At 34.5% G+C, this 288,358-nt stretch overlaps 11 protein-coding genes across 15 annotated transcripts in view; 6 read left to right on the top strand and 5 right to left on the bottom strand.

Annotated features, from left to right (window-relative positions):
* LOC124356049 (SUMO-activating enzyme subunit 2) overlaps window positions 1-24,539 on the top strand; it is a 68,835-nt gene extending 44,296 nt beyond the window's left edge. The window contains exons 10-14 of the mRNA XM_046807207.1: window positions 7,202-7,375; window positions 7,932-8,014; window positions 14,996-15,078; window positions 21,641-21,842; window positions 24,003-24,539. Of these exons, the coding sequence (XP_046663163.1) occupies window positions 7,202-7,375; window positions 7,932-8,014; window positions 14,996-15,078; window positions 21,641-21,840 (540 nt within the window). The 3' untranslated portion in view covers window positions 21,841-21,842; window positions 24,003-24,539. The remainder of the gene's footprint in view (window positions 1-7,201; window positions 7,376-7,931; window positions 8,015-14,995; window positions 15,079-21,640; window positions 21,843-24,002) is intronic.
* A 3,660-nt stretch (window positions 24,540-28,199) lies between these two features.
* LOC124353419 lies at window positions 28,200-34,360 on the bottom strand. The gene is made up of 3 exons (XM_046803258.1): window positions 34,343-34,360; window positions 30,647-30,846; window positions 28,200-28,432 (listed from the first exon to the last, which is right to left on the bottom strand). Exons 1-3 carry the CDS (start codon window positions 34,358-34,360, stop codon window positions 28,243-28,245), a joined length of 408 nt encoding a protein of 135 aa, XP_046659214.1. The 3' UTR covers window positions 28,200-28,242.
* Window positions 34,361-34,387: 27 nt separating this feature from the next.
* LOC124356048 lies at window positions 34,388-41,394 on the bottom strand. The gene is made up of 5 exons (XM_046807206.1): window positions 41,215-41,394; window positions 38,607-38,683; window positions 37,472-37,595; window positions 34,612-34,813; window positions 34,388-34,415 (listed from the first exon to the last, which is right to left on the bottom strand). Exons 1-5 carry the CDS (start codon window positions 41,318-41,320, stop codon window positions 34,403-34,405), a joined length of 522 nt encoding a protein of 173 aa, XP_046663162.1. The 5' UTR covers window positions 41,321-41,394; the 3' UTR covers window positions 34,388-34,402.
* A 22,656-nt stretch (window positions 41,395-64,050) lies between these two features.
* Window positions 64,051-81,787, top strand: LOC124356047 (U6 snRNA phosphodiesterase). 2 transcript variants are annotated; one of them, XR_006921779.1, is made up of 6 exons: window positions 64,051-64,459; window positions 75,281-75,429; window positions 76,928-77,111; window positions 77,698-77,857; window positions 80,734-80,994; window positions 81,259-81,787. XR_006921779.1 is itself a non-coding variant. In XM_046807204.1 (5 exons), the coding sequence occupies exons 1-5, from the start codon at window positions 64,290-64,292 to the stop codon at window positions 80,926-80,928; spliced, it is 858 nt and encodes a 285-aa protein (XP_046663160.1). In that variant the 5' UTR covers window positions 64,051-64,289; the 3' UTR covers window positions 80,929-81,118. The 2 variants fall into 2 exon arrangements, 1 of the variants encoding a protein (XP_046663160.1); XM_046807204.1 differs by lacking the exon at window positions 81,259-81,787 and having other exon boundaries at window positions 80,734-81,118.
* Window positions 81,788-108,539: 26,752 nt separating this feature from the next.
* On the top strand, window positions 108,540-142,206 carry LOC124356046 (heterochromatin protein 1-like). 3 transcript variants are annotated; one of them, XM_046807202.1, is made up of 5 exons: window positions 108,540-108,946; window positions 116,805-117,305; window positions 118,032-118,187; window positions 126,494-126,603; window positions 141,943-142,206. In XM_046807202.1, exons 1-5 carry the CDS (start codon window positions 108,779-108,781, stop codon window positions 141,968-141,970), a joined length of 963 nt encoding a protein of 320 aa, XP_046663158.1. In that variant the 5' UTR covers window positions 108,540-108,778; the 3' UTR covers window positions 141,971-142,206. The 3 variants fall into 3 exon arrangements, 2 of the variants coding, with proteins under 2 accessions (XP_046663158.1, XP_046663159.1); XM_046807203.1 differs by lacking the exon at window positions 141,943-142,206 and adding an exon at window positions 133,129-134,864 and having other exon boundaries at window positions 108,541-108,946; XR_006921778.1 differs by lacking the exons at window positions 108,540-108,946; window positions 116,805-117,305; window positions 118,032-118,187; window positions 126,494-126,603 and adding an exon at window positions 137,507-141,717.
* A 30,274-nt stretch (window positions 142,207-172,480) lies between these two features.
* On the bottom strand, window positions 172,481-204,158 carry LOC124353417 (neurogenic locus notch homolog protein 3-like). The gene is made up of 7 exons (XM_046803257.1): window positions 204,095-204,158; window positions 202,934-203,120; window positions 201,743-201,945; window positions 179,572-179,757; window positions 176,641-176,708; window positions 175,074-175,173; window positions 172,481-172,728 (listed from the first exon to the last, which is right to left on the bottom strand). The coding sequence occupies exons 1-7, from the start codon at window positions 204,156-204,158 to the stop codon at window positions 172,493-172,495; spliced, it is 1,044 nt and encodes a 347-aa protein (XP_046659213.1). The 3' UTR covers window positions 172,481-172,492.
* Window positions 204,159-206,016: 1,858 nt separating this feature from the next.
* LOC124356044 (C-type lectin 37Db-like) lies at window positions 206,017-213,571 on the top strand. Of its 2 annotated transcripts, none has more exons than XM_046807200.1 (5): window positions 206,017-206,161; window positions 210,558-210,740; window positions 211,704-211,765; window positions 212,449-212,557; window positions 213,314-213,571. In XM_046807200.1, the coding sequence occupies exons 1-5, from the start codon at window positions 206,062-206,064 to the stop codon at window positions 213,544-213,546; spliced, it is 687 nt and encodes a 228-aa protein (XP_046663156.1). In that variant the 5' UTR covers window positions 206,017-206,061; the 3' UTR covers window positions 213,547-213,571. The 2 variants fall into 2 exon arrangements, with proteins under 2 accessions (XP_046663156.1, XP_046663157.1); XM_046807201.1 differs by lacking the exon at window positions 206,017-206,161 and adding an exon at window positions 206,196-206,407.
* A 7,447-nt stretch (window positions 213,572-221,018) lies between these two features.
* Window positions 221,019-227,596, bottom strand: LOC124356043 (C-type lectin 37Db-like). Its single transcript, XM_046807199.1, has 5 exons — window positions 227,449-227,596; window positions 223,753-223,935; window positions 223,064-223,125; window positions 222,288-222,396; window positions 221,019-221,308 (listed from the first exon to the last, which is right to left on the bottom strand). Exons 1-5 carry the CDS (start codon window positions 227,546-227,548, stop codon window positions 221,076-221,078), a joined length of 687 nt encoding a protein of 228 aa, XP_046663155.1. The 5' UTR covers window positions 227,549-227,596; the 3' UTR covers window positions 221,019-221,075.
* Window positions 227,597-228,081: 485 nt separating this feature from the next.
* Window positions 228,082-239,971, top strand: LOC124356042 (neurogenic locus notch homolog protein 4-like). Its single transcript, XM_046807198.1, has 8 exons — window positions 228,082-228,257; window positions 229,482-229,667; window positions 232,365-232,550; window positions 235,247-235,432; window positions 236,115-236,300; window positions 238,128-238,189; window positions 238,698-238,806; window positions 239,672-239,971. The coding sequence occupies exons 1-8, from the start codon at window positions 228,194-228,196 to the stop codon at window positions 239,905-239,907; spliced, it is 1,215 nt and encodes a 404-aa protein (XP_046663154.1). The 5' UTR covers window positions 228,082-228,193; the 3' UTR covers window positions 239,908-239,971.
* Window positions 239,972-250,891: 10,920 nt separating this feature from the next.
* On the bottom strand, window positions 250,892-258,818 carry LOC124353416 (perlucin-like protein). The gene is made up of 4 exons (XM_046803256.1): window positions 258,725-258,818; window positions 254,533-254,615; window positions 254,130-254,238; window positions 250,892-251,177 (listed from the first exon to the last, which is right to left on the bottom strand). The coding sequence occupies exons 1-4, from the start codon at window positions 258,816-258,818 to the stop codon at window positions 250,942-250,944; spliced, it is 522 nt and encodes a 173-aa protein (XP_046659212.1). The 3' UTR covers window positions 250,892-250,941.
* Window positions 258,819-263,074: 4,256 nt separating this feature from the next.
* Window positions 263,075-284,731, top strand: LOC124356041 (SUMO-activating enzyme subunit 2-like). The gene is made up of 6 exons (XM_046807197.1): window positions 263,075-263,306; window positions 266,621-266,794; window positions 267,341-267,423; window positions 274,207-274,289; window positions 283,038-283,239; window positions 284,172-284,731. The coding sequence occupies exons 1-5, from the start codon at window positions 263,091-263,093 to the stop codon at window positions 283,235-283,237; spliced, it is 756 nt and encodes a 251-aa protein (XP_046663153.1). The 5' UTR covers window positions 263,075-263,090; the 3' UTR covers window positions 283,238-283,239; window positions 284,172-284,731.
* The last annotated feature ends 3,627 nt before the right edge of the window (window positions 284,732-288,358 follow it).

Raw genomic sequence — 288,358 nt, 5'->3', positions numbered from 1 at the left:
CCTACCTTGTAATTCTGTTTTGTACGTGGATGATACTACTCTTTTAAACTGTAATAAAGACTCACAAATCTTAAAATCTGATCAAGAACGTTCATTTAAATTAGCTCTAGAATGGTTTAAAGCAAATGGGTTGGCAGTGAATCATAATAAAACTGAATATTTAACATTATCTCTACACAATAATACTAAATACAGTAATGATTCTGTTAAGTTATTGGGTGTTATCCTAGATAGTAAATTAAGCTGGCAACATCATGTTAATTATTTATGTACTAAACTATCTAGAGTTATATACCTATTATGTAAACTAAGGAATACTGTTACTCAAGAGATGTTGATAACTGCTTATTATGCATTTTTCCACTCACACTTGAGGTATGGTGTGACTCTTTGGGGAAACAGTTCCAGTGCCAAAAAAATATTTTTATGGCAAAAAAAAGCTATAAGGATTTTAAAAAATGTTTCTAAACAAGAATCTTGTTCACCTTTTTTCAAAGAACTTCAAATTATGACCTTGCCAAGTTTATACATCTACTGCTCATTACTTGATGTAAAAGAAAATTTGAATAATTTCATAAATAGACAAGATGTTCATACACACTGCACAAGGAAAAGGTATTTACTCGATCTACCCCCAGTCAGACTCGAAAAGACCAAAAACAGCCAGATATTTTTCAGTATAAAATTATTTAATAAATTACCAGAGAAAGCATGGAATGTTACACTTAATAATTTTAAAGTTACCATTGCAAAGTGGCTGAAAAATAAAGCTTTTTACACTGTTGAAGATTACCTAGCCTGTGATATTAGCTCATTAAGTTTTTAATCCATTGTTAATTTAAGATTAGGATTGTTAGCACATATTGTATAGATTTTAAAATTATTTAATTGTAATTTAATTGTTTTTATTCACATTTATATTATTGTTATTTAGTTCTAGCCGGCAATACTGTATTTTGTCCTATAACTGTGCCTAGATTAAAGTAGGCTATATAATATGTTGACTTTGTCTATTGCATAATATGTATTGTGCTTAATGACAATAAAATATCTTGAATCTTGAATAACTAACCCATTCCCCACTCAAATTTTATGACAATAACTAACCCGTTCCCCACTCAAATTTTATGACAATAACTAAACAATAGACAGTTTCTTTATTCATGTACATAGAGTTACAGAATTGGCGTCAAGTAGGTAAAGGTATTAGTTTAGAATATTAGTCAGCAATGTAGAAAACAGTGGATAAACCATTTTAAGCACTATGATTAATGGTTCCTCCAGTTTATAAATTCTTCAAGGGAGTAAAATGTCCTCTGTAGAAACCATTCTTGGAGTTTCTTTTTGAAGCATTTCTGTCCACTGTTTATTTTCAGATGGTCTGGAAGAATATTGAAGAGTTTAGATCCTGCATAGCTTGTCATTGGCAGCAGAGCAGAGGCTGGAAATGCTCTTTTTAATGGAAAATCAAGATTTAAAACAACAAATAATGGAGCTAAATATACAAAACTCTGAACTATTATTTAGAACTTTGTGAATTAAAAAACATCAAAAGTAGCCATTTAAACTATCAGCTTCAAGTAGAAGAACTAGAAAACCAAAAGGATATCATGCTAGATAAACACAACACACTGATGGACAAATTTTGTCAAATTGAAAATCAACTGTTAAAAGAAAAACAAATGAGATATGACTTAGAAAAAATGTTCATTGAACAAGACAGAGACAGAGAAGAAATCATCTCTGAAGACAAAATTAAGATTAAAAACCTTCAAAACAGTATTGAACTTCTCAAAAAAGACAATGATAAGCTAAAACAAGGACAAGTTCCTAAGTCACTAAAAACTACTGAAAACACAAAAAACTAATGATGAAAAAATTAAGCTTAGATGGGCATTACCCTCTGTAATCCTATTTTGACTGAGTTGACTAAAATAAGGATAGGAGAAGACAGGAGCACATGGATGACTCTTTGAAATGCCTACATGAACAATTCGTAATTATATCAAACTCTGCATACAAGGACAAGCCGACAAAAGATTGTCAGTATATTCACCAGGACACCTCAGAGACAATCCAAGAAGAATTCCCAGGAGTCAGTCAAACCTGGAGCCAAAAACAGAAAAAAACACAATGCAGACAACTCTAAGGACATCAAGCGCGAAGAAACTGTGCGGGAGGATCTCGACATTGTTGTGTTCGGGACCAAGCAAAACAACCTTACAGCTCCCCATAAACTCTCCAAAGCAAAAAACAAAATTTTAAAGTCCATAGTAAAAATTCCCCCCCCGCAGCACCGACGGCAACAAGATAAGAAATTTGTTTAGCGTCTCCCTTCAGATTGCCAAAAGCAAATCAAGCTCAATTACCCATGTCTCATCCACCCAGCGAATTGCCAGAGCAGAACAAGACGCAACTAAAAAATACACAAGAAATTGACCGGGAACAGTTTTCCTGCAGGAAATGCCTTCAAGGTGCACAAAGGACCACCTTGCACTGCAAAATCCTTCTGCCCGGTGGTGAAAACTTTGAAGACTTTTTCAATAATAAGAAATATTAATACCATTTCTTTTTTAGAGCTGGCACATCGAAAAGAAAAAAAAAACACCATACCCAACCCCAAATAAGCAATACAATATCCATCCTTCACCAGAACACAGATAGGGTCTCCAATAAAATAGACTGTCTTAACACCCTTCTGGACAGTTTACAACCAGACCTAGTTATTCTAACAGAACATGGACAAAGAAAGGAGACAATAAAAAATACAAGGCTAATTGGATATGAGTTAACAGCTGAATACTGTAGGAAAACGTCATCTTAAGGGAGGAGTTGCAATCTTGCAAAAGATAATTTAAAAACACAACGTTGACATGGTCGATATGTATAGTCTGTGCGAAGAACTAGTCTGTGAGATTGCAGTAATTAAAGTAAAAACTTGGTAAGTCATGTATGTACCTTGTTGGAGTTTTACAGAAATCAAGGAAACACTGAAATAAGCCTAGAGATACTCTCACAGGTGTTAGAAAGTATTCCTACAGACAAAATTGTAATGATAATGGGGGATATTAATATTGACAGCTTAGTAAAGAAGAATGACTACACCCTAATGAAAGATATATTTAAGTGGACATAATATATACAGAGACTAGACCTCCCACCAACACGAATAACATCAACCTCTGCGACCTCAATAGACTGTGTTTGCACTAAACATCCAGCCCAAAGACGTTAACGTAGAGGTAATAAACACAGGAATATCTGATCATACTGGGCAGGTCTGTACTATAAATTGTGAGAGTAAAAGAACCCCCTTACCTATTAGTGAGCGAAGAAAACATGAGTAATAATAATCTCCTTGAATTAAAGCGGTTCCTTGGCCAGCAAGATTGGGCGATAATCTATAACACAAATGATGTAGAGGAATCCTACAACAACCTAAATGGACTATGTCACACGCAATAAATATCACTTGTCCGCTAATTCGACAAAGAAACAAAAAGCCCAAGCACATTCTAACAGACCAGACCGCAATGCAAATAAAGAGAGAATTCCTTAAAGCTCAAGAGTTATATAATACTACGGGAAGTGAAAACTATAAAAGAATTGCAGCACAGCTCAAAAAAGAGTATGATCTGAGGCTGAAACAACTAAGGCGGCAAGATCAAATAGATGCAATATCAAAAGCTGATAACAAATCAAAAGCACTATGGGGCAGATTATAAATTCTGAAAGAAATTCAAAAGAAGAAAAAAAACCCTACCCTCTTCTCTAGACATTAATGGACAAGAAATCAAAAACCCAAGACTGATTGCAGACCACCTTAACACCTTCTTTACAAATGTTGCCAATGAACGCTTCAATTGAGTGGACAACTTGACGAACTCGAAAGATATTGCCAGCTGAAAACCTGAACATTCCAACCCTAATACTACATCCCACCCAATAGACAGGAACTAGCAAAACTCATCCAATCTCTAAAGCCAAAAAGCTCCGCTGGCTACGACAATATCTCCACAAAACTTTTGAAAACATGTAAAGAAGAACTGATTGATCCCCTAATGGATATTATCAACAAATCATTCAATTCAGGAATTTTCCCATCTGCACTAAAAATAGCCAAAGTTTATCCAAAATACAAGCAGGGACCCACTACTCAAACAGCCAACTACCGCCCGATATCATTGATACCCACCTTCTCAAAATTAATTGAAAAACTTGTGCTGTCCAGACTCATACACCACCTATCAATTAAACCAGCTACTGACACCTGAACAACATGGTTTCCTGCCAGGCAAATCAACAATAACAGCACTGATAGGTCTAGTGGAGTTTTTGGCTGACCAATTGGAAGACGGAAACACATCCACTGCCATCTTGCTTGACTATAGTAAAGCTTTCGACTGCCTTAGCCATGACCATCTCCTATCAAAAATTGACTACTCTTGGGATACAAGGACAAGCTCTTAACTGGTTCAGAAGTTATCTCACCGGACGAAGACAGATGACTGAGGTGAAGTACACAACCAGGGGTTTTAACACGCCAAAACAACATCAGGGCTGCAAACCGTCAACCCGAGGAGTGCCCCAGGGATCTGTGCTCGGGCCCAGTCCTTTTCATTCTGTACACCAATGACTTTCCCCCGATACATGGAAAACTACAGCAGCACAGTAATGTATGCTGATGACACTGTGTGCTCCTACTGAGTAAAAAAACAACCAAAGAAGACCTTGAAATAGCTGCTTATACTGCCGTCAACATGGCAGTACAATACTGTCATGGTAATGACCTTGTCGTGAATGAGAAAAAGACGAAGCAGCTAGTTCTAGGAAGGCATAAAGACACAACTGGAAGACTGCCTGAAGTGGAGGAGAGCAGTACTTCAAAATATCTCGGGGTGGTAATTGATGACACACTGCATGGACCCAACACATAGACTTTCTTTGCAAAAAGCTCAGTGCGGGACTATATGTTAATACGCAGGATGAAACACATCAGTGGACACCGTAAACAGCTAAAAACTGCCTACTATGCTCTCTATGAGACTCATCTCCGATATGGAATAGTAGTCTGGGAGGCACCACAAGGGGCAATATGCTGCGGGGGTACTTGTCCATCAAAAAAAGAGTCATCCGCATCCTTGCAAATTTACAAGCAAGAGAATCCTGCAGGCAGGCTTTCCAGGACTCTTGAAGATTCTCACCATAGTTAATCTCTATATCCTGGAGACTGTCACGCAAAATACACCTCAAATTCCCTGAGTCTATTGCAACTGGAGCAGACTATCACAACTACAACACCCGCCACGCCTTGAATTATTGCCTCCCTGTACATCATCTCACATCCACAGAGAAGAAGCCGACATATGCAGGAGCAAAGCTCTGGAATTGCCCTCCCAGAAGAACTGAAGAAGACAGAACGACAGCAGTTTGGACGGCAACTGAAAGCACTGGCTCCGAGAACACCCTTACTACACCCTCAAGGAATACTTTGAAAGAAACTGACGACTAACAGATTGCTTTTCTGTCTTGTTTTCTTATTTATGTATTGACGCAATGTACTATTCTCTAAGATTATGTAACAATAAAGAACAATTTAAAAAAAAAAAAAAAAAAACTTCCTCTTGTACAAAGCAAGGCGATGAATTGGCAGAGCATAGTTCATGGCGTTCCGAGTGTTGTAATGGTGCATTTCTCCCAGCCTTGTAATGTTCTGTGAGACAGCATAGCAGATCACTTCTGTCACAAACAGAGATATCACAGTCCAAATTTTAAGATTTTGAAAAGCTTGCCGGCAAGTAGCCTTTGGGTCTAATCCTGCCAATCTTCTCACAACTTTTTTTTGAAGTATTAGTACCCGTTGGAGATTCCCGATGGAAGAGTTTCCCCATACCACTAATCCATATCTTAGATGTGCTTCAAAGAGTGAGAAATAAGCAGTTTTTGCTGTGTCCAGATTGCTCATTTTTGTTATTCTTTTTAATACACATAGGCAACTGCTGAGCTTTCTGCAGAGTTGGTCTACATGTGGAGTCCAGGTTAGATTGTTGTCAATGATGATTCCTAGGTAGTTAGCTTCATTTAACTAACCCGTTTCCCACACTAATTTGATGACAATAACTAACCCGTTCCCCACTCTAATTTGATGACAATAACTAACCCGTTCCCCACTCTAATTTGATGACAACAACTAACCCGTTCCGCACTCTAGTTTGATGACAAATACTTACCTGTTCCCCACTTAAATTTCCAACTCATCTTGGCTGAGCTTAGTTGGAGAATAATTGCAAGTACAAAAGTTGATCCCACTATTACATACCTGATTTACTTTAAGGTGTTTGAAACCAACCTCACTTAAACATACATCTTTTTCAATATAGATTCTGCCAAGTCTGTCGCACTTGTTCTATTCACATTTCACTTTTTTATGTTATGCTGTTTGATAATTTTGTCAAATACCTTCTTCCCCCAAATTACTAATTTTAAAATGACTTATTTTTTAATTCGTTTTTGAAACATTTCTTTTCATAAAGACGTTTTTTTTTCCAGTTTCTTCAAGGGAAAAAGAATTGAAAGGATAAGAGGATTTTTGACATTTGTCTTCGTTATGTAATACAAAAAAGTATAACACTTCATTTCGTGGATTGAAACCTAGCTCGAGGATTTCATCTTCAAAAAGTAGTGTTGTACTTTTTTGTAACTTATAACAATGGCAAATGTCCGAAATCCTGTTATCCTTTTAAACCTTCTATCGTCAGTAACAAAGTTTAAACAAAGAAAAAGACATTGATTGAAAGGATAAGAGGATTTTTGACATTTGTCTTCGTTATGTAATACAAAAAAGTATAACACTTCATTTCGTGGATTGAAACCTAGCTCGAGGATTTCATCTTCAAAAAGTAGTGTTGTACTTTTTTGTAACTTATAACGATGGCAAATGTCCGAAATCCTGTTATCCTTTTAAACCTTCTATCGTCAGTAACAAAGTTTAAACAAAGAAAAAGACATTGATACTGAGGGTAGGTTTAGACAGTAAAATGGTTTCAACAATTTGAAGATATGTGAGTAAAACCTATTGCTAAAAATTAACATGAAGCACACATATAGCGTTACAATAATTGTACTGATGACATTCCTTGAACCTGCGAGATGGAAAAGAACACTTCTGCTTCCATTCTATAATCTGGGTTTTGTGATACAGGTGGCGCTGGCAGTGGACACGCAGAAGATGACAGTGAAGGAACTAGAGGAGGCTGTGCTCAAGAAGGCACTGAACATGGTTGCCCCAGATGTCAGATTAGATGATGGGACGGGATCTATCATCATTTCCAGTGAGGAAGGGGAGACTGATCATAATAACAACAAAACACTGGCGGTGAGAAAAATGTCTAGTATGTTTCTTTTAATTGAATTTTTGCACAGTTAAAAAATTGTAAAATTACATCTATTAATTTTGTAACAATAACATTACTTAACTTCAGTCATTAAAGGTATTTAACATTTATTGGTGATTAGGTGTAAAGTGAAACTTGTACGTTTATAATAGACCTCAAAATTATTCATAGCCCAGACATTAGACTTGTAAAGAGAAATAATGAATGGGCTTAACAGAAATGTTGAATTATTTTCCTGTAATAATAAAAATCAATTGTAACTTATTTAAAAAGAAAATACGAAAGTTTATGTTTGTCACAATTATATTAAAAGTTAAATGTAGTATTTTTAACAAGTCTAAAGTTTAGTTTGAGTCTTTGGCTCATTTTATTTTTCTGGTTACTTCTATTAAACGTGTAGTACATTTTTAACAGCAGAATCTTTTAGAGTATTTTATTTTTATGAACATAATTTATCCTTGTGTCCATCAAACCCCCAACCCCAAGCGACCCCTTGTGTTCCTTCCAACTCGTATAACCATAGTTTCACTGCTGCAGGAAGTTGGAGTGTCAGACCAAACTGTGATGATGGTTGATGATTTCCTGCAGAACTATGAACTGGTTGTTGTCGTCTCGCACAAGTAAGTTACAGATTATTGTCACACACGATGGCACCATTTCATGCTTTTAGTTAATAAAACTTTAATATCCCTCCTAAATTGGAATTTTCCATGTAATGGCTGTGTGTTGTTAAATTTTGTTCTTAATCCTAGTAATATTAATTACAAGAATTAAATGATATTAAAAGACTAATGGGTTGGAATTTGTTGTGAATAAAGTTCTTGAAACATAATTAATTTAGAACACTAGTTCACAGTTTGTTAATGTATTTTTAAGTAGTGATCTACAACAGACTTTATTATTAGTTAAAATTCATGCATTACTTCAAGTGTTTACAACTGTACCTGTATCTAATCTGATCTTAGATGTACTGCGGCTCTGTACTGAGCGTACTTGAGTACCGTGTGTACTTGGCATCTCTCAGTCAGTGTGTTAAACTACAGGGGTTCGTACAGTTTCAAAGAAATAGCTATATTTTAAGAATTGAGCCATTTTTCTTACCTGTTGCTTTGATTTTATGGATATAATATAGGCTTCCAGAATATACACTTTTAGTCTAGAAAAATATGTACATATATTTTATCACTTGTATAAAGTATTTTAAACTTGAAATGTTAGAACAAATTTAAACGTAATAAAGTTTAAGGAGGAAATAGTTACACAACTACAAAAATTGTAAAGTAAACAAAATTAGCTGTCGTCTGCTTACTTCCCTTCGGGTAATAGACATCCACGCAACAGATCCTTGGCATTATACAAAGGTAAACATAAAACAAATCAGTAAGTGAAATATAATTTATAGAATAATAATAATTTGTTATTTAGGTTACCTCTATTCAGGTTATCATGTAGAAAGTCACTGCGTAATGTTGATTCGCTGTGGTGATATAGGAATACATATAAAAATACTAGATTCAAGCACAATACTATTTACAAAGGTACACTAATGTGTCAATTATGTGATCTATTCATGATTTTTAAAACACAAAGTACAGCAAAAACATTTTAAGCGATTAGTAATTTGTCTACTGGCAATCAGCCCAAAGTAAATCAGATCTCCGCAGATTCGAAAGTTGAATCGTGGTGATCGATTCTCAAATCTGAATCTTTTGTTGAAGATTCAGTGGATTTAAGATTCATGGTTCGATTTCGAATCGCTACTATTAACCTGTTGAGTCCCGAGTTATGGCAGCACAGGGGGCATCTGCTGGCCCGGGTTTTTTCTGGCACTTGGTTACTACTTTGCATTATAGTTATTTTTTTGCATCTGCATAATCATATACTCATAAGTTTTATTTTTATGTTTATTTATTTCATATTAATTGATATTTCTAAATTCAAATATACATATTTAAATTTATATATATATATATAATATATATATATATATATTTATATATATATATATATCTATTTTGATTCCAAGTGTAAGTTTATTTTTTATAAATCAATAAGACTAGGATAAACAAACTAGGAAAAAATCTAGGTTTGTAGATTCCTTACTTATTCCAGAATCAGCATTTATTCCAGATTTTGAGCTGTCAAATGGAAATATGTGCGGAATAAAGTTGGTATCATTCACCCAGGGATAGGTAATTGGAGGTAGCTTTCTACGTTTGGGGTTAGGCCTACATTCAGTTCCTTCATTACCAGTAAAGTTATTTCTGGGATTATAATTTTGAACTACCTCGTTTATTACCAAGTCAAACCCTATCCAAAGTAGGCTTATTTGGACGATTATTAGAATAAACAGTATCACCTGATGGTCCTGGTACTGGTTCATCGAGATAACCTAAATCGTGGTTGAAGTCTGCATCACGAACTAGTTCACTAAAAATAAAATCACCACTTCTTACACGACTGAAAATATCCACATCACTTTCGTCGTCACTATCAGATAGTTCACTAAACTCACTGCCCAATAATTCATTAATATCTTGATCAAACAACTCATGCTTACGCGAAGCCATAATTATTGTGTACAAACAACAGCAACCGGCTGAAACGCCTCGACGTTTAGAGTAAGAACAGGCTGCCAAGTATCGTAGCGCGAAACAAAATATACCTCACGAGAAAGCCAGTGTGTCTCCCGAGTAACCCGGTATATTGAACGTCATTTAATTTAGCGAATTGAGTTGAAGAAAACGCAAAAAATTAAAACGCTCTGCGCGCGGCTCCGGCCGCAAACAGTACGGCAACGGGCCACGACTGCACACTTGCCTCAGTCGCAAACTGTGCGGCTACGGGATCCAACAGGTTAATAACCAGCTTGTATGCAACGTCTGTCACAGTCAATGTGTTAAGCTATACTATAACTATCGAGCTATATTAACCCTTTAAGTGCCAACGGCCCGAGTAATCCTCCGTCCGCAATTTGATTTTTGTTTGTTTTAAAATTATATTTACCCACTATTGATACTTATATCGTAATATTCTGTATTTCATTGTCTTCAATTTAAAAAATGTTATAGCGTATACATGTACGCATAGTGCCGACAGATTAATGTTTTCAAGGAAAAGATCCTCTTATATCTGCTGAAAGTGTAAAAGGGCAGTACACACATTGGTACTTTGGGATTATACCGACCACACCCAGACATTGAATCTTTATTTGACATTTTTGCTTCTACTGATTACTAGGATTAGCTTAGAACAATATTTCGTCAATATAAAACAAGAATTTGTCTTATCGCAAACCTCCCCATCCTCCAGACAGAGGTCAAAGTCGAGCGGTCTAGTAGATAACGTGATTGTAGTCTCGCCGCCCATTCAGCTGGTGCGTCGCTTTGTTGTACTTCCGTCTTTTACCCCTACATTCTCCAAAACACAAAAATTCAACAAAAACAAACATTACCAAACAAAAACTAATCTCTTCATTGAAAAAAACACACAAAACTTGTTTTTATTCTTGATCACACTCCGCCACCCAAAATGCGAGTGCCTCGGCCGAAGGTGCTGCCAAAGCCCGCGCTGTTGTCAACGAAAGAAAAACATCCCTCGAGATAGTACCTATCAGTAAAATATCAAATTTTAGAGGGGCTGATCAGAAATATAAATTGAATTGTAATGGAAAGGCAATTATGTACCGTGCATGAAACTTGAATAATCATGTGATGCCGTGCGGCCTGCCGTAATCGGGATTCTCAAGAAAGATAAGATAACAGCGACAACAATACGATCACATTACCTGGAAATGCTTCTTGATTGATGGAATGTTAGTTCTGTTACTCAACTACATCGTTTTATAACGTTCTAAGTTCATTGAAAAAAGATTAAGCGTTGGGGCATATAACGGAATCTGACCCCATTAACAATTGATAATTGTTGTAAGTTTGTAATTTTGTAATTAAAGAGTTGTTTTTTCGTTCTATCATGTTTGTTTCTATAAATTTATATTTTTGTGTTCTTCATACTGGTGTGGTTCGGTATAATCCCAAAGTACCCACACATCCTGCTTCCCGAAACATACTTGTTAGGTACATGCCCAAACGGACATTTTTGTATATATGTAATTATTTTATTCTGTAAAAAGTGAATTGCTTCTTTTTTGTTTGATAAAAAACATATTATTTAAGTTGTTATGCAACTGGAAGCTTGAATTTAATTGTTACGTCATAGAAACAAAAGCTTTTGAAAAAGTACTGTATCATATTTTTTTTTTTAAAGTGATGTAAATATGTTATTTGTGGATCAAATGTAATAAAACTTGGACAGTGTGTGCACAACCATAGGAGAGAATCACTAAAAACAAATGAAAAAATTAGCCTACAGATATTTTTGTAATTGATATCTACCTTAAACTTAGAAAAAAAGAAAAAAATCATGTAAGTATATTTTACATATACTAAAAAAAAATACATATTTTGTAATGCATGACTTATATTTTGTGTTTGAATGTTCAAATATAGTGTTTTATGAACTGTTTAAAAAAAGTTTCACAAAGATCTGTTCATAAATAAGAGAGCTGTAAATGTTTTTCCTAAACTTCTACATTTTTGACAAATATGCCCTGGCATTTCTTGCATAACCAATAGTATAGAGGCCTGGCACTTTTCGTATGCAACATCAAAATAAGCCCGGCACTCATAGGGTTAAGTGAGGTTAACACTCACTACTTCTCTGTACTGAGTGATCAATCAATCAATTCTTTATTCACATTTTCTTAAAGAAAAGTAATAGAGTCATATTATTGCAACATGATTAAACACAGTACAAATTTAATATAAACTAGATTTAATTTTCTGATAAAACAAGACAGGCAAGAGGAGAATAATGGTGATGCATTTATTACAGTACAGCGAATCCTTCAGGGAGTAGAGTGAGTGTTGCAGGAGTCCTCAGGTTGTGGTGTTGTAGTGATGGTCTCAAGGATATAAGAGTAGAGCACCACAACTGTCAAGGTCAGGCAGTTCAGCCCTGTGAATGTGCTCTGGGCTGAGTAGAGTGAGTGTTGCAGGAGTCCTCAGGTTGTGGTGTTGTAGTGATGGTCTCAAGGATATAAGAGTAGAGCACCACAACTGTCAAGGTCAGGCAGTTCAGCCCCGTGAGTGTGCTCTGGGCTGAGTAGAGTGAGTGTTGCAGGAGTCCTCAGGTTGTGGTGTTGTAGTGATGGTCTCAAGGATATAAGAGCAGAGCACCACAACTGTCAAGGTCAGGCAGTTCAGCCCCCGTGAGTGTGCTCTGGGCTGAGTAGAGTGAGTGTTGCAGGAGTCCTCAGGTTGTGGTGTTGTAGTGATGGTCTCAAGGATATAAGAGCAGAGCACCACAACTGTCAAGGTCAGGCAGTTCAGCCCCGTGAGTGTGCTCTGGGCTGAGTAGAGTGAGTGTTGCAGGAGTCCTCAGGTCGTGGTGTTGTAGTGATGGTCTCAAGGGATATAAGAGCAGAGCACCACAACTGTCAAGGTCAGGCAGTTCAGCCCCGTGATTGTGCTCTGGGCTGAGTAGAGTGAGTGTTGCAGGAGTCCTCAGGTCGTGGTGTTGTAGTGATGGTCTCAAGGATATAAGAGTAGAGCACCACAACTGTCAAGGTCAGGCAGTTCAGCCCTGTGAGTGTGCTCTGGGCTGAGTAGAGTGAGTGTTGCAGGAGTCCTCAGGTTGTGGTGTTGTAGTGATGGTCTCAAGGATATAAGAGCAAAGCACCACAACTGTCAAGGTCAGGCAGTTCAGCCCTGTGATTGTGCTCTGGGCTGAGTAGAGTGAGTGTTGCAGGAGTCCTCAGGTCGTGGTGTTGTAGTGATGGTCTCAAGGATATAAGAGCAGAGCACCACAACTGTCAAGGTCAGGCAGTTCAGCCCCGTGGATTGTGCTCTGGGCTGAGTAGAGTGAGTGTTGCAGGAGTCCTCAGGTTGTGGTGTTGTAATGATGGTCTCAAGGATATAAGAGCAGAGCACCACAACTGTCAAGGTCAGGCAGTTCAGCCCTGTGATTGTGCTCTGGGCTGAGTAGAGTGAGTGTTGCAGGAGTCCTCAGGTTGTGGTGTTGTAATGATGGTCTCAAGGATATAAGAGCAGAGCACCACAACTGTCAAGGTCAGGCAGTTCAGCCCTGTGAGTGTGCTCTGGGCTGAGTAGAGTGAGTGTTGCAGGAGTCCTCAGGTTGTGGTGTTGTAGTGATGGTCTCAAGGATATAAGAGCAGAGCACCACAACTGTCAAGGTCAGGCAGTTCAGCCAGTGAGTGTGCTCTGGGCTGAGTAGAGTGAGTGTTGCAGGAGTCCTCAGGTCGTGGTGTTGTAGTGATGGTCTCAAGGATATAAGAGCAGAGCACACCACAACTGTCAAGGTCAGGCAGTTCAGCCCCGTGAGTGTGCTCTGGGCTGAGTAGAGTGAGTGTTGCAGGAGTCCTCAGGTTGTGGTGTTGTAGTGATGGTCTCAAGGATATAAGAGAGCAGAGCACCACAACTGTCAAGGTCAGGCAGTTCAGCCCCGTGAGTGTGCTCTGGGCTGAGTAGAGTGAGTGTTGCAGGAGTCCTCAGGTTGTGGTGTTGTAGTGATGGTCTCAAGGATATAAGAGTAGAGCACCACAACTGTCAAGGTCAGGCAGTTCAGCCCGTGAGTGTGCTCTGGGCTGAGTAGAGTGAGTGTTGCAGGAGTCCTCAGGTCGTGGTGTTGTAGTGATGGTCTCAAGGATATAAGAGCAGAGCACCACAAACTGTCAAGGTCAGGCAGTTCAGCCCCGTGAGTGTGCTCTGGGCTGAGTAGAGTGAGTGTTGCAGGAGTCCTCAGGTTGTGGTGTTGTAATGATGGTCTCAAGGATATAAGAGCAGAGCACCACAACTGTCAAGGTCAGGCAGTTCAGGCCCCGTGAGTGTGCTCTGGGCTGAGTAGAGTGAGTGTTGCAGGAGTCCTCAGGTTGTGGTGTTGTAGTGATGGTCTCAAGGATATAAGAGCAGAGCACCACAACTGTCAAGGTCAGGCAGTTCAGCCCCGTGATTGTGCTCTGGGCTGAGTAGAGTGAGTGTTGCAGGAGTCCTCAGGTTGTGGTGTTGTAGTGATGGTCTCAAGGATATAAGAGCAGAGCACCACAACTGTCAAGGGTCAGGCAGTTCAGCCTGTGATTGTGCTCTGGGCTGTTGTCACAGCTGAGGCTCTGGGCGATTCAAACAAGGTAAAGTACTCCAACGTTACAAAGGCATTTGCTGCACTTAACACATAATAATGTAGCATATAGTTTTTTAAAATTGAAACTCATTACCTGAAATTTTATTTTTATTTGAAGTACAAAAATGTAACATGGAAATCGTCATATACTAATTCTGACCAAGCATTCAATTTCTAGCCCCTGCATTACAATATTCAATATTGTTAAAAGCTAAATAATAGATCTGCAGTCAGCATAAAAAGAGCTACACGATGCTTTCATTAAACAAACACACACACGTCATTAAATTTGATAATCTGTTTTGCTTGCCAATTTCAGGTATCAGGATTTAGTAAGGAGGTTTATTAAATCTAAGAAAGTGATTGCTTCCATCAGTGATTATTGTTTTGTGTTTGTTGTGCAGAGAGGAGTTCCCGGAAGGTCTAACATTCGAGGTGGTGGCTGGCGATGACGCTAAACCCAAAGAGGAGGAAGTGACCAAGAATGGTATTGGCAATCTTAAATGTTCTACGTATGGCTCAACTGCACAGCTTATTATTGTTTGTCCAGTTAATGTTTATAACGAGACAATTGGATATTACATAGCGGTTAAACCCTGGAACTGACTGTCAATTTGCCCAAAATTTGCAGCACTTGTCCGTGATTCTGTAGGGGGACTTTTACTGCTCATCTATTTCAACATATATAAAAATATCAGTGTCTTTATAAATAAATATAGTTAACAAAAAAAGGAAACATTGAATAATTTTTTTCTATGTACTGCGCCCTCTCATAGGCAATGTGAAATTTACTTGATTAAATATAAAATGTACAAAAGTTTTGTAGTATATCTAACTCACAAATTAAAAAAAAAATTGAATGAAAAGAAATATGGTGCAGCTTTTGAAACTGTCATAATTATATACAATGTAATGCAGCACCATATTTATATTAATATTTGGAATGAAAGAAATATGGTGCTGCATTAAATTGTATATAATTATGACAGTTTCAAAAGCTGCACCATATTTCTTTCATTCAATTTTTTATAATTTGTGAGTTAGATTATACTATATATATATTATATATATAAACTACATCAGCAAAAATCTTGTATTGCACTACTTTGTATATAATTATGATAGTTTGGATTCTATGGATGAATTTTTTTATTTTTCTAATAGGTAAATATGTATAGAAGAAAAATTATATTAATACAAGTTGTTATATAGGATTTTTTCTATAGCAACATTAAAAATAAATTTTACTAAAGTTTTGTAGATAACAGTTTTGTTTGTTTTCATCCTAATTATTTATATTAAGTACATAGAAATAAAAGTTTACAAAAAATGTACAACAATATATTTTCATATCTACTTTTTTCCATCATTAGGATCAGGCACAACTATTACCTTAGGCAATGGTTCCATACGAGTTAGATAAGACTTCATCCATATCTACCAAAACTAACATTGTCTTCTGATTCAATATCACAAACATACTTACTACTACTATTCAAATTAACACTTATTTTGGAATGTACAGTCAATTATTAATCCAACAATAAAAATATTTAATCTATATGACCATGGGCCAAGCTACAGTTTCTCAAAAATCCTATTATTTCAGTAAACCCTTCTACATGTTTTTACTTCTCTAATTTATAAAAACACTACACAAATGTTTATTTATACACTCTAAACAATAGAAAGTCTAAAAGATACAGATAAATAACTCGTATTGACAATGGTGTTTAAAACAACTGAGAAATCATCATGGCAACCAGAAGACACAATTCTTATCTACTGGCTGAGTCAGTGATTGTGTGTGCAACAGAACAAAAATAAAATACTAGTTCATTGTCTTCAATGATGATACTGTTGCTTAGAGCAATTCTTCTTTGTTTTGATATGATTTTCACTACTTCCAGATAACGATAAAGTAAAAAGATATAATAAAATGTAATTAAGCTATTTTTGATGCATTAGGCATTTTGGGATTTTACAAAACAAGTTTTTCAAACAATCATTGTATGAATATTTATTAGCTTACAAACTGTTGAAACGGTGTTTCTGAAAGCTAAAAATACATTCTTTTTTTTAAAGACAATCAGGATTGTGTAGAACTTAAACTCTTGACAGGGAATTTTGACAAACTTGCAGTAATTTAGCGTGTCCAGAAATTACTAGAATAAATTGCAATCAGAAATGTGAATATCCAATTTTAAAATGTTCTAATGAAAAATTCGTAACTATACAATGTTTTGTGGTATAATATGAAACCTTAGATCAATATCTTTAAATTTATGTAGTATGTTTTAGTTAAAATAAAAAAAATAGACTTGCTGTGAGAGATCATATTGCAACATAGTTAATGCATTGAAAATAACATTGCCATTTGAAAATTTAGTTAATGCATTGATAATCGCTTAACGCCAGTTACAGGGTTAAGGGGTTTAAACTTTAATATATTTGTGTATTATTCTGTTTTACATAGCCCTTGTTTTGTTACAATATAACTACTACCTATTAAAGTATTGTTTTTTTCCATACAGAATAAAATAAAATTTGAAAGTTAAAAGTTGAACAATAAAAACTATTAGAATCACCCAATCGCAACTTCTGAATGTATAATATAAGAATGTCTAGTCCAAAATTTTATAAAAGATCAAAACAATATAGGTTGTATTACTACAGTAGAATAATTGCTGCATAGGGTGGCCACCGGACTAGGAAACCGGGAATAAGCCGGGAATCTTCCTGAGAACCGGGAAAAATTTCAAAAACGGGTTTTTGGACTCCAAGAACTTATAAAACCAAGACATAATTTGACAGCTCCTTGAATCAAGAACTGACTAATCTCGAAACATGGTTTGTGAAATTGTGAATGAAGTTATAATTAGTAGTTATAGTCCCAAAGTATACAACAGTGATGCTCCAGAGTTTATTACACAATAGTGTGTTCAAAAAGTATTGCGAATTTTGTGTATTTTCAAAAATTATTTATTTATTTGTGAATATCTATTTTGTCCCCTTCAAAGTAATCCCCCTGGGATATTATACACTTGTGCCAACATTGTTTCCAATCTTCGAAGCACTTCAAAAAATGAATTTTTTTTGTATCTTGTTCAGCTCCTCCTTCGATGCCGTCTCTATCTTATCGTGGTTGCAAAAGCCAATTTTTGTTTTTCCACAAATTCGGACGTTTCTGGCGGATTGCTTCGCGCAAATTGCGCATAACTTGCAGGTCATATTCCTTATTCACCGTTCTACCTTGTGGCACGAACTCATGATGCACCACGCCCCTGCAATCGAAGAAAACTGTAAGCAAAACTTTCACATTCGACTGAACTTGGCGTGCTTTTTTCGGTCTTGGTTCGTGCTGCAGCTTCCATTGAGATGATTGAGCTTTGGTTTCCATGTCATAACCATAAACCCACGATTCGTCACCAGTTATGACCCTCTGGAGCAAATTCGGGTCGTTGCGGACAGATTCCAACATCTCATTAGCAATGTTCATGCGATGCTGTGTTTGATCGAAATTGAGCAATTTTGGTACGAATTTTGTGGCAACCCGTCTCATGCCCAAATTATCGATTAAAAATCGAATGGCACGAGCCAATCGATATGCCTAGGTCCTCGGCAATTTCTGTAACGGTGATTCGACGATTGGCCAATACCAATTTCTTCGCTTCATCAATTTTTTCGTCTGTGTTGTTGAAGTGCTCGGGCGTCTGGCACGCTCTTCGTCGTTCTCATCTTCTCGGCCTTCTGAAAACATTTTGTACCAGCGATAAACGTTGCTTTTGTCCAAAATTAGCTTCTCCGTATGCCACAGTCAACATTCGGAATGCATCCGCGCACTTAATTTTGTTTTTCACACAAAATTTGATACAGGTTCTTTGTTCCATTTTTTTGAATAGGTAAAAGTCGAAGACGAACCAAAACATGTGCAAGCAAAGCAGCTGTCAACAATTAACTGAACATTCAAAATGGCCGAAATTTTTAAACATAAGTGAGAGACATATGTACTAACATAACACCACTAAAAAATCGAAATTCGAATATACGTAACCCGCGAAAAAATCAAAATTCACGATACTTTTTGAACACACCTCGTATATAGCCCTGGAATTAAAATTATACAATACAACAAAATAGGAGTATTAATTCCCCACAACAGGCTTTGCCAAAGTCATTGCAAATTATGTTTTCCCAATAATATAATTACTGAATATATATGTTCGTGAGCTTCTTCTGAGGGTTGCCTCCACAGTGTAGTTGAGTGAGTATATTTTGGTTAGTTCTACTCCTGTGGCTTGGCGAGCCATCCTCCTCCCCTAAAGAAACATGTAACAATGCACTGGACAATTTAAAATCGGCTGACCAATTGTTCCGAACTTCAGCACTAAACGAGTGGTACGCATTAAGCAATAAACCGGTAGTGACCGCGATACAAACAGGATTTTTGTATTGTATTATTTAGTCGTCGAAGTGGGGTTTCCGGGCAATGTTGTCCCAACTCTTATTCTTGAGTGAAAATAGTATTTTGACAAGACTTATATAGCACAGGCTTCAAATGTACAGTATTCACTCGATAAATAGGGTTTTTGAATACACTAGAATACAGTTGGAATTTTACCAAGTCTGATAAGACACCTTTTGGAGAAGAAATTAGTGGGTAAGCTACAACTAACGAGAAAAATGGGATTACGTAGAAAAATAAAAGGTAGAACTGGAGATCAGTGTTACCTATTAAAATTTCAATTATAAACATTGCTGAAACATCACAGCTGTGTATAAACAGACTTTGTATTGACTCGCGAACTAACCGCACTTCGGTAACTTCTGTAGCAGATAATCTTCTGATGATGGAGATCAGTGTTACCTATTAAAATTTCAATTATAAACATTGCTGAAACATCACAGCTGTGTATAAACAGACTTTGTATTGACTCGCGAACTAACCGCACTTCGGTAACTTCTGTAGCAGATAATCTTCTGATGATGGAGATCAGTGTTACCTATTAAAATTTCAATTATAAACATTGCTGAAACATCACAGCTGTGTGTAAACAGACTTTGTATTGACTCGCGAACTAACCGCACTTCAGTAACTTCTGTAGCAGATAATCTTCTGATGATGGAGATCAGTGTTACCTATTAAAATTTCAATTATAAACATTGCTGAAACATCACAGCTGTGTGTAAACAGACTTTGTATTGACTCGCGAACTAACCGCACTTCGGTAACTTCTGTAGCAGATAATCTTCTGATGATGGAGATCAGTGTTACCTATTAAAATTTTCAATTATAAACATTGCTGAAACATCACAGCTGTGTGTAAACAGACTTTGTATTGACTCACGAACTAACCGCACTTCGGTAACTTCTGTAGCAGATAATCTTCTGATGATGGAGATCAGTGTTACCTATTAAAATTTCAATTATAAACATTGCTGAAACATCACAGCTGTGTGTAAACAGACTTTGTATTGACTCGCGAACTAACCGCACTTCGGTAACTTCTGTAGCAGATAATCTTCTGATGATGGAGATCAGTGTTACCTATTAAAATTTCAATTATAAACATTGCTGAAACATCACAGCTGTGTATAAACAGACTTTGTATTGACTCGCGAACTAACCGCACTTCGGTAACTTCTGTAGCAGATAATCTTCTGATGATGGAGATCAGTGTTACCTATTAAAATTTCAATTATAAACATTGCTGAAACATCACAGCTGTGTGTAAACAGACTTTGTATTGACTCGCGAACTAACCGCACTTCAGTAACTTCTGTAGCAGATAATCTTCTGATGATGGAGATCAGTGTTACCTATTAAAATTTCAATTATAAACATTGCTGAAACATCACAGCTGTGTGTAAACAGACTTTGTATTGACTCGCGAACTAACCGCACTTCGGTAACTTCTGTAGCAGATAATCTTCTGATGATGGAGATCAGTGTTACCTATTAAAATTTCAATTATAAAACATTGCTGAAACATCACAGCTGTGTGTAAACAGACTTTGTATTGACTCGCGAACTAACCGCACTTCGGTAACTTCTGTAGCAGATAATCTTCTGATGATGGAGATCAGTGTTACCTATTAAAATTTCAATTATAAACATTGCTGAAACATCACAGCTGTGTGTAAGCAGACTTTGTATTGACTCGCGAACTAACCGCACTTCGGTAACTTCTGTAGCAGATAATCTTCTGATGAATTCTTCATGTATTGACCGTCAGTAGGATGTATTGAGAGTGACGATACATTCGCGGGACTCTAACCAGGGCTACCATCAATGATGAGAATCTGGAAATGCGTTCATTATGCATGAATTTCGGAAACTCCGGAAAACATGCGTGGATATGCTGTTCAGAGGAAAGTATTTGATGAAATACCAGATGGACTGACCGTTTGTACCGGTGAAATCATTGTTTCATACCAAAAGTTCGTCCACCGCAAATCTCTAACCCGCAATGCTGCACTACAGTCTGTCTCATGTAGTGTTGTATGTACTTATTTGTCATCTTTGTTTCTTCTGTATTGCATACATGTATTTTCCAAACATTACAAAAAGGAAAGTTAGTAGGTAAACACAATGTTATGTTGACACATCGGAAGACACACAGATAAAAACTAAGATTCTTAAAATATGTGATAGTGATAAATCGTCACCGAGTTCCTTGCATTGCGCTAGCCACGAAAAATTTGGTAGAGCACCATATTTCTTGCAAATACTGGTTACTATTAACCATCACCGTTGCACTTGGCGAAGGTGTTAAATACAGTTTTACAGTTGTTTATGTGGATTGAATAAAGAGTAGAGAATCGGAAATTTTTGACTAAGGAAAACCGGAAATTTGAAAAGAGGATTTGAGTGGCCACCTAGTTGCAATAAATGCTTGTATTCTTAGTGTAGTTTTATGTTGATTTCTATGCTCAAAGTTAATGGTCAGATTTATTGATTTAATAGAATTCAACCATTCATGAATTACATTTTATAGTGGAAGAGAAAGCTCTAGTACTGCTACTAATGTAATCTTGCTTGTGAACAGGAGAGGCCAAGGAGGAGAGCGATGATGATATGTGTATCCTGACGGAGCCTGTGGAGGCGGAGGCGGAGGAGATGGAAGTGGTAGAAGAGCGAGAGGCCCCATCGTCCGCTAAGCGGAAGTTGAAGGAGATCGCAGTCCCCGCCAAGAAAAGGAGACGTAACAGTGACGACGTCACATGCCTAGATGTAGATGACGTGTGAATGTGAGTAGTACGTCACAACCACACAGTAGTTATATCCCAAAGTTAACTCTTTGTAATGTATGAAGATTACATACAGAGCCAGTCAAACTTTTACAATTACTGTACAATATTTTATATCTATAGTATAGTATGTAATGTAATGGTTAGTTTATCGTTCGACCTCATTCCTTCCACCTGGAAGAATAATGTAGTATAATCATATTTCTTAGGAAAGGTAGGTCAACGGTGGATGCTATTTTTGTGATGAGACAAGTGTTAGAAAAGAGGTGGGAATACGGAAAAGATACAATGGTAGCGTTTATAGACCTACAGAAGGCATATGATAAGGTAACTGAGAGAAAGGATATGGGAGAGTATGAGAAAGAGAGGATTGCGTGAGGGAATAGTAGAAAGAATAAAGAACCTGTACGGCATATGTAAAAAACATGGTAAGAATTGAAGAAAAATATACAGATACTTTTAAAAACAGAGAGAGGAGTAAGGCAGGGAAGCATATTGTCACCTTTCCTTTTCAATATTATAATGGATGAAATTATTCTAGAAGTACAAGGAAACAGAGGAGCAGAAGAACTTAAGACCAATAGCATATGCGGATGACATAATGATATGGGAAAATAGGGAAGAAGAGTTAGAACGAGAGTTAAACAAATGGGCAAAAGTGGCGAAGAAATATGGTTTAGAGATGAACATACAAAAATGTAAAGTAATGAAAGTAGAGAGAAGGGATGGAAATAACAAAGACGTGTTAGTTGAAGGAAAAAGACTTGAAAAGGTGAAGGAATTCTGTTATTTAGGAAGTATCATAACAGATAGGGGCACAATAAGAGAAGAGATAGGAAACAGAATATGGAAGAGTGGAAAGTTTTTCAATATGGGTAAAGAAGATTGTGTGGAGTTGGAACATTGGGAAAGAATCAAAAGTATTGATGTATAAATCTTATTTCCAACCAATTTTATTATATGGAGCAGAGACGTGGACGTGGACTAAAAAATGATTTAAGCAGATTGCAAGCTGCAGAAATGAGATTTTTAAGAGGGATAGAGAAGACTACAAGAAGAGATAGAATAAGGAACGAAAATAACTAGAGAAAGATTGAAGGTAGTTTCACTGCAAGAGACAATGGAAGGAAGAAGAATACAGTGGATGGGGCATGTGAAGAGGATGGGAGATAATAGAATGCCTAGAAATAGCACTGGAGAAGGAGGAAGGAGGAAGAAGACCAAGAGGAAGACCGAGAGGAAGATGGGAGGACCAAGTGTGGAAAGACATAGAGAGAAGGGGACTACAGAAAATACAGGTGGATGAAGAGGAGACCTGGAACGATAGACTAAAGTGGAGGAGGCTGTGTACGACGACCCGTGAGAACGGAAACGTCTGACGATGATGATGATGATGATGATGACGATGATGATGATGAATCATATTTCTTCATTGCTACAGAAATATCCTAATGTGTTGTATGTTTTATTTCATATTGCTTGAGCTGTTGAATCTTTGTCATTGTATTATCCTCACATTTTGAGGGGAGAAACCCACTTCATTAACTGTCTTATCAGCTACAGACACATCTTTCTTAATATGCTACATTGCCTCTTCAGTCTTCTAGCACCATTTTGTGCCAGTTTGTTTTCGAAGACTAGAATCATTCTTAAAAGCAAGAAATGTATTCTGTGCATTGGTTCTGTTTATATATTATATTTTTATGATTTGGACTAAAGTAAAAAAAGTCATCATAATATAGAATTTCTAGAAGAGTTCAACGTTGCAATTCACTCACCCATGCACCTCACGAGATCATGTGTTTTACGTTAAAATTGGAAATAAAGTGATAGAAACTTGTTGGTGGAAATCAAGGCCACCAATAACCTCCAACACCTCCACTTGACAGATTCCATCTATTCAACACCACAATATAGTCAGAATATCTAGATCTACCAATTTATTAGACTAAACTGTAGTAGTAAAACTTTCTGCATTTTAAAGTTTTTAAAAAACAAAGTGCATTTTTTCTTTACTCTCTGTTAATGGTTATCCATACCTGGATAAAACTATTGTCTACTCTTTTATTGTCTTCCTATTCCTACACAGACCTGTTCGACTGTTTCTTGTGCTAACCTGTTTTCCTCTTGCTAGCTACTATCTGTTGCTTTTTGTTCCAGGTTCAGTGTTCCTTGTGTTCCATTGCAGTCTGCAATAATACTTTCACCAGCCATTCTAATAATTTGGTGATGTATTTTTCTATAAAATTGTCCATTGTAAAGCAGTTTCATAATTCTTAAACACTAATAAAATATTTGATTTTGCTGTATAATTTCAAAATATAAATTAATTTTAATTACACAGTACGTTTTGTAATGAGTGTAAAATAAGAGGTTCTATGTTGTAGTTTAGGTTGTATTAATTTAATGAGTTATGATTATTCAATGTGAAAATGGGGATTGAATAGAGGCAACCTTGTTAAGAAGTGAGTACTCACTGGGTTGGGATTGGACATAAATGAAAAAATACAATCTCTGTACATGGCACTGAGTGTTATTTGAATAGTTCAATTATATATTATAAAAAAGTGTCATTTGAATAGTTCAATTAAATATTATAAAAATTATCTCATAATTTGGGCCACTGTACGAGGTTAATAATTGCAGAAGTGGTTCATTTATTGGAAGGTACCTAAGTGTTGTGTTCTTATTTTATATAATAAAATATTATAAATTCTTAAATGTGTTTTATTTATTTGTTTCAATCCTTCTTCCGAATGATACAAGATCCTTGTAAAAATTTGTTATATTTGAAATAAAATGTTTTTTGGCTGTTGATGTCATTGGGTTTTTGTTATTGTACACTGGTGAGATAATGATTTTGCTGAATTACTAAGCCTGGGCTCTATCTAGGTAGGCGATCTATGTTACTATCTAGGAATAAACCAGTAATAATTACAGAACATGGCCATCTTCTCTGATGTACACAGTGGGGTTTCTTGTACAGCATACACTGGACACTGGAAGTGCATTTATAAAATTCCTTTTTCTATGCATGCAAAAGCTCACATTTCTGTGCTGACATTATCGGCATGTGTCGGCCATCTGTAGTGAGTTACCGGTAGGCTTAGTACTGATCTGAATTGTCCATTTAGTCTTGTGGTCGCAGGTTAGCCCGGTCTAACACCAGCCACTCTACAGTTTGCTCTGTAAATATTTGTCCAAAGATCATAAACAAATGTAATATGTGTTGCACATTTTACAAAAAGTTTAATTACAATGTTTTTTGGTCATTATTTTTTTAAGCTACTATGTTTTAACGTCTTTATCATACTGCCAGTTATCACCCTATCTTAATATTTGTGAAACCGCGGTAAATATATATTTTTACTGAACAGATCCAGAGCAAACAGAGAAATGTTTATCCCAGTTTTCAGTTTCAAAGATGGACCAACTTTAACACATTGGAGTCTGGCTCGCTATTTGCTGTTTTAATAGCCTGGTCTGCACAAATTATTGGGTTTTCAGATTTTTTCTTTAGGAAAAACTGTTAAAATATTATGTATATGATATTATATTTTCTTGAAAGTTCTATCTTTCCTCTTTAAATTGATATGTAAAACTTTATTCCTATAAAATGTAATAAATTTTAAAAAAAAATTTCAAAACTTACATTTTTTGAAGAAAAATAAAAAACTCCCGCATGTCTTGTATTACTTGAAAATTAACTTTTGAATAAATAATATAAGTAATTTCAATTTTTTTAAAGGCATTTACTATATACATATTTACAAATAATTATTTTATTTGCCAAAAAAATTCCAAATGCTAAAAAAATTATTGTTGTCGTAGACAGACTGACGACGCGCTAGGCCACGTCAGTCGATAAACACAAAAGCCTCAAGCGGGTATGACGTAGTAGCGCCTAGCGGAATTTTTCTGAACTAACCAACAAAGCTGGCTTTTTAATGCAGCAGACGGCACTCGAATATCACTCGGGCAACTCCGTATATCAATCGGCAAAGCTGTGCTCGAGTCATGCTCGAGCGCCGGCCGGGTGATTAAACAACGGCGCTCGAGTCTGGCTCGAGCGTAGACTCGATTGTGTTAACCCTTTTAGGACCAGACCAAAATTTGACATGTGCAAAGAAAATTTTTGCGTTTTTCTGGCCATGCTCCAAGAACTGTGCACATTAAAAATGTGCGATTTTTCAAATGTTTGAGAGAAAAATCATATCTTCAGAACTAATTACTGTACAGATTTGTTTTTAGGCTTAAAATGTTTATAATTAAATTGTTCATCGTGAAAAAATAAATTTAAGTCATTATATAGCAAAAAACAATTTGATTTATCTGTTTATCAAATAAAAAAAAGAAAAAAATTAAAACAATTGAGTTTGATCTTCAATAACTACCAAAAATAAGAATAAACTATCCGTGGGAAATGGTATTTATTAGTTCTACATATAATTCTCTATATCTGTACAAAATTTGAAAGCCCTAGAATAAAAAATAAAAAGTTTGTAAATGAATTAAATTTTTCTGTAACACTGGTTTAAAACACACTTTTCAGCATTAGCCTAACATACAAAACCTTATAGGCTACTAAGGATATTATTCGGTACTTTGGGATGATACCGAACACATCAGTATGAAGAACACAAAAATATACATTTATAGAAACAAAAATGATAGAACGAAAAAACAACTCTTTAATTACAAAATTACAAACTTACAACGATTATCAATAATTGTTAATGGGGTCAGATTCCGTTATATGCCCCCAACGCTTAAAATTTTTTCAATGAACTTAGAACGTTATAAAACGATGTAGTTGAGTAACAGAACTAACATTCCATTAATCAACAAGCGTTTCCAGGTATTGTGATCAGTATTGTTGTCGCTGTTATCTTATCTTCCTCGGGAATCCCGTTTACGGCAAGCCGCGCGGCATCACATGATTATTTAAGTTTTTTGCACGGTACATAAAAACAAGTTGTGTGTGTTTTTTTCAATAAAGTTTAGTTTTTGTGTTTGTAGAAATGTAGGGGTAAAAACACGGAAGTACAACAAACAAAGCGACGTACCAGCTGAACGGGCGGCGAGACTCTGCAATCATGTTATCTACTAGACCGTTCGACTTTGACCTCTGTCCGAGGATGGGGAGGGGTTTAAGATAAGACAATTCCTGTTTTATATTGACGAAATTTGTTCTACGCTAATCTAGTAATCAGTAGAAGCAAAATGTCAAATAACGATTCATGTCTGGGTGTGGTCGGTATAATCCCAAAGTACCCTGACAACATTACGATGCAACATGGCCGTAAAATACAACAAAGCTGATGATTCCAAAGACGTTTAAAATTTTATATCATAGTAAGAAACATACAGGGAATAGAAAAATAGTATATTTATTCCATATAGAAGATTAAAATATCTCTTAAAAAATATGAAAAGTCCGCCGGCGATAAATCAGACGGCTGGTCCTTTTCGCATAGTACGCCGCCGGCGATAAATCAGACGGTTGGTCGTTTTCGCATAGTATGCCGCCGGCGATAAATCAGTCGGTTGGTCCTTAAAGGGTTAAGGTGTTACTGTACAAAAATACCTTTAGTGAAATGGGAGAGGAAAGAAATGATGAGGACTGGCACTCTGTGAGCCCTTTTAATTAACATTAGCCCTTTTTATGTAAAAGGTAGAGAAGTTGTTTCTTCATCTTTTCTCTGTTCGTTCCTCATATGATACGATATATCACCAGTAAAGAAGAAGAGTGTTGAGGTCTGACCAAATATGTTGTTGGCACGCAAGTTTTGTGTAATATATAATTGAAATTGAATAGTAATCATATTCAGTTTTTAACAAATACAGTTTTGTCTTTTTTCATTGAATATATTCATAAACAGACGTAAAACAATGATAGTAATTATGCTGGCACTGCACAGATTACATACGAGGTATGACTTTATGTACATAGTGAGGATTAGAGTCTGTACAAGATAGATATCACTGATAAGAAGTTCTCCAACACTACGAGAGCCATTGACAGTGTTAGCAACTCCACAATGTGAGATCGTTAAAAACATTATACTGAGTACCCCAATATAAAGTATGGAATCTTGGAAACTGTTGTAATCTTATTTAAACTCAGGTAGTTAAGAATAAGATCTGGATAGAAGAGGACTAATAAGTTGTCCTCACTTAGCGGTAAACTGCAAACTGCATTACTGTCCAGAAATGTCATGGCCTGAAAGTGTTTCGGTGAAGATAAACCTTTTTCTCCCATCCTGTGTTTCCTTAATCTTTCTGTCATTCATGTTTTCAGACCTGTACTCTTCTATGGAACCTGTTAAAAGTGGTAAAGAGACAAGGACAAACATGTATAGAGATTTTTGTTTTTTTACTTATAAAAAGGACACGAGTTCTATGTTTGTTCATCAGCGTTGTTGCCCTGACCGATGATATCCTTGTAGAAGACCTGTTGGAAATTGAGCCTGCCAGGGAGGTAACTGTCGAGATGTCCTTGCATTCTCAGCAGGATGTCGTCGTAGAGGAACGTGTCATTGAGCTCCAGTACTGGCATGCCGTACATTCGCCTCATCACTTCCACCAACCTTACAGAATCAATGTTGAGGTGAAGTTAGTTTTTGATGACATTCAAGTACTGATAACAGTTATAAGTAAATACAATATGTACTCAGCAGGATGTCGTCGTACAGGAACGTGTCATTGAGCTCCAGTACTGGCATGCCGTACATTCGCCTCATCACTTCCACCAACCTTACAGAATCAATGTTGAGGTGAAGTTAGTTTTTGATGACATTCAAGTACTGATAACAGTTATAAGTAAATACAATATGTACTCAGCAGGTGTCGTCGTACAGGAACGTATCATTGAGCTCCAGTACTGGCATGCCGTACATTCGCCTCATCACTTCCACCAACCTTACAGAATCAATGTTGAGGTGAAGTTAGTTTTTGATGACATTCAAGTACTGATAACAGTTATAAGTAAATACAATATGTACTCAGCAGGATGTCGTCGTAGAGGAACGTGTCATTGAGCTCCAGTACTGGCATGCCGTACATTCGCCTCATCACTTCCACCAACCTTACAGAATCAATGTTGAGGTGAAGTTAGTTTTTGATGACATTCAAGTACTGATAACAGTTATAAGTAAATACAATATGTACTCAGCAGGATGTCGTCGTAGAGGAACGTGTCATTGAGCTCCAGTACTGGCATGCCGTACATTCGCCTCATCACTTCCACCAACCTTACAGAATCAATGTTGAGGTGAAGTTAGTTTTTGATGACATTCAAGTACTGATAACAGTTATAAGTAAATACAATATGTACTCAGCAGGATGTCGTCGTACAGGAACGTGTCATTGAGCTCCAGTACTGGCATGCCGTACATTCGCCTCATCACTTCCACCAACCTTACAGAATCAATGTTGAGGTGAAGTTAGTTTTTGATGACATTCAAGTACTGATAACAGTTATAAATAAATACAATATGTACTCAGCAGGTGTCGTCGTACAGGAACGTGTCATTGAGCTGCAGTACTGGCATGCCGTACATTCGCCTCATCACTTCCACCAACCTTACAGAATCAATGTTGAGGTGAAGTTAGTTTTTGATGACATTCAAGTACTGATAACAGTTATAAATAAATACAATATGTACTCAGCAGGATGTCGTCGTACAGGAACGTGTCATTGAGCTCCAGTACTGGCATGCCGTACATTCGCCTCATCACTTCCACCAACCTTACAGAATCAATGTTGAGGTGAAGTTAGTTTTTGATGACATTCAAGTACTGATAACAGTTATAAGCAAATACAATATGTATTACTTTGTTCGTGTGTTTTATGTTAATTGACTGAGAAATAAGGCCAGAAACTGAGCATCTGGTGAAGAAGAAAAAGAAATATGTCTTGTAAATGACTGTAATATTCTGTGTTGGTCGATCTTTTATATAAAAAGATCCACACATCCTTGGCATTATTTACAGAAAATAGAAAACCCATGCATATTAAACAACAGGAAGAATAGAATTATCTTTAGATTTATTCGTTTGATAAATTTGTGTAAACTATTATTATTATGTCAATCATAAATATTCCAAAAATTTTCTTTTTTATATATATTGAAGAATTAATTTGCAGATGAAGTTAATGCAATTAACATTCACATAATGTTCAGTGTTGATGAACATAATTTTATTATAATGAGTCTTGTTAATTTCTAACATCCTTGTCACAGCCTATGGTCTAAGTACAGCTTTAATGTAAAGTAATGAGAATGGCTACTACTTAGATAGGGCATGATTGCTGTTCCTAACCAATGGCTGGTTCTGGATTAAAACAAATTTTTTTTAAAGGAGAGGGTTAATTCCTTTTTGAGCGTTATTCTGCCCATCCTCATGGACCAATGAACTGTGTGTGAGGATACAGAATAAGGAGAGTCGGCACAATTCAAGGTCGTACAATAGTACTAATACTGAGTCCATCTCTAACTCGGTTCCAAAGTCTGTCACCTTGGAATTGAGACTGTTTTCCTGTTCACACTGCATCAAATTATTGCTAACACAACTATACTCTTGAGCTATTAGGCCGTTTGGTTAACAGATGATGTTAAACCAAAAGAGCTACTGTACATCAACGAAAAACTGAATGATGAAGGAATTTGGAATCATGTTTTTTATGACCCATAAATCAATAAAAATAACATGATTATTTTGGGTTTGAATAGTTACATTTTATCATCTTTCTTTGAAGAGCAATTAATTAACACGAACTTCATCCCGATCTTAAAACTTACTTGGGTTTGAAGACATTAGGTCTGGGAGTGACTCTCCAATGTCCACTCTCTCTGTCCGGTGAGTTGATGAAGAAGACAAGATCGGGCTTCAAGAGATCTGCTGGCCAACGGTAGACGGGGTCTCCAGGAGGAGGAAGATCCTTGATGTCCTGAAATTCCTTAGCGATAGCAAATGCTGCTTGGTCATGGCCAGTCAGTATCTGTACAAACAGATGATGTCTTTAAATTGTTTGCCACTGTTACTAGTTCACATTGCACATGTAAGCAACCATTCCTCTTTTAATAATAATACACCATTTTTAAGATAAAAAATGTCTATAATGCATAATAGTTTTTTCTGCAATAAATTGTTAGTTTTTTTTTTTTTAATTTAATAAATAAAATAATTATAGATTTTGTATGTTTTTGGTTTCTGGACACCATTTCCTTTTTTATTCCATGTCTCAGGTCATAGTAAAAGCATATGCATTATTTAGGGTAAACAATGTTTTTTTATAGTGAACATGAAACAAAAGACGTATCTGAAACACAACAAGAGATACATGTTAAATATTTATGAATCCATTCAGTAAGATATATCATACAGCAATATGTTAGGGAAGCAATTAAAAATAGCTTATGTATTTTTAGTTACTGCTTGCTTACATATTGAAACAATAAAATAGGTTATCTGCTTGTGGATACTGACCTAACTTTGCTATTTATGAGATAACCTCCCAGTCACAGTCATGATTATAAAACCTCAAGAGTCTTAAAGTTTTAAAAGTGAAACGATCATCTGTTAAAGTGTTAAAGAATTTTATTAAAGTGTATTTAAGTCAATATCAGTGAGAATAAAATAGTGATTGGTATTCTGGTTATGTCGTAATTTAAATGTGCAGAACCTGCTATGTACAGCAAACAGAAAATATATATGGGAGGAACTTCCTAGCAAACTCACTAACAAATCGTGAAATGAATACCATTTGGGGGCTTTGGAAGATTAACTCAATTTCTACTAAATAAACAACATATTAAAAAGATTTTTTCTTGAATTTATTTCATTTTTAACTATCTTTCTACTTAATATCCATTTTTTTAACATTGTACGAGCTTTTGTTTGCAAAAAGCCATATGTCAGCCACGTGTGGATCTTGAATATGCTCAACTGTTCCTTTCACTTTTTTTTGCTATGGTGAAGCGCATGCATCCAAGAATCTCCTTTAGCAGAATAAATGGAAATCTCTCTGCAGAGTCTGGATGGTAGATGTTCTGTTTCCATCCAGAAAATTTTTCAGATTTTGGTTTTGAAAGGTGTACAGCATTGTTATAGAGCAACACAATTCCAGAAAGACATAGAAAAAAGGCCATCATACCTTCTTGTTCTATATTGTATGTTTGAAGTTTAGTCAGTGTCGTGCATCTGATATTGTGAGCTCGGTTGTGACAAACACTAACTCTGGGATCTTGTGTTGAACCCACTTTTCATACCCGGTGACAGTTGAATGATCTGTACAAGTTGACCTCGTTCCTTTTATTTCAGTTCAGAAACTCAAAACCACAAATCATTCTCCCCCAATTGATGTTCCTTAGTGAACTGAGGGGAGCATAATTTGTGAGATTGCTAGTTTTCAGAGACAATTTTAATCCAAGTTGCTATACTCAAATACAGAAATTGTAAGTGAAGAATTGCCGGTATTCACCAATATTTTCATTTACGGCATTGACCAAATCTTGAGACAGGCTGTCTAATTAGAGTTTATAAGGGTAATTTTTTCCATTCATCCTTGAAAGTTTTCACCAACCTCAGTAACTGCTTTAGAGATGTACAGGTCACACTATCTGTTGATGAATGGCTGTAGCTGGTACTTTTCTTGATGTCAAAAACATTGACTGATAATGTTTTACAGTCAGTAGACTGATCAATGTTTGTAAATATTTAGAACTGACACTGTAAACAGCACTGTACAACAATATGAAGCAACCTATGTAATTATCAGTTACTGCTTTAGAGATGTACAGGTCACACTACCTGTTGATGAATGGCTGCAGCTGGTACTTTTCTTGATGTCAAACACATTGGCTGATGTTTTACAGTCAGTAGACTGATCAATGTTTGTAAATATTTAGAACTGACACTGTAAACAGCACTGTACAACAATATGAAGCAACCTATGTAGTTTATCAGTTACTGCTTTAGAGACGTACAGGTCACACTACCTGTTGATGAATGGCTGTAGCTGGTACTTTTCTTGATGTCAAAAAACATTGACTGATAATGTTTTACAGTCAGTAGACTGATCAATGTTTGTAAATATTTAGAACTGACACTGTAAACAGCACTGTACAACAATATGAAGCAACCTATGTAATTATCAGTTACTGCTTTAGAGATGTTACAGGTCACACTACCTGTTGATGAATGGCTGCAGCTGGTACTTTTCTTGATGTCAAACACATTGGCTGATGTTTTACAGTCAGTAGACTGATCAATGTTTGTAAATATTTAGAACTGACACTGTAAACAGCACTGTACAACAATATGAAGCAACCTATGTAGTTATCAGTTACTGCTTTAGAGACGTACAGGTCACACTACCTGTTGATGAATGGCTGCAGCTGGTACTTTTTCTTGATGTCAAACACATTGGCTGATGTTTTATAGTCAGTAGACTGATCAATGTTTGTAAATATTTAGAACTGACACTGTAAACAGCACTGTACAACAATATGAAGCAACCTATTTAGTTATCAGTTACTGCTTTAGAGACGTACAGGTCACACTACCTGTTGATGAATGGCTGCAGCTGGTACTTTTCTTGATGTCAAACACATTGGTTGATGTTTTACAGTCAGTAGACTGATCAATGTTTTTAAATATTTAGAACTGACACTGTAAACAGCACTGTACAACAATATGAAGCAACCTATTTAGTTATCAGTTACTGCTTTAGAGACGTACAGGTCACACTACCTGTTGATGAATGGCTGCAGCTGGTACTTTTCTTGATGTCAAAAACATTGGTTGATGTTTTACAGTCAGTAGACTGATCAATGTTTGTAAATATTTAGAAACTGACACTGTAAACAGCACTGTACAACAACAATATGAAGCAACCTATGTAGTTATCAGTTACTGCCTTAGAGACGTACAGGTCACACTACCTGTTGAACACACAGTCTTCGTTTTATCTACAAGTCCTGGGAGAGGTGGTGCAAGAAAAGTTTTATAAGAAAAGTATATAAGAAAGTTTTAATCATTACTAATAGTCTTCTTCATAATTTTGAAAGTAAAAACGATTAATTTGAAATTTAAGTTCATTATGGGTCAAAGAAAAGCAGGCATAATAGCCATGACAAAAATTGAGAAGACAGTAGTTCTTTGAATTGTATTGCTTAATGGAATTTTTTGTTTACAGTTTCCAATCATGGACTGTAGACCCGAGTGAAGGACTAGTAAATAATTCCAAATGGCAGTGCTGGCCATTGTTAGTTAGGGTTATGTTTAGTTCATTACAGGAAAGGTCTTTATCCAGTTTATAACTGGCAAATTTATTCTAGAATTTAAATTGTGTGTATGATTTTGTACATGTTAAAGTGGAATAAAAATAACTAAAAATGTTTTAACTTCAACTGCCAGTCAGAGCAGTGGCTGTGCCTACATGGTTGTAATTACCATTTTGGGTTTGACAATGGACATTGAACCGAGTGTCTCACTGGATATGCTCGTAACATTTTGACTTTGTAGAATTCTTGTCTCGTCTACGTAGTAGTGTCTCATGGTCTTGGCCTGTACTCAGTATGTCAATATAGGCAAATTGTATAGTATGTTACATTTGATTATATCATTTACACAATTGTGTTACTATTAACAAACAATATATATATTACCAAACATCTATGCTATGATGGAATTAGAATAAAATTACAATTACTTAAACTATAAAATTGAAGATCTATAACATGGTTCTATTTGCAATACTAACCCAGCCATTACGACAGGGTATCGGTACATAACTTCCAGGACATCATGGGCTGCAGCGTACATCCCAATGCTGAAGTATGCGCGGCGTAACAGGCCCCCACGGTTGTCGAACAGGTCCCTCAGAGGCACCAGACTGCGCGGTGGATTGCTCATGTAACGAGATCCTGTACTTCGTGCCAACATCCATCCTACAGACCTCCTGCCTGTAACACAATGGTTATTATTCTCACCGATATCTTACAGTTTAAAATAGACAAAATGTTCATCAAACATCACATTCCAATACATCTTCCACATACGTCTTGTCACATTCTCACTGATATCTTACAGTTTAAAATAGACAAAATGTTCATCAAACATCACATTCCCATACATCTTCCACATACGTCTTGTCAAATTCTCACCGATATCTTACAGTTTAAAATAGACAAAATGTTCATCAAACATCACATTCCAATACATCTTCCACATACGTCTTGTCACATTCTCACTGATATCTTACAGTTTTAAAATAGACAAAATGTTCATCAAACATCACATTCCAATACATCTTCCACATACGTCTTGTCACATTCTCACCGATATCTTACAGTTTAAAATAGACAAAATGTTCATCAAACATCACATTCCCATACATCTTCCACATACGTCTTGTCACATTCTCACCGATATCTTACAGTTTAAAATAGACAAAATGTTCATCAAACATCACATTCCCATACATCTTCCACATACGTCTTGTCACATTCTCACCGATATCTTACAGTTTAAAATAGACAAAATGTTCATCAAACATCACATTCCAATACATCTTCCACATACGTCTTGTCACATTCTCACTGATATCTTACAGTTTAAAATAGACAAAATGTTCATCAAACATCACATTCCCATACATCTTCCACATAGGTCTTGTCAAATTCTCACCGATATCTTACAGTTTAAAATGGACAAAATGTTCATCAAACATCACATTCCCATACATCTTCCACATACGTCTTGTCACATTCCCACCGGCATCTTACAATTTAAATCTAGACAAAATGTTCACCAAACATCACATTTACGTCTTGTCACATTCGCACCGGTATCTTACAGTTTAAATCTAGACAAAATTTTCACCAAACATCACATTTACGTCTTGTCATATTCCCACCGGTATCTTGCAGTTTAAATCTAAACAAAATGTTCTCCAAACATCACATTTACGTCTTGTCACATACCCACCGGTATCTTACAGTTTAAATCTAAACAAAAATGTTCACCAAACATCACATTTACGTCTTGTCACATACCCACCGGTATCTTACAGTTTAAATCTAGACAAAATTTTCACCAAACATCACATTTACGTCTTGTCACATTCCCACCGGTATCTTAAATTTGAAATCTAAACAAAATGTTCACCAAACACCACATTTACGTCTTGTCACATTCGCACTGGTATCTTAAATTTTAAATCTAAACAAAATGTTCACCAAATACCACATTCACGTCTTGTCACATACCCACCGGTATCTTACAGTTTAAATCTAAACAAAATGTTCACCAAACATCACATTTTCGTCTTGTCACATACCCACCGGTATCTTGCAGTTTAAATCTAAACAAAATGTTCTCCAAACATCACATTTACGTCTTGTCACATACCCACCGGTATCTTACAGTTTAAATCTAAACAAAATGTTCACCAAACACCACATTTTACGTCTTGTCACATTCGCACCGGTATCTTAAATTTTAAATCTAAACAAAATGTTCACCAAATACCACATTTACGTCTTGTCACATACCCACCGGTATCTTACAGTTTAAATCTAAACAAAATGTTCACCAAACATCACATTTCCGTCTTGTAACATAATAATGGCAAATCTCCTAAATCCTGGGGAAATCATCCGTTGCCACAATAATCATTTTTTTGTTTTGCTCTTCTTAATGTTAGTTTCAAGAAGATTAAAATACTAAGAGCTTCAAATAAATAAAATTATTTGTTATATTTCATTCAATCGGTTATATTTATAACATTAACAAAGACAATCATTTTATGAGATTAAATATTTGTGTTGGTTTCCTTATAGATATAAATTGAAGATTTCTTACCCCAAATAGAATTATTTAAAATTTATGAGGACTTTGATAAAGACTGCTTTGTATTTATACGATCCTATAGTATACCCATCATGTAAAATGTAATTTAAAATACTGTTATAAGAGTTTATCAGTAATTATTACTATTATTATCTACATTCTCCTCTCAATATCCTTATTACTCCAGTACTGGTTCTAATAGTGGGACCAATTGTGTTTCAGTTGGTTCATGGTTTTTTTCCAACAACAAACTTATCACAAGTGGCGGGATTTTCAATTGCAGCACACATTTTAATTGATGACAGTGAGAAAAGTAAAAGAGATACAGACAGCGGGTGACTACATACTGAACGCCAGTGTTTAGCACCAAGATGGCGGCTGTAGCCTCGCCCACTGCCCCACCATTCAAAAACATCTGTTACTTTTTGGATAGCCCGTGTATGTAGTACCTTTAAGAAAAATCATGAATTAGGTGTCTTATATCGTTTTGAATGCCTCTGCAAAACCATAAAAAATCGGTTATTTTATTTTTTTATGTACTTAAAGATAATTGACTTTCCAGTAGTGATATGAAAAGTATTAATTTTCAGCGTGATGTTATAAAAAGTTATAAAAAATGGCCCTTTGACATTGCTGCAGTCCCTTTCAATATCACTATCACTATCACACTTTTTATGCTCATTTTCAGTTTATCTACTCAACTCAAGACCTATGATTACTACTCTATGTTTGTCTATATTCATTGCACAAGATGGATCTATGAAACTCACTGTCTCTTCTCGTACTCTCTACGACGATGAATGGTTTTCTTTTTCCATACCGTCGCCTCGGATCGTACGGATAAGTCTCCTGGTAAGTTCTCATTAGTTGTCTCACTTCTGTCGTGTTGTAGTACTGAAACACACACCAGTACCGGTAACGATTTATAGCTCATGCTCGTGTATTGATCTCAATGAATATTAGTGTTCTCACAAGAAACTAACCTTCTATGCTCATGCGTAGTTTTAAAAATGACTCCAGTGAAAAGTAACAGAAAGTCTGTGTCCTGCATTCCTACATTGATCCTCTAGTCCACCGATAACTTCCAATCAAGATCGCAACCGGATGTTCCTAATGTAATGATGTCTTACTTTACAGCTTGTATTAAATGAAAGATGGTGAGAAGAGAACAGTCACAGAACATAAACTGAAAAGATAGCAGTGGAATCTGTGTCCTGCATTTTTACATTGGTACTATAGTCACAGATAACTTCCAATCAAGATCGCAACTGGATGTCTGATGTTCCTACTACAATGATGTCTTACTGTATATGATGTGTTTACGCCAATGGCGCTGTGTAGCAGGTACAACGGTTTATCGCAAGATAACCGGATTCTAGCAACGTCTAGCGTGGCTGCTGCTTGGATGGGTGACCGCTGAGCGATCCTGTCCTTGCAAGCAGCCCGCCTGTCCGACCATTGGTGTGGTGGTTCGGAAGTCACCTTTTAAGCCGTTGGTCCCCAGGTTAAGTGTTAGAGAGGGCTTCTTAGCCCTAATTTCGCCTGTCCTGGTAAATATAAGACATCTTTACTTTAATATTAGTTTTTTACTTTACAGCTTGTATTAAATGAAAGGTGGTGAGAAGGGAACAGTCACAGAACATAAATTGAAATGATAGCAGTGACGTCTCAAATGATATCCAGAATTTCGATCCTTTTGTATTCACCCACTTCAGCACTTCTACAAATCAAATGATGCTGTCTAGATCTACAAGAGTCAATAGTTGTCATGTTTCAAGGCTACTATTGATATGCTGGACCACATGTGTTGTGAAGCTGAGGTTTATAGGGATCTATATAGTAATGGTATAAAGTTTAGATTTAGATTGTGTCATCAAGTAAACATTGGTTATGAAGATCACTTACTTTCGCATCATTGAAGACCTGCATGACTGCATCAAATGAATAGAACACCCCATAATCTTGGCAGGCTTCTATGGAATCTGGAACATTTATCACTTGTCAGTCCTATTGATCTAATGTAAATATAAAAATATGCTAAAATCTTTCTCAATATATTTCCTATATGAGCACTCCCAGTACTGCCAGTACTGTACTTTATTATTAATTGTAATAACACTATATCTGTATCTAGTTTCTCTTCTCATAACTCAGAAAATAGTTAATCTACGAGTAAATTAAAAAATTATGGAAAATGAGAACTTTACAGTTATCTTTGAATTAAAAAATTATACTCAGGTTGTGGCACAGTATAGTATAATCACAAGTGTTTTTCTTTCTTTGTTTTGTGAAATTGTGGAAAAGTCACCCAATGACTTCTTGACCACAGACATATGAAAAGTGATCTTGTGATGTTAAAAAAATTTACTTTTGTTTTTGATATAATTTTATATGAAGTATTATTTGTAGAATTGTTGAATTAACCGTGGCATAATATCTGCAGAACCTAAGCTCTGGATTAAAAAGAAAAAATACAATCAATGCTAATTATACAGGCAACTACAAAATTGTAGGTGAGGGGACTATCTGAGGAATATGGTACTGTAGTGTACATCTCAAAACAAATTGACAGATCACTTTTTTAATAGTTTGTACTTCTTTTTTAACTTTGACACAAAAAATATAAGTAAAATAGTTAATTAGTTAGTTTAATTAAATTTAAATTGTAACAAACCATAATCTGTTGTTTGAAACTCCACATTCAATATCTCGTGTTACCTCCTATGGCCACCGCACGCATTCTTCTCGTACTGCTATTTCCAGCTTATCCAAGGTCCTGGGTTGGTTTGGCCGGCCTCAGATGTTTCTCCCTAGTTCGTCCCAGACATGTTCAATTAGATTTTAAGTCTGGACTGCAAGTGAGCCGCTCCAATACTGGTATGTTATGTATGTCCAAGTACTCTCGCTTCATACACTGAGGCTCAAACACGTCATCCATGTAACGTTGGGCTGTCCAACTACCGTATCGGATCACTAAAAGGTGTGTTTTGATCACAAAACTGTTATTCGCCCCACACTAATATTGAGCTGCTCCAATACTGGTATGTTATGTATGTCCAAGTACTCTCGCTTCATACACTGAGGCTCAACACGTCATCCATGTAACATTGGGCTGCTCAACTACCGTATCGGATCACTAAAAGGTCTGTATGATCACCAACTGTTATTCCGCCCCACACTAATATTAAGCCGCTCCAATACTGGTATGTTATGTATGTCCAAGTACTGCCCAAGTACTATCGCTGAATGTACTGGGACGTCCAACACGTCAACCCACGTAACGTTGGGCTGTCCAACTACCGTATCGGATCACTAAAAGGTCTGTATGATCACCAACTGTTATTCCGCCTCACACCAATATTGAGCCGTTCTAATACTGGTATGTTATGTATGTCCAAGTACTCTCGCTGCATGTAGTGGGACGTCCAACACGTCACCCACGTAACGTTGGGCTGTCCAACTACCGTATCGGATCACTAAAAGGTCTGTATGATCACCAACTGTTATTCCGCCTCACACCAATATTGAGCCGCCATCAATCAGAACGCTAGGAGTTGGGCGACAATTAACCAACCCGCTCATTTCTTCTTCTCCATACTCTGACATGGCCGTCAAGTACCAAAAATTGTAAACGTCGACTCGTATTGTATATTACCTTACGTTATGCCAACGCCTGTGGTCTCTTGTGAACTGCGATCTTGCTTTTCTTTTAAGTGTGGTCCAATCAAGACACTTGGAAAGGTCTCCTAGACCTCATTCCAGCTTCCAGGAGTTGATTTCTCACTGTTTGGTCTGATATACAAGTTTTCAGTTGCTTGACTAAAGTCATTTTGAAATTCTCTAGCAGTTGAAACCCGATTACAAAGTGCGTTAACTCGTAAAGATCTGTTTTCTATGTGCGTGGTGGACCTCTAGCGACCTTGTCCTAGTCTTCTGTGAAGAGTGCCTTGCTCCTGGTACCGGTTCCACAATCTTGTAACCACTGACTGACTCACACCTAAGTGGACTACCTACATCCCGTGGGGAAAACACCTCTTCTGTCAAAGTGACTGCTCTAGTGACTTCTGTATCGGAAAAAACCTGTCTTAAAACCCGCCATTACAATGAAAACCGAACATAGCAACCATAAAACATCAATTGATCAACATCTAAACTGGCACAAGTTTAGCTAGCTACAGAACTATACCTGGTATTTTTCTTATCTCATTCTTGCTTGGACCTGATAAGCAAAACAGCAGTATTTAACAGTACTATTCGGAAATAATAAAATAATCTTTATCAAGATGCTGCCTTTATCTGCGGGTAAAGTACAACTCTCTTATGCCATTTATGCACCTAGCGTAGAAGTGATCCCTTAATTTGTTTGAGGTGTGTATTTAGGAAGGAAATAGTGAGTTTCAAGTGCTTTTGGTTAATTTTAAACATATATGCTTAAAACATATTATAAATTATTTGTTTTATATAATTTTATCAAAAACAATAATAACGAAAATTATATTAAAGTTTTACTTACTTGCAATGACTGTTGATCTAACGTGGTGTGAGCAGTAGATAATGTTAAACAGTGCAATAGATTCAAACTTTAAAATGAATATACTCATTAAAGTGTACCCTGACATTGTATTTTACTTTGATAAAAATGTGTTAATTCAAATGTTGACTGTTCATGTTACAATACAGAAAGAAGGCTATTTTTGGCAGTGGACATTAGTGGTGACATTTTCATTGATAAGAAACAACAGTTAGTAATCTAAACGATATAGCATGTCTGTTAAATGATTGTTAACTCTTTTTACATAACATAAAAATTAGTTTTACTAAGTAATTTAACACACTTGTATTCATTATTCATTAAATTACATAATTAACTAGCAATAAGAGCGTGGGTATAAAGGTCTGAGATATATTCTATCTATTAGTATAATAAAACTTATATACCCCATAACATTGCTTTTTGAAGTTTGTTCGCAGCCATAATTAAACAACTACAAACGGATTCATAGAAATTTCATAGTATAAGTGTACTTTATAACAATTGGTTTACTACCTAGGCCTTGAATGTTTAATAAAATATACTACAGAAAATTAACATTCACATAGCGTTTTTAATAATTAAATGTAAGAGGCATTTTTGTGACGGATCAACACATCCTGTATTTGTATATAAAATGTTCAATTTTTAAGTTATAATAGGTTAAATATTATTTTTCAGGTAAAATAGCTCTAAACTCACATTACAGAAAGGAGAAACTCGCTGTTAAAGATTAATTTAGGAATATCTCCCAAAATATGTGTAGTTTTTCAGACTTTTAAAACATGTAAATGATAGCCTACGTTTACCTGAAAAGTTAAGTTTCTAACATAACACATCACTGTTACACGAAAAATTACCACCTTTAGTACAAGCCGGAGTAGTAGCAATTATTAACCAGCATAGCACGCGTATTATATAGTTATAAATATGCTATTATAGTTGTATGTTATTCTGCATAATCAAAGAATTCAATTCCAAAGTTTTGGAACATATAGTTAGATAGCTGACTGGCAATCCCTCGTGTACGTGTCAATCCTGACCATGTGATATGATTAACCAGCATAGCAACCGTATTATATAGTTTTAATACATTTATATGCTATTATAGTTATATGTTGTTCTGTATAATCAAAGAATTCAATTCCAAAGTTTTGGAACATATAGTTAGATAGCTGACTTGCAATCCCTCGTGTACGTGTCAATGCAGACCACGTGATATGATTAACCAGCATAGCAACCGTATTATATAGTTTTAATATACATTTATATGCTATTATAGTTATATGATTTTATTCTGTATAATCAAAGAATTCAATTCCAAAGTTTTGGAACATATAGTTAGATAGCTGACTTGCAATCCCTCGTGTACGTGTCAATCCAGACCACGTGATATGATTAACCAGCATAGCAAGCGTATTATATAGTTTTAATATGCTATTATAGTTGTATGTTATTCTGCATAATCAAAGAATTCAATTCCAAAGTTTTGGAACATATAGTTAGATAGCTGACTGGCAATCCCTCGTGTACGTGTCAATCCAGACCACGTGATATGATTAACCAGCATAGCAAGTGTATTATATAGTTTTAATACATTTATATGCTATTATAGTTTGTTATATGTATTTCTGTATAATCAAAGAATTTCAATTCCAAAGTTTTTGAACATATAGTTAGAATAGCTGACTTGGCAATCCCTCGTGTACGTGTCAATAAAGACCACGTGATATGATTAACCAGCATAGAGAGCATATTATATAAGTTTTAATACATTTATATACTATTATATAGTTATATGTTTGTTCTGTATAATCAAAGAATTCAATTCCAAAGTTTTGGAACATAATAGTTTAGATAGGCTGACTGGCAATCCCCTCGTGTACGTGTCAATCCAGACCACGTGATATGATTAACCAGCATAGCAAGCGTATTATATAGTTTTAATACATTTTATGTATATGCTATTATAGTTATATGTTGTTCTGTATAATCAAAGAATTCAATTCCCAAAGTTTTGGAACATATAGTTAAATAGCTGACTGGCAATCCCTCTCGTGTACGTGTCAAATCCAGACCCACGTGATATGATTAAACCAGCATAGCAAGCGTATTATATAGTTTTAATACATTTTAATATGCTATTATAGTTATTATATGTTGTTCTGTATAATCAAAGAATTCAATTCCAAAGTTTTGGAACATATAGTTAACAATTAGCTGACTGGCCAATCCCATTGTGTACGTGTCAATCCAGACCACGTGATATGATTAACCAGCATAGCAAGCTGTATTATATAGTTTTAATACATTTAAATGCTAATATTTTTTTTTTTTTAGGTTTTTAAATTTTTAATGTTGTTTCTGTATATATCAAAGAAATTCAATTCCAAAGTTTTGGTACATATAGTTAAGATAGCTGACTGGCAATCCCCTCGGTGTACATGACAAATTCAGACCACGGTGATATGATTAACCAGCATTAGCAAGCGGTATTATCTAGTTTTAATACATTTATATAACTATTATATTTTTAGTATGATAGTTCTGTATAATCAAAGAATTCAATTCCTAAAGTTTTGGGAAACTATATAGTTAGATTGCTGACCTTGCAATCCCTCGTGAACGTGGTCAATCCAGACCACTTGATAAGATTAACCAGGCATAGCAAGTCGATATTTTATATAGTTTTAAATAGCATTTTATATGCTGAATTCCTAGTTATATGGTTGTTCTGTATAAATCAAAGAATGTCAACTTCCAACCAAAAGTTTTGGAACATATAGTTAGATAACTGACCTGGCAATCCCTCGTGTAACGGGTCAATCCAGACCATGTGATATGATTAACCAGCATACAGCAAGCGGTATTGTATAGTTTAATACATTTATATATGGCTGATTATTGTTATATGTTGTTCTGTATAATCAATAGAATTCAATATTTCCAAAGTTTTTGGAACATAAAGTTAGATAGCTGACTAGGCATTCGCCTTGTCATATGGTGTGTCAATCCAGACCCCGTGATTATGATTAACTCAGCATAGCAAGCAAAATTATAATTTAAAATAAAGTTATGATGCTATTATAATTGTATGTTATTCTAATAAATCCAAAGAATTCAATTCCAAAGTTTTTTTGGAACATATAGTTAGAAAGCGTGACTGGCAATCCCTTGTGTGCACTGTCAATCCAGACCAAGGTGATATGGATTAACCAGCATAGCAAGCATATTAAATAGTTTAAATAGACATTTAAATACTATTATAGTTATAAGTTGTATCTGTAATAAAATCAAAGACTTCAATTCCAAATTTTGGAAACATATACGAGTAGTTAGATAGCTCACTGGCTATCCCCTCGTGAACGATGTCCAATCCCGCAGACCACGTGATGTGATTAACCAGCATAGTCAAAGCGTATTATATTTTAAATATATTTATATGCTATTATAGTTGTATATTATTGCATGTATAATAACAAAGAAGTTCAATTTCAAAAAAGTTTTGAAAACAACATAGTTAGATATTAGATAGCTGGACTGGCACTCCCTTCTCGTGTACGTTGACAATCCAGAGCCACGATGATATGCATTAACAAACCAGCATAGCAACGTATTATATAGTATTTATATACATTTAGTATACTATTGTAGTTTAATGTTGTTCCATGTATAATCAAAGAATTTCAATTCCAATAGTTTTGGGAACATATAGTTAGATAGCTCACTACTAACTGGCAAATCCCCCCCTCGAGTACGTGTCAATCCTGACCACGTGATATTAATAACTCACATAGCAAAGCGTATTATATATTTTAAAATACATTTATAAATACTATTGTATGTTATATGTTATGTATCTGTAATAATCGATAAGAATTCAATTCCAAAGTTTTGGAAACATATACAGTAGTTTAGATAGCTCACTGGCTAATTCCCTCGTGTACGTGTCAATCCAAGACCACGTGATGTGGATTAACCAGATAGCAAAGCGTAATTTTATATTTTGAATATAATTTATATGCTATTTAGTTATTGTTGTTCTGTAAAAAATAAAAAAATTAAAATTTCCCAAAATTTTGGACATATAGTTAGATAAATGGAATCCCCCGTGTAGTTTCAAAGACCCCGTGTATGATAAACCCGCATGGAGGAAATTTTATAGTTTTTTTAAACATTTATATATAAATTTAGTTATATGTGTTTGTATAAAACAAAGAATTAATTCCCCCGTTTTGGAACATATAGTTAGATACTGCTGGCAACCCCCGTTAAAGTGTCAATCCAAAACTGATTTTGATTAACCACTGCAAGAATTATAATTTAAAATTTTTTTATATGTTTATAGTTTTATGTTTCTAATAATCAAAGGGAAACAATTCCAAAGTTTTGGGAACATAAGTTAGATTTGTGATTGCTCCCTCTGTTTGTGCAATCCCAACCCCGTGATATGATAAAAAGATGCAAGGTATTATATAGGGTTTAAAAACATTTATATACTTTTTGGATTTTGTTCTTTTAAAAAGAATTAAGTTCCCCAAAGTTTTTTAACATATTAGATACTCCCCTGGCAAACCCTGTGAAAGTGTCATTTAAGACCAGATGTGATTAACCATCATAGCAAGGTATTATATAGTTTTAAAAATTTATATGTATTATGTTATAAAGTTTTCTGTATAATTCAAAGAATTCAATTCCAAGGTTTGGAAAATTTTAGGTAATAGCTACTGGCAATCCTCGTGTACGTGAAACAAACCACGTGATATGATTAACCGCATTTGCAAGCGTATTTATTGTTTTTAATACTTTATATAAATTTAGTTTTATGTTGTCTGTATAAACAAAGAATTCAATTCCAAAGTTTTGGGAAAATATATTTTGATAGCTGATGGGCAAATTCCCCTTTTGTGCAGTCAACCAGACCACGTGATATGATTAACCCCAAAAGCAAGCGTATTATAATGTTTTAATACATTTATATACTATTAAATTTTTTGTTTGTATAAACAAAGAATTTTAATTCCAAAGTTGGAACATAAGTTAGATAGCTGACTTGCAAACCCCGTGAACATGTCAATTTCCCGAACGTGAATGATAACCAGATAGATGTATTATATAGTTTTAATACAATTATATGCTATAAAAGTTTTTAAAGTTGTTCTGTATAATCAAAGAATTCATTCCCAAGTTTGGAACATTATAGTTAAAAAAATGACCCGGCAATCCCCCGTTTACGTGTCAATCCGACCCGGATATTATTTAACCCGCATAGCAAGCGTTTAATAGTTTTAAAACATTTTTTTATACTATTAATTTATGTTGTTTTTTATAATCAAAGAATTCAAATTTCCCAAAATTTTAAACAAATAGTTAGATAACTGATGCCAACCCCGGTACGTTTCAAACCAGAACCCCGGATATATTTAACCAGCTAGAACATATTTATTTTTAATATATTTATATCTGGGTTTAGTTCTATTTATTCTTTTTTTAAACAAAAAATTCAATTCCAAAGTTTGGAACATATAGTTAGATAGCTGACTGCAATCCCCCGTTACGTGTCAATCCAACACGTGATATGATAAAACCCGATAGCAAGCGTATTATTAGTTTTAATACATTTATATCTATTTATAGTTATTGTTGGGTTTTGTATAATCAAAGAATCAATTCCAAAGTTTTGAACATATGTTAATAGCTCATGGCAAAAAACCCCCGGTACCGGGGTCAATCCAGACCCCTTGATGTTATTAACCCGCTAGCAAGCTATTATATGTTTTAATACATTTATATTTCTATTAAAAGTTATATGTTGTTTTTGTATAATCAAAAAATTTTAATTCCAAGCTTTGGAACTATAGTTAATAGTGATGAAACCCTCGTGTAAAGTGAAAATCCAACCAGTGATATGATTAACCCGCATAGCCCAAGGGGTTTAAAATAGTTTTTACATTTATATATAAATTTTAGTTATTTGTTGTTTGTATAATCAAAAAATTCAATTCCCAAAATTTTTGGGAAAATATAGTTAGATAGTGACTTGCAATCCCCCTGAGTGTCAAAAAAGACCACGTGTTGATTAACCAGCATAGCAAGTGTATTATATAGTTTTTTAATTAAAATTTATATGTATAAAGTTATATGTTGTTCTGTAAATCAAAAAATTTTAATTCCCAAATTTTGGGAACATATAGTTAGATACGATGGGCAAACCCTGTGTTTCGTGTCAATCCCGACCAGGATTGAAAAAAAAAAGCAAAGCAAGGTATTATAAAGTTTTTAATACATTTAAAATGCTATTATAGTATATGTTGTTCTGTAAATAAAGAATTCAATTTCCCCCCCAAATTTTGTAACATATTTGTTTTGATAGCTGACTGCAACCTGTGTCGTGTCAAACCCGACCCACGTGATACGATTAACTAGCATAGCCGCGTAAATTTCAGTTTTTTTTACTTTATATACTATTAAAAGTTTAGTTATTCTGTATAATCAAACAGACATCTCCCCCTTTTTGCACGGTCACATTATTACAGTTTCATACCATTTTTAAAAAATTCGGGTTACACAGCATTGTTTTTTTTTATGCCCCTGCTAGTTAGATTCGAATTTTAGAGCTCACCCCGTAATGTTGGGTCACATTTAAAACAGTTTCAATACCATTTAAAATATTTTGGGTTACACATGCATTGCTTAGTTTTTTTCCAGTGTAAAATTAGATTGAATATGTAGCAGTCCACCCGTATTGTTGCAAAGTTCCCCATTTATTTTCAGTTTCAAAAACCCTTTAAAAATTTTGGGTACACACGCATTGTTTCCCTTTAAGCCAGTGCTAGTTAGATTTGGGAAAATGTACAGCTACCCGTAATGTTGAAGATCACTTTATTTGTTTCAATACACTTAAAAAATTTGGTTACACACGCATTGCTTAGTTTGCCGTGCCCGTGATTTTAATATGTAGCAGCTCCCAGTATTGTTTTCAAGGTCACATTTAATAAGAATTTCAATAACCTTTAAAATTCGGTTACACACGCATTGCTTACGGGTTTTGCGTGCTGTTAGATTCAATAATAGCAGTACCCGTAATGTTTTCAAAGGGCCCCTTATTATAGTTTCAATACCACTTAAAATATTCCCCCTTTTCACACGCATTGCTTACGTTTTGCCAGTGTAGTAGATTCGAAAATGTAGAGCTCCCAGTATTGTTGCAAGGTCACATTAAAAACAGTTTCAAAAACAAATTAAATTATTCGGTTACAAGCATTGCTTAAGTTTTTTGGCCCGTGTAGTTAGATTCGAAAAATGTAGCAGCCCCAGTAATTGTTTGCGGCACTTTATTTACAGTTGCAAAAAACCCCTTTTAAAATATTTGGTTCACACGCATTGTTACGTGTATGCCCGTTGAGTTAGATTCGAATATGTTTGTAGTCCCAGTAATGTTGCAAGGTCCATTTTACAGTTTAATCCACTTAAATTAAATTTGGGTTACCCACGCAATGCTTAGTTATGCCATTTCCAAGGGTTTGATCGAAAATGTAGCAGTCACCAGTAATGTGCAAGTATATTTATTACAGGTTTTTTAGTCCACTTAAAATTTTGTTACACAGATTGCTACGTTTTGCCAGTGCTAGTTTTTAAATTTGAATATGTAAAAGTACCCGTAATGTTGCAAGGTACATATTACAGTTTTTTTAATACTACTTAAAATATGGTTCACCACCATGCTTTTGTTATGCATGTAGTTAGATTCAATATGTGCACTCACCAAATTGTTGCAAGGTCATATTATTACAGTTTCAATACCACTTAAAATATCGGGTTACAACGCCCTTGCTTCGTTATGCCAGTTAGTTTTAGATTTCGAATATGTACAGCTCACCAGTTTAAAGTTGCAAGGGGACATTTTACATTTCAAAACACTAAAATTTTTCGGGTTAACAGCTTTTCTTACGTTTTCCGGAAGAGTGCCCAGTTAGAAATTTGAATATTAAACCCGCTCACCCGTAAAGTTTTATTTCCCCTTAAATATTGGGTTAAACGCATTGCTTACGTTTTGTGCCAGTGCTGTTGATTCTATGTAGCAGCTCACCCGAAATGTTTCAAATACCCAATAAAAAAATTTGGGTTACACACGATTGCTTTTCGTTTTTGCCAGTGCTAGTTAGATTCGAATATGTTAAAGACTAAAGTATTTTTTGCAAGGTCCCCAATATTAGTTCAATACCACTTAAAAATATTCGTTTCAACGCATTGCTTTTCGTTTTTGCCAGTGCAAATTAGAATCGAATATGTAGCAGCTCACCCCGAATGTTTCAAGATAAATTTATAAATTTTCCCAAAACCACCCTTTAAAAAAAAAGGGGTTTCACACCCCTTGCTTACGTTATTTCCAGTGAAATAGATTCGAAAATGTTTGAGCTACCGTATTGTTTTCAAAAGGGCACATTTATTACAGATGGGAATACCACTTTAAAAAATTGGGGTTAAAAAACACGCATTGCTTACGTTATGCCGTGTGGGTTAGATTCGAAAATTTTAGCGCTCACCAGTAATGTTGAAAAGGGCAATTTATTATAGTTTCAATACCACTTAAAAAATTGGTTAACAAATTGCTTTCGTTATGCAGTGCTAGTTTTGATTTTTAATATGTAGAGTCACCCTTTGTTGCAAGGTCACTTTATTAAGTTTTCAATACCCCTTAAAATATTCGGGTTACACACGCATTTCTTTTCGTTAGCCAGTGGTAGTTAGATTGAATATGTAGCACTCACCAGTATTTTTTGCAAAGGGCAATTTATTACAGTTTCAATACCCCCTTAAAATAATTTTGGGGGTTAAAAAACACGCATTGTTACGTTATGCCATGCTAGTTAGATTCGAATATGTAGCAGCTCACCGTTTTGTTTCCCCCCCATTTATTTCGTTTCAATACCCCTTAAAATATTGGGGGGACACACGCCTTTTTACTTTTTGCCCGTGCATTAGAAAATTTGAATATGTGCAGCCACCGGGGAAAAAATTTTTTGTTTCAATACCCCTTAAAAATTCCGGGGGTTTCCCCCCCATTTCTTGGTTTTTCCATCTAGTTTGATTCGAAAAGTAAGCCCCGTTCAAGGGAATTTTTTCAATTAAAACCAAATTTTAAAAAAATTTTGGGGTTCACACGCATTTTCTTTCGTTACCAGTTTCCCAGTTAGATTCGAATTGTAGCAAGCTCCCCCGTAAAGTTTAATTTTTTCATTTTTAAAAATTAAAAAAAATTTTTGGGTTTCACACGCATTGCTTTCTTATTTCCCTGAGTTTTTGATTCGGGAAAAAAAAAAAAGTAAACATCACCATATTTTTTAAGGCACATTTTTTACAGTTTTTTAAAAACCCCTTAAAAAATTTTTTTACAACCCCTTGCTTACGTTATGCCCCTGCAATTTTGATTAAAATGTAGCAGCTCACCATAATTTTGGGTTTTTTTTTCAATAAAACCCCTTAAAATATTCGGGGTTTTTCCCCGATTGCTTTTCGTTATGCCCCCCCGGGTTTGATTCCCCCTATGAGGGAGCTCCCAGAATGTTGCAAGGGACATTTTTTAAGTTTCAATACCCCTTTAAAAAATTTGGGGTTTCACACCCTTGCTTTCGATTTCCATGTAGTTTAAAATTTGAATATGTACAGTCACCAGTTTTGTTTTCAAGGGGGGCATTTTTTACAGTTTCAAACCACTTTTAAAAAATTCGGGTTACACACCCCCTTTTCTTTTGGGCCCGTTTGTTTGATTCGGGAAATTGGGAGGCTCACCGTTTGTTGCAAGGGACATTTTTTTCAGTTTTTTAATACCACTTAAAAAAAATTTGGGGGTTTCAAGCATTTCTTACGTTATCCCTGCATTAGTTCGTTTTTTGCACCCCCCCTAATTTTTTCAAGGCCCCCTTTTTTAAGTTTCAATACCCCTTTTAAAAAATTCGGGGTTTCACACCAAATTTCTTACGTTTTGCCGTGCTTTAGATTTGAAAATGTAGCGCCCCCCAGTAAATTTTGCAAGGGCAAATTTTTTACCCGTTCCCAAAAAATTTTTAAAAAAAGGGGGTTTTTCCCCGCATTGCTTTCGTTTGCCCGTGCTAGGTTTTAATTTTTTTAAAAGTAGCAGCTCCCCCAGAAAGTTTTCAAGGGCACATTTTTTTACAGTTTCAAAACCCCTTTAAAAAATTCGGGGTTTTCCACGCTTGCTTTTTATGCCCGTCTAGTTAAAATTCGAATATGTAAACCCCCTTTTTAAGGTTAATTTTTTTTAATACCATTAAAATATTCGGGGTTTCACACCCTTGCTTTTTCGTTATGCCCGTGCAGTTAGAATTTGAATATGTACAGCTCCCAATTTTTAAAGGGAATTTTTTTTCAAAACCCTTAAAAAAATTGGGGTTTAAAAACGCATTGTTACGTTATGCCCGTGCTAGTTTGGTTCGAATATGTGCAGCTCACCCGATTTTTGCAAAAAGGGGGCCCTTTATTACAGTTTCCCAAAACCCCCTTAAAAAATTGGGTTACACACGCATTTTTTAAAGTTAAGCCAGGCTAGTTAGATTGAAATTTTGGTGTTTTGGGTTTAAGGGGGAAATTTTTTTTTTCGTTTTAATCCCCTTTAAAAAATTTGGGTTCAAAAACCCTTGCTTGTTTTTCCAGTCTGTTTGATTTGAATAAATTTGCAGTCACCAGTAAAGTTGCAAAAGGGAAATTATTCAGTTTCAATACCACTTTTAAAAAAATTTGGGGTTTCACACCCTTGCTTACGTTTTTTCCTTTTGTTAATTCGAATATTAGCAGTCACCAGTAAATTTTTCAAGGGACATTTTTTACAGTTTCAATACCCCCTTAAAATTTTTGGGTTACACACGCATTGCTTTTCGTTTTTGCCAGTGCTAGTTTTGATTCGAATATGTAGCAGCTCACCAGTAATGTTCATCAATACCATCCCCTTAAAATATTCGGGTTACACACGCATTGCTTACGTTATGCCAGTGCTAGTTAGATTCGAATATGTAGCAGCTCACCAGTAATGTTGCAAGACATTTATTACAGTTTCAATTTCCAAATTAAAATATTCGGGTTACACACGCATTGCTTACGTTATGCCAGTGTAGTTAGATTCGAATATGTAGCAGGTCCCATTTGCAAGGTAATTTTCACATACCACTTAAAATTTTTCGGGTTACACACGCATTGCTTACGTTATGCCCGTGCTAGTTAGATTCGAATAATGTTTGCACTCACCGTAATGTTGCAAGGTCACATTTATTACAGTTTCAATACTACTTTTAAAATATTCGGGTTACACACGCATTGCTTACGTTATGCCCGTGCTAGTTAGATTCGAATATGTAGCAGCTCACCAGTAATGTTTCCCAAATTTCCAAAAATAAAATATTCGGGTTACACACGCATTGCTTACGTTATGCCAGTGCTAGTTAGATTCGAATATGTAGCAGCTCACCAGTAAAGTTGAAGTCACATTTATTACAGTTTCAATACCACTTAAAATATTCGGGGTTTACACAAAGCATTGCTTACGTTATGCCAGGTATTAGATTCGAAAATGTAGCAGCTACCAGTATTTTGGGAAGGTCACTTTATTACAGTTCAATACCACTTTTAAAAATTCGGGTTACCCATTGCTTACGTTATGCCGTGCTTAAATTGATTCGAATATGTAGCAGTCACCGTATTTTTGCAAGGTTGTGGGGGGGGGGGGGGGTGGGGGGGGGGGGGCCCCCCCCCCCCCCCCGGGGGGGGGGGGGTGTGTGGGGGGGGGGGGGTGGGGGGGGGGGGGGGAGGGGGGGGGGGGGGGTGACTGATTGTACTGTAGGAATGTTACTGAAATGCTGCATTTGGATTGTAGCATCCCTAAGCCTGAATTGGCCCCTGCTGATAATAATTTATTGCCAAATAATCATTCAGATTTGCATTCTGTTATATACTTCTGTTATATACTCTGTTAAAAACTGTATGCGCTGCCACCCGAGTGCCTACCGCCGTATACAACACCCTGGCCGCTGGGTGTCATGCACTAAGTTTTTCGTCACCCCACAATCAGTTAATGCCAATAACAATTTTAATTGGAATTTATAGTCTAACAAAAATTGTCATAATATAAGCTATTAGTATTTTATACTACATGTTAAAAAAAAAATCAAAACAATATTCTTTGTTTGTGTAAACTTTATTTTTAAATGTAGAATGAGCCTCAGGGGATGGGCATCAGATGTAGAATCAATACTTACTTACACAAAACTTATTTACATAATGAATGATTTTTATTTTAGGAATTTGTGCAGACCTGTTTCCAAGAATATAATTTTTCCTTTGGTCAGATTTCCATTATTTGAACAGTTAAAATACAAGGATTAGGGATATTTCAGATTTAGGCCCCGTCCTAGGTGGGCAGCAAGAGCGATGTGACTGACAAGGGCAACAGACACTGCTGTCGGCGGCAAATTGTGTGTCCACACTGGGCGGCACTCGGTAATTGTGAGTAAAAAGAAAATCTGTCCTGTTGTTGCTGGACAGCTCTACTTTAAGATATGCATATCTTAAAAGAAGATGTAATGTTGATACTAGAGAACCAATAAATGAAATATTTAAAGAACCAATTTTAGTTGATGAGCGACTGATTTTCACGTTGATGTAAGCTGAATGTAACAATGAGGTTACAATTATTGATTATAATAAATCTGACAAATGTTTGAAACCAGAGATAAAAAAGGTGACACTTAATGAGTTAACATTTTTGTGTTCACAAATTGTTTATTGCATTGTATTTTATGGTCAGTGGTTATATAACGTTCTTGAACAGCACAATATACTGACTAGAAAACAAAATAAATGAGTTTTAAAAATACTCATAGGAATTTCTGACACACAGAAAAAATGCGCAATATTTATCTGAACTTGACCATGGTAGTTTTCATAAAAGTCACATGCATGAGCATTTCCAGACGTCAATGGTGCATGAGTTTGAGATCTGATAGGAGTCCCGGACTGATAGCAGGCCAAGCACTCAGCTCGTCCACCACAAGTTGCTGTATTTGTGACCTTACTTTAAGTTTCTGCAAAGGGGCCATCTGTTCAAAATACGGCATCCATCATTGACAAAAAAAATACATAGGTATTGTCGTCATTATTGTCAGGTCCCTTAAAATGTTCGAGCTTTTCTTTTTCATTTTTTTAATAATTCTTTTCCAAACTCTCGACTTTCTCTGACCTTGGGTTTTTCTTTAGCAGTCCTTACCGTTTCAGGTGTAACGCATTCAGACAGATGACAATGCCTCTCTGTTGTGTCACCAGTGTAGTGCTACCAAATACGAAACTGATTGTATCGCTCTTGACTTTCTCTGACCTTGGGTTTTTCTTTAGCAGTCCTTACCATTTCAGGTGTAACGCATTCAGACAGATGACGATGCCTCTCTGTTGTGTCACCAGTGTAGTGCTACCAAATACGAAACTGATTGTATCGCTCTTGACTTTCTCTGACCTTGGGTTTTTCTTTAGCAGTCCTTACCATTTCAGGTGTAACGCATTCAGACAGATGACGATGCCTCTCCGTTGTGTCACCAGTGTAGTGCTACCAAATACGAAACTGATTGTATCGCTCTTGACTTTCTCTGACCTTGGGTTTTTCTTTAGCAGTCCTTACCGTTTCAGGTGTAATGCATTCAGACAGATGACGATGCCTCTCCGTTGTGTCACCGGTGTAGTGCTACCAAATACGAAATTGATTGTATCACACTTGACTTTCTCTGACCTTGGGTTTTTCTTTAGCAGTCCTTACCGTTTCAGGTGTAACGCATTCAGACAGCTGACGATGCCTCTCTGTTGTGTCACCAGTGTAGTGCTACCAAATACGAAACTGATTGTATCGCTCTTGACTTTCTCTGACCTTGGGTTTTTCTTTAGCAGTCCTTACCATTTCAGGTGTAACGCATTCAGACAGATGACGATGCCTCTCTGTTGTGTCACCAGTGTAGTGCTACCAAATACGAAACTGATTGTATCGCTCTTGACTTTCTCTGACCTTGGGTTTTTCTTTAGCAGTCCTTACCATTTCAGGTGTAACGCATTCAGACAGATGACGATGCCTCTCCGTTGTGTCACCAGTGTAGTGCTACCAAATACGAAACTGATTGTATCGCTCTTGACTTTCTCTGACCTTGGGTTTTTCTTTAGCAGTCCTTACCGTTTCAGGTGTAATGCATTCAGACAGATGACGATGCCTCTCCGTTGTGTCACCGGTGTAGTGCTACCAAATACGAAATTGATTGTATCACACTTGACTTTCTCTGACCTTGGGTTTTTCTTTAGCAGTCCTTACCGTTTCAGGTGTAACGCATTCAGACAGATGACGATGCCTCTCCGTTGTGTCACCGGTGTAGTGCTACCAAATACGAAACTGATTGTATCGCTCTTGACTTTCTCTGACCTTGGGTTTTTCTTTAGCAGTCCTTACCGTTTCAGGTGTAACGCATTCAGACAGATGACGATGCCTCTCCGTTGTGTCACCGGTGTAGTGCTACCAAATACGAAATTGATTGTATCGCTCTTGCTGCTCAGCTAGGATGGGGCCTTACTTTACAGTACTTTTGAAGAAGTCCTCAACATATAGATTTGTAATCATGCATATTTCAAGATTATTTCAGAACAATGCTCATTACACTAGTTGGAAACAAAACTGAAATAAATTTTAATAGTATAAAAGTCTACAAATGCGTATTTTTTTAATCTCGTAGTTTAGTTGGTCATTGAAGCATTGCACTTACTCAATGAAGTAAGTTTAGAATTTTAATTGCATAATTGCACATTGTAAATACTGACATCTTCTTACGTTATGGAGAAATCTTGCAATGAAAAAACAAGTAGATGACTGTAGATACATTAATTATGTCATCCACAATTAGGCAATTTTCTATATGTACTGAGAAATTTCTATGATTTTATATGGCTACCATACATAAAAATTTTTTCATATTCCAACATTTTATTACTGGAGTAGTATTTTTTTAATTCTGAAACACTGAAGGCATATAAAAAAAATGGGATCCTGATTATTTTTTCTCATCTTTTGCAATTTTGCATAAAGCCTTCATGAAGACTCCTCTCCCAACCAATTGATATGTTCTGTCACACTGCATCTCCAAACTATCTTTACAAACAGTATAAAATATATCAAAACAAAACACAATAATGCTTATGAATGGCAGACAAACATTATACATTGACAGAATTTTTTAAATGGCCATTGTTATTAAGAAAACATTTTGTTGTTGGTAATAATTTCTGCAAACAAAGTGTACAGTTGATGTACTTGCAAAAATATGAACTCTTGACATTTTTGAAAATCAGTAAACAAAATTTTTAAATTACTATGTAATTTAAAGCTTCTTCGACAAAGTTGTATACCCAGCCAAGAATGTGATACTTTAATTTAAATTGTTTCAATGGTTAACAGTTCACTAAAAGCCAGTCCTATAGTAATAGTGCATAAATAGATCATTCATTACCAAAACCAAGTGGAAGGTAAATGTCTGCATAGTTACTGGTTCAGTTAATAATTGTTAAGTGTAAACTGTAGCATTTTCTTGATAGGTCTATTCCGAGATCGGATTGCAATTTATTTTTAATTGCATTGTTAATGGGACCTTTCTAAACAATTTCTAAGATTCATTTAGGTGCTACCATACAGGTATACACTCAGGAACCATTAAGCTAGTCTACAATTTGATTAAAAACTTACCACAAAGAGCTGATCAGAACGGACAATTGCTGTGGCTTGGAAACCTCTGGAATTTTTTACCTGGTAAAATAAAGGAAAACATAATATATGAACAAATACTATTTAAAAATAGAATCATATCTTAACACACTAACTGCAAAATGTTTCACCTACAGGGGTTACACGTTATTGTGATAAAATTCAGCTTGTATGTGATATACTTGATATATTTTCACAAAATTGTGACACAGGTTGAGGACCACCGGCGGGTCACCTGTGTGGTACAACGAGCCATTGTCCCAGCACGCCTACTTGCAGGTGTCCCACCTCCTGTTATTATAGTAGAACAGTGTTTACCCTTTCAAATTATATGAGTCTTATTCCTGCAGTGTAAATAAAGTAAATGTAAGATTTTGACTGCCCACATCAAGGTCACCTTCACTTCTGTACTACCAGGATCATCTGTAAAAACACTTAAGAAGTATCGTGGAATGTCCACACCTCCCCGTGGGAACGATGAAACAATTTATATGTGAAATAGCTACAGATCCAGAACAACATGCGACAAAACCTCAAACGTATAAGAACCATGATTGATTGAGGTCCACCAAGGAGTGTTGTATTGCTGGGCAATGGGACACGCTGACGGTCTATGTGTATTGCTAGGCAATGGGACACGCTGACGGTCTATGTGTATTGCTAGGCAATGGGACACGCTGACGGTCTATGTGTATTGCTAGGCAATGGGACACGCTGACGGTCTATGTGTATTGCTAGGCAATGGGACACGCTGACGGTCTATGTGTATTGCTAGGCAATGGGACACGCTGACGGTCTATGTGTATTGCTAGGCAATGGGACACGCTGACGGTCTATGTGTATTGCTAGGCAATGGGACACGCTGACGGTCTATGTGTATTGCTAGGCAATGGGACACGCTGACGGTCTATGTGTATTGCTAGGCAATGGGACACGCTGACGGTCTATGTGTATTGCTAGGCAATGGGACACGCTGACGGTCTATGTGTATTGCTAGGCAATGGGACACGCTGACGGTCTATGTGTATTGCTAGGCAATGGGACACGCTGACGGTCTATGTGTATTGCTAGGCAATGGGACACGCTGACGGTCTATGTGTATTGCTAGGCAATGGGACACGCTGACGGTCTATGTGTATTGCTAGGCAATGGGACACGCTGACGGTCTATGTGTATTGTGTATGCAGGTCTGTGTTGCCTATTTATGGCCGGCAGTTCCTCTAAATTGAATGTCTTACAAAAGTTTAAAATTTCATTAGTTGTGAATATTTATAACAGAGCTATTCTAAATCCATTTTTATAGAGGATAGAGAAATATTTTATATCAGTTAGTACAACAAACAAAGAATGCATACTCAGTCTAACAATACATATAGCCATACAATCCTGAAGGATGGAATGATCTAACCAAATGCTTAATGTTTGAGACGGAAAGATTTGGGCCATGTACAAAACTAAACACTGACAGACCATTCTGAGTAACCAAACAAATTCATAGGAATGACTTGTTTTATTGGCAATAATTCATGACACGCCATCTAGTGGATGGACAGGTTGGAAACTGCAGTAAAATAAAAATTAAAGATACAAAACTCTACACCAACAGCAGAAAAAAGTAATGAGTGATGCATATTTTGTTAAACTTTGAAGCAACAGGAAGTCCCGAGGCAACTCGAAATTTTAATAACTTACAGTAAAACATAAAAAACTATTAGTTTTAGTTTCTAAATAGATGCTTATAGAACTACAGTATAATAAGTGGCCACCCTGACAAACAAACCATCGGTATACACGAGTATGGAATCTTTAATATTCATGATTATCTAGAACTATTGAAACCAAAATGTCAAACCAAATAACGTTATAGATATTTCTAATTAAGTTATAGTAAAGTTCACCTGTTTTTATATCTTAAAAAAATAATAATTTTATGATAAATAAAAAACTATCTTGGCTATGTATATTTGTAAAATGAGACAAACAATACATTGTAACATTTAGTTACTTTTTACTACTGTATTTTGAAAGATAAATATGTCCCAAACCTTATGACACAATTAACTCGTGTACATCACCATTGTACTTGCAGCCATTACTCAAATACCATACACATTATTTTACTCTGCTTGAATTAGTTTGGAACAATTATGTCAAACTGAATTACGTTTTAGGATTTTAAGTTTGTATGATAGTGAAACTATATTTTTATATTTACAAGAAATATAGGTATTCAATATTATAGAAAATAATAATACCTTAGTTATATTTTTATAACCATACAAAAAAACCTCTCTTCTTTAACTGATACCTAATCTGCAATGGTATTTCTGTATGTACTGATGACATCAAAACCACATTCATTGGGTAGGGTACGATAAACGGACCCCGTTTTTTATATCGAAGAATGTAGTCATTGATACCTAATATTCGCATCTCAAATCCTAGACTATAAATCGATATAAAAGTATCTATAGTTCTCAATAACAGTCATATGTTTTAAATTAAATATAAATTTAATATTTACAGTGGTCAAACAAATTATTATAACCAAAATTAGGAAAACTGAAGACAACCATATTTGCTCCTCTCACAGTTACAGTTGTTTCTTTCGCACAAATTTCACATAATGGGTTTTTCAGTACGAGTCCAACATGTTGAAGCCACGAAAAACATGTCTTATCTTTCAAAGCAATGTCGTGTAGTTTTCTAAAATTGATTGCCATTTTTAATAATCTGAATTACTTATATAAAACTGAAATATTACCCTACTTGTATTATTTGAAAGTGTTTACAGCTGTTGATATAGATTATTTAAGTTAATAGTTCAAAATAATTAATCAGTATCGATTGGTTATATCAATGGTTATGATTAAGTAATATTGTTTGCCAATTTCGATATAAAAACCGGGTCCGCATATCGTACCCTACCCCATTCATTTATTAGAAAGTCATAGTTTGGTTGTAACTAAAATAGTACATGATTGTTAATATATTTATTAAATTTAAAGTGCTAAAAAAGTCATCTCAAGTGCGGTTTGTCATGTTTGTTTTGACTCTTCTTGCAAACAAAACACTAGGCCTATTTGATTTCCACCTTTAATTCTAGTTTTCATCTCCTCACTACAAAATACTTTGGATTTAAAGGAGCAAGATCATTATCTTGTAGCCATTTGAAACATTGTTCAATGTTTAAAAATACATTTTTACACATAAAGCGCATGTTCATTGCTATTGTTTCTGCCGATGTAATTACTCAACTACGCAAATTATTTTACTTTCCTTGAATTAACTTAATTATAAACACTATTGTCATTCTGTAAAACGAAAACAGCTGGCAATGATTATTAAACTGCAACTCTTTTTGCCCTACTTGAGAGACAGATGCTGAGAGTTTACTACCTTATCCCAGTGCTACATGCCTTACATAAGAGTTAATAACTCTATCTGAGGGTTACCCACCCAAACAGGGATTATCTCCCTTTAGGAAGTCTTTCTTCATTTTTACTTAAATAATATTAATATTTTAGTTATTTATTGAGCAATCTCGATTCAAAAAATGGGAAGTAGATCTTGTCAAACTAGTACTAAAAGGTATAAAACACAGTGGAAGGGCAGGGTACGATAAGCGGACCCGGTTTTTTTATATCGAAGAATGTGATCATCGATACCTAATATTCGCATCTCAAATCCTAGACTATCAATCGATATAAAGTATCTATAGTAGCTCTCAATAACAATCATATGTTTTAAATTAAAATATGAATATAATACTCGTATTTACAGTGATCAAACAAATTATTATAACCAAAATTGGGAAAACTGAAGACGACCATATTTGCTCCTCTCACAGTTACAGTTGTTTCTTTCCCAGAAATTTCACTTAATGGGTTTTTCCGCACGAGTATTTCCAGTCCAACATAGTGAAGTCATGAATAACATGTCTTATCATCTTTCAAAGCAATGTCGTGTAGTTTTCTAAAATTGACTGTCATTTTTAATAATCAAATGTTACTTTTATAACATTGAAATATCACATTAAGAGTATTATTTGAAAGTGTTTACAGCTATTGATATAGATTATTTAATTAATCGTTAAAAATAATTAATCAGTATCAATTGATTATATCGATGGTTATGATTAAGTAATATCGTTTGCCAATTTCGATAAAAAAACCGGGTCCGCTTATCGTACCCTACCCTTAATTTACCAGGTAGGGTACGATAAGCAAACTCGGTTTTTTTATATAGAAGAATGTAATCATCGATACCTAATATTCGCATCTCAAATCCTAGACTATCAATCGATATAAAAGTATCTATAGTCCTCAATAACAAATTATTATAACCAAAATTAGAAAAACTGAAGACGACCATATTTGCTCCTCTGACAGATACATTTGTTTCTTTCCCACAAGTTTCACATAATGGGTCTTTCGGTACGAGTCCTACATGTTGAAACCACGAAAAACTTGTCTTGTAATCTATTAAAGCAATGTCGTGTAGTTTCCTAATATTGACTGTCATTTTAATAATCAAAATGTTACTTATGTAAAATTGAAATATTACCTTACATGTACTATTTGAAAGTGTTTCCAGCTGTTGATATAGATTATTATTATAATTTACGTTAATTGTTCAAAATACAATTAATTAGTATCTATTGATTATATCAATGGTTATGATTAAGGGTATCAATTTACAATAACGTGACCATGGAAAGGTATGTTAATTTTTTTTCCTGAAAACTACAACTTTCCTGAAAACAATAGTGAAGAAAAAATTCGTCGGCAATGAAAATCAAAGGAGTTATTATTTTTTGAAATCCTCTGAAAACTCTGTTTTTGACAGTACCTCTGGCAATACTATCCATATTTGACAGTTTGGTATTACTCCGCGGCTCTCTCAAATAAAGAAGGGACGCCATTTTGAACTATTTTGTTCCTCTGTGTCTATTCTTAACCTCCTAGTTCAGTAGTGGTAATGGCACACCTTTGTGTTGGATGTTCATTAAGGTAAGTGATAAGTTACTGAAATGATGCTGACTAGTACGTTAATCCTGTCAACGATGCCTGCCCGCTACGCACTGCTTGCTCTTTTAGAAAAAAATTAACTCGAGCTTGCAAAAGTCGAATCCCAGATCACGTGATGCCCCTGCTCCTTAACGCAATAATGCCCGAAAGGCATCAATATAATACAATAACTTACTTCCCCCCAGTTTATATGCACCTGTGATAATAATACTTGGCTATAAATGCCCAACCCATGAAAAAAAGTCCATTTTCCATGGTCACGCTATTGTAAATAAATACCTGATTAAGTAATATCGTTTGCCAGTTTCGATATAAAAAACCAGGTCCGCTTATCGTACCCTACGCATTTACCCTATAGCAACTACAGCTGTATTTGGAGGGACTACATGTAATATCACCAATCTACAAGAGGAAATGTAGTCATTATAGACGCTATGGCATAGTCTAAAGAGAGACACAAATTCAAAAATCTATTCTTTATCTGTTAAATAGGCCTGTATTATTATCAGTATTAGGGTAGGATAGGTTAACTGGACATGACCATTAAATATAATAAATGTATTTTAAGTCATGCATCTATTATTTTGCACTACTTACGAAAAAAAATTATTAGAAAAACAATCATTAAAAACGTTTTAACAAAACTCAAGAACTTTTTAGGTTGAAGTTAAGTTTTAAAGGTCACAGCTACAATATTTACTTCAATTTAATTTATAATTACTTAACTATTTACAAGCTAGCATTGTTTAAAAGTCTTACAGGTTTTAATGCAAGTCTTCTCAAACACGACAGCATTTTAAATAAAGTTCACCAAATAAAAGTGTTTAAATTTTAATATTGCAAATAGCCCCAACAGACGACAAGCACTTCATAGAGTAAAGTTTGCTACAGCTCCATCAATATTAGATTTCAGGGGCTTACCTTTTTTTATCAACAGCTGTTTAATTTCTTAAATTCAGCTGAATCGGTTTTATCATTTACCAGGCTACTGTTGATGCTCTATGCCAATTTCTTATTACAATTTTTAAATATAATATCAGAGGTAATAAATGGAATTGATTTTGTATTTGTAATTTATTATCAAAGAGCGGAAAGTATGTTCCGATGCAGACCGACATTTCATTACTATACAAGTATGGTAATCTAAGTACATCCATACAAATGAAAATAATTACTAACAGTACAGATAGTAATTTTACTATATAAAACATACGCACTACAAATATAGATATTTTCTTTAAAAGAAATGAACGCAGATCGTTTTAAAAATAACTCCAAAAATTCATTTTATATTAGTTGAAAATTGCTAACTCCCTTTAATAATGACATTATTTTCATTAGCATTGCTTCCACCAGCAAAGGTCTGAGTTTCTGTAGATTTGATCTCTCCAATCATGAAATTAAACGATCACAATATGTGTTGTAACTACACAGGGAAATAATAAGTTCAAATCATAAAGCTGTAATATTCTTACTTTATCATGGATACAATTTCACAAATAAAAGGAAATAGATACATTAAAGAACAGTGTAATTTAAAACTAAAAGATTTTTTAGAAACTAAGATTTGTATGTGGAAGCTCTCCTTAAATTGATAAAATTGACAAATAAAAAAGATATAGAGTTCCTAACAAAGCCTCAACCAACATATTGCAACTGATAAATAAAACACAAATTTCTGAAGACGGATTAACGGATACTTAGCTAAAAATTGAGCCTGCTTTCACGCGACAGTATGCTGTCGTATCCATGTCGTTGTCATTGGTTTAGTATACTTAATTCAAACTCACTGTATATTTAAATGTATTTAATCCCATTAATATAATCACTGTTTGACAGGTAACAACAAGGACCGAGTAATGTTTGTTTATAACTAAGACCTGGAAATTTAAATTAACAAAAAAAAACGGTGTATATCGAGGCCTTGTGGAACTTTCTCAAAGCCGGCTTTTAGACAAAAAAGAGAAAAAATAGTTTAGTTTTGAAGTTTTGATCTTTCTAAACAAGATGTAAACAAACAATCTAGTTCTGGTTAAGTATTATTAAAAATAACATTGCAAAAATTAAAGTGATGGTTTTGTTTCAGTGCTGAATTATCAAAGTAATTTTAACACAATTTTTTTTTTTATTTAGCACAAATCTAACATTTTATCAGTACTTGTACTTGATAATGGGTTTTTGCTAAGGCATATAAATATTATATAGGTATTTTCTCTAACCTCAAAATCAGTAATATGGACTATACTAAAGGGACTTCTGGTTTAGCATTAATAAGTTCCTATAGTGATGACGACAGTGATACTGAAGATGACAGCAAAATTGATTATTCCACCATACTTCAAACCAAATCTGTTGAGCACTACAATAATATCAACAGTTCAAAACCTAATAGCTCAACCAATAGGTAGGCTAAACAATTTCAACAGTACAGGTAAAGTGGTATTGCTTTTTAAGTTTAAAAAAAAATTACAGATAAATTTAACTGTAATTCACTGAATGACGACCTCAGACGAACATGACTTTGGATTCCAGGAGTCCGAGACAGTGTTAGATACCAGATGCTTTAATAAAAGGATGCTACATTACAATATAAATATTACTGTATAACAACTGTTAATAATATGATCTATAATAATGATAAATTTAGTGAAATATTAATTAAACCCATTAATATTCTATTTTTTACGAAATTAATTTGTTAATAGTTTATAAAATATCTTAAAACAATGTGTAATATCATGTATTGTGAATCTATTAATTGTATGGCACATGCAATATGGATAAAGGTATTTTGACTTTGATTTTGATCTAAGAATTTAATGAGTACAAAAACAGGAAATTATAAGATTAAAGGTCGAGGTGGCAAATCACAAATTTGATGTTATCAACGTATTCTGCTCATACTCCTGAACAAAAAATATATATGGTTTTAGGGGGATGCAAATGACAAATAACATGATTTTAGAGGGTATATACATAAATAGTTAAGTTCTTAATGTTTTAATATTATCTGCGGCTGGGACTGATAGCGTATCTGTTATCTGAACGCTCCGGGGCAGAAGTCAGTGCTTCACTAGATAATCGTAGTGATTTGGTGTGTCGGAGTGTTTTGTCGGGCATGTTAAGAGGTTACGTTTCGACCGAAACGAAATTATTTAGTTCCTGTACATTCTGTAGAACACACTAATGGTAAGTGTTGTCTATTAATGTCCATTTATATACATATTCATATTAGGGGTATTCATGATTTATTAAGTTTTTTACACGGTACATAATTGCCTTTCCATTACAATTCAATTTATATTTCTGATCAGCCCCTCTAGAATTTGATATTTTACTGATAGGTACTATCTCAGTAGTATTTGAGGTTAAGTGGTAGAGAGGACTTTATAGTCCTAACTTCGCCTTTAATAAAGTCATTTCATTTCATCTCGAGGGATGTTTTTCTTTCGTTGACATCAGCGCAGGGCAGCACCTTCTAATTAATTTATAGCTCGAAATTTAAGAAAAACATTGTTCATTTGGATCAAAATTCTGCTCATTTTAGTATTATTTTTCATTTACGTTTTCAAAGATGGTGCCGCATCCGATGACGTCATCATAAGGTTGAATCATGGTCACAGAAGGTCACGTGATGCCCGATGTGGATGTAGAACATGGAAATATTGCTCCACGCTTGAACAGTTGTTCCATTCTTTATGTTCTAGAACTTCATTATTTCTCATTTCCACCCCGTCAAACCTTACATTGTTTTGTTCTGTAGGACGATTCCAATAAGTTAATAACGCGAAACTCGTATTTTGCCGCTCCGGCCGTTAATGTAACAATTACCCAAAAACAGATTGATCGTAAACAGATTACAATAAATAGTGTTTACAAGAACTAAGTTAGATTGAAATGACAAGAAGTAGTTGATAAAGTCCTTTCTGAAGGTAGCTAACCACTCTCGGTGTAAAAATCAAAGTCTGTAGAATTATATTGTTCAAACAAAAAAGGCAAGGCAAGGAGCCATAAAATTGATAATTGGTAGAGTTCTACCGATTTCCAAAAAGATGATGCTTATGCCTTTACCTTTGGTATTGTCCTAGAGGACCTACCGCCTACGCGAATTACTGTTGAAACGGCCAAATCTATTGACTGGATCTGTACAAATATCAATGACCATCTCATCCAAACAGCTGTAATAACATCAGGCCTCTCAGACCACACAGCGTGAAAGGGAGAAGAAAAGGATATTCAACAAAAAATCTACAGATCGTTTCAAAACAAGTCTTCAGTGCCAAAACTGGGACTCTGTACTCTTAACAAATGACGCCAATTCAGCCTATAGTAACTTCCACGAAATCCTGCAGCAAACACTAAACAGAACATGAGCAAATTGCACCAGCAGCAAATTTTGAATTCCAATTTCAACCTGTGACGCGTTCTGATATAAAAAAAGCCATAAACTCACTCAAACCAAAGACTTCTTCAGGCATTGACGAGATATCAGCAAAACTAACCAAGATCTGCAAAGAAGAGATAACAATCCCCCTGACAGATATCACAAATAAATCACTCCAACAAGGAATTTTCCCTGATCTACTGAAAACTGCAAAAGTGTATCCAAAATACAAAAACGGTGAAAACACCAGCACAGGTAGTTATAGGCCAATCTCTCTGATCTCAACTTTCTCAAAAATAATAGAAAAAGTAGTTCTGGAAATACTTCTCCTTCACCTACAGCAAAACAAACTGCTCACAAGCCAACAGCATGGATTCCTAAAAGGAAGGTCAACTGCTACTGCCCTTATACAATTCACAGAACATATAATTGACGAACTAGAAGAGGGAAACAAAGTAACAAGCCTATTCCTAGACTTTAGCAAGGCCTTTGACTGTCTCAATCATAACAGACTACTTTCCAAATTAAGAGCTCTAGGTGTGACAGGGACAACGGAAAAATGGTTTCACAGCTACTTACATGACAGGAGGCAGCTTGTCGAGATACAGTACACAAATAACAACATCAAACAGAAGATGAAATCAGAACTCATCACTGTACATAGAGGAGTTCCGCAAGGCTCTGTCCTGGGCCCCATACTGTACCTTCTATTGACAAATGACCTCCCAAGCTGGCTACAAGACTCCTGCCATACAGTAATGTACGCCGACGATACAGCCATCACACTGGCACATAGATCACTTGAAACACTCACCAGAAACACTAACACCACCCTCAACATTACCAAACAGTACTGCACAACAAACGAACTGGTTCTTAATGAAAAGAAAACAGTCCAGCTAACCTTTACTACCAGAAACAAAAACAACACTAACATAACACTACCAGATATAGAGTCAAAAAACAGCACATAGTACCTTGGAATAACAATAGATTCTTCCCTGTCCAGGACAGCGCACATAGACGGCCTCTGCAAAAAGCTCTCATCATGCACTTATGTCATTAGGAGACTAAAACAAATAAGTGGCTTGGAAGCAGCGAAAACAGCATAATTTGCCTTATTTGAATCACATATGAGGTATGGTATTGCAACCTGGGGAGGCACAAGTAATACCAATCTAGAGAGGATTCTGGTACAACAAAAAAGAGCAATCAGATGCCTTGCAAATATCGCCCCACGAGAAAGCTGTCGAGACGCTTTTAAAGAGCTAAAGATCTTCACAGTAGTATCATTTCACATTCAAGAAGTGATTCTACATGCTGTTAATACAGCACAGCTTAGGCATAGAGACATGCACCAGCACAATACTCGTCATGCTGCAGACTTTACACTACCAACTCACCATTTCAGCCTGTTTGGAAGGAAACCCTCATACAAGGGAGCAGCATATTTCAACCGCCTACCAGACCATCTCAAACAAGAACCAGTCAAGACACTCAAGAGAAAGCTAAATCTATGGCTACAAGATAACCCTTACTATACAGAAAAGGAATTTTGTGACAATTAAACATGTTTATTTTTATGAATCTAATGACTACTGACTCGATGTACTGTTCTCAAAGAATATGTCATTAAAGTATATTGTCTATTGTCTATTAAAATCCACTTTTGATAGTAGATTAATGAAGCCACCAACTTTTGAAAAGCCGCTGATGTCTCGTCATACCAGATGAGGCATTAACTGTAAATCCTGTAACATCTTCAGGGAGAACTGCAAGATAATTAAACACAATAATATGTTGTTGGGACTTATAAGAAGTCCGAACAGTGAAAGAAAATTTTAGAACTGATCTGACAATCTGAATATAAAGGACTCTAAAGCGTTGAAAAGGAAAAATTGTCATGGCTGCAAAATTTAATGAGACTTGGTTTTATTAGAGGTAAAGTTAGGACTGCAAAGTTCCCTCTGTCACTTAACCAAGTGACCAATCATTTCAGTACTTTTATCCTATTTATTTATTTCAACGGTACAACACCAATTTTACAAATATTACAAGTAGATCAGAATGAAACGAACAATAGATAATAAGTATACAATCAAGCAAAACAAAAAACAAACAAAACAATATCAAGGTATTTTAACAGATAGGAATTAATTGTAAAACAGAGACTACGTAGCTCATGCACCGTGCATCACTTCCAGTCTCTCAGGAAACCAGTAACATTCGTCCTGAAAGAAGAATTCCCGAAGAAATTGATGGAGGAAGAAGCCGCTTCGCCAGTCCTCAGGAGTCTGGATATGCCGTGGTTTTGAGTATAATTATTTGGCTAGAAACGCCTACTGAAAACTGACTTCGAGCGAGTCCCTCTCGGCACAGTGAAAGTCACAGCTCCCAGCAGGTCAGGTCTGTATTGCCGTTGACCAGCCCTCACAGAAAGTTGAGGTCTTGATAAGCCCGCCGCAAAAAGAGTGTTTGGATGTCGAACAGTTCCTCCATGGTGTGGATTGGGGTCTCCATGTACTGATAACCAAGCCTTGATCCCAGAGCTCTGATGAAGCGGACTTGCACTCTGTTGAGCATTTCAATGTGAAAGGCTTGATGAGGTGACCAAACAAGACAGCAGTACTCCAGCAAAGGACGAACTATGGTTTTATAAAGAATAACAAGGGTATAGGGAGATCTGAGTTCTTTAGTAGAGCGGAGAACAAAACCAAGAAGGGAAGAAGCTTTTGAGGAAATGTATTGGAGATCAGAATCATTTATTGTTTTTAAACACACAATGTGCGATTAACAAAGTCAAGCCTTATAATAATAATATTAACAAATCCGACTTACATGAGTAATGCTCTAAAAAGAAAATTTAACAACAGTAGAGCTAAATGGTAACAATATAATCAACAAATTATTCAACAACAGTTATTTACTAACAACGAGGACTCAATAAATAAATAAATAAACAACAAGATTCAGACACCTTTCGTATTCTCTAAAAACTACTCTAGACACTAATGTCAATATCATAGGCCAAATATTCGTCGATTGAATAAAAAACAATTTCCTTTAGAAACTTTTTTAGTTTTATTTCAAACTGCTTCAAGGGCCAACACCATAATTCTTTTGGCAATTTATTAAATAATTTTATTTTCATACACACATGACTACATTTAGTCTTTTCCAACCTTACTGGTATTGTTTCGAGAAGGTAGTTTTGCCTAGTAGGATAATTATGTGTTTCTCGTCTTGTAGGAAGATTATTCAAAGATTGCTTGATATCCATCACACAACAGTAAATATAAAGATTAGGGAGAGTCATTATTTGATACTCTTTAAACAATGGCACACAGGATTCCCTAGCAGATACATTTTTAATTACCCTCAGAGCCTTTTTCTGCCATTTAAAAACAGTTTGTGCCCCACAAGAGTTGCCCCATAGAGTTATCCCATACCTCATATGGGAATGGAAAAAAGCATAATATGCAGTTATCAGCATATTAAGAGTGACACAGGTTCTTAGTTTTCGAAGAAGAAAGATAACTCTAGATAGTTTTTTACATAACTGTTCCATATGACAGTCCCAGCTTAACCTACTATCTATATGGATACCTAACAGCTTAACAGGCTTGTATTCTTTATAAATAGAATGGTCCAGTGAAAATACAATAGTTTCAGTTTTTTGGTCATTTACAATCAGAGTTAGAGTGGAACCATTCTATTGCTATATCTAAGGCATGTTTTTCTTGAATAATAAGCTTATCTAAATCTTTATTACAATTAACAAGCGTTGTATCATCCGCTTATAGAATTGAAGGGCAAGGAACATTGAAAGGAAAATCATTTACAGAGATAATAAAAAGTAGAGGCCCAAGGGCTGATCCCTGTGGAACTCCCATCTCTACTTTTCTAAAAACAGATTTATCCTCTCCCTGGACAACCATTTGTTTCCTGTCACTTAAGTATGATATCAATAGACTGAGCTCCTTGTCCCTTATACCATAGCAAAAAAGCTTTTGTTTTAGAATCTCAGGATTAATGCAGTCAAAAGCTTTTGACAGATCAATCAGTAACGCAGATGACAACAGTTTATTTTCAAAATTTGCCAGAACTTTTCTGACCACCTTTTCTACTGCATTGATTGTATTTTTACCTGACATAAAACCAAACTGTTCCTCACAGAACAAGTTATTGCTAATAAAAAAAGAATTAATCTGACCCTTTATGCATGATTCAAAAATTTTACTAATAATTGGGACAAGAGAAATGGTCGATAACTTGACGGGCTCAATCTTTCACCTTTTTTGTAAACTGGTGTCACCTTGGTTACCTTGAGTGCCCTCGGGTATATACCTTGTTCCAACATTTTATTGAACAGGAAAGATAATGGGTTAACTATTACCTCAATAATATACTTTAAAACCTTGTTAGACAGCCCATAATAATCTTCACTGCATGAGGTACTTAACTTAGTTACACAATTTATTATGTCAGTAGTACTGATTTTTTCCCAAGTTAACATTTTACCCTCCGAGTTTTTATGTAGTACAAAATCCTTGACTAATTCTATAGCCTGGTTATTAGACACATTGTTGTCCCCAGATATATTTAGGTTATTAACCACATTAACATATTAAGTATTAAAAGTATCGGAGTCTATAAAAACCTCTTGACTAGGTGTTTTTAAGTTTGACTCAGCTTTGATCAAATTCCAAGCCGCCTTACATTGATTAGAAGAATTCATTATATGTTGTTCATTTGCCACTTTTTTACAATAGCTAATTTTATTTTTGTACCTTCTTTCCACTTCTCTATAATCTTGCTTAAACACTAGTTCATTTGGCGTGCCCTTGCTATTCTTATATTGATCATAAAAAGTTGTGACATATTCTTTAAATTTTTTTAACTCTGGAGTATACCATTTTATATATGGGCCATTCCTTATTTTTACTTCCTTAATACTACAGCATTCATTAAATGAATTTGTCAGTAATAAATAAAAAATATCAAAAGCTTGATCAACATTACAATAATTCTCTAACTGCATCCAATCAATCTCAGACAATTTTTTTCTAAAACAAGACAGTGAAGCAGGATTTAAATTTCTTTTAATTTTAACAGACACATTTTTATCAACTCTGTTTTCAATAACTATTTCTTTAAATTGAGCGTACACCCCAGCATGATCAGATAAGAGGGGTTCTATTACAGAACAATTCACTTTCTTTCTATCAAAATTTGTAACAATATTTTCTAAACATTTATCACCCCTAGTTGGCTCTTCATTTAACCAGTACATATCAAACGAGCGAAGTAAATTTAAAAAATATTCTCTCTCAAGTGATCTGGACAGTATATTTATGTTAAAATCAGTAGCAACCACATACATTAGTCCTATATACTTCTTACTCAAACACAATACAAAAGATTCAAGTACATTTAAAAACTGGTTGACATTCGAATCTAGAGTTCTGTAAAGAGTGGATATAATTAAATTAGTATTTGGCAGTAAAATGGCGGTTACTTCAAAGATCCTGTCCTTATAAAATTGTTTTACATCTAAAGTTTGGGCCTCAATATTTTGTTTAACATATATAGCACTGCCTCCACCACGTTCAAATGAATTATCCCTACCACAGATACTACCTAATTTAAATCCTGAGGGGATGTAGAGAGAGTATTCTCCCTCAGATAACCAGTGCTCATTTAATGTTAAAATGTCACAATCGGTGCTTGTCAAAAAAATATCTATCTCATGTAATTTATTTCTTATAGACTGAACATTACAATGATAAATGTTAAGATTTGTTGACACATGTTCTATGGGTGGTTGTTCTGTATGAAAGGCGAGGCGTTTCCCAACAGTGACTCAGTTCCCGGTGGGGGAGGTTGTTCATCACTTTCACGGCAGGGATGTCCTCGCTGCTGCCTCGCTGCTACAGCTTCCATTATCATTTCTGATAACCTCTTCTTTCCCCTGTGGTTGAGATGGAGACCTTGGCGAGTATGCCAATGTCTTTCAGCTTTGCTCGCCTCCACCAAAATTACATTTTCATATTTTCTACTGAGCTCTTGGAGTCGTTGATTGGTTTCCCTCACTGCCTTGTTCACACATGACCAGTCCGCTAAATCATACCTATTTGGCAGATTCTCAATAACAACCTTAGTCTCCTTAGCTGAGTCTCAGATATTCGTAACACCTTCAATTACTTCATCGGCTTCGTTTCTAGCCACATCATTTGCCCCACAGCATATAACTAAAACATCATCCTTGGTAAGTTTAGCTTCTTCGATATTTCTTCTTTCTAACACTTGTTTGGTTCGACCACCTGGCCGCACATACCCTACCGCTTTAAATGCTTTTTGGGATTTATTTATATGCCATGCTAAATCCCTGCCATGACTGTCAGCACAGATTAGTATTTTATTCACCTTCTGCCCAGTTTTCATTGAATCATGTACACTATTTACAGTGACAGGACCCTCAGAGTTTTCTTCTTCTTCTTCACTACTCAGGGCTTCAAAACGGTTGGATAAAACAGTGGGCTCTATATTACTAGGTCTATTTATTTTTGCAGGACTACAAGTTTTCTTTCCCTTAACAACCATAGCAAAGGAAGAAATATTCTTTTTCTCAGAGTTTCTTGTTGCAGAGCCTTCTGGGGTAGAGTGTATTATTGGTAGGCTATATTCTCCCATGTGAGATCTTAAACCACCAATCCTATTAGCACCCTCAGCCTTACTATTTAACGAATTATGTCTTCTTTCTAGCATTATTATTGCTTCTTCTTTTTTTAAGACCATAGTTTCAAGCTGAATTGTATGGCTCTTAAGATGTTTAATAACTTCATTTGCCTCATTCAAGTCCTCTGTTAGTGTTTTAATAATCTCATTTTGTGTCTGAAACTCCTGTGTTGCCTCATTACTTATTTCTATTGCTTCCCTATCATTTCTTAAAGTCAACAGACAGACATTGATTGCAAATCCATTTTTTAGAGGATGTTTTCATGCTGTTAAATTCTTCTAGGGAAAGAGAAGAACATTTTACATGATACCACTGTGTGCACATTCCCTTACATAGAGCAGAGGGACTTGTTTTGGTATTTTTTATACATTGTCCACAGGGATATTTCTGAGTTTTGTGTTTCATTTTATATGTACAGTATATTTACACCTCAGTCAACTTTATAAGTTATGCAGTATCTCAGGAAAACCAGTAGTCGAAACAGCAGTTACTTATAACATTAGCAAAATAATATCATTAATATTATTATTATTAATATTATTTATTTCACAACATCAGCAGTTGTGATCGAAAGTCAGCAAATGCAAACAACAACAACAACAGCTGGCCACTGGCCCTTATCAGCTGAGATAAGCACTAGCAATAGACAAGAAACACCAGAGCAGGTGGGCAGGGGGGAGGACAGTGTCCAATTGTCAACTGTTGACTGTTGATATTGGGTAGAGTGTTATCAAGTCCAAGGGTCAGTTGTCTCTGATAAGAAGGTAAACTTTCTTATCTATAAAGTTGCAAAACACAGGAAATTATCACAATTGTTTTTTAAGTTCTTTGAGATTTTACAATTATAAAAGAGTCAAACATAAAAAATACCACCTTCCAATTGTAGCACCTTAAAAACTACACAACTTTACCTGAAATTTTCACACAAAAACACTGCAAAATCATAAGTTTTGTGGAGCCAAATTAACACACAACCTGTCTCATACTCTCAGTACCCAGGCTTGCCTCCCAGATGAGGAAAAGGAGATAAGGAAGGAGCAGTGATGACACTCAGATCCCTCACCTCATCAGCCAGCTTTAACTTGTTCCCATTGATTGCATAGCCATAAGAGAAAACCACTGCAGCTGAAGTGCATCACAATGCATTTTTTTGGATTCAGCTCTATTGCATTCACCTCACACCACTTGCTGCATATACTATCAATGGAACACGGGACTATTAAAGACATAATATAAATTAATTGAAAGGAACATAATAACTGATCAAAATAACATAAATATAAATAGCTCATTGACAATATTACTTAAAATATCAATATAAAACAAAAGATCAGAGTTTATTATAATGGAAAACAAAAATTTATCATAAATTAAAGTAATCTTACAACATATTGATTTTAAAATTATTAAGGTACTTATCCTTTCAAGTGATTCACACATTTAAACACAACCCATGCAAGATTTCTGTGACCCCTGTCCTGAATTGATAATGCCTGCCAAGACTTGGATATACTTAATTTGATTGCAAAACAAAATTCTTTTGCAGTTTTACCTTATGTCATCAAGAACTGCATAGGGTGGCTGCATCTGATAACAAAGTGCTGAGTGCTTGTTTTAGGTACTTTGTATATTTTTTATGTGCTCAGTCAAAAAGTGAAGTGAAGAATATATCATTATTGGAGTCGAAGGACAGTTTTACTGTAAATTAAATGTGTGTACTAACATCCACCTGATAAAAAAAATACCCATTTCAATTGTAGCAAAACTTTGTATTAACCATATAGTATTTAAAATTTAATTTAATAAGATCTGTCAGTTTAATAAAACCATTATCAACATATTTGACAATGGATTTGTACATAAATCATCCTGAAAGAGGGTTTGCCAATACAATAAATGAATAGCAATAAAATAGTAGTAAAAAAAAACCATAATACCATAACAGTATGGTAAAGTTAGTTCAAATTAGTGGCAAATTTACATAAAATTTGTTAAGTAACTTTAAATTACTAATAGAATTACAAGCAGTTGAAGTCTTATTGATTTTTAGGATACTTAGTTGAGAATATGAGCACTAAAAATATATTTTGGTTACCTCTTAGATTGCCCCTCCCATCATCGATTATCCAGTTATACAAGAATGTGTCAGACACCAACAGAGTGCCTGAAGACAATCCTGGACAACACGACGGGAGGATACGCTCCTTTCCTCACCTGAGGGGGAACTGGTCTACCTATGTTTATATACCTTGTGAGTTGCTCATTTTACATTTACTTTATTTGTTTATTATTTAACAAATATAATAGATACTTGTTGTTTTCAGTATGCTTATTTACCTAGTGCCTTTGTTTTAAAAAGGCTATTCTACATTAAAAGTAAAGAAAAACTATTAAAATAGTTTCTATATATAAATACATCAATCAAATTATTAGTAACTTAATAATATTGCTAAATATACTCTTAAATTAAAGGATTGTTATATTCCAAAGTTTTGTAGTTAAGTTTAAAATGTTTTGTTTTACAGTGTAAATAATCACATAAAATATAATTTTGAAAAAGTCCATTATCATCTAGCAGTCCAGTAATTGCCTATCTAGTTAATTATGAGTAATTATCATATTTTTAATCATTTCTGTCAGCACAGAACACAGAACTATTACTCTAAATTACTAAAACAAAACAAAAATTTAAATATGTTACTGTAAAAGACATCAACATGAAATAACAGTCAGCGGCAGGTATCATTTTAATGGTTTATAGTGTCCTGGAAAGAATGTTCAGTAATTAATAGACTGAAATTGGACTCAGACAAGAGCACTATGCCATGCGATCTAGTGGCAAGACCGCAGGCACTCTTGCTGTTGTCCCCCAGGACTCACCTTCAGGGACAAGTCAGAAATACCTCCCATCATGGTGTGGGGAGATTGAGTGGTCTGTATCTCACTTAAGCCCACAAAAACATCTAAGAATATCATCATAGTTTATGTAATGAATTGTTTCTAACGTCATGCTCTTTCTTAGAGTAGAGGAACGCAGATCACATTGCTGGACTCAATCCAAGTCAATAAAGGTTTGGATATCCTCAAAGCTCATATTCACACACTTATTGTGAAAATGTTTTAGTGCAATAAATCCTACTTAATTTGTATTTGTAATTCATTTCAGGCATTTACCGCACTAATGTAATTGTTCCTGCAAAGTAAATATACAAAGTGAAGCAAGGTTGAGGTTAGGTTTCTATGAATATGGAAATAATGGACATATCTTTGTTACTACCCAGTACGAATGTGTTCACTGTAGTTAGATATATAATCTGATATATATATATATATATAAATAAGACTTTTTGTACCTTTTTGAAAATGACATAAAAGTCGAAATATTAAAGGATTTATATGAAGTCTTTTTCTTCTATTGTTTAAAGAAGCCCCTGAGCATTTATTTTCTGCATACAGTATATATATATTTAAATATATATATATATATATATATATATATATATATATATATATATAATTATTAACAACTCACAACCCATTACATAAATAGTCAATACAAACTGTATCAATTAAGTATTGTAACACTAGACTTCCCTGAGAGACTGTGCTGCTGGAACATTCACTCTGTAACACTATATATCTGACTTTTGCTCTGTTCTCAAAGAATTTGAGCAATAAATAAATATTATATTCTATCATATAGTTAAGAGCTGTGTTTGATAATTGTCTCTGTCTGACTGTTGCCTCAGACTCGGAGGAGGAAGGGTTCTCTACCTTGTTGTGCCGGCTGAAGGAGTGTGCTGCACACGTGGGAGTGGCCTTCAAGGTAATCCCAGAGCCACATGTCTCTCTGACACGGACTGTAGTTCTGCTTCATCACTGGATCGAGAACTTCATTACTTCTGTGCGGTCCAGCCTCGGTCATCTACCCAAGTAAGAGAGAAATACGTACAAAGTATACATACATAAACGTATTTACAGATGAACATTATCAAAAACCCAATTATTTCCATTTATGTAATCTAGAGCCATGTATGTCAATCTGAAGAGATAAAAATATTGGTGACGAAGAAACTCAAATCAAACTTTTTGCACAGTTTTGACATCAGAGACACATACATCAAGTGCAATGTACGTGAAGAGGTTCTTATTGTCTCATCAGGTACACAATAGAGTGCACTACGATGTTTTAGACACGATCCCAAAGCATGTTGGAGCAACCGAGTTTACTACACATAACGTAGCTATGGTGAGAAGGGTCGATTCAATGTGAATGTTGTTCAGGTCCAGTTCACATTCTGCTCAGTGAAATCCACAACATAAATTGTTAATGTGGTTCAGTATTCAGGACTTAAAATGTGTTTGTTTGTCTGTTAGGTTGACTGTCCAGTTGGGAGCACCAGCAGTGTACTGTAATGTTGTTCAGGTCCAGTTCACATTCTGCTCAGTGAAATCCACAACATAAATTGTTGATGTGGTTCAGTATTCAGGACTTCAAATGTGTTTGTTTGTCTGCTAGGTTCACTGTCCAGTTGGGAGCACCAGCAGTGTACTGTAACGAGGAAAGGACACGTACGTTCCTGGGCTTGCGTGCAGTCACAGGTGTTACTGAACTCTGTGCGACCACTCATGCGTTAGACGAGTGTCTGGCAGAGTTCCGTCTACCACCCTTCTATTTGGTAAGTCATTCAGGCAAAGAGAGCTGTAGATTGTTAGGTGCAATCACTTTGTAGTATGCACATGGTTATCATAAAAGATGGTGCGGTTTCAGTAATTCGTAGGAAGATACAGTTAGAGGAATTTAGCTGTGCTCATAGGGCCCAGATACTACCCTCTCAACAAACAAACGCTATCTGTGTGGCGGGTTGCGTTTACGTGCTAGCCGCTGAGATGAAGGCGCAACAATCTCTTTGACGACTTTAAACTCACGATTTTGATTTACAGATGAAATTGACAAATACGTTATTTTCAAAAACATGTTAGACAGCACTATAACAACTGAAAAACAAGGATAAGTCCTATTATTCCTATTATTTGGTTTTCTCTTATTATTTAATTCCACCACAATCAGCACTTTTACAAAACAGACTGATTTTAGCGAGTGTGATGAGTTATTCGGGCCAATACGATTCCTGAAAGGAGGATTTTACCCGTGAGTCACAGGAAATGTTTTCGGGACGCAGCGCATAATGCTACCCCACCACCCCTCCCGCCTATCACCACACACTCAAGGACACACGCACAGCTAAAGTCCTCAAACTGTACTAGGGAAATTTCTAGATGTTATATTGGTATCTCTGAAAGCCTTAAACTGAAAAGTTTGTTTATAAGCTGTTCTAATCTCAAAATAAGCTCTTGCATTGTTGTTGCAGTGAGTTAGTGAGTTTCCTATGTTGTCGGATAAAGATAGAGCAAAGTGTGTTTTATCGTTGCCTGAATTAAAATCCATAATGTTAATTCAACGTGCGTTCCCCCATACTTTCCAAGAGATATGTTGTCGTACTTTTTTGTGTTTTTTAGCCGCACAGAAATTAAACAAACAGCAATTAAAAGTCCTGGGAAGTCCATCACTCGTTGAAGCGTTAAATTAGATATTCCAAAAACAACAGTTCTTTTGTTAAGACAGTGTGTACACATATGTTCTATTGTGTAGGAGGTTTAATATGTTACAGTCTCAAAATATTTAACTTTGGAAAGAAGCACTTTAAAAAATTATGATTATATAACCATATGATTTGTTGCAGGCTATCTACTTAGTTTTGTGTACCAACAATTTATAAAATATCTATTACTTCATAATTATAATAATAATTTACATATGATTATTTATATTTTATATTAAAATAAAAATTGTTAAGAATACAGGATGTTTATCCTGAATATCAATTACTATATATAGTCTGTGACAGCACAGGATTTATATAGAAGTGACTATATATATATATATATATAGAAGTGACTATATATAGTCTGTGACAGCGCAGGATTTATATAGAAGTGACTATATATAGTCTGTGACAGCGCAGGATTTATATAGAAGTGACTATATATAGCCTGTGACAGCGCAGGATTTATATACAAGTGACTATATATAGCCTGTGACAGCGCAGGATTTATATACAAGTGACTATATATAGCCTGTGACAGCGCAGGATTTATATACAAGTGACTATATATAGCCTGTGACAGCGCAGGATTTATATACAAGTGACTATATATAGCCTGTGACAGCGCAGGATTTATATAGAAGTGACTATATATAGTCTGTGACAGCGCAGGATTTATATAGAAGTGACTATATATAGTCTGTGACAGCGCAGGATTTATATAGAAGTGACTATATATAGTCTGTGACAGCGCAGGATTTATATAAAAGTGACTATATATAGTCTGTGACAGCGCAGGATTTATATAGAAGTGACTATATATAGTCTGTGACAGCGCAGGATTTATATAGAAGTGACTATATATAGTCTGTGACAGCGCAGGATTTATATAGAAGTGACTATATATAGTCTGTGACAGCGCAGGATTTATATAGAAGTGACTATATATAGTCTGTGACAGCGCAGGATTTATATAGAAGTGACTATATATAGTCTGTGACAGCGCAGGATTTATATAGAAGTGACTATATATAGTCTGTGACAGCGCAGGATTTATATAGAAGTGACTCTATATAGTCTGTGACAGCGCAGGATTTATATAGAAGTGACTATATATAGTCTGTGACAGCGCAGGATTTATATAGAAGTGACTATATATAGTCTGTGACAGCGCAGGATTTATATAGAAGTGACTATATATAGTCTGTGACAGCGCAGGATTTATATAGAAGTGACTATATATAGTCTGTGACAGCGCAGGATTTATATAGAAGTGACTATATATAGTCTGTGACAGCGCAGGATTTATATAGAAGTGACTATATATAGTCTGTGACAGCGCAGGATTTATATAGAAGTGACTATATATAGTCTGTGACAGCGCAGGATTTATATAGAAGTGACTATATATAGTCTGTGACAGCGCAGGATTTATATAGAAGTGACTATATATAGTCTGTGACAGCGCAGGATTTATATAGAAGTGACTATATATAGTCTGTGACAGCGCAGGATTTATATAGAAGTGACTATATATAGTCTGTGACAGCGCAGGATTTATATAGAAGTGACTATATATAGTCTGTGACAGCGCAGGATTTCAGATGCTGCACTGAGCCAAGTGTGGGAGATGAAACAGGTCAAGTTTAGCAACGTTTGTTTCCACAAAGATTCACTTATAGAAGTGACTATATATAGTCTGTGACAGCGCAGGATTTCAGATGCTGCACTGAGCCAAGTGTGGGAGATGAAACAGGTCAAGTTTAGCAACGTTTGTTTCCACAAAGATTCACTTATAGAAGTGACTATATATAGTCTGTGACAGCGCAGGATTTCAGATGCTGCACTGAGCCAAGTGTGGGAGATGAAACAGGTCAAGTTTAGCAACGTTTGTTTCCACAAAGATTCACTTATAGAAAAGATGATGTGTTAATCTGCTTGTTATGTAGGACCCCTCGTTCCACATGAGTGTGCTGTGGGTGGTGGGAGACTTGAGGGCAACACTGGAGCCACTGTTGCCGACCTTGCAGGCAGAGTTAGAGACTCACGCGGTGGAATATCCTCACGAGTTAAGGCTGGACGTTAGCCAGTGTCTGTGCAAGTGTGGAAATAAGTCTTTTGTTTTTCCACTCGCATCGTTATAACAGTAGTTTCTACATTGTTAGGGAACATCTATTTTTTGAATTTTAAAATCCCTTATGTTTATTTAAATTTTTTTAATTTTTTTTTTTTTTTTTTTTTTTTTTCAAGATTCAAGATCTCTATTTGTTGTTAAACATGATTTATATGCAATAAACATCGTCAGTAATATGAATGGCTTAAAAAATATTTAAACTAAGAACTTCTTATTTCAGTTTCCTTAAGCTTCTTTCAATTTCTTAATTTTTAATAATTAATTAACAAATTTAAATAGAGTAACAAGAAACTAACAACAAGAATTAACAGAAAATATTAACAAGATTAACAGTAATTAATTGTAAATGATGCAGTATTGATCTATCATCTTGAATGAAAAGTGCTTTTAAAACCAGATCCATCAAGAAAACCTTTAATGTGTTCTTATTCTTGTATCCTGTTGATGTATGCATGGAAGATTTGTTTTTATGTATACTCGGACTTGAAACCCTATATCTGTTCAACGTTAAAGGTTTAAAATGATCACCACAATTTCAGTACTTTTACAAGGTTATTTTCAAAACATTCATCACAAAAATATAAAGCCTTCTCTAAATGTACCTTAATACATTATTTCTTTTTTTTCTTAGGTAATGTAGATTATTATTACATGTAAAAACATAAAAAACATTATTATAAATCTTTAAATATTTAGGCTAAATGAATTCTAGTCTCTTGTTAATTGTTTTTGTTTGTCAGTGTTTAAAAACAATTTTTATTCAGCCATAAATGTGAAAAAAATCCATAATATACAAGTTTACCACTTTTATGAAGTGTTGTGCTTGAAGATCATGCATATTTCCTAGGTCACTAATACTTTTTATTAATGCTTAACCCTTTGAGTGCCACGGTGACGAAATTTCGTCACCAATGATAAATGCGAGAAATGCCACGGTGACGACTTTTCGCCACCAGTTGTATATGCGAGAAATGCCATGGTGACGAATCTTCGCCACCAATTATTTTAAGATCCTTTGTTTATATTTTTCGGTATTTTTATGTTTCTACGTAATAAATTGTATTTCCAATAATATGCCTTTAATTTTCTGTGGTGTTTGGAAAAAAAAATCCAATCCAGAAGAGAATCTAAAAAAAAAACAATGGCCATCACAGCGCTGCCGACAGCTGACTAGCGTGGCAGACGACGAATGCAGAACCGCGTGCTAGTGTGTTGTTTCTTTTGAAACATTGTTGCTTGAATTCTAATAGCGTAATTATTACGTTTTGTGCTACAATCGTTTGAATTGTGCGTGTAGTGTTTATTATTAGTGTGTAAAACACTTAAGTAGTTTTCAAATGGCTGAATAATGGATCCTGAGAACCTTAGATCAAGTGAGGTGGACAGAGAACTTGATGGTGATGTATCTGATGGTAATTTACTAACCTCAGAAGACGATCTTAGTGATTTATTTAGTGATGATAGTGATGCTGATCCATTGTATGAGCCACAAAAAAATGTACATAGAGGTCAATCCTCAGAGAGTGACTTTGATGTTTCTAGACCTAGGCCTAGTACGTCAGGAACACAGGTTAGGCCTAGACCTAACGTAAGTAGAATCATTGATAGGAGTGTGTTATCCAGTTCCTCTGAATCGGGTGATGATGCCGACGGGCCTACAGACAATGATATTTGGCTTAGTATAAACGAAGAGAGCCGCAGTAACTTCACTCATGATTTTTCTTATGTTGAATCTCCAGGACCTAGACATTGCCCACCTGTTGACTCTAAGCCCATTGACTATTTTACACTATTTTTTACAGAAACACTTTTGACTATGTTTGTGGTTGAAACCAACAGGTATGCTAACCAGACAATTTCGTCTTTTGCAGACAATGACTCACCTGGTAGTCGTAGGCACAGCTGGATCCCCGTGAACATTTTGGAAATGAAGGCTTTTATTGCTGCTGTTTTAAATATGGGCCTGATTAGGAAACCAACTATCCCCTCTTATTGGTCAACTAGTGACTCACAAGCAACTCCATGGTTTAGTAAGATGTTCACACGAAATAGATTTCAAATTTTGCTTAGTTTCTTTCACATTGTTGACAATGAAAAACTACCTAAAGCCAACCAACCAGGTTACGACCCCACTCAAAAGTTCAAACCCTTAATTGAGCACTGTAATAGGCTATTTAAATTCTTTTATACAGCCCATGAACAGTTGTCCGTCGACGAATCTCTAATTGGGACGAAAAGTCAAACCGGAATCACACAATACCTCCCCAATAAGCACCACCATAGGTGGGGAATAAAGTTATGGGTGTTGTGTGACTCTGTATCTAATTACTGCATGAGCTTATTTTGCTATCAGGGTAAGAAGAACACATCTCCATCTGATGAGGTAAAAAAATATGGTCTTGGCTATTCGGTTGTCACTTCTCTTCTTCGTGCTTGTAATTATTTACAGAAAGGGTTTCATGTTTTTACAGACAATTTTTTTTCTAGTATTCCGCTGGTCAAAAAATTGTATGAGGAAAAAACCTTTTTTACTGGCACAGTAAGGAAGAATAAAAAAGGCTTGCCTGATGGAATCAAAGAAAAGTTTCAAGTTGGCCAGAAGAAGTACTACCATCAAGGAAACATAGTGACACTGGCCTATAGACAACAAGCATCACAAAAAAAAACCAGTTGTTTTGCTGTCCTCAAAAGCTGAGATAAAAGATATTGTACATACCAAAAGGAGGCATGGCAGGGTAACAGTTGAAAACAAACCATCCATCATACTAGATTACAATAAGCACATGGGTGGGATAGACACATTCGACATGATGCTCTATTCTTACCTTGACGAAAGACGAACAGTTAAGTATTGGAAAAAGGTTGTTTTTAATCTTTTTGCAAGAATGGTAATAAATTCCTACATTATATATAGGGAAAATTGTGTCCAAAACAACAGGAAACCTCTTTCTAGATACCAGTATACTGTGCAAATCATTGAAAGTATTTCTGATGAATGGGTATCACAGCAAGGTAAAACTGTAAACGTAGAGGGTGACAAAAGAAAAATTGGATTAGAAAAATTGCCCGGAAAAAAAGAAAAGACTTGTTTTGTATGTACAATGAGGGGGCCTGATTTCAAAACAGGAAGGAAGAGGTCTAGAACAGTTTGCACAAACTGTGGGGAAGGCTGTCATGGCACCTGCTTCCCAAAGCACAAATGCAAGTGAAGTGAAGACAAACTGTTGTGAATAGTGTATATAAATAATTGTATATAAACATTTAGTGAAGATTTTGAACTGAAATTTCATTCTTTCATTCTTGAGCATAAGAAATACTGTATGTGGTGAGTAAATTTTATAAGTTTTCTTTTAGACCACACACAAATGTATATGATGAGGCTATGTGTGTATTTTTTCCAAACTGTTTTGGTCTAAAAAAAAATTTTTTTTTGTCCCGGTTTTGAACATAACACTATGAAATTTTGCACATTTTTTATTAGTAATATTCCCTTAGAAAAGAAAGTGTTTTCCATAGTAAAAATGTTTTTTTTTATTTGTAAAAACTGCAATAAAACTTTAAAAAAATGTTAAAAAAGAAAACTTTTTTGTTTTGTGTTAAAAATATATATATATAAGAAATAAACTGTAAGAAAATTTACTAATAAAAGTATAGCCCAATTAAAACCAAGCATTTTGATCTACAGCATGATAAGTTTCTATGGAAATAATCCTGTTAAAAAAATGTTTTACTAAGTTGCTACACAACTGGGATTTCCGGGTCTGGCATTTTTAGACATACCCCTGACTATAACATATGTTGCAAAAAGTTCCATAACTCAATATATGGTCTTGGCACTCAAAGGGTTAATGAGTTTAAGTTTTAAAAATAATTTAACTGCAAATATTAATGAATGTACAACTAGTTAGATACATTTATCCTTAAATTGTATTATTATTAACTAAACTAGAATTACTACTACATTTTGATTGTTACATTTAGTTTATTTTTTAAGGAGTTTGAATTTTAGTTTTTACACTGTTTGCATGTACCTCATTTGGAAATAAATTATAATTCAATTAAATTTATGAATTACATACAAGAAGGTAAGTTTGCAGATGTTCAAGAGTGAACAACTACTGGCACCCGATCTAGTATTAAGTTGATTGATGGATTGGGAATAACTTTCTGAACAATACATGCATTTTAGTCATCCATCAGCTGTTTTAAACTAAACAAAACAACTCTCATAGGATTAACATTGGAACTTCAGAGGATTTCAAGTTCATAAAAACATCTATAGTGTAAGAGCCTTTGATTGTTACCAAATATGTGTATAAAATAAAAATTTAGATACTTAAAAATTGCTGCTAAAAACACAAAAAATCTTTTAAAAGTATAAATTGTACTTAAAAAAATTAATGAAATTAAATGTTTATTTTAATAAGGAATGTCACATTACAATTAATTTATATTGTCTTTGTTGTGTTAATACTCCTTGTATTTGTTGTATATATTTGAAAAATAAAAAAATACTTTAAAAAATGAAAAAAGCATTTCTTTTAAATTTCACACTGATGAAATGATTTCTTCAGCATGCTTTCGGAATACAACTATCATGTCAGTAGATGAAACAGCTGCCCTATTTCTTGATCATAATGATGGTTAGGCAGTGAAGATTTCTCAATATAAATATTATGCCTTGTGATATATATATATATATATATATATATATATATATATATATATATAAAGGGTTTTCATTAAGTCTGGCACTAGCTTAATATTCTTTGACCGATTACAGACAAAGCAATAATATTAGGTACTACACCTAAAAATCTCTTCCATCATATCAAGGGGATGGACCACAAGGAGTCAGAAGAAAATCTTAAATGACAGACAGCATAGGTTAAGTAGTACATAAAATTTCAGGATTCTAATAAAATATGAGAGCACAATTCGGCTAATCTAACCTCAAGTCTCATCTGTGGAGACTTATTTTTAAAACACTGCTATGAAACACAGCTTAATGTACAAAAATGTGAATCTATCATGTGGCAGGATATTTTGAGAAAGATTTTATCTATAAACATTAAATTTTGCGTGAAACTTCATAGACAAAAATGAGTTCTGTGATGGTGTATGGCTGTGGGTCATTGAAACCTGCCACTCAGTAGGTTGGCACAGTTTCCTATTGTATGCAGAAGGGATGTTTCCACCTAACGTAGCTATGGTGGGAAGGAGTGATTCAATGTGAGTCGAGTTTAGCTGTAGTTTATCTCCCTCTTAGTACATCGTCTGGAATCTGATGCTGTTACAGACTTAACTCCTTGAATCTGGAGTCACTTTTGTGTGAAGAAATCCAAAAAAATCTGTGATGAAGAAGCTCAAAATGACCTCTACATCGTTTCGACATCAGATACAAATTAGGTGAAGAGGTATTCTCATTGTCTGCATTACAATATTTTAGACACAGTAGTAATTTCCACAGTTTTCCCCAGAACATGAACATAATTAAAGTAACCAATTATTGACTTGATATCAAATTTTGTATTTGCCCTCTGATTACAGGTATTGTACTCAAGAATAGAATCACAACAGAAGTAAACATTTATTTCAGCACCTAACAATACCTTGCAGCTATTAAGTAACCAAATAGACGGAAGGCTGTGATTCCGGTCACAGCTTGTTCGTAAGATTGCAGTATGTACTCTGAAATGCCATGATGTGATACGATATAGGAGCAGATATAAGTCAACTAAGTTAAACTACTACAATGTAATAGTGGAGGCAGTCTTAGTTAATTGGTCTCAGGTGGGATTTAAGGAACATATCGGCAATCACACCACAGACAAATAACCAATTGTTATCGACACATAGTGAAAATAACTGGTGACATCATCGCCCACATGTCATTGATCTTCATTCTTAGTTAAACAGGTCAAAGTGGTGTAAAATATAATGTACGAGATTAATAAACTCTCTATTCATAAAGCTGTTCAAATTATTTTTTGATTTCATAAACTCTTAAGACAGATAAACCAGTGTTTAGTGTTTCGGGGTTCTACAGTGAGATTCCCAGTATATTTTCCCTTTTTAAAGTGAATTAAATTCCTGGTTGGGTGGCCACCCTGTTTCAGGATTAGGGGGCCATTGCTCCCTCCGTCCTCTCTTAATCCGCTACTGTTTCTAACGCACAAACAAGTTAAACAGTCCGTTCAACACACCAATGTGACAGTGACAGTGCAAAGTGTATAAGAAGCCAAACTTTAGCTGAGTACAATTGAAGCACAACAGAAGAATGTCGCAGCAACTTTTAAAAAGTAATCGAATTTGTGTTTGTGTTTTTAATAGGTAAAAGTGGTTGTTTTTTTTTTTTTCAAGAGCATAGACCTTGCATCCATATGAGGATTGTTTGGCCGAAATTTTGTTCGGCAAAAGCTAGTTCTGTTCTAGCTTAGATAGCATAATAATTGTATTGTTCAGAGCTTTAATCCACTTGAATGTCATAGTAATTACCTCACTTTTATGAATAAATTTAAAAATATTGATTATTATGTGTTATCGTCAGAGTTTTCTCAGTCTAATATATGTTTAATAGGTTTTTGTAACATATTTATACTAACAGTTACCCGTGGCTTTGCAAACAATTTCTTATTGAATAAAGAAGACAGTATCATTTTAAATGACATAAACTATCCTGAGATAAGTGATAATCTGTGGTGGATATCTCCTAATCCATTTCGGAATAATTATAGTGCAGGGGTGCATCGACGGAGGGAGCGAATAGGGCCTGCTTCCCCAAGCGCATTTTATTCCAAAATAATTGATCTCTTAATAGTCTATTTTTGTCTAAAAATAACATTTATGTTGGAACTTGAAATAATTAACAATCAGATATATAAATTCCAACCTTATAATTATTTTAATTTGCGAAATACACAACACTGCACGTGTAATAATAATTGTTTTAAAGCCCTAATTATTTTACTTTCACCTTCATACTGCAACGACGAAAGTGAGGTTAGCACTTACTATTTCTACCGGTTTCTACCAGTAGCCGGTACTTCAGTAACCGAGTAAAAAAATGTCTTGATTTAAACTCATATGTTACAGAGAGCACCTACAATGGTACAGGTACACGTTCCAGTTACTGCTATTGGTAAACTAGTGTGAGTACTTTGTACCAGGAACAGCGGTAAGCGTGTATCGTAAAAGTATCTGTCATAGTAACCTGTACGGGGTACTTTCGGTTTGCGGTAACTAGTACTCTCTGTACAGACGAGTAACCGGTACAAAAAATATCTTTTGCAGTAGTCTCGACGTATCAGTTGTGTTGTGAGTGAGTTCCAAGCAGCTCTGTACTGTGTAAGTTTGTTTCCATTTGTTGTCACTACACTACAAGACAACAACGCCCTGGGCAGTCAGGCGATTGCGCTTTAAAACTAATAGGTACCGGTTACGGTGAATCAACAAAACTTGCTCAATTTAATCTGGGTTACAAATTAAACTTTTTAATTAGTGATTTAAAAAATTACAAGCTCAAGATAATGACAATGCCAAATTTTATGGACAACACTTTTCAAGAATAAAAGTTAAGATGGTAATTTAATAACAACTTTTGTCATACTATTTTAAAATTATTTACCTATCACAATTAAAGTTACAGTACACGTGTATCTATCTTGTATAGACATTTGGTCTTAATCAGATCACAAGTTTTCAAATTATTAATTTTCAAAGTTAAGGGTTTGGTTGAAAATGAACAAAATCCGATATTTTTCAATGTTATCGATAAAAACTTAGAAATTGTTGTTAGTAAACTGTTTGATATCTAGGAACGCATAAAGAAATAAGCTAAATTTTAATGTAATTCCCGTTATTGCAGGTCTATTAGTTTGTGGTTAATTTTCAAACTCACATAAATTATCTGTACTTTTTTTATTCGGGAATGAACATCAAGATTTAGCTTTGGTCTTCATTTTTGTGATTTAAACTAAACTATTTTGTCCAATATTTCTTTCATGTCATGATTAATCTTTTGTAGTTAAATATACTATACAAACTGTATGTGTTACATAAGATTTTAATTATCCCTGAATTAGCTTCCCCTGGTTATTGATAGTAGAGTGATTTTACTGTACATTTTATACACTCTTACCTGATCTTTGCCCTACTTTTATTAGCTCATAAGTACTATTTTTAACGATATTACGACCTATTATTTCAAAATTGTCCCGGGAGGACCCCTGTCCCCCACTAGTATTGGGGTTTTTCATACGCCCAGCTCTCCGATGTTTCGGTCACCCACCAGAGAAGATTTCTGTGTGCACCACTTTTGTAGTGTACGTTTAAAGCGGAGAGATTTGATTGAATTCCATAGTATTTTATTGAATAGCTCCACAGTTTGAGTAACGTTTGATCTACTTTAGGCCAGTGTGTAGGAATACTAAGTTCGTAGTAATGGTAGAGAAATTACTTAGATGTAATATGATGGAGCCTTGGAACTTTGAATGGGAGGTAAGCACGTTTGAGATTAATATTATTTCAGTATTCCACTCCTAATTAATCCATGGAGTAACGTGTTACTCTTTGGTTCACAAAATAAACAAAATTGCCATCTACTCAAAATTGCCATCTATTCAAAATTGCCATTTATGGTCTAGCGAGTGAAGAAACATTTCTGGTTCGACTAAATTACATTTCTTACACCATATTATACTTTTCCTTGTTACCACGATGAAATGAATATTTGATCTGAAAAGGATTATTCGGTAAAAAAATCATCTACCAAAAATTCTTTTAAATTACTTCTAGTAAAAGTGATTTGCGGTGCCTTGGTAGCGTTTGCCTAGTTGCCCCGACAAAGAAAAATATAGGTACACAATTAGGTCTATGAAGCATGTATAGAACATCGGGAAGTTGGAAAAATAAAACATTAGTTCTTATAAGGGGTTGCAATCTCATTTCAAGTCTGTGGGGTTTACATTTAAGAAAATCTGTGATTTGCCTGTTGGGAGCATAAGACACGAGTGTGTCGAATTTAATCTTTCTAGTATAATAAGAAGTTGGAAAATAAATAATATAGTTCTAGTGGAGGTTGCAATCCCATTTCAAACCCCATGGATGTTCAAATTTTACGATATGAAAATTGCTTTAGTGTTTCTAATTAACTCATGAGGCATAAATATACAAAATTTAAACTTTCTGAAATATTGGGAAGTTTTAGAATTAGTGAAGAGTAAGTGAGTGAAGGCATGCAGTATAATTAAAAAAACAGTGGAAAGTTGAAGGATTCCCTACTAAAACTAGCGATTTTTATTTTAATTTATTATTATATAAACTTTTCTGGGTTCCTTTGACCTAAGAATAATATTTACCACTGCTCAAATAAATCTTTATTTTACACACATTTTTGAGTATTTTCTTATGAGACTTAATTTCTTTTAACGCTTGACTACTGAACCAGTGTTATTGTTTGATATCTTATTTTAAAGTGCACGAAAAGTACTTTGTGCATGCTCCAGTTTACGCCTCAACTAGTTTAAAATGTATGACTTTAAATAAGTTTTTTGACTATTTTGTAATAGTTTTTATTTGATTTTTTATAAACTTGTATTTTACTTACAGTATTATCCTTGCATAAAAGTTACAGTATACTATAAATAATTGTGATATATGTTGTATTGATATACCTAAAATAGTTAAAAGTTACAAGGAATATTGTGTTTAAAATATAAAAATTTACGAGAATCAGAGTTTGAAGTTTACACTAGTTAGTAGCGATATGGAAAATAACATACCCTACATGTACTTGTGAATCTAGTATTTATATGATGAAGACATCTCTAGGCCTAGTAAATTACCAACAGGAAACAGAAAATGCCATATTTGTTAGTTTATCACTAAATAATGTAATCCGTCGATGCTCCAAAAGCAAGAACAAGCTCCACTACAAATATGTTTTATGGTGATAAACATAGATACTATGCCATTTGTTGTATTTTGTATGATTCTTTATAAATCATAGAACAGGAAAGAAACAAAAACCAAATTTTATATTTTTGTAAAACTTACACCCCTTAAAATTATACATTGGAACATCCACTCTATTAAATCAAAGAGGAGTTAGAAAATTTTGATCTAAGTAATGAAACAAACCGTTTGTATTACATGAGACCTGGGTTTATCGGCAGAAAAGCGTAACTTTAAACATTTTAATATTGTAAGAAATTGCAGATCTGATGATTATGTTTGTATGAAAATTCTAGTACATAAATCATTGAATTGGAAATAGGTGTCTATAGGCACGGAATTGGAGCACTATCTAATTCACTTACCGGGCGTTGAAATTTAAAAATTACAAAAAAAGTCTGCTTATATATATATATTACTATTTTCCTCCAACCAAGTTAAACCCAATAATACGGGGAAAATTATTTCTTTAACCAAAGGAATATTCATTGATATGCGGGGATTTTAATAGCAAACATCCTTTGATATGATGATGGGCGTAAAAACCCTAGACGAACTGAAATATTTAATGCCCATCATGACTAACAGCTTATCCTGCTTAATGATAATACTAATACTCCAGTAAGCTATAATGGAAGGAGACATTTCACCTTTGACCTTACTTTTGCAACATTTGAACTTAAACGTAAAAATATCTCTTAGAGTGATGAGCATATAATGCCCTATTATATTAATTCAAAGATCTTGAACTTAAATGACCTCAGATCAATAAAAATCTTAACATTGGTCCATTCAATTTTAAATTCTGGCTTTCCAAATTATTTCTCAAACGATTTCCAATTTGTCTTTCAAAGTGGTGTGGATAGAACTCGCTCTGGTTCGTCTGTGCTCCGCATGCCGTTGCACAGTACTGCTGTATATGACAAGTCTTTTGTAGTAACGGCATGTCGTCTGTGGAATTCCCTTCCTCGTAGCATAACATCCTTAGAGAGTCGTCCTCGGTTCGTGGAGTCGCTGAGGGAGCACTATCTGGGGCAGATGGTGGGGGCGAGGTCGGCATAGGTCTCTTTCGCTGCGGTTGCACTGGCATGTGTAGTGTGTGTGAGGGTAGTGTGTTTGTAATATTCATTACATACAAGTACAGGTATATGTTATTATTTTTGTGTGAGTATGTGTTTAAAAATAAGTTTATATACCTTTTTAATCATTATATATATTTTTTAGTTTATATTCTTCAATAAAGTTGTACTTTTTGTTATTCATATTTACAATTTTTACAGCAAAATATTTAGTTTTATTATTATTTAAAAAATAAGAATATTTGTTATAGCTTCTATATGTAGTGGCGGATTATGACCTTAGCGGCCCCTAGGCACATGTTAACTTGCGGCCCCCCCTACTTAAAAAACAGAACTACACAAAATAAAAAAGGTTGGGACTTACAATTAAAACTAAGTTAGTGGCTTTGTACACTTTATAATATTCAAATCATATTAGTGACATTATACATTGATTACATGAATAGTTTTATGTTTTATATTTCCTTACAAATAATTTTTTCTAGCTATTAATGCAGCAAACTCGTCTACAATATCATCAAAATTCAGTTCATTCAACAGTTCAGCATTTGCAGAAAACCCAACTAGGCTGGACAGCCTGGTGTCAGTGGTTGAGTTGCGTAGGTAATTCTTCACACGTTTGAGAATGCTGAATGACCGTTCTCCCGATGCATTTGAAGACATCATGCATAATAAGATTTTTAGTGCAGTATCAATGTTTGGGAAGAGTGTTGTCAGTTGTTTCTCCCTGATAAATTTTAAATAGTAGGCAGGTAAATGATGTTCTTTTGCGTTTTCTTCTATACCTTCAGCTTCTTCCACAAACGCTTTAAAATGGATCAGTTCTTCCCCAAGTTCAGATGTGAGATCCCAGGAATATTTATCCACCAAACCACACGCTTTTTGACGAATTTCTTCATCATTTAGTTTGTCCATGTTATACCAAACACCAAAAACCTCATTTTGATCAAAATAAATTTTTGACCTGTTGTCTAATTCCTGGGTTATATTGTCAATAACAATATAAAATGTATTTACAATCATGTTTTGTCTTCCATCAAAGCTACTGGTATCATTATCAGTGCCATTTAATTCGTCTTCATCTGACATTCTATTTCTCTTCCTTCTCCTTTTCGTGTCTTCCTCGTAGTTAGCTACCTCACTTTTTATTAATTCCATACCCTTTTGTTCATAGTAATCATATCTCTCTCTAAGGGTCTGTACGTAATCTGTAAGTGATTTATACAGATTACAAACCATTCCCAAGTCAGCACTTGTGCTTTGCATGGTTTTACTAGCAGCGTTGAAACGTTCAAGGATATCATTCCAAACTACCAGTAGTATTGCTATTTCAATTTTACCAAACGAATTGCATAGACCCTCAGCTGCAACTCTACATTCTGGTTTTTCTTGTGGGTTCTCCGCTATTTTTTCAAGTGCTGCAAGAAACTCCCAGTAGTTAACAATTAAAGCTCTTGAAGCATTCCACTTGGCTAACCACCTTGTAGTATTAAGTCTCTTAGGTAAAAGCTTTTGTTTACTATCGCTGTCCTTTATCAGGTTTTCAATGGTCACCCATCTTGAAGTTGATGCACTAAAGAAAACATATAGTTCTTGGATAAACATAAATAACTTGGTTGCTTGAAGGCAAGAGCTAGCTGCATGTGTTCCTTCTAAATTCAATGAATGATCGGAACATGGAATGAATTCCGCAAGTTGATTGTGGCCTTTGATTCGTGATTGAAGTCCTGAGTACTGACCAGACATATTCGCGGCATTGTCGTACGACTGGCCTCTCATATCATCTAAAGGTATTTTTAGGGAAGCCAACATGTTCAAAACAACTTCTTCCATTCCGGCACCAGTGTGATCGTCTATTCTGATAAAGCTTAAAAATCTTTCTATTGGACACTCATCATCTAAAATGTAACGAACAATAAATGTTAACTGATCGTGATGAGTTATATTGGGTGTAGAATCAATACTGATAGAATAGTATTTGCTTAATTTTAACTCCTCGACGATGGTTGAAACAATTTTTTTATGCATTATTTCAGCCAATTCATTGCATATCGTTGTTGACAAGTAACTCACTTTTCCTGTTCCAGGATTGCCATGCGTTTGAAGATATGCTTTTAAAAAATCGTCATACTCAGCTACAACCTCTAGTATTCCCATGAAGTTCCCATTTGTTAAAGAACCAAACACTTCATTCTTAGAACCCCGAAAGGCCAATCCCCGAGACCCAAGGAACTTTATTACGTGAATAACGCATGATAAAACTTTACGCCAGTAGTCTACTTCTTTCATGTACTGTTGATGCAATGCAGAATCAATTTTACCAAGAACATTTCCTCTCTTAACAAAAGAAAGGGTGCTATTTCTATGAGCTGAACTTTTTTCATGTTGTGAAGGCGGCTTACATTCTTCCAATCATTAAATCTATTTGTAAAAGCAGTGTCACAATTAATTGATTCATTGTGAAATAGGGTACAAGGGACACAATAAAAACAACCTGCAGAATGTGAATACATCAGCCGTTCCCTATTTTGTAATTGTCAATTTTTCATGCGCGTAAACAGCATGCTCTTGTTGGCATAACGCGTTGTTTTATCTGAATACACACGCTTAGATGTTGAAAAGTCACAATCTGTAATTTTTGATAGGTGCTTTGGTAAGCTTTTAATTATAATGTCTTTCATTTCGTTGGTCAATGGCCTCCAACAATTTGGATCAGTTAAATCAAAGTTAACATTCTTCTCTGGTACATTAAGACTACTGGTAGACTGTATTTGTGGATTTGAATCCGGAAGGCTGTGTATAACTGAGTGTTTGTATTTATCATCATCGTGAAGGGCGTCTTGTTCATTACTTAAAAAACTACTTTCAGGGCTTGTTTCCGAGCTACAACTACGTGTAGACACGTCTTGTAATGCATTTGTCCCTGATCCTTCTCCAGTCGCTTTGATGTCAAATGTAGGTGTTTTGGAGGTTATGAAAAATGTGTTTAGTTTAAGGGTTTTATCTAATAATTTAGAGGCAGCATCATCTTTTGCCTTTTTTAACTTACGCTTGAAAGCACCATTCGCTGAATGCAAATTTTGAGACATCTTTGATGGACTGATGGACGTCAGTTAGGTACTTTGTTCACTGTTCAGTAATTCACTTCACTCATACTAGGCATACTCACTGAAATACGAATTACGAATGACTGAACTGTTACTAAACTAAAACAAAAATAGATAGTATACTAGTAATATACTCGTACTTTATAGATTAAATGTAACAGCACGTTTAAAACATATATCAACAACTATACTCGAACAGAACAGTCAACAACAACGTTCAACCCTGCTGGGGTAGTTGCGATCACTACACTAGCTGTCAAGCGGGAGCTAGCAGGAGCATCTTAGGCTCGATGCACACTTGCGTATTTGCAAGTAGCGTGCACGCCGCGGGCAAGCTGCGTATGACCGCCGGCGGTTTAGCAGTAGTGAGTTGTTAGTTAGGTAGTGCACACTCGAGCGGAGCCGCAGCGTGCACGCGACTAACAAGCGACTTGCAAGCAGCGTGAGCTCGGAAGGACGCCACTACTGCTACGCCGTGGCGTCCACGCGGCTTGCACAACAAGTCTGGCGGCTTGGCAGTCTTTGCTAGGCAATCAGCGAGTACACATTGACCGCGCGATGGATATCAACGTCGATACTGAACTGTTTATTGCTGCTGTCAAAAACCAGCCTGTCATATGGGATACGACATCAGAACATTACCATGACAGGATTAAAAAGAGAGGAGCCTGGTTCATCGTTTGTGAGGAGTTCTTCGAGGGATTTAATGAGAAATCCGACAAAGAAAAAAATGAAATAGGTAAGTTTTACAAATTTATCCTAAAAAAAATTAATGTACAAAAACTTATGTCATATTTATGGTTTGGATCAATATTCTATTTTTACAGTTTTCTACAGAAATATATATCAAAATTGGGCTGGGCGCCGAGCAGTTAATATGGTGGCACTAGGGTTAAACATATAAAGTGACTATTTATCCCATCGTGGTATTTGTTCATGCCACGTAAGGCAGGTCTTAATGTAATACACACGTACACCGTAAGCTGTTGTAATTAGTTTATTTATGAATATGCTAATGCTAAATTTACAAAGTGAAGACTTAACAAAATATTTTTCAAAAATATTAGTTACCCCTTATAAAAAACAGGGGTACATAAAAACCCCTTATGTAAACTTACATGTACATATCTTGCCATGGTAGACTTCCAACACTGCTAACAAAATAATCTGCTAAAAAGTTTCTTCTAGCATTTAGTGGTTTACCCCCTTGTACAGCCGGAACATCATTGTTTATATTAAACACACCTTGCACGCTTAATGTGTCTTCAAAAATGACACCATCTCTCTGACGCACAAAATTATGAAGCACGCAACAACACTTGACAATGAGTATTGTCAGACTCAAGTCAACATTCATGGGTCTGTGAAATATTCTCCATTTATTGGTGAGAATGCCGAATGCGCATTCCACAAAACGTCTACCTCGACAAAGACGATAATTGAAAACCCGCTTCTAGTGAGAGAGAAAAGTACCAGTAAATGGTCTCATGATGTGTTCAGATAGACTAAATGCCTCATCTTCAAGGAAAGTGAAAGGCATTACTGGTTCCGCTGTATCAGGCAGACTAGGTCTTCCTTTCGGAATGCAAGCTTCATTGTTATTCAACAAAATGTTTAATTTATACTTTTCAAATATTGTGCTGTCTGATTCCCGTCCACAAGATCCAACTTCAACGTAACTGAACTGGTAGTAAGCATCAGCTACAACAAATAGTACTATCGAGTGAAATTTTTTGTAGTTGAAAAATTGTGATCCAGCTAAGTCTGGTTTCACGATACGTAAGTGCTTCCCATCTAACGCGCCCAAGCAATTTGGGAAATTCGCCTCCTTTTGAAATCCTTCGGCAGTTTCCAACCATCTTTGCTCTGAGAATTCCGGAATACACTCTTTCGCCAAGACTTTCCACACTGTCCCACACATTTTCTAACAATTTTGCAAATCGTTGATGTGATATCTGTGGTATATTATATAGTGCAGGACTATATCTATTCTTACAGTGTATGTAATATGTTGGCAATGGATATCGTATGAATAAAACCTATTGGCCAAGGGATGACGCTCCCCCCTCCTTGTCCTACCACCACCTCTAAATACCTCAGTCATGAACCGTAACCTCGATACTCCGGTCCAGTGTGTTATTCCCACGGCCGTTATTATATACTAAAAGTAGTTTCATTCACCCAGTTCCCGTTGAGTAGTACAAGATAGACCGGACCCTGCAGGAGCGAAAGTACTTGCAGAGTCTGCGCTCAGAACTTGATAGACGCACCAATAATGGCGAGAAAGGACTTACAATCAAGTATCGTAATGGCATCCCAGTAATTACCCAAAATCAGAGAAAAAACGAGTGAATGGCAATACACCCATTAGTTTATATTATCAAAATGTTAATGGTATTAGGACTAAGTTAAATATGCTGAAGGAATCAGTCAGTGTCTGCATGCATAAAATTATTATTCTAACAGAAACTAATTTATCCAATGATATCTCAAATCCTGAGCTAGAGCTCGACAGTTATAACATATTTAGGAAGGACAGGTCCGCTTTAACCAGCAAGAAGCAATCTGGAGGGGGTGTACTTGTCGCAGTGCATCACGATCTCCCTTCATTCGTGATTAACTCATCAGTGAATAATGTTGAGCATGTTTTTGTATCAGCGAAGCTACCTAATCTCAGTGTCATGATAGGCGCCGTTTATATTCCTCCAAACTCTTCTCATGAAATCTACTCTTCCTTCTGTGATGCTGTGGAGGAAGTATGCGCGTCTCTCAGTCCTGGAACATTGGTAATTATCGCAGGTGACCTGAACCAGCCAAATATAGACTGGGATGGTATCTCCGTTGATGACTTATCAACGGGCTCACGGTATTTAATTGAAATGGCCAACTTCCTACAGTTGCAGCAGGTTAACAAGATCGCCAATACAAGGGGAGTACTTCTGGACCTAGTCTTTTCAACTGATTCAGAGCTGACTGTTTCGGCCACTGATGACCCTCTTGTGTACCAGGAGGAAGCCCATCCTGCTTTGACGTTGGAAGTGTGGAATGGACGTCTACATGGCAAGCAACCACAGACTCTCCTCCCGGACATACGGAGATGTAATCTACAAAGGGTCTACAACTGGATTCAGGACCAACCTTATCCAGATACTTCTCCCAATGTTGATATCGAAGAGTCCTTTACTCGATTCTGTCACAGTCTGAGGAACACCATTCTTATGCACTGTCCGCTGAAGAGAGTGGGTAAAAGCTCGTTTCCCGTCTGGTTCTCCAAGGAACTCAGGAAGTTGGTGATTGGGAAGAATTTTCTCCATAGAAGATTTAAAGCCTCGAATAGTCTTATAGTTTACAATAAATTTAGAGAGGCCCGAAGTGAATGTAAAAGGCTTGCTAGGGTATGTCACACTAACTACATTGCAGTGATTGAAAATAGCTTGGTCAGAAACCCTAAGACCTTCTGGAAGCATATTCGTAATCTAAAACAGCCGTTTTCCACTCAGGGCATTCTTCATTTCGATGACAGTTCTGCTTCGGACCCCCAAGCTATATGTGAACTCTTTGCTGATTGTTTTTCTTCCATCTTCAAGCCAAAAGTTGCTGGTGCCCCAAATTACTCCTTCTGCACTAATGTCAGCCTTGCTACCTTAACCGTCTCCGCTATTGAAGTTGAGAAGAAGCTTAGGAATCTCGACATAAGTAAGAGTCCCGGACCAGATAATATATCAGCTAGTCTCCTGAAATATTGCAGTGAACCTTTGGCACCTCACCTAGCGTGTTTCTTCAACGCACTGCTAAAGGTTGGAACCTTTCCTTCAATTCTTAAGTCTGGATTCTTGGTCCCTATTTACAAGTCTGGTGAAGTGACTGACACTAAGAACTATAGGCCTATAGTCATCCAACCAGCCTTAGCCAAGGTGTTTGAGAGCATAGTGCTAGATAGAATGTCCTTCCTTTTCAAGAATATTGTAATTGCTGAACAGCATGGGTTTAGACATGGAAGATCTACAGTTACAAACCTAACAGTCTTTGTCAACAGGATCCTTTCTGCTTTTAGCAATGGTAATCAAGTTGACTGTCTCTATCTGGACTATGCTAAGGCGTTCGACAGAATCAGTCACCCCCACCTGCTGAAGAAACTGGAAGCTCTTGGTGTTGCTGGATCACTTCTACATTGGTTTGACAGTTACCTCTCGAATCGCACTCTCCGGGTGAGCTATGCGTCAGCACTCTCACGGCCTATTCATGCAACATCAGGCGTTCCTCAGGGTTCTCACCTTGGGCCGTTCCTCTTTAGCTTATTTATAAATGATATTGGTGAATACATCAGCGGGGACTTTCTCTTGTTTGCTGATGACGTGAAGATATTTAGAGAAATTTCCTCAGCTCAACAACAAAATGAATTGCAGAGGGATCTTGACGGTGTGGACCAATGGTGTGTTATCAATGAAATGGACTTGAACCCAACCAAGTGTGTTTCCGTCTCCTTTTCCAGAGCCAGACAGACTCTTCTATTTGACTACTACCTCCAGGAAGCTGCCATCAGAAGAGTGGATAGAATTCGCGACCTCGGAGTACTTCTGACATCAAACCTTGACCCCAGTGCCCATATCTCGGACATTTGCAGCAGGGCTAATCGTGTTCTTGGACTTATCAACCGAACCTGCCGCCAGCACTTTGCTATTCCTGCCATAAGAACACTTTACGTCACATTAGTTCGGCCAATACTAGAATACTCCGTTACGGTATGGTCCCCACATCAGGTTGGTCACTGCTCTAGTCTTGATGCTGTACAAAGACGCTTTCTACGGATGGTTGGCGTGAAGATGGGATATCGCTACTTGGAGACAAACTTGGAGGAAATGGGACAACAGCTGCACCTTCCTTCCTTGGCTGCTCGCAGGGCTCTACTGGATCTCATGTTCCTCTACAGACTACTAAATAGCCTTATTGATTGTCCGAATATCCTTCAGATGATAAACTTCCATGTACCTCGTCAGTCTCGTCACCCTCAGCTTTTCTCAAGGAATTTCCATCCGACCAACTACACCTACTACAGTACTCTACCCCGCATAATGAGACTTGGTAATGATGCCTGTGCTGATCTTGACTTCTTTGGCCCTTCTACAGAATCTTTCAAGCGGTGTGCACTCGCTTTCATCCTAAAGTAACTCAACATGTTTTCATACTACTAATTTAACTAAGCTGTAAATAAGCATTATGCATGTTAATTTATTCTATTATCAATCGTCAATTCTTATTTATTAATTGTTACTATCCTTGTTATTATAATTGTTATTTACTATCGTTACTTATTATTGTTATTTATAATTCCATTTATTATTGTTATTTATAATTTGTTATTTATTACTGTTATTTATAATCTGTTATTTTTTATTATTATTTACTATTGTTATCTATGATTGTTGTCATAACAGCTGTTATTCATAATTGTATTTATTAGTCCTTGCACATTCTTATGATTGTTATTAATGTCTTTTCTGTGCAGCAGCCTTCTTCTTTGTTGTTTTCAGTTGTACAATTTCTATGTAAAATGGTGTATTGCCGTAAATAAATAAATAAATAAAAAGATAGTACAAAGTGGCGACGAGACAATCGGAGTGTTTAGTGGTCAGTTCGGCAGTTATTGTTACAATTGCGATCTGCACCGTGTAAGCGTCGGTCGGGTTAGCGACCGCATGCATCTCAATGGCGTCAGTAAACAAAGTGAGTGTTTCAGCCTAGGAGGAAGGGAAGTGAATGTACGAATTCGATATTAGTTCGTTATTCAGTGACATTGCACCAAGAAAAATGACGGGAATTATTGGTAGCGTGGGTGAGTTCGACTCCAATGAAGACACGTGGGACTCGTACATAGAGAGGTTTGAACTATTTTTAAGTTGTAATGATATCGATCATTCTAAGAAAGTGTGTACCTTGCTGACAGTGGTAGGAGTAAAAACGTTCAAGCTATTACGGGATTTGTGTACACCCGATAAGCCTTCTACAAAATCATACGATGATTTAGTGAAGCTAATTAAGGACCATTTATATCCGACTCCATCTTTTGTATGTGAAAGATATAAGTTCAGTTTACGTAACCAACATGACGGTGAAAAAAAAAACTTATCTAAATACTGTGAGTTCGGTGCTAGTCTAAATGACTATTTGAGAGATCGTCTTATTTGTGGAACCGTTCAGAATCTACTAAACAAAAACTTTTGTCAGAAGCTAATTTGACCTTCGACAAGGCTGTTCAACTGACATCGCAGATTGAGATGGCAGAGAAAAGCGCGGCAACGTTGGCGTCAGGCAGCCATGACACGCCAGCCGTCTCCGTTCGCAGCGTCCATCGGCTAGCAACGTCATCGGCTAGGCGTCACTACAACGGACGTGAGTCAGCGCCGAGCGGGAGAGACAACGCTTCGCGCCACCACACCAACGCTTCGTGTCACCACGCCACGCCGAGTACCACACACGCACATCAGTCCAGCAGCACTAGTGTAGAGAGTTAGAGCGTCTAGTAAACGCTGATGTTTTGATGCCTGTAAGTAGTTCAGAGTATGGATCTCCTATAGTTCCAGTACCAAAGAAAGATGGCAGCATTAGAATTTGTGGCGAATTTTGTTATTTAAATTCTCAGCTAGAGATAGATCGTTATCCAATACCTAGAGTAGAGGATCTTTTCGCAGAAATGCAAAAGGGTGAATTGTTCAGCAAAATCGATTTGAGTCAAGCATATATGCAATTGAGACTAGATGAGTTTTCACAGAAATTATGTACAATTTCAACTCACAAGGGGTTGTTTGCCTATAAAAGACTTCCTTATGGAATAGCTAGTGCAGTAGAAATTTTTGAAAAAGTAATAGAGCAAACTTTACAAGGCTTACAAGGTGTGAAGTGTTTTTTGGACGATATCATCATTTCCGGTCCAAATGATGAGACTCATTTTAGTAGACTAAGAGAAGTTTGTGAACGACTAAGACAAGTGTAAATTTTTTGCTTCTGAAATAGAGTTCCTCGGATTTACAATTGACAAAACCGGACTGCACACCTCGGAAGCCAAAATAAAAGCTATTGTAGAGGCTCCAGAACCTAAGAATGTAACAGAAGTAAAATCCTTTGTAGGATTAGTCAACTACTATGGCAAGTTTGTACCAAATATATCAACAGTTCTACGACCATTGTACAATCTGTTAAGAAAAGATGTAGAATTTTCCTTTGATAAAGAATGTGTAAAATCCTTTAAGCAAATCAAAGAGCTATTGTGTACAGCTCCAGTGTTAGCACACTATGATCCGCAAGCTCCAGTAATACTAACGACCGATGCTAGTACATACGGTATAGGTGCTGTATTAAGTATTGTAGATAGCAATGGACAGGAAAGACCGGTAAGCTATGCTTCACGTACGTTAAATCAAGCAGAACGTAACTACTCTCAGATTGACAAAGAGGCATTGTCATGCGTCTTTGGTGTCAAACGTTTTCACCAGTATTTGTATGGACCACACTTTACGTTAAGAAGTGATCATAAACCATTAGTCAGTATTTTTGGACCTAAAAAGGGTTTGCCAGTGTTCGCAGCAAGTAGACTTCAACGTTACTCTTTGTACCTCAGTGGTTATGACTCTGACATAAAATATGTTAAATCAGATAACAACAGCGCAGATGCTCTGAGTAGATTACCATTGAAAGTGTCAAAATCAGAAGACAGTTCTGAATTGCTAGGGTTAGGGACCTATTTACATTTTGTAAAAGAGAGTTCTTTGCCAGTATCATGTGAACAAGTAAAACTTGAAACCCAGAAAGACCCAATACTAAGAAAAGTGTTAGGCTATGCTATGTATGGATGGCCAAGCCATATTCCTAAAGACAATATAGAATTATACTCGTTCTTTGTAAGGAGAGAGGAAATAGCTGTTGAGCAGAGTATCTTGATGTGGGGTTACAAAGTAATAATTCCAAATAGTTTACGTAACTATGTTTTAAACGAGCTCCATGCTTCTCATCTCGGTATAACAAAAATGAAAGCAGTAGCTAGAGCTTATCTGTGGTATCCAAATCTGGATAAAGATATTGAAAATCTTGCTAACAGTTGTTCATCCTGTCTTCTTGAAAGACCGAATCCAAGTAAAAGTGAGTTACACCATTGGCACTATCCTAGTAAACCATTCGAGAGAATACACGCAGATCATTTCTATTATAAGAATAAATTGTATTTAATTGTCATAGATGCGTACACAAAATGGTTGGAAGTTTTTGAGACAAGTTCAACTTCCGCTAGTCAGACTATTAGTCATTTTCGTGAGTTGTGTTCAAGGTTCGGAATACCAGTCACTTTGCATAGTGACAACGGTCCACCGTACAGTTCAATTGAGGTTAACAATTTCCTCAAACACAATGGTATCAAACATACAACTAGTGCCCCGTTTTACCCTAGAAGTAACGGCCAAGCAGAAAACTCAGTGGCTTATGCCAAGTCTAAACTGAAATGTGCTTTCAGAGAAAATGTAAATATTCAAGTAGCTTTAAGTAGGATATTATTTGACTATAGAAATTCAATTCATATGACTACAAATGAATCACCAGCAATGTTAATGTTTGGTAGACCACTTAGAACCCGATTAGACATTTTAAGACCTAATTTATCTAAGGTTGTTGAAGAAAAACAAGGTAAACAAAAGTTCTATGCTAGAGGTAGTAAAACACGTATTTTACAAATTAACCAAACTGTGTTAGTAAGAGATTACAGTAGATCTCAAGAGCGAGGGGTAGAAGGATGTGTAGTAAAACAACTAGGTGCAACAATGTATTTAGTGAGGTTAGCGTCTGGTATTGTTTACAAGCGTCATGTCGACACTGCTCCAGTGACAGATCAAACAGCTGAGGTAATAACAGCTGAGAGCCAGCAGACAGCGCGCTCTGACTGTGCAGACGACAATCCAGTAGGCAGTAACCGCACAGCTGATGCGCCGCGGCATTCTATTTCTGTCCGCCCCAGTACAGCTATGTCACCCAACGCTTCTCATACTCACACTGCCTACACCAGTCCTATTACTCAGCGTTCACCACTTGCTCGTTCCACTCCTGTTCGCAGGTATCCTCAACGAGAGCGAAAGCCAATTACAAGGTTAGATTTGTAATAGTAGTTTAACAAGTGTATTACGGATAATGAATTTATAATGTGTTTTATTCCAATATTTTATTAATATAATTATTCCAATAGTTGATATAACAATATTCTTCTCATTTTGTATTAAAAAAATGGTATTACAGGTTATGTGCTTAAGAATTTATGTTCAATTTATGTAATTGTTTTTTAATGTAACAAAATAGTGTGTTTAATTAAGACGGGAGGGATGTGATATTTTGGTATATTATATAGTGCAGGACTATATCTATTCTTACAGTGTATGTAATATGTTGGCAATGGATATCGTATGAATAAATCCTATTGGCCAAGGGATGACGCTCCCCCCTCCTTGTCCTACCACCACCTCTAAATACCTCAGTCATGAACCGTAACCTCGATACTCCGGTCCAGTGTGTTATTCCCACGGCCGTTATTATATACTAAAAGTAGTTTCATTCACCCAGTTCCCGTTGAGTAGTACAAGATAGTACAGTTGAGTGTCCAAGCCTGTACCGATAGTGAAGGTCAATCATTGTGCACCCACTGCCTAAGTATCTGAAAATAAAAGAAACCGTATCAATTATGAAAAACCCAAATTATATATCGCATGATTAAAACTAACAATCTGAGTAGCCATAGCACTATTTTTCAAAAGTATAATGTAATTTTCAGTATAGGGTAATATAGTCTAAGGAATTTTAAAACACCAATGTATAAACACAGGGCCCCTAACGAACCAAATGTAATTGTATTTTTTTTAAACTGTGTTTGTTTTATGCAAAAAGCTAATGAAGCGTTGGAAGAATATTATCGACAACTACAAGAAAACAGAGATAAAGAAAGACAAATCTGGACAGGGAGCTTTGTCCGGAAGACGTTATCTGTATGCACGACAGCTGTCTTTTCTGCAACAGACAATAGAAGCGGTACCAACTGAAAACAGCATAGTGGAGGAGGAGGAAAATGACAATAACGATGACAGTATTTCTCCACACAAAAATTCTTCTGACCAAGCGACAAGTGAGACACCTACAGATGATCCTTCAGATAATTTAGAAAAATACCAGCAGCTAAACGACGGAGAATAATTGAAAATCCTTAATTAAGTTTATGAATAAGGCACCAACTCCTACTGTAGAAGTACCTGATGATGACAAGTCATTTTTTGATTCCATCATTCCTGCCGTTAAAAGTCTGTCCCTGGATCACAAACTGGAATTTAGATGTGAAGTCATGAAATTGATAAGTCGTTATAGATCACTTGAGCGTACAGGAGCCTATCAAAATCATCCACCATTTTCTGCAGCTCCAACAAGTTGTTCTTCTACATCTCATTTGTCAGGTACAGGATATGGCAGCAATCCATCTGGTTCTCCGTCAGGTCCCTCTTACACCACACTTTCACCTTACGGGTCTTCGTCAGTGAACTCAAATTATGGAGACTCCATGGACATTTTTGATAGCGAGTATTCAACAAATTAGCCTCGATAGAATATTTACAGGCTAACTCATTTGTAAAACATGTTGTAAGTAAGTGCAGTATTATTTAGTTTAACAAATACTGCAATACAAATACTAAATTTTTGTTTTTACTATTTTCAACAAAAGAAATATTTCTTCACGATTCTACCAATTTATGTCCATACATTTTTAAGTCCCTTAAGTTATATGTTTTTACCAGGAAATGCGTAGTAGTTCTCCATTTTCCATTTATACATCAATAAAGTGTGACAACTTAATTAAAAGAATTTTACTTATAATTTATATTATAAATTGGATAGTTCCGAATTGAATAGCAGACGATCTAGACTCTTTATCAATCTATTGCTTTAGTTTATCGAGTTACATAACAGTATCTACTCCAGTTTGAATAGTATATTCAATCAAATGCTTGGTTCTACAATCGCCTATTGAATTAAGTGTTTATTAAAAAACAACAATGTTAATTTTGGAAATAAAAAAGTAGTTTTTGAATATTTTCTGTTTAGAGTTATTTGTAGCTTAAAATGGCAGTTACACATATTTTAATCATACGGTAATACAGTACAACCTGTCACATCCTATATTATATTATATGCCTAAAACATCATAAACGTAAATAAAAGACTTAAAACCCAACAATCGTTAGCTATTTCAGGCCTCTAACAGCTTTTTTTAGATGGTCTGGTGATGTACGGATTTATTCACATCCGGATCGGTCTGTCGCCACATTGATCCGGATGTGACAGGTCGTGCTGTAGTTGTTATATATTTATTGTTATGCTTACCTGAGAGTAACAGCTAACATTTCAATAGGAGGTATTGATAGTCTGCATCTAGTATCTTTACTTTTGATTGTGTCGTTTAGTTTTGCTTCAAGTTCATCAAATGATACTACACTCATCCTAAAATAATTGAAAAATTTCTTCTCATCTCGACGAAGATCTTGGAAAAGCGTAACAAACGCCCCTTTTAACAAACGAGCACTAACTAAGGGATGCACCCACATACTTCGCTTTTTGTCATTGTATAAATAATCATACGCAGCAAACGCAAATGCAACACGTTGTCTGTGACCATCCATGCTGCTTGGGAGGTGCAAAGAGACTGAAGACGCCGAAAAACCGCTGTAGTATGTATTGACGGGAAAGACAAGCCAAGCGCACGCAGCTTGCCCGCGGCGTGCACGCTACTTGCAAATACGCAAGTGTGCATCGAGCCTTACTGTCGTGTCGTGTCGGGCTTAACCGCTTCCCCCACTCTGTGATTGGTCGTCTGGCGCGGGCGCGACAACTATACTGAGCGCACGGAAGGACGGCCCTATAGACGGGGCGCGGAAAGATGAACGAAGGCGATCGCGCATTTAAATTACTACAATTCTTGCGTAGCGTAAATTTACGGGTTTTTTAAATTTTCTTTGGGGATAGCATCGCGGTTAACCCGCTCGCGGTAAATCGGGAGTCTAGTCTACTGTACATTGAAAAACTCGTTTTATATGAATAAAACCATTTTACGTACTGGAGGAAAATCTTTTTTTTATTTTTGGGGTTTGCGGTCCCTTTATACCTGCGGTCCCTAGGCAGTTGCCTATCGTGTCTAATGGGAAATCCTCCACTGTCTATATGAGGTTAAATGTAAGAAAGGGCCATGAGGCCCTAATTTCGCCTCAAATAAAGAAATATTTCATTTCATTTCAAAAACCTAATGGATAACTGGATGATTGGATCACTTTCTTATTTGTGTGGAAATTAATTTCGCAAACTAGAATAGTCTTACACTTATTTCCATATCAAATCCTGATAATATAAGCTTTTAAATAGGAGTTTCAAAAAGGGGATTGGAGTAGATTCTCAAGTTATTGAGAAGGCCTATGTCTGTTGTACAATCTTATAAAGACAAAGGGGACATTAGATTTGAGGCATTGTTGCAGGTTCTGAATGAATAAAATTTCAGTGACCTCCCAAAATACTGTATTTAAATGGACAAAAAGTAATGAAAGGGTTTTAATTTGATGTTCTGGTGGAAGATAGAGTGTTCCAGGGTAGTCTAAAGAATCTTGACATCCTTAGATCTCTAGCCTGCGGAAGGCAAGATGCCCACCCCCAACGCCTTACAAAGGTTTATACAAGTGTAACTAGAACCAAGCTGGAATGCAAATGCCTCTTTCTCAGAGATGGCTTTAAAGCCAATCTTGATAGCTTAGAAGTAATTCAAACCACACTTTAATAAGATATATTTTCAGGGCCATGACGTCTTTAAATACAGCTTTACATGCAAAGGCAGCTTTACCCCCACTGCACAAAAGAAGAAGAACTAGATCACCCATTTAATCTTAACTAACATATTTGGTGGGCTTACCACCATAAGTACTGGGTACTGGCATAAAAAACAAAAACTCCGTTAAATCAACCTTATAAATACAGCAGACAATTGAAATAATTTCAACAATGAGCTGTATGGACCAAGTCTTATTACAAGTCAATATAACATACTTTATCATAACAGACAATTGGAAGTGCTAAAAATATAATTAAGTATACAGCCTGTTACATTGACTAATGTTTGTATCTTGACTACTAATTCTCTTCCCAAAGTGATTAAAATCAACACGGTAAATCTCAATACCAGATAATAAAACAACTTTGGAACAAATTGAACAACCTTATGCAAGAAGCAGTGTCTAAAAGTGATTTCATTAACTGAGTGTTAAAAGTAAAATACGATTAAAAATAAATACTTATTAATGTTCCATAACCAAAGTAGCCAAACCCGCTGAATATAGCAAACAAGAAAGAAGAATGAAGTTGCACCATTTGGCTTCATGAAGACATAATATCCCTCTTTTTATAACAAAACCAGAAAAAAGCAAATGTACATGTACAAACGCCATCGTTTTGTTTGTAGTAGTTTCAAGTTTGTATTTGTTTGTTGTCGACTAGTTAGTGGAAAGCGCATAAAAATAACAAAACTTTAAGGCATGTTAAAATTATATTCTGTACTTGTTATAGTCTTAGGATTTTGGAATCGAGCCATTTTAATTCTAGTATTTTAGGATACAATAGGCTAATAGACGTTTCCTTTGTTTTATCAGAAATCTTTAAATTCGCTAAAATGGCTCGTACATCAGCGAAGGCCAAGAAACAAAAACAAGATGTAAACAAAACGAAACCTGAAGAAACTGATACAAACGATAATGAAAAACAGGAAGTGAATCCTAATAATGATAATGAAGATACTAATGGTTCTACTGACAAGGAAAATGACAACTCAAACTATGAAGTAAGTCCAATATAGAGCTTAGCTTAGCCTACGTAACATTTAGTGAGTTTAGTAAAATTAATTCAAATTTAAGTAGTCATTGTGCACATAATATGCTTATATTTATAACTAAGCAGCAATGCAAATAAGCTAGTTTACTTATAGTTATAAAATTAAAAAATTCCAAGCTCAGAGGCTGAAATAAGTAGGCTAGTTAAACCCTGGAGCTTCCATCATATTTTATATGCATACCCGTTTTATGAGGTTTTGCAGACTGTCCTTGTAAAATTTAGAATAAATCTAGATAAATATTAACTTAAATATAAAGTGGGTTAGGGTACGATAAGCGGACCCGGTTTTTTATATCGAAGAATAGGTACCAGTAAGATTAAACGCCGGGGCGGCAAATCACGAATTTGACGTTACCAACGTATTCTGCTCACCCTCCTGAACAAAAAATATATATAGTACTATGGGGTGCAAATGACAAATAACATGATTTTAGGGGGTATATTGATAAGTGGTAAAGTTTCTAATGTTTTAATGTTCAGTTTGTGTGCTGTGTCTGGATAATCTGTTTACTTGAATATTATCTGCGGCCGGGACTGATAGCATACCTGTTATCTGAGTTGTCCGGGGCATAGGTCAGTTCTACACAAGATATCGTGTTCAGTAGGTCGGATTGAGTCAGTGCGTTTAGAATGATGAATCAACCATCCACTAGTTCAACCAACCCTAGTGAATTGTGTGTGTCGGAGTGTTTGGTAGGGCACGTAAAGAGCTTACGTTTTAACCGAAACGAAATTATCTCTTTTTTAATTGAACATGGTATTTTTAAAAATGAGTGTATTTGTTCGTCGTGCGGTCGAGTGGTGTTTTTAAACTGGGAGACTTTGTTGTTTCGTTGTGATAGACAAATTAGGAAAAGTAGTAAAAAAAAAAGTTTTAAATGTTGCAATTTTAAAAAATCTGCTCGGGCAGGTTCATTTTTCAAAAGAACGCGACTAGATTTAGAGACCTATTTTGGTTTGGTGACCACGTTGCTTCACCTCAAGCCTCCGAGACAACGATACATTTCCTTGGAGTTTGGCGTTTCTTCAAATTGTGTGGTGGACTGGTATTCTTTCTGCCGCGAAGTGTACTTTCATCACATTTCAACGACGTCGAAGAAAATTGGCGGACCTTTGACAGTCGTTGAAATTGACGAGGCAAAATTTGGAAAGAGAAAGTACAATCGCGGCAGAAATATTCAGGGACAGTGGGTTTTTGGGGGAATAGAAAGGCAGAGCAGAGAGTCCTTCCTTGTTCCTGTAGATCAACGCGATAGGGACACTCTGCTCGACATAATTCAACAATGGGTTCTGCCAGGTACCACAATTGTTAGCGACTGTTGGCGGGCCTACAATTGTCTCGGTGACGAGGGATTTAGGCACTTAACGGTCAATCACTCAATAAACTTTGTCGACCCTAACACCAGCGCCCACACAAACACAATTGAGAGACACTGGAGGGAAGTCAGGGCCAACATCCCTCGGTATGGTGTCCGGACTGACCATTTTGTTGGGTACCTGGCAGAATTCCTTTTTAAGGCAAAGTACCCCCACCCACATACCAGGCTCCACCACTTTTTTGTTGCTGCTGCTCAGCTATATCCGCCAACACACTAATGGTAAGTGTTCTCTGTTAATATCCATCTATATATTTGAGTTTTTCATGATTTATTTAGTTTTTTAACTTTACATAATTGCCTTTGCATTACATTTCAATTTATATTTTTGATCAGCCCCTCTAGAATTTTATATTTTACTGATAGGTACTATCTCGAGGGATGTTTTTCTTTTATTGACATCAGCGCGGGCTTCGGCAGCACCTTCGAAGGTGCTGCCGAAGCCCGCGCTGATGGCCGGAGGCACCGTAATTAATTTTTTTCTCGAAATTAAGAAAAACATTATTAATTTTTATCAAAATTCTGCTCATTTCTGTATTATTTCTCATTTACGTTTGCAAAGATGGCGGCGAAACCGATGACGTCATCACGAGGTTCAATCATTGGCCACAAAAGGTCACGTGACGCTAGACGTGGATGTAGAACATGGAGATATTACTGGAAAGTTATTTAATTTTTTATTTTCTAGAACTTCGTTATTTCTCATTTCCACCCCATCAAACCTTATACTTTTTTTTATATAGGACGATTCCAATAAGTTAAGAACGCAAAAGTCGTATTTTTCCGCCCCGGCCGATAATATGATAATTACCGAAGAATATAGTCATCGATACCTAATATTCGCATCTCAAATCCTAGACTATCAATCAATATAAAAGTACCTATAGTCCTCAATAACAATTATATGTTTTTAATTAAAATGTGAATTTAATATTTACAGTGATCAAACAAATTATAACCAAAATTAGGAAAACTGAAGACGACCATATTTGCTCCTCTCAGTTACAATTGTTTCTTTCCCACAAATTTCACATAATGGGTTTTTCGGTACGAGTCTAACATGTTGAAGTCACGAAAAACATGTCTTATCATCTTTCAAAACAATGTCGTGTAGTTTTCTAAAATTGACTGCCATTTTTAATAATCAAGTGTTGCTTAGGCCTATATAAAATTAAAATATTACATTACGAGTATTATTTTAAAATGTGTACAGCTGTTGATATGGATTATTTAAGTTAATTGTTCAAAATAATTATTTAGTATTGATTGATTATATTGATGGTTATGATTAAGTAATATTGTTTGCCAATTTCGATATAAAAAACCGGGTCCGCTTATCGTACCCTACACAAAAAAATAATTACTTTAGAAATTTAAAAAGGTTAAAGAAAAAGTAAAAACAAAATTTGCAATAAAGTATGCACATGTATTTAAAATTCAGAATAGGCCTAGCCTATAAATTGGCCTGGAAATTTTGTCCTGAAGGAAATGTATAAGCAGACCCGGTTTTTATATTGATTGATAAAATGTTCAATACTTAAAATTCATATATTGAATATGAGTCTATCAATCATATCAAAATATCTATATTTATAATAAAAATCATGTTTGTAATTAAAATAATTAATATAACATACATAGTGACAATCTCACAAAGAACAAAGGAGCTATAAAAATCAAACAAGCAATGAGAACTGGAAATAGAAAAAGTAATAAGTAATAAATAAATCATAACAATATAACAAACATGTTGTTGTGAAATATGTTGTACAGAAAATATGAAATATGCTAAATATTTATGTTTTCTCTTTGGTAGCAAAGATTAAGCACTTAGAAGAAGTTATCGAAAGTATCTTCTCTAGAAAACCGTATTTCTCTTCTGTATAAATATAGAGATGATCTGCAAGCAGGTCACATAATATGCCACTTTTAAAACTAAGATTCATGGTCCTACGTGAGCTTTCGACTGTCTGTTATTGTCTACAAAAGATGTGTTTATTATTTAGTGTTTATACAAGTTAGTTATAATTCAAAATCAGTAACAGTTGGTTATAACTAGTTATAATTAACCCTTTTACTGCCGGACACCTTTTTTTTAGTTTGTTGAAAAATGCCGGGCTGAAATTGACTAAAATGTAATGATTTAAAAAAAAAATCATGGATTCATTATTTTTTATCGTAAATTGATAAACTTTATCTTGTTTTTTCCTTATAAGTTGTAATTTGCTACAAAAAATAATTTAAACATTTTCTGTCCTTAAAAATATATATGTTATGTCATGAAACAAAAATTTTAAATAAATAAAAATTATTTTTTGAGTTTGCACTTTAACAACTATATTTAAATATTAAACCACCACCATAATTATAATTTTTTATTGTATAGTAATTATATATAAACATTCCCAAAAAGTTTTAGGAACATACCTTGAAAAATACTGAAGCTGTGATGAATTTTTGAAATTGGTGCAATATCCTCGAATTTCAAGATAACACGTTTATTGATACATAACTTTACACTATATCGCTTTATAATACATAAATCACTTTATAATACATAAATCACTGTCCATTGATATGAAAATATAATACATAATAGAAAATTAAAGTTAAAAGGCACTTTGATCAATATTTACAAAAATATATATACATTTTTAGGTTCATAGCCCTGCTGATTAGCACTCGTGTTCCCCAAAACTTGTGGGATGAACACCTTTTTTGCAGTTTTTGCAGACAGTCCTGGTTCTCTTCCTCTTCCCTCCAGTACTCATTTTATTAATCGTAAAAATATGTAGATTTACAAATATAAATGTCAAATAAAGTGTAAAACACGAAACAAAACAAGTGGAACTCACAACTAATGAGATCGACCATAACCTCATCAAACCAAACTCGAGTTATAACCAAAGAAGTTCAGTAACAAAAATGGCTTCCATAGATTATAAAACCTGTTTTCTGTGTGTTGTCCATATAGTAATGAATAACACAGCTGAATTTTGATGCATTTGGACAACATTGAAAACCAGTATAAAACAAATACGAGACGGCTTTTATAGCGCACGTTGGCGATTTTCGCACAAACGGCAGCGTGCGCAATCGCGCACGTCGGCAGTAAAAGGGTTAAGTAATATAGTTTCAGTATTGATATAAAAACCAGGACTACTTATCGTACTCAACCCTAATGTTGTACTGTTTATATTAATTTTTTTTTTCAATATTTTTAATAAATAAGTGTGTATTTGAAATTTTTTCCTGTTTGCCGTAATTGTATAACACATTGATAGTCTATAATAGTGTTCTTACTTTGTATATTATCCTAAATATAGTAGCAATATAACTTTTAGAATAGCAAATTTTTCCATGAGCAGAGAAATATACATTGCTGTAAGTTTTTTTAGCAATTCATAATGGGCAGAGTAGGATAAGCGGACCTGGTTTTTATATTTCTTATTACAATCATCGATACTTTATATTTAACTACCAGTCAATAAACCTAAACACTAAATTAAAGTTATTTGTTTCAAATTAATAGAAATAGTTTAAACAATTACGTAACTTAATGTCATAAATAATAAAGGAGCCAAGGCCATTAAACAAACGTTAATATGGGACAGGTGATGGGAAAAATTACATTTAAATAATAAAGAAAACATAACAAAACAAATATCTTGCAACTGAGAAAGACCCAGTAAATCATAGTGTCCTTTTGATGTGTCTTTGACACATCAGTGCTATTTTGTATAGTTTTCTAAAGTTAACTATCTTTTTTTTTATTTAAAAGATGTTACTAAAATGAAAAGTTGGTGCAATTAAATATCGTTTAACTACTATAGTATGAGATATATCAACTCAAGCATGGGTTGAGAATCAGTTGATGTGAAAATGCAGCAACACCGCAATGTGAGGGAGAAAGTGGGGTTTGGTGACTGTCTATATGGCCAAGATTTCAATGACATGTCTCATACTATAATGCGTTTTAAAAGATTTAAAAAATATTTCCAAAATTTAATTGTTATCTGTTGTTTTTATAATTCAATTTTTTAGCATTTTCCGTTTGAAAAACAAGAAATATTGTTGAATTGGGTAAAGCAGGGGTGCCCAACCTTTTTTACCCAAGGGCCATATTGTAAAGCCTTTATGGTCAGGCGGGCCAACATCCCTGGGGATTTGGAACCCCAAACAAAACGTATTGCCCGAGGTTTGTTCCAGAAATCTTGTGCAAAATATGAGTTTTAAGGTTATTTGGCCCTTGTTTCCTGATTATTGTAATTTCTTATTATTTATTAGTTGTTAGGTAAAGGTTTATAATATATTATGTTTTTATGTTCTTTTAGTAGAAATAAATATAAACCCAGACTTTTGGATGTTTGCTCTAATTCTGAGGGAACAATAAAAAAGTCAACAATAAATTGAATACATTGATTTTAATTAATCCTACTAGGATACTAGGACATACAAATTACCACCATAAATGAGGTAGTGGAAATAAACAAGTCACGTGGCGAGTGGTAACCTTGAGTTGGGTAGGGGTTACGTCGCCGCACCATGCGCTGTGCCGTGCTTTATGCGCGCTCTATTCGCCAGCCGGCAGCCACCACCGTAGTCAGTGAAATCTGTCTGCAACTACTTTACTTCTTTCAACACTCATACTCCACCAAATGAATACGGCTCGTTCTACGTGAAATCGGCTGGACTGCTTGGTTCTCAAAATTTGTATTTATTTAATATTTCTAATGCTTGTAAACAAATTTGGTTGTTTTGGCAACAAGGCGGGCCACATAAAACTGACTCGCGGGCCGGATTCGGCCCGCGGGCCGTAGGTTGGGCAGCCCTGGGCTAAAGTAGTCAATTAATGTTTTTTATACTATGTATTTATTTGTAGACAGTTTGGTTAAATTTCTTTGTGTTATTCCCATTTTACTTTTATCCACATCGGTAATGAGATTTGCAATTGTCATCTTTGGTGCTGCTGTAGCCTACGCTGATGGTTCAACTGTTATATTACGAGACACATCAATTCAAGCCTGGGCTGTGGAACGGTGTTGTCAGCTGTTACAGAAGAATAGCTTATGATACGATAATCAAGTGATTTTTACTGCTCACCTATCTTCCTGAATCGTTTACCTTCACGATTTAAATTAACACATTTACACTGACCATATAGAACTTAAGCAAACAATAATAATTAAATAAAAATATCCAGAATAATCAAAACCTAAGAACAAACAGATGTAAACAACGGGAAGCGAGATGTCGTCCTGTCGCCTCACACTGCAAGGTGAGGGGGAAGTGGGTGTGGTGACTGCCCATATCACCAGGTTTGCAGTCATATATCTTGTACTATAGTGCTTTTTATGAAATAAAAATTTTTTCCAAGATTTAATAGTTATCTGTTCTTTTTAAAAATTTAATTTTTAAGCAATGTCCGTTAAAAAAAAACAATAACTATTATAATGTACCTAAAGTAACAAAACTTACCGTTTTGAATACTATTTATACAATTGTAGAAAGTTTGGTTAAATTTGTTTGCATTATTTTAAAATTTACTTTTATTGTCATTGGTAACAAGATTTGTATTATTAAATACTTGCAATCGGCCTCTTGAACAAAATGGTTTAAGGTTTTAAGGGGATTAAAATGGCAAATAATGAATTGTAGAATATTAAAATCGGAACTACTTTTCTTACAAGATAGGAAGTTAAGTTTAGATTAATTTACAATATTTTGTTTGCTTTGTCAAGTTGTATTTCTTAGCTAGCACTAAATAAATAGCCTCAGTCATTCGTGAGCCTTTAGAATTTAATGATTTATGATTCGTATTGGCAGCAATATAAACTTTTACTCTCAGAAGGTCTATATGAACAAAAACGAGGTTTATTTGGTTAAAATTCTCCTGATTTCAGTATTATTAACTTGTCTTTTGCACTCTGGTCATTAATTTCATATTTACTCTTCCATCAATATAATCAGCTGATGATTAATAACTTAAAATTAACTTAAATCAACTGATGTATACAATTTCTGGTTGTAGGCAAACATCATATTTGATTTCAAAGTGACTTCATCAAAATAAAAGTAAAAAATAAACGAAATAACAAGTAAGATGATTAAGTGTCTTTTATAGGTTTCAAGATGTTTGTCTTCTGGTTATTGTTTCTCTATTTTTTTAAATGAGATTTTTCCTATTAGGCCTACCTGATCTAATTGTTGTTTAGTGTTTTAGTTCCATTACTATTTATTATAGGTAAACCGGTTGTAAAGAAACCTGTGCAGAAGCAAATTTCTGAGCAGCACCAAACAGGAGGGCCCCCCTTCGGAGGGGGGTATTTTGTATTAAATTACTTGTATCCAGTGGTTTCCACATCAAAATTAAGTATGCCTTATGTTATGAATTGTATAACTTTCGTAGCCTAACATCAGTTAAAATTGTAGGTTGAGAAAATAGTTCATACAAGAGTGTACCACGGCAAGAGGCAGTTCCTGGTGAGATGGAAGGGCTACAAGGAAGACAATGACACTTGGGAGAACGAGTCAGTGTTGCAGTCTTGCTCAGAGGTTCTGGATGCTTTCAAGTTAGACAATCCAAAACTGATTGAGAAGGTCAAGGAGGAATCGGACAGCGAGTCTGATGAAGAAAGCAATGCTGAAAAAGGAAAAAAGAGGACCAAAAAACGAAATAAAAAACCAGCCAATAAAAAGGCAAAAAAAAGGTCAAAATCAAAAACTGAAGTTACATTAGAAAAAGAGGATGAAGATAAAAGTGACAGTGAAGATGTTGATGTAAAGAAAAAAGTCAGTAAAGGAGCCAAAAAAGATTTGTCAAAATCAAAACAAGAAACAAAAGAATCACCGGACAAAAACAGAAAATTCTCAGAGAAGGATGATGATGATGATGACAGTGTTGAATCAGTTACTGATGGGAAAAATTATGAGGTAAGTAATTTTATAATTATAATTTTTTTCTCTCTATATTTATTCCAGATAAATTTTGTTGTAGAATATGATTTTGTCTGATTATATTTTTGTGTCTGCCAGTTTGGAACCTTTAAAAAATCTTGGAATTTAGTGTTAGAATTTATATATATATATATATATATACCCACCGTCATGAAAATGAATTAAATGTATATGTACCCACTGCCATGAAAATAAATTAAATAGATACATACCCACCGTCATGAAAATAAATTAAATATACATGTACCCACTGTCATGAAAATAAAGTAATTTAGCTCAATTCTAAAGGTTAGTCAGCTGTTTTGTTCTGAATTTTACAATTTAATTGTTATAAGAAGGATAAATTTGGTTCAGTTACTTACATAATCACTATATTTAAACCTTTGTAGTAAAATATGTGGCACACATGCCTCTTCTAGGGTTAGCTACCCATTTAATTATGAGCTTAAAGAAAAAAAATTATTGGTATTATATTCTCTAAAAAAATAATTATATTTGATCAAGTAAGTCAGTTTTATTATTCCCAAAAATGCCATTTATTTTCAAAGCACATAAAAAATACCAATCATGTAAAATCTGTAAAAAGACAATAGCAATTGAAATAAAACCTTTAGGGTTTTTCGTTATTTATACTTTTGCAGTTTTAACAAAATAAAGTGGCCAGGGTTCCAATTGCATGGACTAAAGTGAGATGTTTGACAGGTAGAGAAGATTCTGGAGGTGCACACTCGTAAGAATGGAAGCAGAGAGTTCCTGATTCGCTGGAAAGGCTATCGGCCCAGTGATGACACCTGGGAACCTGAAGAACATCTGGACTGTCCTGATCTCATAGAGAGGTTCATGGAGAAGGTGGACAAGGTATCTATCACATGTTCCGCACTGTTTGATTCTATATCTTTATCCACCACTCGTCGAGTCCAAAAACTTCAAATAACACGAAATTATCATTGGTTTCTGCCAAGTACCACCTTCCAAACTTATCTTAGTAATTTGTTTTTATTTATGGTCATCACTACAAAATTACTATAAAATTACTATTTTCATTATAACTATTGTCAAAAGTTAAAAGAAATAAAATTATGAGATTTTATTAATGGTTTCAGCTTGTTTTGGTAAATTAATTGTTCTGAAGTATTTTATGTAGAAAGACTATTTTAAAACTTAAAATTCGTCCTTATAAATAAAATTTAAAACTTCATTCAGCTCTTAACCCGATGCCATGATAGTTTATTGTGGTGTTTCAGCACCGATGCCATGATAGTTTATTGTGGTGTTTCAGCACCGATGCCATGATAGTTTATTGTGGTGTTTCAGCACCGATGCCATGATAGTTTATTGTGGTGTTTCAGCACCGATGCCATGATAGTTTATTGTGGTGTTTCAGCACCGATGCCATGATAGTTTATTGTGGTGTTTCAGCACCGATGCCATGATAGTTTATTGTGGTGTTTCAGCACAGTTTCATTCAAATTGTTTCACAGTTTGGCACATATTACAAACAAATTGTAATAGTTTTATTCCTATTGGATGTACAGTTATTAAACTTTTATCTCATATAAAATGTTGTTTTAAATTCATTATACAAAAATATTACTCTATTACACACACGCACGCACGCACTCTCTCTCTCTCTCTCTCACACACACACACGCCCATTTATATTTATTCTTGTCCTATGTTTTAGAAAGAAAATAGGGTACTTTGGGATTATACCGACCACACCAGTATGAAGAACACAAAATATAAATTTATAGAAACAAACATGATAGAACGAAAAAAAAAACAACACTTTAGTTACAAAATTACAAACTTACAACGATTATCAATTGCTAATGGGGTCAGATTCCGTTATATACCCTCAACGCTTAAACTTTTTTCAATGAACTTAGAACATTATAAAACGATGTAGTTGAGTAACAGAACTAACATTCCATCAATCAACGCATTTCCAGGTATTGTGATCGGTATTGTTGTCGCTGTTATCTTATCTTTCTCAAGAATCCCGATTGCGGCAGGCCGCGCGGCATCACATGATTATTTAAGTTTTTTGCACGGTAGATAATTACCTTTCCATTACATTTCAATTTATATTTCTGATCAGCCCCTCTAGAATTTGACATTTTACTGATAGGTACTATTTCGAGGGATGTTTTTCTTTCGTTGACATCAGCGCGGGGCAGCACGAGGTGCTGCAGAAGCCCATGCTGATGGCCGGAGACACTCGCATTTTGGGTGGCGGAGTGTGATCAAGAATAAAAACAAGTTTTTGTGTGTATTTTTCAATAAAGAGTTTAGTTTTTGTTGAATTTTTGTATTTGGAGAAATGTAGGGGTAAAACACGGAAGTACAACAAAGCAACGCACCAGCTGAATGGGCGGCGAGACTCTGCAATCACGTTGTCTACTAGACCGCTCGACTTTGACCTCTGTCTGAGGATGGGGAGGGGTTTGCGATTAGACAATTCCTGTTTCATATTGACGAAATATTGTTCTACGCTAATCTAGTAATCAGTACAAGAAAAATGTCAAATAACGATTCTTGTCTGGGTGTGGTCGGTATAATCCCAAAGTACCGAAAATAGCTCAAAAACAATTTTGTCATATTGGGCAAAAAAAAATAAATAAATGTATTTTGAAATTAGGAAATGACATAATATTCTGTTCGAGGCCCATATTTAAAATGAAGATTAAAATTTATGTAGCGGAAAGTAATGAAAATTATATATTCTATTAATACTTATATACTATTTTATGTTGTTGTTGTTGTCTGAATGTGTTATATTTGTCTTTAATATTTATATTTGTTATTTACTGTGTGATACTAATTTTTTCGTTAAATCTATTTATATATTTGTTTGTTGATATTTTTGAAATTTTTAATACTCTATTGCTGTTTTGATAATTATTTGTTTGTTAAATCTATTTATAATATTTATGCTTGTTGATATTTGAATATTATTTGTTGATCTTACTGTCTTTGGTTGTGCATGGAGATAGAAAGTGTTCTGACCAATAATTGATATTTGATATTTAATAATTATTATTCATATATTTATTTTTTTGTTAAAACTTAATATATTTATGTTTGTTAATTTTTTACCTTGTTTTTGTTAGATGATTCTTGTTAAAATCTGGATTGTATAAGTAGTAAATTTAGTATATGTATGGACTGATAGTAAGAAGATAGTATTTGTGCACCATGGTAGAAGAAAACATAAAAATAAGAAAAAAAATATTTACTTGCCAACTGCATGTATATTTTGTTTAGTGTATTGCATATTATTGTAATAATAAGTCACACCTGCTTCTAAGCACCTGACTTTGTAAACTTATATAAAATTTTTGAAATATAGGTTTTTGTAAACTCTGTAAACACACGCACACACTCAGAGTTAAAAGTATAGATACACTAGTTCTTGATGGATAAAGATAGAGGGGTGGAACTTGGGACACCTTTCTATTAAGTAACACGTAATTTGAAAAGTCTTGATAAAAGAAGAAGAACAGTGGAAATTATCCAAACCCAGTACAAAATGGCAGCTCATTGAAATTAATTAACGATTAATTGAGGCATAACATGTACATCCACATTCAGAAAGTAAATCATTTCAATAGACAACCACTTTCCGTACAAACTCTGTTTTACAGTTATTACCTGCTGCAGGACAGGCCTTCCTTATCTCATCACTTTTGAGGAAGTCCAGTATCATGTTCAGTTTCTTTTTGGAATAAAAGTTTTGGATGAAAGCTAATGAAAGCCGTTTAAGTTGTGTTTTTGTGATACTTTACACTGAAATGGAGTGTTTAAGTGAACAATAGAACCTGTTGACGAGAGACTATGGAGACCCGGTGAGATCTTATGATGAAGTAAGGAATTTATTTAATGACACTTTTCCCAATCGAAACCCTGTATCTAAATCAGGAGTTCAAAAAACAATCCAATATGTTTCCAGGAAACAGGTAGCATTAAAGACCACTCCAAACCTGGACGACCAAAATCGGCTACAAACTAAGCATTGTCACTTGACATTTTACAGTCTGTTGCAGAAGATCCTCACGCCTCAACAAGAAATGTTTTTCAAAATTAGATACATCTCAAACATCAAGTTTTACATTACAGTGGTTATAAAGAATACAAAAATTGTTTAGTTCATGAACTAAATGAGGACCATTTTTTATTGTCAAGTAGAATTTTTTTAAATAAAGATGCGGAACATTTATAATAATACAATTATATTAAACAACATTGCTTTCTCAGATCAAAATCAAAAAATCAAATCAAATCACATTTATTTCCACACAAAAAAATGAAATACAAAATAAATCTTTACATTGAAAATGATAACAAATGTAGCATTTGTATATTATCTAATTAATATAAAACATACAAAACTATTCTAGTAATACAATTCAAAATAATTAACATTAAATAATTACGCTAAAATAATATAAAAAAGACTTATGTCACCATAAATAAATGAATATAAATGAATAAAGAGATGAAATATACATATTATATATATATACATATACATGTATATACACATACATATACACATACATATCCACATCCATACACGCATACCTAGTAAAAACAGCATTAAATTTGCTACATAATTTCTGGATAAATTAAAATAATGGGAAAAGAGTCTATATGGGCCTTAATGGCCTGTGCGTAGACTCGAGTTGAAAATGTTACGATTCGAATTTTATCTCGAGCAGAGTGTAGATTTGTATAAAATTTGTTAATTGAAAGAAGACATCTAAAGCAGAATAAACGACGGATATGACCTGGAATTCCGATTATCAGCAATATAGTGGAGAAAGTAGACAAAAACAAATATAAATATAGATGAGGCAACTTTCATGTTAAACAGTAACGTTAACAGATACAATGCTCGTTATTGGGCTGATGTTAACCCTCATTGGATGAGAGAGCAACAAACCCAGCATCGTGGTTTCACATTGTGAGGGATCAGTTTATTGATCCCTTTTTTATTGATGGAAACCTAATACTGAGGTATACTAGGAAATTTTATAAAATTAGGTTTATCTAGCTATCCAAGTAGCAACCAACAACTGTTAGGGTAAAAACATAGTGGAGCGGTTGAGGCTAGGGTGTAACGGAGAAGGTAGCTGAGAGGGTTTTGATCCCCGATGCTAGCGGTTGCTTCACATGCACATAGTACGGCGGCGATCAACGCGGTGAATCAAGAGGCTTCAGTTGTTCACTTTTCAATATGTCTTCAGACAGTGATGACGATTTTGTGTTGTATGAGAATAGTGCACTGAAAATGATTGTTTTAGGTAATAGAAGTTGTGCAGTGCACCCTGTAAATAGGCAGCGTAAGGAATTTGGAGAGTACCACCATCTGTTTCCCCAGTTGAAGAAATATCCAGATAGATTTTTCCAGTACACCAGAATAGATTACAGTACCTTTGAATATATATTGAACTTAATTTCTCCTCATATGGAGGTCAAATATACAAATTTTGTAAGCAGAAGCAGCCGATTGAATGTGACGAGAAGCTATTTATTACACTCAGGTAAGTTTTATTATGCAAATTTATATTATGCATTTGCTAATCAGGGTGTTTTTTTCCAAAATCTTAACGATACAATTCCACATTAAAGTAAACGTAATATTAAAATAAATAAATATAATATATATATATTTAAATGAAATACGTTAAAGTAATAAAATATTGATTTACAGTATTAAAATTGAAATAAATTAAAATACTTTTCACCTTTATGTGTATAATCGTATTCTGTGTAAGGGTACTGGTTAACACATGTCTGGTAATTTATACTAATCGTTAATATTAGGAAGTTATTGAGAATAGAATAATTGCATATTTATTAGACCATTCATGTTGGTAGGTACAGTAATATTATAGTTAAATAAAAACAGATCAAAACGAATCAATTTATTAACTGCAATTAATTGACAATGAAGTTTTAAAAAGACAAACAAATAATTAGTTTGGATTGCCACTCCACATATGAACACTAGACTCAGCACCAGGCATATTTCCAATGTTAAGCAAAGTGTACGAGTCCTCATCGATCGAGATTGGTGTACAAGGGCCAGTCACAGAACCATGAGTAGACAAAGGGGTAGAACGTGATGAAGAGTCGACATACCCACTACCGTATGCGTATTTCATGACTAAATTTTGAACATCATTATGAAACATTAATTTATTCACTCCAGTAATCAACTTAAGATGGGGGCTTAGACTTTCGAAAAAACTTGAAGTCTGTCATCCTTTTTTTGTTCCTTGTCCAGTTCTTGTTTTCTTTTTTTTTCTTGTAGCATTGAAAGTTTTTTTTTTCTTCAAGCTGCACTAACTGTTGTATGTGATCTTGAATACCCGTTCTTTTTCGAAAGTCATTAGTATGGGTAAACGTTTGGGTTTCATTGTTAAACAGTAGTGGTTGCTACTGATGGGGTATTGTCATTCATCAGTGTATCATCAGTTACATTGTGCTCGTCTTCCTCATTATCAGGCGAATCAGGATTATTATCACTCACCTCTGTAATTTCGGTTTGAACTGCTTTCCTCTTTTCAGAGCGGTGTTCACTCAATGTTTATATTTCCACTGGAGGGTCCTTACCTGAAATTGTTCTCTCAAAAAATCCAAACTCATAAAGTAAGGCCAATTTGGCTTGTAAACAGTATCTGCTCCCTGGCCTGATCTCTCTTTTTTTGCGTTTTTCGGAAAGAGCTTCCTTCCACTTTTGTGCTTCTTTCACTGAAATAAAATAATGAATTAATAATTCAGTGTGTTTAATAAATTAAATAGAACTCTAATGTAAGGAGAGGGCCCCTTAGACCCCGCTCTCTTGAAGGGATGTAATCTATACTGTACCTCCTACCCCCCCCGGTAGGCTTAGCCCCCTCTGGGAAAAATTTCTGCAAACACCCTTGGTGAATGTAGCGAGGAATAGGGTTGTTACTTTCTGTTATTTAGTAAAAATTTAGATAAAACCCCTTAACTGTTATAGGTTTTTAATTTCAGATATCTGGCTACCGGGCGCCATCCTTTAGAAGCCTATCATTCACATTTAGAATTTGGAGCTTCAACAGTAAGCAAAATAGTAAGCGAAACTGTGAAACAACTATGGAATGTTTTGCAACCAATACACATGCCTGTACCTACGTCAGATACGTTTCTTCGCACCAGCCAAGAGTTCTACAATATTTGGAATTTCCCAAATTGTATTGGATGCATAGATGTCAAAACACATTAGAATTATTTCCCCTCCACATTCTGGAGACGATGTTCTACAAACTACAAAAAGTTTTATTCAATAGATTTACAAGGTGTTTGTGACGCTCAGTACAGATTTTCTATGATCGATGTTGGAGGATTCGGTAAACAGAACGATGGAGCAACACTAGCAGTTTCAGATATGTACTTACAAATTAAAAATAATCAGCTAAATATTCCAGATGATAGTTATTTTACCAGGGACATACGTCAAAACATCTTTGGTTTTTCTAGGCGATGAAGCTTATCCTCTGTCCCTTCGATTATTAACACCTTACCCAACTGACAACCTAACGATGGAAAAAACTGCATACAACTTTCGGCACTCAAGGGCGAGAAAAACAATTGAGTGTACATTCGGAATATTGTATTCAAAATGGAGAATACTCGCAAAGTGTATTGAAGCTAAACACGAGACTGCCGATCACATAGTTAAAGCTGTTTGTGTTCTTCAAAATACAATAATTGACAGAGAAGGATTTGAAAGACATTTGAGCGAGGTAATACCTGGTGAAAAGACTCGAGGCGATACCGAACCTGTGCCAAGACGAAGGGGCCGACACCTAACTGCAGCAATGCTTTTAACGTGATACATTCAAGGCATATTTCCAGGGAAAACCCCATCAAATTTAAGAAAGACAATGAGCAATAATTTTAATGTTTTGTTTGTGTTCTAATAAATGAATTTCTCATACCTGTACAGTTGTTTTTCTTGGCTATTTCCTTCCACATACGATCGAGAATGAATCTAATTATGGTGGCTGGATTGTTGTTGGTCCCAGACAGCACTGCGTTCACGCACTGATAAAATAAACGTTTCAGTATCCATAACAGCTGCACTTATTTTCGAATTTGACAAACGAGGGCTCGACTGAACCCTCGAGCAAAGAAATCGGGTATCAATATCTGAGAGGAGAGGCTAGTGTGTCGAGACTTGAACAGCGCCCCTCTCCGCTCCACTATGATTCAGCGCATCTAACTGCATGTATTCTTTTCAACCCTCTCAGCTCCCTTCTCCGCTACACTCTAGCCTTGCCGCTCCACTATGTTTTTACCCTTATGAAGTTTGGTTCCAGCAGGATGGAGCACCTCTACACCACGGTCTGCATGTGGTCAAATCGCTGGATACAGAAGAGGAAGTATCGAGTGGCCACCAAGATCGTCAGATATACCTTCACTTGACTACTTTTTGTGGAGTCACATTAAAAACAACATCTACAAAAACAAAATCTCAGTAATAACAAATAATCTCAGTATTTTAGGGACAGAATAGTATCGGAAATTCAAATTTTCCTTGTGAATCCATACAGCATGCCGTTTCATGTTTCTACAACAGTGTTGGACATTGTGAAACTGTCCTGGGACAGCAGTTTGAACATCTGATTTAAAAAACACCTGTTAGTAAGGTTTCGCCGTTTTATTGCGTAACATAATTATAATTACTAGTGCTACTACTGTAACATTTAAAAATTTTAAACTGTCCTCCATAAAGCCCGTTTTAGGAATATTGTTTCGTTTTTGTTTCACAGAGGGGTTCATTTTTCTATCTTTGTCCATTGATGTTGAGCAGGATCCATCCATGCTTTTAACAGAATTAATTTCAATAAGCTGCCATTTTTTCTGGGTTGAAATATAAAGCTCTGGTTCCCATTGTACTTCTTCTTTTATCAAGACCTGTCAAATGAGGTGTCACTTAATGGGTCTTTAAATTTAAAAATCTTATTTTGGGGAAATGGGCAAAGTTGTAACAGTGACTAAAAAGTTAAATTCTATTTCCCAGAAAGGTGTCCCGAGTATATATCATACATATTTACTTTAAAAGGCCAATGAATTTTAGTTGATTGTAAAAGTTAGCTGTAGAAGATGAGAGAGATGAAATGTTGCAGGCCAAGAGTGTGCCAGCGAGAGAACTAAGAGAGTCTAGAACTCCGACCAAACGATACGTACCCAACAACAGAGGCCAGCACAGGACAAGTCAGCGACAGGGAGGTGTCAGGTAAGCCATATAGCTTATAACCACTGCGATACTAACAATTGTTACAGCTGGTGAACAGTACTCGTACAGACCTTGGTCAAACCAAAAACATGGTTAAAACAAAGGGAGCCTTGCTAAATAAAGTGGTTTTCAGTTAATTACCTTATAAGAGCATTTGTAATCCATTTATATTGTCTTATTTAGTTGAGAAAAAAGTAAGTTACCAATTTAATACCCACGACAATGAATAACAAATGTGCAATATTTACAGCTTAGCTGTTGAGTTATGATTACTTATTAACTCGTTTAGAAGAAATTAATGATTGTTTGTTGTGTTGTTGCAGCAGCTTCCTTTCTTATTATTGTCAAACATAACTTCAATATAACCATTTTGGCACAAAGCAAACTGTCTACCTGTCCCTCCAAATAATGTAGCAAACACTCAACATCATTTTATTGCTGCTCCGTGTATGACCTTGACCCTCCTCCCCCTCTTTAATAATAACAATGAAGGATGTTTCCGGGAAAAGAAAGGAGTACAACCGTATGGATGTCCAGGAGCGGCACATCGCTAACCGCAAATGTCGATATTCTGGAATGCAAGGGTAATTCGATAAGTTTAGTCTACTCTGTGAGATGGCTGTTGGAGTTGGTGGGGTTCGTTCCTTAAGAGTCAAAGGTTGTTGCAGCCTAGACATAAGAGTGTGCCACCCCCTGCCTGCTTTCACTGGAGAGGCTGGTACAGAGTTGGCTTCCCCTTCTCCCCGAGGGGACATGACTTGAGATTAGTGCCCTAAATTCTTCTTCATGGATCTCGACAGGAGGTCGCCCCTATCCTAACTTTACCTATCCACCCATCCAAAATATCCTGTCACTCCAGAAGCAACACAAAGGCCCTTATAGGACTAGGTTCAATTTCTAAGCTTCTTGTTAAGAGAACAAAAGAAAAAAATTGTAAAATTGCCAAAATATGATGCACAATTGTTTTTAATATGCATTGATAATACTTTTTTTATTATTATTTTCACTGAAAGAGTTTACCCCGATTAATCTGCAACACGGTTGTTCCCCCCTTAGAAATCGGAAGTTGACTGTATTCAATAGTTACTGCCAAGAAATCTACTCGTATGTATGATTTACAAAAATAAAAACTTTAAAAAAAATTTAATTCAATTCAAATAATTGCCTCTTGCTTCCGACTTTTATGGAGAATCAGTTGTCGTCAGATACCAGTATCCTCAAACTTCGATTATATTGATTGCATAGGTTAGAATTAGATGTTATAAATATTTGCCAGTTTAAAAAACAAAAAAAAAATCTATAACTTTAAGACTTAATATCATAATGTGTCTCAATATTCATAAACCACGGACATAATTCCGTGAATCACGGAGTGGGGCGTATATATGTACAACTACGCTCTACTCTTTTGAGTTAAATAATTTAGCATTAGTCATATCTATCTTGACAGTAAAATACATAAGATATGCACAAAAGTTATTTTCACTAATAAATAACACTTGCTTTCAATGTAGCTTAAGGTCACGTATTTGGCTTATTTACCTTACTTTGGGGTACAAAGAGAGGTTTTGAGAAACAGCATCTGGACTTGTTTGGGCAAATATAAATTAGGCCTCTAAAAGAACAAAGTTTATCAGCAGGGTCCTAGTTCGCTATAATAATTAATACTATTTAACTTAGTTGACTATCAACTGAGTCATCATATTTAGTCAAATACAAAGTCTTAGCACGTGTTGGAAACATGTTCACTATATTAGATTCAAACTTACTGTAGTTTACTATCAACTGAGTTATCATATTTAGTCAAATACAAAGTCTTAGCACGTGTTGGAAACATGTTCACTATATTAGATTCAAACTTACTGTAGTTTACTATCAACTGAGTTATCATATTTAGTCAAATACAAAGTCTTAGCACGTGTTGGAAACATGTTCACTATATTAGATTCAAACTTACTGTAGTTTACTATCAACTGAGTTATCATATTTAGTCAAATACAAAGTCTTAGCACGTGTTGGAAACATGTTCACTATATTAGATTCAAACTTACTGTAGTTTACTATCAACTGAGTTATCATATTTAGTCAAATACAAAGTCTTAGCACGTGTTGGAAACATGTTCACTATATTAGATTCAAACTTAGTTTACTATCAACTGAGTTATCATATTTAGTCAAATACAAAGTCTTAGCACGTGTTGGAAACATGTTCACTATATTAGATTCAAACTTAGTTTACTATCAACTGAGTTATCATATTTAGTCAAATACAAAGTCTTAGCACGTGTTGGAAACATGTTCACTATATTAGATTCAAACTTAGTTTACTATCAACTGAGTTATCATATTTAGTCAAATACAAAGTCTTAGCACGTGTTGGAAACATGTTCACTATATTAGATTCAAACTTAGTTTACTATCAACTGAGTTATCATATTTAGTCAAATACAAAGTCTTAGCACGTGTTGGAAACATGTTCACTATATTAGATTCAAACTTAGTTTACTATCAACTGAGTCATCATATTTAGTCAAATACAAAGTCTTAGCACGTGTTGGAAACATGTTCACTATATTAGATTCAAACTTAGTTTACTATCAACTGAGTTATCATATTTAGTCAAATACAAAGTCTTAGCACGTGTTGGAAACATGTTCACTATATTAGATTCAAACTTAGTTTACTATCAACTGAGTTATCATATTTAGTCAAATACAAAGTCTTAGCACGTGTTGGAAACATGTTCACTATATTAGATTCAAACTTAGTTTACTATCAACTGAGTTATCATATTTAGTCAAATACAAAGTCTTAGCACGTGTTGGAAACATGTTCACTATATTAGATTCAAACTTAGTTTACTATCAACTGAGTTATCATATTTAGTCAAATACAAAGTCTTAGCACGTGTTGGAAACATGTTCACTATATTAGATTCAAACTTAGTTTTACTATCAACTGAGTTATCATATTTAGTCAAATACAAAGTCTTAGCACGTGTTGGAAACATGTTCACTATATTAGATTCAAACTTACTGTAGTTTACTATCAACTGAGTTATCATATTTAGTCAAATACAAAGTCTTAGCACGTGTTGGAAACATGTTCACTATATTAGATTCAAACATAGTTTATAAATTAAACTACGAAATTAAGAGAATAAGTTTCTTTATTTCTTCAAGATGACTTACTTTAAGTTGTGAATTGGTTTACACTGTTATTAACTTATGATTTGAACAGTGTTTTAAAATACTCACTTTGAAAAAATTAACTTAAATTTGAATTAAACGTCAACATAAAACTAAATTGACAAAATGGATAACTTAAAATTTATTACACATTAAAATTAACTAGGCCTACCTTATGGATAAACCTTATGGACAGTAAATAAAGTTATTGGTACAATCTTCGAAGAACAGAGAAATTTGTTGTAAGTCTCTGTGTATATTAAACAATAAAATAATAAACATTCTTTTGGCAAAATATTGGAAATAAACAATAGCTAATTATAAACATATCTATCTAACAGGCTACATAAGTATTAAATTACTCCATACCTATTATAAAGACAAAGACAAGCTTAAGTCATAAAATGTAATGAGATAAACTCAAATGAATAATAATAATAAACATTGATTCAGAATAAAATCATGTAAATAATCATCTAAATAACTAATTAACTCGTAGAATCTAAGAACTTTTTGCAACAATATAAACAATAATCAAATTTAAATTAACTTACAACAAAGTGAACTCAGTGATTAGTTCGAATCAGTAAAATTAGAAAAGTTTATATCAATTTAAACAAATTAAATTAATTAACGAAGTAAACATTGGTAGAATTAAGTTAACTCATCAAAGTGGTAAATTTTGACAATTTATAACAACTTAACTAATATAAACAATGATTAAATTATTCATCAGCAGGATAAATGACTCGTTGACTAGAGATTGAATTCAACAGTCTAGTGATCGTTACTGTTCATCTTTACTTCTCATGTATATTCCTGAATCCTTTACTTTCATGATTTAAGGTAACATGTGTTTACACTATGACACAAAATATGAACAAAAATAATAATAAAATAAAGCATGCAGAATAATCAAACAAAAACGGATGTAAACAACGAGAACAAATCGAGACAGTGTCATCTCATACTGAGAACCAGCTGATGTGAGTGGGGGGGAGGGGGTAGGCTGAGGTAACTGCCTGTACGTCCAGGCTTGCAGTGATATGTCTCTTATCAGATATTGGCAGAATAGTTGGTTCAGTGAACGACAAAATGGTTGCTTCTGAAACAGCTGTCACGATGACTGCTGATCAAAAACAATTACAAAGCCAGACAAACGGCATTACAAGTCTTACGCTCTCGTTTGGTATAAATAACATTACTAAAAATGTTTAATATTGATTGTAGAAATAAAATAAAATGTCTCTTTTCTAACTGCTGGAACTTTTGTGTGTTTGTAGTTTTACAAATAAAGACATCATTTCAAAAATATTTTACATGAAAACTATAACTCCTACATACAAACGCTTTGTTGACCACTTAGTCGCTTCAGAATTGGAACTTCTCAGTGGTGAAAATCTGAACTGTCTACTGTCAAAGTTACTGAATACCATTAATTCATCAACTGGTCTACTGCCTAAATATTGACATTTACAAATTATTTTAGTTTCTATTTTACTATTTTTAGTCAAATAAAGAATGGTCAGTTATGTTTTATATACGAAAATGAAAATTCAGAATCTTTTTCATTGATATGTGCTATGTTAGGGTTGCATCGTTGCCTTAAACATTGGACAATAGACAAAAGAAACATTTTTTATTTAAACATTATTTGAGATTGTAACTCTGTTAATTGAAAAGAACTAAAATTAGAATACATTTTTAGAGAAAAAAAATTATATCTGTTATAACTGTAATTCACAAAGATCAGAGACCAGTTAATTTTCAGTTCCCTTCTTTTAAGTACTCTTCAATAGTATAAAGTGATTCTGCAGCAGCCACAGCATCATTTTAGTCTTGAATGTCCTCGCATTGAGTTCTTTAAAGTCTTCAGGTAGGTAATTCCACAGTTTGAAGTTCATGTGTGAGGGCTTCTGAAACATAGAAAGACGATGTGCAGGCAGATGGAAATCTGTTGCTCGTCTGGTGTTACAACCTCTAGGAAAGCCACTGTCACCCACAAAGGCTACTGCCTCCAGCACATACAGGTATGCGCTGAAGATTCTTGTTGGTAGAACCACCCGAGACCGTAGTGGAGTAAGGCACAGTAAGCTGTTTAAGCTGATGCTATGTCACTGACTGCTTGTATTATTTTAACACGGGATGACAATGTGAATTGTCCATCTGAGGTCTTCATCTATTGTCAGTCCCAAGTACTTTGCCTCTGCTGCTGCTTGGACTTTTAGCAAGTGCACAGATTTTTCAGAGTTTTAGTTTCATTAACCACAAGATCGTTTTGGTGGCAATATTGTACTGCCATATTCATTGCTGTAAATGATCCAATCTCCCGGTTTTCTGAGGTTTTTTCAAAAAGGAGCAAAACCGTGTTGTCAGCATACACCAAAGTCGTGGAAAATTTTATTCAGGTACTCGGGTAGATTGTTAGTAAATAATATTGTTAAAAGAACCTGACCCAGGACTGATTCTTGTGGAACACCCTCAGAACTGGAAGTGGATTTGATGTAACTTGACAATCTTATTATTTTGGGTTTGCCGGATTTCAACTATCTGTTCTCTGTTGGTCAGGTAACTTCTGAACCATTCAGCCTCGGTGGCATGTATTCCCATGGTATTCAATTTTGTTAACAGTTGTTCATGGTCAAGGGTGTCAAATGCTTTACTAAAATCCAAAAATAATGCTGTAGTTGTATTCTTAGCTTCTACTTGGTTGATGATGTGTTCAAAAATACTAATAATAGCTGTAAATGTCGACTTTTGGTGAAACCATGTTGTTGTTCAGTGACAGGTTATGTGTCAGGTAGTTGTTTCAAAGGGGAGTGAGTTCTATTTTTTCAATAACTTATAAAAATGTTGAAACTTGTGAGATTGGGCAGTGGTTTGTTGCCTTTCTTTGTTAATAATATTCCAGATGGTTTTAGTTTTATTTTTGTGATTGTGCTATTTGGTTGAATATTGATTAACATCTGAGCCCTTTATTTAAGAGATACTGATCGTCGGCATCTAAGAAGTCCCATCTTAAAGTGTTGAGTTCTGGGTTCTAGATTTTACGTTTGCTTCTATGCTGGTTATATTTTTTGTTTGATTCAATGCTGATCCAATAAATCATTACATTCCGACTCAAAGTAAAATGGTACAGGATCGTCAGAAATCTGATGACTGCTACCTCACAATCAAGGGGCCGATGGTTATTATTTCTAGTATTAAATTTGTCAAACCTGTTTCAGAATATGGATTTCAGGAACACTCCATTTAAATGAAGTTAAACTAATCATCCTTACTGTAGAAAAATACATATATTTTGTTCATAGTTTTAATGTTTTTTATATTTTTTCAGACCGTGCTATCAGGAATAATGCCAGTGCATTCAGAAAGATTTGTATTATGACTAAGGACATAAATAGTTTTATTATTAGGTATGTTTGTCTGTCGTTCTAATGTACCCAAAAAATACAAATGTTCTTCAATTTTATCTCAGATGAATTTTTTGTTCTCATTAGGTGAAAGAACTATAGACAACCAAACAATTGTTTTAAAATAATTTATTTATGCCCCTGAGTCACTTTTTAATTATGCGTAATAATGTAAAAAATAGTAAAATTAAATACAGTGCAACCTTGTTGTCTAGTCAGGCTGCAGCCGATCCGACATAACGAAAATCTGTGTTAAACAGAGAATAATTAAGAAATAAAGAACATCATGTACAAACAATACAACATTTGTTTACTGCGGAAAGAACACAAATACACATCACGAAAGTATAATACTGTTTACAGCAGTATCATTTTCATGAAAACTTTTTAAAATTTGAGTTGCGTCAGCTTTGAATGCTGTTTCCTTGTTGTGCAGTTCTTTTCAACATGAGAAGCTCGGCCGATGTTGTCTCTTCTTGTTGCTCAAAATATACCATTAACTCGCCCAAATGACTTGCTACTTCTGCATGGCTTATAGCTGTGATATTTTCAGTATTTTCTTCGTCAGTATCCTCCCTGTTAACGGCATCTTGTCGCAACAAGTCAAAATACATGTAGTTGAGTTCTATTAACAGTCTACTGATAACAAACATCCGCCCCTCGTTCTACAGTCTGAGCGGACGACATAAAGCTAATTTTAAATGTTCTTGAACTGATCCGGGGTTACCCGTAGATCCGACATAAAGGAGTCCCACTTAACGAGGTTGCACTGTACAAGAGAACAATATCTTAATAAAAATGTATTAAAACACAAATATTTATTGTTAAATTAAAATGTTAAGTCATTTCCATCAAATGTTTTTTGCATTTAAGGTTAGAATCACACCCTTATATTCGTTTTGGAGCAGAAAGCTTAACTTCTTTTTAGTCCAATTAGGACAGATAAACGCCTTCACTCAGCTTCCAAACTTGAACAAAGTCTTGGTGTGGCATCTAAGTAGCTTGGAGCAGGGCACACAAACATACCTTGTATTTTACTTTATAAATAAAACTCACTTATAAATATATAATTCTAGTAAATTTACTTTTGATTTTTAGTTTTCCAGTATAGTTACTGTAGTGATGAGTAGAATTTTATGATTTTTAATGTACTAAAATAAGCAACTAGGAGAATTTTGTTTTTTTAAATCACTATGTAGTTTTCCTAAGCCACATTATTTTAAATAGAAGTTTATCAAACAAATCTTTAGATTGTAAGTATTTGTACAGTGAGTGTGTATTTCTATTCTTAGTTAAATATTATACTTGTGAAATCTGACATTTTATTATATATATTTTTTATATTTCAGTTTTATTATTCAATATTTTAAAAATTTATTTGATTGTTGTTTGATAAAACAACAAAATTGATCTGTATAGAGATGACTGTTGTGATGTTGTGTTTCTTTTGGTTAGAATTATTTCGTATATAAAATGTTTATTTTATAACTAGTAATTTATTTCTTTTTATTTTGGAAAAAAAAACATTTTTTTGTTTAAATATTAATGGATTGTAGTAATGGATGTTGTAAAGATTTGTATGTGTTGAGTTTGTTGTGTTCTCATTTATTAAACATGTACAAATAATAAAACAATATCAGTTGTGATTTTACTACATCAATAGTGTGTTATTAATTTTAACCTAATTATACTACTTAGATCAGTATGGCCTGTTATGTAATCTGTATTCTAATAATGAGTAACTTACCTGAATTATTACTTGCATTTCAAGAAGTTGTTTAGGTAATCAGGAATTGGGGATAAATTTATTTAAAAAAAATACAAAATTAGGACCAATATATGATAGAATAATTGATTAGCATCATAATTTTTCAATATAATCTATTTTTGAAAAATTTTTTAAATTAAATTGATACAATTTATTCTTGTGTATGTGGTGTCATAATTAATTGCTAAATATATTTTTTTTTAAATAAACTTTTTATTCATAATAAGTATTATATCTCCACCATGGTGCCATTGGAACTAAAAGAGACATTTCTCATGTTGACAAAATTAAATAGGTACTAGGAACATAATTCATCACATTATACAGAATAATGCAATAGAATACAGGGAGTTCTATAGTGACTACAATATTCTAAGATATGATAAGCACTTCAGAATGAGAAAAACATTCACTTGGAGAATTGGTGGAGGAATGCTTTGTTTTATTATCTACAGCAGTTATTTTAGCAAATAATTTTAATATGAAGAATAATTTTATGAACCGTGGGGTCCCACAGCAAAGTATCATAAAGTGAGGAATCTATCAAGAATCCCACAACGGAAAATCTCATAGGTAGGAATCTCACAGCGAGGCGTCCCACAACAAAGAATCCTATAGTGAAGAATCTATCAAGAATCCCACAACGGGAATTCTCATAGGTAGGAATCTCACAGCGAGGCGTCCCACAACAAAGAATCCTATAGTGAAGAATCTATCAAGAATCCCACAACGGGAATTCTAATAGGTAGGAATCTCACAGCGAGGCGTCCCACAACAAAGAATCCTATAGTGAAGAATCTATCAAGAATCCCACAACGGGAATTCTCATAGGTAGGAATCTCACAGCGAGGCGTCCCACAACAAAGAATCCTATAGTGAAGAATCTATCAAGAATCCCACAACGGGAATTCTCATAGGTAGGAATCTCACAGCGAGGCGTCCCACAACAAAGAATCCTATAGTGAAGAATCTATCAAGAATCCCACAACGGGAATTCTCATAGGTAGGAATCTCACAGCGAGGCGTCCCACAACAAAGAATCCTATAGTGAAGAATCTATCAAGAATCCCACAACGGGAATTCTCATAGGTAGGAATCTCACAGCGAGGCGTCCCACAACAAAGAATCCTATAGTGAAGAATCTATCAAGAATCCCACAATGGGAATTCTCATAGGTAGGAATCTCACAGCGAGGCGTCCCACAACAAAGAATCCCATAGTGAAGAATATCAGCTGTAGGATTCTTTCCTGTGAGTTGCCTCGCTATAGGACTCCGAGCTATGAGACTGATTTGTTGAATTTTTTCCCATGAGAAATAAAAGTGGTGGGGAGAATACAAACCGAGGGAAAGGCTAGATTAGCATCTTAAGTTCTTGTAATTTTATAATTCTGCATTTTATTCCATGAAAACAGTGTCCAAACATGAAATTCCTGACGTATCTCACAACAAATAAAGGAGTTAATGATCAACTCACCTTGGTAATTTCAATTATAATTCTAAGGACTTTTAATAAATACCTGTTAATGAAGCAAACAAATATTATATTACAAAACTTTAAAGTTATAACGATATTATCAATGTTGTTTCTTGTTTATAAAATTGGTAACTTTTTAATTTCATAATTTATGTTAAATATTTAGCTTAATCATTATTGTTATTAGGTTAAACAGTACGCTAATCCCATTATAGGTTTTGTAATGTTCTAATATATTTTACTTATATTGTAACACCATTTTCTATATCTCACTTTTTATTGTATTTTATTTTTAGAGTACCCTAAAACATGGAACTTTTGCCAAGGAGCCAAATACATTTTGCACTTGTATGATGAGCTATCCTTTGATGGGAAGAAGGTTAAGGTTTCATTATGATTGGCATTAGAGTAGTACTTGTTTTGTTTCTTTATCGCCAAATATTAAATTATATTTTTAACTAATTTATCTTGGGTTAAAAAATGCTATGGCTTTTGAGGTTATGGGTTTAACTGCTCTGTCACAGCAAGCAATTATTACTAGCATTGGTGTTTCACGGAGATTCAAATAATGTGTTTTGAAAAAAAGTCTGAAGTTCTATAATATTTGAGCTTCCAGAACCAATATTCACATTAATTAATATACTGTTGTTAAAATATTTAGAACCTCAATCATTCAAGATCAAAGATTTTCTTAAAATGTTTGATTAAAACTCTATATTTAGACAGTAAAATGTAAAATTTATTGTAAAAATGTATAAAAAGTCTTCTCAATATAAAATTAAATAGTATGGTGATTTTTTTATTTCTTAAAACAAGTTACTTTTAACATAAGTTTACCTTTAAAAAACTAATTAGGCCTTACCAACACCATTAACTCTGTAGCCTTCTTTGATTTGTAAACACCAATGTTTAAAATCAACGCCGTTCCTGACTTAGGCGTGCCACAACGCTTTAGTAAGATTTGTTTATTTTAACCTAGTTTGTAATTATGTATTAGGTTAGTTCTTTACCTGAAGAAGAGATCAGATTGCAGATCTCGAAACGTAGTGTTACTGTTTTCTTGTTTCACTGAACGATGGCAAATGTCCGGAAAAATCCTGTTTCCTTCACAATCCTTCCATCGTCAAAAATAACCTTCAAACAATGTATTTAGTAGTTAATTTTGCCAGGATGGATGAGTAATGAATTCACTGAGACCACCATGGGGCTCTAGAACACAGTGACTTTTAGATGAAGATGACAGTAGATAATGATAGAATATAAATATAATGATTTAGGTTCAGTAGACAGTCTCTCAGATGATGAAGTTGACCAACTGTAGCTGCTAATCAGTTGAATATAAATAACAATGTAGAGCCTGTACATGGGATGACTGTACATGTACACGCCAGGACCCTTTTATAGGAAAGCCTGGCTTACAGTATAACTTGGATATTTCTAATCCAATTGAAATTTTTAAGCAGTTTGTCACTGATGATATAATACATTTTATGGTGGAACAAACCAACAGTTTTGCTCACCAAACATTAGCTTTAGGTTCTGTAAAAGACATTCAATTGTGAGAAATTGGCTCGACTGCACACCCTCAAAAATGAGGAAGTTTCTGGAAATAATTATTATGGGACTCAGCTCTGCACCGCAAATAAGACTTAAATTGCAAATGGTATTTATGAGAAGCCTATCATTAAAACTATGACTAGAAATCGCTTTGACATTATACTAAAATGATGGCACTTTCATGATAATGAAGATGAGTATGGGGTGCAACTAAGGTTGATAAAAATCAAAGCCCTTGGTAAAAACAAAAAAAAAAACTAACGGTACAGAGCTGTTTTTTACTTTATTTTTTTCTATTCATAATACATACATACAGTATGTATTTACTTATATAGCCTAATAACAAATAGTAGGTAGCAACAGAGTGGCCTCCAAATAATAACAAAGTAACGGTTTATGTTCCTATGAATCCATATCCCAAAGGGCAATTCGTCAGAATCTAAAGATCAAGCACAAAAGGTTGTTAAATACCTAGTTTCAGGTCTGAGTATAGAAGGAAGAATGTTATACTGTGATAACTTTTATAGCAGTATGCTGTTGCCAAATAAAAAAAAATACCTTTTAATGTAATATTTATCTCCTTGTATAGAACACCAGATAGTAATAGTAACATATTTTTTACTTATCTTGAATATTTACTACATTTTATTTGTAATAGGAAACCCAAGAGTAAGATTGTTCTGGGAGCAGATTTTAATATAGATTTTTCAAAAGTTAATGATGTTAATACAGTTATGCTCATTAACTTACTTAAATCTTTTAATTTATATCATGTCAATGACACTCCAACTAGGTATAATAATATTATTGATAATATTGTTACAAATCTAGATAAAAACTGTTTTAGGTGCTGTCTGTGGAATTACCAGATTTCGGACCATGAGATGATTCTGTTTAATTTCTGTGTCCCATCTGTAACCCCTATGGTGAAACAGATCTCCTTTCGAAGAGTAAAGGAAAATAATGTAAACTCATTTGCTGAACAATTATCTCAGTTTGATTGGTATAGTCTGTTTGAAATTACAGACACTAATGCTGCTTTTGAATACTTTATAAATAATCTTATGTGTTTATACAATTACTTTTGTCCAATGATTCAAAAGTCTGTTAATTTACAAAATAAAAAGAAAACTGGTAACTCCAAATGGTTTGATGAGTCTCTCCATAACATGAGAAATATTGTTAATACCTTGGGGGATATGTTGAAAATACCAGCTTATAGGGACAATGTAGCTTTAAGGAACTGCTATAACTTGCAAAAGAAAATGTACAGAGAAAGAATTAAAGAAGCCAAAATAAGGTGTAATGATACATTTATCAATGAAGCCAATAATAAGTGCTTAGCTGCCTGGAAGGTTATAAAATTGGAAGCAGGAAATCATTTTAGTACTGATGATAATCTGCCACAGATAGCTCCAGATAAATTTAACGACCACTACATTAATATTGGTAAGGAAATACTTAGTAAGTATCAGACCAACAATAATAATAGTTTAAGACACAGTGTTTACCTTGCTAATGCTAAAAGTTCACAGGTCAGTTTTATTTTTAAAGAAATAGACGAGAAACAAATATGTGCCATAGTTAAATCTTTAAAGCCATCTAAGTGTGAGGATATATATGGCTTATCCAATAAAATAGTGAAATTCATTGCTCCTCTTATAATCAAGCCCTTGACTTATGTAATTAATCTTAGTTTGTCTTCCTCACGTTTTCCAAATTGTTTAAAACTTTCAAAAAGTATCCCCTTGTTTAAAAAGGGCGATAGATCCTGTGTAGATAATTATAGAACAATAACGATTGTTTCGGTTTTTTCTAAAATATTAGAGACTTGTGTTAAAAATAAGCTCATGGATTTCCTAGATGTAAATCAAATCTTATCAAATAGCCAATTTGGGTTTAGGCCGGGCTACTCAACAGTTAAGGCATTAGACAATGTTGTGTCTCAGATATTGACAAGTTTTGAGGATCATGAGTACTTGGGATTGACCCTGTTGGACCTCAGCAAGGCTTTCGACAGTATCTCTCATGATATTTTATTAAATAAATTGCAGTATTATGGAATATGTAATGATACCTTACAGTTCTTCAGAACTTATTTGTGTGGTAGACTACATATGGTCAGTGTTGGTGGTCAAGATTCGTCTGTAAAAGAAGTCCTTGCTGGGGTCCCTCAGGGCTCTGTCCTTGGCCCCCTCTTATTTATTTTGTATGTCAATGACTTACCAATCAATTTGAACTGTAATACCGTATTGTACGCGGATGATACATCTATAATAGTAAAGGGCAACTGTGTACATGATGTTCTTAGTAACACTAATAGAGTAATCAATACAGCTTCTATGTGGTTTGAGTCTAATCTCTTAAAAATGAATGATAATAAAACTGAAAACATACTATTCTCTCTAAGAAGTATTGAAATGCAAGACTCTATATTGAAACCGGTGAAGCTCTTAGGGATAACTTTAGATTCTAAGCTTATCTGGCATGAGCATACAAATATTGTAATTTCAAAGTTGTCAAGAGTTTGTTTTTTACTACGTAAACTAAAGAGCTGTGTTAGTAATAAGTTACTTAAAATTGCTTACTTTAGTTTTTTTCATTCTCATTTGTTGTATGCTAACATTTTATGGGGTAATAGTGTAGGTGCAGAAAGAGTTTTCCTGTGGCAGAAAAGAGCTATAAGAATTATGTTTTGTCTAGGTTATAGGGATAGCTGTAAATCATATTTTATTAACAATAATATAATGACTCTTCCATGCATTTTTATTTTTCAAAATTTAATTCATGTACGAGAAAACGTAGAAGATTTTACAAGTTTTAACAATATACATAATTATCACACACGACATGCTAATGACTTAGTTTTGCCTACAATGAGATTAACCAAATACAGCAAGAGTCATAAATATTTGCAAATCAAGCTCTTTAACAAGCTTCCCGAAATGTTGAGGGTGTTAGATTTACAAACTTTTAAATCAAAAATTTCCAAATGGCTCATCACTCAGGCCTTCTACTCTGTAAACGAGTTTCTGAATTCAGAGGTAGCTATTAATGCTTAGCGTTTATCCCATCATATGAAATGTCCATACTTTTGTAGGCCAGTATATTTTACTGTGTTGTTTTTTGTTTTTTAACTGTACATTATTGTAATATGTATTGTTTTTATGACTGACTTTGTCAATTCTGTAAAGAAAAATGGCAATAAAAATGATTCTGATTCTGATTCTGATACCTTTCTGGAGACGGGTGAGGAACTCTTAAAGATTTCATTAAGGGAAAAATAAAAAAGAAGAGTTACATGTAAAGGAAAATGGAAATGGTGTTAAAAAATCAAGTGGCAGGACAAACGGAGAGTACTGATAATATTCACTTGCGCTGAAGACTCTGCAAATATAGTACCTACAGGAAAGAGAAATAGAGCTGGAGAGCCAATTTTGAAACCTACATTAGTTATGGATTACAACCTAGCCAAGAAAGGAGTAGATTTGTTTTGATCACCTCTCATGTGACTATACACTACTCTGGAAGACCACAAAGTTGCATAAGACTGTTGCAGTGGAACCGTTGCTGGGAACAAGGGTTATTAAGGAACACTCTTGTTATTTAAAAGAAGCAGAAAATGATCAAGTTCAGAGGAGTGCTACTGCGAGAACTAATCAAAGCTGAAGACACCTCTGCTCCTGTTCCTCCATTACTGCTTCAACAAACAGGTAGATCTACCTATTATGATCTTGCTAGTTTTTTTATTCAACATGCTCATGATATTTCATGATTATTATTATTTGAGAATATCACTATTGCAACTAAAAAAATGCATGTCATTAGGATACTATTTAATAGCATAAAGTAAACAAACACTTCCTGTATTTACAATTTGTTACTCATGTAATTGATTAGCCTTATTTAAAAAAGCTATTATTTTTTATCTATTTCAGGTCGAAAGAGACCAGTACCAAAACATAAACTGTTGAAAAGGGAAGGACCAGCACGGAAAAGTAGAAAGAGGTGTGTTCAGTGCTATCAAGAGAAAGTCCTTGAAGTAGGAACCAAAGAGGCAAGAAACAAAACCAAAAAAGTTAACACCTTTTGCAGTGGCTGCCCAAATGAGCCAAATATGTGTTTGGGGTGTTTCAACAAAAAACACTAAACTTGTTTATATTTATAACCTTTTGTTCAGTAAATAAAATGTATCTTATGTACATGCTTTTATTTATCTCCAAAAGTCTTTACTTTATTCATTGTTTTGATTTTTATATTCCTATTGACAAGTATAAGTATTGTGAATGCGACTGGGTAAAACTCACTATATAAGTCACTGAAGTGTGAGGCTTTCGAGTCCTAAGCCGAGCTGAGGTAATAGTAAAGGTATGGGTCTCGTAGAACCCCAAGCCGGGTTTAACGAAAGAGTAAGTGAGGCTATAGAACCCCACGTAGGCATGAATGTGTTAATAACGAAAATTTTACGTGAAATTTGAGAACAAAAACTATTTGAATATTGAGTTTAGCTCCAGTTCACCTTCCTTTTTATTGCAGCGTCTGGTATCTGACGCTGTCTCAGACTTGACTCATGGAATCTGGAGGTTCATCTAAAGAGATCAAAGAAAGTCGGTGACAAAGAGGCTCAAAACGAACCTTCACATCGCTTCGACGAATAGGTAAAGTGGCAGTCTCATTGGCTCATCAGGCGCACAATCCTCACTCACCTTTCTGTTTCCTAAACAAGTTGTACTTAACACTTAAATAGGTAAAGTGGCAGTCCCATTGGCTCATCAGGCGCACAATCCTCACTCGCCTTTCTGTTTCCTAAACAAGTTGTACTTAACACTTAAATAGGTAAAGTGGCAGTCTCATTGGCTCATCAGGCGCACAATCCTCACTCGCCTTTCTGTTTCCTAAACAAGTTGTACTTAACACTTAAATAGGTTTAAACAATATGTATTATTTTGCAACATAGAAAATGTGCTTGTTGCCTCTTTGCTGCAAGTAGAGCAGGAAATACTGAATTTTGTGAAACTGACTTGAATTTTGTTGAGTCACAAATATTTATGTCCAGTATTAACCCCAAACAACTTGTTATAACATTTCTTTACATAATTATGTATTTTGTACCAATACTACTACACAAAGAAAATAGAAAGAAAGAAAGAAAATATTTATTTCCCAAAAATAAAACATAGTTAATACATAATAAACAATAACAGATATGTATACAATAAAGTCCTTGACCTGCCAGGGTGTCGACCAGAAAAAATATGCTATAAGATTTACACTAAGATAATTGAAGCTCACAAAATTAAAATATTAATATTTACATAGACATCAATATAATCTAAAAGTTTAACTTAACTGTTTTCCTAGAATGTACTAAAATTAAAATAAAAAATAAAAAAACACGTTTTGGTTAACTAACATACTTAAAATACTCTCCCCCAGCTCTAAATAATTCATCTTTTTTTTTATTTTTGGGAAATATAATATACCTCTAAAGGCAAGCCTGTGCAGAGGTACATCTTCTACATTGACAAAATATTATAAGTCGAGCATAATAATTAAATAAATAATATAGTAGCTTACTCATTATATAATTAATAGACTACAAATAATGATAGGAAAATATTCTTTTTAGGTGCTGATCATATGTCCCTAATTTTGGCCGTAAAAGTTTAAATGTGTCAAGAAAAAAACTAAAAAAGAAAAAAAAAATAACTTTGTCTGTCTGTAGGTTTTCGTGATTTGAGCAGCGTCTTGTGTGTGTGAGTGTGTGTCGGTTTATGTGTTGGTATGGGTGCATTCTTTACTTAGATAATATTGTATGTAGGTGTAAGTGTACGAATTGTTGTGAATGTTGCTGCAAGGTCGCCACTCAGACTGAAGGCATCCTCGCCACTTGCTCCATCATGCGGCTCTGAGCGGAGACACTCCGCCCGTCAAAGCTCAGTCCATGCATGGAAGGCAGTAATGCGAGGCGCCCCAGCCACAAGTCACGCCTTAGCCCACTACATTGAATAGGTAGTCTATACTGTCTTGTTTGAACAACCAGCTTCTTAGACTGCGTAAAAATAACTTTAAACTTGGTAAAGCTTTTATATTTCCAGGAATAACGTTATATATACGAGGAGCTATAAAATTAAATGTTTTTCTAAAATAATCTATATAGGGTTTCGGGACACAAAAATTCCTTCTATTTCGCAATGCCATACTATGTAAAACCTCTTCTCTTGCGGCATATTTATCACGATTTATGTGGAAAAATTTCAAAACTTTAAAAACATAAATATATCTTACTGGTAAAACTTTTGTTTGACTAAATAATGGAAAAGATGGCTCCCTCGACTTAGATTTATTAATTATACGAATGAATTGTTTTTGTAAAACAATTAAAGAATTTAAATTCGTTGCATAAGTACCACCCCAGGCTGAAATTGCGTATTCCAGTTTGCTGTGAACAAGCGAAAAGTATACGGTACGTAACACTTCACTGCTGCATATATCTTTAAGGAAATAAAAAATTCTTAGATAATTGCTGAGCTGCCCTACTAATCTTGATACATGTATTTTCCAATTTAAATTTTCATCCAAAAATATGCCAAGGTATTTAATATTGTTACATTGTTTTAAATTTACACAATTCTGACTACAGGCCGTATATTTTGTTAAACAGTCAACACATTTATAAGTTACAGGATTTAAAAGTATACACGTTTGTCTTAAGGAAAAATTGAAATAAACAGTTTTTTCAGGACTTAAAATCATTTTATTAACTGCGAACCAATATCTGAGAGCAGCCAAATCTGCATTCATAGCTTCTTGAATTTCCACATTACTGCCTTTGATGTAAGTTATAGCTGTATCGTCAGCAAATGATGTTACCAACCCTTTGAAATTGCCATTACACAAGTCATTTATGTATATTAAAAACAAAATTGGACCCAAAACTGAGCCTTGAGGAACCCCATACTTAATTATGGCACTTTCGCTCAGTACGCCATTTATTCTAACGCGTTGTCGCCTATTCTTGAGATAACTATGAAACCAATCATACGCAACGCCTCTTATTCCACTCTTGTACATTTTTTTTAATAAAATGTTGTGGTTGACCGTGTCAAAAGCCTTTTTGATATCTAAGAACAACCCACTGACTTTCTTCGTATTATTTATCCCTTTGTTTATCGATTTAACAAGATTAAGAATAGCAGATTCCGTGTTAAGCCCTTCTCTAAAACCATATTGATTTTTGCTAAAAAATTTTGTTTTTGACAAAAAATTTATGAGTTTTTGCTTCATTAATTTTTCAATTATCTTAGAAAAGGTCGAAACTAGGGAGATAGGTCTGTAATTGTCACACGAGGTTCTCGAGCCTTTCTTATGTAAAGGTATTACAATAGATTCTTTGAGGCACTCAGGAAATTCACCCAGCGTAAAACTTAAATTAACTATATGTAAAAATACTTGAGAAAAGCGGCTTTGACACACAAACGATTTTTCCAGGAAACTTGCAGAATATCTGAAAAATTAGTTTTCAATGTTAAATTTATACCTGTGGTTGCCTTTTTAAAACTTACCTAAATATCATTTTCCATTTGATTAACCTCAAAAAATTATGGTTTAACTGAGGTGTGTGTTGTGTCTGTGCCACTATTGGCAAAATTAGACATTTATTAAGCATCAAATTTCTATCCTTTGAAATTTTGTAAAATTATACATCACATTTACACACATTTTATTTATTCCGGTAGGTTGGTCCTGACAAAATGTCAGGTTCAGCAAACTCCCCTCCAGGAGATATTGAATCACAGAAATTGGAAATGGAAACTCAACTGGCGGTTGCTTCGATTATAAGTCTAGAAATAGAAAATACAAACGTCAATCATGATTTTGCAGAAAATGTTACAGTACAATCAGACCATAACACTACTAATGTAGGCCAACAGAAAAGAAAGTTCTGTGAAGGTGATAATTGTATTAATCCAACAGAACAAAATCCTAGACCCAATGCCTCCAGTTTGGACACAAATCATGTGGCAAAAAGACCTAACATTAGACGGTCGAGATTATACAACGAATCAAAAAAGGACCGTATGAAGTAATCATACAAAGTAGGGACGGGAAAAAAATCAACCCATTTTTGATAGGCAAAATATTTAAAAATGGAGACTGTAAAATTGACCATATTAAACGAGTAGGCAGAAATCTAACTGTGATTTGTGAAGATGCTTTTTCGGCAAATGAGTTAGTAAATTGTGTTCATTTAAAGAATTGTAATGTTTTTATACCAGCCAGTAAGGTGGAAATCACTGGGGTTGCGTATATCGAACCTGAAATTACTGAACAAGAAGTGATAAGTGAGAGAAGTCCCCCTATCCCATAGTTCATGCCAAAAGATTTACAATGTAAACCGACAAGTAACACACACATTCATGACTTTAACATTTGAATCAGACCAGCTTCCAGATTTTGTATATCTAAATTATGTGCGAATACCCATTGAACGGTACATGTTGCCTATCAAGCAATGCTATAACTGTTTTCAATATGGTCATGTAGCTAAGTCTCCTTGCAAATTTGAAAAGATATGTAGAGACTGCGGACTGAGGTTTCACAATGGTGAATGTACACAGTCAAAAAATGTGTCAACTGCCATGGTAACCACAGTAGCAACAGTAAGTCGTGCAAAGAATATGAGAGACAAAAAACATTATGCAAAGGATGTATATCCATAGAGAAGATTTTTTGACGGCAAGTAAACACTTCCCAACAAATAACCTAAAACATAATCCATACAGCATCCAGAGGAAATCATATGCAACTATAACAAAGCAGACTGCATTCTACAGTCAACCTCCATCAATTACCGGCAGTGATCATTCCCTTCTGCTCTCAAGTAATAGATTTCTAGGACTCAGTGATATAATAGAACCCAGCAATACAACACTTGACAAACCTATCAATACCAAACCAAGATTCGTCAAACCAAAGGAAAACTTGTCTGAAAAATCCTATAGTAGGACCTCCAGTTCAAGTATCGACAATATATCTTACCAACCTGCAAACAAAAATCCGAAAATCGAACGCTCAACGCCTGCGAATAGCGGACATTTAAAAAATTATTAAATTACAAAATTAAAGAATTGAGAACCAAAATACAAGGCGAAGGGGTCATTAATAAACAAAAGGTAGATGACTTACTAGCACAATTTCTTTAAAGATTTATTAGCGTCTCAAAAACCTGGAAATACAATCCAGACATATAATAAAAACACATAAAATAAATCAGGAAACAAACAAATAGACCCCAAAGACAGTGTTTTTTTTGGTCCTAATCCACGAAACTTCTGCAATGAACAGAAAAGAAAATAATCAATTAAATTTGATTCAATGGAACTTAAGGTCTATCAAACAAAAATGGGCAGAACTTATTTAATATATGACAAAAAAAGTAATCAAAAAGGCTTTACACTAAAATCATGGTGGACTGCTGAATGTTCTTATGCAATTGCTCAACGAAGGCTTAGTTTTAAGAAATTCAAGATGGATATGAACCCTGTTAGTTACCAAAAATATCAAGAAGCTCAGTTAAAAGCTAAAGACACAATCGAAAGGGCAAAAAAGAATGAATGGCATAAATTATGTGCAAACATAGGTGAGAAAAAAATTGCAAATTTGCGTGGAAGGTCATAAGAAAACTGAAAACAAACAAAAGCAATCATGAAATATCACTTATCAAAGAAGACCAGCACCTAGCAGAGAAGTTTATGAAACACATTGTCCCAGATCACGTTCCACAAGCTGAAGAGATATCCACACCAAAAATAAAGGATACAGATCTCATACTTGAAGAAAACTTCACAATGACTGAGTTAATTGCAGTTCTTAAAACAAAGAAAAAAGACACTGCTCCAGGAAATGACCTTATTTCCTATAGTATGATAACTCACCTACCTGAGGAGGCCTTAAACGTACTACTGAATATATATAATAATATTTGGAATGACAACCTAAGCTTACCACAAAAATGGAAAGATATAAAAGTCATAGCTCTACTTAAACCAGGTAAAGAGAAAGATCATGAGGAATCGTACCGCCCGATTTCTTTGATTTCCGTTTTTATTAAGGTGATGAATGGTATGATAAAAAAAAGACTAGAATGGTATGTAGAGAAATACAATCTGATTCCCTCAACTCAGTATGGATTTAGAAGAAACAAAGGATGCGCCGACTATCTACTAAACCTAATACTGGATATGGAAATTGCTCGAACCTTTAACGAAACATTAATATTAACAAGTCTAGACATATCAGTGCATATGATAGTGTAAATTTACCCTATCTGTTTAGAAAAATGTACATTTATGGTGTTTTTCTCAAAAAAGTTTATCATTCATTGTCAAAATGGCTTGTAGGTAGATCACTTAATTTGGTTTCAAACCAAGGCATCATCTAGAGTGACCTGTTGAGGTATGCCTCAGGGAAGCACCTTGAACCCATTGCTATTCTCATTATATTTGGCAGAAATAAACAATTGTTTGCCTGAAGGAGTCATATCCCTACAATATGCTGATGATGTGGCTTTGTACTCAAGTAATAAGAAAATTGATCAAGTACTGGTTAAAATGCAGACCTCACTCACAAATATTGATAACCTTTTCAATAATATGAGATTTAGTTTAAGTGTGAGTAAATGCAAAGCTATGGTTGTATCTAGAAAGAAGAGGATAAACAATGTTGTAAATCTTAAACTTGAAGGTCAACAACTCCCAATTGAGTCAAGAGTTAAAATGCTCGGTACAACGATCGATAATTAATTAAAATTTGATGAACACATAAACAACTTAATAAACCAATGCAGTAAAGATCTAAATATCATCAAGATGATTACCTGTGGAAGAAACAGTGTTAATCCTCATTTCGCAATTACAGTTTATGAAAGCTTAATTAGATCTAAACTTGATTACTGCTCGTTTCTGTTTGGGAACTGTTCAGAGCATAGATTGTTAGAAATAGAAAAAATTCAAAACCAAGCTCTAAGGATAGCTTTAGGAGCCCTCAAATCATGTCCTATAATCGCCTTACAATCTGAATCAGCTGTAGAATCTTTAAACCTGCGATGAAAAGTTTTAACGGAAAGACTTGTGTATAAAACTATCACAGATATTAATAACCAAAATCGATACAGATGCCTATACCTACAACTACTGCTCAACATCAACCCTTACTGGAAATGTAAAAAGACTCCACTCTATATTGAGGCCATAGATTCCATGGTTAACTTCATCCCAGATTTTCCTGAAATGAATAAGAAAAAATTCAGATCTACTGATTGGGAATTTCCCCCTCAACTAGCAAACATTTCTGTACAGATTAATGATACAATAGATGATACAATTTTAACTAAGAAAGATAATTCTCCGGAAGTTTTCCAACATATAGTTAACCAAATGATCAACTTAATCTATAGAGACAGGATCAAAATATTTACAGACGGTTCTAAAACAGGCGAAGGTACAGGAGCAGCAATTTTGATACCACAAATGAATGTGGAAAAGAAATATAAACTTTCACCAAATGCATCGATTTATACAGTTGAGCTTTTTGCTCTATACATGTGTTCTCAGCTTATGAATAACCTCCCCAACTGTGACATATTAATCTGCACTGATTCTCTTTCTGCCATCAAATCACTACAAAGTATATGTGATGGCATAATAGAAGATAACATGTCTCTTGAAATAATAAAAAACTGTGTAGACTCCAAGAACAGAATAACCTTTCAGTGGATACCTAGCCAGATCTATTTTCCTGTTTATGCCAATGGTAATGGATGTATTAAGTTTAAACCATCTTTCACCAGCGGGAAAGTTTTTCTGAATGAACTGAAGTTAATTTTAGATTTAACTTTTTTCAGATACATAGTTTAGGTTAGCCGTGATTAAGTCTGAAGTGGAATGTATCACCGACACCGCTGCCCTACAGTTTATGGCCCATTCACGTAAATGCAACACGGCTATACCATTTAAAAGTTTAACATAGAATCACTTTAGTTTATTTCTGAAAAAAAAAAACACTTTAGGCCATAGTGGTGATCTGTGATAAACTAAAAGTTTTAAACTTTAATGAAATTGTGTTGAATTTCATTGTATTATATTCGAATAGAAAGTGTTTTGGGGTGTATTGTTTATAAACTAATTTTATGACAGATGAATGAATACGAAACACTAATGTATAAAGAATCCTGTTTATGAAAAACTTAATTATTAATTATGTGGCATGACAATAAATTATTTTTTTAGCATTTCTACGAATACACTATACATAGAGGCATTGGTTATATATGGATTAAACCGTATTACATTGTAGCATTCAATTCAAAATTCGAATACTACCTTAGCAATACATTGTGACATTGTATCAAACTGCAGTCCATTATCTTGTAGCCACTTGATCATTTCTGCTTTTTTGGTACCTGAATTAGGTGCTTTATTAACTTGGACGTTATGATAGGCGGCATTATCAATAATTATTAGAGAGTTAACTGGTAAGTTTGGAATGAGCTGAGTTCTTGTCCATGTCATGAAGTTCGCATGGTTCATCTAATCATGATAATCTCCTTCGCTCGTTCCCGCTTTCCAGATTAAGCAAGCTTCAGGAATAAACCCCATTTCACCCCCTGCGTGCAGTATTATGGCTCTCTCGTCTTTACTTATTTTCTTTTTAAAACCTTGAAGACTGGCGTCACTCCATCCCTTTTCAGTCACATGAGATGATAATATATACGATTCATCAATGTAAACAATAGTAGAGTTCTCTGCTCGCGCTTGTTTTATACTTCGTAAATAGTTTATACGTTTCATTCTTATGTCACTAGCTTCAATCAAAATTTGCCTATTATTTTCAAATTTTTTTCCACCGAAATCCTAATGATGCTAATATTTTTCTGAGGCTAGTTAAACCCCCTTCATAGTTATTTTTTTCATTCAGCTTGTTTTTTAACAATTGAAGAGTTGGCAGGCAACTATCAGTTTTATAAAATTCATGGACGATTCTTCGAACAACACATTTATCTAAGTCGTCTAGTTCTACTATTTTCTTTTGTATTTTTTAGGGGTACGACCACTCCCCTTCAGTGGAAGAATTCATTTTTTTTTCATGGTGAATCTTCTTAATCAGTGTCTTTGAAACACCACAAGCCGCGGCAGTTCTTTCTAAACATTATTTATTTATAGGGATTCGTTTATCATTAGATAGTTTCGACTCATTTGCCATGAACTCACTAACCCTCCATGTAATTTCTCGAGCCTGGCTTCTCGTAGTTTTTCTACTAACTAAACTAATGAATTGTGTATAACGCACTTAAACCACTTGTCCACTTCTAACAACAGTGAATACTTGACTGTGAGGGAGAACAGGGACAATAAATATTCGACTGCAGCGGGCCAAACATTGGCGGATGTCTGCAGAACAGTTGTTATATCGGGCAATCCACCCGTCCCCCGCCATAGTCCGCTCGGTTGACTCTTAGCCGAACCTTCAGCGCGCGTACTGTACCAAGATATGAGACTTAGCAGAAGGGAAATAGTAAATATAATCCGACTAAAAATAGGACATGTCACAGTTAACAAAACTCGTCATCTAATGAAACTTTATTTCACTCCTCTGTGCTTAAATTGCACTGCAGGAGTAAATGAGACAGCGGATCATCTTCTAATGAAATGTCCACAATTTGAATATGCAAGAAACTCATGTTTCCAACAAATTAGAAGAATACCTGATGACGATACCTCAGAAAAATTCAAAAAAAATTTTATCTAGTTTTGATGAAAGATTATATAAGGAAATAAATCGATTTCTGACAACCATAAAAAGAAACATAGCCTATAGCATAATAGTGAAATAATGATCGAAGGCAATCGCAGATGAAACCAGTGCAAAACATTCTTTTAGGTGAGAATTGACTTCATGGTGTAATGCCAAGTCAGCCGTAAGGCATTTAGATAAAAAAAATTGTAATCACTTTTGTTTTGTTTTGATTTTCATTCTGTTTCTGCAGGTTAAATTTGATTTGGTTTTGGCTTTTAGGCTTTTAACTTGTTTGATTTGGAATAGTAAATAATTCATAAAATAAAATAATTCATTAAATCCAATTAAATAATTAATTTCAAATCTAGTTATTGTTTGTATAAAATAAGTTTGTGTTTGGAGAAGTGTTACTAGTCCTTTCCTGTAGTAAGTAAGTAGGCATATGTTATAGTAACGTAATTATTTTCGTTATAAGTTTTAGGGCTATTCACAACAGATATAAAATTAAGCTATATATTCATTTTATTTGCTGGAAACAATAGTTAGGTCTTATTGTCTATTAACCACAACTAGATTAGGCTAACAATGTAGGAGAAAATGCTGGGGTCTCCATAACATAACCACAATATCCTTTTCCTTTCAGACAGACCTATAAAAATCTTATCCAAGATAATCGCTGCAGCGACGGTCAAACATCACCACAAAAAGCCACTTTATAAAGTAACTATAATGCTTTTCGATGAAAGTAATGGTAGCATTCGATAGTGGATAAATAAATGATAAATCTTAAGATCAGCGACTACCGCTCCGATCGCCGTAATTTTTTGCATAATAACAGGTTAACGTAATTTCACCGAAAAAATAGTCCCGATTGTCGCCGTAGCCGTTTACTCCTCCCCCCCCAAAAAAAATTTGAAAAAAAAATTTTAAAAAACCTGACTGACAGTGCATTTATTCGTTTTTTTGGTGTTATTAGTTCGTAGAGCAGTAGTCCAGGTACTACTTCTAGTATAAACTCGTCTTATCTTATCAGTGATAAACGCGCGCCACTTATCTTTTGCCTGTAATGAAACCTGCGTTAGTTCTGTCTGAGTTTTGTGTGTATAAGCAGTCATGGCGTGATCTGGACTTAGACTGGGCGAGTTAATTTTTTTTCTAAAAAATCAAGCAGCGCAAAGCGCTGCGTAGCGGGCAAGCATCGCGTGATCTGAGTTTTGAATAGGCAAGCTAGGGTCTTTTTAGCGTGTGACAAGAACCATCGCACGCCATGTCAATAACTTCACTAATTATTCCTTGTCCATGTGAGTTTGTTTGTTTACGTCTGGCGATCAATCGAAGCCATCCTATAGGTCACGTGATCTTCCCGGCCAATCAGAAACTTTCCTGTTTGTCACGTAACTACTGTCAACTCATCAAAACGACCATGGTCAGCCATTGTTTTTAGTTTGATATTCGAAAATCTTGTTATTTATGTGTTTTGTATTGCCAACATTGTACTGCCGAAAAACTGGTGTTTATATGTTAGCGATAATCGGGACTATTTTTTTCGGTGAAATTACATTAACCTGTGTTAGTATGCAAAAAATTACGGCGATTGGAGCGGTAGTCGCTGATCTTAATATTTACCAAATAAATATATTGATTAGTATGAAGTTCGGTACTTTAGAATCTTGCTACAAGCCTGAGAGAAGAAGAATATTGTATTTAATTTTCGTTCTTTTTATTTTGTTGTTGTTTATGTATTGGTTAGTTTGTTTATGTTTCTTGTTGCAAGTATGTAGGCTAATATTATTTGAAGTTATTATTTATTCAAGTAGTATAGGCAAGTTTTGAAAAGTATTTCTCTTTCACGGGAGTGATTTAGTAAAATAAATAATTAGTGTTTTGTTTAAAAATAACCAAGTTTCGTAATCTATAAGCGGCTTACACTCGTTATTCAGTAGTTTTTATTGAACAGTTTGATATATTATATGCCAACTTCGATATGCACAAATCGTACACAATAAGTTAATTTAAGGTATCTATGAGTCAAAGGCCGACCTCGCAAATCAAGAATTTCACATTATCAACGTATTCTGCTCATCCTCCTGAACAAAAATATATATGGTTTTAGGGGGTGCAAATGACAAATAACATGGTTTTAAAGGGAATATTCATAAACAAATCAAATCATATCAAATCAAATCATCTTTTATTGCATTTTCTTTACAATTCAACATCGCATCGCAATCGTCAAGAAACCCCTTATAATTATAGTTATAAGCAACCCCTTATACATTCACACACACAGTCAAACTTACATCTTCATACATTCTCTCAAACACATTCTCACTGACCTCAGATCCTATGCTCTCATAAATCCCAGCGGCTCATCATGAATTCATCGACAGAGTAAAACGCTCTAGACACCAGTAGGCGTCTTAGACGAGTTTTAAATTGATTTTGATTGTTGGAATTCTTTATACTTTCAGGGAGCCTATTGATCAGTTTGACACCAACTTCTTGAGGTAGATGTTGCGACAGCGCCAGTCTGTGATGCTGAGTTCGATAGTTGTCCCTGCCTCTTGTTTCATATTGGTGAACGTCCCTGCCACGAATCAGAGTACACCTTGATCTGCAGTACGTAATCACCTCAAAAATGTAGAGGCAGGGCAAAGTCATAAATCCAAGCTCCCTAAAAGATTCCCTACACGACTCTCTGAAACTCAACTTTTGTATGATTCTGACAGCCTTTTTTTGAAGTCTGAATACTCGTTCCAATCTATTTTTGGCACAGCCTCCCCAAAGTCTTACTCCATACGCAAAGTGTGGATGGATAAGGCCATAGTAGGCCATTTTTAAAACTTTGGGGGAACATAACTTTGCTAGGTTGCGCAAGGCATATATAAGTTACCTGCGGAAACTCTAGCACATATGTGGTCGATGTGGTCGTCCCAGGTCAGCCCTCTGTCAAGGAACATTCCCAGAAACTTTGTAGAGTATGTTTCCTCTAAAAGGACATTATCTACAAATACAGCTGGCCCATCCGAACGTGTATTCTGCCGAATGCAGAAATGTACAAAATTTGATTTGGTTTGATTTGTTTTCAAGTTCATTTCAGAAAAGAATTGAATACATGAATTCACTTCAACAAACGTTGTGATTTCCAGTTCTTGCAGTGTTTTGCTTTTAAAACAGAGAGTCGTGTCATCAGCATATTGAACTAGTTTCCCATGTTGGATCACCGAGTTCAATCTACTGACATAAATCAGGAATAAAAGAGGCCCAAGGATAGATCCCTGAGGGACACCATGAGGCATTTTGATTTTGTTAGATGTGACGCTCGAAATCTCCACGCTCTGATCCCGCTCCTTTAGGTAAGAAGCAAGCCACAGCTGCGGGAGTCCCCGAACGCCACATTTCTCCAACTGGTGCAGCAGTGTCTCATGATGCACACAGTCAAATGCCTTGGACAGGTCAAGAAATATGCTAAGCACATGTTCTCGCCGTTCCAATCCATCGACAACATTTTCCAAAAGGTTGTTCACAGCGTCAATTGTGGATTTGTTTTTTCTGAATCCAAATTGCTCTGGATTCAGAATCCGCTTGTTTTCTAGAAAGCTTTCAAGTCTTTCATAGAAAATTATTTCAAAAATTTTGCTGAACACCGGAAGAATTGATATGGGCCGATAATTGCTTGGAATGTAAGGATCGTCCTTCTTGAAAATTGGAATGACTTTGGCTGTCTTCAAAAGAGAAGGAAAAGTTCCAGATTCGAATGAGGAATTTATCAGTTTTGTGAGTGGTCCTAATAAGTGCCTGAGGCACCGTTTAAGTAACCAAACTGACATCCCATTTGCGTCACCTGTTTTCTTCGAATTCAGTCCCTGTATGACACGTGCTATCTCATCCCCACACACAGGAGGCAGAGCCATGGACGCAACCGGCTCCGGAACACGCCTTCCACAAGATTGAGTTTCCGTGAATGACGGATTCATTGAGGCAACAGAAGAAAAATATTTATTGAATTCATTTGCCACTAGTAATTGATCTTCAACAATTGTGTCATCAACTTTGATCACAAATGATCTGGAACCCTTGTCCTTACTCGTATCTCGAGAAGAATCATTAATAATTTTCCAAGCTGTCCTTGAAAAATTTTTACATTCACCCAAGGCTCTATTGATGTCATAGGCTTTAGCCGCTCGTATGACTTTCTTGTAGATCCTCCGGTATGTTCTAAAAAATTGTTTAAAACGTTCATTTTCAGATTCAATAAAGATTTTGTGAAAGAATTTTAGTTTTTCTCGAGATATGAGAATGCCCTTGGTCAACCATGAAATTTTCTGAGGTTTGGTATTGATTTTTGTTTTTTTTAAAGGACACGCAACATCTAGATAGTAATTGAAAGCATTACTAAATGCCCGATACATGTCATTGATGTTTTGAAAGTTATTTAAAAAGTTCCAAGATTCATTTTTTAAAAGTTTGTTCAGATGGCAAATGTTTTGAAAATTACAAACTCGTGAAATTTTGAATTTTGAGTTTGTAGTTTGCATCCATGAACCACTATCTCCTGCGCAAAATGGTCAGAGACCGCCGTATTCAAAACAGAGACTGTGGTGTCAGAAATGTTGGTAATGACGTTGTCGATGGCAGTACTCGACGTCGCGGTCACTCGTGTCGGTGTATTCACGGACCAATTTAAGTTAAAAGATCTTAGAACATCGCGAAGCCGCTGGGTAAGGGGGTTGGTGTGGTCCATTACATTGATATTAAGATCACCAACTAATACGAAATTCATTGAATTTTGAGAAAGACGATTTAAGAGATGCTCAAACTTTTCAAAAAAAGAATGTTCACAGCCATTTGGAGACCTGTAAAGTCCAATAACCGTTAATTTACCAAAAGAGTTTGACGAGACTTTGATACCTACGGCCTCAAAATCCAAGTCCAAACTGTTGTCAATTTTAAAAGATTCGATTTTTGACGATTTTTTCACAAAAATTGCCACACCACCCCCTTTAAAATGATTTCGACAAAAATAGTTTGCCAATTCGAAATTTTGAATTTTGAAGATATCGATTGATTCGGGCTTGAAACCATGCTCCGAGACAACCAGCACATCAGGTTTAAGCTCTTCACACAAAAGCGCCAATTCGTAAACCTTGTTAGTCGCAACTTGAGCGTTCTGGTGAATTACTTTAAGCTTGTGATTTGAAATTTTTTAATTTTGAATGTTGAGATTAGAAATATGAGCATTTTTTGATGTTGGATCCGAGGTCCTCCCTAGGTTGGTTCCGCACTAGGTTGGTTCCGAACACAAACAGTTAAGTTTTTAATGTTCTGTTTGTGTGCTGCGTCTGGATATCTGTTTAATTCAATACTATCTGTGGCCGTGACTGATGGCGTATCTGTTATCTGAACGCTCTGGGACAGAAGTCGGTGCTTCACAAGATATCGTGTACCGTAGTTTTTATCAAGTGACAATCATGGATCAACTATCCACTAGTTTGACGAATTGAGTGTTTTGTCGGGCATGTTTACGTTTTGACTGAAATAAGATTATTTCATTTTTAATAGAACATGGAATTTTTAATAATGAGTGTATTTATTCGTCGTGTGATCGCGTATTGTTTTTGAACCAGGAGACTTTGATGTTTCGTTGTGACAGAAAAATTTGTAAAAGTAGTAAAAACAAGATTTAAATGTTGTAATTTTAAAAAATCGGTCTGGGCAGGTTTCTGTTTTGAAAGAACAGGCTTAGACATAAAAACATATTTTGGTTTGGTGACCACATTGTTGCATTTGAAGCCACTGAGACAACGCTATATTTCGTTAGAGTTTGGCGTTTCCGCACATTCTGTGGTGGACTGATGTTCTTTCTGCTGCGTGTTTCCATCACATTTCAACGATGTTGAAGAAAATTGGCGGTTCTCTGACAGTTGTTGAAATTGATGAGGCCAAATTTGGAAGGAGAAAATACAGTTGCGGCAGAAGAATTCAGGGATAGTGGGTTCTTGGGGGAATCGAAAGGCAGAGCAGAGATTTCTTCCTTTTTTCTGTTGAACAACGTGACAGGGACATCCTGCTTGTCATAATTAAACAATGGGTTCTGCCAGGTATGACAATTGTTAGCGACTGTTGGAAGGCCTACAACTGTCTCGGTGACTGACGAGAATTCAGGCACTTCTCTGTCAATCATCAAATCAAATCAGATTTTTAATTGCCGAAACATTCTACATCGCATGGCAAAAGTCAACTTTTTACTTGCTAGAATTTTTTCATACACCCCACAATAGATCTCATTCAAACATTCAATTTACATACATCCATTCATTCGCCAATGATTCCCACTTCCAGCGACGGATTTAGTCAGTCTTTTTAATTGGTGGTCTCCTATGCTATAAACTCGTCTACATTTTAAAATGTTTGTGACACTAAAAAGCGTTTCAAACGAGTTTTTAACACCTTGGGTGTTGGAGCGTTTTTTATTGAATTTGGTAATTTGTTGACGAAATGAGCACCTGCCTGTGAAGGCAAGCGTTCATAAACCACCGTCCTGTGTCTACCAGTTCGGTAGTTATCTCTGCCTCTAGTCTCAACACATGTATGTCTTGGCCATTCGTCATGGTACATTTAGAAATACAAAACAGAGTTGTTTCCAAGATGTAGAGACTAGGCAGCGTTAACAGTTTTTTGAAGGCTTCCTTGCACTACTCTCTAAATTTCAACAGAGCGATAATGCAGATCGCTTGTTTTTGCAGCTTGAACTCTGTCATAAATTGATTGTTTGCACAAACTCCCCACAACACCAACCCGTAAGTGAGATGGGGATAATCAAGCCATAATACGCCATCATCAGAACCTGACTCGGGCAGTATTTGGCTAGAGACCTCAAAACATAAATGCCTGAGGTCAATTTGGAGCAAACGTGATTGATGTGATTATTCCAAGTCAACCCTCGATCTAGGTAGATTCCCACGAATTTCGAGCAGAAGACTTCTTCCAGCATTGTATCAGCCAACATAACAGCTGGCTCGTCATGCCTGTCTACTGATCGCAAAGCAAAATTTTGAAAATTAGATTTTGCAGAATTTGTCTTAAGATTGAGGCTGTTGAAATGTTGGACGCAGTTGTTGATCTCAACAAAACTCTACTGTTCCAGAATCAATTTGGTAGTGAAACAGAGAGTCGTGTCATTAGCACACTGCACAAGTTTTCCGTGCAGAAGTGATGAACCTACATAATTGACATAGATCAGGAAGAGAATTGGACTGAGAATTGAGCCCTGTGGGACACCATAGCTCAGGTGAATTGGTTCAGATAATTTGTTTGAGATCTGGACAATTTGAGTTCTGTGGCTTAAAAATGACCTGAGCCACTGGAGAGGCACGCCTCGGATCATTCATTAACTTTGTTGACCCTGATACTAGAGAAAATGTATAAGTAATTTTTATATTCTTAGGTATGGCCCTGCTCCCCTAAAAACAATAAAGCATAAAAAGTTTCAAATTTAACCCTAGAACACTACCGTGTTTTGAAATTCCCTTGTTTACTACTGATATGTAAATTTTACGTGGCATACATGTATTTTTATGTGTTTATTTTTTTGTGTTATTTTTATGTGTATTTAGGTTATGTGAAGGTTTATTTGCATGCCTGTGTGTTGTGTTTGTGTATTTTCTTGCCTATGTGCTTGCTTAAGGTAGGGATACGTGTGTTAAAGCATGTGAGAGTGTGTATGCGTATGAATGCTCTGTGGAATATTTGCTGGAATAGGACTAAAAAATAAAACAGTTAAATTATTAAGTGACATTATTTTTCTTCATTTACATTTACATACTAGTTGAAAAACAATAAATTTTAAATCTTGATGCATACTTCTATAGATTTTTGCGTAATAAACATGTTAAATGCAGTCTGGACATCTTTTACGTTGATGTTCGCCACATATAGCTTGTCCACAATGGCAGTAAGTTGTAGTTATTCTGGAAAAAATATAATATCGTTAAAATCAAAATATGATTTTACAAATCATACTTAAAATAAATGGCAAACGTTAAAATCTTTCCTAAAAATGTATGCTCAGATTTAATTACTCAACATGACAGGGAAAACATATAGTAGCTAGCCTACTAATGTGGATTATAATGTTTTACATCCTAAATATAATGACATATATAATAAAACATAAATAATTACTTGCTTTTCTAGTAGTCACTAAATGAACAGTACTTTCGAGGTCCTTGTTGATCAACTACTGCAGGTTCTTGATGCTGTCCCAAAACATTGTCAATACATCTTTTCAAGTAAACAGATAGATTTCAGTTCATAAGTCTAGATTGTTGAGTGAAAAACGTTAACTTTTCATGCAGACTCAGCATAAACTCCATTCTTGATTTTGGTTTTTCTTTTCCAGTGTGATAGCTTCATTCCTTGACACATCTGATCGAATGTGTCAGCGCTTCCTTTTGTTGAATTGTACGTCATAATAGCGTCTGGTTTTCCAGAGTCCTCACTGACAGCACCTGGATGCATTGCAGAGGTCAAAGAAACGATCTTGTTGTTTCAGTTTATAAGAAACAGCTGTCATGTAACCTGAAACAGGAAGAGGCTACTACCAATAGCCCGATTTCTGTAATTAATATCTGTGAACTCAACCGGTAGTTCCTTCTTGTTTTTTTAATGGCAGGTATGAAATCAATGGCAGGATTGACAAAATTCGAGTTTCATATTACTAACCTATTGTATCGTCCTCAAGAGTAAAAAAATTTAAAGAGATGAATATGAAGTAACGAAGTTGTAAAATATTTTTTTAAAGCGGAACTACTTTTCTCTTATGTAGAAATATTTCTTTGTTTTTCATCTGCGCTTGCGTAACGTGATATTGTGGTAATGAATCAATTGTGCACCTTGTGAGACAATGAGAATACCTCTTCACCTAGATTACACTACTTTTTGTAGTCTGGGTGTCTCTGAGGTTGAAATGATGCAGGGCGTTTCGTTTTGAGCTTCTTTGTTCTTCATCACCGACTATTTTTGGATCCTTCAGATGAACATGATTACAAAGTTTAGGAGTCAAGTCTGCAACAGCATCAGATTTTTGATGCAGCACATGAGAGGAAGGTGAACTGGAGCTAAACCAAACAATCGGTATTGAATCAACGTTGTATTGGTCACGAATGATGTTTGCTTTCTTGTTATCTTGAAAATTAAAAATCAGAAATTGTGAATTTAGAGGGATTTTGGCTCTAAAGAACGACGGTATTGTTATTACAACAACTGTTTGAGAATATAGTTCATGTTGGCCTCACATGAGTACCTTCAACCATCAGTATTAGCTGCGTCGGAATGCCCTAGATAATTCTGAGCAATTCTGGATCAACTTCATTCTCTTTAATATTTTAGTATAATGATCATTCAGTCTTAGGAAAATAAAAAAACATGAAAATTACCTAAGTGTCGGGTGCCGCCTCTGACTGAAGAGGACTTGAGGTGATTTGAATTTGATATTTAGATACTTTCTTGAGGGGTGTTTTCTTTTGCTGGCAGCAGTGCAGGTTGGTGAACTTCGCATTGACATTTAGGGAAATTTCAGATCAGTATTTTCCCGTTATCAGATAGTCAATAGTCAATAGTCAGTAGTCAAAAGTTCTTTATTTACATCAGCATAAAGAAGTGTAATGGCGTCAAAATTTACAATGAATTAAAATCCAGGTCTCTTGCTTTACAATGTACTGTTTACAGAGTCAAAAAATTCTGTTATGGTGTAAAAGGGTCTCTCCATGAGCCAGTCTTGAAAGCTTTTCTTTCCCCGTTATCAGATAGTCAATAGTCAATAGTCAATAGTCAGTAGTCAAAACAGCATAAAGAAGTGTAATGGCGTCAAAATTTACAATGAATTAATATCCAGGTCTCTTGCTTTACAATGTACTGTTTACAGAGTCAAAAAATTCTGTCATGGTGTAAAAGGGTCTCTCCGTGAGCCAGTCTTGAAAGCTTTTCTTTAACTCATTCCCTCCAAGATTTTTCAGGTTGAGAGCTAGGGTGTTGAAGATTTTTCTTCCCATGTAGGATGGTTTCCTGCTGTACCGTGTAGTATGGTGTCCAGGAAGGAGGTAGTCAGTTGCTCTCCGGGTGTTGTGGGAGTGAGTATCCTTAGCTCTTGGTAACTCCATTTCAACTGTCTGGACAACTACAGACAGAGTAGATGTACAGTGCTATGACAGTCATGAGTTTTAAAGTCTTAAAAGCTTCTCTGCAGCTTTCAAGTGGTCCCAGATCTGCCAGTGTCCTTATTGCCTTTTTTTGGAGGAATAAGATCTTGCTAAGATTATGGGCAGATGTTCCTCCCCATACTGATATACCATACCTTATATGGGATTCAAAAACAGCATGGTAAGTTGTCTTTGCCGCTTGCAGTCCTCCTATCCACTTAATTCTTCTTACTGCGTAGATTCCAGATCCAAGCTTTTTGGTCAAACTGTTAATATGATCAGTCCAGGTAAGATCACCATCAATCACTATGCCTAATAGTTTTGATTGTTTTTCTATTGTGATGTTTTGAACGTTAGGCACTTGATCTTGTCTTCTGCTAAAATTAATTTGGGTGGTCTTTGTTGGATTAATTGCCAGGTCATTTTTCAGGCAGTACTGCAGAGTTTTGTTTGTTGATGTGACAATGTCTGCATGCAGGCGCAGTGTGGAGTCATTTTTTATAAGAAGGGTTGTATCATCTGCATACATATAGTTTTTTTTTTACATTGTCAGTGTTGATATAATGTGAAAAATCATTACTAAAAAGTACAAACAAAAATGGACCCAGTACTGAGCCCTGTGGGACTCCTCTTTGGATCTGTAAGTACAGCTTTGTCCATTTGCAGTTTTCTTTACTTCAACAATATGCTTGCGTCCCTCGAGATAGCTAGCCACCCAGTCATTTGCTCTGCCTTGAATCCCTAGTGCGGACAGTTTCTTAAGAATCAGCTCATGCCCCAAGCAGTCAAAAGCTTTACTGTAGTCTAATAGGACTGCTGATACATAATTATTGTCTTCAAGTTAGTCGACGACGTATTCAGTAAGGCTTGTGATGGCATTGATTGTAGATTTTCCTCTGAGGAAGCCGTGCTGACTTTTTGTTATTAGGTCATAGTGTTCAAGGTGGACCAGCATTCTCGAAAGTGCAATCTTCTCTATGATCTTTGAAAAGGTGGAGATCAGTGAAATTGGGCGATAGTTTTCTGCTTTGGTTGTGGAGCCTTTTATGGAGATGACGTTGAATGGTTGGTTTGAGAAAGCACTGATTACGTTTATTGCGAGTAAAGTAGGACACTAAATAAAATGGCTGTTACAGTGCTAAAAAGATAACTACTTTCTGCATTAGGTGACATTTGGCAATGGTGTGTCAGTCACGGTGTATTAGTCCTGTAAGTAGGTAGAAATTATGTATTTGATAGTTTCTTCAGACTGCTGGCACTAGTTTTTTAAATTGTATTTTTTTTTAAATCGTTTACCAAACTCTTTACATTTTTTTAATATGTGTTTCAAAAGTTAGTATATTGAGAACATATTAATATGTTTTAAAATGTGTTCAAAATGTTATTAGTATATTGACAAACACATTAGGGATATACGACCAAGCCATAGAGATATCACATCTCCTTTCCATAAATATAATATTAGCCAAGTATAGATAGTGCAAGTTATTGTTTTATGTTAACTGTCAGTCTTACAGGATTAATCTGTAGTTTTAACTAACTCAATGATGTTGTTTTCCAAACAGCCACAGCCATGCCTGATAAAAATAATGATGTTGAAAATGATAAATATGTAGAAAAAAGCAGAAGTGGTCAACCAAGAAAAGAGAAATTGAGGGGTAAAAGCGATATTAACAAAAACACAAAATATCGAAAGAAAGTAGAACGAATTCCTAAACAGAAGAACCAAACTCAGAATAAGAAGCTGGAACGAAGTAAAGCGAATACTGATGTTGGTGACATTGAGTCTGAAATTGATACTGAAAATGAGGAGGTAAGATTTGCGTAGGCCTACAACATTTAAACATTAGAGATTATGTATAAAAATGTAATATTTGTGTTATTGTACTCCCATCATTTGTGTCTATGTGTTTGTTTCAGAAAAAGCTCTGTGATTGTACATAAATTTAAGTTAGGTAAATCTATATGGGGTGTCTAAAATGTCTGGAACACCTTAATATTTTTAAACCATAGCCGATAAAATCTACAAACTTTGCACAACGTTATAGAGCTATCTTAACTAATTTTGTGTGCAATAACCATCACACACGCTTGTCTTATGGGAGTGTCTAGGAAATTGTAAATGCAAGAGTAGACCCTCTATTACTTTTTCAGGTCAATCATTTTAAAGGTCTTTATTATTAGAAAAATGGCACAAACCACATATCATAAATTTTATTAATTACAAAATGGAAGCTGTTGAAATAATGTCACTATTAATCATGTAAAACGGCTGCCATTTTGTATAGAATAAATGTTTTAGGAATATCTTATAAGAAAATAGAGCACTCTTAGTATTCAATTTGGATTTTTGTAAAGATATTCAAACTTTGAATATTGAATTTTGGTTAATAAAAGAAATATTTGGGTGTTTGTGGGAAAGTCAAATATCGATCTTATTCAAACAAGTTCACTTAGACTTGCATTTAAGATATCTGATATGCTCCTCCCCTCAAGCCGTCCTCCCAATGCGAGAGTTGATAGTTATTGCATAAAAAAGTTAATGAAGATAGTTGTGTTATATTGTGTAAAGTTTGTAGATTTTATTTGCTATGTTATTCAGCATTATATAAACAATGGTTTATAAAAAATATTTTAAATTTACATACTCTTTCTACGATTTAATAACTTTTTAATAATAGGAAATCTCAAGAATATTTTATAAACTTTAGGCATCAAAACTATTAAAAGTTTATTTTAAAATTAGTTGTTTATATTATTTTATGTTTTTATAATTTCTACCCCTGTGTGGAAACTGTACAATAATAATAATATCTTTATTGTCATATTAATATATTACAATCATTGACTAAGTCCAAGTACAGCAGTTTATACAGAAACATGTCAAGTCAAAATTTAATCTGTGTTGACTAATTAACTTATTATAGGCTACTAATAGATCAATAAAACTTAATAATCTACAACGTACAAATTAAAGTTTAAAATGTTATGAGTAAAGATGAATTATTATTAATTAAAAGACCCAGAAACTAAAAAATATCTGATTCAAACAACAGATATTCTACCACTACACTTTTGTAGATAGTACTCTTTTCAGTTAAAACATACTAAACATCAACAGGTCAACATCTTAATAAATAAATATTGTAGATCAAGTATACAATATATAAATAGTTTTAAAAACGCAACAATTAACAACCAATAACCACACACAATGAGAAAACAGTTTGACAACTTATTAAAATGTATTAAAAAACACAAGATCATTAGAACTTACAAAAACTAAATGTAGTTGAATCATTTTTACATGATATATTATATTGCAATATTATAAATATTGAGTGAACAAATTAGAAAACTATTGCCACTTGCAAAAATATCTTGTATTGCATAAAACGGATTTTCCAAAAGCCAGGTATATAATTTATACAAAAGCCAGGTATATAATTTATACAAAAGCCAGGTATATAATTTATACAAAAGCCAGGTATATAATTTATACAAAAATATATTTTTAGGGTAACTGTTTATTATAGGGTCTAATTTATTGTACAATTTAAGTGTTAAAATAAAATGAATGTTTTAGTGTATTATTAGTATGGATATTATGGTTGAAGGTTTAAATTATATGAATTGTTGAGAGCATACACAGTTAGGTCAAACAGGCATAATGTATTAATAGTTTGTATTTTAAGTTTTATATTAGAGGTTGATAATGAGTTAAGTGACTGGCACCAGTAATTCTCTTACAGTTGTTTTTTGGATTATTAAAATTCTACTGATTTAAGTATTGTATTAAAAAAAATTTTGTCAACAAGTAATTATTTGGCTTACTTTGCAGCAAGACATTGGCTATTTGAGTACTGTGATGTCATAAGGTGTAAAGAGTTTCATGGTCTATGTAATTATGTATATATTATATATCGCTTATCATAATTGTTTATTGGTAATTTATTGATATTTATTGTTAATTATATTTGTGTATGTATTGTGGTGTATAATTTATTTATTTTGTGTGTTTGTTTATTGTATGTAATTTATTTTCTGAATTGTATTATTGCATAAATATTTTTTTGTAGATACCCAAATGGCGGCTCAAAGTAATATATTGTGGGGGGGGGGGGGGGTGGGGGGGGGGGGGGGTGGGGGGGGGGGGGGGTGGGGGGGGGGGGGGGTGGGGGGGGGGGGGGGTGGGGGGGGGGGGGGGTGGGTGAGACACCCACAACATCAATGCCGAACACACCATCTTCGTCAGCTCAATCAACAAGAAAAAACATGGGTTTTTCCAGCAGACATTAAGCCGCTCCCTAAGAGAGCCCATAAGCAAAAGAGACAAAACAAAAAACAAAAGTCCGAGATATTAACGAGCTCACCATTTAAGTTGAAGCTTGAAGAAAAGGAAAATGAAAAAAAACGAAGCGGAAGAGAAACGCTTGAAAAAAATAGATAATAAGAAAAACTGTTCCCTTCTGACTCCGCTACCAAATCAAAAGTAAATAGGCCTACTGGATCATCACAGAATAAGGACCAAGCAGGCTCATCAAAAAGAGAAAATTATTTGTCCAGCCTGTGAGGAAGAATATACCACCAGAAGAAGACTGGCTCCAGTGTTCTTTGTGTAAAGAATGGTGGCATGAAGATTGCTCAAACTATGAAGGTGTAGGAGGTTTTGTGTGCGATTATTGTTGACTTCCATTGTGACACTTTACCATTCTAAGTATCATTTTGTCAAATGGTTTGTTTGTAGATTGATAAAAAATAAAAAATTTCAACCAAAAAAGTGCGAACTTCTACCCCACTACCTGCGAACTTTTGCCCCACCTATGGGGGCAACTTATTAATCTTGCAACTTATTAATCTTGCACATAATGAATGTCGCCTCAGAAATCAATAACTATAGAATTTTATCACCTTGAATGGTTAACATTGTGTGCTATATATACAATGTTACCTTGTATTTATACAACACCACCATATGCCACACCAATACGTCCACACCATTTTTCGTAACAGGCTTCACAGAATCTACTTCAAATCTATAGATTATTTGATTTTGAAGATATCCTATGAAACAGATATCCTATGATAGACATTCAGACAATCATAAAATAATGAAGTTGGCACAAAAAATGATGCATCCATAGAATTCTTTATTGCAGAAATGGAGTTTCATGCAAAATGTCAAGTCTGCATATGAAATCTTTCTCAACATGATTCATTCTGATATTAAGGTTTAAATAATAAGTCTATACACCAGATCACTACAAAATGATGTTTTATATGTTTGGATAGTAGGCTAAACGTGTTAATACAAGTTAAAATCTCTTATAAGTGTTCTTAGTTTATTTCAGAATTTACTTATCCTGCTATTTTTTGTTGCCTTTACTGTTACCTATAAGACCAATGTATTCGCAAACGCTCATCCAATAGAGAAAATTATGTTAAATAAACATTATACTCGAATACTTTATATGTAGAAAACGTACATGTTGTCACTGTCTTATACATCTCGTAAGGGCTTATATAATTACAGAACAGATACTCGGCAGTACGGTTCGTTTTTGCAATGTTTTGTAATTTGATGCTTATTGCAAAAAATATATTTTAAAAGTAAATTTTATTAATGTTGATCGGAAAACTATGTAAAATGTAGCTATTATTTTAAATTGTTTTATTTATTTTTAAAATAATGCCTTTTATAGCTAAGCTTTGCTTGAAGCTTAGGTGCGCACTCTTGCCCCACTCTACTCTAAATCTAGTTTTGCTGCACTGTCGTATGAAGTATTAGTTATGGTACCTAATTATAGTAAAGGACGGATCGAATAATAATAAATAGTGAGGAAGGGTTAGAAGTTCAGCGATAACAAGGGACAATATGTCTATATACTTCTTCGCCATCTAACGATAGTAACCAATCCTTCACGCGTTTTTTAAACCAGTAAAGATTAGAATTGTGTCCAGGAGCGGAATTTCCTCTCAATCTGGATACGTAACGTATAACCTCTTGTAACAGCGCGTAAGTTGAAGGTCAAATTAAGCCTATAAGATCGGTCTTCGAAAAAAATCGTTATATTTGAACCATAAGAGTTTATAGAGTTCGCTAAGTTCTGACCCACATTAGTAAAGGAATTCATTAAATTCGTTGGCTACTTCAAGATTAGTTTTGTCACTGAATAATTTGGTATTTGGCAAATATTTATTTAGCTGGAAAGAAACTTTGTTGACCTCTCTACCACTAAATTTATTTACAACCCCCCAAAACATGTTTAAATCCCCATTAGCTCGGTCGAATTTATCACAAAAATAATATTTTTTAATTGCTTTAAATTGCTGCTTATAATGTTCCTGTAATTTACATAGTGGATTTTAAGCTCCAAATTAAATGGTTGCTTTTTCACCAATTTACTTAATTTATCTCTTTCTCTTATAGCTTGGACTAAATCTGAAGTAATCCATGGTTTTAGCTTTTTTGACCTAGCTTTAAATTTATTCGCCTGGCTATTGAAATTGTAATAACATTCCGAAGTTGTAGTGCTAAAAACATTTAAATTAGTGCTGTTAAAGATTGATTGTCAATTAGCATTTAAAAGGCTATCATGTGGTAATACATGGTTGATATAGGTGCGATGTGCAGGATCGATCTGAGAGGAGGCGTTCTCTGCAGTAGTGTGCGTAATATTATTTTAATGAATCGTTAAAACTTATAGTCAGCCTGGGTATTATGAAAAGTGGTGGGAACTTAATAGGTTAAATGTATAAAATGTGTTATTTATAAAAATAAATTATTTTCAAACGAGCAATGTGTCTATTTGATGTTTAGTAAATTATTGAAACATTTGTAATGAAATAACCTTATGATAAATCAAAGGCATATCAACCAACCATGTCCATTGTTTCATAAGTATTAACATTTAAAATATTTAGTAATGTATATAGTAACATACAATTAATTTGTTTTTAACCAGTTGTAATAATAATATATATTTACATTTACTAGATTCCTGAAAAAATATATTTCTTGTTATATATCTATACATTCACTGTAAGATATGTTGTTTATTTCCTCTATTTTTTTGCAAGCGGATCCTTTTGTTCACTTGGTCATTCAGTTCAGTCGTTCATTTTGTTGAACACGATGACTGGTAAAACACGCTCTAGCGGGAAGGCTTAGTAACTCTGTACTGACCGGTTCAACTGAACGGGTCGCAACAGTGAACGATACCGACTGAGCCGGTAGTGATGGGAGAATCGAATTCAGAATCGAATAGTATTCGAATACAGCCAGAGTATTCACATATTCGAATACATCAAAATGAATTCGAATACTTTTGAAATGAATACAATTTATCTGGAAGAATTGAAATTCAAATCTCGAGTATTCGTTTATTCTGACAAATAGTATTCAAATAAAATATCCAAGCGCTGTATTCGTATTCATATGGGGTTTAAAATGAATACATATATGGAGACTTTGAAAATAATAATTTAGGGTGGGGGATTCATAATTTGAAAAAATAATTACAAATTTTAATACTTGAAAAAATGTATAATTAATTGTATAATTATTAAATTTTAAAAATACATATTATTAATTTAAGAGTTACAGTCCTAAGCAATAAAGACGAATATGAATATTTACTTTTATACTGTTGTGTAAAAACAAAATATTATTGAGGTTTTCTGGCTTCAGTTCTATTTTCTACGGTAATTAGTTGACAAGACCTGCTGTGGAAAATAGTCTTTCAGACGGAACTGAAGTGGCGGGTAAACAAAGATATTTCTTCTGAAGTTCGTATATCATGGGTATGACTTGTTTATACGAGGCACCAAAAGCCAAAGTATTCGAAATACATTTTCGAATACAGGGGTGAATTCGAATTCACTGTATTCGATTCTTTAAAGTATTCGATTCTCCCATCACTAAGCCGGATTAGTCAGCTGATCAATTAGAGTGAGCGCGCCGAACAGTGGTGGGGGGATACTTGGAGGGGTATTTACCCCACCCTGCGTGAACTCAAATTAACCAAGGTTTTTTGTTAGCGGTTTACCTATAGTACGGGTGTTCACGGCTTTACTCATAGTGGCTATTGTTTGGTTCCAAAAACGTTGCTCTGTGACGACATATTTATTTTTACATAACACCTACTACCATTATATTATGAAATAAATCTCGGTTTTATTGTACGCGAAGGTCTTTGAAGTCATCTTACCACTTACACTCAATGGTTATTATAACATAAAATTGTATTATTGTATGTTATTCTTTACATTTGTAACTACCTAAAAATATCAAACATTTTTTAGAGGACCTTACTATGAATTTAAAACTACAATCCATGTTTAAATTCGATTTATTGTAAAAAATAATCTACTAACACATTGGACCTATTCAAAATATTCACATATAGGATAAATTTGCTCCATACAGTTCTTATCGTTCCACATGTAGCCATTGTTATCCTTCTCATAAAACTCCAAGCAGCGCTCGTCTCCAGCATTGTTGGGTTCTCCAGGCTCCCAGTCTGAATAGTCTGGAAGCAGTGGCTCTCCTGAAGACATCGAAACCCATTGCCCCAGAGGCAAGTTTCGTCCCGGAAATCCAGAATTGGTCGTTCCGGAATCCTGTAAAAATATGGACGCTTATGTAAGCGAAGTTACAATTTGTTAAATAGTTTAATCAATAATTAAACTATTGCAGAGAATTCGCTGCGAAAATACCTTCAGATGTAGACTTTTTAAATATGAAGTCCCCTACATTCAGGGTGACTGCCGCGGAGTCGATATTGGCGCGATGTAGAGGCGAATAGCTTAAACTTAATCAATTGCTTAAACTGCGGTTTCTACTTCAAGCATATTATTGTTATGACACTACATAGTTTATTCTTGTTATTGTCTTGATGTATAATTTATTTCAACAGTTGTTACAGTTTTTTTTCAGAGTTACTTTAGTGATATTTTTATAATTGAAAAACAATTCAATTAAACTATAAAATATTTAAAATAATTTTATGCTCTTAAATTAAATAACTCCAAGTATTTTGTACTGTATTAACATTTTTGATATTCATGCGTGTTTTCTATTGACTTGTTTGCCAACGTACTGCCGAGTATCTTTTCTGTAATTATATAAGCCCCTACGAGATGTATAAAGTGACAACATGTACGTTTTTCTACATATAAAGTATTCGAGTATAATGTTTATTTAGCATAATTTTCTCTATTGGATGAGCGTTTGCGAATACATTGGTCTTGTGGGTAACAGTAAAGGTAAAAAAATAGCAGGATAAGTAAATTTTGAAACAAACTTAGTACCTACACTTATAAGAGATTTTAACTTGCATTAACACATAGCCTACTATCCCAACATATTAAACATCATTTTGTGATGATTTGGTAAATAGACTTATTATTTAAACCTTAATATCAGAATGAATCATGTTGAGAAAGATTTCAAATGTAGACTTGACATTTTGCATGAAACTTCATTTCTGCAATAATGAATTCTATGATGCATCATCTTCGTGCCAACTTCGTTATTTTATGATTGTCTGCTCATAGGACATGTTCAGAATGAAGTAAGCTATAGATTTGAAGTAGTCTCAGTGCAAGCATGTTAAGAAAAATGGTGTGTGTGTGACGTATTTTACCTTGTATTTATAGTACACAATGTTGACCATTCAAGATGATAACATTCTATAGTTATTGATCTCTGAGTCTACATTATGTGCAAGATTTGTAAGTTTACAAACACACACCTGATACTACTAAATTCCAACTAGAGTCTGCTGGAAATATGAAACCTACGATGTAATATTTTACTTCTAATGTCGATGGCATCTTCCAAAAACTTTATCTACATAATGAAAATCTTGAACTATCACGCCAAACACGTGTCACTGTCCTTCTTACGAGACCAGTTAAGTACAGAGCACAGAGCAACGGCTATAGATAAACCACTGCAAAGAAACCTGCGCAGAAGCAAGTATCTGAGCAGCCACGCGCAGGAGGGGCCCCTCCCCAGTGGTGAGGAATGGGAAAATCATCTAGTCTCTGTTTTATAAACTGTGTGGGTCGTGCCTCGCTCGCGCCATTTTGTTTTACACTGCAGCTACTTACCTATTCTATTGTATATTCTAAGTATATTGTATATCTTTGTGTTTAGGCCTATACAAGCTTAAAATATTAATTGAATGTAGCCATAGACGTATCCAGGGAGCTTGCACTTTAGTGAGAGGTTAGCCGCTAAGTGGCAGTGGTCAGGGGATAGAGCAAGCGGGCGAGTGTCGAGCAGTGGTGGGGATACTGGGAGAGGGCGGCATCACAGCGACAGAGGGGTATTTACCCCACCCTGCGTGAAATAAAATCGCCCAATGTCTTTTCGTAAGCGGTTTAGTTAGTGATTTGCTGATGCGCCTTTGCGAACTTTCTTCTTTTGATGAAAGGGAATAATGAACAAAGAACACATGCACCAAATTCTATAAAAAATGTTTTATTACACAAAAAACTCACAGATCGGGTACATTAGTTCAGTACATGGTATGTCGTTCCACATATAACCCTGATTGTTGCTCTCAACAAGGTGTAAACAGTTCTCGTTGCCCCCATTGTTGTTTGGTTCTCCGGGTAGCCAGTCTGTGAAGTCCGGAAGCGTGTCCCCGGTAGACATCCAAATCCAATGTCCCTCAGGATAGTTCGTTCCAGAGGTCCAGAATCTATCGTTCCGCAAGGCTGAACAGATGTTTCATTAAATAAGTAAAATTAATGGGTTGATTAAAATCTGTTCTTGATATTGATTTTTGGTGCAAATTCACTATCAATATTACGCATCACATTAAGGAAAGAAGTCACTGTTCCGTACCAAACAGTTCATTCAGACATAAAGTCAGAAAGTCATTTTGTGACAGAGATATTTCAAGTGTTCTACACTAGTACGTCTACGGAAATTGCAATAAGTTTACCAAATTTTATGTTCTATACATAACGTAACTATGGTAGGAAAGGTTGGTTCAATGTGAGTGTTGAGTTTAGCTCCAGTTCACCTTCCTCTTAGTGCAGCGTCTGGAATCTGACGCTGTCACGGACTTGACTCCTGGAATGTACGTCTGAAGAAGTTCAAAATATTCGGCGACGAAGAAGTTACATAGTTTTCGACATCAGATACACCTGCACTACAAAAATATAGTGTAATCTTAATGAATATATGTATGTATATATATATATAGATATATATATATATATATATATATATATATATATATTATATATATATATATATATATACTCATTGTCTCATCGGGTGCATTAAGATCAACGGTAACTCAGCATTCACAAATTGTGTGTCAGTACAAACATACTTTTATATAAAAATGTACTTATTCCTTAATTCTCTTACAATAACAGTCTTTTACAATTATACTTATTTATACAGAATTTATTTATCAATATTTTGTATCTCTTTCATAAAATTTGTTAATAATAATTAATATTATCCTACTGGACTTTTAAATCCAAAGGTAGTTTGTAAGGGTTTATTCCTTTTCCATGGTAATCAATTTTACATGATTTATTGTTATTCATCAGTTTAAATTCAGTGACTCACTTCATCTTTCTTCATAATACATGAATACTTTCACAGAAACGCTTATTGATGACATGTTGCAAAAATGTATTGATAAAGAATTGTAAAATAAATATACATTTTTTGAAATTTAAAATTTCTTTAAAGTAGAGAGCACCGTTTACATTAACTTAAATATTTTAATAAACTACGTTTAAGTTGTCAGAATTGTGTTTCTCACCTGAATACTAAGTGCTTACTCTAATAACGTATGTTTTATACTTCTATGATAGACTACAGTATGTAATATACACTACAGTATGTAATATAGACTACAGTATGTAGTCTATGATTTCTGTTTTGATTTGGCAACTATAAATAAATAAGCAAACAATCCTCAACTTTTCCATATACTCAATACAAGAGTGTGTAATTTTTTGTAAAAGAAACTTTAAAAAAGTTTTAAACCAAAACTACAACTATGTACTACTTTTTATTATGATATATACTAGAGGGACGAAATAATTTAGTAAAAGTACTATTGAAGTTGTCGAAAAATGAGGCCAGGATGGAAATTTCAGGGATGCTTTTTCTAAACTTTTTATTATTAATTCAAACAATACAAAATTTGGATCAACAGTCATCATTTTAATATAACTTACATAATTTTCATTAAAAAATAATTGGGATGGATATTGTTCTCTTGTACTATGACAATCTTCAAAACAACTATAAACAAAACCGCTTCTTTAAAACGACAGCTTTATACAGGGTGTAACAAAACTCTTTAGACAATCTTTAGGATATTGTCTTCTGGCAGACCAGTGGAGCTAAAAACTAAATGCAACCAATGGTTTATCTCCTTTCGCTTACCGATTTGTCTGTCTATATGTTTTTAGATCTTATTTTTTTTATTTTAGAAATCAGTAAAAATATGGAAGTATAATGTTCTACGATTATCTTCTATGCTGCCTCAAATAAATATTATTAATACTTAGAACATTAATATTATATTATCAACCCTTCCCACCATTATGATACCTGCATGATGTGTAAAAGACTTTACCTCGCGTGGTTACTTGAACACGCTTAGGATCGTACCAGTTAACATCGCAGTGCACCTGATGAGACAATGAGAATATCTCTTCACCTAGATTGCACTACTTTCTGTAGTCTAGGTGTCTCTGATGTCGAAACGATGCAAAGAGTTTGAGCTTCTTCGTTCTTCGTCAACGACTATTTTTGGATCCATTCAGACGAACATTTTTTTTTAACTTCTTCAGACGTACAATTTCAGGAGTCAAGTCTGCGATAGCGTGAGACTCTAGACGCTGCACTAAGAGGAAGGTGAACGGGAACTAAACTCAACATGCTGCATTTAGCTGTTAGCCCTTCTTGGCTTATTTATTATGGTCAGTATCGTAAAATCTTTGTTGTAAAGTGTTTTGTTACACTCTGCATAATTAGAATGTAATGTGTGTTATCAGTTCAATAAATACTTCACGTAAATACTTACGGATCAGCTCTTTGATCAGTTCGTTTTCTTCCCGGGACCGAATGGTGGCTAACGCTCCGCCAAGGAATTTGCATTGAATAAATGCAGCGTACCAATTGACCTATGCAGAAGAACTTCCATACATGTATAATACTCGTATACATTTATAGTACTTTTGTATTATTCGGAGGTCACTATTATACTCTGTCCCTATCTACTATTGCTAATTACGCTATATAAGTAAATATAGATTAGGTTATCATACATATGTTAGTAGTAGTACCAAAGTTTAAAGTTACCATGGAAACTATCTCTGTTTTCGTCAGAAGTGCGGCAACAAAGCTCGCACTTATGGTCAAGGACATTTCCGATCGGTTTTCACGACCTCAGACCACGTGAGCACTCGTAAAGTTTAACTTCCTCTATTTATAATACGTTCGTATGTATTTACCTACTTATATCGCGTAATAAAAGTTGTAGATTGAATGGCCACCGTATAATACCAAAGTGCCATTATTTTATGTATATTGCTGCAATAGCTTATGTTAATCTGTAAAAATGGAAAAAAGAGTAATTACCCTGCAGGCTCTCTTATTTTTCATCTTATACAAAAATTAATCAACGTATTTTTATGAATCTGTCACATACGTCTTTGAATATTCAAATTAACAAGACATTAATTGAGCAGCTAATGTGAGTACCATCTTTAAATCCTGTATAAGTTGAATGGTTCTTAATGCCGTTAAAGAAAGTACTCTCAAGTTGCCGATATTCTGTAACTCCTCGAGAAAAATGCCTTGAGTCTGATCATAAAACAACAATAGTTCGCTCTTTTTAATGAATTTTCCAAGCAAGTTATATTGGATCTCATGGAATTCAATTCGGGTTTTAATTCCGTTGAATAAAATCGTCTAATATATAACAAATTCATATACGACATTAATTTAGAATTGAAAACAATACTATTAGCTACGAATATGCTCTATATAATCTAAATTTACTATTATTGTTTACAGTTTTGATTGTATTCGTTTTCTGTGGTTGGTGTATAGTCTAACAAAATCTACACATAACGTAGCTATGGTAGGAAGGGGTGATTCAATTGAAATGTTAAATTTAATTCCAGTTCTCCTTTCTTTTATTGGTGAATTGTCCAAGTAATAATTATCCAATTAAATTTAACGTTCAAATCTAATATGTTTCTACCATACCTACGTTCCGTGTAGAAAACATCGTGCTTTGAGATCGTGTCAGGAACGTCGATCATAGCACATAAAATACGTTTACTTTATTTTAACAAGGGATTTTTAAATTTAAAATTGTGCAAACTGTCCATGACATTATCTAGTTTACGATAAAGTTACCGTCACAACAACAATGATGCACTAAAAACGCATTACGTCATTCTTCCTCTCCCGACCACGGTAAAATATCATAATCTAACCTAACGTAAACTAATAAGTAAACTCACAACTACAGTAGCGCAAACAGAACGTTGGAATAGATGCGCACACTTAAGACATGATTTGTTATGAAAATGAACCCAGATGGTTTTAATAACTACACTACAATGCAAACCAGAGATAACCTTTTCAGCAGTCTGAGCTATTATGTAAATCTTTCTGGTAGGGGGGGGTGAGCAACTCTCTGGAGGGTCTGGAACATGAGACAACATAAACACAGCGTTACATTCATCGAATAAAACACTTGTAATTTTTGGAATTAAAATGAAATAAATAATATTTAAAATCATTAATGCGTTAGCGATTACAAAATACATTTTAAATATTTATAATTTCTTAATTATACGCGATTTGAACTTAAGTTAAAAAAAGATTATGCCCTTTACCTTTTTGTAGTTTAAAATATAGAAAAACGGACGCAATACGAGAGGCGTTTGTTAGATAAGACTGTGCTGGTTATAAATTCGTGTTTTTATTAAAGGTATTATTTAAAATATCAAACTATTTAAATTATATATTCCCAATATAACGAATAGAGTTAAAAATACAATTTCTACACATCGGTCTATTAGAATTACTCAATGTAGATATAATTTTTAGATTAAATTTTGGTTTATTTCTTAATTATTTCATAAAAAGTTGCATTCATATTAAATAGGCGATAGGTTCTGTCTAAATATCCTAAATGGAAATGTATAACATGACAAACAATAATGGCTTTGAATCTCAATTTCTTTTAACCTATTCCAGAAAAAGGAATATCTATGCCTACCAATTATAATACATGCACAGAACGCGTATAAAAAGCAAGATTTTGATATTTCATCCATTTACTTTGCGACGTAACGATAAAAACTCTTAATTTTGTCAACATATATAAAGCCGATACAAACAATCTGTGCTTGCCATTTCACCTCCAATAAAGCCACTATTCATTTCATATACTCCTTTAGAACTTTTAGCGCAATCCAGATAGAGGGTTCGTTACTTTTTGTTTAAAAAAAATTAAAATTTCAGGTTCGATAAATTAATAAGAGGTGGAGTATGGATTTTTGGTTCTTTCCCAATAACTCTACTGATGTTGGGTTTCTTTGGTCCATAAAACGTACCCACCTGTACGTGTATTACTTTTTTATTAAGCCTTGGTGTTTAACATATTTTGTTTACCACAAATTAAAAAAAAAAAAAAACAGTAGCAGTCGTGGGACTGCTGATAGAAGTGAAAACGGAACTATTAAGTTGAGAGTAATTAACAATACGTTATAGTAGCAGTACATCTGTAATTGTAAATGTGACGCGTTTTTAATTTTCCAATTTTAAAATGCACTAAAAAATATTATCAAATAACTAGAAATCTATTTTACCACGCTAGTAAGATAAATCTTATACCGTAATAATACTCATTTCATGATGAAGAGGTTAAATAATAAAAACATAATTAAAATGAATAATGCTAAATTTTAAATACAAATATTCGTACAAATATTAAAAATGTTTAAAAATATATTCGTTGTTTTCATTATTCATTTATAAGTGAGTAAACACCGAGTGAACAACAGTGAGTTGAACACCGTTGTAATTATACAGTTATTGCTACGGATAAAGTATATAATTGCAATAACAATTAAACCCACAATATTTTTAAAAACTAATAAATTAGTTAAATTAACTTGGTTCTTTCGTAAAGGTATTTTTATTGCACAATAAACTAATTTATTGAGTTAATACGGTATCAGTGAGCCAATGCGCCAACTACAGTTCCGGCAGAAACGTTCCCTCATCACTTCATACGCTACTACAGGCTAAACTAAACTTCCAATAAAAAAATGATAAATTACAAAAAAAATATTCATCTATTTTCCACACAACTTTCTCGCTGACAAATTTTGTCTGACCAAAAAATAAAAAAAATCCTCGCTTACTACTTTTTTCTTGTCCTTGTAAACGCTATGTAAAATGTAAACAATAATCAAAATTATTTCGAAATTTTTTTAATATTTAAAAATGTAACCAATAGATTGCCAATATTAAGAGCTTTAATTTGACGCATCTTACAGAATTGTACGACATTGGCTTCACTTTTAAATCGCGAGAGGGAAGCCGTAAAGGTCACTGATTTTCGCAGTCTGTTTTCATACTCCGCCGGGACAGTTTTAACACAGCGAGACTGACTTTTTCATGCAGGTTTAGTAGTCCGCGGCCAAGTGTACGGTTAAACAACACAGCGAGACTGACTTTTTCATGCAGGTTAGTATCATTAGCATTGTCGGTGACGCGAACCGAGGATTTTAACCCTCTACCAAAACGCTCAACGCGCCTAAAGAAGTTTTCACTTCAAAAACTACATTTCCATAAACATTAACCATATCAATTTTGTATTTTCCGTTCCCTATTTATTCAAAAGCTGCGTTTACTGGGTTCCAAAACCACCGCCCTTCACATTAAGAATATTTTACAAAAATATATTATATTGCCAAAATGTAAACTACAGATCCATTATGTATTCTTTGTCTAAAGTTTGTTTTTGTGATGGAAGCATTGTGAAAGAAACAGGATTTTCCGGACATTTGCATCGTTAAGCGATACAAAAAAATCAGTGACACTACGTTTCGAGATCTGCAATCTCTTCTTCAGGTAAATAACTAACCTACACATAATTACAAACTAGGTTAAAATAAAAAAAACTAGGTTCGTATTATTAAAACTGAATTACAGAATACAGGTCACAATAGGTCTGCATTTGCCGGCCAACCATCTACAACTGATGGTTTAGTTACGATAATTAGTGTTGTGTTTTTTTATTAAGTGCATGCTTTATAGTTAGTGAAGTTGACCCACAACATGGTGGTTGTGGTTCCCGACTTACGTGTGTCACGTCGCTCTGGTATTTTTTGTTTATTGAAATCTAGTTTGTAATTATGTGTTAGGTTAGATTTACCCGAAGAAGAGATCAGATTGCAGATCTCGAAACGTAGTGTTAATGATTTTTATATATCACTGAATGGTGGCAAATATCTGGAAAATTCCTGTTTCCTTCATTATGTATTCGTACTCACCCTGAGGCAAACAAGCAGTGAAAGGGTCGCCGGTGTAGCCCGAAGGGCAGGCGCACGAAGGGATGTGGAACCTCACTTGGCAGGTGGAGTTGGAGCCACAAGCGCCGACACAAGGATCTTCACATCTCTGGGCAACACAAGCGCGATCCAGCGGGCAGTGGTCATTGGCTGCGCACTGCGGCTGTACTGAACATCGGTGTGAGTTAGTGGTGGGAATAACTGGATGAAAATAACTGGTTAGTTCGGTTATTTTATTTTAACCGATTAGTCGGTTATTTTTGCTGCATCCAGTTAAATTAGTCTATAGACTAATTTTTCTACCGACTAATTTTTCTATAAGTTAACTGGTTGTGAAGACTTAGTCTATATTTGAATTAATCGTTGATTCTGATCGGTTATTTTAAACTAGTCTTTAGATAAGTTTTTCTACCGACTAATTTTTCTATAAGTTAACTGGTTGTGAAGACTTTGTCTATATTTGAATTAATCGTTGATTCTGATCGGTTATTTTAAATTAGTCTTTAGATAAGTTTTTCTACCGACTAATTTTTCTATAAGTTAACTGGTTGTGAACACTTAGTCTATATTTGAATTAATCGTTGATTCTGATCGGTTATTTTAAATTAGTCTTTAGATTAGTTTTTCTACCGACTAATTTTTCTATAAGTTAACTGGTTGTGAGACTTAGTCTATATTTGAATTAATCGTTGATTCTGATCGGTTATTTTAAATTAGTCTTTAGATTAGTGTTTCTACCGACTAATTTTTCTATAAGTTAACTGATTGTGCAGACTTTAGTCTGTACTTGAATTAGTCGTTGATTCTGATCGGTTATTTTAAATTAGTCTTTAGATAAGTTTTTTTCTACCGACTAATTTTTCTATAAGTTAACTGGTTGTGAAGACTTAGTCTATATTTGAATTAATCGTTGATTCTGATCGGTTATTTTAAATTAGTCTTTAGATAAGTTTTTCTACCGACTAATTTTTCTATAAGTTAACTGGTTGTGAAGACTTTGTCTATATTTGAATTAATCGTTGATTCTGATCGGTTATTTTAAATTAGTCTTTAGATAAGTTTTTCTACCGACTAATTTTTCTATAAGTTAACTGGTTGTGAACACTTAGTCTATATTTGAATTAATCGTTGATTCTGATCGGTTATTTTAAATTAGTCTTTAGATAAGTTTTTCTACCGACTAATTTTTCTATAAGTTAACTGGTTGTGAAGACTTAGTCTATATTTGAATTAATCGTTGATTCTGATCGGTTATTTTAAATTAGTCTTTAGATTAGTTTTTCTACCGAATAATTTTCTGCAAGTTAACTGGTTGTGCAGACAGTCTATACTTGAATTGCTCGTTTATTATAATAAGTTATTTTTATTATGTACTGAAATATCGTTCTTTAGCGATTAACTTTCGTGATTCGTAATTAAAATAAATTATAATTTTGCAATTTGAACGGTATTTATCTTGTAGTGTTATAAATGATATATGATAATATAACATTTTAAAATGTTATGACTATAACGTATGCACAGAAAAAAGTAATAATACAATTACAGAATTTCGTTTTCAATTACGGTTCTGCCAGTGAGGGTTTTGCTTGGGATTTTTTGATTGTATATTAAGGTCCGAACTCAGACCGGGTTTTTCGTACAATTTCTTCCGGAGCCAGTCACACGTCCTATATGAAGGGACTGTGTCTGGTGGGGGGACACGACGGGGCCCGACCGAATATCTTTACCAGGGCTCGCCAAAGCTAAGTACGGCCGTGAGTAAATTGGCCGCGCCGCGCCGCGTACCTGTCTCAACAGGAATGGTTTCATTCCCCCACCACTCCATCCCTAAAAATGTGGATTGAATTTAAAAGGTAATCGGTTATTCATTCGACTAAAATAACCGATTAACGACAAAAATAACTGACTGGTTAGTCGGTTATAAAATCCATTCGGTTATCCCATCACTAGTGTGAGTAGACCTCGCGCGGATCAAGCGCTAACATGGGCTCTTATGGGAGGGAGAAATTCCCTCATTTACTGGAGAAATCCCCTCATGTGCGGAAGAAATTCCCTCCTCACACTCTTATCCTATGAAAATGTTCCAAATTCTGTCGAAATTATCGTGTTTTTCGGTAAAATCGGTGATTTGGGGTGTCAAAATCGGTGTTTTTTTTTTCGGTAAAATCGGTGATTTGTTGGGTCCTCACACTCCCCGTGAGGGAGAAACGAGGGACGGGAGGGAATTCCAATATGGCGGCGAGGGCGGGAAAAATTGGCGGGAACAGGGGAACCTAACCTCACTTTTTTTGGTTTCCCGCGTATTCATTATGGCTGCGCCCATGATGAATTGGCGGGAACAGGGGAACATAACCTCAATTGTGAAAAGGGCGGGAACAGGAGAACCTAACCTCACTTTCTTAGATGGCTGCGCCCAGTTGGCGGGAACTGGGGAACATAACCTCAATTGTGAAAAGGGCGGGAAAGATAACTAAACAAGAGAAATAAAGACGAATCGTACCTTATTGTGTGATGCGGTGAGTCGATGTGGGCCTGGATGTGGTTTCGGAACATCCGCACTAGTAGACCTCGCGCGGATCGAGCGCTAACATGGGCTCTTATGGGAGGGAGAAATTCCCTCATTTACTGGAGAAGAAATCCCCTCATGTGCGGAAGAAATTCCCTCCTCACACTCTTATCCTATGAAAATGTTCCAAATTCTGTCGAAATTATCGTGTTTTTTCGGTAAAATCGGTGATTTGGGGTGTCAAAAAAAATCGGTGTTTTTTCGGTCCGGTAAAATCGGTGATTTGTTGGGTCCTCACACTCCCCGTGAGGGAGAAACGAGGGACGGAGGGAATTCCAATATGGCGGCGAGGGCGGGAAAAATTGGCGGGAACAGGGGAACCTAACCTCACTTTCTTGGTTTCCCGCGTATTCAATATGGCTGCGCCCATGATGAATTGGCGGGAACAGGGGAACATAACCTCAATTGTGAAAAGGGCGGGAACAGGAGAAACCTAACCTCACTTTCTTAGATGGCTGCGCCCAGTTGGCGGGAACTGGGGAACATAACCTCAATTGTGAAAAGGGCGGGAAAGTTAACTAAACAAGAGAAATAAAGACGAATCGTACCTTATTGTGTGATGCGGTGAGTCGATGTGGGCCTGGATGTGGTTTCGGAACATCCGCACTACGTATAGTACCCAGGTTAAACATTATCCAGTATAAGAATCGGTCCAGAGAGCTGGTAGACATCCTACGACTGGATAATGTCCCCCTATGCTCACAGCTCTATACATCGACTCAATCATCACACGCCCTCGCCGCCATATTGGAATTCCCTCCGTCCCTCGTTTCTCCCTCACGGGGAGTGTGAGGACCCAACAAATCACCGATTTTACCGAAAAACACCGATTTTGACACCCCAAATCACCGATTTTACCGAAAAAAAAACACGATAATTTCGACAGAATTTGGAACATTTTCATAGGATAAGAGTGTGAGGAGGGAATTTCTCCCGCACATGAGGGGATTTCTCCAGCAAATGAGGGAATTTCTCCCTCCCATAAGAGCCCATGTTAGCGCTCGATCCGCGCGAGGTCTACTGGTGTGTGCTATAATTGTAATGTATAATTGTCGCAATCTAAACAAACAACCATTACTTTTCAGGTGGTTGTGTTTTAGCTTTTAGCAACCTCTTGCTGTTCTAATTTTATGTCTATTAATATTATGAATGCATTTTGCATTGCCATGCAGATTAGAGCTATCAAAATTGGTTCTAGATCTTCGTGACGTTGGTAAATCAATTAAATATTTCTACTTAGCATATAAAGAAGGAAGCGAACTAACACAACCTTGTTAACCATAAAACTTAACTAAATAATAAGATAATTCATGAGCAATTGTTTTACATAGTTAATAAATTTATATAATCACTAGTAGGTACTCACGTCTTCGCACGTAATTTCTTGTTGAAAAACAGGACTGAATTTTCATGTATTCATGAAGACAGTAGCAATTAATGACATAATGCAAGGTAGGGTTCAAATTTGCTAATGACTTATTTTATACTCTGCGTGAATGAATACTTCTGATTTGAAAGAATTATATTTTCTACGCAATAATTCAGTTTGGAATGCTACCACGATCACAAAAATATGTCAACATACTTATAGCCATTGCAGTAGACAAAACACACACACACACACACACACACACACACACACACACACACACACACAAACGCGCGCGCACATAAATATATACATTCATACACACACACATAGACTATATATACAGGGTGAGTTTTTTAAAGTGATCCAATAGCTAACTTTTTAATTACACGACTTAGCACCACACTTTAAATTTGGAACTTGCTCAATTTTAAGTTTCACTCAGGGATACACTTTCAAATTTTTTTGAAGATGGCCGCCATTTTCCAATATGACGGTCAACTTTAAAATCTCTTATGGAACACCCTGTATTTTATGTTGTTTTTAGATTCTACTCAACAAAATAATACATTTTTGCTTTTGAGAGTTTTTCAATATCTCTAATGGTTCAGGAGCTACGTGGACTGGAAGTTTACATAATTTTTGCCAATATGGCGGCCAACTTTAAAATATTTTATGGAACACCCTGTATTTTATGTTGTTTTTATATTCTACACTACAAAATAAGACATTTTTGCATTTTAGAGTTTTTCTATATCTCTAATGGTTCAGAAGCTACGTGGACTGCAAGTTTTTATCATCAGTCCGAAAAAATCCGAAAACTTGCAGTCCACGTAGCTCCTGAACCATTAGAGATATAGAAAAACTCTAAAATGCAAAAATGTCTTATTTTGTAGTGTAGAATATAAAAACAACATAAAATACAGGGTGTTCCATAAAATATTTTAAAGTTGGCCGCCATATTGGCAAAAATTATGAAAAGCTCCAGTCCACGTAGCTCCTGAACCATTAGAGATATTGAAAAACTCTCAAAAGCGAAAATGTATTATTTTGTTGAGTAGAATCTAAAAACAACATAAAATACAGGGTGTTCCATAAGAGGTTTTAAAGTTGACCGCCATATTGGAAAATGGCGGCCATCTTCAAAAAATTTGAAAGTGTATCCCAGAGTGAAACTTAAAATTGAGCAAGTTCCAAATTTAAAGTGTGGTGCTAAGTCGTGTAATTAAAAAGTTAGCTATTGGATCACTTTAAAAAACTCACCCTGTATATATATATATATATATATATATATATATATATATATAATTTTAATTTTTATAAACTTTGAATCACAATATATATAATATATATTGATTTATATATATAATATATACATTGATATATATTATATATAATATTGATATATATATATGTATAATATATAAATATATATATATATATATATATATATATATATATATATATATATATATATATAAGTAGATATGAATATGGCGGTTCTGGCGCACTTTTGGGACAGTCAGAAAATCAATGTAAAATACTGTCCATTGAACAATAAACAAATCTAAGAAATCTAACAGGAAAGCACGAATGTTAAATAACCGAATCTTTAGCTGTTTTACTGTTCAATGTTTGCTTCTACATTTATAAGCTGTTTTAATGAAAAAATCAAAAAATCTTAATAAAAAATCTTTATTCTACAAAGTTAATTGTAACACAGTCTTTATCTTTAATAGTCTTCTTTCCAGTAACAACCAAGTGTAATTTTTTCATTTTTGTTTAATTCTTTAATCTTTTTCTCATCCAAAACAGTCAGCAGGTAAGTGTACTTTACAATCTTCCAACTCGGCAATTATTGTAAACCCGAATTTATCTTTCATTTTCTCCAAATTCAAGATTCTATGTTTCTTCCTTTCTTCCAATTCATTTAACTTCTTATACTCTTTAAACTTACATTCTCCAATATCATTTAACTCTTTCAAGAACTCCATTTAAATAGAAAAAATTTAAAGACGGAAAAAATGAAATTCGCTAACCTTCACTCGAGAAGTCGGGGAGAATGTGAGTAAAACCGCATTCTTTTCAAGAGGTTCTTCGTTTAATTTCTCCAAATGTACTATAAAATCATCGAGGATTTCTGGTTCAAAATCGTAAACAAATTCAACATCCAGATAATGAAAAAATACAGGTAATATCTTTTCATAATAAACGTGTGTATCGATACCTACAAACCTAATGTATTCTTTGAAAAGGAAAATAATTTTGTCAATGGTTCCAAGAGATAAGTAAAAATTTTTATTCTGTTTTCTAAATTCTGTAACAAATTTTGTTTGCTTCTTGTCTCCATATTGCAATTTTGTAAGCAGGTTATTCAAATGTGTTAATTTATTTCGAAATTTCTTAGGTTTAGGTCTTTCTAACAAAATTAAATTACAACCTCTACAAACTAAATATCTTTTATCGATAATTTCTCCTCTATTAGAACACTTGTAACAGTTGGCATTATACTCTTCCATTTAAACAAAAAGATTTTTTTATAAATGGAGATTATGGAACTAAGTCTGCCGAGATATAAATTTTTCAGCGCAAATGTTTGTGTTTACATTTCTACAACAGAGATAAATAGAAATAATTTCATTCTATTGTACAACTATTTAGGATATTATGTGTACGATTACAAAGATTATTCCGGAAGAAATCGAGATTTTTCATCAGCGAAAGAGTATATTTTTGAAGTTTTAGAAGGAATGAAAGAGAATAATATGAACATCATCAATTATTGTAAAAGACAAAATGAATGATTGTGTCTTTGGTGTAGTGTTGTTAGTGTGCGTGTTTGCGCTATGGGGAATCACATCACATTCAACTTCTACGGTGTCTATTGTTTAGAGACTTGGCCCTGCACTGCTACTGTCCAACCAAGTTAATGGCTAGGAGCTGTAATTCGGGTCTTAGACTCTGGAATTTTTTTGTTCCCAAGTCTCATTTTTCTTTGGTAACTACTGTGTAGAAGTTGATGGAGAGATACAATTAGGGAATTTGTGTCGGGTGTTTTGTAAGTGTAATGTTGTATTAATGAATGATGTGAATGATGAATGTAATGAACGAATTAAGGAAGAGAAGGAATGTACGAATTAAGGAAGAGAAGGAATTAAGGAATGAAGTGGAAAGGTGAGGAAGCAAATGGCGCGCCAACCACAGTTGTCATTACTCGGCTTGTTCTATAGTCATTACACTATGGCCACTCGTGTAAAGACTTGTCCCCAACCACTGAACGACAACCATGTCTTCCTCAATAAAAAGCGCGCCTGAAGCTCTGGGATTTGAACCCAGAACCTCAGGCTTTGAAGGCAAGCGTCTTACCAACTGAGCTACGGAGAGTCTCGAAAGTTATAAAGCTATATCTCTGCTATATAAGTTGTTCAATTAGGAGTGCTAGTTTACAAATTTATTAATAATTTTTATATTTCAAAAACCACTCAACCGATTTTAATGAAATTTGGTACACATATAGTAAATACTTAACTCTTTCGACTTAACTTATCCATAAGGGTGAAATCATCCCCTATTTCTTAATATTCATAAAAAAATAAAAAAAATTATCAGAAAAATCTGAAACTTCAAAAACAAGCGAGTTCAACTTAAAATTTCATGAAAATAACAAAATTTTCAAAAACTACCCCAATCATCCCTTATCTTAAAACTCTTATATCTCGAGAACTATTGGAGCTTTTTTGCTGAAATTTGGTATATAGGATCAGTAAATATTAAAGTATTTTTTAAAATCATAACTTCCGGTCCAACCCTTAAGATGACCTTGGAATAGTTTTTTGTTAATATCATCCCCATTTTTTAAGATATTCTTTTGAAATTAAAAATGAATACTTATATCAATGTCTTTAACAATTCTGTAAAGTGTTAAAATTATCCGATGAATAATAGTGAAAATAACGTGATTTTTACTGAATTTCTCTAATATCGTTCTTAATCACATCATAGGCTAAAAATTTCTCAGAGACAACAACAACATAACAAATCGCGTTTGTAACAGCTTTTTGAAAATCCATATTGATAATTATATCGTTCTTTGAACCAGAAATATTTGTCAAACTCTTTGTTGTATCAATGACATAAATAGGTCTATTCGCTAAAAAATTCTTTAGGATTGTAATACATTTCCTTATTATTACAGTAAACTTTCTTAAAATCTTGATACATCTGATACATGATTCTGAAAAGACCTCCGGAAATGTTTAAATTTTGTAATTCATCTGGATAATAAGAACCGTTCAATTTTACTCTGATATTTTTTACATCCAAACTATCAAACTTTGAAGGATTTTTTTTTCTTGATTATTCTGTCTATCTGTTTGAAAACCGATGATAACGAACTTGGGATTGAAGATATTTCTATAAATATTTGTGATATCGAACGAATAAGTTGTTCCGGAAATACCTTTTTGTTCAATACATTGCCAATCTAGAAAATTAAACATAATGTTTTGACTTTTTGTAATTTCATCAATCAACCTAATTTTACTCGTGGTTTTATAATCAATCATTGGAACTCTAATAAAAAAATCTGTAATTGTTATTTTTCCATCAACAGGCATAACAGTTCCAGTTGCAGTCTTCAGAATCACATCATCGTCTTCTGCTCTTATAAAACTTAGATAAAATCCTCCTTTATAGATCGGAATAGTAACATTTTCAAAAAATCCTAATCCAAAATGAGATAAATTTCCAGCTGCTTCAAAAACACCAAATTTAAAATCTGATTCAAAGCCATTAGAAGTTTGAGAAATAACATCACTTTTTGAATACGAAATAGTTCCTTTAATTGTGCTTAATTGGCCACAGTTTTCGACTTCTTCTATCAATTTATTGTGTTTTTTCTTACTTCAATCTTAGAAAATAAAAAACGGTATAAAATTATCGATTAATCTAACATTATCAGTTCCAAGATATGCTTGACCATCTTGTTTTGTTAAAGTTCCAGAAATATAAAACTGGAAGTTAGACGAGCAAAAGTTATCTCCAAAATCAATATTAAACTCAGTTCTTTTATTCGGTTCATTCAAATGTTGTTTACTAATTGGATAGAAATTTTTAAACTCCGCCCTTTCAATATCACTAGCATATTTTCTGTAGTCCGCCATTTAATAAGAGAAAATTTAGAAATTTTAAACATCGTGTATCATTTTTTCATCGATCTAATGTACGTTTTTATAAGAAAAGATATAAATTTTAGTAAAATAATTAAAAAGATTAGAGTCATTTTTAATGATCTACTTCGTCATATTCAGGATTCTCTTCCTTAAATTTTGCGATCTCGGTCACATATTTCAATAAAATCTGCACAGGATAGTAACCGCTATCTATAATATTGTTCCAATCAACTGTATCTTTATTTTCATCCAAAAACTTTATACTCAAGTGTTGATAGAGACAAAGAACAGACATATGATCTTTTAATTGATAATGTATATTTTCTTGAATGAACTCTGATGATAAAGTTTGATATTTTGCAATGTTATACCAATTCAATTTGTTTACGTATAATCTCATCATATCTTCGGATAATTCATATTTTTGAGAAATGTCATCCCAATGTTCTTTTTTCAAATCTCTTTCGTGTTGCATTATAAAAAGATCGAAAGCACTGTAATGTCCCGCCATCTCTATTTATTAAAAAAAAATTTTTAAATCAAGTTTTTATAAATTGACTCTTTTTTGAGTTACATTCAGCACATTTTCCAGATATTCTCTTAACTCCATTGATGTTTGCATAGTATTTTATATCGTTTGTGGCAGTTTTTTCTTTACATCTCACACAATATATGAGCGCCATTTATTTAGGGAAAATTTATCGTGCATAAAACCCTACGCGAATACCTATTTCAGTAAGATCTTCCTCCATATTATTAAGTTTTTCTTCTAATTTTTGAAATTTGACAGCATAAGAATCATTGTATTCAACAAATTTATGACCAATATTCTCAAAAGTTTTCGTAGCATCTAAACTAAACTTATCAAAAGACTCTTTAAAATTAGTACGTTTTTCATTAATTTCACCAACATCGTCTACTGATCTTCTATTTCTGGCTTCTAACTTGTCATAGACTTCTGTTGTAAAATCTTTAACATGCTGTTTATGATTCTCATAATTTTGTTTTAGTTCATTAAACATTTTAATAGGATCTTCTAATTGAATCATTACAACAACATCAAATGGATTAATTCCTTTACTAACACCGCTAATTCTTTTTCCTTTAAAATCTAAGGCATTTTTAACATTCGGATCATGTAAATCAACAATATCGATGTTTTCTGATAATTTTAGAGGTTTTAAAATTTGTTCTTTAACAACAACATCATGTTTGTCAATACCAGGTCGAACACAGACAATTCTTTTTTTATTAGCCAAACTAACATAATTCTTTTCAACTTTGATCGCTTCAGTAATTTTATCAGCTTTTTCGATATGAGACATTAAATTGGTAAATAATTTTTCTGCACCATCATCAAATTCTTTTTTCAATGTTTTTATTTTATCAGCAACTTCATTTGAACTCATGAAATTTGCAAGTTTGTTATCATATTCTGCTTTAAAATCTTCAATCTCGACAGCAAACATATCTGAATCTGGAAGGTTTTGTAATACATTTTCTAACTCGTTATCAAACTCATTTCTCAAACTATCAAAATTCAAACTATTATCTACATTTTGAATAATTTGTGTTCCAAATACGTCAAAAATATTTTGTGAATCCATATTTATTAAGCAATAATTTGTTAACAACTTCTTTAAAATCTTTACCATCACTCAGTTCATTCAACACAAAAACACATAAATGACCACAAATTGGGGGATCTTTATAGTCTTGAATCTGAGAATCATTGTAGTAGACGCTTGATTTTTTCAAATATTTAATCAATTCTATCGGCGGTTTGTCCTCAATTCTTCCATACGAATCAAAATAAAACGCAATCTTATCATTTTTATAATAACAAATCCAATGCGTTCCACTTCCCATAATCGAGTCTAAATTCACAATTCCACATTCAAATTTCTTAACTTTTTCAGGTAATGTATCTCTCATGAAGATTCCTCTAAAATGTTTAATATTTTTGCAGATTTCTTCCAATTCTCCGAATGTTAAGGGTTCAAATTTTTTTCCGATGTTTGATTTCACGTAATTCAAAGTTTTTTCATCTAATCCAGATCCTGTAACATCTTCCAACTCTTTATCTAACCAATTTAAAATGTTTCGAACAATAGGAATCACATCATTTTTAACGATTGGAGCAGCTTTACGAACATAAGGAACAACATTTTTAACAACTGGAAATATTTTCTCCAAAATCTAATAAATCTTTCAAAAGTCCACCATTTTTAAGTTCTTTCAACTGATTATAAGAAAATTCTATTCTGGTTCCTTTATTGTTTTTCTTATGTTTTTCGAGTTTATTGTATTGTCTATTTGTTAAAAATATCTTATCTTCGCCATTTTTTAGTTGATCTATTTTAAATTGAATACTAACGGGTATTTTCTTCTTAAAAGCGGATTTTATTTTTTCTTTCTGATTTTTGCTGAAATTTACATTCACCTCCATTTATATAGTTAAAATTTCAAGTTCTCTTCGATTCCCATTCCTAGTTTTCTCTTCAAAAACATTGCTCCAGCTGTTGGAAGTGCAACAAATCTTTCACCTAATCCAGCATCTTTTGATAAAAATCTATCCATTGCCTTATCTTGCAAAACTTTATCTGCTATATGTCTGGAATTTGTGTCTCTATGTTTTGCATAAAAAATATCGTGTTCCATAGCAGCTTGATCTAATTTATTTATACCAGGATCTCCTCTTTTCAATCTTTTTTCAAGTTTTGTGCCAGGCCCCAGATACTGATAAGTTGGTACGTGTAATTCAAAAGGTAAATTGTTGATAAAATCATTCAAAAGTCCGCTACCCTCAATCATAGATGAACTTATTGCCGGCAAAACTCGTTTTAAATATTTAATTCCATCAGGTTTTTCAATCATTTCATCAAGTTTGTTCGAAATAAAATCCTTAATCGCTTTCTTTTCGTTCAAAAAATTGTTGTTTCCAGCCTTTTCTTGAGCATAAATATAATTAATAATTCCATCGAGTTTTGTCAAATCGTCGATATATCTGTATTCAATCTTATTATCACTGTATTTTCTCACACCTGATCCTTCGATTCTTTTTTCCCAAATTGGTTTAATCAAATTGAGATATTTTTTACCTTTACTTGACTTTGGTTTCTTAGTTGATGGATCATTATTTTTGTAAATTGAATCAGATTTCCATAAAATTTCAGTATACTTTTTCAAGTCTTCTTCAGAATATAAACCGTCTTTTGGAACATCAGTGCCTGTTAATAATCTCCATAAACCTTGAGTTCCTTCATATGTTTTTTTCATTAATAATGATATCATTATGCTCAAAATTCACGGGCAAATTTCCAATCATAAAACTTTTCTTTTTTCTGTCCCAATACAAACCAAATTTATCATCCTTCGCTCTAGGAAGAAATTTTTTACCAATTTCACCAATTATTATATCCGTTGTTCCAGGACTTATTGGTTCAACTATGGTAGAGTCTTCAATGATTCGAGGTCTAAATGGTGTCGACGATGGTAATTTTGGCAATTCAAACTCAGATTCTGGTATCGAAATATCGGCAAACTGTCGTACAACTGGAACCAAATTCATCAAATTTTGATTATCACTTAAAACATTTTCAATTTTGCCCTCAACGTTTTTTATTGCAGAAGTTACAGGTTGATTGATTTTTTGAATAAATTCTTGTTCTTTTTCATCAATTCGAATCTGTTCTTTAAATTCTTTGATTAATTTCTTTTCGATTTGATCAAGTTTTTTCGCTTCTTCAGAAGTTACGTTTCGCCATTTATTTAGGAAAATTTTGAAACGTGGAACGTAAAAACGTGAACGTGGAACGTAAAACGTGAACGTGGAACGTGAAACACGAACGTGAAACGTAAAACACGAACGTGAAACATGAACGTGAAACGTAAACACGAACGTGAAACATGAACGTGAAACGTAAACACGAACGTGAAACATGAACGTGAAACATGAACGTGAAACATGAACGTGAACGTGGAACGTGAACGTAAAAACATGAAAACAACTAGATTATCACACGTTTATATTGGAAAATTTATTCAAATATTTGCCATTTTTAGGCTTCAAAAGTTAGATTAATAGTTAAAAATCCGTAGTCTTCCTTCCAAATGTTATCACACAATTCATTAAAGTGGTTAAAACTCATATCAGATCCCACATAATTGTTGTAAATCTTTCTCGAATAGTGATCGTCTTGCTTAAAAACACACAACATATTCAAATTATTTCTTATAACTTGTTTATCAACCTTTGAAAAGCATTGGGAAAGATAGATACAAGATATGTTTTTGTGACGGGACATTAACGAAATATTCCTTAATAACGTCTTGATTTTCCAAAATACAATCATCAAAAACGATTAACGAATTGGGTTTACATTCGCTTAACGGAACTATGTCCTCAGAAGCATTATAAAAATATGATATTTTCTTACTTAAGTTCTTCTCAATATTTTCAAATCTTTCTTGTAATTTTTTATAGGCGTCTTGTTCTAAAGATTTACTAAAAACATACAAATTGGAATAAGGAATCAACCTATTGTAGATAAAATTCAATAGTAAAGTTGTTTTTCCACATCCACTTGAACCAACAATTAACAATCTGATTGGTTGATCTTTCTTATTTTCTTCAAACGTTTGAAGTTTTATCTGATCTTTTTGCTTTAAAAATTTCTCCATTTAAATAACGAAAATGAAGCTGTTCAAGTTGACTTCAGAAAGCTCTAAATTAGTTTTAAACTTGGAACATCCTATACACTTAGAGGAAGAATCAAATTATTTTATCGGTTTAAGCGGTTTTTATTCTGACAATTTTGTAATAAATATTAGTGAAAGTTCTCCTTATTGTATAGGATTTAGTGAGAAGAACGTAACAAAATATTATGGTTTAAACAAAGGATATTATACTTTCGATCAAATAAAAAATTCCCTTAAAAATTATCTGAAAACATTCAAACAATCAGATAAATCTTTAAACTTTGACGAAAACAAGTTTGAAATGCAAAAAAATTATCTCTCTAATAAAATTCAAATAAAATCACCAGTAAGAATAATGTTTTCAGCAATTATTGTAGATTTGTTAGGGTTTGTTCAAGAAACTATTGAGCCAAATCAGGTATATTTAGGAAATAAAACGCCAAAATTTAGACCGTTCGATGTAATTGAAGTGCACTGCAATCTCGTTGAACCTAGTTTTGAAAATCATACCGAACATCTACACAAAGAATCTGAAATTTTGTACACTTTTTTCCCAAATGTTGCTTATGGATCAAAAATCAGTGAAAAACCGAATGAAATCGATTATATTCCAATTAGAAAAAATATTAAAAGAATTCAAAAAATCGTTCTAACTATACAAGACTCTGAGGGAAATTTAATAAATAATGAGAGTAAAACAACAATATATTTAAGATTGTCGAAAGAATGATGAATCAAGGGGGAACGAATCGTTCTTACCTTCAAACTTTCCAAACGAGTTGATAATGATGATAAATACCAATACTTTTATCTAAAAGATAAGGGGGGCTATAAATAGCTTACCTTCAAACTTCCAAAATAACACTGTTTTCGTTAATGAATCTGGACTTTATACTCAAAATAAAAAAATTGCTTGTTAAATTTTTTCTATCTAAATGGAGTCAGTTGTAGACCTACTCAATAATCAACTTACATTCAATAATAAAGACATTGTAACGATTGTTGACGAAAATAATGAAATTTGGTTTAAGGCTAAAGATGTTGCAGAGGTGTTAGAATATGAAAATACTAGACAAGCTATCATAGATCATGTTAAAGAAAAATACAAAAAAAGCTTTGAAAACATAGATTCTGACAAGGGTATCGAATCGCGACTCTTACAAATCTCAATACTTTTATCTAAAAGATAAGGTAGGCCCTCGAGGGCCACCTCGCAAATATTCACAAAGATACTATTTTCATCAATGAATCAGGACTTTATTCGTTAGTTTTAAGATCTCATAAAATAGAAGCAAAAAGCTTTCAACAATGGGTTACGAGAGATGTTTTACCAAGCATTCGTAAATTTGGTGTGTACAAACTTGAAAACAAGATTAAATATTTAGAGGACGAAGTTAAGCACTTGCAAATTAAAGATGAAATCAAAACGGAAATAATTGCAAAACAAAGTGTAAAAATTGACTTAATGAAACCAGATCTTGTTTGTAAAGATTTTGATAAGAAAAAACACCATGTTTTTGTGTTAATTAAGAAGAATCACATGTGGGAATATCCTTATTACGTTATCAGAGCTCAAAAGAGAGAAATACCGAAAAGATTGAAAGAACTTGAAATTGATTACCCAGAAATGGAAATTTTATTAAGACAAGGAGATCCAAATAGTATAAATCTCTACAACCAAATGAAAGAATCTTTGAATATTTTATACAACGGAAATCATTTTACTACAAATATGGCAGAATCTCGACTGATTTATAGAATATCTAAATTACACGATGAAAATGTTAAACATTCGAATTATGATAGTTTGTTTGTAAATGTCTTTTAAGATTATAGAATTGTTGAATTTCTCTTCCGCATACGCAATGAACTGGTCCAGCAAAAATTTCTCTAATACATTCTTTACAATATGCTTGTTTTTTATCTTTACTATAATGCCAATTGTTAAATTCAGAAATATTCTTAACTATTTTACAGCGTGTGCATTCTTTCTCTTCCAAGAATAATTTTCCCATTTTATCATATAATTCTTTTCTATATTTCTTATTACAATCTTTACAATAATAGTATAATCCATCTTTGGTATTCTTATTTTTAGAAAATTCTTCAAAATCTTTAAATTCTTGACACTTTGTACACTTCTTTTGGGCCTCCATTTATATAGAAAAAATTACAGCTTTGACTTTCTCAATTCATATTCGTAAACACTTCCGGATATTTCTCAATTTTCAAAGTTTCCAAGTTTATTTAACTCATCTAATATATCAGATTTTGCTTCATTTTTATAGCCATAAGGTACTGTATCGATCTTATTTTCTAGAACGATTCTCTTATCATCTTTAGCGTTCAGTGCCAGCTTGTTTATGGTAACTGTGTACAATTCATGTTTATAGCTTTTTATTACAGTCATCTCCCTAAATTCTTCTTTATCTTCGAACAAACATCTCTTCAAGTTTTCGATATTTATTGTTTTATTTACAACGCTTCTCTTAATTCCTTTACACCTAACTGGGTTTTTATCTAGATATTTGTACGAGTACATCTTAGACCTTAAACCACAGAATTCTTCTAATATCTCGCCGTTCAATTCGTCTTTGAATTTCCCTATTACCTTCTTATTTTTAGTAGTGAAACATTCATGATCTTTTGGATAATCGCTCGTATCGAAATCATCTATATTTTCTTTAATAATTTTGTAAGGATCACGTTTCAATTCTAGGAAGTAACTGTCTGTGTCCATGTAACACAGATTCAAATCTGGATCAAACTTCTTTAATTTGTTGTAATAAAACTCGTACATTAACAATTTTGAAAGGTCAAGAACTGAAAAACCTATGTAGATTGGCTTGTTAAATTTAACTTTCTGCTTGTACATGTGACTCGCTATACAGTTGTCGTCAAAGATGTTAAAGCATTTGAAATTTGTTTTCTTAGCTTGTTTCATTGAAAATTCTTCATTTCCTAGTCTAATATCACATCTGTTTCTCACATTTTCCATAGATTTTCCAAAAACTGAGTTGTTCATTAACTTGTAAAAGTCCTTCTCAAAGTCACTTGTAGCTTTGGTTCTCATGTTTGTGTTAAAATCAATGTAATCTTTCATAAAAGGCTTCTGATCGAATGCAATAACTCTATTCACATGTTTCAAAATCATACCTTGTTCCAGATAGAATTTCAAATTTCTCGAATGAACAACGTATTCAGTTTTATCCAGTAGAGTTGTGCAAAGTTTGTTTTTAAAATGTTCTGGAGCAAGAGGTAAATCCTTGTGATGTTCGTGTAAATTTGTTGGATATTCTAGATCGACTTCAAGAATATAGCCATAATCTTCGTCGCCAGTGAGTTCCAAAATTGTTTCTTTCCATTCTGCTGTTGTATACGTTTTAGGATCCATCCACTTGATTTCGTTATATGGTAAATTTTGCATAAGTCCATACCCATAAAGGTTGTTTGCATCGACGTACAACAAATAGTTTTCGGGCTTTGTCTTATCGAAATCTTTCAAATATTTGTTATTTGCTTTAACATATCGTTTAATACATTGAGATATGCCTCCGCGAATACCTTTTTCAATCATTAAATACATGTTATAATCGTTAATTAGCTGAAGCTCAATTTTCGTTAATTTTAACATAGCATCCCAAGCAAGACTAGGAGCAGTCAGATAGTGTGCTGGATCAAGCTTATAGCAATTTAAACAAATATTCCTAAAATTTTCAAAGATATCAGCGAGCAATAAAACATCTTGAATGTTGTACAAATCAGAGTAATTTCGAAGATTTTTCTCTTTTAATTTGTTCCAAACGCTCAAGTAGTGTTGAAAATCTTTCTCAGATATGCTCTCGTCTGTCAAGAGTGAATAGAAATCTTGAATTTTCAGCTCTTCTTTGTAATCAAGTTTTTCAATACTATCGATAAATTCATAGGGAAATATTCCTTTTCCTGACAATATTTTAAAAATCTCTTCTTTGTCATTTGGCTGTCTTTCTATAATTTCATTCAATATTCTTCCATCCTGTATAAAATGATTTGTATGTTTGAAGTCTTCTTTCTTTAAATTTTTCGCTAATTTTTCGATAGATGACGCCATGAATCTAAACGTGTCTACGAAAGAGAATTTTATGAACTTTCTAGGTTTGTCACCATCAAATTCATACCCGTATCCAGAATTTACAGAGTAATTTATATATCGTTCATCGGTGTTTGCAATCAAATCAACATTACCGTATTGTTTTGCCAATTCTTTTATGTACAAATGCGTATCGTAATTAGACATATTGTGACAGAAAACGGGAATATTCTGAGGAAATTTCAAATTCAGATTACAAATTCTATGAGCTGCACCTCGAAATTTTCCAGTCAAATGACAGTGATCTCTGCATTTTTTGAATGCATCATAAGCAGAACTCCAATTATCTGGTAAAAACCCTAAAGTTTTTTCAGTGTCTTGATACGATATTTCTTCACAAATGTGGCAAAGATTTGAATTTTGATACGAAATTTCTTCTTCGTCAGTCAATTTCATGGGCTTCATGTTCTTTGAATTATATTTTTTAGCTATGTACTTCGATAATTTATTGAGTTCTTCAAACAATTTTGCAGGAACGTTCGGCAACTCTTCTTCATTTTTTGCTCGATAACATATCGGCTTGTACATACGATTGGTCACATTAGACACTAAATATAGAGTAAAACCATAAGGAATATGCTTCTGAATCTTGGTTGTAGTCGATTTTTGTGGATTGTTTTTGCATGTGGGAATCTTCTCTAATATGCTTTCAAAATCCATATAAATAACGTACGGATGGCTAAATTTCTTTTGGTAATTGGTAAATTTAGTTGTTTGACCCGGAAACGGCATAATTGGCTTGCAAACTTCATGTTGCTTGCAAATTTCTAAATGATCTGCTAAATCTCCAGATTTGTAGAAATGGCTTAAACATCTTCTACATAGCAATTTTTTATGTTCGTGTTTAGATAACTGAGAACTCACTAATCTATTTAAATCAGTTATCAAAACAAAATGGGATTTGTCTTCTTGTTTTACATACAGTAGATCAATATTTAATTCTGCATCATATTTTTCAGAAATTTGTAACGGAACAACCTTAATACTTTCATCAAAACTGTAGACATTGATAGACATTTTTGGATATTTGTACTTGGAATTGTAACTTCGTTTCTCAAATAATTGTATATCTTTTAAGGACATTGGATACTCGAAACCTGAAAATATCTCGTCATTTACAAATTTTTCATATTGTTTTGATCTTTCGCAGTCTCTTTCGGGTTTTTCAATAGCACATCGGATAGAATAAATAAAGCAATAATCATCTTTATTTTTGATATTTATACAAGCTTTTTTATCTTTGATTTTCTTTGGCAAATCGATATATGATCCTGCGTTCATCATTTCGTGTTTGTTAAGGCTCAAAACTAGTTGTTTGCAGCTTTTAAATGTCCATCCAGAACCCTTATTTGGATGATTTGTCTGTTCTCGATGTGTTAATTTATTAAATTGCTTAGTAATAAAGTCGTTTACGTCAAATATTTCGTCTGATTTTATAGTAAAGTACATTGGACACGTTTGTGTTTCACCGTTCACTAAAGTTCGTTCGTATTCGCATTCTAAAGATAAATAACCTTTCATATTTTTAACGGTTTCTTGAAATTTTTCTATTAAACTTTTAATCTCTGGCCTCATAATTGATAGATATTTGTAAATTGACATGAACTTATCGTTTAAATTCGTTAAAATGTATTGCTTGAAAAGACCGTGTATTGAGGATAAAACTTCTACATCTATGATATTTTCAGGTTTTTCGTTAAGAGTTTTATCAATTTCTTCGATCATTTCAGACTTAGTTTTATCGTTTGTTTCTATGGACAATTTTTCAGCGATTGATTGAATTTTTTCATCATTAAATAGATTGAGATCTTTTTTATCTTCCTTAAAGCTTTTCTTTAATTCACGCAATTTTTCTATATTGTACATCTTTTCGTGACCATTGATTTGATTCTCTTTAGCCCAAGTCCTCAAATAATTTAGTTCTTTTTCATAAATATCTTTATTTTTCAGATGATTCTTTGAATTATAATGCCTGGTGTAATGATGTTCAAAAACATCTTTTTTGCAGTATGGGCACTCTATCTTTTTCCGCTCCATATTTAAAGAGCAAAAATTTGTAAACTAAAATTTTGAGAAGTGGTGATTTTTGACACAAATCAGCACAATTTCTGGTCAAATGTTTTCAGATTGTTCTATTTATTGTAGAAAAATCTTTTAACTAAATTTAGTTAAAAGATTTTTCTATAATAAATGGCGGCGCTGTTACAAGAGTTGAATAAGGTTGGTGAACTAAGATTCAAAGAATATAAGAAATTAGTGGAATTGGAAGAAAAAAAGAGATATAGAATCTTGAATTTGGAGAAAATGAAAGATAAATTCGGGTTTACAATAATTGCCGAGTTGGAAGATTGTAAAGTACACTTGCTGAACAGATTTTTGACTGTTTTGGATGAAAAAAAGATTAAAGAATTAAACAAAAATGAAAAATTACACTTGATTGTTACTGGAAAGAAGACTATTAAAGATAAAGACTGTGTTACTATCAATTTTGTAGAGTAGAAGATTTTTCGTCGTAGCAGACATTTCAAATAGATTGATTTGACAGCTCAAGAAAGTAGAAGCAAACAGCTATAGATTCGGTAATTTTTCATTCGTGAGTTACAGATTCGTTTATTGTCCTTTAAACAGTATTTTTCATTGATTTACCGTCTGTCCCAAAAGTGAGCTAGAACCCCTTACTGTTTGATTTTACAGATTCGTTTATTGTCCTTTAAACAGTATTTTCCCTTGATTTTCTGTCTGTCCCAAAAGTGCGCCAGAACCGCCATATTCATATCTACTTATATATATATATATATATATATATATATATATATATATATATATATATACACCTTGTGTATACATACACAGGCCTGAGAAGACTACTTCTGTAATAAATCGTCTACTTTCGGCCATTGTAATATGCATCCGGTCTAAGATATTTGTGGTGACACAGTTGAGTTTGTTTTGTTGGCAAGAAAATATATACACATAGCCGATAAATGTCCGAGAAGCCTGCTTCTTACAAAAAAACAACAGTGTTACAAAATTCTTTACATCTGTAGCTAAATATGTAGATAGTAACATTGCTAATTCCGCATTACACTATTTATCAAGTTGCATACTTAATATTTACTAACAGTTTCATTTAAAAGTACATTTTGCTAAACTTCCAATTTTATATCTGGATAACCTGTGTGTTCCAAAGTGATTACAGAAAATATTGACATAAGAAGTGATGTTATTTTTATGTTTATGCTTACTCTATTCCTTCAAGCCTATAAATATCAATACATTTAAAATACTAATTAAATTAGATAAATATATGATTGTGTTGTAATATTAAAATGTTTACATAGAGGTAAGAGTTTCTTTGACGCCGTTTCGTGACTATGAAAGTCCGAGCTCGGTTGGAGAGTTTACATATTACTTTTTAAATATTACGTGCACTAAATTCATTATGAGTTTGAATACGCAAGTTATAAATCCAACCTTAATCTTAACAATCCAGAATTTCGGATACTGATTGTTGTTTGTCATGATCTACTATTAAACACGAGAATGTAAGAATCACTTAATTGATGACTAATATACACTTAAGAAGAAGCATTAGTTGACGGTCAGCAATTCAAGACTCTTTTAGGATTTCCTCTTATTTTCAAATTTCCCTTTGAAATTGTATTTTCAAAAATAAAATTTTAATGAAATGGAAGTGATTTAAACCTGTTAAAGAAACATTATTACTAAAAGATATAATATACCAATAAGTTTTAAATAAGTATTTAATATACAAATGGAAGGGTTGATCATTTGTGAATATTGAGTTTAGCTCCAGTTCAACTTCCTCTTGTGTAGCATGTAGAATCTGACGCTGTCGCTACCTTTACTCAGACTGGAATCTGGAATCATGTTCGTCTGAACATATTCAACAAAAGTTGGAGATGATAAGCTCAAAATGAACTCTACATCGTTACGACCTCAAAGACACATAGGCTGTATAATACAGTGTAATCTATATCAAGAGGTTATTATCATTGTTTCATCAGGTGCACAATGAAGATTATGGATATCTTCTGACGAGTCTGGACAAGTCCGTAACAGCGTCAGATTCAAAAAGCTGCACTACGAGGAAGGTGAACTGGAGCTAAACTCGACATACACAATATGAATCGATGATATCGTTGCAATATAAATATTCTATCCCCGCGAAGCTCACTATTATAAGTACTCACCCTGAGAGAAACAAGCAGTGAAAGGGTCGCCGGTGTAGCCCGAAGGGCAGGCGCACGAAGGGATGTGGAACCTCACTTGGCAGGTGGAGTTGGAGCCACAAGCGCCGACACAAGGATCTTCACATCTCTGGCCAACACAAGTGCGATCGAGCGGGCAGTGGTCATTGGCCGTGCACTGTGGCTGTACTGAACATCGGTGTGTGCTATAATTGTAATGTATAATTGTCGCAATCTAAACAAACAACCATTACTTTTCAGGTGGTTGTGTTTTAGCTTTTATCAACCTCTTGCTGTTCATTTTGGTTGTGTTATAACGCCTACGAGTAGGTTTTGAAACCAACCAATCCAACAGTTTCATGTGTTGGTCATTTAGTGAAAACTGTCATCTGATATTAATACAACAGCATATTCATTTTGTTAAGAAATTACTTTTTTCTTAATTTTCTCGTCGCCATCTTGGTTTCCCATAAGACAATTGAAATACACAATGAATTTTATTTTTCACATTTCTACAATAAATTGCTAATTTTATGATTATTTTTAGTAATATTATAAATGTATATTGCATTGCCATACAGTCCACAGACATTAAAACTTGTTTCTAGGTCTTCGTGAAGTTGGTATATACATTAAATATTTCTACTTAGCATATAAACAAGAAAGCGAAATAACAAAACCATGTTAACCATAAAACTTAACAAAATAATAATAATTAGATAATTTATTAAACTTTGTTTTACATAAATAATAAATGTATATAATCATAGTATAGGTGTATCACAATTTAATTTATTTATGTCGTGTTTTATTTATTATTTACGTTATAAGTTTGGTTGGTTATACGTCCAGACTAATATATATGGATGATACAATAGTTCTGCATAAACACTGAGATTTTTAAGTTCATTTTTATTTTAGCAAAATGTGGATTGTATGTGAAAATAGTGTCAACGTGTGTTTTAAACCTTTTAAGTTCTTTTTTACTTGTGGCTGCAACTTCTTCATTTTAGTAAATAAACACATTTTTTTACTTGAAATGTGTTTAAGATTTTCACAGAACAAGTTATGGGTCCAAATACATGATTATGTAGATTAGGTTTTCTAAATAATTAAGTTAACCATGAATAATAAGAGAGAACGTATTTTTATTATTTAGCAGTGATGGTTAAGCTCACTATTGTAAGTACTTACCCTGTGGAAAGCAAGCTGTCAAAGGGTCCCCGGTGTAGCCCGAAGGGCAGGCGCACGAAGGGACGTGGAACCTCACGTGGCAGGTGGAGTTTGAGCCACAAGTGTCCTACACAAGGATCTTCACAACTCTGGGCAACACAAGCGCGATCCAGCGGGCAGTGGTCATTGTTCGCACACTGTGGTATGACTGGACATATGATTGCTTAGATATTTGATTTTATCTACATTACAAAATAGTTCTGAATCATGCTAGTTATCTCTTAGTAACGCGCTTTTCTGATACACTGACCGATCTTACAGCAGCGAAAACTACAACTAATTTAAATTCCAAAACATTTCCAATTTGAAAGAATTACCTCGGAGGCAATGTTAAATAATAAGTCTACTAAAGAATTTTCAAAAGAGAACAGAGGATAACACACGGACATAGACTAACTGACTACGTGATTCTCCCCTCTCCTCACCTATCCAAACTAAAGATAGAAAAATCCGTTTCCATAAGTAACTATCTTATTTTAATTAAATTTTGTTTACACATTATTTTTATTTAATCTGTTTACTTTCTCTACATTATCGATAATAATCAGAATTCCTAATTGATATCCATAAGTTATTCTACATCAGATAACTTTTATCAATTAAATTTATATAAAATAAATCTACATACTGCTCGATATAAAACTCCTAATCCTAACAATTTCAACTCGGGTATACGCACAAGCCATCAAGGCCCATGTAGACTTTTTTCCTATATTTTTTTATACATAAATTAGGTAGTAAATTAATTCAATCATTAATGCTGAGTTAACTAGTTATTATATATATATATATATAATTTATATTAGAGTTATAAATAATATATATATATATATATATATATATATATATATATATACATAATTTTAATTTATTTCTATATTTCGATGTATGTATTTACTTCTGTTTGTTTTTTTTTCAGTAATTTGTGGAAATAAATGTGATTTTGATTTGATTTTATAATATGTTGCGGCTAGAATAAGAAGATCAAATGAAGAAATAACGCTCATACTTAATGTTCTAGACGTAATTACAAAATATTTAACGTACTTCACAATCGAAATTTATTGAATAACTCGAGTTTAGATCAGTGGCCCTGTGATAAAATGGTGAAAATAAACTTACATACGCTGTTGTCTTGACCGCGTATTGCAGCAACTAAACACAATAGCACAAACAGGATTAGCATGGCTACAATTAACGAACAGTAACCAGCTACTGAACTACGCAGTACTTTTCCCTCTGTGACCTCGCTATATCTCGAGTGACCCTACGATTGTTAAAATAAACTTACATACGCTGTTGCCTTGACCGCGTATTGCAGCAACTAAACACAATAGCACACACAGGATTAGCATGGCTACAATTAACGAACAGTAACCAGCTACTGAACTACGCAGTACTTTTCCCTCTGTGACCTCGCTATATCTCGAGTGACCCTGCGATTGTTAAAATAAACTTGCAGAATTGTTAATAGCCTTTTCTTCGCGTTTAAATCTAATGTTTGTTTGTAGTTATTGCTGAAAAGAAAATACCTGATACGATACTTTCGCCTTAGTGGAGGAACAATATGAACACAGAGCAGCAAAATATAACAACAAGTAATGAATGACGTATTACATTTCTGTGAAATTATAGTTCAATGAGCATGGATAAGATACAGGAAAGTTGCACAATGCATGTAGTTTTATGCAGTGGTTAGGCTTAGATAGAACACTCGGTTCATGAGCTGTTTATGAGTTTCAAAATTGTCAATAATTTTAGTTTCAGACCTTTAAGGCAACCTGCTGAGAGGAAAATAGAAACAACTAGCTGTTTCCCACGGCTTCGCATGCTTTTCGTAACATTTGCTCATGTATGCATTAAAGTGAATTATATTTCCAATGTCGATGTAGAGTTTGTCTTGTCGCCACGATCAAGAAAATCTGTCAAAAGTGTATGTTTATAGCCATTTTACACGCACATGTGCTTTATTCTAAAGTGGTTTAACACTCAAGCATTAAGTTCAACCATAAATTTAATTTAAAAACAAATATACATTGTAACTTTGCGCCTTCAAATAGTGTGTTGCTATTTAATACACGTAACTGTGTCGTAATTGGAATGTATTATGTGCAGGTGCTTAGATAACTTCAAAATTTTGCAGCGCCGCCTGGTGGTGAGTAACATCAATGGGCATAGCATATACTTATACCTTCTACGTAGAAAAATACATATACATAAAAATTTTCGTAATGATCGGTCAAATGGCTTACGATTCGATATATATTATATAGTATATATTATTCCACAAGGAATTATAGGCTTTTCAACTTAGAGGTATTATGAAATCAGGTACAAAGAATAGTTGATGATAAGTATTTTGGTTTTGTCAAACCTTTAACAATACGTTTTGCCAATTTCAAAACAGCCTTCATTTAGTATAATTCCAAACCAAGTGGAAAGAAGAATCCACGGAAACGTCACCTTGAAATCCAAGACTGTAAAGGTATTTCAATTTTTGTTCCGATAATGTGATACAGCTCTTCCTTTGCGCTGATTAACCATTTTCGTTCATACATTCTTTTGCTTTCGAACTCAATGTTAAGCCAATTTCAAAATCTAATACAATATCACCTGAAAACGTCATCAATCACATTGAGAGTGCCAAATCATTTAAGTTCTTGTTCAGTAGTCTTTGGCAGTTTTATGCAAGTACTTGAAATAAATATAAAAGCTTAAAATTAATTTAATGCGCGATTTAATCTTCTAATACTAAGTATTTACGTGTAATTATGTACGTATCAGACTGGTCGTAGATAAACAAAACACAAATATCAGTCTGGTAAAATAACGTATTATAGTCCTAACATCTGGTAACCTATAAAAGCTGGAATATTCGTCTTATATGTTCAGAAGACATTGATTAGCTGGCGTAATTTGTTTTCTGATGCTCATATGTCCATCTGAGTGGAAAATCCAAATCCAAGTTATAATTTAGTCTTGAACAGTAATTCCGCCTTAACAATCTGGGATGCACGGGATAAACTAACATGATAACCCTGATAACCCCATTGTATTGAACTTGGAAAGTTCGCTCACGTCATTTAGTCATGAGTGCCTCAGATGTGAACTTCGCCTTGTTAGGAGTTTTGTGGTTCTGTTTGATTGTTCATGTCACCTGTGCCTCTGATCAAAGTGACAGCTCTTTGGGTGAGTACTTTACGTTGAGCTGTGATCTGATGTCTTTAAGGTAGTGCAATCGATTTTGGGCTGAGTAATTTAAAAAAATCTACAGTCATAATCTTTCAATGTACCCTTCTTCAGTGCAGAGAAAGAAGAAGAGAAATTTTGGGTCACTGCACGAGGAATTATAGACATATGAAGTAGTCATTTTGGGCTATTTTATAATCAGGCACAATTGAAAACTGCTGATGATAAACATTTCTCATTTTTACAGTAAGTATGAGATATATGAGCTGAGGGATTGACATAATTTTTATTTTGCAGAATACGAGTTTATTTTTCCACTCTGTACAAAATATCACGGGAAAAATATGAATTATATATTTATTATATATAAAAATATATGTTACTCCCTTTGGGAGTATGATATCTAAAATTTGGAGTTATTTAAATAAAGAAAACGTATTTATATAGAATCTGTGTTGATTACACTTGGAATTTATGAAGACCGATTAGGCCTACTTGATGAATTGAGCATAAAAAATATTCCGGCGAATTTCTAAGAGAACGAATACAAAACATGAAATAGTACACTGATACTTTATAAACTGCCTGATCTAGAGTTCAGGAAGATGGGGATATATATATATATATATATAAACAGATGGGACAGATAACTGATTCCTGGTACTAGGAGTGGGCCAGCAGGCTGCTTATCGCAGAAAACAAGAAACGCCGATGCCCATGCGATCTAGCGGTCATTGTTTGCTATACCGGCAAGGTCAACCTTAGGCCTAATGGGTTGATACGTCCACATGATAATGAAATACGGCAATCGTCCTCCAGAAAATATGTAGGCCTATTTAAGACATCCAGATAACTTCAGAATCTGGGTCGAACGTGAATGCGTATTATAAGAATACTCTTCTGTACGATATGCCTTAGTGGCAATAGCCTACAAGTTGTGACTAGCCTAAGTGATCAGCTTAGCTACTGTCAGTTACTAGATATATTACTTAATTCAATCTGTCAATATTACTTAACATAGTACATTTAGTCACGGGTAGTAACCATACCACACCTCATTCGCCCAACGTATTGTTTTCTGAGCCAAAAACAAATTCTGAATTAAGATCGTCCGAAACTCTGAATTTACTAATATTCGAGCCATTTTGTCTTTTTTACGGATTATTTTTACCTACAAGTAGCAACTTATAATTTTTAAAATTTGCATATAAATTTATAACAAACTGATAAACTTAAAATAAAATTCTAAATATATTATAAATGGGAAAGTAATTTTGTTTTGTTTCGTTTTCATGCGTAAACTACTCAACCAAGTTTACTGATATTTTACAAGATATTCTTACGGTTCCTGGGATGAATATAGGCCTATTATTTCGAAAATCCCTCCGGGCTAGGCCCCACTGGTCTATAAAATAGTGAAAAATCCCATCTTGGTCTCTAAAGTTGTGTAATATAAATTGAATGAGTCTTTTAAATGTAATCAATCATCTGTTCTGTGTAAGCAATGTTTATTATTTTCAATTTGTTTACATTTATAGTAAATAATATTTTTAATAATTAACCATAATTTTTAGATTTCAGCGATTATATAAGTAATCTACCTTAGAAAATGTCCTAAAACTTAAGATGGTCATTTGAAACAGTCGACAATAATTATTATTCTGGATGAAAGATCGCTGGACTTTGACTTTTTAACTAATATACTAATTTCAGATCAAAATTTTGTAAAATATTTTAAAACTTTTACTATAAATTTAAATACTAATATGAAACCTTTCTTAGTTCTTTTTGACAGAAGTAGACTTTTCTGAGCTGTGTTATATATTTTCTTGATTGGAAGAAAAACTAAATCAACTATGGAACAAAACATACTAAGAAAGAAGTCAATTATAATTACCATTAATGTAAAATTGTTGACGTATTTTCTTGATCGTAGCAACTAAGCAAACTCAAAATTGGGGTCGGAAATATAATTCACACGAACCAGCAGTGGTCATACATGTAGTACAAAGCCCACTAAATTGCGTGTAAAGGAGCGGGTAACTGCTAAGCAGTGGAGATATGAGACAATGTACTCTAACTTTTACTATACATTTATGACTTATGTAACCTATCTAATTTCTCAGACCTGTGTATATATACATGTTTTCTTGATCGGTGAGGGCAAAATCAGCTTGGAATAAAAATACAAATACCGTAATAAATTTAAAATTACCATAAATACACAATTTTAACATATTTTGTGACAGTGGCAAGAAGGCAAACTCGACATTGGCGTCGGAATATAATTCACACGAACCAGCAGTTTTCATAAAGTAGGTGCAAAACCTGCGAAATTGCGTGCGAAGCTGCGGGTAACTGCTAGTAATGCATATTTCCTAACCCAAAGTCGTGGCCATTAAAAACTTTGTATTAGAATAACACTTAAAGAGGGCTAATTGCATTAAAGTATAGACGAATAATTACTTTTAGATACGTTGCAACAAATGTCACAATATTTAATTTACGAAGGTTGGGCAAAGATTAAAGAAGATTTGCCATTTATTGTTATTGCCACAAGATTGACTATTGGTAGCTGGTTGCATAACTTATCTCACAGCCTGTTGTTGGGCGCACACTTTTACTAAAACTGCCTCCGTTCCTCTATTCTGTTATCGTTTTCCGTTCCTTATCTTTAAAACAATTATATGCAAGCGAGTTGCTTTTAAAAGTGTGACGTGCACAAAGATTTTTCTACACAGGTACTGATATTATTTTATATTTCACTGTAAATGTGTTTATTCCACTATGTTTATTCTCTGGTTTATCAGCTTTGTGAATCGTGTCTCGTTCGCGCCATTTTGTTTACACTGCGGCTACTTACCTATACTACAAGTATATTATATTTTACATTATTGTGTTTAAGCCTATGCAAGCTTAAAATACTAATTGAATGTAAATCTAAACGTATCCAGGGTGCTTGCTTTTTGGTGTGAGGCTAGCCTCTAAGTGGTCAGGGAATAGAGCGAGCGGGCGAGTGCCGAGCAGTGGTGGGGATACTGAGAGAGGGCGGCATCACAGGGGCGAAGGGATATATTACTCCACGCTGCGAGAACTAAAATCGCCCAGTGTCTTTCTGTAAGCAGTTTACCTATAGGGCTATGCTAAGGACTGAGCCTTATAATTAATTAAGCCATAACCAGCTGATAATGAATTTTGATTGTTCTTGACGACTTCTTAACATAAGACTTTTTTGGTGTAGGCCCTAATGCTTCTTTTGGGTCTCACCTCAAGTTTTCACAAGACTGGAAAACAAAACCAAGAGTGTGTTCTTTTTCTTTAGATAATGTCCTCTTCGGTTATTTCTTGATCCTTGTATAGCATCACCACCTCTATCAGAAGCATCGTTATCTATGTTCTCTAAAACTTTCACTAACACTCAGGTATACAGTAAAGATTAACAGACTAGGTTGGACATACTCTACGGCTGAAAGTACTCGTTTTTGTTTACTTGGAACTAAGTACGAGCATGTTTTCTTGATATACAGTATCAACTCTTTGCTTGATATATTCCTTTGGGTAAAACATTTGATTAAAATTGTGATAGCACTTTGACACATTTTGCTTCTTTGAGGAAATACACTTTTCTATTTATATAACGTAATAATGTATACGCTGTGTCGGGTTTAAAAATTTAGAAAATTAAAGTTTGCAAACAGAATAGTGTAAGGCTACTCAACTACAAATTAAATTTCAACAAAACAGCGGCATCGGCCAGGTAAAGTATTATAGGGTTGAATATAATTTTACCTAAATTGATATTACAACTGTTATGGTTTTATACATAATATCTTAGTAAACATTTAGTTTTAAACATTTTTAGCATTACATATCTATCATTAACGACCAATATCCAATGCCGTTTAAATTTATATTTTTTTCAGTAAACAATCACAAATAAATTAATAAAAATTTTTATTATTGGTAATATTTGTATAAGGTACAATGCGTGATTTAATGAATGTACGGCCATCAGTTTGGTTTCCAGGACTGCCATCGTCAGAGCGGCTGTACAATATGTAAAAGCACACGAATCCTACACACGCACACACAGAGTAAGGGTTTTCACGACTTTTCCTTTTTTCCAACTCAGGGTATTCCAAAATTAAGTTCTATACTAAAAAGTCAAAATTGATTTCTTACGCTAACCCAGTACAATCTTCTTCACTACGCATATCAGATAATAGAAAATTATTAACAATACATAATTCATACCTATATTCCCATATCAAGTAGAAACTTTGATGGGGGAAGTATAGTAAATTGCAGACCTACAATGTGTAGCTTTTGAGGAACATTTTAATGGCTTCATAAGACAAAGAAACATGAAAACTTACTAATTTATACTCTGTAATAGCTTTACCTCAATGCATATCCAACGTCGACTGCGATGAAAGATTGGCCTGTATCGACCTAAAATGTCAAGATCCATGTCCTGGACCCTGCCATGGTAACGTCACCTGTGAGGTCCTTGATCATGTACCGTACTGTTCCTGCAAGCCTGGCTTCTCCGGCAGCCCCTTCACTGGATGTCAACGAGGTGGGTAGGAACAATCATATTAGTTTAGTGTTTATCAAAAGCACACATTCCTTTGTTTGAAGTTTGTATTTTAACAATGGAAGGATTTTGAAGGAAACAGGATTTTCCGGACATTTGCAATCGTTCAGTGATACAAAGCAGTAATACTGCGTTTCGAGATCTGCAATCTGATCTCTTCTTCAGGTAAATAACTAACCTAAGACATAATTACAAACTAGGTTAAAGTATATAAATCATACCAGAGCGTTGTGACATGCATAAATCAGAAATCACAACCACCATGTAAGTGACCATGCATTCAGTCGTAGGTGGTTGGTCGGCGAAAGCAGTTTAGTTTTAATAATTAGTGTTGTGTTTATGCTTTTTTAATAAGTGCATGTTTTAGAGTCAGTGAAGTTGACACACAACATGGTGGTAGTGATTCCTGACTTACGCGTGTAACAACGGTCTGGTATGGTTTGTTTATTTGAACCTAGTTTGTAATTATATGTTGGGTTAATTATTTACCTGAAGAGGAGATCAGATTGGAGATCTCGAAACGTAGTTTTATTGATTTCTTGTATCACTGAACGATGGCAAATGTCCGGAAAATATCCTGTTTCCTTCAGTACACATTTACAAGTAGTTTTCTTATGATTGAACACATTGATTTGTCTCATTGTTCGTTGAAAGGTTTGAATACCTTGCACAAGAATGTATCAATAAAACACTTCTTAATTCTAAAATGTATTCATGCCTTAGAGAATATTATTTAAACCTGGATGGCTGAAATTGTAAAATAAATTTAAAAAATTGAGGAAGGTAACTCTTATTTGATAACCCAAAGTTGTTCTGAAATTCTTTTCTCAGTATTTGACACCAACGTACGCCATTTCGGCACTAAATGAGATGCTAAGTTTCCTTAAAACATTGGTTTTATACTAAAGAGGTTAACGTTTTCTCATTATCAAATATCCTTTTGAGCTTCACCAGGAAACTGTTCAACAACTGGTATAAAAGTGTACAAGGTGGAGCGTTTCATTAAGGTAAGCCACCCTTCGGTACGTGTGAAAGTCCATCCTTAAAATTAATTAATGGTGATTTTAGAATTTAGTTGAAATCGAATCCTGACAAAAATAAAAAGGTCAACGATTAAAGAATGTCTTATTTTACTAAGCGAAGTTAAGGCTAAGAGGACCAACGGTTTAAAGGTGACTTCCGAACCACCACTAATGGCCGAGCAGGCGGGCTGCTTACAAGGACAGGATCGCTCAGCGGTCACTCATCCAAGCAGCAGCCACGTTCGACGTTGCTTGATTCGGGTATCTTGCGATAACCGCCGTACTCGATACACTGCGCCATTGGCTGAAAATCTTGTTCGCACATATATTTACAATAATTATTATAACAGATCCAAATCTGAAGGTGTGTTGTAATCAACCCCAGTCAGCCAAATGTTGTGCGTGCCAAAATGTAAAGCTGAACAAGACCGCTTTACTGTATTTGGATGGTCTTTCCCGATTTGTATTTCAAGTTGTCTCGTTCTCAATAAATTGTACTGTCTTACCACATTACTCATAATTTTAGTATAGAGCTGCAATAAGTGTGTTAAAATAACATTGTACCTTCTAGGTCATAAACATACTGTATTACGTAGCTTTATAAGTCAGTATCTAATGGAAGATAAAACACTGTATTGGTCAATAGTTGTATTATTCTCTCTGTACAGGTCAACTGGTTTGCTGCGATAGTTCATTGCCAGTCACACGGGTGGAGGTTAGCTACAATAGATTCCAAGGAGGAGAATGACTTGATCAAAGAAGAAATCCGTAAAACAAGTATGGCAATTGCATAAATTAGTAGTTATTGAAAACAATAGGAACCATAAAGTAAAGTCTTCAAAAAAAACTTCCCAGGGTTTAATCTCTTTCCGGCAAATTAATCGCTATAGTCAAATTAGTTTTCCGTTCTGGTATCATTCCTAATTGTAGAAAAGTTTGCTGATTTTATCGTTCAGTGTATTTATTCCATTCGCTACTTTATTCAATACATAAAACGTACTGTAGTCCTCAACAATTTATTGTTATCCAAAAGATAAGAACTTTATAATAAAGTGTTACGATGATTATTTTCAAAACAAACTTAAACTTACAACTAGTAATGCTGTTAGGATTACAACCAAACAATGCAATGTTATAAATCAGCTGATTAGAGCAGCTAAAGTTAAAACAGCTAATATTGTGAACGTTGAGCTTAGCCTCTTCTTAGTGCAACATCTGGAGTCTGTGCTGGCACAGACTTGACTCCTGCAATTTGTAGTCATGTACGTCTGAATGGATCCAAAAAATTCAGCTACGAGGATTATGAAGGAGGTCAAATTAATGAGACCATTTGATGAAATTTGACTGTTGGAATAATATGTGTGATCTTACTGTATACAAATATTTTGGATACTTAAAAAAAATTTATATACTAAATTTAGTAAGATCATAAATTAAAAACACTAGTTTTTGTATTACAAATATATTTTTAAAATTTTAGATGACAATATAAGAAATAATGTAAACGACCAATAAGTAATTGTTTGTTTACAGGAATACGAAATAATCGGTTCTGGACTTCCGGTACAAATTATGCCCATGGAGACTGGATCTGGATGGTTTCTGGGATGCCCCTGCCAGAGAGTACGGACTGGGAGCCTGGTGAACCCAACAATGCTGGGGATGAACACTGTATCGAGTTCTATGAGAAGAATGGAAACGGCTACATGTGGAATGATAGAGGTTGTTTCGATGAGATATATCCGATATGTGAATCTTTTGAATAGGATCATTATGATAAGTCTGCTTTTTTATTTTGGTTAGGAATTACAAAAATATGTTACCTTTCAAACTGGTTTTATTACCTAAATTATTTACAAATTGTTTCCTGAAGATCGCAAAAAATGACGCAATAGACCAACTGTCTAAATAAGTGATTTTGTGTAGTGAAGTCTATTTAAGATGAATATCTATCCCACTTTTGAAGTTGAAATACAGATGAAGCGTGAAATATTAACCACTGGTCAATGAATCCTGCATAGGAGAGTTCTCCACGTTCAACAAAACTCCTTAATAATTGTACATTTTTAAATATCTCTATTTACTTAGTTTATTTCTTGAATAACATTTTATAAATTCACTATTACATTACTTCAAAATAATATTTACATAAAGTCAGATTTGTAATTTATTTTAAAATGTCTAGTATCATTAGAACAAAAAAGACAAACAAAACGTGTTCGTAAGAAAAAGTATCGTAGGCAAAGTTACATTTACAAGTACAACACTTTATTTACATTTCAACAAAAGTAATAAATATATCCATATAAAATTATTTTACATAATTGATTACACATCAATTTGAACAAATGTACAAAATCCAAGAAGTGGGACGCCTAAAACTCACATTGTATTAAAGGTTTATGTTACTTTTGTATCAATGGTTTTTTTTTTCGGGGATTAGTCTGTAGTTATAATTCTAGACATTTGGTAAATAAATAAAATTTATGTTGTGTACGAAGAAATGCTCCGCAATAAACCAAACCCAATGTGATTTGGCACAAACAAGCTCATATTTCATTGCACAACCAGGTACAACGTTGTGGCAAGTCTGCCCTAGTTCTCTTAAAATAATTGTTTCGAACTTGTTTGTATGAAGGGGTTTTCCGGCTAACTTTTAATTTTCAGTAAGTAGTTTCTGCCAAAACTAGTAAAAAAATAATAAACTGCATGGTGAATTTTGTTGATCTTATGCAATATAATTAATTTAAATTTTAGTATAAGTACCGTTAACTTGGTACTTGTTTTAGTGTAATGTCGGTTGACTCCATAAGCAAGTTCGAATTATCTGAAGATTAAAACAAAATTGGGTTACCAACTATTTTTTAGCGTGAACAGAATAGGAAATATTATATGAGTGACACAACACCGGCTGCATAAGCCTAAGAATTAATATTTTTAGTAGCATCTCTCGATTTTGATTAATCATGGAAAAAGGATCGAATTGTCAACAATTTTGGCACAAAAAGAGGTCTTGTTATCTTACAGATGTTAAATCTCCGTGTTTCAATTTTAAATGTAACAAAATCATATTAAATATTAAATTCAGAACCGTTTTAAGTCCCAAAAATTCAGAAAGTCTCGGTTTATGACCTCTTATAAAAAAGGCTTTTTATCTTAAATAAAATCTTGAGATTTTTCTATTTTGGGATCATCTTCACACAATTTTGAATGATTACATGGTCATAACCACAATAATTAAATAAATACAAAATTTAATTTGTGGAAAGTTTTCTTGCTTCATCCTTTTAAAGCCTCTTTGGTTTCTACTGTTACTAGGCTATGAGTTATTTTTTAATTATTGAACACATAGTTTTGCTTCGCTATAAAACCCCTAATTTGTCGCAATGTATGCTACCCTTTGACGGTCATTACCTGATATATTTTCAATAATTGGCCTTCAAGAAGTAGAAGTTTTTTTTAAGTCTGGTGAACATTTTTTGATTATAAATAACATTGTAATAATTGTATGAATAGAATTAAACTTTGTAGAAATGCGTGAAATTTCTAAAGTACATCTCAAATCCTGCATTTTGATATGTTCGTCCTACTTATATATTTAGCTTTCTAGGGAACATTTTGAGGTATTTATTTACATGATTATACTAATCCTTTTTAGTATAAGAGGCTTTACTTGCCCTCCCCCTCCCTCTTTAGCACCACATGCCGCAGAGGCTTGAATACATTAAAATTGGGATCTATTCCATTCTTTAGGTGTAAAAATACCTACTACACAAGGTTAAGCAAGCATATGGCGATGACCTCACCAAAGTCAAAGAAATTTACAACAGAGAAGTTGTACATACATTACCAAACATAAGTCAGTTCGATATGGAAACTGTTGTAACGACTGTAGATCGTTACGTATACTAGCTTTCCAACAGAAAAATTACTGTTATCTAAACATGGATCATCTTCTTAAGCCCTTTGGAGAAAAATTAACAAATTTGGTTAATTCTTCTCTGATATCAGGAATTTTTCCAGATAAGCTCAAAATAGCTAAAGTAATTTCTTTTCTTAAAAGGGAGATCCAAATGATCCTGCTTGTTATAGACCAATGTCTCTCCTCCCAGTATTATCATAAATATATGAAAGTGAAGTAAAGCCCAAATTAATTTCTTTGTTTACAGAGCTGAATGCACGGCACCAGTTGTTTTAAGGTAGGTAGTGATTTTGTTCAATGTTTCAAAAAATATACTTTCATTCAAAAGATTTCTCCTACAGATTTACACTGGAGGTGTTTGGATAGTGGTCTACATACCTAGAAACCTCTATGTTATCTCACAATCAATTCACTTTTTCAGTTCATCCTTGGAGTATCTTCAAACGTGCAGGAGAAAATTTACTCCATGAAGAATAATCTTGATAATGGGCGACTATAACACTCCAGGTTTGAAATTTAATGAGTTCTCCTTAACCCAAGATTATAATTTTTATTTCAAGGTTTAGAATTGGTACTTTTTCAAGACACCACTGAAATCAGAATGAGAGCTCATCCTAATAAACTACAGTCAAACCAGTTTCTTAAAATTTCTTCAAGGTTGTCCTTATATTGAAATCTGGACCTTTAGTGACAATCTACAACTGGCTGAAAAATATCTGGCATTTTTTCATAGAACTCTGTATACAAGAGAATGCTCAGCAAGAGAGAAAAGTTGGGACATTATGTGTGTTGGGTATGTTTGTATATGATTGTGTTATAAATAGTTTTTCCTTCCCTACTAAACCGTCAGGTAAATTGATCTCTTTTCATTTCAATGTTCTTGTAATTACAAGATAAGAATATGCAACACAACATTATGTGCAACAGGGTTTTCTGAGATTGTACGCAAAATTTCAGATCTATAGCTCATTTCATTCGCAACATGTCCTGTGGACAGATAAACGACAGAGAAGACATATTTTACATATCCTCGGCAGACAAAAACGAAGTGAAAGGCCTCAATGACGTTCAACCAATTCTATTGAAAATGAACCATCAAATGACTCAAGTCTATCTAGTAATGAAATTTCATGGAAGATTTGAAAAGTCTATAAGGTGAGTTCGTTTTTGAGACATCGTGTAGACAGACAACATACCTCTACATACAGACAGAAATGATATTTTTCCAGGCCCTTGAGTAGACTAATAAATAGGTTAAGTTAATACTAAACCAATGAAAACAAAATGTGTAAATGTATGTTTTCGGTAGTTTCTCACTGCAATCCATTAAAAACATACTGTACACATTGGCTGAGCGTTAACAAAGCCGATCACTTGAAGAACTGGAATAATTTCATTTCTGTATGTCTGTCCACACAATATCTGGAGAACAAAGTGATTTATAACTGTGCACGAAGCTTCATTTCCATAAAGGCAACTCCGAGTCTTACGATGGTGCATGTCACTGCATGGAATTTGGCTGAGCATTATTGAGTATTTTTAAATTGTTCTTATAGATAACAATGACGGCAATAAGGAAATTGCAGAAAAAAATAAATTTGTAATCAAATGGGTTATATTATAATCATATGAAAGTAACATATGTAGCCTAATAAAATGAGCTACGCACTTGAAAGTTTGTATGTAACTTCATCGAACTCTGTTATGGTGCACTCCTCCCTTCTTTTAAGTAACAAATGAAATTCATCAAACAAAAACCATCAATTATGCATATTAAGCTAATATTATATAGACTTATTAGAGTTATATTATACAATGTTTGAAGTATTAAAAATTGGTATTGTTGGAAATTGAGAAATTAGAAGACAAAGTTCAGTGAGTAGTTTGAATTTTGTTTCATATTTCCTGTTCTTGACATACATGCAAGAGTAAGTAAGTAAAGAGAATTGCCCTTTAAACATTTCATTTAAAAAATATAAACTTTGAGGAACTAAATAAGAATAATAGTGACTAAGAAAAATAGGGTTCCACTGGGCTCTATCTTATCAGTGACATGAATCTTTTTCTGGTTTGAATCAGATGGTAAACAAATTTTATCCCAGCATTTTTGTTATTTATTATTATTTTTCCTGTAATCTGATAGGAGTTAACTTTAGAAACTTGTTTTTGGCAATCACTAGATCTGAACTCCCTACGATGTAATTGTAATGTAATGTAATGTAATTGGTGGTTACAATGTAATTAGTGAATAAACATGGTAGGACACGCATAATCTTCGTACTAATGAAGTACTGCAATCTTCTCATCAATGTAAAATCAAATTTATGCTTAATACGATCTTGAAACGAATTTCAACTCTAAAAAAACAGTTTATGATTCCCCTTTGGTTTTTTTCTAGAGGGGTAATACACTATAAACAACAATAATTACTATAAACAATAATAATACAGGGTAGCCACAAGGATGATATTTAACAAATCGTTATTCTCTTTGATTGTACACAAACTTCTCACATCAACATCGGTTCCATAGATGTGGGTGCAATATTCTGCAGCAGAGCGGACTAGAAAAACTGATTTTTCCCACAAAATTCCCAAGTTTTTTCCTGGTAATTGTAAGATATTAATCCGAGGCTGATGTCTTAAGGCTGTTAAAATAAATAAGAAGATTATTGTTAGCTGTCATTGAAAGAAAGAAAAAAATACTGCTTTATTGAGGTGAAATTAGGACAATATGGTCCTTTCTTCCATTTAAACTCTTAAACAAAATTAATCTGAATAGTGCAAAATATTGCATTATTCACACATTCACTTTTCCATACACACACTTTACGATTCAAAGAGTAGCTCCGCCGTCCGCCACGATCATCCGGTCCAGGTATCTTCGTCTCAGCTCCGCCACAAACCGTTCACGGCTCTCAATTTGTTTGAAAGAATCTGGTAAGGAGTTCCATAATCTACATGCGGTAACGGTGAAGGATCGGTTACAGATTGTGGTTCTGTTTATTGGAGTTCTGAGACTTAGTGCACCATACCGAGTTTTTCTTGGTAACAACACTCCCCGCTAAAAACAAAGTTTTCAGATAAATATTTTGGTGAACGCGTATTGTATTAATAATCTACAACAATGACAAAATTCGAATCTATCTTGAATCAGCTAACTTTAGAATTGATGACTGAATAAAATATGGCGTAACATGATCCCTTCGACGTAAATCAAACAGAAAGCGAATGCAGTAATTTTGTAGTCTTTTGCAGTTCAGTGCTAAGGGCTACAGCCATGTCATTGATTACAGAGTTGCAGTAGTTAAAGTAGGTAAACACAAGTGATTTGATCAACAAAATTTTAATGTTAAAAGATAGAATTCCTTGCATTCGTTTCAGTGTGTGCACAGCAGCGTACACCCTGTTACAGGTGTTCACCACTGCATCGGTCCATCCAAGTGTGTTTATTATGATCAGTCCTAGACTTTTCACCCTTTCAACGTATGGTAAAAGTTTACCGTCTACAGTCCACTGAACGCCCGTTCCGCGTTCCTTATGTTGACATTACAAAGTGAACTGAGTGAGTTCATTGCGCAACTTAGATTGCGCATCAACTGTGTAAGTCACATGGTTTTGCGATAAATCGGTAATGCGGACTGGAAAGAGAGTGAATGCCAGCGATATTTCTCGGTTGTCTCCCAAACCTTGGGGTTATAACCTCACTGATAACACTGGCAGGATATCACTGTACTTTGATATCGTCCGTAGTAACAAAATGTTATTTACCTGCGCGATCCAACAGTATTGGCTGCCAATAACATGATCTACATAACCTCTGCTTGCGGTACACAAATTAACTATTATAAAATTACTGATATTACTTACGTAGATAATATTATTACGACAATAAAACTATACCGTTGTTTGTATTTATTGACTGTTATTAAGATATGTAGATACGCCACACCAAGGGTTGCTGAGGTTGCATGCAAAATTTCAAATCTGTAGCTCATTTTATTCCCGAGATGTCCATATAGACAGACAGACAATCATACAAAAGAGACGTTGACAGAAAAATGACAGTCTACACATGAAACCTTTCTCGAAATATCTTGCTAAATGATACATTAATTTTTGCTCATTACGATGGGCTTTGTCAGTGTTAAAATATAACAATGTGTGTGTGTGTGTGTGTGTGTGTGTGTGTGTGTGCGCGCGTGCGTGCGTGCGCGCGCATATATACACGTATGAGAAACTTCATACCGTGCTTCTTGTGTGTTGCTTTTTTTAAGCTTTTCTACAAGTTCTACGATTCGTCATTTGTGTGTCAACGCCTCTTTTGTATGATTGTCTGTCTATCTATCTGTTCGCAGGACATCTCCAAATATATTATATAGTAGCAAATGATTGGTAATTTATCTTACACTGCATTCTGTTCAATTTATGTTTGTATGCTAAGAGTTGTTAAAAACAGTAAATAGTTTACTATTATTACGACTATTACTCGGGAAACCTCTATGTCCAACCTCACCTTTGAAATGATCCCTGCAAGAACTGGACTTAGACCTCAGACAGAATGTCAACAGTCAATTGTAAAGTATTATTAAAGAATGACGTAAGAATATAGAGAATAGCCACTTTAAACCCTGAAAAACAGTGTGACCAACATGCCGTAAACTTAAAACACTCTTAGAGTTGAATGTAGTGAAATTAAATTAAACGGAGTAATAGACGATATTGTTATATAGATAACAAATCAAAACTTTGATTATGTACAGGGACTTTAATACTTTTGTTATCAGATGGTCATTGGTTAAGTAGAAGCACATTGCCATCCGCCATATTGTTTTTGAAATAATTTTATAATCAATTTTGTGAAACGAATTTTTCTTAAAATGTAAAACCTTTTAGAAATTCTGTGCGTGGTGAGCATTCAGTGACATTTACTTAAAAGAGGTTATGTAAGCAAGTTCGGGGTTTCCGTTCTCTTATAATTTGTGAAAACGGGGTTTCGGATTTTTACCCCCCCTCTCATTCCCTCACAACCCCTCACTCCTTCCCAACCTCCCTCCCTCTCTCCCTAATTGAGATATTTAAAAATGTATAATTAAGAGTTTTGTTATAAATGGAGAACTCTCCTTTGCAGAATTCTTTGACCAGTGGTTAATATTTTACGCTTCATCTGTTTTTAACTTCAAAAGTGGGTTAGAGTGCCATATTAAATAGAATTCACTACACAAAATCACTTATTTAGACAGTTTGCTACTGCGTCCTTTTTTATGATCTTCAGGAGACAATTTGTAAAGTAATTTAGGGAATAAAACCAAATTGTAAGGTAACAAATTTGTAATTCCTAACCAAAATAAAAAGCAGACTTATCATAATGATCCTATTCAAAAGATTCACATATCGGATATATCTCATCGAAACAACCTCTATCGTTCCACATGTAGCCGTTTCCATTCTTCTCATAGAACTCGATACAGTGTTCATCCCCAGCATTGTTAGGTTCACCAGGCTCCCAGTCCGTACTCTCTGGCAGGGGCATCCCAGAAACCATCCAGATCCAGTCTCCATGGGCATAATTTGTACCGGAAGTCCAGAACCGATTATTCCGTATTCCTGTAAACAAAAAAGTATTTATTGGTCGTTACGTTATTTCTTATATTGTCATACAAAAAATTTTTGAATAAAAAAACTAGTGTTTTATTTATAATCTTACTGTCTTGTATGTCTTTTAGTATATTAATTTTGTACAAACATATTCAATATTTTCTATATACAGTAATATCTCACACATACTATTCCAACAGTCAAATTTCATCAAATGGTTTCATTAATTTGACCTCCATCATAATCCTCGTAGCTGACTTTTTTGGTTCTATTCAGACTGCATGACTACAAATTCCAGGAGTCAAGTCTATGACAGCACAGACTCCAGACGCTGCACTAAGAGGAAGGTGTACTGGAGCTAAACCCAACGTTCACAATATCAGCTGATTGTAACATTGCATTGTTTGATTGTAATCATAACAGCATTACCAGTTGTAAAATTTAAGTTTATTTTGAAAATAATTACTGATGGCGAGAGAAAAGAAGAGACCTGGCCCGTACCGGCGCACAGCTGTGTACTAGTGTGTTGCCGCGCGGTAATTTCAGGCGCTTCGCCCCACAGCCATCCCTGCGAATTGTTTATCATAGCTATGGAACAGTGAAACAATAATGGAATTACGAAACAAGGCGCGGCAACATACTAGTAGTAGCGCCTGCAAATTTCAGATAGGCCAGAATCCAGGTCTCTTCTTTTCTCTCGCGATCAGTATCGTTAGACTTTATTATAAAGTTCTCAACTTGGATAACACTTGAGTTGAGTACTACAGTACGTTGGATGTATTGAAAAAGTAGCGAATAAAATAAACACACTAAACGATAAACCTGGAAATTTTCTACATTTAGAAAATGATGCCAAAATAGAAAACTAATTGGACTAACAATGCGATTAATTTGCGGGAGAGAGGTTAAACCCTGGAGAGTTTTATTCAGAATCTTACTTTATTGTTCATATTATTTTCAATAACTACTAATTTATGCAGTGCCATACTTGTTTTACGGATTTCTTCCTTGATCAAGTCATTCTCCTCCTTGGAATCTATCGTGGCTAACCTCCATCCGTGTGACTGGCAATGAACTATCGCAGCAAACCAGTTGACCTGTACAGAGAGAATAATACAACTATTGACCAATATACCATCTTCCAATTCAGATATTGACCTATAAAGCTACGTAATACAGTGTTTTATGACCTAATAGGTACAATGTAATTTTAACACACTCATTGCGGCTCTATACTGAGTAATTATGAGTAATGTGGTAAGACAGCTCAATTGAGAACTAGACAACTTAAAATGCAAATCAGGAATTACCATCCAAATACAGTAAAGCAGTCTTGTTCAGTGGCATGCACAACATTTGGCTGAGTGGGGTTGATTACAATACACCTTAAGATTTGGCTCGGTTGTAATGTTATTAATCTACGAGCGAACAAAACTTTTAGCCAATGGCACTTTTGGTGTAGCTGCTACAACGGTTATTGCAAGATAACCGAATCAAGCAACATCGAGCGTGGTTGCTGCTTGGATGGTTGACCGTTGAGCGATCCTGTCCTTACAAGCAGCCCGCTTGCCCGGCCATTGATTGTGGTTCGGAAGTTACCCTTAAACCGTTGGTCCTTTTAGTCCTAACTTCGCTCGGTAAAATAAGACATTCTTAAATCATTGAATTTTTTATTTTTATCATGATTCGATTTCAACTAAATTCTAAAATCACCATTAATTAATTTTAAGGATGGACTTTCACACGTACCTCAGGGTGGCTTACCTTAATGAAACGCTCCACCTTGTACACTTTTCTACCAGTTGTTGAACAGTTTCCTGGTGAAGCTGAAACGGATGTTTGCTAATGAGAAAATTTTTACCGCTTTAGTATAAAACCAATGTTTTAAGGAAACTTAGCATTTCATTTAGTGCCGAAATGATGTACGTTGGTGTCAAATACTGAGAAAGGAATTTCAGAACAACTTTAGATTATCAAATTAGAGTTACCGTCCGCAGTTTTTTTTATTAATTTTACAATTTCAGCCATTCAAGTTTAGATCATGTTCTCTAAGGCATGAATAAATTTTAGAATTAAGAAGTATTTTTTGATACATTCTTGTGCAAGGTATTCAATCCTTTCAACGAACAATGAGACAAATCAACGAGTTCAATCATAAGAAAACTACTTATAAATGTGTACTGAAGGAAACAGGACTTTTCCGTATATTTGCCATCGTTCAGTGATAAAAGAAATCACAAAATTTACGTTTCGAGATCTCCAATCTGATCTCCCGAAGAAGAGATCAGATTGCAGATCTCGAAACGTAGTGTTTTTACTTTTTTTGTATCACTGAACGATGGCAAATGTCCGGAAAATCCTGTTTCCTTCACAATCCTTCCATTGTTAAAAACAAACTTCAAACAAAGAATGTGTAACATAAACATTAAACAAATATAAATGTTCCTACCCACCTCGTTGACAGCCAGTGAAGGGGCTGCCGGAGAAGCCAGGCTTGCAGGAACAGTACGGTACATGGTCAACGATATCACAGGTGATATTACCATGGCAGGGTCCAGGACATGGATCTTGACATTTTAGGTCGATACAGGCCAATTTTTCACCGCAGTCGACGTTGGAAATGCATTGAGGTAAAGCTATTACAGAGTATAAATTAGTAAGTTTTCATGTCTCTTTGTCTTATGAAGCCATTAAAATGTTCCTCAAAAGCTTCACATTGTAGGTCTGCAATTTGCTATACTTCACCCATCAACGTTTCTACTTGATATGGGAATATAGGTATGAATGATGTATTGTTAATAATTTTCTATTATCTGATATGTGTAGTGAAGAATATTGTACTGGGTTAGCGTAAGAAATCAATTTTGACATTTTGGCGTTAGTACTTAATTTTGGAATACCCTGAGTTGGGAAAAAAGGAAAAGTCGTGAAAACCCTTACTCTGTGTGTGCGTGTGTGGGCCTCGTGTGCTTTTACATATTGTATAGCCGCTCTGACGATGGCACTGCTGGAAACCAAACTGATGTCCGTACATTCATTAAATCACGCACTGTACCATACAAATATCACCAATCATAAAAATTGTTAGTAATTTATTTGTTATTGTCTACTGAAAAAATTGTTTTTTCTTCAGAAAAAAATATAAATTTTAATTGGATATTGGCCATTAATCATTGATATTTGATGTTAAAAACTATTAAAACTAAATGTTTACTAAGATATTTTGTAAAAAACCCATAACAATTGTAATATCAATTTAGGTAAGATTGGATGCAACCCTATAATACTTGACCAGGCCGATGCCGCTGTTTTGTTGAAATTTAATTTGTAGTTGAGTAGCCTTGCACTATTCTGTTTGCAAACTTTTATTTTCTAAACTTTTTAACCCTACCCAGCGTATACATTATTACGTTTTATAAAAATAAAAATATGTATTTCCTCAAAGAAGCAAAATGTGTCAAAGTGCTATTACAATTTTGATCAAATGTTTTTCCCAAAAGAATATATCAAGCAAAGAACTGATAAAACATGCTCATACTTAGTTCAAAGTAAACAAACGAGTAGTTTCAGTCGTAGAGTATGTCCAACCTGGTCTGTTGATCTTCACTGTATACCTGAGTGTTAGTGAAAGTTTTAGAGAACATGGATAACGATGGTTCTATTAGAAATGGTGATGGCATACAAGGATCAAGAAGGAACCGAAGGGGACATTATCTGTAGAAAAAGAAGAAACTCTTTTTTCCAGCCTTTTGAAAACTTGAGGTGAGACCCAAAGAAGCCGTACATCCAAAAAGTCTTATGATAAGAAGGCGACAAGAGCAATCAAAATTCATTATCAGCTGGGTATGGCTTAATTAATAAGGCTCAGGCCTTAACATAGTCCTATAGGTAAACTGCTTACAGAAAAACGCTGGGCGATTTTAGTCCTCGCAGCGTGGAGTAATATATCCCTTCGCCCCTGTGATGCCGCCCTCTCTCAGTATCCCCACCACTGCTCGGCACTCACCCGCTCGCTCTATTCCCTGACCACTTAGCGGCTAACCTCACACCAAAAAGCAAGCACCCTGGATACGTTTAGATTTACATTCAATTAGTATTTTAAGCTTGCATAGGCTTAAACACAAATATATACAATATACTTGTAGTATAGGTAAGTAGCTGCAGTGTAAATAAAATAGCGCGAACGAGACACGATCCACACAGCTGATAAAACAGAGAATAAACGGAGTAGAATAAACACGTTTACAGTGAAATATAAAATAATATCAGTACCTGCGTAGAAATATGTTTGTGCAAGTCACACTTTTAAAAGCAACTCGCTTGCATATAATTGTTTTAAAGATAAAGAACGGAAAACGACAACATAATAGATGAACGGAGGAAGTTGTAGTAAATGTCTGCGCCCAACAACAGGTTCCGAGATAAGTTATGCAACAACGATAAATTGCAAATCTTCTTTAATCTTTGCCCAACCTTCGTAAATTAAATACTGTGACATTTGTTGCATCGTATCTAAAAGTAATTATTCTTCTATACTTTAATACAGTTAGCCCTCTTTAAGTGTTATTCTAATACAAAGTTTTTAATGGCCACGACTTTGGGTTAGGAAATATGCATTACTAGCAGTTACCCGCAGCTTCGCACGCAATTTCGCAGGTTTTGCATCTAGTTTATGAAAACTGCTGGTTCGTGTGAATTTATTCCGACGTCAATGTCGAGTTTGCTTTCTTGCCACTTTCACAAAATATGTTAAAATTGTGTATTTATGGTAATTTTCAATTTATTCCGGTCTTTGTATTTTTGTTCCAACCTGATTTTGCCCTCACCGATCAAGAAAACATGTATATATACAAAGCTCTGAGGAATTAGATAGGTTACATAAGTCTTAAATGTGTAGTAATAGTTAGAGTACATTGTCTCATATCTCCACTGTTTAGCAGTTACCCGCTCCTTTACACGCAATTTAGTAGGCGTTGTACATGTATGACCGCTGCTGGTTCGTGTAATTATATTCCACGGCGGGGGACGGGTGGATTGCCCGATATAACAACTGTTCTGCAGACATCCGCCAATGTTTGGCCCGCTGCAGTCTGAATATTTATTGTCCCTGTTCTCACTCACAGTCGAGTATTCACTGTTGTTAGAAGTGAACAAGTGGTTTAAATGCGTTATACACAATTCATTAGTTTAGTTAGTAGTGAGGTGAATGGGCCATAAACTGTAGGGCAGCAGTGTTGGTGATCTAAAATTAACTTCAGTTCATTCAGAAAAACTTTCCCGCTTTTCGCGCAAAAATAAAAAAAATCCACACATACAAACTTTTTTGTATCACAATTTTGGCACAGTTACTTTAAAAATATATTTTATTGAAGAAAAGTAATAAGACATTGAAACTTAATACATCCATTAGCCATTGGCATAAACAGAAAAATAGATCTGCGAAGTTTCAGAATGTTATTTGTACAGAAAGTTGGTCTAACCATAAGTTGATTGTCGAGCGAGAATTAAACATTGCCGTCCGTGACGGATCATTGGAGAGTCAATGTTTTTATTTGGTTAGTAGGGCAACGGCAGGGCCGAACCTTCAGCGCGCGTACTGTACAACTTTATGTTTTATATGCGTTCTCTTAGAAATTCGTAAGAAATATTTTTATGCTCTATTCATCAAGTAAACGCTCTTCATAAATTCCAAGTGTAATCAACTCAGATTCTATATAAATAAGTTTTTTTTAATTAAATAACTCCAAATTTTAGATATCATACTCCCAAAGGGAGTATTTTTTAATTAAAAAAATATATAATAAATATTTTTCCCGTAATATTTTGTACATAGTGGAAAAATAAACTCGTATTCTTCAAAATAAAAATTATGTCAATCCCTCAGCTCATATATCACATACTTACTGTAAAAATGAGAAATGTTTATCATCAGCAGTTTTCAATTGTGCCTGATTATAAAATAGCCCAAAATTACTACTTCATATGTCTATAATTCCTCGTGCAGTGACCCAAAATTTATCTTTTTCTCTCTCTGCATTGAAGAAGGGTACCTTGAAAGATTATGACTGTATTTTTTTCTTTTAATTACTCAGCCCAAAATTGATTACACCACCTTAAAGACAGATCACAGCTCAACGTAAAGTACTCACCCAAAGAGCCGTCACTTTGATCAGAGGCACAGGTGACATGAGCAATCAAACAGAACCACAAAACTCCTAACAAGGCGAAGTTCACATCTGAGGCACTCATGACTAAATGACGTGAGCGAACTTTCCAAGTTCAATACAATGGGGTTATCAGGGTTATCATATTAGTTATCCCGTGCATCCCAGATTGTTAAGGCGGAATTACTGTTCAAGGCTAAATTATAACTTGGATTTGGATTTTCCACTCAGATGGACATATGATCTTCAGGAAACAAATCACGCCAGCTAATCAATGTCTTCCGAACATATAAGACAAAAATTCCAGCTTTTATATGTTACCAGATGTTAAGACAATACGTTCTTTTACCAGACTGGTATTTGTAATTTTTTTTCAACGACCAGTTTAATACGTAAATAATTACACGTAAATACTTAGTATTAGAAGAGTACATCCCTCATTAAATGAATTTTAAGCCTTTATATTTATTTCAAGTACTTCCATAAAACTACCAAAGACTACTGAACAAGAACTTGATTTGGCGAGAGTCCTAAGGCGGAAGTATCGTATCAGGTATTTTCTTTTTAGCAATAACTACAAACAAACATTAGATTTAAACGCGAATAAAAGGCTATTACCAATTGTGCAAGTTTATTTTAAAAATTGCAGGGTCACTCGAGATATAGCGAGGTCACCGAGGGAAAAGTACTGCGTAGTTCAGTAGCTGGTTACTGTTCGTTAATTGTAGCCATGCTAATCCTGTTTGTGCTCTTGTGTTTAGTTGCTGCAATACGCGGTCAAGGCAACAGCGTATGTAAGTTTATTTTCACCATTTTATCACATGGCTACTGATCTAAACTCAACTTATTCAATAAATTTCGATTTTGACGTACGTAAAATATTTTGTAATTGTGTCTAGAACTTTAAATATGAGAGTTATATTCTTTATTTGATCGTCTTATTCGAGCCGCAACATATTATCAAATGAAATAAAATAACATTTATTTCCACAAATTACTGGAAAAAGCAAACAGAAGTAAATATTTTGTATTGAAAAAAGAGAAAAAATTTAGCATTTGGATATCTCATGGTAATGCAATATACAATACTATTTAAGTAAAGCAATTCTAAATAGTTAACATTGAATAATTGAATGCTAAATAATATTAAAAAACCTTTTACAAACAAAGAAATAAAGAAAAAAATAAAAATAAAGAAATAAAAATTTTATATATATATATAATTCCCTTCTTATTTCGATGTATGGATTTATTTCTTTGTTGTATAAGGTTTTTTTATATATATATAATTACATATATTATATTTATTATATATAATTATATATATAATATTATTATATATATATATATATATATAATATATATATATATATATATATAAAATTTCTAGTTAACTCAGCAATAATGAATGAATTATTTTGCTACCTAATTTCTGTATAAAAAAACAAACAATAGCAAAAAAGCCTACATGGGCCTCAATGGCTTGTGCTTAGACTCGAGTTGAAATTGTTAGGCTTGGGAGTTTTATTTTGAGCAGTGTGTAGATTTATTTGATATAAATTTAATTGAAAACCGTTATCTGAACTAGAATAACTTAAGAAATCTGATGATAAGCGATAATGTAGAGGAAGTAAACAAACTAAATAAAAATAATGTGTAAACATAATTTATCAAAAATAAGATAATTACTTATGAAAACGGATTTTTCTATCTTTAGTTTGGAAAGGGGTGGCGAAGAGTGGAGAGGAGAGGAGAGGGGACAATCACGGAAATCAGTTAGTCTATGTCCGTCTTCTGTTTCTGTTTTGAAAATTCTTTAATAGACTTATTCTTTAACATTGCCTCCGAGGTAATTCTTTCAAATTGGCAATGTTTTGGAATTTAAATTAGTTATAGTTTTCGCTGCTGTAAGATCGGTCAATGTATCAGAAAAGCGCGTTACTAAGAGATAACTAGCATGATTCAGAACTATTTTGTAATGTAGATAAAATCAAATATCTAAGCAATCATATGTCCAGTCATACCGCAGTGTGCGAACAATGACCACTGCCCTCTGGATCACGCTTGTGTTGCCCAGAGATGTGAAGATCCTTGTGTCGGCACTTGTGGCTCCAACTCCACCTGCCACGTTAGGTTCCATATCCCTTCGTGCGCCTGCCCTTCAGGCTACACCGGGGACCCTTTGACAGCTTGCTTTCCACAGGGTAAGTACTTACAATTGCGGGGATAGAATATGTATATTGCAACGATATCATCGATTCATATTGTGTATGTCGAGTTTGGCTCCAGTTCACCTTCCTCGTAGTGCAGCTTCTTGAATCTGACGCTGTCCACAGACTTGCCTCCTGATATCTGGAGTCTTGTTCGTCAGAAGAGATCTATAAACTTCATTGTGCACCTGATGGGACAATGATAATACCTCTTGATGTAGATTACACTGCATTATGCAACCTATGTGCCTCTGATGTCGAAAGGATGTAGAGTTCATTTTGAGCTTACCGTCTCCAACTTTTTTGAGTCTCTTCAGACGAACATGATTCCAGATTCTAGTCTGAGTAAAAGTTTGCGACACCGTCAGATTCTAGATGCTACACAAGAGGAAGGTGAACTGTAGCTAAACGCAATATTCACAGAGTCAACTCTTCCAACCATAGCTACGTTAATTCAAATTTATTGGTATATTGTTATTTTAGTAAAAATGTTTCTTTGAAGGGTTTAAATCACTTCCATTACATTGAAATTTGATTTTTTGAAAAGATAATTTAAATGGAAATGCGTAAATAAGAGAAAATTATAAAAGAGTCTTGAATTGGTGACCGTCTAATAATACTTCATCTTAAGGGTATCTTAGTCATTAAATAAATGACTCTTACATTCCGTGTTTAATAGTAGATCATGACAAACAACAATCAGTATCCGAAATTTTAGAATGTTAAGGTTAAGGATGGATTTAAAACTTGTGTATTCAAAGTCATAGTGAATTTAGTGCACGTAATATTTAAACATCAAGATGTTAACTCTCCAACCGACCTCGGACTTTCATAGTCACGAAACGGCGTCAAAAGAAACTCTTACCTGGATGGTGATCTTTCCTAAATACTACGATGATAATTAGGAAAAAATCATATATTCATTTAGTAATTCCACATTAAGTACGGAATCTCGTGACTTTTAAGAATCCTCATTCATGCATAAGAGACAAAAACACAGCTGTTATTTAAATATTTTTTAAAATTAATAATTACGTGTGAAATAAAATAATGGTCGTACTTGTAGTTAAAAAAAGTGATTTTATGCCATGTATAAGGATAATATTCATGTTACGACGATAAAATAAGTAATACGCCTAATTATGCCATATTATAAGGTAGCTATTGTTGTTAATCGTATTGTTTCATGTTCCATACGAAACACAATAGTAAACATTATTTTCCATTCGGTAGAACGTTCTAGACAACAATTTTAATGTATTTATATTTGAACTGCAGATACAGTGTTTACACGTCTCAGAATTTACAACAATTACAAACTTCTTCACATTATAATCATAACTTGTTTTGAGAAAATCGTAAATACTACATTTCATGTAAAACAATATGCGTTTACTTACTAAAGTTAAGAACTTGCTGCCTCAAGTGAAAAATAACTTAGAAGGTTTAAAACAAACGTTGCAATGAACAATAAATGTGGGATGTTTACATATTGAATATGACACAGCTGAAGTAAAGTGGCAACAGTGTTGTTAGAGTTTCTTATTATGTATCCGTGTACAAAGAAGAAACAACTTGTAAAAACTGTAAACAGTGGGTCAAGGTGATCCATAGTAATAAGACATGAGTTTTGATAACTAAGTTAACTGTCTATCAGTGGGTATTCGACTAGACTAAAGTGAAATGAAACATGTGACCGTTTAATTAAAGACTAGAGATTTTGTACAGTGAATACATATACGTTTACGGAAGATGTCGAAAACTACATTTAGATAAATGTTATGTGAATTGTGCTTAAACTATTTAATTACTTCAGTTCGATATTTGAAGTAATTTTCTGTATTGTGAGCACCATACTACGATCTGTATGATACAGCTTCAGGTATAATGAGATATGATAAGTTTAAATCATATATGTTTAATGAAATTATTTTCGCATATAATCAAACACATATTGATAGAATAAAAATAAACTTAAACATCTCAGTGCTTATGCAGAATTATTGTATCATCCATACCTACATATTAGTCTGGAAGAATAACCAACCAGACTTATAACGTAAATAATAAATAAAACATTACATAAATAAGTTGAATTGTGATACACCTTTACTATGATTATATAAATTTATTAATTACGTAAAACAATGTTTGATAAATTATCTAATTTTTATTATTTAGTTAAGTTTTATGATTAACATGGTTTTGTTTTTTAGCTTTCTTGTTTATATGCTCAGTAGAAATATTTAATGGATTTACCAACTTTACGAAGACCTAGAAACAAATTTTAATGTCTTTGGACTGTATGACAACGCAATATATATTCATAACATTAATAAAAATAATAATAAAATTAGCGCTGTATTGTAAAAATGTGAAAATAAAATTTACTGTGTATTTCAATCGCCTTATGGAAAACCAAGATGGCGATGAGGAAATGAAGAAAAAAGTATTTTTTTTAACAAAATGAATATGCTGTTGTATAAATATCAGATAACATTTTTTCACTAAATGACCAACACACGACACTGTAGTTGGATTGGTTGGTTTCAAAAAATAGGCGTTATAACACAACCAAAATGAACAGCAAGAGGTTGCTAAAAGCTAAAACACAACCACCTGAAAAGTAATGGTTGTTTGTTTAGATTGCGACAGTTATACATTACAATTATAGCACACACCGATGTTCAGTACAGCCGCAGTGCACAGCTAATGACCACTGCCCGCTGGATCGCGCTTGTGTTGGCCAGAGATGTGACGATCCTTGTGTCGGCGTTTGTGGCTCCAACTCCACCTGCCAAGTGAGGTTCCACATCCCTTCGTGCGTCTGCCCTTCAGGCTACACCGGGGACCCTTTGACAGCTTGCTTTCCACAGGGTAAGTACTTACAATTGCGGGGATAGAATATGTATATTGCAACGATATCATCGATTCATATTGTGTATGTCGAGTTTGGCTCCAGTTCACCTTCCTCGTAGTGCAGCTTCTTGAATCTGACGCTGTCCACAGACTTGCCTCCTGATATCTGGAGTCTTGTTCGTCAGAAGAGATCTATAAACTTCATTGTGCACCTGATGGGACAATGATAATACCTCTTGATGTAGATTACACTGCATTATGCAACCTATGTGCCTCTGATGTCGAAAGGATGTAGAGTTCATTTTGAGCTTACCGTCTCCAACTTTTTTGAGTCTCTTCAGACGAACATGATTCCAGATTCTAGTCTGAGTAAAAGTTTGCGACACCGTCAGATTCTAGATGCTACACAAGAGGAAGGTGAACTGTAGCTAAACGCAATATTCACAGAGTCAACTCTTCCAACCATAGCTACGTTAATTCAAATTTATTGGTATATTGTTATTTTAGTAAAAATGTTTCTTTGAAGGGTTTAAATCACTTCCATTACATTGAAATTTGATTTTTTGAAAAGATAATTTAAATGGAAATGCGTAAATAAGAGAAAATTATAAAAGAGTCTTGAATTGGTGACCGTCTAATAATACTTCATCTTAAGGGTATCTTAGTCATTAAATAAATGACTCTTACATTCCGTGTTTAATAGTAGATCATGACAAACAACAATCAGTATCCGAAATTTTAGAATGTTAAGGTTAAGGATGGATTTAAAACTTGTGTATTCAAAGTCATAGTGAATTTAGTGCACGTAATATTTAAACATCAAGATGTTAACTCTCCAACCGACCTCGGACTTTCATAGTCACGAAACGGCGTCAAAAGAAACTCTTACCTGGATGGTGATCTTTCCTAAATACTACGATGATAATTAGGAAAAAATCATATATTCATTTAGTAATTCCACATTAAGTACGGAATCTCGTGACTTTTAAGAATCCTCATTCATGCATAAGAGACAAAAACACAGCTGTTATTTAAATATTTTTTAAAATTAATAATTACGTGTGAAATAAAATAATGGTCGTACTTGTAGTTAAAAAAAGTGATTTTATGCCATGTATAAGGATAATATTCATGTTACGACGATAAAATAAGTAATACGCCTAATTATGCCATATTATAAGGTAGCTATTGTTGTTAATCGTATTGTTTCATGTTCCATACGAAACACAATAGTAAACATTATTTTCCATTCGGTAGAACGTTCTAGACAACAATTTTAATGTATTTATATTTGAACTGCAGATACAGTGTTTACACGTCTCAGAATTTACAACAATTACAAACTTCTTCACATTATAATCATAACTTGTTTTGAGAAAATCGTAAATACTACATTTCATGTAAAACAATATGCGTTTACTTACTAAAGTTAAGAACTTGCTGCCTCAAGTGAAAAATAACTTAGAAGGTTTAAAACAAACGTTGCAATGAACAATAAATGTGGGATGTTTACATATTGAATATGACACAGCTGAAGTAAAGTGGCAACAGTGTTGTTAGAGTTTCTTATTATGTATCCGTGTACAAAGAAGAAACAACTTGTAAAAACTGTAAACAGTGGGTCAAGGTGATCCATAGTAATAAGACATGAGTTTTGATAACTAAGTTAACTGTCTATCAGTGGGTATTCGACTAGACTAAAGTGAAATGAAACATGTGACCGTTTAATTAAAGACTAGAGATTTTGTACAGTGAATACATATACGTTTACGGAAGATGTCGAAAACTACATTTAGATAAATGTTATGTGAATTGTGCTTAAACTATTTAATTACTTCAGTTCGATATTTGAAGTAATTTTCTGTATTGTGAGCACCATACTACGATCTGTATGATACAGCTTCAGGTATAATGAGATATGATAAGTTTAAATCATATATGTTTAATGAAATTATTTTCGCATATAATCAAACACATATTGATAGAATAAAAATAAACTTAAACATCTCAGTGCTTATGCAGAATTATTGTATCATCCATACCTACATATTAGTCTGGAAGAATAACCAACCAGACTTATAACGTAAATAATAAATAAAACATTACATAAATAAGTTGAATTGTGATACACCTTTACTATGATTATATAAATTTATTAATTACGTAAAACAATGTTTGATAAATTATCTAATTTTTATTATTTAGTTAAGTTTTATGATTAACATGGTTTTGTTTTTTAGCTTTCTTGTTTATATGCTCAGTAGAAATATTTAATGGATTTACCAACTTTACGAAGACCTAGAAACAAATTTTAATGTCTTTGGACTGTATGACAACGCAATATATATTCATAACATTAATAAAAATAATAATAAAATTAGCGCTGTATTGTAAAAATGTGAAAATAAAATTTACTGTGTATTTCAATCGCCTTATGGAAAACCAAGATGGCGATGAGGAAATGAAGAAAAAAGTATTTTTTTTAACAAAATGAATATGCTGTTGTATAAATATCAGATAACATTTTTCACTAAATGACCAACACACGACACTGTAGTTGGATTGGTTGGTTTCAAAAAATAGGCGTTATAACACAACCAAAATGAACAGCAAGAGGTTGCTAAAAGCTAAAACACAACCACCTGAAAAGTAATGGTTGTTTGTTTAGATTGCGACAGTTATACATTACAATTATAGCACACACCGATGTTCAGTACAGCCGCAGTGCACAGCTAATGACCACTGCCCGCTGGATCGCGCTTGTGTTGGCCAGAGATGTGACGATCCTTGTGTCGGCGTTTGTGGCTCCAACTCCACCTGCCAAGTGAGGTTCCACATCCCTTCGTGCGTCTGCCCTTCAGGCTACACCGGGGACCCTTTGATAGCCTGCTTTCCACAAGGTAAGTACATACAGTAGTGAGCTTCGCGGAGATAAAATATTCATATTGCAAAGATTATCATAAATTCATATTTGTGTATGTCGAGTTTAGCTTCAGTTCACCTTCCTCGTAGTGCAGCTTCATAAATCTGACGCTGTCACAGTCTTGACTCCTGATATCTGGAGTCTTGTTCGTCAGAGGGGATCCATAATCTCCATTGTGCACCTGATGAGACAATGATAATACCTCTTCACATAGATTACACTATATATGTAGTCTATGTGTCTCTGATGTCGAAACGATGTAAAGTTCATTTTGAGCTTATCATCTCCAACTTTTATTAAATATCTTCAGACGAACATGATTCCAGATTCTTCTCTGAGTAAAAGTTTGCGACAGTGTCAGATTCTACATGCTACACAATAGGAAGGCGAACTGGAGCCAAACTCAATATTCACTAAGAATCAAATCTTCCAACCATAGCTACTTTAATTTAAATTGATTGGTATATTATATCTATTAGTAATAACCTTTCTTTAACAGGTTTAAATCACTTCCATTTCAAAAAATGGGCGTTATAACACAACCACGATGAACGGCCAGAGGTTGCTAAAAGCTTAAACACTAACACCTGAAAAGTAATGGTTGTTTGTTTAGATTGCGACAATTATACATTACAATTATAGCACACACCGATGTTCAGTACAGCCGCAGTGCACAGCTAATGACCACTGCCCGCTGGATCGCGCTTGTGTTGGCCAGAGATGTGAAGATTCTTGTGTCGGCGCTTGTGGCTCCAACTCCACCTGCCAAGTGAGGTTCCACATCCCTTCGTGCGCCTGCCCTTCGGGCTACACCGGCGACCCTTTCACTGCTTGTTTGCCTCAGGGTGAGTACGAATACATAATGAAGGAAACAGGATTTTTCCGGACATTTACATCGTTCAGTGATACATAATATCATTAAGACTACGTTTCTAGATCTCCAATCTGATCTTTTCTTTAGGTAAATCTAACCTAACACATAATTACAAACTAGCTTCAAATAAACTAACTATACCGGAGCGTAAGTCAGGAATCACAACCACCATGTTGTGAGTCAACTTCACTAACTGTAAAACATGCACTTAATAAAAAACAAAACACAACACTAATTATCGTAACTAAACCATCAGTTGTAGATGGTTGGTCGGCGAATGCAGACCTATTGTAACCTGTATTGTTTAATTCAGTTTTAATAATACGAACCTAGTTTTTTCAATTTTAACCTTCTTTGTAATTATGTGTTAGGTTAGTTATTTACATGAAGAAGAGATCAGATTGCAGATCTCGAAACGTAGTGTCTCTGATTTTTTGTATTACTGAACGATGCAAATGTCAGGAAAATCCTGTTTCCTTCACAATCCTTCCATCGCAAAAAACAAACTTTAGACAAAGAATACGTAATGGATTTGTAGGTTTCATTTTGGCAATATAATATATTTTTGTAAAATATTCTTAATGTGGAGGGCGATGGAACCCAGTAAAGTGTTTATTCCCATTTCAGGAAAACGCGGCTTTTGAATAAATATGGAACGGAAAATCACAAAATTGATACTGTGAGTTTCAGATTGTACAAACAATACGTTACTGTTATGTGTGCACTAGTTGACGTTTATTGAATACGTTTAACGGTTTGTTAAGATGTTGGAAATGTATTTTTTTTTTTTTATTTACGGTAAAAAATATTTTAAACATCAAGGCTTAATAAAGAAGTAGTACACATTAAAGTGGACACCTTTTCTTGACAAAAGAAACCAACAATAGTACAGTTATCGGGGAGAAAAGCAAAATATTCCATCTCGTATTCATTCATCGAACCTGGATTTTTTTTTTAAACGTAACGAACCCTCTATCTGGATTGCGCTGAAAATTCTTAAGGAGTATATGAAATGAATATAGGATTTATTGGAGGCAAAATTGCGAGCAGTTATTGTACTGGATTTATACACGTTGACAAAATTAAGAGTTTTGATCATTACGTAGCAAAGTAAATAGATTAAATACCAATATCTTGCCTTTTATATGCGTTCTGTGCATGTATTATAATAATTGTAAGCACAGATATTCGTTTTTCTGGAACAGGTTAAAAGAAATTGAGATTCAAAGCCATTATTGTTGTCTTGTCATACATTTTCATTTAGGATATTTAGGCAGAACTTATCGCCTATTTAACATGCATGCAACTTTTATCATTTAGAAACGAACCAATCTTTAATCTAAAAAAAGTATACCTTCATTAAGTAACCTACCCGACCGATGTCTGTAAATTGTGTGTGTGTTTTTTTTTAAACTATATTCGTTATTATGGGAAGGCATAATAAAAAATTGTGTTTTTAATGGTACAAATCTGGAATTTTTGCATAATACTTTTAATAAAAACGTGAATTTTTCACCAACAAAGTCTTATCCAACAAACACATCTCGTGTTTCGTACGTCATTCTATATTTTAAACAAAAAAAAGGTAAAGGGCATAGTAATTTTTTTAATTTGAGTTCAATTTTTAGTTCAAATCGCATATAATTAAGAAATAATAAATATTACAAATTTATTTTGTAATCGCTAACGCATTAACGTTTTTAAATATTATTTATTTTATTTCAATTCCAAACATTACAAGTGTTTTATTCAATGAATGTAACACTGTGTCATACTTCATTATTGTTTCATGTCCCAGACCCTCCAGAGAGTTGCTCACCCCCCACCAGAAAGGTTTACAGAGTTCACAGTGCTCAAAAGGTAATTTGCGGTTTGTATTGTAGTGTAGTAGTTATTAAAACCATCTGGATTCACTTTCATAACAAATCATGTCTTAATTTTGGGCATCTATTCCACGTTCTGTTTTTGTTAGTTTTGAGTTTATTTATTAGGTTAGGTTAGGTTATGATATTTTACCGAGGGCAGGAGAGGAAGAATGACGTAGGCCTAATGCATTTTTAGTCCATCATTGTTGTTGTAACGGTAAAGTTATCCTAAACTAGATATTATCATGGACACAGCTCGCACATTTTGAAAGATTAAATCCCTTCTTAAAACAAAGTTAAAGTATTTTATGTACTATGAAACGTCAAAGAATTATTTATTCCCAAAATATATTTTACAAAAATATACAATTAAATGAAGATAAATGAACATAACCTAACAATGTATAGTTGGATATTGTTTTGACCTTTTTTAGATTTTACAACAAACCAAGGAAAGCCTGACAATAGAGGTTAGTTATTAATATCGAGTGCAACTGTTTTAGATTAACTGGTACTCTGCAGTTTTGCACTGTCTGTCCATTGGCGAGAGATTGGCAAGTATCACATCCAAAGAAGAAATGAATTTAATCAAAGAAGAGATCTCCAGAACAGGTAAGTCTTGCGGTAATTATTCATATGTATTTATAGGTGTGGATCGTATGTGCGATCGCCACTTAAGGTGAAAAAAAAAGATCAAGTAAAGTAAAATGGATTTTTACATTGAAACCCTTCGTAATGTTCAACCTAGGAGCTGCAAATTACTTTGAGTGTGCAACATTCACAAGAACTAATCATATGCATGCTTTAGTTGGATTCTCTTAGTTTGAATGTTAAATTTAGCTCCAGTTCACCTTTATTTTATTGCAGCCTCTTGTATCTGACGCTGTCTCAGACTTGACTCCTGGAATCTGGAGTCATGTTCGTCTAAAGAGATCCATAAATAAAGTCTTTGACGAAGAAGCTTAAATTGAGCCTTTACATTGTTTCGACAACAAAGACACCTAAACTACAAGATACAACAATACAGTGTAATATATGTTAAGTGGCAGTCTCATTGTCTCATCTGGTGCACTAAGGTGTTTCTGACTCGATCTCATAGCATGGCGGGGCAACCGGGTTTTCTACACATAACGTAGCTATGGCAGAAAGGGATTAAATTTGAACATTAAATGTAACTGAACAATTAATTATTACTTGGACAATTCGCCATTAAAAGGAAGGAGAACTGGAACTAAATTTAACATTTCAGTTGAATCTCCCCTTCCTTCCATAGCTACGTTGTGTGTAGATTTTGTTAGACTACACACCAACCGCAGTAATGTTTGGATATGGTTATTTCGATGGTTTTGGTAAAAAGCCGTTTATTTTAATATATTTCTCTCACAGTATTTAATTATGTAAATGTAATAGTAAAATCCAGTTTTACTCTGAACTTTCAAAAAGTATTATTAATTCAAGCAATTATAAATCTTTGCAGGCATTCGAAATGACCAGTTCTGGACGTCCGGAAACAGCTTCGTGCTGGGAAAATGGACTTGGTTTTCTACTGGGCTGCCCATTACGTTCGTAGACTGGGGAGCCGGAGAGCCCAATAACATCAATAACAATGAAAAGTGTGTACAATATCACGAAAGGAACAGAACCGGCTACGTGTGGAATGACGTCACATGTGTCGGACTGAGCTACCCAATATGTGAACATTTTGAGAAATAAGTTATCGATATAAAAAATATATATTTATATATCAAAGAAAATAAATTTTTTGGGTAAATTTGGATTATGCATTCTACTCATTGGTAACGACTTTTCTATTTGGGGAATAATTTCTCCCATGCCTTGCTGCTAATATGGGATTATACTGATAGTTAACATTAAAATAAAACTCTGGAAACATTAGATTTTAGGACATTTTAAATAATATATGCAAGGCTCTTCAAAACTTTACTCTGTTGCAGTTTTACAAAAATGGCTTTTAGTAAAATTTAATTTGAATCACCGTTTAACATGATGGTATCAATATTGTTTTTTGAGTGAGGCAACTTCACAGTCTGGCAGTGCTAAAAAAAGGTTCCTGTAAATAAAGTAACAGAAATTGCATGGCTGTTGATGACCAACTGAAGAGCTTAGACAGACTAGGATCACCTTCATAAACCGCATGTGAGGAGGAAGAGCATTGGTGAGATGAGGGGATTCACGAGTCTCCCTCCATCCAGTATAATAAGCGGCCACCACCACAATCGAATCATCGATATTCGTGATTATCTAAAATACCGAAACCAAAATATTACACCGAATTAAGGTTCAAATTACAGTACACTTAAGCTGTTTTTATATCTAAAAAGTAATAACTTAATGATGAATAAAAATCTATTTAGCTATGTGTATTTATAAATTGTAACATACACAACAGTGCAACATTTAGATACTTTTTAATTAGAATTAAGCTTTAACTTAGAATTACTTTTACTGTTTTTTAATATATTTAGATATATTTCTTCAAAATATTGAAGAATGAACGTGTCTGATAGCTTTTGACACAAATAACTCATGTAGGTAGTCTACATCGCTATTGTATTTGCCGCCATATCTCAAATACCATATTAAAGATTTTACTTTGTTTGAATTGATTATGATCAATATTGTTATTCAATACATTAAAAAGGGATGGAAACAACGAATTATAAATAACTATAATTAGAGAGTTTTTGTATTCGATGGTATATGTATTTCTATTCAATAATTTAGTACCCTGATTAGAGCGCCTTGGTGGCCGCTTACTATACTGCAACCTAAACGATACAACGGAATATTCGAAGACTCGACAGAACGTAACAAAAGTCAAACATAAGGGCAATCTAAGTGCCACTTGAAATGTTGTCCCAAAATTAGTAGAGTTCTTGCTTGGTTCAAGCATGACCTATGTACCTAGAAGTAATTCAGGAATGCCAATCCAGTATCCAGTAATCCAGTAATCTGGATCCTTGGTAGAGAGAGTTATCGCATATACTAATAGACATGACAACATTTTAAGAAAGATCTGTCGGATCCCTATAAAACAGAATTGGGTCCAGAGTAGAGCCTTATAACACTCCATATGTGACAGTCTCATACTTAAAAGTGATACATAAGGATTTACTTTTCAGTTGTTATCAGATCGTCGATGAGAGCAGTCGTGTCCTTATCTCTCCGACCGCTGATTGCCTGAACCGTGTCGTTACCTGTCCGGTACGGTCTGACTGTGCGGCCTGACTGTTACAGTTATTATTGTATTATATCAACATTTTAAATATATTTTTTTTAAATTTTAATAGTTTGTTATCATGGCCGATAACTGTAAAAAGTGTAACAAAGTCTTCGTCGAGAGTGATGTAGTAGCTAAGTGCGTCGACTGTAGGCATGGTTTTCATGCCACGTGCACACGTGCAGGATCGACCCAAAGTTTCACTAAATCTAAAAATAAAACCTTGAAGTGCGATTCATGTGTTGAGGAATCTAAATCGAATGCTTCAGTTCGCAGTAGTGAGGACCTCGAAGACAAAAATTCTATTTTAGAAGCTATTCGGGCCCTAAAAATCGATATAGAAGGCAAATTTAATGTAGTGTTGTCATCAGTTAGTGCTGTGCAAGACGAAATAAAAGGTATGCGCGATTGTGTGATTAAGCTGGAGGGTGAACAGGAAAAACTACAGGAGCGCTGCAGCAGGCTGGAGCATGCTGATGACGCGTTGGCTGGCTATGTGCGGGACTTGCAACAGCGACTGCACGATACCGAACAGCACTCTCGATCTGCTAATGTGGAGATAGTCGGTCTGCCAAAGACTGACAATGAAAATATTGTCGACTGTCTCCAGCACATTGCCGGTGCCCTTGGACTTGAGTTCAGGATGGAGGACATATCGATCGCTCATCGGCTGAGAGCTTACTCCACGAGAAGGCATGTACATCCGCCGATTATTGTGCAGTTCGTCTCCAGACGCGTCAAGGAGGACTGGCTGAGGGCAGCGAGGACGAAGAAGAATTTAAAACGCCGCGGACATCCACCCATCTCTCACACGGAGTAATGTATACGTGAACGACCACCTGACACCTCACAATAAAGCGCTTCTGGGGAAGGCTCGCCGGCTTAAGCGAGAGGGGAAGATCGTCCTAGCCGGATTTTTCAACGGAAAGGTCGTCATCAAGGCTGCTGAGGGTGCTGAGGCTGTTCGCGTCACCATGATGGAGGATCTCGACAGGTTTGACAAGAGATAACTTTCCTCTGTGGTCCGCATTACATAAGTAAGTTTATACGTCTATAAAATTGTTTTCTTTCGTTAGTATAATAATCAGGCTTTTTCCTTTGTTTTATTCACTTTTTATGTCATAAAGAAGATACTTTTAATTTTCATTTGTATTGTATTTATATAATCTAAAACTACATTTATAATTTTACAATACACTTTCTTATTAGAGAAAATAATATTTCATTTTTCTCTCGATAGGTTATTGTACGAGGAAACGATAAATTAAGTATGACAATGAGATTGATGTAATTAGTTATTATTAGTTTGGTGTATGGTTTTGTATTTTAATTTCTATGAGAAAGTCAAGTTACTAATAGGTAAGAGAGGCTCAAATTTTATATACAATTTTCTTTTCATGTAAAATTTAATATTAGTATTTTTCGGAGTATAAATTCAGAACATAACTAACTATTTATTACTAATCAATTAAATATTTTCTAAATTACATATTTGCAATATTTTTTTTCTTTAAGCGAGTAAAACATTGAAAAAATAAATTCAATTATTTTAGTATTGTTATATTTGCATTGTCTGTTTTTGGTAATAAATTGTCAGCAACTTATACAAGCATACGCTTGTTTATTATTCTTATTATGTTTATTATGGTATACGCATCATAGGCCTAGGTGTAAGAAATTAAGATTAATATTATATAGTTAAATACATTTAGTACTATTTAATTTATGTACACAGATGTCTTTATTTAGTCTGTCTTTCCACTATTTAATATCTTTATTATTTAACCAGAAACTATTTTATGATAAAACTTAATGTTCAGAATTCACAAACTTCTAAATTTGTCTATGTAAGACTGCAATCTTTAAATTTGAAAAACTTTAAAATGTATAATTATGCAATCTTTTTAATCGTCTACTGAAATTGGCCATTTTTAATGTAATTACATTGTAATAATATGGATTTATATAAATGCATCTTACTGAAGTATAAATAAGTAACAGATTATATGCAATATTTAAGTGCTAATTAAACTTCTGTGTATGCCAGGGTACATATACGCATTTATAAAATATACTTTTATTGCTTTCAAATATTTAGACTGGCCGGGCGGGTGATTGGGCTTGAACGGCATAAATGGGTGAGAATGATGACAACTCTTTGTTTTTCCACAACGATTGTTTAGAACTGGAATCATATTTTGAATACAAAGATTTTTTTTTTAGTAGTAATTCTGTTGATAAACTTAAAATATTCCATTGCAATATAAGAAGTATTTCAAAAAACTTTGACGAACTTTTGATTTATTTAAATGATCTTCCTTCGCTAGATATAATAATATTGACAGAGTGTTGGTTGAGGGGAGGTGAGGAGGGGTGGACCATTGACGGGTTTGACTTTGTACTTACTGATAAGCAGCGTAACAAGGCTGATGGTGTAGTTGTTTACTACAATAACCGGTTGTCAGTTACTGCATCACAGATTTCTATAGGTGACACGTACGGCATAAAACTCTACTTTAATTTTTGTCATAAAACTTTTTGTCTCGTGGCTCTCTACCGTACGTTTGACTGCGACATTCAACTTTTTTTTGATTCTCTAGAACATTATCTTGACAGTTTGAATAAGGACGAAATAATTATCTTAGCTGGAGATTTCAACTTTGACTTGCTTGAAACAAACTCCCCTTATACTGACAGATACTTGAATTGTATAGTAGGTGCTGGTCTCATTCATTGTATAGATAAACCAACAAGGGTAACAAAATCAAGAAAGTCATGCCTGGATCACTTTATTATACGATATAACGACATGAACAACGTACAGGCAGCTGTGTTACAGACTGAGATAACTGATCACTATAGCACTGGTCTTACAATTACTTTTCCCGTTACAGCACCATCGGTTATGACAAATACAGCACAGACGATTATAGACTCTGCACTCTTGTCCCGTAATCTTGCTCATATTGACTGGAAGACGATTTTTCAGAACGAAAATGTAAACGGTTCTACATACGAATTTTGCAAAATGGTAGGCCAAGCGATCGATAATTCTAGAAAACCAATTAAAAAGTCATCTAGATTCAAGAGGCTTAAGCCTTGGATTACAAATGATCTGATCAAATTAATTCGCGATAGAGATAAATTGAGCAAAAAAAATTAAAAAACAGCCTTTTAATATAATTCTTAAAAATAATTATCGAACGTTAAGGCAATTTATTGCCAATTCTATCAAAACGTCTAAGCGTATTTACTACAGGGCTAAATTAAACGAATATCAAAATAATCCTAAATTGTTTTGGACTGTAATTAACGAGTTGGCAGGTAAAAAAAATAATAAGGGTTTATTTCCGGTAGAAAGGTATCTGCCTAATGTACCAAGTGTTACTCACGGTGTATGTAAAGAAGTCGCTAACGATTTCAACATGTTTTTTGCTAGCGTTGGATATAACTTGGCAAGTTCAATTAACACCGGGGGTGCATTAATTATCGATGATGCAGATTACGGGCGAGACTCACTGTTCACGCTTCGGACTGTCACTGAACTGGACCTATTCAGACACATTACTGCACTACGTGGCGGGTCCGCTCCTGGTTATGACGGCGTCACAGCTTCTGCACTCAAAGATAATATTCATATTTTCTCTAAACCTTTTCTACATATTTTAAATCTTAGCTTGGCGTACGGTATATTTCCTGATAGTTTTAAGTTAGCTAAAGTAATCCCACTTCACAAGGCTAGCACATTTACGGAGAAAAATAACTATCGTCCCATTTCTTTGTTAAGTGTTTTTCTCTAAGGTGCTGGAGAGAATCGTCAAAGAGCAGTTTGTAAATTACCTTCAACACAACCATATTTTAGCGGAGTGTCAATACGGGTTTAGGGCTGATAAAAAACATTTCAGACGTTCTCTTTGATGTAAACAAAGAAATTTATCATACTTTGTCAGATGGTATGAGGAGCTTTTTAATTTTCCTTGACCTAAAGAAAGCATTTGATAGTGTAGATAGAAACAAATTAATTTACAAATTATCAGCTATAGGTGTAACGGGAAACGCTCTCGCATGGTTTAGGAGCTACCTTGCGGACAGACGGCAGTTTGTGTCTGTCTGCGGTGTGAATGGCGATGAGCTTCCTGTGGATTATGGTGTAGTTCAAGGAAGCACTCTGGGCCCTATATTACTTTTAATATACATTAACAACATTTCAAAACTGCAGATTCATGGTAAACTATTTCTTTTTGCTGACGACACGCTAATTATTATCAAAGGTAAATCTTGGCAGGATGTTCAAAATAAATCTTTAAATGACCTCATGACAATTAAAAAATGGATGGACCAAAATGTTTTATCACTTAACATCTCAAAAACTAAATTTATGCCCCTTTCTCTTACATCAAATTCAGATTACAACTTACACGATTTAATTATTCATAATTGTAATAATCTCTATAACAATGCCTGTGGATGTAATAAAATCGAGAAAGTGTCGTCATACAAATATTTGGGTGTGTTGTTTGATTCTCGAATGAAATGGATAGATCACATTAATTTCTTAAAAAATAAAGCAAGAAAGTATATATTTGCTTTTAGGCAGTTAAATAGCATTTTGAGTTTTGATGAAACTAAAATCGTTTATTTTGCTTATGTGCAATCCCTTTTTTCGTATGGCATTCTAGCTTGGGGGGGTGCTTTTCCTTCACATATCAAAAGTTTAGATATAGTTCAGAAATCTATTCTGAAAGCCGGTTTTGCGAAGTGTAGACGATATCCCTCTGATTTATTGTTTCAAGAAACAGGAATTCTGCCAATTAAAAAAATTTTTATTAAAGTCTTATTTATTCATATTTACAAACATTTCGGCTCCATTTTTTCTACAATCCCACATTTTTATAACACAAGATATGCAAATATAGTCGGAATTAACACTATTCACCAACATAAATCATTTGCGACAACAAACAGTTTTTATCTAGCACACATTTTATATCGAAATTATTCTAATAGTTTTAGAAATTTCAAGCTGTTCGACTCTCCCTCTCTTGAGGTTTTTAAGAAACATGTCAAGGAGTTTTTGATTCTCATAAGCAGTGAGAGGGCCCAGTTACTTATCTCTGTTGACTACAGACGGACCTAGACTATCTGACAACTGACTGACAGCATTGTCCCCTCTCCTCTCCTCTTCAAACTATATATAATAAAATCCAATCACTTAAGTAATTAGCCTTTTTTTTGTAATTTTTGCTCACTCAATATTATTATTTGTTTTGTCTACTTTCTCCTCTATATTGCTGATTATCGGAATTCGAGGTCATATCCGTAGTTTATTCTGCTTTAGATGTCTTCTTTCAATTATCAAATTTTATAAAATTAATCTACACTCTGCTCGAGATAAAATTCGAATCGTAACAATTTCAACTCGAGTCTACGCACAGGCCATTAAGGCCCATGTAGGCTCTTTTCCCTATTTGAATTTATCCAGAAATTATGTAGCAAACTTAATGCTGTTTTATACTGGGTATGCGTGTATGTATGGGATATGTATGTATATGCATGTGTATGTACATGTATGTGTGTATATATATGTCTCTTTATTCTATCATCTCTTTATTCATTATATTGATTTATTTATGTAACACAAGTCTTTTTATATTATTTAACGTTAATTATTTAATTTTAGTTTTTTAATTGTATTCTAGAATACTTCTGTATGTTTGTTTATATGAATTAGATAATATACAAATGCTACATTTGCTATCATTTCAATGTAAAGGTTTATTTTGTATTTCATTTCTTTTTGTGTGTGGAAAATAAACGTGATTTGATTTGATTGATTTGATTTAAAATTTATATTTTACATTATATCAGTCAAGTAAGATTTCAAACATTTAAAACAAGGTATGATATTCCAGAAACATTGTTAAAAGCTTTAACTGACTATTTTTCTATAGGTCAATCAATTTGAGTGTTGCGTTAAATTGAGGTATTTTACTCTGTTGTCGAATGACGAATAGTAAGGATAGTAAGAGGAGATTTCAGGTTGCCTCTTAACCAAGAACCAGTTACACTTATCATATGTACTTTCAACTCACCAGCCATTCATAAAAAGCAATGTAGATCACTGTTGGTAATATTGGTCGTTAGTTGATTAAAATTCAACCAATCACGATCAATTTCGATCCCAACTCTTCTCTCTCACCGCAAAGTATCTTTTAGTTCACAAGCCAGTCATAAAAAGCAATTTAGATCACAGTTGGTCTTATTGGTCGTTGATTAAAACTCAACCAATCACGATCAATTTCGACCCCAACTCCTCTCTCTCTCTCTCTCTCTCACCGCGAAGTACCTTTCAGCTCACCAGCTAGTCATAAAAAGCAATGTAGATCACTGTTGGTCACATTGGTCTTTGGTTGGTTAGGTTTCAAGAAATCACGTTAAGTTAAGCCCGTCTTCCGTCCAACCTCAGCTATCGTTTAACTCACCTGTAGGTTACGGATACGTGTTATAGGTAGTTTCTGTTCATAACATACGCTCACCGAAAATAGTTCTTCACTACGAGGCCGAGATATTTCTAGAATGTAATGAAATATTTGTGTAAGCAATCTTTAAACGTGGTGAGAATCGCAAACTTAGTTTGTATTTATGACGCTGGCGTGCAACCCAATTAACAACTGATATTATTTATCTTAATCAATTGTTCGTGTTGGACGAGTAATAGGTATTTTTAAATAAAATCTTGATAAAATTTTCATTGCCAGAATACTGAATACCATCAATATTTTATAAAAAATTAAAAGGAACGAAATTAAAGAATTAGTTTTAGATTGTTATGTACTAATAGTGAATATGAGTTACATTGAAAATTGTATACACCATATAATTTTTTTAAATTTTGAAGCCTTACCGATGGATTTCACTAGCCATCAACAGGATTGTGTCCTAATAGGTGATTTCAACATCAATGCAATGAACACTAGTCATCCTTCCACCAAACAATTTGTCGACTTGTTAAGGTCTTTTGACCTAGAATATTGTTAGTCAAAACGGCAACGCGTGTGACACATTCAACACAGTCGACAATTGACAACATCATCTCCAATCTACCAAGTGTCGCAGTGTCCGTGGTCAATACAGCTTTCTCTGACCACTACGGTCAAGAGGCTATAATTAGTGGAGTAAAAGTCTAGAGGGAGGTCAAAATCACAAAAACAATAATAGACTTAAGGCCAGGAAACATCGCTCTCTTCAAACACTTCCCTTTCAAAAGAAAACGGGATACACCAAGAATCAATTCACTCAGTAGAAGAGCATTTTAAACTGTTTAGTGATACACTCAACTTTAATCTCGACATGTATTAAAGGATCACTAATGAATTTAAGTTTCCAGAGAAAAACTAAAGATTTTCTCAGAAATTGAGAAAATGTTCCACAATAAAGAATTCAAGCGGTTTTTTTTTTCTCGAAATTACAAGCTAATTTACAGAAAAGTTATCCAAGCTGCAATGGCATATGATGTTTCCAAATCAATTATATCTTCCAAAAATATTTCTAATACTGCTTGAGACATAATCAACAATAAAAACAAATCATACAGCATACAAATAAAATTAAAAAGTGGTGATAGATATGTGGAGGACGCGGATGAGGTTGCAAATAGACTTATCAGATACTTCGGATCTGTTGCTTGTGAGCAAGGCCCTTGTCCATCACCCCCACAAGGAATCCCAAGACCGAGGCAGTGTCCAGTAGCCTAGCTGGCAGTGGCACCTTGCGTTGCTTTATTCAGTAGCTCCTAGCCAAAAATCAAATGATTTAAATTTAATGTCGACGTGGCTCATAAAAAATGTTAAAAGCATACCGTGAGGTCATTAACCCAATTAGTAAATTTCTATTTTGAACCAGATTTTTTTCCCTACTCCTCAAAACCGCGAAAGAAACCCCTATTTTCAAGAAAGACGATCCCCAATCCCCACAAAATTACAGGCCTGTCTCAATTTTGCCAGTTATGAGCAAAATATTGGAAAGCTTTTCTTGACACGAATGCTTCAATTTTCGAATAAGTACAATCAGCTATCTGAAGACCAGTTTTTACAATATAGACGCAGTTGTAAATCTTGTCGACATGGTTGTAGATGGACTAGAACGTCGGGATCACACATTGAGTGTGTTCCTGACTTGAAAATTCGACTATACAAGCATTCGACTGTGTTGACCATATTACAATGCTTGACAAACTTTAATCTCATGGCATCCGAGGCGTGCCTCTCTAGTGGCTCAGGTCATTTCTAAGCCACACAACTCAAATTGTCCAGACCTCAAACAAATTATCTGAACCAATTTTACCTGAGTTATGGTGTCCCACAGGGCTCAATTCTCAGTCCAATTCTCTTCCTAATCTACGTCAATGATTTAAGTTTATTTATTTAACTTCCAACGGTCAAAAGACCAATTTACAACGGGTTACAGTTTTACATAGTTTATCAAGATGACTAGTACTTATAAACACAGAGGGCCAAGCCAAACATGCAATTGGACTTTAAACTAATTGGTGCTTAAGCCCTAGCTCAAGCACCAAGCCAAACATGCAGGGAACAATACAGCCAACACTATGCAACAATAACAATAATAAAGCTATATGATTTACAATAAATATAACTATACTAGTAAAGGTAAATAAAATCTACATTATTGTAATAAATATTAACAGTATTAGAGTAACAAAATAGAATCTATAGAATACATAACAAATTTTAACAACGATAACAAATAAATAACAATAATTTATAATAAATATTGAGGATCATGATAAGTAAATAGAATTAGGAAAAAAAAAAAAACTAATGAACATGCACCATATGTTATACTAATAACTACAGTTTTGATTGCCGAATACAGATTCAATGCAGTGCCCTCCAGTCCAACAACTTCTTTTTGAAAAATTGATTCTGGAACGGCAGATTTTTGTTGAAATCAACAACTGCGTCCAAAATTGTAACAGCCTAAATCTTAAAATAAATTCTGTAAAATCCAATTCTATAAATTTTGCTTTACGATCAGTAGATAGACATGACCAGCCAGCTGTTATGTTGGCTGACACTATGATGGAAGAAGTGTATTATTCGAAATTCCTGGGAATATACCTAAATCGAGGGTTGACTTGGAATGATCACATCGGCCACGTTTGCTCCAAATTACTCACAATGGCTAATGTTTGATTCCAAAACGTTGCTCTGTGACGACATATGTATTTTTCCATAACACCTACTACCATTATATTATGAAATAAATCTCGTTTTTATTGTACGCGAAGGTCTTTGAAGTCATCTTACCACTTACACTCAATGGTATTATAACGTAAAATTGTATTATTGTATGTTATTCTTTACATTTGTAACTACTACCTAAACATGTAAAACATTTTGTAGAGGACCTTACTATGAATTGAAAACTACAATCCATGTCTGAATTCGCTTTATTGTAAAAAATAATCTACTAACACATTGGTCCTATTCAAAATATTCACATATAGGATAAATTTGCTCCATACAGTTCTTATCGTTCCACATGTAGCCATTGTTATCCTTCTCATAAAACTCCAAGCAACGTTCGTCTCCAGCATTGTTGGGTTCCCCAGGCTCCCAGTCTGAATAGTCTGGAAGCAGCGGCTCTCCTGAAGACATCCAGACCCATTGTCCCAGAGGCAAATTCGTTCCGGAAATCCAGAATTGGTCGTTCCGGATTCCTGTAAAAATATGGACGCCTGTGTGAGCGAAGTTACCATTTGTTTAATAAATTAATCAACACGATTATATTTCACCTAGTAATCCAAAATAAGGAAATAATAAATTACTCGCTTTATGACGGTCATAAATTGGGGACGATTAAAATGGATAATTCTATTATTTTGTTATAGCAATTATTATTAGACCAATGATACAATTATTAGACTAAAGGATATATTTCTTTATTTCCAAACGGACATCATCCAATTTACAACGTGTAAATAATATGGCAGATTTGAAAGATAAGCAACAATACAGAAAATAAACATCTGCATAAACACAATAATAAATATTCAAGGTATGACACCACAAAAACAATAAATATGGCTTATATAGATATATATATCAACAAACTAACTACGTAGGGAATAAATAATAAAACTATATAAAAAGTTAACAATACAAGAAACAAATACATGAAGCAAATAACAGAAGAAAAACGAGAGAATCGTGATATCAACAGCAATAGAAATAACACGCATAAAAATAACAATGACTAATAATGTCAACAACAATCCAACATGCATAAAAGAACAATATCAATCACGAGAATCAATGACAAAATGAAAAAAAAGAGCAATAACATACAAACAGTAACAAATAACAAGCAAAAACACAATATTATTATCAAAAAGAGATTACATATTCTAAGCGCTTTAGATAATCTTTTAGTGAAGAATCTATGGATATCAATAAAATACAAAATCAGATTCCACCCTAAAAACTTGACGGATCACCACGCCTAAAACAACAACATGATAATGTTTAACTTTACAACCCTTTAATATCGCGGACAGGTGGTCTGCGTCACCTAACATATATTATACGGAATGTATAACTGTATACACTGTCCCAGGCAGGCAACCTCACAGCACAATTTCACAACTAACTCGCGTTCTCTCAATTCCTTTTGGTGTATACAGGTGGAAAGAGAGGGGCGCGGGGGAAAGGAATGGTAAAGTGGCGATAAGAAGAGAGTAGGGATAAGAAGGAAGTATGATAAGAGAGGAAGATTCCCGTGGGGAAAGCGGAGAAGAAGATAAGTTCTGTAAAGAGGGGAAACCAGAGAAGATATTCATTCACTTCTCTAAAATGTCTATTGAACTAGCATTTTAGAGACATTATTAACAGGTATATATTTTAAATATCAGCACAATATAACGATGTCAGATTTCCAACATCCCTTTTTTTCTTTTTTTTAATTACTTTCCGAAGCATAGCACATCACTGAACAACTTCATTTACTTTTACAAGTAGCGGCTCGTCTAAGAGGGCTCTGGGGCAGTCCCTCTTGGTAAGCGCAGGAATAATAAACACTAACTACTATCTATTTATATAAAATTATTACAAAATAATTGTAAAGGGTCTATAAGAATCAACTTAAACAAAACAAAAAACAAAAACATAGCAACAAATTTAAAAACAGCGCTGTATTTTTTCGGTCTTGGAGGACGATTTCACTATTCGACGATTGGGTGCTAACGGACTCCAGACAGAGCTCTGTGAATAATTTTGCGATAGAGGAAAAACCCTTAGCAAATTTGGAATGCTCATAAGTAATAAATTTTTACATTGGGATCGCCAAATTGTGGGCAAGGGCGCTGTGCTCCCTGGGGAGAAGAAAAATGAAAAAATGGCTAGGAACCCAAACAATATAGGGTGTCCCACGAGTAAACCGACAAAACTTCCCAGGTGGTTCCTCTCATCAAAAAAATTAAAATACATGCATACGCTTTAATTGCGAGTTACGGCTAGCGAAATATTTCGCCCGATTTTCTAAGAAAGGACGGAAATAATGCGAAATTTTATGGCATAAAAATAGTTGTTAAATTTATTGCATTTTATGTAACATAAACTGGGAAAACTGCATAAAATACGTCCCAGACCGGTAAGACCACCCATTTTTAAGAGATCAGACAAAATTATGCAAAATTCGTTCTCGATAAACAAGTTTTGTTTAGATTTGAAGTACATTAACTTCATTAAATCGGTAATAAACACGCAAACTGTATAACCAATACTTTTAGATAATGTAATTCTGAAGAGAATGTTGTAGAATAGGCCAATAATAAAAAAAGTTAAAAAATAATCTTTAATTAAATCAACACACACGAAAAAATAAGACATAAAAAAGCAATATCTGTTTTTCTTCGTAAAAACAAAAAAACCTTAGAAATGGTAGTCTTATAGGTCAAGGACGTATTTTATTCAATTTTTTCAGTTAATTAAACATAGCCTAATAGTTTTAAGAACTAACTTTACGCCATAAAAAACATCGGTTTCACTTTATTACCGTCCTTTTCTAGAAAACGGGCGAAATCTTTCGCTAGCCGTAGCTCGCTAACAAAGCGTTTCCGGACTTATTTATATGAACTTTTTCATTATTTTGATGTGAGGAAACCACCTGAGAAGTTTTTCGGTTTACTCGTGGGACACTCTGTATAGATAAAATTAATTTTTTTAACAGCATGTCGGTTATTGTACATATAATAAAAAGTTAATTAATTTCCTTACACACACAAATGAAGTTTAAGCTAACCCTCCACTCTTTCACCTTGTTAGTTTTCACTCCTCCCTTCCCCCATATTAAAGTCTCTGACAGCACCCATGATAGGCAAATTTCATCATACTGTAGTCGTAAACAATAACGTGTGTCTGTCGTAAAAATGACAGTGTTCACACATAGGAGTTATGTAGTTAAATTAGAATTCAAATTCCATGATATATGCCTAAATGCCATAAAATTTGTTTTTTTTCTTACACTTTTTTTAATTCGTCGCTATTTTGTTATACCACTAATGATTTTAATCCCAAGGTGAGGGCCCCTCCAACACTTAACTTGGAAGCCGCCACTTACTTTTGCCTACACTTATATGTTTTCTTTCTTATTCAAAATACTACACAAATCTTACCTGATTTACCAATCGCTTCTTTGATCAATTTAATTTCTTCTTTAGACTCAATACTCGCCAATCTTCCACCATGGGTCGTGCAGTGAACAAGTGCGCCAAAATAATTGACCTGCATGGACACCAAGATTATTAAATATGACTACCTAGAATCATCATTAAACGACATGATATGTATTACTATTCATTAGATTTAACCATGAAAAAATCTTTCAGACTGATTTACACATATGGCACAACTCTCTTTTTATGCGTTTTCTGCTGTTACAAATCGTGATATAATGGTAATAAACTTTGGAAAAACACTAAAAGAAGAACTTGCATCTCGGACATCACATGCAAAATATAATGTTTAGTGCATCATAACTGTTTACACTGTAGACAATATTTTTATAGCCTGTTATACCTTAAAGAAGCGTTCCACTCTGTAGACCTTTCTGCCAGAAGGTTTGCTGCCTGTTAATACACAATCCTTTGGAGAAGCTCGCGCTGGAACAAAAAACTTCTTTGGATATACAGTAAGCTATTTAATTTTTAAGTTCTGTTACTTTAGTTCAGTAAAGAGCAGTCATTATTTTTGAGATGATAAGAATGTTTACTATTAGGCATTTGGCATACATATTCAATATTGCCCTCCAAAAAACAGTACCCAGTTTACCATATTATTATAAAAGATAAATAGTCTATCTTACAAATCGATCAAATAAGCAAACAACACGGCACCCACAATTCCCTTAGCATAGATCCCACAATTTACAAGGAAAGAGCACACACTTCCCATAGCAGAGAATCCGTCATTCCTATAGCAGAGAGCTTGCAATTCCCATTACTTCATCAGTCAGTTACTGGGGGGGGGGGGGGTGGGGGGGGGGGGGGGTGGGGGGGGGGGGGGGTGGGGGGGGGGGGGGGTGGGGGGGGGGGGGGGTGGGGGGGGGGGGGGGTGGGGGATTTAAAAATAAAAAAGTCCACTAATGTTAACAAAACAATTTGGAATATCATTAATAGTGAAACAAAAAATAATAAAAGAAGAAAAGCAGTCACCTAATAACATTGTACTTAAAAAGGATGATATTTCTTATAGAGGATCCATACAAAGTTGCAAATATTTTTAATAACAATTTTGTTGAAATGGTTGATACTCATGTTATCCCTAATCTAAGTAAAAATGATGTTCAAACAGAGGATTCGATACAGCAAGTAACGGAATCCAGATTTATTTGTAATACAATTGATGATAAGACTCTACATACGATAATTGATTCAATAAAACCTAAGTGGTCAGCAGGGTATGATGACATACCCATGAAAATTGTTAAGGAAGCGAAATTTACCACTAATTAAACCTCTTTTTACATGTAATTAATGCATCACTCATAACTGGAATATATCCTTCTCAATTAAAGGTTTCAAAAGTAATACCAGTACATAAAAAAGGGGATTGTACTGATCCTCTTAACTACAGAACCATTGTCTATTCAACCGTCATTATCTAAAATATTTGAAAAGTGTGTGCTGATTCAATTAGTTGACTATTTTGAAAACAATAAACTACTTGACATTGATCAACATGGATACAGGAAAAATAGATCCACATTAACAGCATTAAGAAATTATATTGAACACATTTTAGAGAACTTAGATGAGGGATACAACATTGTTGGCGCCTTCCTAGATTTGACCAAAGCATTTGACAGTGTTGATCATAAAATATTACTAGAAAAATTAAAAAGCTATGGTATCATTGGTAAAGAACTTAGCTGGATTAAGTCGTACTTGGAAGGCCGTCAACAGTTTGTTAATGTTAAGTATTTAAATAAAAAATAATCAGCATGATGTTAGGTCTCATACAAAAAAAGTGACCTACTCTGTCCCACAGGGGTCAATATTAGGCCCTTTCCTGTTTTTGTGCTACTTGGGGGGTTTACCTAATTATCTGTATGATATAATTGATAATAGTAAAATTTGTTTGTATGCGGATGATATAAGCTTGTGCATTGCCGATATGGAATTAGGTACAACTAAAAAGAAATGTAACGAATCAGTTTCATTGTTAAAAAGTTATTTAAATAACAGAAATCTTTTACTCAATGATAATAAAACTACTTTTATACAGTTTACTTGCAAAAATGTTGAATCAAACAAAATTAATATGAAAAACCTGGATAAAGAAACTAAAATTTTTAGGGCTACATTTAGATAGTACACTTAATTGGAACATTCATGTACAAAAAATATGTAACAAATTAGGTTCAGGAATTTTTGCACTAAGAAGGCTAGCACCTTTTTGTAATAAACAAACCTTGAAATCAGTGTACTATGCCATGGTTCATTCACATATCGCATACGGGATTGAAGTGTATGGGGGAACAAGTGCTGTAAACCTGAATAAAATTTTACGTCTACAAAAGGAGGCAATTAGGGTGATTCTAAAACTCAAAAAAGATGAGTCATGTAAGTTACATTTTAAAGAGCTCGAGTTTATGACTGTATACAGCCTCTACATATATAGAACAGTATTATATGTAAAAAATAATGAGACTAAATTACCACGACAACTACATGTTCATGATTATAACACTAGGAACAAAAATAACTTTGTAATAAAACAACATAATAAAGAAAAATTTAAGCAAAGCCCAACTTATATGGGAATCAAGTTTATGGGGAACCTGCCAGGTAGCATCAGGAATGAAAACAATAGTGTTAGATTCAGAAATAAATTAAAACAGTTTTTAATTGATTTGTCATGTTATAACTTTGAAGAGTTTTACTCCCAGAGCCTTGTATTTTGATTTTGATTTCTGAAGTCTAGTGGAATTAATTATAATTTTGGTAATAAAATTAATTTAAATAATATTAAACCTATTTTTAACTATGTTAAGATTTTTAAAATAATTGACATTAAAAGGATTGTATGTATGTACAACTAATATAACATCACCTTAAATATTTATTTATTAAGAATGACGCATTCATGTACATTTTATGTATGTCTTGAATAAAGATATTATTGATTGATTGATTGATTGATTGACTAGTGTCAAATGCCCCTCAAGATGCAACTCTCTGGAACAGCTAATAAAGAAGTTTTTATGAAACCAACAGAAAAGAAACCTCCAATTACAGCAATAATCCGCTTTGAGGAGGAAAAACTTGAAGATTTCTTCAATAATCACATAGAAATCTATAGAATAATTAATGAGCAGTACAAAAATGGCCCTGTTGAACATTTTTTAGAAGCCAGCCATTTGAAGAAGTTCAAGGAGAAAACAGACCAAGAACACCAAAAAGAGCCTTAGCACCAAAGCCAATTAAAGACAAAACACTTACAATTTCCCATTACAGTGCTAATAAAAATTTAGTTAAACCGACTACTACATTGAGTTCACCAAATCCCCCAAATAAAATTTCTGTCCTACACCAAAACATGCAGGAAATGAGAAACAAAACAGACAGGCTAAATCACCTCCTTGAGGGAATAAATCCAGACATTATCATCCTCAGTGAACATGGATTAAGAAAGGATGAAATAGAAAATACTAGAGTACCAAATTACTGTTTAATAATGTATTTCAGTTGTAAAACCCACAAAAAAGGAGGAGTCACCATTTTTGTCAGAGATGAACTGGAAACATCGGTACAGCCTCTAAACATAGAAAACAACCAAGAACTAATATGTGAGATGGGAATGATCAAATTAACCTCAAGGAAAAGGCAGTTGTACATTCTTGGTGTCTACAGAATTCCTGGAGGACAACTTGAGGAAGCACTAAGTCTACTTTCTACAACAATCGAGGACATGAAAGCAGAAAACCACCCACTTATAGTTATGGGAAACATTAATATTGATGACTTGAAATCAGATAGGAACAATCAGATGTTAAACAACACCTTGAGCGTCCACAGCATCTCGAGACTACCGCTACCCCCAATGTGAGTCATCCCCACATCCATCTCATCAATAGATTTTATTTATTTTTATTTTATTTTATTTTATTTACATGCTATAAAACAGGATTTACCCTAATAACATTATAGCAGTTCAAGAAAAATTACAAAACAGACATCAGTGGTTTGAGTTATAGCTCAGTCCATAGCACAATTCTTCACGTTTGGCTTTACTTTACTTTTCTTACAGTAACTAGTGTAATATCATAAATATACTATAATAACAATGTAATAAATATAATATAATAACAGTGCAATAAATATAATATAATAACAATGTAATAAATATAATGTAATAACAATGCAATAAATATAATATAATAACAATGCAATAAATATAATATAATAGTAATAAATAAATAACTAAACACCAACCCACATAGAGAACAAAACAGCCCGGGGAGAAACCTATGGAGAACGTTGACCTACGGATCTCATGACAACAATGGCTTAATCTTTTTTTTGAAAACATTCAAGCTGTCATGGTGAATGTCAATGTCGGACCCACCCAAGAGTATTGTATTATAAGACCTCATCATCCTCAACAGAGGAAAGAATGCACGCGTCGCAGTGCGTGAATAGGGCAAATGAAACAAACATTTGTTCCTGCTGTTGAAGTTTGGCACTCGATAACTGAGGACTCCCCAAACAGTTCGCGTCGTCCACCCGACCCCGGACCAGGCCCCAGAGATACACCTGCGCCAGGACCCGTCTCCTCCGACTCAGACTCTCCAGCCCAAACATTTCTAATAACTCAATGTATGGCACTAAATATGTATATATATTAAAGCATTTATAATATAAATATCTCAAAAATCTTTTTTGAACTTGTTCAATCAGTTCTTCGTGAATTAAATGCATTGGATTCCATACAATGACGGCGTTCTCAAGTCTTGACCTGACTAAAGATGTGTACAATGTGATAAAAGACCTGATGTTTTTAAAATTGACCCCCTGTCTTATTATAAACCCCAACATACGACTAGCTGAATTGACACAATTTTCTATGTGACTGGAAAATGATAAATCACTACTAATTACAACACCTAAATCTTTTATTGAATCAACTCTTGCAATTACTTCGCCATTTAAGTTATAATTTTTTATTATACAGTTTTTTGACCTGGTAAATGACATCACATGACATTTAGAGACATTAAATCTCAATTTATTAAGAACGCTCCAGTTATTAACATTATCTAGGTCAGATTGTAATATTTCCGTATCATTTACTGAGGATATATGATAAAACAGTTTCAAATCGTCCGCAAATAACAGAGCATTTACAGATTTTACAAAGTCACACAGATCATTGATCATTATTGTAAATAAACATGGGCCTAAATTTGACCCTTGTGGTACCCCAGATTGTACTAGAAAAGTGGAAGACAAATAACCTTTATAATAGACAAACTGTTTTCGATTTATTAAATAGGTATGAAAAAACTTAATTAGATTATTCGATAAACCATAAAAATGCAATTTTTTTAATAAAATCAAATGATCCACCTTATCAAAAGCCTTAGCCAGGTCAAGATATATTGCATCAGTCTGAACCGATGAGTCCAACCGTGAAGAGACATAGTTTGTAAAATTTAATAAGTTAGTGTTAATAGAGCGGCCAGGCAAAAACCCATGTTGACCAGGTGATAATATTGATTTAAAATAGTTATACAAATATTTGTGAACTATACTTTCAAATATCTTAGCTGGTGCCGATAACACTGCTACTGGTCGGTGGTTCACAATCTGTGATTCCTTCCCGCTCTTAAAAATTGGAGTTATTTTTGTCAACTTCCATTGATCAGGAAATGTATTAGATTTCAAAACTAAATTGTATAAATAAATCAGTGGTTGAGTAAAAACATCTGCACACCCTTTAAATATATACTGAGGCAACAGATCAGGACCCGCAGTGCTCTTAGATTTCAACTTTTCAATAGCTAAAGTGACATCTTGCTCTGTAACCCGGTCCAGAGCTAAATGGCCCGCACCCACCATGGTCGCCCCTTCCATTGCCAACTCTACTGTAGGCTCTACTGTATATTTATTATAAACAGAACTAAAATAATCTTTAAAGCCATTAGATATCAAATTACCATTATCAAGTTGCAAACCATTATACTCCATTACTAGCAAATTTTTTCTTGCCGATTTTTTATTGTTTACAAACTTCCAAAATTGTTTATTGTCCGCAACTATGTTATTTTCAGCCTCTATAGCGAAATTTTCGTAGGCAACTTTAATATCTTTTTTAATTTTTGACCTTAAATTTGAAAATCTAACATAATAATCCTGCCTACCAGAGCGTTTATACTTTTTTCGAAACTTTTCTTTTAATTTTAGATCTAAAATAATTTCCTTAGTAAACCAAACAGGAAACTTACACACTTTTGATTTTTTACGAGGACAAGTGTTATTAATAACCTTATATACTTCTTTGTAAAAATAATCTAGAGCAACATTAACATCATATAACAGATACAACTGAGACCAGTCAATTGTTGCCAAACCACGATACAACTCAAGGAAATCTGCCCGGCGATAACAATAGCCTGGCTCGTCAATCGACCTTGACCCACACGTTTGTTGTACCGCGATAACATACTCCACCTCTATCGCAGGATGATAAGGATCCTCCACCACCAGCGGGTCCAAACACCGACTCACCTCGGTATTCTCTATGTTTGAAATAACTAAATCTAAGGTTTTATTTTGAAAGTTCAAAATGTTATTTTTCAATTGTAAATTATGAGTATTTAGAAATATTAATAGTTCTCTACATAATCTATCCCCCATTGTTAAGTTATAATGTCTTCCAAATATCGGTAAATTAAAATCTCCTAATATTTTTACACACGAATTATTAATGATATTGTTATTCTGTAATCTATCATAAAAAGTTTGGTATGTTAGTACAGACGCTCTAGGCCTTATATAAACAACACATAAATATATTGATTTTCCTGCAATACTTGACAACTTTATCCATATATTTTCACAGTCTGGTAAGTCGACTTCAAGGCTATAAATTCTTTTACAAATGAAATTAGCTTTTACTGCTATTAAAACACCCCCTCCACTTGACATCCCAGTAACATCCAAATTTCTATCTTTTCTAAAAACGTTGTAAGTGTCGGGGAACAGTTCACCGGTATGTATATCAGACTGTAAATTGGTTTCTGGTAAATATCAGCAGGGTTAGATGAAATCTCAGCAAAAATGTTGAAACACTGCAGTAAAGCATTGACTCTGCCTCTAGTCAAAATAACAAACTTATCCCTTGCTCAAGGACACTTTCCATCAGCCCTCAAACGTAGTAAGGTATATCCAAAGCTTAAAAGCGGAAGCCACACAGAGAACTATAGGCCAATATCTCTGATCCTAACCTGCTCCAAAGTTATTGAGAAAGTAGTTTTGAAAAGACTAATGGATCACTGTGAACTACACAACCTTCTAACAGGTAATCAACATGGCTTTATTAAAGGAAGGTCTACAACATCGGCCATTATCAAACTTTCAGAATTCATTATTGATTACTTGGAAGGAAGAAATATGGTCACTGGCATTATGCTCAACTTCAGCAAAGCTTTTGACTGCCTAGGGCATGACCTGATCCTTTACAAACTTGAAAAACTTGGAGTTAAAGGACATGCCAAAGAATGGTTTAAGAGCTATTTAGAGGGAAGAAGCCAGACAGTAGATATTCAATATACACAAAAAAGGTTCTCACAAACAATAACATCAGAGCCTCTGCCTGTTAAATGTGGCGTACCTCAGGGCTCAGTGTTAGGATTGGTTCTGTTTATTCTCATGACAAATGACATGCCGCAATACTTAGGCGTGTAATGTGCTCCAGTGATGTATGCCGATGACACAACACTTCTAGTGTCTGAATCCTCTGCAAATAACTTAGCTATTAACTCCTACACTGCATTAAACATGGCCTATCAATATTGTCACGAAAACGATCTAGTAGTCAACACTGAAAAAACCAAACAATTAGCTTTTGGAAGGAGACAAGAAGAAGTTCCAGGACTGCCTGACGTATCAATGGAAAGTGAGACAAAATTCCTCGGAAAGATTATTGACAGCAATTTATCATGGAACAATCATTGACATACTCTCCAAAAAGCTGAATTCATGCCTATATGTTTTAAAATGAGTAAAGCATGCCAGTGATGTAGGAACTACAAAAATTGCCTATTGTTCGTTATTCAAATCACACTTAAGGTACGGCCTTGCAGTTTGGGGAGGCACAACTGCAGGAAACTTAAATAGATTACTACTACTACAGAAAAGAGCAGTCAGGATCATGTCTGGCCTTGGCCCAAGGGAAAGCTGCAGAGATGCCTTTCCTCACCAGGGAATCATAACAGTTATCAGCCTATACATCAGAGAAGTCATAGTCCATGTTGACAAAGAGCGATTGGAACGATGCCATGACTTCCATACCTATAACACCCGCCATGCTTCAAATTTTCACTTGCCACTACATCACACTGCACTATTTGAAAGGAAACCATCCTACATAGGCAGAAAAATCTTCAACCATCTTCCTGAAGATATAAAAATGCTACAAGGACAGAGACTGAAGACATCACTGACCAAATGGCTCTCTAGTCGTCCATTCTACACCATGGATGAGTTTCTGAACTGGAAAAGAGAAGAGTAATACTCTTAATAACTAACCATGTAATATTTGACATCATTTCATTTCTTGATGATTTGTAAATAAAGAAATTGTCTATTGAAGCATGATGAGTGTATCAGTGACAGTAGGCTGACTAACTCGTGCTGCAAGCGGAGGCAGGCTTGTGAAAATGAAAGTGAAAGTGGCATTGTTGAAAGTGTCATACTTTTTGTGTTAACATTTTTTGCTACTATGGTATCAATGATAGATTTTACTGAACCAAAAATGTTTATGCCCTGTAGATCTTTAAAAATAAATCATTAACTGCTTTCTTATTGACAATACTGTACTGAGCTAAGAATAAGAAACTGTTTGTTACAGCAATGGCAGGTAACATTATTCCAGCAATCGCCACCACCAATGCGATTGTTGCCGGCATGGTGGTACTCCACGCTCTCAATGTCCTGCAGGATCAGTTGGAGAAGTGCCAGTCCGTCTACGTTCGGCTCAGGCCAAACCCCAGGGGACTTATCATTGTACCGGAGAAACATCTGGAGCCACCCAATCCCAAGTGTTATGTCTGCTCGCCAAAACCTACAGTAAGTATAGCCTTGTCCACAAGTATGCAGCGTCCATTGTCTGACTGCATACTTAATTTTATTGATAAACTGATTTTAGAACAGAAAATTTATAGACAGTTGCGGATTTGTGACATTTTTGTTACTTTTGACGTCTAATTTGATGACAATAACTAACCCGTTCCCCACTATAGTTTGATGACAATAACTAACCTGTTTCCCTGTCTAGTTTGATGACAATATTATTTATCTGACAGGAAACAGATGGTTGTCCAGGGGGAGAACAAGTCCAATTTCAGAACAGTGAAATTGGGAGTTCCGCAAGGCTCTGTTTTGGGACCTTTTCTGTTTATTGTTGCAATCAATAATTTTTCATCTAGCCTACCTTGTAATTCTGTTTTGTACGTGGATGATACTACTCTTTTAAACTGTAATAAAGACTCACAAATCTTAAAATCTGATCAAGAACGTTCATTTAAATTAGCTCTAGAATGGTTTAAAGCAAATGGGTTGGCAGTGAATCATAATAAAACTGTATATTTAACATTATCTCTACACAATAATACTAAATACAGTAATGATTCTGTTAAGTTATTGGGTGTTATCCTAGATAGTAAATTAAGCTGGCAACATCATGTTAATTATTTATGTACTAAACTATCTAGAGTTATATACCTATTATGTAAACTAAGGAATACTGTTACTCAAGAGATGTTGATAACTGCTTATTATGCATTTTTCCACTCACACTTGAGGTATGGTGTGACTCTTTGGGGAAACAGTTCCAGTGCCAAAAAAATATTTTTATGGCAAAAAAAAGCTATAAGGATTTTAAAAAATGTTTCTAAACAAGAATCTTGTTCACCTTTTTTCAAAGAACTTCAAATTATGACCTTGCCAAGTTTATACATCTACTGCTCATTACTTGATGTAAAAGAAAATTTGAATAATTTCATAAATAGACAAGATGTTCATACACACTGCACAAGGAAAAGGTATTTACTCGATCTACCCCCAGTCAGACTCGAAAAGACCAAAAACAGCCAGATATTTTTCAGTATAAAATTATTTAATAAATTACCAGAGAAAGCATGGAATGTTACACTTAATAATTTTAAAGTTACCATTGCAAAGTGGCTGAAAAATAAAGCTTTTTACACTGTTGAAGATTACCTAGCCTGTGATATTAGCTCATTAAGTTTTTAATCCATTGTTAATTTAAGATTAGGATTGTTAGCACATATTGTATAGATTTTAAAATTATTTAATTGTAATTTTATTGTTTTTATTCACATTTATATTATTGTTATTTAGTTCTAGCCGGCAATACTGTATTTTGTCCTATAACTGTGCCTAGATTAAAGTAGGCTATATAATATGTTGACTTTGTCTATTGCATAATATGTATTGTGCTTAATGACAATAAAATATCTTGAATCTTGAATAACTAACCCGTTCCCCACTCAATTTGATGACAATAACTAACCCGTTCCCCACTCAATTTGATGACAATAACTAAACAATAGACAGTTTCTTTATTCATGTACATAGAGTTACAGAATTGGCGTCAAGTAGGTAAAGGTAATAATTTAGAATATTAGTCAGCAATGTAGAAAACAGTGGATAAACCATTTTAAGCACTATGATTAATGGTTCCTCCAGTTTATAAATTCTTCAAGGGAGTAAAATGTCCTCTGTAGAAACCATTCAAATGGAGTTTCTTTTTGAAGCATTTCTGCCACTGTTTATTTTCAGATGGTCTGGAAGAATATTGAAGAGTTTAGATCCTGCATAGCTTGGCTTCCTCTTGTACAAAGCAAGGTGATGAATTGGCAGAGCATCGTTCATGGCGTTCCGAGTGTTGTAATGGTGCATTTCTCCCAGCCTTGTAATGTTCTGTGAGACAGCATAGCAGATCACTTCTGTCACAAACAGAGATATCACAGTCCAAATTTTAAGATTTTGAAAAGCTTGCCGGCAAGTAGCCTTTGGGTCTAATCCTGCCAATCTTCTCACAACTTTTTTTTGAAGTATTAGTACCCGTTGGAGATTCCCGATGGAAGAGTTTCCCCATACCACTAATCCATATCTTAGATGTGCTTCAAAGAGTGAGAAATAAGCAGTTTTTGCTGTGTCCAGATTGCTCATTTTTGTTATTCTTTTTAATACACATAGGCAACTGCTGAGCTTTCTGCAGAGTTGGTCTACATGTGGAGTCCAGGTTAGATTGTTGTCAATGATGATTCCTAGGTAGTTAGCTTCATTTAACTAACCCGTTTCCCACACTAATTTGATGACAATAACTAACCCGTTCCCCACTCTAATTTGATGACAACAACTAACCCGTTCCGCACTCTAGTTTGATGACAAATACTTACCTGTTCCCCACTCTAATTTGATGACAACAACTAACCCGTTCCGCACTCTAGTTTGATGACAAATACTTACCTGTTCCCCACTCTAATTTGATGACAACAACTAACCCGTTCCGCACTCTAGTTTGATGACAAATACTTACCTGTTCCCCACTCTAATTTGATGACAACAACTAACCCGTTCCGCACTCTAGTTTGATGACAAATACTTATCTGTTCCCCACTTAAATTTCCAACTCATCTTGGCTGAGCTTAGTTGGAGAATAATTGCAAGTACAAAAGTTGATCCCACTATTACATACCTGATTTACTTTAAGGTGTTTGAAACCAACCTCACTTAAACATACATCTTTTTCAATATAGATTCTGCCAAGTCTGTCGCACTTGTTCTATTCACATTTCACTTTTTTATGTTATGCTGTTTGATAATTTTGTCAAATACCTTCTTCCCCCAAATTACTAATTTTAAAATGACTTATTTTTTAATTCGTTTTTGAAACATTTCTTTTCATAAAGACGTTTTTCCAGTTTCTTCAAGGGAAAAAGAATTGAAAGGATAAGAGGATTTTTGACATTTGTCTTCGTTATGTAATACAAAAAAGTATAACACTTCATTTCGTGGAATGAAATCTAGCTCGAGGATTTCATCTTCAAAAAGTAGTGTTTGTACTTTTTTGTAACTTATAACGATGGCAAATGTCCGAAATCCTGTTATCCTTTCAAACCTTCCATCGTCAGTAACAAAGTTTAAACAAAGAAAAAGACATTGATACTGAGGGTATTTTTAGGCAGTAAAATGGTTTCAACAATTTGAAGATATGTGAGTAAAACCTATTGCTAAAAATTAACATGAAGCACACATATAGCGTTACAATAATTGTACTGATGACATTCCTTGAACCTGTGAGATGGAAAAGAACACTTCTGCTTCCATTCTATAATCTGGGTTTTGTGATACAGGTGGCGCTGGCAGTGGACACGCAGAAGATGACAGTGAAGGAACTAGAGGAGGCTGTGCTCAAGAAGGCACTGAACATGGTTGCCCCAGATGTCAGATTAGATGATGGGACGGGATCTATCATCATTTCCAGTGAGGAAGGGGAGACTGATCATAATAACAACAAAACACTGGCGGTGAGAAAAATGTCTAGTATGTTTCTTTTAATTGAATTTTTGCACAGTAAAAAAATTGTAAAATTACATCTATTAATTTTGTAACAATAACATTACTTAACTTCAGTCATTAAAGGTATTTAACATTTATTGGTGATTAGGTGTAAAGTGAAACTTGTACGTTTATAATAGACCTCAATTATTCATAGCCCAGACATTAGACTTGTAAAGAGAAATAATGAATGGGCTTAACAGAAATGTTGAATTATTTTCCTGTAAAAATCAATTGTAACTTATTTAAAAAGAAAATATGAAAGTTTGTCTGTCACAATTATATTAAAAGTTAAATGTAGTATTTTTAACAAGTCTAAAGTTTAGTTTGAGTCTTTGGCTCATTTTATTTTTCTGGTTACCTCTATTAAACGTGTAGTACATTTTTAACAGCAGAATCTTTTAGAGTATTTTATTTTTATGAACATAATTTATCCTTGTGTCCAACAAACCCCCAACCCCAAGCGACCCCTTGTGTTCCTTCCAACTCGTATAACCATAGTTTCACTGCTGCAGGAAGTTGGAGTGTCAGACCAAACTGTGATGATGGTTGATGATTTCCTGCAGAACTATGAACTGGTTGTTGTCGTCTCGCACAAGTAAGTTACAGATTATTGTCACACAATGGCACCATTTCATGCTTTTAGTTAATAAAACTTTAATATCCCTCCTAAATTGGAATTTTCCATGTAATGGCTGTGTGTTATTAAATTTTGTTCTTAATCCTAGTAATATTAATTACAAGAATTAAATGATATTAAAAGACTAATGGGTTGGAATTTGTTGTGAATAAAGTTCTTGAAACATAATTAATTTAGAACACTAGTTCACAGTTTGTTAATGTATTTTTAAGTAGTGATCTACAACAGACTTTATTATTAGTTAAAATTCATGCATTACTTCAAGTGTTTACAACTGTACCTGTATCTAATCTGATCTTAGATGTACTGCGGCTCTGTACTGAGCGTACTTGAGTACCGTGTGTACTTGGCATCTCTCAGTCAGTGTGTTAAACTACAGGGGTTCGTACAGTTTCAAAGAAATAGCTATATTTTAAGAATTGAGCCATTTTTCTTACCTGTTGCTTTAATTTTATGGATATAATATAGGCTTCCAGAATATACACTTTTAGTCTAGAAAAATATGTACATATATTTTATCACTTGTATAAAGTATTTTAAACTTGAAATGTTAGAACAAATTTAAACGTAATAAAGTTTAAGGAGGAAATAGTTACACAACTACAAAAATTGTAAAGTAAACAAAATTAGCTGTCGTCTGCTTACTTCCCTTCGGGTAATAGACATCCACGCAACAGATCCTTGGCATTATACAAAGGTAAACATAAAACAAATCAGTAAGTGAAATATAATTTATAGAATAATAATAATTTGTTATTTAGGTTACCTCTATTCAGGTTATCATGTAGAAAGTCACTGCGTAATGTTGATATAGGAATACATATAAAAATACTAGATTCAAGCACAATACTATTTACAAAGGTACACTAATGTGTCAATTATGTGATCTATTCATGATTTTTAAAACACAAAGTACAGCAAAAACATTTTAAGCGATTAGTAATTTGTCTACTGGCAATCAGCCCAAAGTAAATCAGATCTCCGCAGATTCGAAAGTTGAATCGTGGTGATCGATTCTCAAATCTGAATCTTTTGTTGAAGATTCAGTGGATTTAAGATTCATGGTTCGATTTCGAATCGCTACTATTAATAACCAGCTTGTATGCAACATCTGTCACAGTCAATGTGTTAAGCTATACTATAACTATCGAGCTATATTAACCCTTTAAGTGCCAACGGCCGAGTCATCCGCCGTCCGCAATTTGATTTTTGTTTGTTTTAAAATGATATTTACCACTATTGATACTTATATCGTAATATTCTGTATTTCATTGTCTTAAATTTTAAAAATGTTATAGCGTATACATGTACGCATAGTGTCGACAGATTAATGTTTTCAAGGAAAAGATCTTCTTATATCTGCTGAAAGTGTAAAAGGGCAGTACACACATTGGTACTTTGGGATTATACCGACCACACCCAGACATGAATCGTTATTTGACATTTTGCTTCTACTGATTACTAGATTAGCTTAGAACAATATTTCGTCAATATAAAACAAGAATTGTCTTATCGCAAACCCCTCCCCATCCTCAGACAGAGGTCAAAGTCGAGCGGTCTAGTAGATAACGTGATTGTAGTCTCGCCGCCCGTTCAGCTGGTGCGTCGCTTTGTTGTACTTCCGTCTTTTACCCCTACATTCCTCCAAACACAAAAATTCAACAAAAACAAACATTACCAAACAAAAACTAATCTCTTCATTGAAAAAAAACACACAAAACTTGTTTTTATTCTTGATCACACTCCGCCACCCAAAATGCGAGTGCCTCCGGCCGAAGGTGCTGCCAAAGCCCGCGCTGTTGTCAACGAAAGAAAAACATCCCTCGAGATAGTACCTATCAGTAAAATATCAAATTTTAGAGGGGCTGATCAGAAATATAAATTGAATTGTAATGGAAAGGCAATTATGTACCGTGCATGAAACTTAAATAATCATGTGATGCCGCAGGCCTGCCGTAATCGGGATTCTCAAGAAAGATAAGATAACAGCGACAACAATACCGATCACATTACCTGGAAATGCTTCTTGATTGATGGAATGTTAGTTCTGTTACTCAACTACATCGTTTTATAACGTTCTAAGTTCATTGAAAAAAGATTAAGCGTTGGGGCATATAACGGAATCTGACCCCATTAACAATTGATAATCGTTGTAAGTTTGTAATTTTGTAATTAAATAGTTGTTTTTTCGTTCTATCATGTTTCTTTCTATAAATTTATATTTTTGTGTTCTTCATACTGGTGTGGTCGGTATAATCCCAAAGTACCCACACATCCTGCTTCCCGAAACATACTTGTTAGGTACATGCCCAAACGGACATTTTGTATATATGTAATTATTTTATTCTGTAAAAAGTGAATTGCTTCTTTTTTGTTTGATAAAAAAACATATTATTTAAGTTGTTATGCAACTGGAAGCTTGAATTTAATTGTTACGTCATAGAAACAAAAGCTTTTGAAAAAGTACTGTATCGTATTTTTTTTTAAAGTGATGTAAATATGTTATTTGTGGATGAAATGTAATAAAACTTGGACAGTGTGTGCACAACCATAGGAGAATCACTAAAAACAAATGAAAATTAGCCTACAGATATTTTTGTAATTGATATCTACCTTAAACTTAGAAAAAAAGAAAAAATCATGTAAGTATATTTACATATACTAAAAAAATATATATTTTGTAATGCATGACTTATATTTTGTGTTTGAATGTTCAAATATAGTGTTTTATGAACTGTTTGAAAAAAGTTTCACAAAGATCTGTTAGAGCTCACATAAATAAGAGAGCTGTAAATGTTTTCCTAAACTTCTACATTTTTGACAAATATGCCCTGGCATTTCTTGCATAACCAATAGTATAGAGGCCTGGCACTTTTCGTATGCAACATCAAAATAAGCCCGGCACTCATAGGGTTAAGTGAGGTTAACACTCACTACTTCTCTGTACTGAGTGATCAATCAATCAATTCTTTATTCACATTTTCTTAAAGAAAAGTAATAGAGTCATATTATTGCAACATGATTAAACACAGTACAAATTTAATATAAACTAGATTTAATTTTCTGATAAAACAAGACAGGCAAGAGGAGAATAATGGTGATGCATTTATTACAGTACAGCGAATCCTTCAGGGAGTAGAGTGAGTGTTGCAGGAGTCCTCAGGTTGTGGTGTTGTAGTGATGGTCTCAAGGATATAAGAGCAGAGCACCACAACTGTCAAGGTCAGGCAGTTCAGCCCTGTGAGTGTGCTCTGGGCTGAGTAGAGTGAGTGTTGCAGGAGTCCTCAGGTTGTGGTGTTGTAGTGATGGTCTCAAGGATATAAGAGCAGAGCACCACAACTGTCAAGGTCAGGCAGTTCAGCCCCGTGAGTGTGCTCTGGGCTGAGTAGAGTGAGTGTTGCAGAAAGTCCTCAGGTTGTGGTGTTGTAGTGATGGTCTCAAGGATATAAGAGTAGAGCACCACAACTGTCAAGGTCAGGCAGTTCAGCCCCGTGAGTGTGCTCTGGGCTGAGTAGAGTGAGTGTTGCAGGAGTCCTCAGGTTGTGGTGTTGTAGTGATGGTCTCAAGGATATAAGAGTAGAGCACCACAACTGTCAAGGTCAGGCAGTTCAGCCCCGTGAGTGTGCTCTGGGCTGAGTAGAGTGAGTGTTGCAGGAGTCCTCAGGTTGTGGTGTTGTAGTGATGGTCTCAAGGATATAAGAGTAGAGCACCACAACTGTCAAGGTCAGGCAGTTCAGCCCTGTGAGTGTGCTCTGGGCTGAGTAGAGTGAGTGTTGCAGGAGTCCTCAGGTTGTGGTGTTGTAGTGATGGTCTCAAGGATATAAGAGTAGAGCACCACAACTGTCAAGGTCAGGCAGTTTCAGCCCTGTGAGTGTGCTCTGGGCTGAGTAGAGTGAGTGTTGCAGGAGTCCTCAGGTCGTGGTGTTGTAGTGATGGTCTCAAGGATATAAGAGCAGAGCACCACAACTGTCAAGGTCAGGCAGTTCAGCCCCGTGAGTGTGCTCTGGGCTGAGTAGAGTGAGTGTTGCAGGAGTCCTCAGGTTGTGGTGTTGTAGTGATGGTCTCAAGGATATAAGAGTAGAGCACCACAACTGTCAAGGTCAGGCAGTTCAGCCCTGTGAGTGTGCTCTGGGCTGAGTAGAGTGAGTGTTGCAGGAGTCCTCAGGTCGTGGTGTTGTAGTGATGGTCTCAAGGATATAAGAGCAGAGCACCACAACTGTCAAGGTCAGGCAGTTCAGCCCCGTGAGTGTGCTCTGGGCTGAGTAGAGTGAGTGTTGCAGGAGTCCTCAGGTTGTGGTGTTGTAGTGATGGTCTCAAGGATATAAGAGTAGAGCACCACAACTGTCAAGGTCAGGCAGTTCAGCCCTGTGAATGTGCTCTGGGCTGAGTAGAGTGAGTGTTGCAGAAATTCCTCAGGTTGTGGTGTTGTAGTGATGGTCTCAAGGATATAAGAGCAGAGCACCACAACTGTCAAGGTCAGGCAGTTCAGCCCCGTGAATGTGCTCTGGGCTGAGTAGAGTGAGTGTTGCAGGAGTCCTCAGGTCGTGGTGTTGTAGTGATGGTCTCAAGGATATAAGAGCAGAGCACCACAACTGTCAAGGTCAGGCAGTTCAGCCCCGTGAGTGTGCTCTGGGCTGAGTAGAGTGAGTGTTGCAGGAGTCCTCAGGTTGTGGTGTTGTAGTGATGGTCTCAAGGATATAAGAGTAGAGCACCACAACTGTCAAGGTCAGGCAGTTCAGCCCTGTGAATGTGCTCTGGGCTGAGTAGAGTGAGTGTTGCAGAAAGTCCTCAGGTTGTGGTGTTGTAGTGATGGTCTCAAGGATATAAGAGCAGAGCACCACAACTGTCAAGGTCAGGCAGTTCAGCCCCGTGAGTGTGCTCTGGGCTGAGTAGAGTGAGTGTTGCAGGAGTCCTCAGGTTGTGGTGTTGTAGTGATGGTCTCAAGGATATAAGAGTAGAGCACCACAACTGTCAAGGTCAGGCAGTTCAGCCCCGTGAGTGTGCTCTGGGCTGAGTAGAGTGAGTGTTGCAGGAGTCCTCAGGTTGTGGTGTTGTAGTGATGGTCTCAAGGATATAAGAGCAGAGCACCACAACTGTCAAGGTCAGGCAGTTCAGCCCCGTGAGTGTGCTCTGGGCTGAGTAGAGTGAGTGTTGCAGAAAGTCCTCAGGTTGTGGTGTTGTAGTGATGGTCTCAAGGATATAAGAGTAGAGCACCACAACTGTCAAGGTCAGGCAGTTCAGCCCCGTGAGTGTGCTCTGGGCTGAGTAGAGTGAGTGTTGCAGAAAGTCCTCAGGTTGTGGTGTTGTAGTGATGGTCTCAAGGATATAAGAGTAGAGCACCACAACTGTCAAGGTCAGGCAGTTCAGCCCCGTGAGTGTGCTCTGGGCTGAGTAGAGTGAGTGTTGCAGAAAGTCCTCAGGTTGTGGTGTTGTAGTGATGGTCTCAAGGATATAAGAGTAGAGCACCACAACTGTCAAGGTCAGGCAGTTCAGCCCTGTGAATGTGCTCTGGGCTGAGTAGAGTGAGTGTTGCAGAAAGTCCTCAGGTTGTGGTGTTGTAGTGATGGTCTCAAGGATATAAGAGTAGAGCACCACAACTGTCAAGGTCAGGCAGTTCAGCCCCGTGAGTGTGCTCTGGGCTGAGTAGAGTGAGTGTTGCAGGAGTCCTCAGGTTGTGGTGTTGTAGTGATGGTCTCAAGGATATAAGAGCAGAGCACCACAACTGTCAAGGTCAGGCAGTTCAGCCCCGTGAGTGTGCTCTGGGCTGAGTAGAGTGAGTGTTGCAGGAGTCCTCAGGTTGTGGTGTTGTAGTGATGGTCTCAAGGATATAAGAGCAGAGCACCACAACTGTCAAGGTCAGGCAGTTCAGCCCTGTGAGTGTGCTCTGGGCTGAGTAGAGTGAGTGTTGCAGAAAGTCCTCAGGTTGTGGTGTTGTAGTGATGGTCTCAAGGATATAAGAGCAGAGCACCACAACTGTCAAGTTCAGCCCTGTGATTGTGCTCTGGGCTGTTGTCACAGCTGAGGCTCTGGGCGATTCAAACAAGGTAAAGTACTCCAACGTTACAAAGGCATTTGCTGCACTTAACACATAATAATGTAGCATATAGTTTTTTAAATTGAAACTCATTACCTGAAATTTTATTTTATTTGAAGTACAAAATGTAACATGGAAATCGCCATATACCAATTCTGACCAAGCATTCAATTTCTAGCCCCTGCATTACAATATTCAATATTGTTAAAAGCTAAATAATAGATCTGTAGTCAGCATAAAAAGAGCTACACAATGCTTTCATTAAACACACACGTCTTTAACAACATGGAAATCGCCATATACTAATTCTGACCAAGCATTCAATTTCTAGCCCCTGCATTACAATATTCAATATTGTTAAAAGCTAAATAATAGATCTGCAGTCAGCATAAAAAGAGCTACACGATGCTTTCATTAAACACACACACGTCTTTAACAACATAGAAATCGCCATATACCAATTCTGACCAAGCATTCAATTTCTAGCCCCTGCATTACAATATTCAATATTGTTAAAAGCTAAATAATAGATCTGCAGTCAGCATAAAAAGAGCTACACGATGCTTTCATTAAACACCCACACGTCTTTAAATTTGATAATCTGTTTGCTTGCCAATTTCAGGTATCAGGATTTAGTAAGGAGGTTTATTAAATCTAAGAAAGTGATTGCTTCCATCAGTGATTATTGTTTTGTGTTTGTTGTGCAGAGAGGAGTTCCCGGAAGGTCTAACATTCGAGGTGGTGGCTGGCGATGACGCTAAACCCAAAGAGGAGGAAGTGACCAAGAATGGTATTGGCAATCTTAAATGTTCTACGTATGGCTCAACTGCACAGCTTATTATTGTTTGTCCAGTTAATGTTTATAACGAGACAATTGGATATTACATAGCGGTTAACCCTGGAACTGACCGTCAATTTGCCCAAAATTTGCAGCACTTGTCCGTGATTCTGTAGGGGGACTTTTACTGCTCATCTATTTCAACATATATAAAAATATCAGTGTCTTTATAAATAAATATAGTTAACAAAAAAAGGAAACATTGAATAATTTTTTTTCTATGTACTGCGCCCTCATAGGCAATGTGAAATTTACTTGATTAAATATAAAATGTACAAAAGTTTTGTAGTATATCTAACTCACAAATTAAAAAAAAAATTGAATGAAAGAAATATGGTGCAGCTTTTGAAACTGTCATAATTATATACAATGTAATGCAGCACCATATTTATATTAATATTTGGAATGAAAGAAATATGGTGCTGCATTACAATGTATATAATTATGACAGTTTCAAAAGCTGCACCATATTTCTTTCATTCAATTTTTTATAATTTGTGAGTTAGATATACTATATATATATATATATATATATATATATATATATATATATATATATATATATAAACTACATCAGCAAAAATCTTGTATTGCACTACTTTGTATATAATTATGATAGTTTGGATTCTATGGATGAATTTTTTTATTTTTCTAATAGGTAAATATGTATAGAAGAAAAATTATATTAATACAAGTTGTTATATAGGATTTTTTCTATAGCAACATTAAAAATAAATTTTACTAAAGTTTTGTAGATAACAGTTTTGTTTGTTTTCATCCTAATTATTTATATTAAGTACATAGAAATAAAAGTTTACAAAAATGTACAACAATATATTTTCATATCTACTTTTTTCCGTCATTAGGATCAGGCACAACTATTACCTTAGGCAATGGTCCATACGAGTTAGATAAGACTTCATCCATATCTACCAAACTAACATTGTCTTCTGATTCAATATCACATACATACTTACTACTACTATTCAAATTAACACTTATTTTGGAATGTACAGTCAATTATTAATCCAACAAAAAAAATATTTAATCTATATGACCATGGGCCAAGCTACAGTTTCTCAAAAATCCTATTATTTCAGTAAACCCTTCTACATGTTTTACTTCTCTAATTTATAAAACACTACACAAATGTTTATTTATACACTCTAAACAATAGAAAGTCTAAAAGATACAGATAAATAACTCGTATTGACAATGGTGTTAAAACAACTGAGAAATCATCATGGCAACCAGAAGACACAATTCTTATCTACTGGCTGAGTCAGTGATTGTGTGTGCAACAGAACAAAAATAAAATACTAGTTCATTGTCTTCAATGATGATACTGTTGCTTAGAGCAATTCTTCTTTGTTTTGATATGATTTTCACTACTTCCAGATAACGATAAAGTAAAAAGATATAATAAAATGTAATTAAGCTATTTTTGATGCATTAGGCATTTTGGGATTTTACAAAACAAGTTTTTCAAACAATCATTGTATGAATATTTATTAGCTTACAAACTGTTGAAACGGTGTTTCTGAAAGCTAAAAATACATTCTTTTTATTAAAGACAATCAGGATTGTGTAGAACTTAAACTCTTGACAGGGATTTTTGACAAACTTGCAGTAATTTAGCGTGTCCAGAAATTACTAGAATAAATTGCAATCAGAAATGTGAATATCCAATTTTAAAATGTTCTAATGAAAAATTCGTAACTATACAATGTTTTGTGGTATAATATGAAACCTTAGATCAATATCTTTAAATTTATGTAGTATGTTTTAGTTAAAATAAAAAAAAATAGACTTGCTGTGAGAGATCATATTGCAACATAGTTAATGCATTGAAAATAACATTGCCATTTGAAAATTTAGTTAATGCATTGATAATCGCTTAACGCCAGTTACAGGGTTAAGGGGTTAAACTTTAATATATTTGTGTATTATTCTGTTTTACATAGCCCTTGTTTTGTTACAATATAACTACTACCTATTAAAGTATTGTTTTTTTCCATACAGAATAAAATAAAATCTGAAAGTTAAAAGTTGAACAATAAAAACTATTAGAATCACCCAATCGCAACTTCTGAATGTATAATATAAGGATGTCTAGTCCAAAATTTTATAAAGATCAAAACAATATAGGTTGTATTACTACAGTAGAATAATTGCTGCATAGGGTGGCCACCGGACTAGGAAACCGGGAATAAGCCGGGAATCTTCCTGAGAACCGGGAAAATTTCAAAAACGGGTTTTTGGACTCCAAGAACTTATAAAACCAAGACATAATTTGACAGCTCCTTGAATCAAGAACTGACTAATCTCGAAACATGGTTTGTGAAATTGTGAATGAAGTTATAATTAGTAGTTATAGTCCCAAAGTATACAACAGTGATGCTCCAGAGTTTATTACACAATAGTGTGTTCAAAAAGTATTGCGAATTTTGTGTATTTTCAAAAATTATTTATTTATTTGTGAATATCTATTTTGTCCCCTTCAAAGTAATCCCCCTGGGATATTATACACTTGTGCCAACATTGTTTCCAATCTTCGAAGCACTTCAAAAAATGATTTTTTTGTATCTTGTTCAGCTCCTCCTTCGATGCCGTCTCTATCTTATCGTGGTGCAAAAGCCAATTTTTGTTTTTCCACAAATTCGGACGTTTCTGGCGGATTGCTTCGCGCAAATTGCGCATAACTTGCAGGTCATATTCCTTATTCACCGTTCTACCTTGTGGCACGAACTCATGATGCACCACGCCCCTGCAATCGAAGAAAACTGTAAGCAAAACTTTCACATTCGACTGAACTTGGCGTGCTTTTTTCGGTCTTGGTTCGTGCTGCAGCTTCCATTGAGATGATTGAGCTTTGGTTTCCATGTCATAACCATAAACCCACGATTCGTCACCAGTTATGACCCTCTGGAGCAAATTCGGGTCGTTGCGGACAGATTCCAACATCTCATTAGCGAAGGAAACAGGATTTTTTCCGGACATTTGCCATCGTTAAGTGAAACAATAAAACAGTAACACTACGTTTCGAGATCTGCAATCTGATCTCTTCTTCACATTAATAGTATTTCTCCTTCCATCCGCCTCACAATGGAAGTGGAAGTCCAAAACAAGCTTCCCTTTTTGGATGTGTGTGTATTAAGAGATAGGGATGTCCTTAAGACAACTGTTTTTCGAAAGATAACACACACAGGAAAATATTTAAATTATCAATCCAACCATCAAAAATCTGTCAAAGAAGGAGTAGCCTACTCGTTGTTTGATAGAGCAAAGAGCTTGTGCTCAGATAAAGATGGACTAAAAGAAGAATTTAAGAAAATTGAATCGGATCTCAGAAGCAATGGATACCCTCAATTAATAATTAATAAGTGCAAACGAACCAGAAGAATCATTCCTGAGTCAGAAAAAACAGAATTGTGATAAATTTGCGTTTATGTCAATCCCTTATGTGCCGGGATTATCGGAGAAAATTAGAAGAGTAGGTAGAAAGTACAACATTAGAACCGCGTTTAAAACACACAACACTCTTAGACAAAGTCTCGTAAAAACAAAACCAAAAAAATGGCACACAGGATTCCAAAAACTGTGTTTACAGTATAAAATGTAGCTGCAATAGGGAATACATAGGCGAGACAAAAAGACCACTAAACATAAGGATAAAAGAACACAAAGAAAACACGAGAAAGGGTTTCACAGAAAAGTCAAAAATTGCACACCATTGTTGGTCCGAAGACCATCATATGAATTGGGATGAAGCCCACATAATACATCGGGAACCACATTTCTTCAAAAGGAAATTAATTGAGGCAACATACATTAAATTGGCAGACCAACCAATCAGTCAACCATCAGTCGAGATTAGGCCGCTTTGGTTGCCAATTCTAAAAAATGAACTAAAGAGAAAACCAAAAGTATCAAACGGATCGGATCTTTGTAATAAACCAATGCGGAGTCACAATATGGTTTTAAGAAGTTCATCTCGCATGAACCAATAATAACGAAAGGGCCCATTCCTGTTCCCCTTCCCTTGTATTTCCGCCATCTTGTTTTAGCCAGCCGTCACGATTAGTCCCTCTGGTCAGTCGTAGATGGTTAGTAGACGAGTGAAGACGTATTGTGACCTGTATTCCGTAGTTTAGTTTTAATGATTAGTGTTTTGTATAGTTTTGTATTAAGTGCATGTCTTTAGTGTTAGTGACGTTGACATACAACATGTAGGTTGTGATTCCTGACTTAGGCGTGCCACAACGCTTTAGTAAGATTTGTTTATTTTAACCTAGTTTGTAATTATGTATTAGGTTAGTTCTTTACCTGAAGAAGAGATCAGATTGCAGATCTCGAAACGTAGTGTTACTGTTTTATTGTTTCACTTAACGATGGCAAATGTCCGGAAAAAATCCTGTTTCCTTCACAATCCTTCCATCGTCAAAAATAACCTTCAAACAAAGAATCTCATTAGCAATGTTCATGCGATGCTGTGTTTGATCGAAATTGAGCAATTTTGGTACGAATTTTGCGGCGACCCGTCTCATGCCCAAATTATCGATTAAAATCGAATGGCACGAGCCAATCGATATGCCTAGGTCCTCGGCAATTTCTGTAACGGTGATTCGAAGATTGGCCAATACCAATTTCTTCGCTTCATCAATTTTTTTGTCTGTGTTGAAGTGCTCGGGCGTCTGGCACGCTCTTCGTCGTTCACATCTTCTCGGCCTTCTGAAAACATTTTGTACCAGCGATAAACGTTGCTTTTGTCCAAATTAGCTTCTCCGTATGCCACAGTCAACATTCGGAATGCATCCGCGCACTTAATTTTGTTTTTCACACAAAATTTGATACAGGTTCTTTGTTCCATTTTTTTGAATAGGTAAAAGTCGAAGACGAACCAAAACATGTGCAAGCAAAGCAGCTGTCAACAATTAACTGAACATTCAAAATGGCCGAAATTTTCAACATAAGTGAGAGACATATGTACTAACATAACACCACTAAAAAATCGAAATTCGAATATACGTAACCCGCGAAAAATCAAAATTCACGATACTTTTTGAACACACCTCGTATATAGCCCTGGAATTAAAATTATACAATACAACAAAATAGGAGTATTAATTCCCCACAACAGGCTTTGCCAAAGTCATTGCAAATTATGTTTTCCCAATAATATAATTACTGAATATATATGTTCGTGAGCTTCTTCTGAGGGTTGCCTCCACAGTGTAGTTGAGTGAGTATATTTTGGTTAGTTCTACTCCTGTGGCTTGGCGAGCCATCCTCCTCCCCTAAAGAAACATGTAACAATGCACTGGACAATTTAAAATCGGCTGACCAATTGTTCCGAACTTCAGCACTAAACGAGTGGTACGCATTAAGCAATAAACCGGTAGTGACCGCGATACAAACAGGATTTTTGTATTGTATTATTTAGTCGTCGAAGTGGGGTTTCCGGGCAATGTTGTCCCAACTCTTATTCTTGAGTGAAAATAGTATTTTGACAAGACTTATATAGCACAGGCTTCAAATGTACAGTATTCACTCGATAAATAGGGTTTTTGAATACACTAGAATACAGTTGGAATTTTACCAAGTCTGATAAGACACCTTTTGGAGAAGAAATTAGTGGGTAAGCTACAACTAACGAGAAAAATGGGATTACGTAGAAAAATAAAAGGTAGAACTGGAGATCAGTGTTACCTATTAAAATTTCAATTATAAACATTGCTGAAACATCACAGCTGTGTATAAACAGACTTTGTATTGACTCGCGAACTAACCGCACTTCGGTAACTTCTGTAGCAGATAATCTTCTGATGATGGAGATCAGTGTTACCTATTAAAATTTCAATTATAAACATTGCTGAAACATCACAGCTGTGTATAAACAGACTTTGTATTGACTCGCGAACTAACCGCACTTCGGTAACTTCTGTAGCAGATAATCTTCTGATGATGGAGATCAGTGTTACCTATTAAAATTTCAATTATAAACATTGCTGAAACATCACAGCTGTGTGTAAACAGACTTTGTATTGACTCGCGAACTAACCGCACTTCGGTAACTTCTGTAGCAGATAATCTTCTGATGATGGAGATCAGTGTTACCTATTAAAATTTCAATTATAAACATTGCTGAAACATCACAGCTGTGTGTAAACAGACTTTGTATTGACTCGCGAACTAACCGCACTTCGGTAACTTCTGTAGCAGATAATCTTCTGATGATGGAGATCAGTGTTACCTATTAAAATTTCAATTATAAACATTGCTGAAACATCACAGCTGTGTGTAAACAGACTTTGTATTGACTCGCGAACTAACCGCACTTCGGTAACTTCTGTAGCAGATAATCTTCTGATGATGGAGATCAGTGTTACCTATTAAAATTTCAATTATAAACATTGCTGAAACATCACAGCTGTGTGTAAACAGACTTTGTATTGACTCGCGAACTAACCGCACTTCGGTAACTTCTGTAGCAGATAATCTTCTGATGATGGAGATCAGTGTTACCTATTAAAATTTCAATTATAAACATTGCTGAAACATCACAGCTGTGTGTAAACAGACTTTGTATTGACTCGCGAACTAACCGCACTTCGGTAACTTCTGTAGCAGATAATCTTCTGATGATGGAGATCAGTGTTACCTATTAAAATTTCAATTATAAACATTTGCTGAAACATCACAGCTGTGTGTAAGCAGACTTTGTATTGACTCGCGAACTAACCGCACTTCGGTAACTTCTGTAGCAGATAATCTTCTGATGATGGAGATCAGTGTTACCTATTAAAATTTCAATTATAAACATTGCTGAAACATCACAGCTGTGTGTAAACAGACTTTGTATTGACTCGCGAACTAACCGCACTTCGGTAACTTCTGTAGCAGATAATCTTCTGATGATGGAGATCAGTGTTACCTATTAAAATTTCAATTATAAACATTGCTGAAACATCACAGCTGTGTATAAACAGACTTTGTATTGACTCGCGAACTAACCGCACTTCGGTAACTTCTGTAGCAGATAATCTTCTGATGATGGAGATCAGTGTTACCTATTAAAATTTCAATTATAAACATTGCTGAAACATCACAGCTGTGTGTAAACAGACTTTGTATTGACTCGCGAACTAACCGCACTTCGGTAACTTCTGTAGCAGATAATCTTCTGATGATGGAGATCAGTGTTACCTATTAAAATTTCAATTATAAACATTGCTGAAACATCACAGCTGTGTGTAAACAGACTTTGTATTGACTCGCGAACTAACCGCACTTCGGTAACTTCTGTAGCAGATAATCTTCTGATGATGGAGATCAGTGTTACCTATTAAAATTTCAATTATAAACATTGCTGAAACATCACAGCTGTGTGTAAACAGACTTTGTATTGACTCGCGAACTAACCGCACTTCGGTAACTTCTGTAACAGATAATCTTCTGATGATGGAGATCAGTGTTACCTATTAAAATTTCAATTATAAACATTGCTGAAACATCACAGCTGTGTGTAAACAGACTTTGTATTGACTCGCGAACTAACCGCACTTCGGTAACTTCTGTAACAGATAATCTTCTGATGATGGAGATCAGTGTTACCTATTAAAATTTCAATTATAAACATTGCTGAAACATCACAGCTGTGTGTAAACAGACTTTGTATTGACTCACGAACTAACCGCACTTCGGTAACTTCTGTAGCAGATAATCTTCTGATGATGGAGATCAGTGTTACCTATTAAAATTTCAATTATAAACATTGCTGAAACATCACAGCTGTGTGTAAGCAGACTTTGTATTGACTCGCGAACTAACCGCACTTCGGTAACTTCTGTAGCAGATAATCTTCTGATGAATTCTTCATGTATTGACCGTCAGTAGGATGTATTGAGAGTGACGATACATTCGCGGGACTCTAACCAGGGCTACCATCAATGATGAGAATCTGGAAATGCGTTCATTATGCATGAATTTCGAACTCCGGAAAACATGCGTGGATATGCTGTTCAGAGGAAAGTATTTGATGAAATACCAGATGGACTGACCGTTTGTACCGGTGAAATCATTGTTTCATACCAAAAGTTCGTCCACCGCAAATCTCTAACCCGCAATGCTGCACTACAGTCTGTCTCATGTAGTGTTGTATGTACTTATTTGTCATCTTTGTTTCTTCTGTATTGCATACATGTATTTTCCAAACATTACAGAAAGGAAAGTTAGTAGGTAAACACAATGTTATGTTGACACATCGGAAGACACACAGATAAAAACTAAGATTCTTAAAATATGTGATAGTGATAAATCGTCACCGAGTTCCTTGCATTTCGCTAGCCACGAAATTTGGTAGAGCACCATATTTCTTGCAAATACTGGTTACTATTAACCATCACCGTTGCACTTGGCGAAGGTGTTAAATACAGTTTTACAGTTGTTTATGTGGATTGAATAAAGAGTAGAGAATCGGAAATTTTTGACTAGGAAAACCGGAAATTTGAAAAGAGGATTTGAGTGGCCACCTAGTTGCAATAAATGCTTGTATTCTTAGTGTAGTTTTATGTTGATTTCTATGCTCAAAGTTAATGGTCAGATTTATTGATTTAATAGAATCAACCATTCATGAATTACATTTTATAGTGGAAGAGAAAGCTCTAGTACTGCTACTAATGTAATCTTGCTTGTGAACAGGAGAGGCCAAGGAGGAGAGTGATGATGATATGTGTATCCTGACGGAGCCTGTGGAGGCGGAGGCGGAGGAGATGGAAGTGGTAGAAGAGCGAGAGGCCCCATCGTCCGCTAAGCGGAAGTTGAAGGAGATCGCAGTCCCCGCCAAGAAAAGGAGACGTAACAGTGACGACGTCACATGCCTAGATGTAGATGACGTGTGAATGTGAGTAGTACGTCACAACCACACAGTAGTTATATCCCAAAGTTAACTCTTTGTAATGTATGAAGATTACATACAGAGCCAGTCAAACTTTTACAATTACTGTACAATATTTTATATCTATAGTATAGTATGTAATGTAATGGTTAGTTTATCGTTTGACCTCATTCCTTCCACCTGGAAGAATAATGTAGTATAATCATATTTCTTCATTGCTACAGAAATATCCTAATGTGTTGTATGTTTTATTTCATATTGCTTGAGCTGTTGAATCTTTGTCATTGTATTATCCTCACATTTTGAGGGGAGAAACCCACTTCATTAACTGTCTTATCACCTACAGACACATCTTTCTTAATATGCTACATTGCCTCTTCAGTCTTCTAGCACCATTTTGTGCCAGTTTGTTTTCGAAGACTAGAATCATTCTTAAAAGCTAGAAATGTATTCTGTGCATTGGTTCTGTTTATATATTATATTTTTATGATTTGGACTAAAGTAAAAAAAGTCATTAATAGAATTTCTAGAAGAGTTCAACGTTGCAATTCACTCACCATGCACCTCACGAGATCATGTGTTTTACGTTAAAATTGGAAATAAAGTGATAGAAACTTGTTGGTGGAAATCAAGGCCACCAATAACCTCCAACACCTCCACTTGACAGATTCCATCTATTCAACACCACAATATAGTCAGAATATCTAGATCTACCAATTTATTAGACTAAACTGTAGTAGTAAAACTTTCTGCATTTTAAAGTTTTTAAAAAACAAAGTGCATTTTTTCTTTACTCTCTGTTAATGGTTATCCATACCCGGATAAAACTATTGTCTACTCTTTTATTGTCTTCCTATTCCTACACAGACCTGTTCGACTGTTTCTTGTGCTAACCTGTTTTCCTCTTGCTAGCCACTATCTGTTGCTTTTTGTTCCAGGTTCAGTGTTCCTTGTGTTCCATTGCAGTCTGCAATAATACTTTCACCAGCCATTCTAATAATTTGGTGATGTATTTTTCTATAAAATTGTCCATTGTAAAGCAGTTTCATAATTCTTAAACACTAATAAAATATTTGATTTTGCTGTATAATTTCAAAATATAAATTAATTTTAATTACACAGTACGTTTTGTAATGAGTGTAAAATAAGAGGTTCTATGTTGTAGTTTAGGTTGTATTAATTTAATGAGTTATGATTATTCAATGTGAAAATGGGGATTGAATAGAGGCAACCTTGTTAAGAAGTGAGTACTCACTGGGTTGGGATTGGACATAAATGAAAAAATACAATCTCTGTACATGGCACTGAGTGTTATTTGAATAGTTCAATTATATATTATAAAAAAGTGTCATTTGAATAGTTCAATTAAATATTATAAAAATTATCTCATAATTTGGGCCACTGTACGAGGTTAATAATTGCAGAAGTGGTTCATTTATTGGAAGGTACCTAAGTGTTGTGTTCTTATTTTATATAATAAATATTATAAATTCTTAAATGTTTTATTTATTTGTTTCAATCCTTCTTCCGAATGATACAAGATCCTTGTAAAAATTTGTTATATTGGAAATAAAATGTTTTTTGGCTGTTGATGTCATTGGGTTTTTGTTATTGTACACTGGTGAGATAATGATTTTGCTGAATTACTAAGCCTGGGCTCTATCTAGGTAGGCGATCTATGTTACTATCTAGGAATAAACCAGTAATAATTACAGAACATGGCCATCTTCTCTGATGTACACAGTGGGGTTTCTTGTACAGCATACACTGGACACTGGAAGTGCATTTATAAAATTCCTTTTTCTATGCATGCAAAAGCTCACATTTCTGTGCTGACATTATCGGCATGTGTCGGCCATCTGTAGTGAGTTACCGGTAGGCTTAGTACTGATCTGAATTGTCCATTTAGTCTTGTGGTCGCAGGTAGCCCGGTCTAACACCAGCCACTCTACAGTTTGCTCTGTAAATATTTGTCCAAAGATCATAAACAAATGTAATATGTGTTGCACATTTTACAAAAAGTTTAATTACAATGTTTTTTGGTCATTATTTTTTTAAGCTACTATGTTTTAACGTCTTTATCATACTGCCAGTTATCACCCTATCTTAATATTTGTGAAACCGCGGTAATATATTTTTACTGAACAGATCCAGAGCAAACAGAGAAATGTTTATCCCAGTTTTCAGTTTCAAAGATGGACCAACTTTAACCCTTTTAGGACCAGACCAAAATTTGACATGTGCAAAGAAAATTTTTGCGTTTTTCTGGCCATGCTCCAAGAACTGTGCACATTAAAAATGTGCGATTTTTCAAGCGTTTGAGAGAAAAATCATATCTTCAGAACTAATTACTGTACAGATTTGTTTTTAGGCTTAAAATGTTTATAATTAAATTGTTCATTGTGAAAAAATAAATTTAAGTCATTATATAGCAAAAAACAATTTGATTTATCTGTTTATCAAATAAAAAAAAGAAAAAAATTAAAACAATTGAGTTTGATCTTCAATAACTACCAAAAATAAGAATAAACTATCCGTGGGAAATGGTATTTATTAGTTCTACATATAATTCTCTATATCTGTACAAAATTTGAAAGCCCTAGAATAAAAAATAAAAAGTTTGTAAATGAATTAAATTTTTCTGTAACACTGGTTAAAACACACTTTTCAGCATTAGCCTAACATACAAAACCTTATAGGCTACTAAGGATATTATTCGGTACTTTGGGATGATACCGAACACATCAGTATGAAGAACATAAAAATATACATTTATAGAAACAAAAATGATAGAACGAAAAAACAACTCTTTAATTACAAAATTACAAACTTACAACGATTATCAATAATTGTTAATGGGGTCAGATTCCGTTATATGCCCCCAACGCTTAAAATTTTTTCAATGAACTTAGAACGTTATAAAACGATGTAGTTGAGTAACAGAACTAACATTCCATTAATCAACAAGCGTTTCCAGGTATTGTGATCAGTATTGTTGTCGCTGTTATCTTTCTCGGGAATCCCGTTTACGGCGCGGCATCACATGATTATTTAAGTTTTTTGCACGGTACATAAAAACAAGTTGTGTGTGTTTTTTTCAATAAAGTTTAGTTTTTGTGTTTGTAGAAATGTAGGGGTAAAACACGGAAGTACAACAAAGCGACGTACCAGCTGAACGGGCGGCGAGACTCTGCAATCATGTTATCTACTAGACCGTTCGACTTTGACCTCTGTCCGAGGATGGGGAGGGGTTTAAGATAAGACAATTCCTGTTTTATATTGACGAAATTTGTTCTACGCTAATCTAGTAATCAGTAGAAGCAAAATGTCAAATAACGATTCATGTCTGGGTGTGGTCGGTATAATCCCAAAGTACCCTGACAACATTACGATGCAACATGGCCGTAAAATACAACAAAGCTGATGATTCCAAAGACGTTTAAAATTTTATATCATAGTAAGAAACATACAGGGAATAGAAAAATAGTATATTTATTCCATATAGAAGATTAAAATATCTCTTAAAAAATATGAAAAGTCCGCCGGCGATAAATCAGACGGCTGGTCCTTTTCGCATAGTACGCCGCCGGCGATAAATCAGACGGTTGGTCGTTTTCGCATAGTATGCCGCCGGCGATAAATCAGTCGGTTGGTCCTTAAAGGGTTAAGGTGTTACTGTACAAAAATACCTTTAGTGAAATGGGAGAGGAAAGAAATGATGAGGACTGGCACTCTGTGAGCCCTTTTAACCTTTTCGCCGCGTAAATCGACAATAGTCGACTCACCGTTTTTTCCGTTCGCCGCGTAAATCGACTTTAGTCCACGGCAGCAGAAAAACTTCTCCGTTGGCTGTGTAAGTCGACTATAGTCCCAAGTGAGTAAACGCCATATTCACTGCCTTCTGTAAAGTGCTACAGCCGCGCGGCAAATATTTGAACTAGACTAGTCACATGACGATGTTGGCAGTTGTTCGGGATCGCGTCTGCTGCTTTTGCCGTGTTTACTAACATTAAACATTGGTTATGTTTGGTTATTTGTTTTGATTTATTGTATTCATATTGTTTAGTTTTTATTGCTTAATATTTTAATGCAAGTAAGTGTTTTAACATTAAACATTTAAAAGTGTTGTGTTACTGTAGTGAATATCTTACAACAAAAAGGCTGTGATTGTTAGGTATGTAGGCTAGTCAGGGACAATAGTTTTTACAAATTTCTAGCCTGTTGAGGTTATCCTGTTTAATAATGGAACAAATAACCGATGATGAGATTAATGAATATTTGAATCATGGTAATGAAGACTCAGATTTTGAAATAGGTGATAACAATGTAGACTATTCTTCTGAAAGTGATATAGATGGTCCATTAGATGAAAATAGCCCTAGAGCATCTAGGCCTAAATCTCAACAAAACAATGCTACCTTGTGGGATGAAATTCAAATAGGTTCTAACATAGTATTAGACAAAATACCTAAATTTACACTTTGTGATACACCTAAGGTCAAATTTGAAAACCTAACTCCAACTGAATCATTTCATAAATTCTTTCCTGAAGCAATCTATAAATATGTAGCTGAACACACAAATATTTATTCTTTACAATGTTGTGATGTAACAACTGACATTCCCAAACGTTCTAGACTACACCAACTAAAAGAAATCGATGAAAGGGACATGAAAGCTTTTGTAGCAACGCAAATTTCAATGGGACTCATTCATAAGCCAAACGAAGAATCATATTTTCAAGACGGCTTTTGGCTGACAAAAACTCCGGCATTTTCCAAAATATTTTCTAGAGACCAATATCAACTAATCAAGTCTTTTTTGCATTTCAATGATAATAGCAATCAGGTGTCAAAGGGTAATCCTGGATATGATCCACTGTTCAAAATAAGGCCCTTGATAGATTTTGTTTCTAAAACATATCTAGACAACTATGAGCCTGGAGAGGCACTTTCTATAGATGAAAGTATGGTTAAATTTAAAGGTAGGCTATCCTTCAAACAATATCTCCCAAGCAAGCCATCAACAAAATGGGGAATCAAGGTATGGTCGCTCTGTGACTCTTCAAATGGATTTCTGTTGAGATTCAAGGTGTATACTGGGAAAGAAACCGACAGTAAAGATG

Source organism: Homalodisca vitripennis, chromosome 2, assembly GCF_021130785.1.
Source record: "Homalodisca vitripennis isolate AUS2020 chromosome 2, UT_GWSS_2.1, whole genome shotgun sequence".
Taxonomy (NCBI): domain Eukaryota; kingdom Metazoa; phylum Arthropoda; class Insecta; order Hemiptera; family Cicadellidae; genus Homalodisca; species Homalodisca vitripennis.
Note: the sequence above shows the minus strand (reverse complement) of the source record. Positions and strands in the feature narration are given on the sequence as shown.

Excerpts from the sequence above, each read along its gene's own strand:
- LOC124356043 (XM_046807199.1), bottom strand. The coding sequence starts at position 227,548 with ATGAGTGCCTCAGATGTGAACTTCGCCTTGTTAGGAGTTTTGTGGTTC. Across the intron at positions 223,126-223,752 it reads CTTCACTGGCTGTCAACGAG|CTTCACCAGGAAACTGTTCA; the intron begins GTGGGTAGGAAC and ends CATCCGTTTCAG. Across the intron at positions 222,397-223,063 it reads AGGTGGAGCGTTTCATTAAG|GTCAACTGGTTTGCTGCGAT; the intron begins GTAAGCCACCCT and ends CTCTCTGTACAG.
- LOC124356041 (XM_046807197.1), top strand. The coding sequence starts at position 263,091 with ATGGCAGGTAACATTATTCCAGCAATCGCCACCACCAATGCGATTGTT. Across the intron at positions 266,795-267,340 it reads ATAACAACAAAACACTGGCG|GAAGTTGGAGTGTCAGACCA; the intron begins GTGAGAAAAATG and ends TCACTGCTGCAG. Across the intron at positions 274,290-283,037 it reads GGAGGAAGTGACCAAGAATG|GAGAGGCCAAGGAGGAGAGT; the intron begins GTATTGGCAATC and ends GCTTGTGAACAG.
- LOC124356048 (XM_046807206.1), bottom strand. The coding sequence starts at position 41,320 with ATGTCAGGGTACACTTTAATGAGTATATTCATTTTAAAGTTTGAATCT. Across the intron at positions 37,596-38,606 it reads AGGTCTTCAATGATGCGAAA|TACTACAACACGACAGAAGT; the intron begins GTAAGTGATCTT and ends TGTGTGTTTCAG. Across the intron at positions 34,814-37,471 it reads AGAGAGTACGAGAAGAGACA|GCAGGAGGTCTGTAGGATGG; the intron begins GTGAGTTTCATA and ends ATTGTGTTACAG.
- LOC124356042 (XM_046807198.1), top strand. The coding sequence starts at position 228,194 with ATGCTAATCCTGTTTGTGCTCTTGTGTTTAGTTGCTGCAATACGCGGT. Across the intron at positions 229,668-232,364 it reads GACAGCTTGCTTTCCACAGG|TACAGCCGCAGTGCACAGCT; the intron begins GTAAGTACTTAC and ends ACCGATGTTCAG. Across the intron at positions 232,551-235,246 it reads GACAGCTTGCTTTCCACAGG|TACAGCCGCAGTGCACAGCT; the intron begins GTAAGTACTTAC and ends ACCGATGTTCAG.
- LOC124353417 (XM_046803257.1), bottom strand. The coding sequence starts at position 204,158 with ATGCTAATCCTGTTTGTGCTATTGTGTTTAGTTGCTGCAATACGCGGT. Across the intron at positions 175,174-176,640 it reads TAGCTCAGACTGCTGAAAAG|GTCAATTGGTACGCTGCATT; the intron begins GTTATCTCTGGT and ends TCTTCTGCATAG. Across the intron at positions 172,729-175,073 it reads ACTGATCAAAGAGCTGATCC|CCTTGCGGAACGATAGATTC; the intron begins GTAAGTATTTAC and ends ACATCTGTTCAG.
- LOC124353416 (XM_046803256.1), bottom strand. The coding sequence starts at position 258,818 with ATGTTTGGGCTGGAGAGTCTGAGTCGGAGGAGACGGGTCCTGGCGCAG. Across the intron at positions 254,616-258,724 it reads TCGGGTGGACGACGCGAACT|CGCGAGCTTCTCCAAAGGAT; the intron begins GTTTGGGGAGTC and ends TTTTTGTTCCAG. Across the intron at positions 254,239-254,532 it reads GAGTGGAACGCTTCTTTAAG|GTCAATTATTTTGGCGCACT; the intron begins GTATAACAGGCT and ends GTGTCCATGCAG.
- LOC124356044 (XM_046807200.1), top strand. The coding sequence starts at position 206,062 with ATGAGTGCCTCAGATGTGAACTTCGCCTTGTTAGGAGTTTTGTGGTTC. Across the intron at positions 210,741-211,703 it reads CTTCACTGGATGTCAACGAG|CTTCACCAGGAAACTGTTCA; the intron begins GTGGGTAGGAAC and ends TATCCTTTTGAG. Across the intron at positions 211,766-212,448 it reads AGGTGGAGCGTTTCATTAAG|GTCAACTGGTTTGCTGCGAT; the intron begins GTAAGCCACCCT and ends CTCTCTGTACAG.
- LOC124356046 (XM_046807202.1), top strand. The coding sequence starts at position 108,779 with ATGGCTCGTACATCAGCGAAGGCCAAGAAACAAAAACAAGATGTAAAC. Across the intron at positions 117,306-118,031 it reads CTGATGGGAAAAATTATGAG|GTAGAGAAGATTCTGGAGGT; the intron begins GTAAGTAATTTT and ends GATGTTTGACAG. Across the intron at positions 126,604-141,942 it reads CAGCGACAGGGAGGTGTCAG|GTCGAAAGAGACCAGTACCA; the intron begins GTAAGCCATATA and ends TATCTATTTCAG.
- LOC124356047 (XM_046807204.1), top strand. The coding sequence starts at position 64,290 with ATGGACTATACTAAAGGGACTTCTGGTTTAGCATTAATAAGTTCCTAT. Across the intron at positions 64,460-75,280 it reads CCTAATAGCTCAACCAATAG|ATTGCCCCTCCCATCATCGA; the intron begins GTAGGCTAAACA and ends GTTACCTCTTAG. Across the intron at positions 75,430-76,927 it reads TACCTATGTTTATATACCTT|ACTCGGAGGAGGAAGGGTTC; the intron begins GTGAGTTGCTCA and ends CTGTTGCCTCAG.
- LOC124353419 (XM_046803258.1), bottom strand. Across the intron at positions 28,433-30,646 it reads CCTAATGTCTTCAAACCCAA|GTTGGTGGAAGTGATGAGGC; the intron begins GTAAGTTTTAAG and ends TGATTCTGTAAG.